Consider the following 230357-nt stretch of genomic DNA (forward strand, 5'->3'; position numbering starts at 1 on the left):
GCCGGACACCATTACCAGAGAGTTCGGCTTTATAAACTGTTCTTTGGCGCCCCCTCGTGGTGAAGAGCTGTTAGTAACCCCTCCCTTACTCCCTAGATGACGCCCGTAAAACGGTGAGAGGAGAAACCCCGCTGAAAGTTCTTACTCCAATCAGAAAGAGAAAAACAAATATTGTATATTAACGTATATATGTGGAATCTAGAAAGATGGGACAGATGAACCGGTTTGCAAGGCAGAAATAGAGACACAGATGTAGAGAACAGACGTATGGACACCAAGGGAGGAAAGCGGGGGAGCGGTGGTTGTGGTGGGATGAACTGGGAGATTGGGATTGACATGTATACACTAATATGTGTAAAATAGGTAACTAATAAGAACCTGCTGTATACAAAATACATAAATAAAATTCGAAAGTAAAAAATAAAAATATATTTTTTTAAAGTTCTTGCTGCTTGGGGAGCATAAAGATTTTGCTTTAAAAATAAAAGCTAGCAGAGCTTTTTCTTTCTTTTTTTCTTAAGTGAAAGCTGGCCAGGCTGTCATAGTGTAGGGCGAGGAGAATCAGACACAAAATTTAAGTGGACACCAAAAAAACCTCAATAATCAAGATAAATAATGTTTCAAAAAGAACAAAATTAATGGCAAAAAAAACCCCATGATGAACAAAATATCAAAATTTAAAATATGGAACAAACAGGATCTGACCGTGTACTTGTCCTGCCATGCCTCACTTGCTTCACCCCAATCCCGAGAGCACTGGTGCAGGATCCCGGAACCCCAGCCCCTTCGAGAAGCTCTGGGTGGAGGATTCCTGAAAGTGGCCCTCAAAACCTCACCATAGGAAATGGAAGCGGTGCTTTCAGACTTTCCCACCAAAGAACCTTAGTAGAAAAGAGATCACCCCCTGCCAGGAGTAGCCAGAAGACCTGCAGCAAGCAAGAAATTTCTTTAAGACTCTTATTTAGGCACATTTTGAATTCAATGTCCTAATATATCCATATTTGGTTTTGTTCTGTTTCCTTTTATTGAAGTGTAGACACTTCAGAAGTGTACAGAGAAAGTATATATCATAACTGTACAGCTCCAAGGAGTGTCACAAATGAACACACATGTTTAACCAGCACCCAATCAAGACCAGGTCCCCAGAGCCCACCTCCTTCCCTCTCTGTTCACTGCCACCCCAAGTTACCTCCGTCTTGATGTCTGAAAGCATAGATTAGTTCTGTCTATTTTTGTTCTCTATATAAATGAAACGATACAATCTAAAGTATTTTGAGTCTGGTTTATTTTGCTCAAAACTATGTTAGTAAGATTAGGCCATAATCCTCGTGTGTGATGTAGTTTTTTCATTCTCACTGCATGGTATAAATCTATTATAATAAATTTATCCATTCTGCTGACATAGGTTGTTTCAGTGTGGGCTGTTACACACTGTGCTGGTATGAATATTCTTATATGCATGTCGTTTGGTTAACATACACATGCCTACAACAGCCAAGATCAGCAGAACTTCCTAGCTGAACTATAGATTTGTGAGCCACTGAATTGTAGAGTGGTTTGGTTTGTAGAATATTGTAGCAATAACTAACTAATATTACACTCTTTTGAAGTCATAAAAATTAATTACCAGCAAAACAAACATTAAAATGCAAGGATGATTCATGTTTATTGAAACAGGAAAAAAACCATACACCTGCCTGCATGTCTGCTGGGAATACATTTGCTGGGTCATAGGGGAGGCATAGTTTCAGCTTTAGTATGTACTGCTGGTTAGCTTTCTAAAGCAACTGGAATTCAGAGAGTTCCTATTGCTTCACATCTTTGTCTAGACAATATTTTTTATCCTTTTTACTTTATCCAATCAAGTGGAGTAGTATCATACTGTAGTTTATTTGCATTTCCCTGGAAAGTAGTGAAGTTAAGAACCTTTTTGTATGTTTATTCTACATTTGGATAGCTTCTTTTGTGAAGTGTCTGTTTGAATCTTTGCCCATTTTTCTCTTGGGTTTTCTATCTGTTCCTTATTGTTTTGTAGTTCTTTTAAAATTCTGGCTTTGAGATCTTTATCAGATATATATATTGAGAATATTTTATCCTATTTTGTGGGTTGTCTTTTTGCTCCCTTAATGGTGTCTTTTGATGAATAGAGGTTCTTAGTTTTCATAGAATTCATTTAATATTTTTTTATTCATGATCAGCACTTTTCATTTCCTGTTTGTGAAAGATCTGCCTATTCCCAAGTCAGAAAGATGTTCTATGTTTTGTTCTAAAAACTTTCCTTATTTATTTATTTTAGCTTCAGATGTGCAATCCTTCTGGAAATTATTTTTGGTATGGTATGAGGTAGGGGTCAAATATATATATATTTTTTTTTTTTCCATATATAAGATGACCATATATGTGTGATATCTGTTTTTGTTTTCATATAAAAGTAAATAATTAAATCAATTCCCTTTAAAATTATATGACTTTCCCCTCATTCTTCAAGTAAAACTGATACTCCAGAAACAGCTGTTTTGAGCACTATTTGAGGCACATTATCTACATTCCCTCATTTAATTCTCACTCTAATTCTATGAGGAAGGTATTCATATTTCAGTTTTATAGGTGAAAAAAGTGAGGCTCAGGGAATCTAAATATGTTAAGGGCACGCAGCTAGTAAGTCCAGAGTCCTTTAACCAGTGTTCTAAACTACTTTGCAGAGAAAAATTCCATTTGGAGGATAATCATCCGCCAAGGTACCATTATAACTTGTTCATCTATTTGCAAGTTGATGGACATTTGGACTGCTTCTAGTTTGGGGCAATTGTGAATAATGAGACAATATTTTCATTTCTCTTGGATAGATACCTAGGAGTGGGACTGCTTGGGTCATATGATAAGTGTATATGTTTAACTTTTAAAGAAGCTACCAACGCTTTTCCAAGGTGGTTTTGCCATTTTACATTCCCACTTGTAGACTATGCAGGCTCCAGCCCTCCACATCGTCACCAGCACTTGGTATTGTCAGTCATTGGATTATTGCCATGCTAGTGAGTATGTGATGAAATCCCCCTGTGGTTTTAGTTGGCATTTCCCTGATGACTAATGATTTGAGAGCTTTTTATGTGTTTATTTGCCATCCACATATCATTTTTTGGTAAAGTATCTGTTCAAACCCTTTGCTCATTTTACTGGGATGTCTTATTATTGAGTTATGTGAGTTCTTTATATATTCTAGATACAAGTCCTTTACTGGATTTTTGATTTGCAAATATTTTCTTCCAGTTCTGTGGCTTGTCTTTCATTTTTTTTAATGGTGCCTTTTGAAAAATTTTTTAACGTTGATGAAGTCCAATTTATAAGTTTTCTCTTATGGATTGTGTTTTTGATGTCATATCTAAGAAATCATTGCCTAAAATCAAGGTTACAAAGATTTTCTCGTACATTTAGAAGCTTTGTAGTTTTAGTTCTTATGTTAGGGTCTATGATCCATTTTGAGTCCATTTTTGCGCATGGCATGAGGTAAGCATTTACATTCATTTTTTTTGCGTGTGGACGTCCAATTGTCCCAGCACCATTTGTTGAAATCACCCGTCATTTCCCTGACCAGCTTTATTGAGCAGCTGATTGTATCACCACTGGAGGCTGCTCAGTTGCTGGGTTTTCAGTTGTGTGGCCTAATAAATACATTTCCTCACCATTTATAGGCTTGTTTGAATTTTGTATTGTTCTTTGAAGCTAGAAGCAGTCTGACTGAAACAGGTTGGTCAACAGTGTCCATGTTGCTAGGGGGTGACACCCAGAAGGTCAAGTGGATGTCAGCCCAGTAGACCTTCTGGGGAATAACCCAGACCTATTCCTTAGAAATATTTTTCAGTCTGTGTGCTTTCAGTGGATCTGAGCCCTGCTCCTTACCCCAAAGAGCTCATATAATACAATCAAATTCTGGCCAAACTACTCCATGCCCCTGGAAGAGGGATGCAACCAAAGCGGGCCAGTCCGAGTGCTCCCTGGGACTCTTGCCAGAGTCATTAAGAAAAGATGCTCTAGGGGACTTCCCTGGCGGTCCAGTGGTTAAGACTTTGCCTTCCAATGCAGGGGGTACAGGTTCAATCCCTGGTAGGGGAGCTAAGATCCCATGTGCCTCACGGCCAAAAAACCAAAAATAAAAAACAGAAGCAATATTGTAACAAATTCAATAAAGACTTAAAAAAAAAAAAAAAAAGCAAAGAAAAGATGCTCTGTCTTCCCCTCTAACTTCATAAGCCATAAAGACAAGGTAGGCTTAGAGCTGCCAGTGGCCATCTTGTTGTCAGGTGGCAAGGGAAGGCTTGGGAATAAAGCCCGACAATGACAAGCAGGACCAAAAAGTGGAGGAGAGAGAGAGACAGGGTCCTCAGGACATCATTCACATCTCTGGATGAGCCATGCCTGAAGCCCTTCGCAGCAGGGGGCAAATCACAAATCTGGGGGGGCGTGGGTAAGGACTCTAGCAATTAGCTGGAGGTCTGTTTGTGCTCTGAGTTGGGGGATCCCATTGTACTGGTTCCTCTTCCTACAAAGTCCTACCTGACTAGGACAGTGTTCTGAAGTAATGTTTTACATGCCCCTGGGGGCTGCTATTCTACTGATTCATTCTCAAGTGGATTATCTTGTCTTGCTTGAATGGACGGGGATATTCGATGCCCCGCTGCTCCCCAAGTCTCAGAAAACCAGAGTGTGGTAAAAACCAGCAGCAGAAAAAATGCTGATAAGAGTCACGCTAATCGATCATACGACCCTCATGGTACAGGTGAACCAAACATGCCACGCGAGAGCAGTAAGGAAACAGACACTTCTCAAGAAACTCAGAACAGAGAGGCAGGGCAACTTGGTGGAAAGGCAGGTGTAGTTCCCAGCCTGGCTCTGCCCTGCTGGCCAGGGGACCTCAGGTCAATTACTGAGTGTCCCTGAAGGTCAATCTTGTCCTGTGTAAAATGAGGGCTAAACATGCGTGTTGTCACAGCCTTCAGCCTCTGCCGGGCTATGGGGCAGCTTCCTCTGACTCACAGTGGTGGAGTGGACATTCACTCAGGTCTCCGGAGTCTTCACTGTGTGTGTCCCTCACTCCCAGCGCTGCTGGGGGCCACCCTGCCCCTCAGTGTGGGTCAGAGCCCGGACTCCTGGGCCATGTTGCCTCCTTCCCAGAGGCTCCAGGCCAGAGCTTCTTGCTTCCATCTCCCACCCTGTGTCTATTTCCCCACACCACGGTGTGTTCAGCCTTTACTGAAGGGTTGGGATGATTAACAAGAATGACAATAAAGAATTTAAAGCTGTGGCCTAAATCCAATGGTGATGAGTTGGAGAAAACCATATTCACTGGCATTCCTTTCGGGAGAAGCACTGTTTATTTGTTCAGGAAAAAAATTCCTTGATAAATTCACATGGAGGGGAAGGGAACCCCCTCGCCCCATGCCCCCCAGAAGACCTGAGACAGCCAGAATTCTCCTAAGTGCCTGGGCGAAAAGAATTTTCAGGTTACACTGCAACATGGTGGGGAGTGGGAAAAGTGAGGATCCTGGGATGTCACCCCTCCTTGAACCTCCAGTGATGTCCCTGTTTACTGAAAGAAAAAGGCACAACGTAAAAGTTGTGAGTTAAGTTTTATTTGGGGACCTTACTGAGGACTATAGCCCGGGAGACAGCCTCTCAGACAGCTCTGAGGAATTGCTCTGAAGAGTTAAGCAAGAAGCCAGGACACAGAGGAACTTTTTTTGCTGGAAAAAACGCACAGTCAAGCATCAAAAGATTACCGCTAATCACAAAGGAAAGACATCCAAGTAGATGATTTTAGTTCTTTTCTTCTCTTTTCTTTTGTTTTTGGCCACATGGCTGGCGGGATCCTACCTAGTTCCCCCGGCCAGGGATTGAACCTGGGGCCAAGGCAGTGAAAGCTCTGAGTCCTCCACTGGACTGCCAGGGAACTCCCTAGTGCTTTTCTATGTATAGGAAGATGCAAGAATCTGGGGTCACTGAAAATTTTCCTTAATTGTGTATCTTAACTATCTAGGGGCCCCGTATATCCAAAGCACAGAATGTTTCCCGTTTTTCCCCATCCTGAATTCCCCTCTGGGCATACTGTCTGTGGGCTGAGCAACTGCATTGACTAATGGCTTGATCCTTGTAGAACTGGAAGAGCAGGCAACATTTTTTTCATTACAGTCACATTCCTGAGAAGCTGAGGTGAGTGGTTGCTTTGTGGAGCTGGGGCAAAGGCTGGCCTTGCCTCCTGAAATTTACTTCAACCTGCCAGGCACAGAGAGACCCCAGTGACCCCGGATTTAGGAGGTTTTGTTCCAGAGTCCCAGAGGAAGGGGCCTAAGTAACGGAATCTTCCCAAGAGGGCCCCCATCAGGGGTACCTCCAGCTCCTAATCTCACTTCCCATCATCAGGTCTATGAAAAATTAATCAGTGGCCAACCTAAGAAAGAAATGGAGAATTTTATTGGAGCCAACCTGAGGATTATAACCCAGCAGGAGAGAGTCTTTCAAAAAGCTCTGAGGACTGTTCTGAAGAGGTAAGGGGGGTGGGGCAGTATATATTGTGATTTTGACAAAGGGGGTGCATGCAATCAAGCACACATCCTGGCAGGTTACCACTCTTCTCGAGGAACAGAGAGCTTAGTCAATGGTTTTAGTGCTTTTCTAAGTATGAGAAGATGCAAGAAACTGGGTTCCTAACATTTTCTCCTGAAAATATCTAACTATCTGAGGGCCAATTCTGCCAGTTTTCCCAGAACACAAAATGCCTCATCCTGATCTTTGCCCTGAATTCCTTGCAGGGTGTATTGTGTATCAGCAACTGCAGTGGCTAATGACTTGATTCTTGTAGAACTGGATGGTGGGCAACATTCTTTATTTTATAATCCTTTCCCTTTAAGTATTAATTTCAATCAAGGTTTGGGAGGCATTTCATGACCAGTTTGTCCCATGGCACCAGGAATGCTCATTCCCAGGCCAGGCGAGGGTTTCATTGACAGGCCACTCAGTGTGCTATTACTGGACTAGACTCTGTTAACAGTCACCAAAAGCCTCTGAACCACCTCTCTTACTAGTTTGTTGTGGTCCAGGAAATGGTTCCCTCTTGTTGCTTCTTCCCATAGCTAGAGTTACACTACGACAATCATTGATCTTATAGAACTATATATTTCGCCAATTGTTCCAAGTCACCTGGTCATCATTACTTTATTGGAGGCTCAGTCACACATTTAGTAATACAAGAAAAAATGATCTTGTAAGATAGGCAGAATGTAGATAATAGAACTAGCAACATTAATAAGGTTGTAAGTAAATAATGTCATCTTCTAAGGAGTTACATGGCTGGTGCCAGAAGAAGAAAAATTGATCTTGATGGCTTAGTGGGTGTTTCTGCTGTGGGGAAGGTCTAGTTAACACATAATGCAGATGCCTAGTGCACACTAGAGGGGAGGAAGGAGGCCCAAACGAGCAGAGAAAAACTGTGTTTAAATTTTTCTTCTCTTGCCTCAAAATATGAATTTTATTTCATCACCCAGGGTCTGTCTCCTCTCAAAAGGCGCTTTTCCCAACTGCCCTAAAGCAAGTCCCCACCTGTCTTTTAGGAAATTCTGTGGAGATCCGTGCCCCCTCCTTCCAGCAGCATACTTCTCCAAGTCTGAGTTGGTCCATAGTAGGTGCTCAGTAAATATCTGTTCACTGACTGAGTAAATAATAACAAACACTTGCAGTCAGCAGCCTGCAGAATAGTCTGGGGAGAAAGGGGGGTTGGGAGGGCTCTAAGGATGGTCCAGAGCAGGTGGGTACTTTTCAGTTCAGGTCTCCTCATAGCTTTCAGTCCACCTGTGTGAGAACTTCAGGTGCACATTGTCTAGAAAACTTCTGAAGCAAACACACACACTCCTTCCAGATCAAACCTCACTTCTTAGAGTTCTGTCCAAACTCATAAGGAAGAAGCCCTCAAATTTTACAGTGTCTCTCTCTCTCTCTCTCTCTCTCTCTCCCAAAGAGTCAGAATAAGCTCTCTTGCTGCACCTCTCTTGACCCCAAATAGTGCCTTTTAGAGCTGCAGGAAAAAGGGACCCAAAACAGGATCACAGACCCATAAAATCTTTGAGATTAGCTCCTAGGGGAAGATGGGAATGGAGCTGTCTCAGAATGTTCTAGGTAGATGGCCTTCCTTGGTGTTGGGAGGATTAACCAGGATGAGACACAGCAGGAGGCAGAGTTCCGGCCCAGGGCAGGAGTCCTGCAACATGTGTCTCCCCGGCACTACACGAGGTCAACCCCGACAGAGGAGTGAATGAGGTGCTGCGTTTGCCCCTCCCTGAAAAAGGAAGACACCGTGTGGCCAGGTGTGCACTAGGAAGAGAAGTAAGAACTTCGTAAGGGCCTGATGCTGCAACATTGCTATCCTTTGTCCTCAGAATGGCAAGTGCTTGCTTAGCACATGCCACTCCCTGGGCACGGTGCTGACCCCTCTGCTTTACACGTTAGATTGTTAGTCCTCAGTGAGTTGCTGGAAACTGAGGCAGAGGAGGACTAAGTAATTAAGGTCACACAGGTAGAAAATGGAAGAGTTGGACCGGAACCCATACCCCCGGGCACCACAGTCCAGCCTCCAAGCCACAACACCGGGCCGCGTGGCCTGTGCTTGGTTAGTTCTCTGCGGGTCCAGGCCTAACCTCTATCAGTTAGGGGCCCCACCCCTCCACGGGCTAATCAGTTTTATTCCGTTCCTTTCTCTGCTGGTTCAACAAGTATTCATGGAACACCTGTTACAAGACAAGCTTGTCTAGGTACTTGGGTTTCATCAGAGAACAAAGACAAAAACCTCTACCTCATGGAGCTTACATTTTATTTAGGGCAAGGTGGAGGATGGGGAAAGACAATAAATAATAAATGTTATACTTCCGGTCATGGTGGACTAGGAAAATCGTACCAACGTGCCCACTAAAGATAGCTTAACACACTGGGCAAAATATACTAAGTATCTTCTTAAAAGTGTAAAAGAGCTAAGAAGGAAGTAAGGAATTACTGGGCCATGCTGAGTCTAGGAGATGTGGTTCATACCTGACAGATATTGACTTATCCTCATAACCGTCCTCTGAGTTGTCCTAGGAAAACAATAGTGCTGGTACATGGTCAGGGCTGCATCGGGGTTGTGAAATTAATTAGCATGCGCGCTAGGCTCTGGGGCTTTATATATATTATCTCATTTGAGCCTCACAACATCTCTATGAGGTAGATGCTATTGCTTACTGTTATTTTCCTAATCTTACAAATGAGAAAACAGAGAGTTTAAGGGACCTGCCCAGGGTCACACAGCTAGTAAGTGGCAGAACACACAGCTAGTAAGTGGCTTTGAGCTCAAGTCTGACTCCAGAGTCTATAAACTGAATCACCATCCATGCTACCCCTTGGTAAATAGCATCTATTGGTTTTTCTTTTGGCCACACCACGCGGCATGTGGGATAATAGTTACCCGACCAGGGATCAAACTCGCACCACCTAGCCCCCACCCTGGAGTGGAAGTGGGGAGTCTTAACCATTGGACCGCCAGGGAAGTCCCACATATCTATTGTTTTTCCATTGGCTTTAGTAGAAAGATAACTCTAGTAGGAATGTTCCTATTACTTTGTGTATGAAAAATGACTATATTATCTCTACTGAAATCTTGTTTTATGCAAAGATGTTCAAAAATGCTTTGAGGAGGAAAAAACTACAATCCAAGTGAGACAGGCTGGGACCTGGGACCCTTTGCTGGGACCTGGGACCCTTTGCTGCAGTGCTGCAATGCTTGCACCTGGGCACTCCTTTCCAGGAGCTACAAAATACAAAGAAACTCTATGGGACCAAAAATAACTGCGTGCATGTGCAGTCGGGGCAAATTCTGGACCCAAAAGTTACAAAGAGACCAAAAACCCAACCGCCACTTTTGAAGAGCCTGGAGCAGAAACAGGGTTTTGAGAGCAAAAGCGGGGTACAGCACATGCCCCTGCACACAACACCACCTAAGGGGTGGGCAAAATACCTAAGCCACCCCTCCGGCCCGACCCCTGGACACACCCCTACCCTCACCCCATATAAAAAACAAGCTTTCCCCCTCTCAGTGAGCAAGCAAGCAAGGGAAACTGTTGTTAGTTCTCACTCCCCACTGCTGAAGCAGGGGCCCCAATAAAGCCTTGCCTGAATTTTTTGTGGCCTCTAGTCAATTTCTATTGATTGGGGAAGGCCGAGAACACTGGTCGGTAACGCAGGCACAGCCTACTGGTGTTACTCAGACTGTAGACACAAAAATTCATCTGGGAGCAGGAGACCCTTCTTAGGGCTGAGCTAGTGAACTCAGTTAGAGAGCAAATAGTACTGAAGGCCGGGACAGGGGAACCACCTGATTATACGTTTCCCCCCATCCAGCCTAGGCCAGGGCGCTCAGACAGCAGGGCAGGGATGGCAGAAGTGTCCCCAGTTCCACACCCTCCTTGACCAGTGGGAACCTGGGCCCTCCCAGGGTGGGGGATGTGTGTGACATAATGGTCAGGTCCATGGTGTTCAGACCTAGCCTGTGACCTTGAGCAAGTGACTTTATTTATTTATTTATTTTGCATTTAATTTTTAAATTTTTTAAAAATTTATTTATTTTTGGCTGCATTGGGTCTTCGTTGCTGCGCGTGGGCTTTTCTCTAGTTGTGGCGAGCGGGGGCTACTCTTCGTTGCGGTGCGCGGCTTCTCATTGCGGTGGCTTCTCTTGTTGCGTAGCATGGGCTCTAGGTGCACGGGCTTCAGTACCTGTGGCACGTGGGCTCAGTAGTTGTAGCTCACGGGCTGTAGAGCGCAGGCTCAGTAGTTGTGGTACACGGGCTTAGTTGCTCTGCAGCATGTGGGATCTTCCCAGACCAGGGCTCAAAACCGTGTCTCCTGCATTGGCAGGCAGATTCTTAACCACTGCACCACCAGGGAAACCCAATTTTTAAAATTTTTTACATTAATTTTTTTATTGGAGTATAGTTGATTTACAATGTTGTGTTAGTTTCTGCTGTACAACAAAGTGAATCAGCCATACATACGTATATGCGCTCTCTTCTAGACTCCATTCCCATATAGGTCATTACAGAGCACCGAATAGAGTTCCCTGTGCTATACAGTAGGTTCTTATTAGTTATCTTTTATATATAGTAGTGTGTATATGTCAATCCAATCTCCCGATTTATCCCTCTCTTCCCCCCTTGGTAACCATAAGTTTGTTTCCTACATCTGTGACTCAGTTTCTGTTTTGTAAATAGGTTCATTTGTACCGTTTTTTTAGATTCCACATATAAGTGATAGCATATGATATGTGTCTTTCTCTGTCTGACTTACTTCTCTCAGTATGACAATCTCTAGGTCCATCCATTGAGCAAGTGACTTTAACAGCACTTTTGCAAAATGGGAGTAATAACATATTCCAATGGTTATAAGATGCACCACTAAGAAAGAAAACACACCAATTGCATTGTGACAAAACGTCTTAATGATAGTCTTGGACAAGCCATAAACCAGTCACTGCAACTCTCCTGGCTTGGAGATTCCTCTCATTTCTTCTGTGAGATTGGCAATTTCTCCGGCTTTAGGCTCCATTGCTTGGTGTACGTAGATAGTCAATCTTTTTACCCACAGTTTAGGAACAAAATGTAATACAACTCCTGCTCCTCGTTTGTCTTCCTGCCTTGGTTCTGCAAAGCACTTGCTGTTGCTTTGTAAGAGAAGAGTAGTCATCTCTCCAAAGAGAAAACTTTGTTTCACTGGTATCAATTTCACTCCCTGTTGCTCCATATCCCTGTCTTTCTGCATCATCACTTTTTATCCAAATGCTGAATCATGCTATGATCTTTTCGAAGATATTTTAAATAGCACTAAATTCAGTACGTGCAGTACAAACAGGGCATCTAAATCAGATGAAGACAAGACAATATAGGCAGCTGTGCTCAATTTCTCACGTTTGCAAACAATGATGTCTCCATCAGGACACAATCAGGATGTCTCCATTGATTGTAAGACACACTCCTAACATCAGAGGTGTTAAAATGTAGGAAAGAATGTATATCTTAGAATTAGTTAAATAGGGTAGCAAATACCTGTATTGATTAGAATTCTTTCAAGAAGAAAGTGACAGAAAACTCAACTCAGATTGACTTAAGTAAAGGGGTATATTGAGCTACAGAAGTCCAAAAGTCCTTGTATTAATTCAACTTCAGGTATGGCTGGACTCAGGACTCCAGGATATAGTCAGGGCTCAGTTCCTTATAATTTCTCTCTCTTTCTTCTATAGGGATGGCTTCAGTCTCATGTTTCACCTGGTAGCAACCTGGAGCCAGTAGCTCTAATCCCCCCATCCTCTCCAGTTTCAAGTCCAGCTAAAAGGAGTGAGCACCTTTGTCCCAGAATTTTGAACCTGAGTCTCGATGCCTCTCATTGGCTCAGACAGGTCACCTGCCCAGGCCTGGACCAATCATCATGGTTACTGGGGTCAGTTGCTACACTCCTCCCCACCAAGTTACCTGCTGGAAGCCCAGGGGCTGCTGGGGCTGCAGAGGGATATGAGGAGAATGGAGGTGGGGCAGCAAAAACAATGCACGATTGACTGCGGGGAGTTAGGTGAGATGAGCCCTCCCAGGGCGGGCCTCTCGGGTGGATTTGGCCCCGGCTTCTCTGCTTTGTGCAACAGGGGGAGGCCTCCGCTGAGACCCACGTGCTGCATCTGATCAGCTGCGCGTGCCCTCCTTCCTGGGCCGCTGACGCCGCACTCAGCTGCTAGCTGGATGCTGCCTGGGAAGTTAGTAAGCCTCAGAGGCAAGACATTCCTCTGGTGACAGGGGTTGGTGCTGTGAGTGGGTGGGGACGAATGAAAAAGACTGGGAGCACCACGGTTCCTGAAGCGTTTATGAAGTGAAGAAGCACAGAAAGCAAGCAAGGGGAAATCCAGAGCAGCAGTTGGAGCAGCCGCCCACCGGGGGCCGAGGATGCTTTCTGCCAACAGCCTCCTGCTGCCCAGTCCCCGGGGGAGGGAGGGGGAGCGGGGGGGGGGGGGCGGGGGGAGGTGCATAGCTGCCCCCACCCCGGCCCCACCCACTCTACAGCTCTGCCAGTCTCTTTCCTTCAAATCTAAGTTGCAAGGGGCAGGATGGGGGGGCAGGGATCTATCTGGCACTTGGTGGGTAGGGGAGGAAGAGAGGAGGGAGGCCCAGTTAGGAGAGGGTCCTGGAGGAAAGGAATCGGGGGAGACAGAGACGGGAAGACCGGGACGCACAGAAGCTCAGAAACTGGACAGAACTCAACACAGAGCACCTGCTCTCTGTCAGGTCCCCAACTAGGAGGTGAGGCCGCCAAAATAAAGAAATAAATCCCTGCCTCTGGGGAGCACAGAGTGTGGTCTGGGACACAATAAGAAAACTGTTCATCACAGTGGAATGTGATAGCAGGGGTCTGGGGTTTATTGAAGGAAGGTACCCCTGAGGGAGGAGTGAAGAAGGTCATTGCTGAACAAGAAGCCTCAGGTCAGTCTAGCCTTGACCTGGTCCAGAGGGCGTGTGTGTGCTGGCGGTGGGGTGGACACACCTGCACCGTGGAATGGTTCCCCTTGGGTCAAAGGGACTGGCCTCTTCTACTCGCCTTTCAGACTTTGGCTGCTGACTTATGGGGGTGGTGACCTCCCTGGCAAGGAGGCTCCTGTCAGCCAAGGGCAATTCTCCACACCGAAGGACAGGTGGGGTGTCTGCGAGGCCTTGGATCCATCACTCTCAGAAGCTGGAGGATGGGTGCAGCAGCCCGGCGGAGCAACCTGGGCCGGGGGGGCGGGTGCGGGCAGCAACGGCATCTGCTCTGATGTGTGTCATGCTGGATGTTTGATGGAGGACGGGGTAGGGAGAAGAAGGGAGCTGTGGGGCGGGGGGCTTCCTGGAGGAGAAGGTCATTCTGGTGCATCTTGAAGAACAGCTTAGGAGGTGGACAAGCAAAGAAAGATCTAAGGGGTCAATGTGTGCAAATGTTGTAGAAGCACGTGGCGCTTTCTGGAAACGCCGAGCTATTTAAGAACCACACTGGGCATAGGGGCGGGCAGAGGCCAGATCATGAAGGGTCCTGTGTGCCATAATCAAAGACTGGAGATTAAAGTTCTTTTAAAAAGAACTGGGCTCTCATTCCACCCCCACCTCAGTCCTTCCTGGAAACATTCACCCACTGTCACAGGGTGAGCCAGCCCAGCCCTGTTCAGTTGGGTGAAATCAGGGCCCAGATTCTCTGCAGAAATGAAATGGGCAGGAGGCCTAGAGCAGGCAAATGGCCAGAGAGGGACGGTCGGAGAGGGGCTGTCTCCAAGGGCTGAAAACACAGGAGTTGGCACCAATTTGAAAATTGTTTTTCTCCACGTAGGCATTTTAGAAGTAGAAAGAAAGTGTCAACACAAGGGAGTTCTGTGGAGAGGAACGAGCGCAGAATTTGGAGTCAGAAAAGCCGAAGGCCAAGGCTTGGGGCCCAGCACCACTGTGCCAGCTGGACGGCTCTGGGAAACTCACCCAACTCTCTGTACCTCCGTTTCCACATCTGCACTGGGGATCATATCTATTCCACAGGGTCAGCTAAGATAAGGCATGTGTGCAAAAAAGGCTGTGCAAATGTTAGTTACTATCATTTTGCCAAAAAAAAAAAAAAAAAAGCTCCCACAGCAAGGAGAATCCTGAGGCAGGCTCACTTTACTCCAGTTCCCATTTGGCACTGAGCAGGTCAGAGACTTACTGGATGACACAGCAAGTGAGCAGCAGAGCCAAGGTGTAAACTCATCCGAGTACCAACTCCAACATCGTCGGCAGAATCAGCTGAAACCCAACTTCACACTGCAATTCGGATGTCCAAGTTGTTCCCAGGAAGTCCCTTTCAGCGGAGTGTTCAAGGTGGTTCCCAATGGGCAGCCCCAATATCCTCTGAAAAGTTGGCAAGATGTAGCTGGATGAGGTTCCCAGGAGGCATGGTGAAGAGGGAGACAAAGAGTAGACATTTGCCCTGAGGATGGAAGAAGAGACCAGGCATTTCTCAACCCTTCCTCTGGCCCCAGCCCTTGGACCCCCACCAAACTTTTCAAAACAGATTTATTGAAATATAATTCACATACCATAAAATAATCCTTTTGAAGTGTACAATTGGATGGTTTTTACTATATTCACAGAGTGGTGCAACCATCACCACAATAAATAGTGGAATATTTTCATCACCCCATAGGAGGACTCCTAGTCATTAGCAGTCATTCCCTTCCCCCCCACCACCACTTTCCTCCCAGGCAATCACTAATCTACTCTATATCTCAATAAATATTGCCTATGCTGGGCATTTCACATAGAATAATAAGATACGTCATCTTTGTGACTGGCTTCTTTCACTTAGCATAACGATTTCAAGGTTCATCCATGCTGTAGCATGTATCAGTACTTCTTTTTTTTTGGCTGTGCTGCGTGGCTTGTGGGATTTTAGTTCCCCAACCAGACCAGGGTTCAAACTCGGGCCCTCAGCAGTGAGAGCACGGAGTCCTAACCACTGGACCACCAGGGAATTCCCCTGTCGTTCTTTTTTATGGCTGAATAATATTCTATTGTATGGTTATACTACGTTTTACTTATCCATTCAGTGCATGGATATTTGGGTTGCTTCAAATTTTTAGCTATCGTGACTAATGCTGCTATGAACATTTGTGTACAGGTTTTTGTGTGGACATGTTTTCATTTCTCTTGGGTATAGACTCAGGAGTGGACTTGCTGGGTCATGCGGTGACTTTAACATGTTGAGGAAATGTTTTTGAACGTGGCTGCACCTTTTTACATTCCTACCAACAATGTATGAGGATTCCAATTCTCCACATCCTTGCCAACACTTGTTATGATCTGTCATATTTATAATAGCTATTCTAGTGGGTGTGAAGTAGTATCTCATGGTGTTTGTCTTATTGTGATAAAATGTATGTAACATAATATTTATGATTTTAACTATTTGTAAGTGTATAATTCAGTGGCATTAAATATATTCCTCATTGTGGTTTTGACTTGCATTTTCCTAATGTCTAATGATGTTGAGTATCTTTTCACATGCTTATTAACCATTTGTATATCTCCTTTGGAGAAATGTCTCCTCAGATACCTTGCTCATTTTAAAATTGGATTATTTGTCAGTTTACTATTGAGTTGTAAGAGTTCTTTATATACTCTAGCTACAAGTCCCTTATTACAGATATGATTTGCAAAGATTTTCTCCCATTCTGTGGGTTTTTTCACTTTCTTGATGGTGTCCTTTGAAGCACAAAAGTTTTAAATTTTGATGAAGTCTAATTTATCTATGTTTTCTTGCTTGAGCTTTTGGTCATATCTAAGAAGGCTTTGTCTAACCCAAGGTCATGAACATTTACCCCTATCTTTTCTTCTCAGAGTTTTATAGTTTTAGTTATTTCATTTAGGTCTCTGATCCATTTTAAGTTCGTTTTTGCATATGGTGTGAGGTAGGGGTCTAATGTCATTTTCGTGTGTGTGGATCTCAGTTGTCCCAGCATCATTTGTTGAAAAGTCTATTCGTTCCCTCACTGAATTGTTCTGTCACTCATGTCAAATATCACACAGCTCCATTTTTTTTTTTTTTTTTTTTTTTTTTTAATTTTTGGCTGTGTTGGGGCTTCGTTTCTGTGCGAGGGCTTTCTCTAGTTGCGGCGAGCGGGGGCCACTCTTCATCGCGGTGCGCGGGCCTCTCACTATCGCGGCCTCTCTTGTTGCGGAGCACAGGCTCCAGACGCGCAGGCTCAGTTGTTGTGGCTCACGGGCCCAGTTGCTCCGCGGCATGTGGGGTCTTCCCAGACCAGGGCTTGAACCCGCGTCCCCTGTATTGGCAGGCAGACTCTCAACCACTGTGCCACCAGGGAAGCCCACACAGCTCCATTTTAAGGAAAGCAGGCCTTAAACAGTAATTTCTACATGCAGTTAGTACAATTTACAATTCCTGGCAAGTGAAGGCAGCTTTTTTCCTCTGGTCACAGGCCTGTGGTTTGAGGAGACTTGCTGTCCAACATGAATTCCTAATATTTGATAGAGGCAAAAAAAATCAGATTCTCTCTTGAATAGCGCGAGGGCTGGGTGCCCACAGAGTAAGGCAAGTGACCTACCTTGATCTGTTCTCCCAAAGATGTTGCAAAGCTGCCCCAGGTCTGCATGTGGCCTGAAGTGTTGAAATCTCTGGGGCCCAGAGTGGTGGTGGTGTTTTAGTTTTTCCATGTTTATTAAGAAAGGATATTTAACTGAGCACGCCTTGGAGCTGCAATTTATAAGAATATGACATATATTAGGCTTTTGAAATCTTATAAAAAGCTCTTGACTCAATTACTATATGTGATACCATTCTTAACCTGTTTAATGTATTTTTATTGTATTGTATTGTATTGTATTTATTTTTTGAGGAACAAGAGCCCAGTTTTTTATTTGATCATTTCTTGCATTTGAAGTACTCCTCAGTGACATCCTTGGCCTGAGACTCTTTGCCACAGTCCTTAAAAAAAAATTATGTGATTTTACTAATATTTAGCAACTCCACTAAGTTGTTAACACTAGTTATAGTAAAACTTTAAAAAATTAGCACATGTCTTATGAAAATGCTTCCCATCATTAAAATGTCTTCTAGCCATTTTCAGGGGCCTTAATGACTTCAATGTTTTTAAGGCCTGTAACATGGCTTTCCTATTGCCAGCATTTTCTGAATTTCTGCAGAAACACATTTGGGTAAGCAGATTCATTGACTGGGTTTGTTTAACATACTTTTAAATTGTGGTAAAATATACGTAACAGAAAATTGACTTTGGGACTTCCCTGGCAGGCCAGTGGTTAAGACCTCCACGCTTCCACTGCAGGGGGCATGGGTTCGATCCCTGGTCAGGGAACTAAGATCCCACATGCCTTACAGCACAGCCAAAAACAAAAAACCAAAAAAAAATCCAGAAAATTGACTTCAACAATTTTTAAGCATACGGTTCAGTGGTATTTTCATTCACACTGTTGGGCAACCATCTCCACCATCCAGAAATTTTTCATCTTCCCAAACTGAAACCTGTACCCATTAAACACTAACTCCCCATCACCTGCCCCTCCCAGCCCCTGGAAACCACCATTCTTCTTCTGTCCCTGTGAATTTGACTCCTCCTGGGACCTCACAAAAGTGGAGTCATACTATGTTTTGTTTGTTTGTTTTGTTTTGCTTTGGTCTGGCTTCTTTCACTTAGAATAATGTCTTCCAGTTTCCACCCTCTTGTAGCACATGGCAGAATTTCATGCAGGTGTTTTTACCTCAGCTGCTTTCCCACTCTTCCTTGGGATTTCCATGAATCTTAGGATGAATCCCTACCCATGAAGGTGATCTCGTTTGTCTTTCTCTCCATCGGAAGGAGGCTGTGGCCTCTGGGTTGCCTCACAGCTGATGGGCGTCCACTGCCTGCCCACAGGCGTGACGGCCGCTGCTGCCAGCCTGCCCAGGAAGCACTGGGGCTGAGCGGAGCCCTGGGGTCAGGGATCTCGGCCAGTATTGCTGTGCTCCCCTCCCCTCTGCCCACCTCTGTGCCAGGGGCTTTCCCTTAGATCCCTCTACTAGCCGTTCATTCACCCAAGATTTACTGAATGTCTAACGTGTACCCGGCGTTGGGCGAGGCCCAGGAGATACAGTAAGGTAAGACAGACATGGTCTCTGCCTCCCTGGAAGTTATAATCTAGTGAGGGAAAGGCATTCAATCATCAACTATACAATAAATAAACGTCTGGTTACAACTGTGATGACTGCTGTGAAGAAAAGGTACAGGGCACAATGCAAATGTCCAAAGGCAGGGTGCCAGGTTGGAGCAGGGGACCTGGGGTGTACTCGGAATCCACTGACTGACACGGCAGCCGTGCCTGGCACTAGAATAAGAGCCACAGTGCCTGCATGCAAGGCGTGCCAGACCTAACAGGGGAGACTTCGTGGACTTGGCTGCCCTTGGTCTTGCATGTCCAGCACCCCTCTGCTCCCTGCTCCTTTGGGGAATTGCTGTTCCCTTTTCCAACTGTGTGTCTCCAGGGGCTCCTCTTTTGGGGTAGGGGATGTCGGGTAAACTGAGCTTTCCTTCGGAGGGAAGATCATGACATGTGCAGAACACTGGACCCCAAACCTTTACTGAGATGTCAGACCTTTGTATTTTCATGGCATTTGACGTGTTCAAAGTCTGAGAATCGAAGAGCCATCAAAAGAGATAATGAAGTCCCGAGGCAAGATGGGAAAGGTGCGTTGATGACCCTCACAAAAAAAAGGCTAGGGTTTCTGATCTTTTCTGCTTCTTGGAATACAGAAAAAGGCATTCGCTAGATCAATAACTGCATACCAGGTGTCAGGGACTGTATTTATTTTCCCCAACGACGATACCACATCTGAAATAGCAGCTGCAATTGGAGTCACCACATAATTATGTTTACAGTAACCCACTGGCATTCCCTGACACCCATCTGCCTTCTCCACTGGACAAACTGAGAGTGAAGTGGGAATGTGATAAAATCACCACCTTGCATCTTTAAAGGCCTTGATGATACCATTAATCTCTTCAATCCCCCAGGGGGTGCAATATTGCTTTTGGCTTATCACTTTAGTAAAGAGGGATTTCCATTTGACTTCTCTCCTCATCAGATCCCTTACTCTGCCAATCCAAGAGCCAATACAGTAGTTCTGCCAATGGCTGGGATTATCTATTCCAGCTATAGAAGTAGGGGCAGGGAAACAAATAGCTTTGGAGGTCCACGGGGACTATTGTTAAGTCATTCCAGTCAAACTCCATTTATTACTCGATCCACCTTAATTCCCACTCTGACCAGTAGAGCCACTGGCCCCGCCTATTATAATAACCATGCTCACTTTCCTCTGGAAAGTGCTGCTGCTTGGCTTCTCCCACTCCAGGGTCTACCCATCCCCACGGAAATAAGGAAGCCCACTTCACCTGCTGCTTTTCCCACCAGCAGCTCCCACCAAGGACTGTTTAGAGGTGCTACTACTGCCCCTCCCAAAGAACTTCTCAAGGCCGTGGTTTTCCGGGGGATCAACCCTGGGTACCAAAAAATATCATGTCCATTACATTCTGTTAGGGGGTTGACTTTATTCTGTAAGCAACTGGGAACCACTAAAGTGTTTTCAACAATGTAGGGTGATGAAATTTCTATCTTTTTTTTTTTTTTGGTTGCACCGTGCAGCATGCAGGATCTTAGTTCCCTGACCAGGGATCAAACTCTGGCCCCAGCAGTGAAAGCACTGAGTCCTAACCACTGGACCACCAGGGAATTCCCCTGAAATTTCTATCTTAACAAGAATACTCCTGCTGTTTGGTAGGGAGTATAGTGTAAGGGGCAAGGCAGGAGTGAGGGGAGCAAGTGAGAATCCGATGCAGTGACCCCAGTAAGACTTCAAAACATGCAGATGACAGCCAAGTCCTGAAAAGTACAGGGCAGGTGGATATTACCACGGGGGCAGTCAGGGAGATACACCAAACCCTTGGGGTACCCTGGGTAGGGCATGGTGAGTGGGGGCACATGGATAGGAGGGAAAGGGTTTATTGCTGTATGTAGGCCTGATCTTCCTCGTGATTGTGCTGAGCAGCAGGTCAAAAGCCAGATGGCTTGGAGGAGAGTAGGTCAAAAGTTCTGTTCTCAGGAGGAGTTGGTGAGCGGTGTGGGCTTGTCCACCACTACAAGGGACCAGATGCTGTACCTCATGGGATCCTGGAGAAGCCATGTGAAATGTGTGTCAGGAAAAGGGGAAAATGGGAAAAGCATCTTTCTGTGGCTCCCACCCCCCATTGGCCAACGGTTCACCCTGAGGAGTGAACTCTCCCCGTACTTCCAGGTTGCTCCGGCGTGGGCATTCTGTGGGGTCCTATATTCTAAGTCACGACAGCAACAGAGAGAATTGGGACAGGGGGTAAAAAGCACATGGTGCAGGCCTAGGGCAAAGCACCATCAGGTCATACCTGCACCTGAGCTTGGTACACCTGTACCTATACCTGAACTTGGTCAGGGACTGTGCTGAGCAGGGTCATTGCAGCAATGGATGGAATATAAATTAGGTGTGGCCAAGAGGATTTGAGAGGTGCACATGGGCATCCAGGAGGGATGCTCAGCCCTAAAACGGTCACTGGCAAGGAGAGTGAGATATGGTTTAAGTTAGTCATTTGTAGTGAAAAGGATGATGAGGATTCTACCTGAATGCCTCCTCAAAGAGGACGTCCTTAACTCTCCTCTTTAAAGGACCCCAGTCATTCCCATCATCCCATTCATTCCCTACCACACAAGTCATCTGCCATTGTGGATTGACTGTTCAGCCCCTCCACCAACCCCACACCTAACATGCAAAGGCCAGAAATCTAAAACTTACCCTTCCCAGATTCCCTTGCTGCTCAGTCATGGTTTAAATTTCTCCAATCAGGCAGAGTCGTTTTGCTAGTGCAGGGGTGGCATAGTTCCGGAGCCGTGCTTTTATAAACACCTAAATCCCTTCATGATTAAGTTACCTGGACTCGTCTGGATCTAAGCGTTGAGCAGGATATTTTGTTTACTTATTGGCTTGCTTGTTATTATCTGTCTCTCACCACTCTGTCGTTGAAGCTCCTTGATACCAGGCACTTGTTTGTTTTTTTTCACTGTATCCACAGACCCTAGCACAGTGCCTGGTATATAGCAGAGGCTCAAGAATGATTTGCTGGATGAAAGGATGGATGGATGGGTGGGTGGATGGATAGAGGTGGGAAGACTATGGCAGGTGGAAGAGGATGAAATAGTGGGCTGTAAGGCTCATGTTCCCAACCTGTAAATTCTGAAATGCCCCAGGGCCGAGTCCTCACAACTCTTTTCCAGTCACCCTCACCCTCTAGGTGAGCTCATCCAGTGTCATCAATTTAACTTCATAGCTCCAGGCATGACCTCTCCTCGGAATTTCTGGCTCACATCCAACACGACCCAACATTTTCGCTCAGATGTTAACAGACATCTCAGATGTAACGTATCCAAACAGAACTCTTCATTTCTCCTCCAAATCTTCTCCTCCCACAGACTTCCCTATCTCTATTCTGCCAGTAGTTTGGGCCAAAAACCTAGGAGTCATCCCTGATGCCTCTTTCTCTCATACATTTCTGGTCTAATCTGCAGCAAATCCTCTGGGCTCTACATAATGTACAGAAACCCACCATTTCTCCCCACCCCCACCTCCCCGGTCTAAGATACCATCCTATTTCACTTGGATTATTGCAATAGTCTTCTATATTGGATGCTTCTGGTCACCCTTGTCACATCTCCCTCGGCTACCTCTGACTTTGACTCCAGCTGCAGCAGACAGGTGTGTGTGAGCTCAGCTGATCTTGTGCTGATGTGTCTTGCCTCTGGCATGCACCTTGGGTCTGTTCGCTTTTCACCCAGGACGTCAGCGCTCTCAGAGCCCTCTTGGCTCCAGCACAAGATTCACCTTGTGCCGACAGCTTCTCGCCTCAAGTGTGAGCTGCACATCAAAAGTCGTTCTGTGCCACATCTGATGCCGTAGCAGCCTGCTCCGCCCATGCACCCAGGAGCGCAGAGTCAACGCCCCAGTGGCAACACTCAACCAGTGGGGGTCGAGGCAACTGAGAAAATGTTCCTGCCCCCCATCCTTCAGGCAGACAATTCTGGGAAACAGTCTGTGCACTTTTCAAGGACCCTGGTAAATGCAAGCTCCCATTGCCCACAGCAGCGAAGTTGATAATGCACCTTCTGTTGGCTTCGTCTTCTTTCCTGTCTTGTTGTCCCCACTCCCTCACGGCTGCTCCTTGGTTCATCTCTCAGAAGAGCCATGTGCACATAAGTCCTTGTCTCAGGACAAGGGCTAAGGCCTGACAGAATCTGCCATTCCGCTAGTTCCTCCTGCTACTCTCCCCTTTGCTCTACTATAGCCACAGTTCTCCAAAGACACCCAGCACACTCCTGCCTCAGGGCCTTTGCACTGGCTATTTCTGCTGCCTGGAATGCTCTTCCTCCAGATATTTCCAAGCACGCTTCTTTACTTCCTTCAGGACTCTTCCCGAGAGACCTTCGTATGTAAAGTAGTAACCTCTCCCCCTCCCCCAGTATTCCCTGTCCCCCTCACCCTGCTTTAAGTTTTTTATAGCACTGATCACCAATATCATAAATTGTCTTTTTAGGGGGGTATATTTTCTGCCTGCTCTCCCACCCCCAACTTAAAAGCAATCATCATGAAGACGGGGACTCAAGGACTTTGTTGTTTTTTTCACTGCAGAACCTAGAACAGTGCTTGGCAAGTAGTAAGTGCTCAATAAATATTTGTTGGATGAAGCAAATAAATAAGACTGAAGAAGTACATATGGATCAGACTGTGGTTACCTTGAACCCACGGCTCCTGAGTCCGGCAGCGGGTCTGGTGGTGGCTCTGGGCTCTGAGGGACACCAGAGGCTGGCAGCAGGATGTCTGTGCCGAGAATCCACTGAATGCTTTGCCCTCTCAGGCTGTTCCTGATGATCCCTTTGGGGGTCTTTGTTCTGAAATTTCTCTCAAGGAGTTCCAGGTAAAACCTCAAGGACCTAAGAGCATCTCTCTAAGCCTGGTCCATGCTGATCCTGGGCAGAAGGGAGTTTGTCCCCTTCTGGTCCCCGAGACCCTGGCCGTCACCAACATGGGGTGACCTGAACCGCCTCTGAGTGCCTGCAAGGGCTCAGCAGCCAACAACTCCTCAGCTTCTGAAGGCTGGAATCCATCGGGGCGCTGGGAAGGGGCCGAGGGTGGCCTGGGGGCAGGCGTGCTGTGGTCCAAGCCTTCCCTTCCCAAGCTCTGCGCCCAGCCACCCCCGGCCCCCGGCCCGGTGGCCCAGGCACCGGTACCTGGGGTGAGGGGCTGGCCGGGCTCCTTGCCTTTGCAGAGTCTTGTAGCCTCACGTGAGGGAAGCAGCACCCCCGGTGGCACAGGAGACACAGCCCAAGTGCCAGAGGGAAGGAAGCGCCGTCCCTGATGGGGATGCCTGAGCCCGGCTCCGGCCGCTGGGCTCTGCAGGCAGTCGGAAGCTGGAGCTGCTGCGGCGCAGGACCGAAGAGGTTAACGCGCATCTGCCTCCGAATGTTAATGTGCCTAGGTGATGTCAGTGGGAGCCGGGGAAGGAGTGAGGGGAGAGCGGTGGGCAGCGGAGGCAGCGGAGGCAGCGGAGGCTGCCGGACTGCCTAGGAAGACCCCCTCCAGACGGCGGGGCTCCGGGGGGCCGGGGCTCGGCACGCAGCGGTCGGCGCGGGAGGCTGCCGCAGCCTGCGTGGGCCGACGGGCGAGCGGGCGCCGGCGCCGGCGGGATGGACCTGGAAGCCTCGCTGCTGCCCACCGGCCCCAACGCCAGCAACACCTCGGATGGCCCGGATAACCTCACCACGGCCGGTGAGACGTGTTGGAGGGGAGTCCTCCCTCCTCTGCGCCGGGGGTGGGAAATGGGAAGATTTCACCTCTGAGCCAAACTGCTGGCGAAACTTTATTGCAGCTCTTGGGGATAAAATGTGCAGTATGCTTTGCCCGGAGGGGCAGGGGAAAAGGGGACGAGAATGAAACGGCAGGGGCAGAGAAGCGGGCAAAGGCACACTCGGAAGTGGCCGGGGATGGTGGCCAGCCGCGACGGAGGCAGGGGAGAGCTGCCAGGAGTTCCAAAGATGCTTTGCAGACAATATTCCAGGCTAGAAAAGCAAGCAAGAGAAGCTGGAGGGTGGTATGTAGGGAGATAGCTGGAGGCTCACTCATTCACTGATCCCGTTGGCTTTTCGCTCGAACTACGTGTGATGGGGTCTGAAACATCCTTACTGCCTCCTCGGAGAGGCGTGGGAAGGGATAACTCACAGAGATGCGAGGACGTTTCCAGAGCTCAGATGCCCTGGAATTCTAGCTTTGAAGGATAAGAGGAGGAAGAAAAAAGAGGAAAGGTTTGCATGGAGAAGATTCTCGGGTGGCTGGGCTGCAACACACAGCTTCAGTCTCTGGTCACTCAGGAAGCCTGGGAAGCCCAGGCTCAGAAGATAGGGACCAAGGAAATCCCGGATAGGAACCCAGGAGAGGGGAGGGCTGTGGGCCTGATGGGCAAAAGCCTCCAGGAGACAGTCACCCACAGAGATGCCCAGGAATCAGTACCCAGCTTTCAACCAGCGACTCCTGAAATGAAATGATCAGGGCTGCAAATAGGAAAGGAGAAAACACATGCACACACCCACACATGCTCACAGTTTCATGTCCTGCTGGCTGTTTTGATGATGTTTCCTGGTGAAGCCCAGAGGCCCACAGAACAATTCTCTGCAGACTGCTGTGGTTCTTGACTCTGTGACTTCTGAGAAAATGCAGGAGGCAAAGGACCGGTCCTTCAACAAACAGGTGGTGCAGGAGACTCTGATGGGATTGACCAGGGAACCGGTGCAGGAGGGCACGGGGGCAGGATTAGCAGCAGTGTGGGCAGGGAGTGTGGCATGGGGGATTCCAGATGAATGATGGGCCCTGAGCTGAAATGGCAGGAGGATGAATTGGGGGCAGGCTCACGGCTGGAGGCTGAGCACGCCAGTAGGAGGTCAGTCCTCAGAGAGCAGAGTGCATGTCAAATGGTCGACGCTCGCTCCTTCTGTCCCCAGGGTTGCCGCCTCGCACAGGGAGCGTCTCTTACATCAACATCATCATGCCTTCGGTGTTCGGTACTATCTGCCTCCTGGGCATCATTGGGAACTCCGTGGTCATCTTCGCGGTGGTGAAGAAATCCAAGCTGCACTGGTTCAGCAACGTGCCCGACATCTTCATCATCAACCTCTCGGTGGTGGACCTCCTCTTTCTCCTGGGCATGCCCTTCATGATCCACCAGCTCATGGGCAATGGTGTCTGGCACTTTGGAGAGACCATGTGCACCCTCATCACGGCCATGGACGCCAACAGTCAGTTCACCAGCACCTACATCCTGACCGCCATGGCCATTGACCGCTACCTGGCCACCGTCCACCCCATCTCCTCCACCAAGTTCCGGAAGCCCTCTGTGGCCACCCTGGTGATCTGCCTCCTGTGGGCCCTGTCCTTCATCAGCATCACCCCCGTGTGGCTCTACGCCAGGCTTATCCCCTTCCCAGGAGGCACCGTGGGCTGTGGCATCCGCCTGCCCAACCCAGACACTGACCTCTACTGGTTCACCCTGTACCAGTTTTTCCTGGCCTTTGCCCTGCCCTTCGTGGTCATCACGGCCGCGTATGTGAGGATCCTGCAGCGCATGACATCCTCCGTGGCCCCCGCCTCTCAACGCAGCATCCGGCTGCGGACAAAGAGGGTGACCCGCACGGCCATCGCTATCTGCCTGGTTTTCTTTGTGTGCTGGGCGCCCTACTACGTGCTTCAGCTGACCCAGCTGTCCATCAGCCGCCCGACGCTCACCTTTGTCTACCTGTACAACGCGGCCATCAGCTTGGGCTATGCCAACAGCTGCCTCAACCCCTTTGTGTACATCGTGCTCTGTGAGACGTTCCGAAAACGCTTGGTCCTATCGGTGAAGCCTGCGGCCCAGGGGCAGCTTCGAGCCATCAGCAATGCCCAGACGGCTGATGAAGAGAGGACAGAAAGCAAGGGCACCTGACACTTCCCCTGCCACCCTGGGCACTTCCACATCAGGGCACCACGGCAGACCATGGGGGAAGATGCTGAGAGAAACCCAAGACGGCTCTGGGAGGATGTAGGGAGGCTGGGTGGTTACAACTAAAAACATTCAACGGGGCCCACAGATTGCTCAACGGAGCCAGGTTTGGGGGCTTCAAGCATCAGAAATCTCCTTCAGAGAGCAAGATGGACCTTTGGGTTGAACAGAAACTGAGTAAGAAGATTGGTTTAAAAGTTCGGTTGAGCCCTACATCTGCTAGCTCCCAAATGTCTTTTTCCAGAGAGAAGACGTAGAAGGCTTCTTGCCGGGTTTATTTAAAATCAGGCAGGGCCAGGGCGTGAGCAGCGGTATGGGCACAGGCCCCTGGGGAAATGGGAAAGGTGGTGTGGCCTCACCACCTTTTCCTGTCTCTCATTGGTATGATGGAGGGCAACCTTTCTCCCAAGCTGGAGGATGATGAAAAATAAAGCATGTGGTCTCTCCACGTTCCAGCATCCTGTGTCAATTTCCCTTTATCTCTAGGTGATGCATGTTTATTTGGGGGATGGGGGTGGGATCTGAGCCCACAGAGGTAAAAGCCCAATTTGCTAGGAGATCCACTTATTGGGAGTGACAAGGCTACCCGGGATGGGTGTGGGTGAGGGCCTTGAAATTAAGAAAAAGGGGGAGGGTCAAGGGGGCTTTTGCAGTTGTGGGGTCATTCTCTTCGGGGGGCACATTTGTCAGTCACCAGATCCAGAGTGAGCGCCCATCAGGGTCCTGCACATGCAGGGGTCATTCTGAGGCCTGGTGTGTTTGGCATCATTTTTTTGCTCTAGCCCTTTCTCTCCAAAGTAAAAACAAATAAAGGAAAATCTCCACCCGTATCTCTCTGGACGCTCCTGTATAATTGCTCGGGCTTGGGGGTGGGCGTAGCGGTGGAGGTAGGCGGCCGAAAAGGAAAAGAGGGGTCGTTTGGCCGTGGAATCTAGACCTTGGTTCAGGCTGCATTTTAGGAAGCAAGAAGCAGGGGATCTGCTTGCCTAAACCCATAGGGAGGATTACTGTGAATTCATTAGATTGAAATTCCGCTGCCAGTCTTGTTCTCGGGACTCAACTTCCTGTCTTCTGCTCAAAAGCACTCGGTTATTAGCAGTGCTGGCCCCTCAGGCCAGAGTCCCACCCGCCACCTCCCCTGCTGAGTCACAAGTTGCAGGGCTGGCTTCTCGGGGCAGCCTGAGCCTGAGCCTGCCTCTTGCTGCTGCTGCTAAGATCTGCTGTGAGCCACGTGGAGCAGGAAGATTACAGACGGGGCCGCTGGGCGGCGGCCAAGGCTGCTGCTTCTCAGCTTCTTCACGAGCGGAGCCAGGAGCCAGGAGTCCTGAGCGAATCACTCCGCAGACGTTGATGAGACAGTGGGAGCAAATTGTGAGCTCCTGACTTGTCCAGAGGCATCCTTAAAGCAGGTGCATCAGCACCAGCCTCTCTCTACCTGCTGCGGAGCTGCAGCAGGTAGCCTGATTAGCAAACTTCTGGGCAGCTTCTTCAGGTCCCGGCGAGCTCTTTGTAATCATCATCATTAGTATTTCCTGCTTGCATTCCACCCCACCCAGTGTGTGGGGAGTTGGGGTCGGGGGGGTGGGGACAAAGCAGACAGTTTTCCTTACTTATTTACAGTGGGGTCTCTAGCTGTCGCAGGTAAGCTCCAAATCTGTTTTAGATGCACATCCAACAACAACAAAAAAGATTCTTATGGGAGCCTTAAGGCCACTCCTACCCACTAGTTCCAGAAAAGGAGGTTTTCCTGTAACTGGTTTGCCTATGGAAGTCTTCCCCAGGGTCTATCTTCTCCACCCTCTCCCCCCTCCAAGGGGGACTCTGGGAGAGGAAATAGGTGAGATGGCCTCTCCCAGGAAATGGGAGTGACCAAGTGACCAAGGCTACAGGCCGGTGAGTGGGCAGGCGAATGACCTGCTGATGGCCCCAGAGACTCTCAACCCCATATTGAAAACTGAAGTTGAAGCAAAGTGGGTTGAGACAGGAAAGTGAGTGGGTGGTAACGTAAACAGTGAGTTTTATGGTATGTGAATTATATATCAATTTTAAGAAAAGTGGCAGAGTATGCAAGGCTGAGGAAGGCAGAGCCTGAGGGAGGTGATGGGGCGAACAGGGCAGTAAGAATAATAAAGGCTAACAATTATGCGCCGGCTATGGGATGGGCACTAGGCTAAATATTTGACGTAGATTATCCTATTTAACACTCACAGCAACTCTATGAGGCAGGTTCTATTATTACTCCCATTTTATAAACGAGGAAATTGAGGCCCTAGAGAGATGTTAAGTCACCGATCACAGGCACCCCTGGAGCCAATGCCTGTCTGGCCACAAAGCTGTGCCTCATGCACGGGACCAGCCATAGGATAGAATTAAGTCCCAGAACAAAGGCAGAAGATGCTCTGAGAGGCTGAAGAAGTCTTCACTTCTCACTGGGGATTCAGGGCATGTGGAAGAGATTTTGAAGTGTAGATAGGACTTTGACAATCAGAGATGGGGAAGAGTAAGTTTCAGGCAGGTGGAAAAAACCTGAGCTAATATGTAGAGGTGGGAAAAGTTGAGTGTGTTTAAGGAACATTGCTGACAGTATCGGGGACCCTCCACCACCAAACCACGTGCTCCCTCTTCCCCCAGGGTATGGATCATGATTAGTCTAACCCTATTGGACAGCCCTCTTTCCTGCTTTCCCAACCTCCCTTGCAGCTAAGGGTCCACATATGATCTAGTTTTCAGCACGAGAGATGTGTGCAATGTTTCACTCAGCTTTGTATTTGACATCTTCATCTGAAATGCTGAGATGCAGGGACTTCCCTGGTGGTCCAGTGGTTAAGACTCCAAGCTTCCACTGCAGGGGGCATGGGTTCGATCCCTGGTGGGGGAACTAAGATCCCTCATGCCGTGCGGCACGGCCAAAAATAAAAATTAGGCTTTATGAAATGCTGAGATGCAATATCGTCCACTTTGAATGGGGAAAATGCAAAATTGTGTTCCTCTTCTACCTGTGTGGCTCCTTAAGAAATGTGTTTTTTAAAAAAATCAAAACAAAAACAGGACCTAAGCAGAAGTCTGCTGTGGGGACTTCTGGAAAAAGTTTTGCTTTCCTGACTAAAGGAAACAGATCAGGTGGGTAGCATCTGGGCTCTTCCTCCTCTCTCCCTGCCTTGAATGCAGATGCATCATCTGGAGCTGCAGCCACTCTCTTGGGATCACGAGGTGACAAGTATGAGAATGCAAACCAGTGCTCCAAGGCTGATGAGTCAGGAAGACAGCGAGAGCATGCGTTCCCAAGGGCATCACTGATTTGCTGAACCAACACCAACCTCGAGGCTTCTAGGTGTGCAAGAAAGTAAATCCCTATCTGTTTAAGCAACTGTTCTGTTAACCCTCCTGATAACATCCTAAGCTTCCAACCTAAACTTTGCTGGTTTAGGAGGTACGGATCCCAGCCCCACCTCCACAGATGGGCCCCACCTGGCTTTAACCAATCACCGTATCCCATCTCCCTGGCCACAGTGGTTCATTCAGGGAGGCAAGAACAATCAATGGGATGTAAAAAGTCATTAGCCAGGATTTCTGGGAAGGAAGGTCTTTATTCTTTGTTTGGAGCTATTGGTAGAGCCTCTCCCCTCCCCCTCCTAGACTTGACCTGGGAAGCACACAGCTCCATGAGCTGCCGGCAGCCACCTTGGGGTTGCTTGGGCAAAGCCCTCCTGAGACTGGAGCCAGCTCAGAAGAATCAGAGCTGAAACAGAAAGTGTGAGAATCAGGTGATGTTGTTGGGGACTTGATCAAGCCTTGCTTGAAGTTAAGATACTCTTAAACCGTTTGATTATAAGAACCAATAAATTCCCTTTAACAGCCATTTCAGTTGGGCTTTCTATTATTTGCAACTAGGAAGTCATAAGAAAGATATGAACAATTTTTTTTTTTTGGCCACGCCACTCGGCATGTGGGATCTTAGTTCCTCAACCAGGGATCAAACCCTTGCCCCTTGTAGTGGAAGTTCGGAGTCTTAACCACTGGACCGTCAGGGAAGTCCAGAAAGATATGAACATTTTAAAGATTAGGTTGGACTATTGGTGTTATGGGCTGACTTGTCTTCACCCAAAATTCGTGTGTTGAGGCCCTAACCCATGTGATGGCATTTGTAGATGGTGCCTTGGGAGGTAATTATGTTTAGATGAGGTCATGAGACACCAGAGAGCTTGCTTCTCTCTCTCTCCACCTGCACACCCCAAGAAAAGGCCATGTGAGGACACAGTGAGAAGGCAGCCATTTGCAAGCCAGGAAGAGCTCTCACCAGGAAATAAATCAGCCGGCACTTTGATCTTGGCCTTCCAGCCTCCAGAACTGTGAGAAATAAATGTCTGTTGTTTAAGCCACAGAGTCTATGGTATTTTGTTTTAGCAGCCCAAGCTAAGACAATTGGTAAGAGCCTTTTTAGTTGTAAATGACAGAAATCCAACTCAATTGATTTGAGCAAAAAAATAGGGGAACATTCTGGCCTTTGTCTTTTTTTTTTTGTCTGCAGTGGGTCTTCGCTGCTGCACGCTTTCTCTAGTTGTGGCGAGCGAGGGGCTACTCTTCGTTGTGGTGTATGGGTTTCTCATTGCAGTGGCTTCTCTTGTTGCGAAGCATGGGCTCTAGGCACGCAGGCTTCAGTAGTTGTGGCACGTGGGCTCAGTAGTTGTGGCTCACAGACTCTAGAGCGCAGGCTCAGTAGTTGGGGCGCACGGGCTTAGTTGCTCTGCGGCATGTGGGATCTTCCCAGACCAGGGCTCGAACCCGTGTCCCCTGCATTGGCAGGCGGATTCTTAACCACTGTGCCACCAGGGAAGCCCCATTCTGGCCTTTTAAGTGGAAAATTTCAGGGATTGCTAAGGCTTTCAGTCATAACTGGATCCAACAGCTCAAAAGCTCTGCCATCAGGCGGACTCTCCCTTCCTCTCTTCCCCACACCCTCTCTCTCTCTCTCACTCAGCTCAGTTTTCCTCTCTGTTGGCCTCCTTCTCAAGGGATGTCCCCTGATGTGGTAGCAAAGATGGCCACCAGCAGGGGTGTGAACTTGCATTATCCTCACAGGCAGCAGCTCCAGGAATTAGCCAGGACTTCTGTCCTGCCACCTGCCATGTCCTTGCCACCTTTCCCTCCAACATCTGTTTCAAAACCCGAAAAAGCTTCTGAGTGGTCACGTGTGAGTTACATACCTTCCCACTTCCACCCAACCAATCATGAGATCTGGGGACATGGGACACTCTTATTGGCTAGAACAGGTCACGTGCTCACCCGATTGGGGTCATTTCACTGGCAGCCCCACTGTGTGTGTGTGTGTGTGTGTGTGTGTGTGTGTGTGTGTGTGTTGCAGTTCCTAAAAGAAAAAGAGAATTTATATTGCCTTAAGTAGAAAGAAGGATAGAAAGATGATGGGCAAACAAAGACAACAGATATCCCACCAGGTAGGGTCTCAATAATTAGAGAGGGTGGCATGGAAAAGAGAACAGGCAAAGGACAGGTAGGAGAATCAAGGAAGATTGAGAGGCCAGCCAGGAAGCCAGGTGATTACTGTGGAGGATTCTGCACAGGAAAGAATCTTTAACCTTGAATCTGATGAAAACTGTGGATCCCTCCCCCTGAGTGCACATTTGCACATGCGCATAAAACACTGCAAATAAGTTTGGAGGGTTTATGACCTCCTCCCCAGTGCCTGAGGAGGAGCCCTGGTAATGGAGGAATCTGGATGTCTGAGAGCAAAGTCAGACAGAAGACCCCAGATGGCTGTGAGCAGGCACAGCGCTTACTGTCAGAGCCAAAGCAGGCAGGGTCCCTGCCCTTGCCGAGCTTCCGACCCCAGTGGAGAGCGAATGTTAATCAGATAATCTCGTGGAGAAATGTGAAATTACAAAGGGGAGGTATGAGAATCAGTGCATGGGCGAGGGGTAAGCTGTTCAGGCAGGTCAGGGAAGGCTTGGCAAAAGTAGGGACATTTCACCCACTGAGCTCTGAAGGGTAAGGAGGGGAGGGGGCCTTATCTGTGCAAGACCCCTGTGCTTGGGGGAAGTTTAAGAGAATGCCAATGGACGCCCTGATACGGAGGAACCCAGGGGATGTCTCAGCTGGATACACACTGTGTTCTCAGGTCCTCCTGGAATCTGTTTTGTAATGTGGAACAAGAAAGAACTCTGGGTGCAGGACTTCCCTGGTGGTCCAGCGGTTAAGACTCCGCGCTCCCAATGTAGGGGGCCAGGTTCGATCCCTGGTCAAGGAACTAGAACCCGTTTGCTGCAAGTAAAAGATCCCACATGCTGCAACTAAAGGTCCAGCACAGGACAACGAAGATCCTGCGTGCTGCAACTAAGACCGGGCACAGCCAAATAAGGATAGGGAGATAATAAATAAATAAAATATTTTTAAAAATAATTTTTTTTTTTTAAAAAAGGGCAGAAGTGCAGAGGTGGCAGAATGCATGGTATCTGGGATGGAGCCCTTCGGAAAAAAAAAAAAAAAGAAATCTGGTTGCAATTATGTGGTTGCAACAGCAGCCTGGGGGCAAACCAGCTCATTGCAAAAGGGAAAAACAAGAGTTTGGTTCATAGTGGTTCTGCTGTCTTTCCATCCTGGTCTCTCCTGGATCTCACTTAAAAAAAAAAAAAAAAAAAAGCTGAAATCTCAAACACCAGCTCCATTACCACCAACACTTGACAAAGCTCTAACTTGTCAGACAAGTGGATTTGGAGCACAGGCTATCCTGCTACCACCTCCTTGCCTGGCACTCCCTGGATCAGCTCCCCCTCCCCCGCTACCAGTCACCCTCCACACCAGTGGAGCCAGGGAAGTTGCAGCCGCCCACCTGCTCCCCCGGCTGCCTGCCGACAAGAGCTTTGCTGGGAGCTTCATTACCTCTAGTGCCTCCCCAACTCTCCTTCCCCCCTTGAGAAATGGCGTTAAGAGGAAGAAATCAGAAAGGAAGACAATATCTTTCTGAAGGACATGGGGAGGGAACCTTAAATGCAGCAGTACCTTTTAGATAAAGCAGGCGGGGCACTCCCACGATCAACAGTCACAGCCTCAGTCCTCACCTCCAGCCCCTTGACCACTCAGTAGACCACTCCCCCTTTTTACTGGTGCCCCTCAAATCCCTATCTCCCTTCCTGACCCCAGTCCAATATTTCCACCTGTCCACTTGACATCTCTCCCATCCTGGACTCAACATGATGGAAACCATATTTTCATTATCTTCCTACCACTGACCACCCGCACTAACTCACCCTCCAAATTTCCCCATTTTTCTTCAGGGCATTACATCCCTTGCTCTTTTTCACCCCCTATATCTGTTCCATCAGAAAGTCCTACCAAGGCTTATATTAAATTATTTCACAGATTCATTCCTTCCATCTGATTTCTAGACTCAGAGACAGCTGGGTTTATATCAGCATGGCCACTAACTTGCTGTGTGACCTTGGATAGGTCATTTAACCGCTCTGAGCTTTTTTATTCTGTAACATGGAAGTAAGACTATATTTCTCACAGGGTTGTTGTGAGAACTGAAGCATATATGAAGTGGCAAACAACAGATGTCCCGTGAAACATGAATTCTCTTCTCCCCTCTCTCTCTCGGTAGCATCCTAGTCTGAGCCCTTCTCATCACATACCTGGATTATAGCTGTAACTTGCCAAAGGGTCCCCAGTTTTCTAATCTCTTTCTCCAATCCAATCCATCCCAAACACCAAGACCAGAGAAATCTTATGTTCCTTTTGTCACTCTTCTGACTGTATAATATTCCTGTCCCATGACCATCAGGTTGAGTCAAAGACCCATCCTAGCCCTAAAATTTGCAATAATGTGGCCTCTTACATCCCAGGATGACTCTGCTCTCTTTGTTGAAGACCGTGGGAACAAATGTGATTGGCTGAGGGAGACTGAGAGGAGAAGAGAGCTAAGGACAGGACAGAATCTTAGGGACCTTCACCTTGCAGGGCTGGGCAGAAGGAGAGGAACCAGTAGAGGAGCTTGTGGAGGATCAGCCAGAGAGGTAGGAGAGTAACCTGGAGAGCTTGGCATCCTGGAAGCCAATGGAAAGGACAGTTTCCAAGAGAAAGTGAGCAAGAGTGCCAAATGCTGCAGAAAGGTCAAGCTGAGGGCTGAAAACATGGGTTGAATGGTGTCTTCCAAAAAGATATGTCCAAGTTAACCCTCAACATCTGGGACTTCGACCTTTTTGGAAATTGGATCTTTGCAGATACAATGAAGTTAAGGATCTCGGGATGAGATCATCCTGGATCTAGGGTGGGTCCTAAACCCAGTGATGTCCTTGGATTTTTATTAAAAGAAAAGGAGATTTGAGACACAGAGACACACCCAGGGCAAGCACATGAAGCCTGATGCAGAGACTGGAGTGATGCATCCCTGAGCCAAGGGACACCAGGAGTGGGAGAGAGGTGTGGGATGGCTTCTCCCTCGGAAGGTTCCAGAAGGAACCTATCCTGTCCAACAACTTGATTTCAGGTTTCTGGCCTCTAGAACTGTAAGAGAATACATTTGTCTCTTTTTTCGTTTTTTTGTTTTAGGCTATCAAGTTTGTGGCACTCTGTCACAGCAGCCCTAGGAAATGAATCCAGGGCTTGGATTTAGAAATAGAGAGGTTGTTGGTTGACCTTGGTGGGTTCTGAAGCAGTAGGAACAACTCTCCCAGGAAGTTTGACTATACAGGGGAGGACAGCTATGGCAGAAACTAAAGCAATATCGTTTAAAGGAAAGGTCCTTGAAAAAAACAAAACTGCTAATGAAACAGTTGGTCCTACATCAACAGGGTTGAAAGGACAGAATGCACAGACTCACAGAACTTCAGGGCTGGGAGGACCTCAAACACGCTTCAGCGTCAGTGGGTGGGCGGGGGAGATGCCCGTTGAAAGACATCCATGTGCTTTCTCGGGTGACCTCCCTCCTCTTCTGCCTGGAGAAGATTAGCAATGCAAAGAGGAAGTGCTTAGCTCTGAACACCCAAAAAAATATTCTTGAGTGTAAAACAAGGGAATAACCTTGAAAGCCAATCTTCGTCAAGAGAGAAAAGGATTTTCTAAATAACTGAAGCATACATTAACATACCCAGGGCCAGGCCTGGTTGACTAGGTCACCTAGAGTTTTGTAATGAGCTTGGAGTGAAGGAAAGCAGGATATGGTGCGCTGGGTATGGCCCCAGGACAGTCGTGAAGGAAGGCAGGGGCAAGGGACACAGGGGGTCCCACATGTGGTCTCAATCCTCCTTCTGGCCAAAGCCAGGGGTTGAGGGGACAGCTAAAAGCACTTGTTCCTTGACCCTCTTTCCCATCTGAATACCTGGGAGGAGACCCATATTGGGTGAGACCTGTGTCCAGCCGGTCAGGGGGGCAGAAGAGCCACATGGAGGTGGGGAAATGGCCAGATGAATGACTCGCTCCCCATGGCTGCAGGGGATCCTGGAATAACTGTCCGGCAAGGAGATGTGGAGGTGCCGAAGGACCTGGGAGCCCTCAGAGTCTCAGGGCAGGAAAAAGAGGCCACTCTTGTGCGGCCCTCATGCACGGGGCATGATTCCAGCAGTGGGTGTCAGCAGGGCACTCTGGAAGGCCCACGGGTGACCGCTCGGCAGACCTGGCCACCACCATCAAGGACAGTGGCAGCAGAGAGGAGGGGAAACTTAAAGGACTGAGCACGTAGCCTACAGAGACTGAGTCATCCCAGAGAGACGGTTTAAGCTGGAAGACGCTGTAGCGCCGTGAATCGGCAAATCAGGATTCCTTCCCACTTCCCTGCAGTTGAGCAGGGGCTCCTCATCTCAGTCACAGGAAACAGAAGCTACATTTGTCCTGGCATTTTTCCTTGAATACTAATTGTGCTTCTGCTACCCAGGCCACTGTCACCCAGGCAGTGCTCCAAAGGCTGGGAGCAACATTTCTGCAGCTGCCGGAGGAGTGGGGGGAGGCTTGTGGTGAAGGGTTCCTGGGGGCCTGGGATGCGGAGATGAAATGTGTGCGAGTGGAACACGATTCTCCTGGGAACGGCTCCGGGGATGGCTGCCTCTGGGAGAGGATGTCAAATTCAAGAGTACAAATCAATATTGTCGTATAGCCCAGAGGCTGAGGGGAAGCACCAGGTGAGAGGGAGTGGGAAAGGCCGCCAGGCCCAGGATGGAGACCTGGGCTGTTGGATTTTAATAGAAAAGTGACGGCATGGGAGCCTGCCCCTCGGTTCACTTAGTCCTCCCCACAGCACTAGGTGTTTGCACGAAAAACAGACAAACAAAGCCCAGAGGCACTGTTTGCCTCTATTTCTGTTTTGAGGCTGGGGTTCAGACCAGGTCAGGAGCCACGGCTGGTATGGGTCCCATGTGTTCCCCACTTAGCCCACTGCCTGATTAAAGGAAGAAGGGACAGGGGACGCTGGGGGGTCAAGTCCCCACAGACCCCTTTGCCTAGGGGGAGCTTTAAAGTTGGCTGCCATCACGTCCCAGAGAAGGAGCCGGCCCTCTGCTGCCTGGTTCGCATCTGTAAATTGTCCCCCTGGAGGGGGTGTTGGGGGGTCGGGGGCCACGACCTTGAGACACAGGCAGAGGCCCGTTCATACTCCCGCTCTGAGATCTTGGGCAAAGCACTTAAGCTTCGGAGCCTCAGGTTTCACTCTTCCAGCGATGGGGATGGTAATTCCCACCTTCCTGAGCGGTTACAGGGATCGGAGGAGGACACGTAAACCGTGTGTCTAGCGGGGATGCAGGGACAGGTGAAAATAATTTAACTTAATTCTGTCACCCATCCGCCGCCCCCTCTCCCAGCTCTAACCCAGTCAGCACTTTCAGGGTTAACTACCCTGGAGGAAGCAGAGGAAAGTGACTCACAACCCAAGACTGGTTTAAGAGGCCTGCTCAAGCAAGCGTCCCCTGACCTTGACCTTTGGCATTCTTAAAAAACAAAAATCTAGAAAACCTTTTCTTCTGAAGGGAACAGAACAGTCTCCCTGGGGGCTCGGCCCACCTGGCACCGCGGGGGGCCCCATTACATCAGGGTCTTAGGTGACATACCCGGGGCATCTGTCCGGGGAATGGGGCCCAGCCAGCTCCTCGCCTGGAGAGGACATCTGAGAATCACGGTGTGTCAGTGATGGGGAGTCACTGTCGGAAACGGTGCCCTGACCTCAGTGAAAGAACACCGAACTCTGTCTTTCTCAAGTAATGTTGAGGGGAGAGGCGCTCCCACCAGGTGCAGAAGGAAGAAGAAACGAGCTCCTGACAGCAGGGGAATCGGGTTGCCACAGCAACGAACTCCTTCCCAAGTCAACTCATTATATGGCTTTTGAACTTGACTTCCTCCTGTGTATACACCTAACCCCCTAGGCTTCTCCCCTCCCTTCAAGGCCTGTCCCTGGGATGGGACGGTATTTACTTGGTTTGCATTGGGAAGAGCCCCCTCTTCCTCTGTGGGTGGGAGGCTTGACTGGTCAGATTCCTTGCACAGCAGTTTGGCAGAATGGAAGTGTGTACCCTTTGACCTCCCGGGTCTGGGGGTTTAACACTGGTGTTGCAGCAGTTTGTAGTCACCCCAAACCAGGAGCCACCTTCATATCACTGGTTAAATATCAGCTGTAGCCTCTGAGGAATACTATGTGGCTGTAGGAACAGCGCGCTAGATCCCACAGGCCCCAGTGGGAAGGTGTATAGTTAAGTTCAAAAAGCCAGTAGTTCAGACTCATAGAAACAGAAAGTAGAAGGGTGGTTGCCAGGGACTTGGGGAGGGAAAATGGGGAGTTAGAGTTTCACAGGGGTAAAGTTTCAGTTCTGCAAGATGAAAAAGTTCTGGAGACCGGCTGGCCACACATAACCTGAATATACTTAACCCGACTGAACGTACACTTAAAAATGGTTAACGTGGTACATTTTATGGTATGTGGATTTTACCACAATTTTAAAGAAAAGCAAGTTGAAGAATAGAATTAATAATTATAGCATGATCTTATTAGTGTGGCTTTTAAAGTGTTCTACAATTTTGGAAGGTGACAAAATAAGCTGTTATCAGTGTTTACTTATGCAGTTGGAAGGAACTGAGGGGAAAAAGGATGTTACTTTTCATTTATTCCTACCTGCAGAGTTTTAAAAAAATATAAATTAGCATCTATTATTTTTATAATTTCAACAAGTCAATACAAACAAGGTGATGACACTCATTTGCCTGGTCTCCAGAAAGCAGGCATTCATTCAACAGATATTTAGTGAAATGCTGTGTCAAGTACTGTGATCCAAGAGAGAGTGAGCGGGCAGGAGGATCCCTGCCCTCGTGCGGTTTACACTCCTCCAGGGAGACAGTCCTGACCACGGCTGGTGATGGACGTGAGCTGTGATAGAGCACCGGCAGCAAGGCGTGCTTTCCCCACGTGGTCATTTCATCCCAAGCCTCTGAGGAGGTGATATTTAAGCCGAGATGTGAAGGATGAAAAGGAACCAGCCGGGGAGGAAGGAGGAAAGGACATCCAGGCACAGAAGCAGAGTGCAAAGACCCAGATGGACCAAGAGAGAAGGTCAACGTGTCAGGAGCAGGGAGCAGGAAGTAGAGGGCGGGCGACAGTGCTCCCAGGGTGGTGGAAAGGCACCTACTCTTAGGCACCGCAGGCGTCTAAGTGGGAGAGTGATGTGATCTGGTTTATGTTTTAGAACCATCACCATGGCTGCTGGGGTTGGAGAGTGGGCAAGAGTGGCAGCCGACAGACAAGATAATGATGTCTTTATTAGCTTCCTGCTGAATGATGTTGACGAGGATTTTGGTTTTAGATGAGGCCTGAAAACTGCAGGTAATTACTGGAAGAGGTTAGAAGAGTGCGCTTTTTAAAAGGCTCTTGGGACTTCCCTGGGGGCGCAGTGGCTAAGAATCCGCCTGCCAATGCAGGGGACACAGGTTCGAGCCCTGGTCCGGGAAGATCCCACGTGCCGCGGAGCAACTAAGCCCGTGCGCCACAGCTACTGAGCCCACATGCCACGACTACTGAAGCCCGCGTGCCACAACTACTGAGCCCGCATGCCACAACTACTGAGGCCCATGTGCCTAGAGCCCGTGCTCCGCAACAAGAGAAGCCACTGCAATGAGAAGGCTGCCTGCCGCAACAAAGAGTAGCCCCTGCTCGCCGCAACTAGAGAAAGCCTGCGCGCAGCAATGAAGACCCAATGCAGGCAAAAATAAATAAATAAAATTTATAATAAAAAATAAAAGGCTCTTAAGCGTACACAAAACCAGTGGCACTGTTGTCTTAGCTGGGCTTGTGGGGAGGAGGGTTGCAGCCAGCTCTTCACTCTCTCAGGTGCCTATGAGTCAGTGGGATCCGGTTAAATGCAGGTTCTCATTCGGCAGGTCAGGGTGGGAGGGGCCTGAGACTCTGCATTTCTGACAAGTTCCCAGGTGATGCCAAACCAGGAACCACACTTAGAAGAGCAGGTTATAGAGGACTTTAATTTTCAAAGTTTCCGTAATGTTCAAATTCCTTTTTAAAAAGCATGGTTTGCTTTGTGCTGGAAGACAATAACAGTTATAAAGATATTTTTTAAAGGCCCTCAAAACAGCCTGCTTGAGACAGGAGCTGACAAGGCAGAAGAACAGATTAGAAAGGGCGGTCTCTGGCCCAGGCCACCAGGAGGAGGGCAAGGCCACCCAGCGATAGGCTCACCGCCTCCCCAGTGAACCTCTTGGCTCCAGGGCAACACAAAGAAGAAACAACCTTTAAGTAAACATTAAGCAGCTATTATATATCAAGAACTATGTTAAGTGCTGGGATATGGGAGGGAAGAGTTGCCAGCAGCCCCAGGTGCTAAGTGCATGGATGGAAGCAGCACCTGGATGACTGGAAGGGCTGCCAACCAGGGGAAGGAGATGGTGAGGTGGCCAGAGAGTCACCTGGATCACCGCTGCTGGAGCTCACCTCCCAGGTGGAGCCAGGAATCCTGCTCAGTGACTCAGATACCAGAACATGATCTACCTTTGATGAGTGCCTCCTGGTGCCGGGCACTGCCCCAGGTCTTAAAGCCCCAGAGCCTAAGGGCATAGACTCTGGGGCCAGATTCCTTGGGTTCAAATCTCAGCTCTGTCACTCACCAGCTTTGTGAACTTGGACAAATTGCTTAAGCTTTCTGAGCCTCAGTGTCCTCCTCTGAAAAATGGGGAGAGTAATAACTAAGAGTGTTGTAAGGATTAAATGAGTTCTTATATGTAAAGCACTTGGAATGACTGGCATGTCATGAGAGCTATTAAAGCACCAGCTATTATTATTTAATTATCCCAACAACTCTGAGAGCCCAGTAATATTAAATACCTATTTTGCAGGTAAAGACACTGAGGTTGGCAAAGATGGCACTCAGCTCTGGGACAGGCCCAGTTCTTGGCTTCTCCACTCTTCTGATAGCTTTCCATCCCAGAGGAGAAACCCTGGGAGAGAGCAGCAGTCCAGATGCCTCTGAGACCTGGGTCCCATTTTCCATAGCACTGCTCTGGTGCCCCACGCCCACCCCAGGTATTGGAAACAGACCTGGTCCTCCCTCTGACTTAAAACAGCTGCCCTGTGCAGGAGCTAGAGGCCATGTGGGAAGGGTTCAAGGGTGTTGGGTCCTCAGCCTGCAGCATTCCCAGCTGTACACTCACCCGGCGTCTCTAAGGCAGATGGACCACAAATCTGAAACCCAGCCTGCAGGGGCCACATTAAAACAAAACCGCTCTATCCGCCTTCTGCACAGTGGCCTCTGCAAGATGAAAGGGGTTTCTGAGATGAGAAGGCAGGCTGCCTCCATCTATCTTAATCCTGCTGGTTGGATGCAAATTGCTTTCTCACACTGATGCAAAAGAACGCTGGTGGGTGGGATGCAGAGATGGGGGCTTGCAGCTGAAAGATGGCACGAGGGTGGGCAGCTGCCCTAACAGGACGCCAGAGAGACGAGGCGGGGGGCGCTGAGGCAGGGCAGGGGGCATACGCCAAAGTTCTCTCCTCCTCCTCCCCTGCTTCCCCATCTTGCCTTCCCCTCCACCCCTGCTCTGTGTGAAGGTTTTACAGAGTGTGAGAGTGGAAGCAGATTTCTCCTCTGCCTTTGTCTGGGGCAGGAGGGCCTGGAAGCACTCTGATGGAGTAGAATATTTCCTGCACCAAATAGAAAGCAGGCTCCTAGGCCACAGGGGCAGCTGAAGAGGGACTGCTTGGGGGGTGGGGATCCCCCGAGAGGCTCAGGGAGGGGGAGCCTGTGTATCTCCCTGGATTGGACGGGTTGAAGAGAGGTCAAGTCTGCCTCTGAGTACTCGACTCAAATTTGTATTTTATTTATGTATGATGGATATGTTTACATACGTGTATATTTATTTGTACTCACTTTATTACCTGAAAAACTTGAGATGGCTTAGAAAAATGTGTGCAATGTCAAGGAATAAAACAGATAGCTTTGGGAATTGAAGTGAAAGAAAGATAAAGGGAGGGAAGGTAATGAAACTAGGAGTAAGATTAGTATCCATAAATGTATAATAAATAGTCCTGTACAGTTGCTAACAAGGCCCATAAACTTCATTCTGAGAACCCTAGTCACCAAACTAAAGTGTGAACAACAAACCAATATGTGAACTACAGAGCCCATAAGATGAAGAAAACCAGAACTTCTCAGGAGAAGCACCACTTTAACCTTGGTACTGAAACTTGGGAGGATTCCTCCGCCGGCCCACCTAAAGATGACCTTGAGATGTAGAAGGTGATGGAGGCTCTCAGTGGCACTGAAATGTCATTCAAGTGTAATCCTAATATTCATTCTGTGCTGTTTGTAATATCAGAAATTAGAGATAGTTTAAATGTCCATCAAGCACACTAAGGTACAAACATCCAATGGAGTATTATACAGCTATTAAGAAGAAAGAGGAGCAATTTAGGACTCATATGAAACAATCTCCAAGATATACTTGGGGGGCTTCCCTGGTGGCGCAGTGGTTGAGAATCTGCCTGCTAATGCAGGGGACACGGGTTCGAGCCCTGGTCTGGGAAGATCCCACATGCCGTGGAGCAACTAAGCCTGTGAGCCACAACTACTGAGCCTGTGCGTCTGGAGCCTCTGCTCCACAACAAGAGAGGCCGTGATAGTGAAAGGCCCGTGCACCGCGATGAAGAGTGGCCCCCGCTTGCCACAACTAGAGAAAGCCCTCGCACAGAAACGAAGACCCAACACAACCAAAAATAAATAAATAAACAAATGTGGGGTTTAAAAAAAAAAAAAAGATATACTGGGAAGTAAAAAAAGCAAGGGGCAGAACAATATCTATAGATGAAAAAAAGGGTATATGAACTTAAATGCTTGTATATACCCTAGATCACTCCTGAAAGGAATCACAAGAAACTAGTAATAATGCTTACTTTGGGGGAGGGGAACAGGGTGGAGGGCAATAGAAGTAAAAGACTGACTTTTCATTATACAACCTTTTGTACCTTCTGAATTTTGTACCACAGGAGTGTATTACATATTCAACATCATTAAATAATCCAGTAAAAACATACAAGCAAAAATAATCTAAAAGGGGCTATACACAGGGGCTCTAAATTTTTTTTTTTTTTTTTTTTTTTTTTTTTTTCACTCAGTCCCATGTAATTAATTTTTTTTTTTTCATCTTGATCTTTTGTTAGCACTTTTATGAGTTCATCAGTTTTTCATTAGAGTTCTGAAAATGCTTATTCATTCAGTTCAGCAGTACAGTCCGTTACCAGAAACCTGTACTTGTCAGAGTCTTTTCCATGTATTTCTTGAAGATGAAACCCTTTTATAGGAACATATTTGCAAAATCATCAGAGTACACCCAGAACTGTCTGTAAATGACAAAAGACTTAAAAATGACCACGGTTAAAGATTTGATGACAGTTCATAATAATGCAGTTGACAAGAAAATTAGTTATTTCTGAGATATACATTTTAAAGTAATAAATAGGATTATTACTTATAACATTATACCAGAACATATAAGATTTTTAGAAATTTCATGTAGGGGCTCTAAATTGACACCACTTTATGATCAAGCTCAAGGACAACATATGGATTACCTAAAAGAATGGAAGGCCCGCACATCCTCCCAGCTTCAGTCCTCTATGGAAGTCATTTACCCAGTGTGTTCTCCATTGAGACACTGGTGGGCAGAAAAAGATCTACATTCATTGCTTTCCTCATCAACTGGAAAATTCAAAAAACTTTCACACACACACACACACACACACACACACAAAACCTGTTAGAACTAATAAACATAGCAAAGTTTCAGGATGCAAAATCAACACAAAAATTGGTTGTTTCGATACACTAGTAATGAAGAATCCTAAAAGGAAATTAAGAAAACAATTCCATTTACAATAGCATCAAAAAGAATAAAATCCTTAGGAATAAATTTAAGCAGGGAGGTGAAAAACCTACATAATGAAAACTACAAAATATTCCAGAAAGAAATTAAAGAAGATATTAATGAGTGGAAAGACATCCCATGTTCATGGATTGGGAGACTTCATGTGATTAAGATGTCCATGCTACCCAAACTGATCTACAGATTCAATGCAATCCCTATCAAAATCCTGACAACGTTTTTTTGTAGAAATTGAAAAATCCATCCAAAAGGTCATATGGATCCTCAAGGGACCCTGAAATCTTGAAAAAGAAGAGCAAAGCTGGAGGTTTTACACTTCCTGATTTTAAAACTTACTATAAAGCTACAGTCATAAAAACAATGTGGTCCTGGCATAAACACAGATATATAGGCCAATGGAATGGACTAGAGAGCCCAGAAATAAACCTTTGTAAGCCCTTGTATGTGGTCAAATGATTTTCAACAAGGGGGCCAAGATGATTCAATGGAGGGAAGAACAATATTTTCTTTTTTTTTAAAATAAATTTATTAATTTTTTTAAAATTTTTGTCTGTGTTGGGTCTTCATTGCTGCGCATGGGCTTTCTCTAGTTGCAGTGAGCAGAGGCTACTCTTTGTTGCAGTGCACAGGCTTCTCATTTAGGTGGCTTCTCTTGTTGCGGAGCTCGGGCTCTAGGCACATGGGCTTCAGTAGTTGCAGCATGTGGGCTCAGTAGTTGTGGCACACAGGCTTAGTTGATCCGTGGCATGTGGGATCTTCCCGGACCAGGGCCTGGACCTGTGTCCCCTGCATTGGCAGGCGGATTCTTAACCACTGCGCCACCAGGGAAGTCTTGATCCAAATCTTTTTTAAAGGTATTTTGACTTCTAGTCAAACTTCAGTTTAAATAATGAGTTTCAGAGGAAGAAGAAGTCAAAGGCTGTGTTGTTGTTCTTGGAACACTGGTCATTAAACCAGGACGAATTCTGCCAGCACCAAGTTTGTTTTTTTTTTACTCCTATGCCCTGTACTCCTCCAGAGTCACATCAGAAAGAAGAGACCTTGATTAACTTCCAGTTATTCCTTCTCCACCTGCACCCCCACCCCCATGGCCCCGTCTCCTCCCATCTCTAAGTGAACACAGTGTGCAGACAGGAACAGCCTGAGCACGGCCAGTGAGGGGCAGGGCCGGGACTCCTTTGGCTCCCACATCCCAGCACTGAGATGATACTGCGGCCCTGGGCTGCCCCCATCCCCAGATGCTGCAGGTGTTGGCTGCTAGTGGCTCACACCTGCACCCTCCCCTAAAGGCTCCCTCTTGGCTGAGGAGATGCTGGGAGGTTATGGCCACCCCGCAGCCCCTTGCCTTTTGGGGGGAACCACCTCTGTGGGACAAGGTATGCTCCAGAGCTCCCCAGGGGGTCGGGCTGAGGCTGGACTTCTCCTGAAACCACATCTTTCCCCTATAGGTTTCTCCTGAGAGCCCTCCCTCGATAAATCCCTTGCACGAGCACCACAGTCTCAGGTCCTGCTTCTCTGGGGCCTGACTACAACACTCTCATCTGCTCGCTCTCTTTATAAAAGCATGGTATTCAAAGTGATAGGGACAGAGTAAAGGGACAAAGTAGGTGATTAAATAGTTAATCCCACTAGGGGATTGTAAGTAAAGAAAAAAGCATGGGAGACCCCTGTAAGTTAATGATCACTCAAGAAAGCAGGTTTGCTTAACCACAGAACCAAGCAGGCTTACTTAGCAAGAAAACCATGCAACAGAAGCATGAGACACGCCCCAAGACAATAAAACAATAGTGGAATGAGACCCACGTCCGGCCCAGTGAGCTCAGTATGTTAATGATTCCTAGGGCACGCTCCTCTGCGCACACTAAAAACAAAAATATAAGGAAAGGGTGACATTATACTGAAACCTGAGATGATTTACCATATTTTAGTATATGTTACCACTTTTTGCCCATTTCTGTTGCAACATGACAGTCCCAGCTTGACCATGGAGGGACAAGAAACCCCCCCCCACCTGACGTGGAGGAGGAACTGATGATGGAAGCTTGACATCTACTCAAGAATGAGGAAGAAGGTGGTCTTCTCCCTCTCCCCACTTTTCCTTTGATTATAAAACTGTAGCCCACTAAGTTCTCGGGGCAGCACCCTCTTGCCCGCCTGCTTTTAAGTCTTACAAGCGTCCTATTCTAATAAATCACTTCTTATCTGTCACTTTGCCTCTTGCTGAATTCTTTCTGTGCTGAGACATAAAGAACTGGAGCTCCTCAGAGCCACCCCCCAAGACGCATTTCTGTGGTTTCAAAAGGGTCCCTCCAGGCAGGAGTTCGGCCCTCCTGCTTTTCAGTTGTCAGCTCCACCTTGGAAGCCCTCCAAGCAGCGTTGACCTTCCACCATGACAACCATCTCTCACATGCACGGGAGGGGTCTGAAGGGGGCTTGTGGGTGTGGATGCTATCGATCTGAGCATCCCAAATGGCTCCCTCTGTGTCCTGGTGACGTCAGGGGGAAGACCATGCTCCCATCTGCATTAGTTTCCAGGGCTGCCGCAACAAAGTACCACAAACTGACTGGCTTAAAACAACAGAAATGTACTGCCTCATAGTTCTGGAGTCCAGACGTCCAAAATCAAGCTGTCGACAGCAGCATGCTCCCTCTGACACTTGTAGGGAAGAATCCTCCCTTGCCTCATCTGGCTTCTGGCGTTTGCCGGCATTCCTTGGCTAGTAGGTGCATCACTTCAATCTGCCTCCTTGTCAAACAGCTGTCTTCTCCTGCGTGCCCCTTTTCTTCTCATAAGGACACCAGTCATATTTGATTAAGGGCTCACCCTAATCCAGTATGACCTCATCTTAACTAACTACCTCTGCTACAAACCTATTTCCAAATAAGGTCACATTCTGAGCTACTGGGGGTAGGACTTCAACACATCTTTTTTTTTGTGGGGGGAGTGTCACAATTCAACCCGTAATCCCATCTCTGCCATTTGTTAGCTGTGGGATGCCACAAGTCAGGTAACTTCTCTGCTTTGGCTTTTTCAGTTGTAGAAATGAAAACACCATGGTGCTGAGGCTGGAGAGAGGGACCCGTGGGGTCACGTTATGTCCATTTTCCACCATGGTGAAGCTCCCCCCAGCAGTGCTCTCTTGGGTCCCCATAGGCTGTAGTTACAGCCCCCGTCCCTGCCCCCAGCAGCCTCTGCCTAGGAGAGCTTAGATCTGCCCTGGAGGTGTGTTTTTTATCAATAAAAGATTATTGGAGCCTTTCAGGAAGTCAGGCTTCAAGGGCCATTGTTTAAGTGCCACTGCCTGTGACTGCTTGATTAGCAACAGGGGTGCCAAGAATATATTAGGTGGATGACCTGGGTGAGTTGAACACACACAAAAGGCTCAACACAAAGCCCTTTCTGGTCTAACAATAACTCTACTCAATCCATCTTCGCCAGGCAATTTCCTGCTGCCAGGACCGAGCTGTCTCCAGCCTCAGCCTCCTGCTGCTGCAGGGCCTTCATGTTGGGCTCCGACAAAGGGGCGAGTGCTCAGTAGTTCTCTTAATCGATGCTGTGACAGGTCCTTTTGCTGACAGATCCTGGCACCTGTCTGCCTTATTCAGGGTAGTGCAGCATCAAACTGAAATTGTCAGCTGCTTCCAGAATAATCAGTTCTTTTCCTGATCGAAGTCTCAAAGCTTGCACTGATTGTGGTCAGTCTAGAATGTGTGCAGGTCATTTCAATAGGCTGTCTCCTCCCCCCTACTCCACCCCCAGCTCACCAAAACAAAGGCAAGGGAAAGACCAACTGGAACTTTAGATTCTCTTCCCTCTCACCTTGCAGGAGCTTCTCATCCGTCATCAATGCTTCTCAAATTTTAAGGTACAAACGAATCACCTGGCATCTTTAAAAAATGCAAATTAAGATTCTGTAGGTCTGGGTGAGGACTGGGAGATTCTGCATTCCTGATGGGCCCCTGTGTGATGCCCGAGCTGCTGGTCCACAAACCACACTTGGAACAGTGACGGACATCTACCTGGTCCCCCTCAACGAAGCCCATAGATAAGCCAGGGAGGTGACAAGTAACAGGACCAAGGTTCGCTCTGGTTGCTACAGGAGCACCTAACTGCCCGGGGGAGCTAATGGAGCCCTCCCAGTAAATGCGCCAGAGTGAAGGGGGCCACAGGATCTGTGCTTCTAGAAAGATTGCTCTGGGAACGGCCTGCTGTGCAGACAGTGGAAAGGAGGGGCCCGACTGAAGGCGCAGAGGCCACGAGGAGGGTCTTGAAATAATCAGGACGAGATAAGGACAGGAGAAGGTCTGAAGCAGCAGGGCTGGAGAGGAGGGGGAAGGGAGGAGACGCGTAGGAGGTGGGGCGGAGGAGCGTAGTTCACGGGCTGTGGACGGCGATGGAGGAGGATGCAGGCCCATCTCCAGACCCCTAGGTCTGACAGGTGTGAGGACTGAGAACTAGGGGGCCGGGGGCGGTGACCTTAGGAGAGGAGAGGAGGTGCAGAGAGGTGAATGAGGAAGGGAACGTGGTTTACCACTGAACGGGGTTCCACTGGGAAGAGTCTGTACTGGCGGCTCTCAGTGGGAGGCAGGTGGGAAGAAGCAGGGGACACATGAAAAGCTCCTGGTGGGTGGGAGCACCCGGGGCTTCTTGGCAAGGAGTCAGTGTAGCCTGGTCTGCTGGTTCATCAAAGGGAGCCCCAGGTCCCCAGGCAGCAGCCTGCAGCTGGACACAGGATGTCCAGGACACCTGTCACATGCATCACAGCTATCTCTGCTGGATGACCCTGGCCTCTCTGCTCAGGTCCATGGTTGAGTTACAGATTTTACCCCTATCATCCCCTTCTTTCTACTGTCCTTCAGTTTTTTGGTTTGGATGTTTATCTCATTACTCTTAGCCTTTCTACTCTTCTAATATGGGCATTTAAGGCCATAAATTTCCCTTGAAGTATGGCTTTTATAGCATCTCATAAGTTTTTTCGGGTTTTTTTTTTTTTTTTTTTTTTGGCTGCGTTGGGTCTTAGTTGAGGCATGTGGGTCCTTTTGTTGTGCCGTGCAGGCTCTTAGTTGCGGAGCACAGGCTTCTCTCTAGTTGTGGCGCCTGGGCTCCAGAGCACACGGGCTCAGTAGTTGCGGCGTGCCAGCTTAGTTGCCCTGGGGCATGTGGTATCTTAGTTCCCGATCAGGGATTGAATCCACATCCCCTGCATTGGAAGGAGGATTCTTTTTTTTTTTTTAATGAATTTATTTATTTATTTATTTATTTATTTATTTTTGGCTGCATTGGGTCTTCGTTACTGCATGCGGGCTTTCTCTAGTTGTGGTGAACAGGGGCTACTCTTCGTTGCGGTGCGCAGGCTTCTCATTACGGTGGCTTCTCTTGTTGTGGAGCACGGGCTCTAGGTGCGTGGGCTTCAGTAGTTGTGGCACACGGGCTCCGTAGTTGTGGCTCATGGGCTCTAGAGCACAGGTTCAGTACTTGTGGCTCATGGGCTTAGCTGCTCTGCGGCATGTGGGATTTTCGCAGACCAGGGCTCGAACCCGCATCCCCTGCATTGGCAGGCGGATTCCTAACCACTGTGTGGAAGGCGGATTCTTTTTTTTTTTTTTTGGTAATTATTTATTTATTTATTTATGGCTGTGTTGGGTCTTAGTTTCTGTGCGAGGGCTTTCTCCAGTTGCGGCAAGCGGGGGCCACTCTTCATCGCGGTGCGCGGGCCTCTTACCATCGCGGCCTCTCTTGTTGCAGAGCGCAGGCTCAGTAATTGTGGCTCACGGGCCCATTTGCTCCACAGCATGTGGGATCTTCCCGGACCAGGGCTCGAACCCATGTCCCCTGCATTGGCAGGCAGACTCTCAACCACTGCACCACCAGGGAAGCCCGTGGAAGGCGGATTCTTAACCACTGGACCACCAGGGAAGCCCCAGCATCTCATAAGTTTTAATATGAAGCATGCCCATTGTCATTCAATTCTAAATAATTTTGGTATCCATTATGATTTATTCTTTGACCCATGAGTTATTGCAAGAGGTGCTTTAAAAGTTTCAAAATTTATGTTTTAAAATTCATCTCTTATTCATTTCTAACTCATTTGAATGGTGGACAGAGAATATGGTCTATATAACACTGATTCTCTGAAATTTGTTGAGACTAACTTTCAGCCTTGTATGTAGTTAATTTTTGGGGATGTCCCATATGTACTTGAAAGAACGCATAGCCCCTAATTTTGGTATGATCTACGTATTCACGCATGTGCTCAACAAATCCCTGAGTGCTTGCTTTGTACCAAGCACGATTATAGGTAAGGGGCTGCAGCAGTGCAAAATAGATAAGTCGCCCAAGACTTTCATTCTAGGAGGCTGAGGCAGGCAAAGAACAAAATAGTAAATAAAGTATAATAATAATTGTAAAAGTTTGGATAGTTCTTACTATGTGCCAGGCATTGTTCTAAATTCTATATTTACATGGACTCATTAATTCTCATAATAACTCCATTAGATAGGGTCTATTATTACTCCCACTTTAGAGCTGAGGATAATGAGGTACAGAAAGATTAAATACTTTGACCAAGGTTCTATAGTTAATAAGAGGCAGGACTGGGACTCAAATCCAGGCAGTCAGATACTGTAATATGAGAATCAGAATGTAAAATAACCTTACATAAAATTTTACAAAAGAGACAGAATAAAAATGAGCAAGAGACTATTACAAAGTGAGCAGATAATTTTAAAGAAAAAGAATTAACTAGAACTTTTAAAAGTTAAAAAAATATTGTGGGTGGCTTATAGACAATTTGAAGAGAAAATCAGTGAATTGGATTTGAGGTTACTACACGGTATACAACACAGAGAGACAATGAGATGAAAATGTCAAAGACAGTAATGTCAAAAAGTGAGATAGTCTAATGTATGTCTGCTAGAAGTCCAAGAAGAAAAGACAGAAGAGAATGGAAGAGAGGAAATATTTGAAGAGATAAAAGCTGAGAATTTACAGAAAAATGCATATAAACAGATTTGTGCGAATGTTTCCATGGATACTCCCCATAGCTCTTCGGCGGTCCGTGGAGCCCAGGTTAAGGACCCTGTGTAACAGGCACTGCTAATTGCCTGTTCACATTCTATTATCCTCTTTTCCCTATTAACGACCCCAAGCTTATCAGGGGTAGGAGCTACCTTGCACCCTGGCGTGGCAATTGACTCAGTTATGGACAACGACTTAAAAACCTTTTGGAAAAGGGATAAAATCAGCTGATATGTTTCTTTTACCTTTTGTCCTTAACCATCCTGCTTGGAACTTGAATGCAATGCTTGGAGGTCCGGCAGCCATCTTGTGACCATGTGGAGGGAAGCTCATGCCAAGGACGGTCAAATAGATAGGAAGCCTAAATGACATTCATAGACTGACTACTTCCAGAGTTGGTATATAAGAAAAATAACTCCTTTTTGGCAAAGCCACCATGGTTAGGTTTCTACTATGTTCAGCCAAACACAAGCCTCACTGATACCACCTGCCTTCCATCTACTCACACCACCAGACAGTCTACAGGCCAGGGAGAGGCAGAAAGCAACAGATCAGAAAATATTTATGTTCACTTTTGACCTCAGACTTTCAAGAAATGGTGACTACCTCCTGTTCCATGATATCACTCTCAGCCCAAGGAATGAACAAGAACAGTGAGAAAATAATTTAAGTACGAGTTTTGATCCCTATCACTATAATCTTTTTTTTAGAATTATATTCTTTTAGGAAAATGTTATCTTACCATCCTGCACTCCTTCTGTTTCTCTAACATCATCCAGACTACGGGTGCAGAATAAGGTGTGACACTGGGATTTGTTACAGACCTGTACTTCTTTCTCCCTAATGTTTGATCTTTTTTTAAAAATTTCCTCTCTTTTTCTTCACATCCTCATTTTCACTCTCCCTTTTCTCCCTTACCTTATCACTCTTCCATCCTTTAACCCCACCATCTGGATGCTCTTTAGTCCAGGTGAAGGTATGGCTGGCCTCCAGCTCTGAGGCTGTTGGTGAGAATGGGACAGGGTATCATCTCAAAGCCATTCACTGTTACAATTTGGAAACTTACCCAGTGGTGGCCAACCAGGACAAGGTGAGAAGTCAGAATTTACCAAGGTCACAGAGGTATAAAAATGCCTTTTTCGGGGCTTCCCTGGTGGCGCAGTGGTTAAGAATCCGCCTGCCAATGCAGGGGACACGGGTTCGAGCCGTGGTCCGGGAAGATCCCACATGCCGTGGAGCAACTAGGCCTGTGCGCCACAACTACTGAGCCTGCGCTCTGGAGCCTGTGCTCCGCAGCATGAGAAGCCACCCCAACAAGAAGCATGCGCACCACAACGAAGAGTAGCCCCCGCTCACTGCAACTAGAGAAAGCCCGTGGGCAGCAACAAAGACCCAATGCAGCCAAAAATAAACTAAAAAAAAGAAAAAAAGAATCCTGGAACAGGGACTTCCCTGGTGGTCCAGAGGCTAAGGCACTGCACTCCCGATGCAGGGGGCCCAGTTCGATCCCTGGTCAGGGAACTAAGATCCCACATGCTGCAAATAAAAAGCCCACATGCCGCAACTAAAGAGCCCACATGCCGCAACGAAGATCCTGCACGCAGCAACGAAGATCCCGCGGGCCACAACTAAGAACTGGCACAGCCCAGTAAATAAATTAAATAAATAAATATTAAAAAAAAAAAAAAGGAATTCTGGTACTGCTGGGCAAGAGAGGTGATGGAAGGACCCAGTCCTGGGAAGGGTAGAGTTTGCCAGCACCAAGAAGCTGTGATTTTTATAAAATCACACAACCTATTTTTATGAAAGGAGCTTTGAAGTTTTTCTAGTTCATCTCCTCACTTAACGTAGGGACCCCTTTACTTCAGGGCACAGACTATGTTGTTCCTCTTTGTACCCTGAGCACTGCATAGGGGCTGGTCCTAGCGTAGGTGCTCCATCAATGTCTGTCAAAGAAATGAATGAAGAAACAGACCTTTTCTAGTGCATACAAAACGGATCAGGTTCTTAGGGACTGAGTCATCTGCTTCACACTTATCAAACTCACACCTAAATTCATAAGGCATTACTGTATACAGCAGAATACAGAAAGCAGAAAGTATATTTTCCTTTGCATGAGTAAAGGAAGTTCTAACATATGCTACAACATGGATGAACCCTGAGGACATTATGCTCAGTGAAATAAGCCAGTCACAAAAAGATAATACTGTATGATTCCTCTCATAGGAGGTCCCTAGAGGAGTCAAATCCACAGAGACAGAAAGTAGAATGGTGGTTGCCAGGGGCTGGGGAGAGGGAGGGATGGGGAGTTGGTGTTTAATGGGTACAGAGTTTCAGTTTTACAAGATGACGAGCTACGGAGATGAATGGTGCTGATGGCTGCACAGCATTATGAATGTATTTAATATCACCGAACTGTATACTTAAAATGGTAAATTTTATGTTATGTGTATTTTACAATTTTTTTAAAAATTGGGAAATTTTTTTTGGTAAAAGTTCTCTTTCTGGGCCAAAGCCTGGAAGTTGCAAGCCTTCAGCAGACTCCAGAGTTTCAAAATAGTTACATCAGACAGATGTGCCAGTGCAGTTGTTGTCTAGGTGGGGAAACATTCCTGGTGCTTTCTACTCCACCATCTTCCCCAAATCCTCCCACAAGAATTTTATAAACCAGAATATTACAACAATTTTTCCAGCCTCTTCCCAAAAGCTGCCAAATTTTATCACTTGTCCAGGACAATACTTAATATAGATGATTCAGCTTCTGATGGGTGAATTCCAAACATTAAAAAGAATAACTGTTAGAGGATGTCTTCTTGGTGTCTTTCGAAATCCGTAGGCTGTCACCAGCCACGTCTAAGTGTACAGCCTGCCCTGCAGGAAAGTGTTGAATATCTTTTTTTTTTTGCCGAACGATCCTGCCCCGCAGGGATCGAAACCCCGTGCCCCCCTGCAGTGGAAGCGCATAGTCTTAACCATTGGAAGGCCAGGGAAGTCCCGGGAAAGTGTTGAAGAACAGAAGGGTCCCTGGGATCAGGAGGCTCCAAGCCCTTTCCTAGTTTCAGTAGTAGGAGTAGGAATAGGCGCTTCTCTTAGAATCAGCTGGGGAAACAAACTCATCGTCTTTGAGGATTTCCTTAAGCAAGTATCACTAGGTCACAAATGGAGTTTACAGTCTAGTTTACTTTATGAACCTGCTTGTTAACCCCTCTCCCTGCTTCTACAATCCAAGTCCCCCACATTTTTATTCTCCATATTGGAACCAAAATGGCCCTTTTACATGTAAATCAGATCCTGCAAGGATATTCATTACTTATGCCATCATAAAATCAAGGCACAGTATAAAGATATTATATATTTCATTTTTCACTGATGTTCTTTTGCTATATAGAAAGTGAGATTAGTCAGAAGACCAGGTACCAGTCTCACCTATTACAATTACTTCTCTGCTGGGTGACCTTGGATAGGAAACTTGGCCTCTCTGAACCTTAGTTTTCTCAATAATAAAATGAAACTGTAATTCTGATAACCTTTTAGAGCGCTTTCAAGTCTAAAAGCTTAAGATACGATGACTTTGATCAAAGTCCACAACTTTCACTAATTCTTGTGGTTCCAGTATAAGTCCCCATGTGAGACCAATTGTATTAATTCAGGTTTCCAGAGAAACAGAACCAAAAGACTGTATTTATATAGAGAGATTTATTTTAAGAAATTGGCTCATGTGATTATGGGGCTGGCAAGTTGGAAATCTGCAGTGAAAGTCGGCAGGCTGGGAATTCTGACAGGAGTCAGCGTTGCAGTCTTGAGTCCTCAGACAGTCTGGAGGCAGAATTCCTTCCTTCTCTGGGGACCTCAGTCTTTTCTCTTAACAGCTTCAACTGGCTGGATGAGGCCACCCACATTATGGAGGGTAATAGACTTTACTCAAAAGTCTACTGATGGAAATGTTAATCACAGCTGAAAAATATCTTCACCGCAACATCTAGACTGGTGTTTGACCAAACAACTGGGTACCCTAGCCTAACCATGTTGATATAAAATTAACTACCATACTCTCAGGTAGAATCTCTGTTCCCTTCTTTCCATCATCATGAAGACCCTGCCCTCGCCCTCAGGGTCTCAGAGTCCAGCTGGAAGAAGGCACCCACGTGCTTCTGCCATGGAACAGAGGTTGCATTGGACAGTAGGGGAGCCTGACGAGGGGTCTTGGAAAGGTGTAACCTTCTCCTCTGCTCCCCGCTTCGTGTCGTCCCCCACCCCGCCCCCAGGAAATGAGGAAAATGACTCCCTGGTTAATAGATTAGATTCTTGTGAGTTTGCTTTGTGTGAATCAGATGAGTCAATCCTCAAGGGCCCAATTAATTTTGTGCTAAGCACAGTGCTAAACATAGAGTAGAGTCCAAAAAAATGGTGAACTGGACAAGCAAACTAACAATTTAATGAAGGGTTCTGGGAAAACAGGTTTGGGGGTGGGCAGAATATCAGGAAAGCTTTCCAGAGAAGGTGACCTGTGAACTGGATTTAGAAAGTCAGATGGGCAGTTATCCAAGTGGAAAAGGGAGGGAGTAGCATCTTCTGCAGGGGACCAGTTGGTGCAAAGGGACGGACGTGGAGCACAGGCCTGGCAGGCGTGTTCCCACAGCGCTCTATCACCCCTGACCGAGCCCTTCGTTGTCACTGCTCCACGTCTGTGTTCCCCACTGAATATGAACCACAGACAGAGGCCAGCTCCCATTTATTTCTGTTTTCCCAGCACTTAGCATATGCCTGGCATGTGGTTAGGATACCTAATAAAGGCTGATCAGAGACACTGGGTTCATGTTCAGATTTGGTCACAGTGTGGGTTCGTCCCTAACCCCTACCAGCCTTTCAGCAAATTCTTGCAATTCATGAGGAGGGCTTGGTGAGAGAGAGGGAGACAGATTACCACAACTCCTCTTACTGTGAAACCAAAGTGTATGTTCTACTATTGGTGCAGAAGCAGTACCGGTACAGAACAGAACCTGAAAACAGGTTTTATGGATGTGGATGTTATAAATGTGTTCACACTCATCTATAAACCATTCATTCAATAAATGTTTTTTGACACATGAATACCTGAATCCCAGTTCCCGCTAGGTCTGGGTACTGTGCTCAGTGTCTTAGATCATTTGGGCAAAAAAGTATTAAAACATGCAATTCTCTATGTACTCTCTTCTTTAGTTGGACATCTAATGCTACAAAAGGACAAAAGACACAGCCGAGAACCAAGGGAATCAGCTCTCAGTAATCCCACCAACAGTAATCCCCAGGGGATTCAGAACCACAGTGAAGAAGAGAGAAATCAACAGTCATGCTGTCCCTGCTTTATCCACACCGTGGGCCTGGGTGAGGTTTCAGTTACCATAGCTACAAGCCTGTCTCTTAGGGAGCACATCACACAGTAGGTGCCTTAAGAAGGTCATGCTAGTCATCTGAGATGTAGATCTCTGCCTAAATGAGATGTTTTCCCTTGGAACTTATAATTAATGAACGTGACAGAACAAAATCCGATAAAAATAATGGAAATAAACAGGCTGGTTCATTATGGGAGCCAAGAAAAAACACAAAGCTGGACACTGCAATTATCTGTTCACTGTGAAGCATTTTCAGCTATTGGACATGGCACGCTTCCAGAAGGCACATGCAGGAGACATGGTGGAGAATGAAAAAAACAAAACTCCTTTCAGATGGGGAATCAGAGCAACGAGTTTAGGTTACTCGGTCTAATAATAAGAATGACATAGCCACATGATGCCTTTTAATTTCTGCAACACTTTCTTGCATATTATTGCATTTAATCTAATCCTCTATCATCCTTCCAAGGCTGTTATGGACAACACCCATTCCCATTTACAGAAGAGAAAACCACACTTCAAAGATGTCATGTGCTTTGCCAAAAGCCACCCAGACAATCAGTGAAAGAAATAAGGAAGCAGCTAGGACTTGAATCCAGGTCTCCTGACCCTACTACGTACATCCAGTGAGTTTGCTACCGTACCCAGTGACAATTTAAAAAATAACTCACTTGGGACTTCCCTGGTGGCACAGTGGTTAAGAATCCGCCTGCCAATGCAGGGGACATGGGTTCGAGCCCTGGTCCGGGAAGATCCCACATGCCGCAGAGCAGCTAAGCCCGTGCACCACAGCTACTGAGCCTGCGCTCTAGAGCCCGCGAGCCACAACTACTGAAGCCCACGTGCCTAGAGCCCGTGCTCTGCAACAAGAGAAGCCACCGCAATGAGAAGCCCACGCACCGCAACGAAGAGTAGCCCCCACTCACCGCAACTAGAGAAAGCCACGCACAGCAACAAAGACCCAAAGCAGCCAAAAATAAATACATTAAATAAAACAAAATCATCTTTATTAAATAAATAAATAAATAAATAACTCACTTTCCTGTCTGAGTTCTTGGAAAATCAACTTAGATGAAATGATTTTCCAGAAGCAAATATTATGGGAGTGATCATAGAGCTCACATAGAGCGCCACATGAGAGGCTTTTGCAAACTGGTATCTCAGAGCACTAGGAGAGCTCCATGGAGTATTTATCCAGAGGAATCAGGCTTTTGGCATTTTTGAGGGAAAAAATTATTAATGATATGCTAAGTTTATGAGAGAATTTTTTTTCCCTGAATCTATTTCCTTTCTTCTGAATTAAATTAAATTCTAATATTCATACTGAAGCAACAACACATTTGTCCCCAAGTGAAATAGAGGACCTCATCTAAAGGCATAAAAGCTATTAAATCACAGTAGAGGCATACAAAATACAAATATTACAGCCTCCACCCAGGCAGTCTCACTCTAGGACCTCCAGCCATGGCTGAGAAAAATAGCCAACACTTACATAACTCTCAGGATTTGCCAGGCACTGTTCTATGCAGTTTGCATATATGAATCCTCCTGAAAACCCTAGGAGGAAGGAGCTGTATCATCTTGACTTTGCAGATGGGAAAACTAAGGCAAAGTAGCTTGCCTGAGGTCACCCAGCCAGGTCATGGTAGAGCTGAGATTGGAGCCTGAGCAAGCTTGGGGTCTCAACCATGAGACGGAGTCTGAGATGTCCCTGACTCTTCTTCCTGAGGGGAGCAGTTTGAACAGAAGACTTCTGGGTTTTCTCCCCACCCTCTCATTGGTTCCTAATTTGTGAGATGTGGAGATCCCCAGCACTCATTGGTTTACATGAACAATGGAGTGGACGATTAAAAATTATGTTTACCAAACCATGGCATAACATGGGAACTAGGTGTTATCTGATGTAGAGTGACAAAAATAGTATGTAAAACTTGCCTTTTACACTATGATTTAAAACTGTAATTATGGGGAACTATATTCAATATCCTGTGATAAATCAGAATGGAAAAGAATATGAAAAAGAATATATATATGTATAACTGAGTCACTTTACTGTACAGCAGATATTAACACAACACTGTAAAACAACTATACTTCAATTAAAAAAAAAACTAAAGGGCTTCCCTGGTGGCGCAGTGGTTGAGAATCTGCCTGCCAATGCAGGGGACACGGGTTCGAGCCCTGGTCTGGGAAGATCCCACGTGCCGCGGAGCAACTAGGCCCATGAGCCACAACTACTGAGCCTGCGCGTCTGGAGCCTGTGCTCCGCAACAAGAGAGGCCGCGATAGTGAGAGGCCCGCGCACCGCGATGAAGAGTGGCCCCCGCTTGCCGCAACTGGAGAAAGCCCTCGCACAGAAATGAAGACCTAACACAGCCAAAAATAAATAAATAAATTAATTAATTAAAATTAAAAAAACCCTGTAGCTATACATCTCAATCCTAGTTATACAAATACAAATACTGGCAAATAAATGGGAAATATGCTAAATATTAACGATTGTTGTTTTGGGGCAGTAGAACTCTGGGTGACTTTTTTTTTTTCTTCATTCATTTATCTAATTGGCCCAAGTTTTCTTTAGTGAGAAAATCTATATAATGAAGGTATGGAATTTTAAATTGTGTCACAATTGGGAGTAATTTAAGCAAAACTTGCCTAGGTGTAAAGAGTGTGGACTAGAAAAATTTTCAAAGTTCAGGTTGCTGTAAAAGGATTGGTTCTAGAACTTGGCATTAGATGGGTGGGTTAGCACGGGAAGAAAGCATAGTAAGGGGATATGATGGTTGCACACAGCCCTGACTGTCATTCAGTGGGTGGCATTGCCAGCTGTCATGCTGACCACAATCCCACGAGAGCTGGGGAGCCCCGGTCTTCTTTTCTGCTCAGAGTTAAACGTGCCGAGAGAGGGAGGTTCACACAAGTTACCCACAGAGCACACCTGTGCCTCTCACAGCTGAATCCAAGTTTTCCTTTTCACCTTTCTGCCCACTTGGCTGGAGCCAGAGGGAAGGGAAGAGGAGGAACACAAGGCATGGTCTGTGCTCTACAGCCGATCCACATCCGCTGACCATGCCTCCTGACAGGGCACAAACGTCCTCACAGTAAACCTCTGGCAACTGATGATATTTCTTTCCCAAATAAGCTCACTGTTCATGGAAGAGACAGGATTAAACTTGGGAACGTTATCATCTTTATAGCTCAGTATCATCTTTAACCCAAACTGAGAGCTTCCGTGTTGGAATACGCAATGGAACACAGGATACCGTCTCTGCTCTCATGGAATTCACAATTTAGCTGCATTGATGAGATATTTACATATGAAGAAATTACAGTATAGGAAGATTATAGATACTACTTTTGTTTTTCAATAGATCTTGATTGGACTATAATTGCTTCACAATACTGTGTTAGATTCTGTTGCACAACAAAGAGAATCAGCCATATGCATACACATGTCCCTATGTCCCCTCCCTCTTGAGCCTCCCTCCCATCCTCCCTATCCCACCCCTCTAGGTCATTGCAAAGCACCAAGCAGATTTCCCTGTGCTATGCTGCTGCTTCCCACCAGCCAACTATTTTACATATGGTAGTGTATATATGTCAATGCTACTCTCACTTCGCCCAGCTTCACCCTCCCACCCCATGTCATCAAGTCCATTCTCTATGTCTACCTCTTTATTCCTGCTTTGCAACTAGGTTCATCAGTACCATTTTTTTTTTTTTTAGATTCCATATATATGTGTTAGCATATGGTATTTGTTTTTCTCTTTCTGACTTACTTCACTCTGTATGACAGACTCCAAGTCCATCCACCTCACTACAAATAACTCAATTTCGTTTCTTTTTATGGCTGAGTAATATTCCATTGCATATATGTGCCACATCTTCTTTATCCATTCATCTGTGATGGACATTTAGGTTGGTTCCATGTCCTGGTTATTGTAAATAGTGCTGCAATGAGCATTGTGGTACATGTATCTTTTTGAATTATGGTTTTCTCAGGGTATATGCCCAGTAGTGGGATTGCTGGGTCATATGGTAGTTCTATTTTTAGGTTTTTAAGGAACCTCCAAACTGTTTTCCATAGTGGTTGTATCAATTTACATTCCCACCAACAGTGCAAGAGGGTTCCCTTTTCACCACACCCTTTCCAGAATTTATGGTTTCTAGATTTTTTGATAATGGCCATTCTGACCGGCGTGAGGTGTTACCTCATTGTAGTTTTGCTTTGCATTTCTCTAATAATTAGTGATGTTGAGCATCTTTTCATGTGCCTCTTGGCCATCTGTATGTCTGCCTGTGTGAAATGTCTATTTAGGTCTTCCGCCCATTTTTTAACTGGCTTGTTTGTTTTTTTGATATTGAGCTCCATGAGCTCTTTGTATATTTTGGAGATTAATCCTTTGTCTGTTGTTTCATTTGCAAATATTTTCTCCCATTCTGAGGGTTGTCTTTTTGTCTTGTTTATGGTTTCCTTTGCTGGGCAAAGGCTTTTAAGTTTAATTAAGTCCCATTTGTTTATTTTTGTTTTTATTTCCATTACTCTAGGAGGTGGGTCAAGAAAGATCTTGCTGTGGTTTATGTCAAAGAGTGTTTTTCCTATGTTTTCCTCTAAGAGTTTTATAGTGTCTGGTCTTACATTTAAGTCTTTAATCCATTTGGAGTTTATTTTTGTGTATGGTGTTAGGTAGTGTTCTAATTTCATTCTTTTACATGTAGCTGTCCAGTTTTCCCAGCACCACTTATTGAAGAGGCTGTCTTTTCTCCATTGTATGTTCTTGCCTCCCTTGTCATAAATTAGGTGCCCATATGTGCATGGGTTTATCTCTGGGCATTCTATCTTGTACCATTGATCTATATTTCTGTTTTTGTGCCAGTACCATACTGTCTTGATTACTGTAGCTTTGTGGTATAGTTTGAAGTCGGGGAGCTTGAGTCCTCCAGCTCCGTTTTTCTTTCTCAAGATTGCTTTGGCTATTCAGGGTCTTTTGTGTTTCCAAACGAATTGTAAAATATTTTGTTCTAATTTTGTGAAGAATGCCATGAGTAGTTTGATAGGGATTGCACTGAATCTGTAGATTGCTCTGGGTAGTGCAGACATTTTCACAATATTGATTCTTCCAATCCAAGAACATGGTATATTTCTCCATCTGTTTATGTCATCTTTGATTTCTTTCATCAGTGTTTTATAGTTTTCTGAGTACAAGTCTTTCACCTCCTTAGGCAGGTTTATTCCTAGGTATTTTATTCTTTTTGTTGCAATGGTAAATGGGAGTGTTTCCTTAATTTCTCTTTCTGATTTTTCATTGTTGGTGTATAGGAATGCTAGAGATTGCATTAATTTTGTATCCTGCAACCTTACCAAATTCATTGATTAGTTCTAGTAGTTTTCTGGTGGCATCTTTAGGATTTCCTATGTATAGTATCATGTCATTGGCAAACAGTGACAGTTTTACTTCTTTTCCAATTTGTATTCCTTTTATTTCTTTTTCTTCTATGATTGCTGTGGCTAGGACTTCCAAACTATGTTGAATAAGAGTGGCGAGAGTGGACATCCTTGTATTGTTTCTGATCTTAGTGGAAATGCTTTCAGTTTTTCACCATTGAGTATGATGCTTGCAGTGGGTTTGTCATATATGGCCTTTATTATGTTGAGGTAGTTTCCCTCTATGCCCATTTTCTGGAGAGTTTTTATCATAAATGGGTGTTGAATTTTGTCAAAAGATTTTCCTGCATCTATTGAGATGATCATACAGTTTTTATTCCTTAATTTTTTAATGTGGTGTATCATATTGATTTGTACATATTGAAGAATCCTTGCATCCCTGGGATAAATCCCACTTGATCATGGTGTATGATCCTTTTAATGTGCTGTTGGATTCTGTTTGCTAGTATTTTGTTCAGGATTTTTGCATCTATGTTCATCAGTGATATTGGTCTATAATTTTCTTTTTTTGTGATATCTTTTTCTGGTTTTGGTATCAGGGTGATGGTGGCTTCATAGAATGAATTTGGGAGTATTCCTCCCTCTGCAATTCTTTGGAAGAGTTTGAGAAGGATTGGTGTTAGCTCTTCTCTAAATGTTTGATAGAATTCGCCTGTGAAGCCATCTGGTCCTGGACTTTTGTTGGTTGGAAGATTTTTAATTATGGTTTCAATTTCATTACTTGTGATAGGTCTGTTTATATTTTCTAATTCTTCCTGGTTCAGTCTTGGAAAGTTGTTTCTTTCCAAGAATTTGTCCATTTCTTCGTGGTTGTCCATTTTATTGGCATATAGTTGTTTGTAGTAGTCTCTTATAATCTTTTGTATTTCTGCAGTGTCAGTTGTGATTTCTCCTTTTTCATTTCTAATTTTATTGATTTGCGTCCTCTCCCTTTTTTTCTAGATGAGTCTGGCTAAGGGTTTATCAATTTTGTTTATCTCCTCAAAGAACCAGCTTTTAGTTTTATTGATCTTTGCTATTGTTTTCTTCGTTTCTATTTCATTTATTTCTGCTCTGATCTTTATGATTTCTTTCCTTCTACTGACTTTGGGTTTTCTTTGTTCTTCTTTCTCTAGGTTTTAAGTGTAGGGTTAGATTGTTTATTTGAGATTTTTCTTGTTTCTTGAGGTGAGATTGAATTACAATAAACTTCCCTCTTAGAACTGCTTTTGCTGCATCCCATAGGTTTTGGGTCATCGTGTTTTCATTGTCATGTTTCTATGTATTATTTTATTTCTTCTTTGATTTCTTCAGTGATCTCTTGGTTATTTAGTAGCACACTGTTTAGCCTCCATGTATTTGTGTTTTTTACAGTTTTTTTCCTGTAATTGATTTCCAGTCTCATAGTGTTGTGGTCAGAAAAGGTGCTCGATACGATTTCAATTTTCTTAAATTTTCCGAGGCTTGATTTGTGACCCAAGATGTGATCTATCCTGGAGAATGTTCCATGTGCACTTGAGAAGAAAGTGTATTCTGCCACTTTTGGGTGGAATGTTCTATAAATATCAATTAGATCTATCTGGTCTATTGTGTCGTTTAAAGCTTGTGTTTCCTTATTTATTTTCTGTTTGGATGATCTGTCCATTGGTGTAAGTGGGGTATTAAAGTCCCTTACTATTATTGTGTCACTGTCGATTTCTCCTTTCATCATTGTTAGCATTTGCCTATGTATTGAGGTGCTCCTATGTTGGGTGCATAAACATTTATAATTATTATATCTTCTTCTTGGATTGATCCTTTGATCATTATGTAGTGTCCCTCCTATCTCTTGTAACAGTCTTTATTTTAAAGTCTATTTTATCTGTATGAGTATTGCTATTCCACCTTTCTGTTGATTTCCATTTGCATGGAATATCTTTTTCCATCCCCTCACTTTCAGTCTGTATGTGTCCCTAGGTCTGAAGTGGGTCTCTTGTAGACAGCATATATATGGGTTTTGTTTTTGTATCCATTCAGCCAGTCTGTGTCTTTTGATTGGGGCATTTAATCCATTTACATTCCCTTCAGGCCTGCAGAGTTTCCACTGAAAAATCAGCTGATAACCTTATGGGGATTCCTTTGTATGTTATATTTTGTTTTTCTCTTGCTGCTTTTAATATATTTTCTTTGAATTTAATTTTTGTTAGTTTGATTAATATGTGTCTTGGTGTGTTTTTCCTAGGGTTTATCCTGTATGGGACTCTCTGTGCTTCCTGGACTTGGGTGACTATTTCCTTTCCCATGTTAGGGAAGTTTTCAACTATAATCTCTTCAAATATTTTCTCAGACCCTTTCTTTTTCCCTTCTTCTTCTGTGACCCCTATAATTCTAAAGTTGGTGCGCTTAGTGTTGTCCCAGAGGTCTCTGAGATTGTCTTCAATTCTTTTCATTCTTTTTTCTTTATTCTGCTCCTCAGCAGTTATTTCCAACATTTTGTCTTCCAGCTCACTTATTTGTTCTTCTGCCTCAGTTATTCTGTTATTGATTCCTTCTAGTGTATTTTTCATTTCAGTTATCAGGTTGTTCATCTCTGTGTGTTTGTTCTTCAGTTCTTCTAGATCTTTTTAAAACATTTCTTGCATTTTCTCAATCTGTGCCTCCATTCTATTTCTGAGATTCTGGGTCATCTTTACTATCATTACTCTGAATTCTTTTTCAGGTAGATTGCCTATTTCTTCTTCATTTATTTGGTCTTGTAGGTTTTTACCTTGCTCCTTCATCTGTGATATATTTTTTTGCTGTCTCTTTTTTTTTTTTTTTTTTTTATGAGTGGGATTGTGTTCCTGTCTTACTGGTTGTTTGGCCTGAGGCTTCCAACACTGGGGTTTGTAGGCTATTGGGTAGAGCTGGGTCTTGGTGCTGAGATGAGGAACTCCATGAGAACTCACTCTGATGACTATTCCCTGGGGTCTGAGGTTCTCCATTAGTCCAGTGGTTTGGACTTGGAGCTCCCACCGCAGGAGCTCTGGCCCAATCCCGGACTCATGAACCAAGATCCCACAAGCCGCCTGAGGTGGCAAAAAAAAACCAAAAAAAAAAACAAAGTAAAAAATAAAATTAGACTATGAAACTAACAGATATGTTAGGAAGAATATAAAAACAAACATATAGATGAATCAACAACTGGAAGGTACATCAGTACCACAATAGTAAAAAAGAGGAGGAGGGAAAAGAAAAAAAAAAAAGGGTGGGGAAAGGCCTTGGCTGTGGAGGGCGGGGCCTAAGCAGGGGCAACGTTTGGGAGGTGGGCGGGGCCAATGGTCAGAACCCACAGGGCTGGAAAAGGCCCTGGGGGTTGTTTGGGGTGGGGCTTAGGTTCAAGACACAGAAGGGACCCAGACATGTCCCTCACCCCTGGTCTCAGAGGGCAGGGGACCTCACCTGGGAGCCCAGCAGGCTTCCTGGCCTCTTGTGGGCAGGGCAATTACCCTCTGCTTCTCTCCTGCTCCTCCTGGATGGCTCCTCCCGCCTGCCTCTCCTGATGTCCTCAGCCTCCCTCCTATGCCCTCCAGGACCCATGCGGCCTGGATAGGGCTTTGGAGGGGGGGTACTGGTCTGGGAGCTCAGCAGGCTCCCCAGCCCGAGCGGGCCAGGTGACCGCTCTCCGCTCCTCTCCCGCTTTTCCTGGAGAGTCCCTCCCACCTGCCTCTCCTGATCTTCCCAGCCTCAGGGGCGCCGACCCTGTCCAGCCTCCACTTCTCCTTCCCCCTCAGTCCCCCTATGTCCTACCAGTTCACTCTGGGGTTCCTCCCATCTCCTTGGGCATCAGAGTCCCCCACCAGTGGCTGGCACATGCCCTAGTTGTGGGGAGACTAACTCCATGTCTTCCCACACTGCCATCTTGACTCCCATAGATACTACTTTTTACATAAAAGTAAACAATCTTGTATTGCTGGTTATCTTCCAAAATAAACTGCAAGCTTCTTGGGGGCTAGGATTGCCTTGCATTTCTTCATACACCCCACAGTGTCTCCACAATCCCTTGAATACAGTAACACTCTATATTTGGTAGATGTTTGGACTGGAAATTATATGTCGCCCCTAAATCTTTAGGCCTGTTGCCTACTTGGCCAGCAGGTGCCTCTATCCTAAGGAAGGGGAGGTGCTTCCTCTCTGAAGATAATACAGTCACAGTGACCTCACTTTAACCTGGGTACTAGAGGACTAAGGGAGAAAAATAGATTTTCACCATTCTTTGGAAAACAAGAACTCAGACTCAGGAGAGACATGATTGAAGGTAACAGGGTAGTGCATTCCAAAAGGCTCCTCTAACCTAAAATTTCTGGATTTCTTTTCCTTACAAAGGGATATTTTTTTTTTAATTTTTTTTTAGCTTTTTTTTTTAAGTTTCATTAGGTCCCATTTGTTTATTTTTGTAAGGGCTGCATTTTTTTAAATTAATTAATTAACTTATTTATGGCTGTGTTGGGTCTTAGTTTCTGTGCAAGGGCTTTCTCCAGTTGTGGCAAGCGGGGGCCACTCTTCATCGTGGTGTGCGGGCCTCTCACTATCGCGGCCTCTCTTGTTGCGGAGCACAGGCTCCAGACGCGCAGGCTCAGTAATTGTGGCTCATGGGCCCAGCTGCTCCGCGGCATGTGGGATCGTCCCAGACCAGGGCTCGAACCCGTGTCCCCTGCATTAGCAGGCAGATTCTCAACCACTGCGTCACCAGGGAAGCCCCCGGGATATTTTTTTAAAATGTGCCTTGAAATTCCTCAATAAAAAAGGCTGCTGAACATTACTTAGGAAATAAGGAATCAAAAACATTGGGTGACTATGTAGAAAATAAACTGACTTAAATTCATAGAAGGGTACTGTTAGGTTATATATCAAACTGTTGATGGTAATTACTTCTGGGTGGAGAGCAGGTCAAGGACGTACATTTTTACTGTTTGAAGCCTGTACAACCAGAATGTATTCACATGTAACTTTTGCCAATTAAGAAGGATGAGGAGGAGAAGGGGAGGAGGCCATCATCTCTGTAAGGAAAGTTGGGAAATGTGTTATTTAACTGTGTACATAGTCATGATTCAACAAAACAGGAGTTTTGTCACTAATGAGGATTTCACACCAGAAAGTCTATTGTGGTTCTAGAGGATTAACCCCCAAAGACGCTATAACTAATTTTTAGATGTTTCAATAATTTTTAAAATATTTTAATTAATTAATTAATTTTTGGCTGCATTGGGTCTTTGTTGCTGCACGAGGGCTTTCTCTAGTTGTGGCAAGTGGGGGCTACTCTTTGTTGCGGTGCATGGTCTTCTCACTGCAGTGGCTTCTCTTGCTGTGGAGCACGGGCTCTAGGCACGTGGGCTTCAGTAGTTGCAGCACGCAGACTCAGTAGTTGCAGTATGCAGGCCCTAGAGCACACAGACTTCAGTAGTTGTGGCACATGGGCTCAGTAGTTGCAGCATGTGGGCTCTAGAGTGCACAGGCTTCAGTAGTTGTGGCACGCAGGCTCAGTAGTTGTGGTGCACAGGCTCAGTCGTTGTGGCACAGGGGCTTAGTTGCCCCATGGCATGGGGGATCTTCCTGGACCAGGGATTGAATCCGTGACCCCTGCATTGGCAGGCGGATTCTTAAACATTGGACCACCAGGGAAGTCCTGGAACTTTCATAAATTGCTGGGGGGAATGTAAAATGGGGCAGCCACTTTGGAAAACAATCTGGTGGTTCCTCAAATGATTAAACATAGAGTAACCACCTGACCAAGCAATTTCACTTCTAGGAATGTACCAAAGAGAATGTGTTGTACCCAAAAGAAATTAAAACATATGTCCAGACAAAAACTTGTACATGAATGTTTATAGCAGCATTATTCACAATAGCCAAAGGATAGAAACAAGCCAAATGCCCATCAACAGATGAATGGATAAAATAATGTTGTATATTCATAAAATGTTATATAGTCATAAAAAGTAATGAAGTACTAATACACGCTACAACTTCTATGAACATTAGAAACGTACTAATTGAAAGAAGTCAGTCAAAAAAGTCCACATATTATATGATTCCATTCATATAAAAGTCTAGAACAGAGGACTCCAAAGAGACAGAATGTAAATTAGCGGTTGCTTACCAATAGCGGGGGAGGGAATTGGGAGATGAGGGAGTGATGCCTAAAGGGTATGGGCTTTCTTTCTGAGGTGATGGAAATGTTCTAAAATTGCCTGTGGTGATGGTTCCACACATCTGTAACTTACTAAAAACTATTGAATTGTACACTTGAAATGGGTGAATTATATGGCATGTGAATTATACCTCAATAAAACTGTTTACAAAAAAATCAGCATCACCACTAAGGATGAGCCCATAAATAAAAATAGAAAGAAAGGGACTTCCCTGGCAGTCCAGTGGTTAAGACTCCACGCTTCCAATGCAGGGGGCACAGGTTCGATCCCTGGTCGGGGAACGAAGATCCCACATGCTGCATGGTGTGGCCAAAAAAAGAAGAAGAAAAAAGATAAAAGAAATAATAGAAAAGTGACTGCTTAACTTACTCCAGATTTTAGTCGGTCATGCCTAAATCCAGTTCTGAACCAAGTTCTGATTTGGAGGAATTTGATCCCTACTGATGTAGGTGGGGGAAAGGGCACCAAGCTCATGAGTGGAAGTAGAATCATGGCAATCTGCAGCCACTACCTGCTGGACCTAGAATGCTCAGGGAGGCCATTCTGGGTGGAAACAGTATTTTGGAACTTAGCATAGCACACGTAAAGCCCAATCGGCACCTCAGATAAAGAATATACTGTTTATGAGGATGGTGAATCAGCTTTAGAAATCGGATTTATGAAGTTTGGGCGGAAGAAAGGCTGGTCTCATATCACCTGTCACAGAGTCTAATACAAAGACCCAAAGCTGAGGGAAAAGTCTCAATTATCATATTTATATATATATATATATATACATTTAATATAACATATAAATTCCCTTAGTTGGTGACTTTATACTGCATTCTAGTCCTTTTCTATCTCTGCATGGCTTGGTGTTCTCCTGCTCTGATATTCTACTGCCTTCCTCATATCAGCGCTTGCACACATTGTTTGAATACTCTCACACGGATGCTGGTAACTAAAATATCTTTAGAGTATGTTAGATAGATATGCTCCCTACGTTATATTGTTTACAGCACTTATCTGCACCTAAAATCCCCTTACTGGTTTGTATGCTCCTTGACTATCTCCTTCCATCCCAACCCAAGTCCCACAAGAGCAGGGACCTCGTCTGTTCTGCTCACAGTGTATCCCTATTGTTTAGCAAAGTGGCTGGCACGTGGCATATGCTCAAAAATTCTTTGTTGACTTCTTGATTAGCAGAGTACCTTTGGTACAAGGCGACAATACTTATTAAGCACCATTATTAAGTCTCCTGTTAGGTACCGGAGACACAAAAATGAAAACTGCACTCTAGGACCAGGAGCAACAGATGAAAAACATGTGAGAAGGATGATGCCAGCATTCTCGTTTTAATTACATAGTATTCTTTCTGCTTACATAGTCCTAAGCTTGTGCATTTGCTTCTCAGCTCCCTTCTGCCTGGACACATTGCACACTTTATTCACTTCAGACTAAGGAATATAGGTATCATGTTGTACTTAATGTGGGGAAATTACCAAGATGCTAAATCTTGGGGAAGCCACGTCTTACTTTTTGTCAAAATACATATTATCCCAGGGATTACAACTCTAGGTACTCTGGCTTAGACAAACCTAAATTCAACACTATACCCCACCTCCCTCAATATATATACTCATTGGACAAATATTTATAGAGTACTCATAATAATGCCTGGACACAGTAATGGTGATGAGGAGTGTGGGCCTTTAATCTATCCAGGGAGGTAGGGAAGTAAACAGAGAAATACAACTTAATGCAGAGGTTACTTGATAAGAGCTCTAGCCAGGGTATTATGTTCCAAAACGACCAAAGAAATAAAAGCACACAGTGAACTCTGTGTTAGAGACATTCTTACCTGAGCTTGACACTCAAATGATGCGCCTATTCTTTTTCTCATGGGCATTACTGCATAAATCATACCTGAAGGAAAGATGCGGGGACTCACAGACTTGAAAGAGTTAAATTCTTAGTAAATATGTCAACCAAGTAGGAAAAAAGATTCCAGTTTTTTTTTTTTTTTCATTGCCTGCATAGTGAATCTACCTTCCATTTTTGGAAAAAAAGAGAAATAGTACTGGTAAGCTTTTGAACTTACTTGCTAAGTTGCTTATTAAACTAACAATCAAAACCACCAAGTGGCTATAATGTATCTACTTCAAACCCTGGGTCCTTTGTAATAGTATATCCCTCAAGTCCTCCTTTGAGAGTAATAGGCTCACTTCTTCTAGGAAGACAGCATGGTGTTGTGGGAAAGGATGGGACTTGGAGTCAGAAGACCTGTGTTTGAGTCCTACTCTGTCACTCTTTGTGTAACCGTGAACAAGTCATTTCACCATTTGAACCCATCTCCCCACCTGTAAAATGGAGAGCTATCATCTGCCCAATTCATCTCAGCGGTATGAAGCGAGTACCAAGTAAGACAGTAGATGCCAGATTGTTTTCTAAACTATAAAGCGACATATAAAGATTATTCATATCTGTATGCCAGTGCTTATCAAGTGCCCAGTATGAATGTACTCAAAAATATCTGTGAAATAAATTAGTATCTTAAACGCTCCTGGGGCACAGATCAATGAGAGGTCTAGTTGGCTGCAACTTAGAAGCCTCAATACTTAGAAAATTTATTTCAAATTATGTGGCAAGGTTTACCTGTTTACATTTTTTTTTAAAGATTTTTTTTCTGTGGACCATTTCTAAAGTCTTTATTGACTTTGTTACAACACTGCTTCTGTTTTTTTATGTTTTGGTTTTTTTGGCCCCAAGGCACATGGGATCCTATTTCCCCAACCAGGGATCGAACCCGCATCCCCTGCATTGGAAGGCAAAGTCTCAACCACTGGACCGCCAGGGAAGTCCCTACCTGTTTACATTTTAACAAATACTTGTCTAGTAAAGATTTAAATTGATTTTTAAATTCATGGGTCATCAAAATGCCTTTTACCTCTTTTCTTTCCTGCTCTGCCTTTTAATCATTTTTCTGCCTATTGGCACTTCTATCAGATGGTGAACAGAAACGAGGGAGTCACTCAACTGCGGATCAGTCAATTTTGCAAGTTTTTATTAGTGTCAGTAAAAACCAGTAAAGAGGTGGATGCTACTGGACAAAGGCTGTGTCCATTGTTTCTCTGCCTTCAATTTCTATAGAGATTGAGAGCTGCCAGCTTTAATATCTGGCCAAGAGAAGATGATAAATTGTGGATGACAAATTAAAAGTTTAGGCATATGCTTGGGGAAAGGAAAAAGTAAAAGAATATAATTTCAGCGAAATACTACCTACTCCATTCTTCCCTTTTTATAGATAAAAAGGGTGCTTCAAGGCAGTGCTCCACCAAGTTCAAGCCACAGGTTCTATGCAGATTGCTCATCGAGTCTAAGAATGCTTCTTTTTTTGTTTTAACTGGGAGCAAATTTCACTAGGCATCTCTGACAGCAGTGATTTATAATGATGATAAAGGAGGCTGACTGCAATGCCCTCTGGTGGCCTAAAGGTTTCGCCATATCTGCAGCTGCATAAAACAAAAACAAAAAAACAGCCATTTTCTATCAAATAGCTTACTTATAAAATAAAAAGTCAACAAAGATAAATTGTAAAAGTCTTCTTTGCTTTTCATAACGATCATAATCATAAAGCATTTTTACAGAGGCACTTGCCCAATGTGACCCCATGTTCATGGTGATTCAGAAAATGATTAATAGCAGGTCCTTGCCCTCTAGAATTTGCCATCTAACAAAGGCACAGGAGCAAGGATACAGACTTGGAACCAAGGCTCAAAGGGGAGAACTGTGGAAAGTACACAGGCTTTAGAACTTTGGAGAAGGATTAAATAAGATAATTTATGTAAAGCATCTAGTATGGCAACTGGCGCATGGTAGGTGCTCAATAAATTATTATGTTTTAGCATGTGATATTCAATGATCCCAGCCATCTGCTGGAAGAAATCTAATTTTCAGCAAATCTAAACTCCTATTATGATTACTTTTGATATACCTCATTTAACTCTGAATTTCATAGGACTGTTAAGAGAATTAAATGAAAAAGCATGTAAAGCTCAGCCCCTGGCATACAACAACTCTTCTTCCCTTTCACACTCAGAATGGAATTCTCCTGCAGCTTGCCAAAGTAGAGGTGAGGAGAGAAAGAAAGTGTTTCCAAAGTGACAAGGAACATAAAGGAATAGATAGGATGAAATTTTAATTTAATAACATAATTCACAGGAGGCATACCTTTTGACCTGGTAACTGGATATTCCTGGAAATTTTTCTTAAAGAAGTAATCAGAAAATATAAAAGGAATCATATATTAGGGATTTTATCACATTATTTATAATAGCAAAAAATTGGAAACCACCTAGAAGTCCATCAATAGGAGTCTAACTAAATAATGACACATTCATACAATGCAATTCTATATAACAAATTATGACATAGATATTTACTGACAGCAAATTATATTTGAGATGAAAAAGTTACAAAATGGCATAGTTTGATCTCATTAAAAAACCCTATCTATAAACATATCTGTGAATGTATATATTTAAACAAGTCTGAAGATAGATATAGTTAAATATTAGCAGTGATTTCTAGGCAGTAAGAATATAGGAAGATATATAAACATATATATACAGGAATATATCCTTACTCTCTTCATTTTTCTTTTCTGTATTTTCTGAAAAATTTTTAATGACTGTGTATTATTGTTGTTAAAAAAAGCCCAAAAAAGCTAAAAGAAAAACTTTAAACCAAAATGAAAACAGAGATACCTCCAAGCAGTACAAGACAGTGAAAGATTATTGGATAGAATATCAGGAGGTCTGAATTCACATTTTTGACTCCCAATCCTTTGCTATGTGACCTGAGCCAGATCTGTGTCTCCATTTCCCCATCTATACAGTATAAAAGTAATTAAAGTAATTCTTACAATAGAGAGAATAAAGTGAGAATGAGTGCATTAGGAAAAAAATCTGTAAATGCCACACCTATAAACTCGTTGTAAATTAAAAGAGAAATAGAAAGGACTTTCTCAATTGTTAAATTCCCCTTCCCTTAAGTCTTCACTGCTTTTATAATTTTTAATACACGAACAAATGCACGATAAAGTACTTAGGGTTTTAGCCTCAACTAGGCTCAGAACTATTTTCTAAGTAAACATGTCCATATTGATCCAGATAAAGTGCAACTCCAGACCTTGATAGTCACAGCAATTCACGATACCCTAAACTACTCTTGCTGGCCCTTCTTCATAGAGGTAGAACAAAATGATTCATGTCATGTCTAATTTTCAAAGTATGTTTAAAATTAGATTTTAAATTCATGGAGTACAGGGAATGTATCTTCTTTGTTTAGACCCAAATCTAACTATAGATAAAACTGTTAAGCAGGATAAGGGTCCTGATCGCCTCTTCTTCCTTGTTGCAGGTTCTCAGTAGCCACCACCATTCCAACATGTGTTCAACTCAGAGATCTAGGTTGGGAAGCTTCTGTGTCCAATTCAAATGAATGTACAAGTAATAAAGCATCACCCTCATTCTACTTTGCAAAACTACTTATTTCCTACATCAGGAAGGTCCTCTAACTTCCCTGGTGGTACAGTGGCTAAGATTCTGTGCTCCCAATGTAGGGGGCCCGTATTCAATCCCTGGTCAGGGAACTAGATCTCACATGCCACAACTAAGAGTTCATATGCCACAACTAAAGACCCCGTGCAGCCAAATAAATAAGTAAATATTTTTAAAAATAAATAAACTAGTGGCCTAATTAACTTAAAGAAAAAAAAAAAAGAAGGTCCTCTACCCATTACTTGGTGTGCCCTTTATTTATTTATTTATTTATTTATTTATTTATTTATTTATTTATGGCTGTGTTGGGTCCTCGTTGCTGTGCGTGGGCTTTCTCTAGTTGTGGCGAGCGGGGGCTACTCTTCGTTGCTGTGTACGGGCTTCTCATTGCGGTGGCTTCTCTTGTTGCCGAGCGTGGGCTCTAGGCGCATGGGCTTCAGTAATTGTGACACACGGGCTCAGTAGTCGTGGCGCACGGGCTCAGTAGTCGTGGCGCACGGGCTTAGTTGCTCTGTGGCATGTGGGATTTTCCCAGACCAGGGCTCGAACCTGTGTCCCCTGCTTTGGCAGGCGGATTCTTAACCACTGCACCACCGGGGAAGTCCTACTTGGTGTGTTCTTAATTCAAATGTTGCCTTCTGATTACACAGACCAAGACAGAGGTGGGCCCAGCCTCTCCATGCTCCCAAAGCAACTCCTGAACGTTTACATTACTTTTTTTTTTTTGGCAATGCCGCGTGTCTTGTGGGATTTTAGTTCCCCAACCAGGGATTGAACCCAGGCCCTCGGCAATGAAAGCACAGACTCCTAACCACTGGACTATCAGGGAGTTCCCTACATTACATTTCTTATGAGAACTCATTAGTGGTAGAATTCCAAGTTGTTTTTTGTCTGACCCCCATGCAGAACAATGAGCTACATAAGGGCAGAGACTAAGTATTATTCACCAGGGTAATCCCAGCAAACTGCCATAGTGCTTGGATATGGGAGGTAATCAAAAACGATTTCTTGAATAAATGAATAGAATGTTATTCCTAGAATAGGAATTTGCAATTTAATAAGGTCCTACATACCACACCCACATAGGAGAATCACCTACTGGGCTGGCCATCTACTCTGTCAATAGGTTCTACAGAAACTAAAGCAAAACAAGAATGAAGTACACATGGAAGAATTAGATAAGCGATACCACTACAGTTAGATAATTTTGGTGACTACAATTAAAGCAAAGAAATAATTGATCTTTAAAGGTTAAAAAAGCCAAATGACTAGCAAAATAAAGTATACTTCAAAAAAGTGTGAACTAATTAATCTAAGGAAAAGAAATATGAAAAACTGATAATCAACGACCAAGAAAATGCCAAAGGACAAGAATTCTAAAATATGTAAACTCATAATTAACAGATGCACTTGATTGGAGAAAGGTCAGCACTATCTTTAGCCAAAAACACTCATGCGACAACTGAGTGCCTACCCTGAGTGACACTCTACTTGAAAGTCTCGTTTCCTGCGCTGGAAGAAGTTGGTATCTGGGGGAAGACAGAGATACTGCAATTCAAAACTCAATGGAGTAGGTCGATGATAGACATATGTACAAAATAGTAAAGGAGTACAAAAGTCTTTGGAGGTGGGTGGGTAGGAGGAAGCAAAGTTCCAGAAAGGCTTCCAGGAAGAGCGGATGCCTGATCTGGGCAGTTCACCAAGAATAGTAGGAAGAGATTCCTGAAACTGTAAACACAGGCACTGAAGCAAGAAACAGCATGGATTTATGGAGCCACCCTTGGATACAGAGGCCACAGGCTTTCCTTGAGACTTGTAGCATCATACTGGGGTTCAGATAGTTCATTACAGAAAGAATTACATATCTTCAATCATATGCCCCTCTAGGTTGTAAAAGGGAACCATGCCCTGGCTTAGAAGTCTTACTTTTAAGGATATCTGAGGGATGTAGTGTGGCAATGTAGAAAGTCCTGGAGTCAGCTTAAATTTTAAATCCTGACCCTCAATCATTGAGTGACCATAGATAAGTTACTCTTGAAGCCTTAACTAGTTTGTTAATGGGAATGAACCTCATATATTTAGAGTTATTACAAAGATATCAAGATGTATGTAAGTTAACTGTGTCTGGCATTTACCAGGCACTAATGCACGGAAGTTCCATTACCCATTTTCATGGTTAGTTCCAAACTGAGTTTTCCTTCCCTTTCCCCAGATTGGACATCATTTGCTGGGTTCCACAGTTCACTGCCCAGTCTACGAACATTTTTTGAGCATGTCTCCTTGAGTGCTGTGCTAGGCACTGGTGCCTTGTCCCTCCCTCTCCCTGAACCTTCTATCCATCTCCTAATTTCTTCTTCACTCTGCCTTTACATAGTAATTTTCTTTCTTTTCTTCTCTCACCTAGCCCATGGATGAGTTATTTTCTTGTCTCTTATGTCCCAGTGAACACAGTTTTCAGGGGCTACCAGTATGCCCCATAAACATCAGCACTAACCCAAGGCCCTTTCATTTCTATAGTGGTAAAAACCCTCTGAGGGTCACATTAATTACATTCACTGCATATATAAATATCCTACAAGTGAATCTTCGTATATATTTGGTATTCTGGTGACAGTCAACACTGCCAGGTAGGTAATTTACCTGCCCAGAGGGAGGGCTCTCCAGAGATGTGTGGCATTTGGTGCCATGAAGTCACAATTCTTTAGCTTTTCCAGAGAGCCAAGATGAGACGCTAGCTCAGCCAGTGACTTTCTGCTACTGAACCAGTTTGTATTTTACTGATGAACTGATAAATGTTTGGGGGCCTTAATCTGAATACTGGATAAAACATTAACTTATTGGATTTGGCTTCACTTTTGAGGAGGTACACAAAAGCCTCCCAGAAAAGAAATGTTCACAATTAAAACAAATGGAAAGAGGAAACACTGCCCCAAAGTAAAACCTAGAAGGTTTTCTTGGTTCAAACAGCATTTATCTGATGGATGTTTTAGTGATAGATGTTTACTAGACTTACTGTGGTGATCATTTTGCAATATATATGTACATCAAATTGCTATGTTGTACATCTGAAACTAATAAAATGTTATATGTTAATTACATCTGAATAGAAAACGCTGGCATTTATTAAGCACATTTATACGTCATGTACTCTGCCAGATGCATATATATATATATGTATATCTACATCCTCATCTATCTATCTATATATATATGCCAGATGCATATATATATGTATATCTATATCCTATATATATATGTATATCTACATCCTGTTCTAAAGATTAAAGAAGGATTAAAGAAAAATTTTAAAAAATATATAAAACAGCCTTGTGCGGTAATCATTTCTATTAGACAAATAAACACATAAAGACTAAGAAAGGTGAGGAAATGACTTGTCTGTGGCCACAATGCTTTTAAGTGATAGAATGAAAATTTGAATCCAGATCTGGCTCAAAATCCAGTGTGCTTTCCACCGAACCACAGTTGCATCTATTCAAACAGTCATATCCCTCATTAATAATAATAATATTATAATAATAGTCATCACTAACATTTATCTAGCTTTCTCATGTGGCAAGCCTTGTGCTAAGAAATTTATGTATATGATCTCATTTAATCCTCACAATCACCCTATGAGGTAGGTTTATCAAGGTCTCCACTTCACAGTTGAGAAAACTGAGTTTTATACCAGTTCAGCGATTGCTTTGTTCCCACAGCTGGTAAAGAGTAGGACTGGAGTTGAACCTAGGTCTGTCTAATTCCAGAACCTATTCTTGCAATCATCACACTAGACTGCAGGAAACCCAACTTTAGTCCTGACTCCAACAAGGCAAGTCGTTTGATAGTTCTGTCTCAATTTCCTTGTTAATTAAACGGGGATACTGTTACTCGTCCTTACCTATTTCACAGAGATATTGGGGTTATAAAATGAGGAAGCGTACAAGCTTTAAGAAGGGAAATTGCTATATAAATCTAGACTTGTCACAAGTTTCACTCAGATCTTCCCTCTCCCACGATCATAAAGGGATTTAGCTGACATCATTAGCTCTCAAACATCCTCTGAAGTGGGTAGTGAGTATTATTATCTCCACTTATCAAAAAGCTGAAGCACAAGGAGATGACATAACTTGCTAGTCAGTGACAGAGCCGGGAATAAAACCCAAGATTCTAACTCCCACTGCTTTTGTTCTTATGGTAAATCCTATTTCTGCATTTCAAACTTAATTGTAAAATAGACAAGGGTGGAAATATTAGTGTCCACTTAAAAACACAGACTAAATTTTCTATTGAGGTGACACTAACATAATCCCTAAGGCTCTTAATCCTCACATTCTAGAGAAACCTCATAAAGAATCAAAAAGAAAAAATTTTCCATTCCCCTAGTATAGACTTCGGCTCCTTAGTTTTCTCAAGCAACTTATTAATAATCAAAGGTTACAAAACCGGGTGAGTCATTACCTAGTTTCAACTATGCAGTGAGTCTGTAAGCTTCCAAAGGGAATATAAACCTCATTATGAAATTGTTCCTTCATAAAATCAGAAAAGAAAGAAGCATCAAATATATTCTCACATCATAAACATCTAATATAACTATATAATCTGACTTGGAAATTATTTAAACATACCAACAATACACAATACCCTGAGCTCAAAATTCAAGTTCCAAAGTGAACATCAAAATTAAAATAGTAACAAAAGTACACATGGCACCTTTATGATCATTCTTCTCCCATGCTCCCCACCCAAGCCTCGCCACAGACACAACACATACCTTAATATAAAATAAAAAGTAGTAATGGGGCCAATTCTCTGTCTTCAGTTCTCTAGCTTAAATAGGGGAGTGCTCAGTCTAGTTCCCAGATTATCAGTTCCTCTTAGTTCTTGTTTTCTAGAACAACACAATGATCTTTCAATTATTACTAGTTTAAAAATTACATATTTTGAAATTACCACAGGGACTAGAGGAGAAATAAGAGAAAGAAATTTTCACTCTCAAAATTGAATTTAAATACTGGAGTCCACAGACACTTGATTATTACTCTGACTTTGACTAAATTAGACTTATAAATGAAAAACCTGTCATTGTGTTATAGGGACAAAAACTAAGTCAAAAACTAAGTCAAGCTAAGTAGAACTAAGCTGTTGTTCTACTAATGTCAAGGGAGTTTGCTTCTTAAGTGCCTTGAGATGTCTAAATTCATTGCTGGCCACATAATAAAAGTCCTACGAACCTGAACATGTGCTACGAGGTGAAAGTAAATGATGACATAGGACTCCCAGTTTTTTCAGAGGTTGCTCTAATACATTAGTCTATCTTTCCTTTGAGAACAATCTTTGTCTTGGTTTCCATAATTGAAACCGACTGTATCTTCTGCGGGGTCAAGAGCTCTAAGGTCTCTTGAACTTTGACGTGAGTACAAATCACCTAGGTACCTTGTTAAAATGCGGAATATGATTCAGAAGATCTGGGACTGCGTGTCCAATAAGCTCCCAGGTGATGTCGATGCTACTGCTTGAGGCACCACTCTTTGAGTAGCAGGACTCTAAGGAATGTTTCCGAATAGAAATAACCTCAATCAAGTTTATTCTCAAAATATACAGTCTCTACCAAGAGTTTATAAAAGAAGATAATATTCCAGAGCCTAAACAAGGTATCTGCTCCCTCTCCCTTTTCTGTGATTTGTACCAGCTGCTTGTAAACTCAATGTAATACTGTAAAGGGCAACTTTTAAGAATGACTTTTGTGCTGACAATTTATTGGGGCCTATATGGATGAACGTAAAACCTCAAGTTTTGTAATGAAAAGGTTGATTCAAAATAAATATTTTAAAATTATGTCAAATACTAAATAAGTGATATTTACAAACAGTTTATACGAGAATCATTTGGAATTAATAATTTTCATTTCCCCCACAAAATAAATAGCTCACACACTAAAGAAGATACCTTTCCTTAAGCAGGAGGAAAAAAAATGCCAAGAAAAATAAAGTCATGCTTATGGCATAGTCATAACATTTTTAGTGAAGAAAATACCAAGATGAAGACATACAAGAGTATATGAGGAGAATTACATGGTAGCAAATTTGCCCTAGGACCTGGGGGAAGGTTCAAGGGAAAGGGACCATCTGGTAAATCTAAAAAAGACTTTACCTGGAAAAGATTATACATGAGAGCAAGAGTCTATTCCCCTCAAAAAAACCAATAAACCCCCATAAACTTTCAGTTTTAGGTTTTCAATAATGTTCTCTTTTCATATGGCCATTGGCCCAACCTCCCCCACAAAAGTCAACCAACCATCATAAAAACTAATTTGGTAACAGGTCAAGCTGGCTATACTCCATGTGTAAACTTAGATGCATTTCAAGCCAATGAGGGTAAAATTCTCAGTGGAAGGCGCAAGTAAAAGGGGAACCGCTTCTCTTCACAGAGAAGGATCCCGTCTTGAGCATCTCTGAGTGCCTGGCGGTGGAAGGTGCCTCAGCGCTTGCGTGCGCTCTTCAGCCCCATGACCGTGAAGGTAGCAGCCGTCAGTTTCTCATAAACGAGGAACATGAGAGCGGCAGTGAGGACTGTCTGCAGCAGTTTGGCTTCAAGGCCTTTGTAGAGTCCCATTATTCCAAAACGCCTAAAAGGAAAGAGGTGAGAAAAAACAAAAGGTTTTCAAAGAAGCAATACTGTTTTGCAAAGGTTTATTCTTAGGATCAAAAGAAGCAATGGACGTTTTAGATATAACGGACTTCTGTTGTTTAAGTACTTCTTATCTTTAAACGCATTTGGGGATTGATGAAAGTTTAGTATTTCTTCACAGCCACCATTAATTAGTGGAATGCTGACAGTATCCCACAGATAGGGTACAGATCCTAAAATCCTAAAACCATTTTTATGCCAAAATCTGGGATCTAACAAAGAACTCTTAGATCTTGACTTTAACACTCTCCCAACTCAGTTATTTCAACCTAACAGTCCCTAAATGGTAGGAAAGCTGCCAATTGGTTTAGATCATTGTAGCCTCAACAAAATGAGAGAAAGTGACAGAAATGAAAAGCTCTCCAATTCTGAGTCTTCCCATACATTTGATCTTCTTTTTTTTTTTAATTTATTTATTTATTTATTTTTGGCTGCATTGGGTCTTTGTTGCTGCACGCAGGCTTTCTCTAGTTGCGGCGAGCGGGGGCTACTCTTCGCTGCAGTGTGCGGGCTTCTCACTGTGGTGGCTTCTCTTGTTGCGGAGTACGGGCTCTAGGCACGCACGCTTCAGTAGTTGTGGCACGTGGGCTCAGTAGTTGTGGTTTGTGGGCTCTAGAGCACAGGCTCAGTAGTTGTGGCGTATGGGCTTAGTTGCTCCGCGGCATGTGGGATCTTCCTGGACCAGGGTTCAAACCCGTGTCCCCTGCATTGGCAGGAGGATTCTTAACCACTGAGCCACCAGGGAAGTCCACATTTGATCTTCTAACCAAGTGGTTCTCACATCTAGCATACATCAAACTCACTGGAAAAGCTTGGTGAACCACAGATTGCTGGGTCCCCTCCAGAGTTTCCGATTCATTAAGTCTGGGATGGGACTCAAGAATTTGCATTTCTAACAAGCTCCCAGGTGATGAGGATGATGAGGCCAGCCTGGACACCAGCCCTTTAGACCCACTGCTCTAACCACAGAGAAGAATGCTTCAGCTAGAACCAGGAGTTCAGAGTAAATGATGTCTCCAAAGCTACTTTTTGAGAGTGAATTAATCTCACATGCTAGTTCATCAGCAACTCCAGGGCTATATACAGCACGCAGGCTGAGAGATTAAAGCTAATCAAGCGCTCCATTCAGAAGCTATTCTACATTTTATACATTTGCTATGTGTGAAAACTTATTATTTGGAGCAAATCATGTGATAAATAGGAATGAAAAGCCTTGACCCATGAATTTCTAGTTCATTGACTAATTTGAATTATGTTCCCCCAAGAAAGCCAAGAAAGTCCACTTCAATGTTTCTCAAGGTGAGGTCTGCTGGGAGATAACAAAAAATATATATATTGGTCTCTGTCCTCAGTTCCTGGCACAGAGCTCCTAAAGCCCTTGTAATTTCCTAAGTGATAAGAGCACTAGGAACATTTCTTATTCTAATATTTAGTCTTTGATCCTAGTTCCTGATATAGAGTTCCTAAATCCCTCAATTTCCTCGGTAATAGTAGTGTCTTCTGTTCTAATGAGGTGATTCTTGGTGGGCTCTTGGATGGGGCTGGTCACCAGAAAGACCAAGCTGTGATAAGAAACTTGGAATTTTCAGTCCCACTCACTATTCTCCAGAGAGGGGAGGGGGCCAGAAATGGAGTTAATGATAGATCATGCCTACATAACGAAGCCTCCATAAAAATCCCAAAAGTATGGGGTTCAGAGAGCTTCCAAGTTGGTGAGCACATCCATGTACCAGGAGGGTGATGTACCCCAACTCCTCGGGGACAGAAGCTTCTGTGCTTGGGACCCTCCCAGATCTCTTTATATGGCTACTCATCTGTATTCTTTAATAAATTGGTAAACGTACGTGTTTCCCTTTCCCTGAGTTCTGTGAGCTGCTCTAGCAAACAATCATACCCAAGGGGGAGGAGGTCATGGCAACCTCCAGTTCGTAGCCAAGTCAGACAGAAGTTTTGTGTAACCTGGGGACCGACTACCTGTGACTGTCATCTGAAGTGAGGGTCAGCATCCTAGGACTGAGCCCTTCCTTAACCTGTGGGATCTAATGCTATCCCCGGGTACGCAGCATCAGAACGGAGTTAAATCACGGGACGCCCGGCTGGTATCACACAGAACTGCCTGGTGCGGGGAACCCCCCACGCAACGTCTAGTGACCGGAAGTGCCAGAAGTGAAGTGCTCTGTGTCAGTAGTAAAGGACAGATACACAGTAGTGTTGATTTTCTTCACATCCACTCACATCAGAATCACCAGGGTCTGTTTAGAAATGAAGACTGCCAGACCCCGCTCCAGAGGGGAGGCATGAATCTGTATTTTAATAAGCACTTCAGGTGTTCTTAATCAATCAAAAGTTTGGAGAGGCCTGGCATGGTATACTGCGCTGTCCGATATGGTAGCTACTAGCCACACGTGGTCATTTAAATTTAAATAAAATTTAAAATTCAGTTTCTCAATTGTACTGGCAGTATTTCAAGTGCTTAACAGCCACACGTGGTTGGTGGCAATCCTACTGAACAGAACAGGTATTTCCATCATTGTAAAACGTTCTAGTGGATGAACATTCATTCAATGGTCCCTGAGTGCTTACTGAGCATGAGTTTGAACATCTGGCTCTGCCTGCATCTGTCTGGTGTTGGGCAAGTCACTTTCTCTAAACCTGCTTCCTGATCTGCAAAAATGGGAATATAGTCACCCTTCCACACGCACAAGGCTAAGTGAGAACCAAACAAGATGAAAGATGTAAAAACACGCTGAATTTAAAAACTATATAACTCTAAAGATTTCCTGTTGACACTACCTTCTTAACTTTCTTAACTACATCTTTCTTAACTCTCACAATGCTGGTAGAACTGGAAATGGGTATCATCTTTTTGGGTCAACATGGCAATAGCTATCAAAATTTTGTATGTTCAAACTTCTTAAGTAATTCCACTTCAAGGAATTTTCTCTACAATTATAACTGAGGTATACAAAGCTAAATTTATGGGCTATTCATTTGTCAATGTTTGTAAAGGCAAAAACCTGGAAACAAACTAAATATTTATCATAAGTGTATTGGTCAATAAATTATGGCATATTATGTAACAAAAAACGCAGTCATTTAAAAAAACTAGATAAATGTACAGATATTGATGTGAAGGATTGTTTGTAACGTTTTTACAAAAAGGCAAGGTACAAAACAGTATTACCATATGATTCCATTTGTATAAAAATGAATACCCAAATTGTATGTTTTATACAGTATTCTGGAAATACATGCACTTTTTGTTAACAGTGACTAACTCTTGGTAAAGAGATAGGAGAGAAAACACAGTAGGTGTGCACATATTTATAGCTTTACTGAAGTTTAAATGACTTCAATTTGATGAGTTTTGACTGATGGGTACACCCATGAAACAATCACCATCTTCAAGGTAGTGAACATATCCATGACCTGCAAAAGTATCCTCACGTCCCTTTGCAATCACTCTCCCTCCACCTACTCTGGCCCTAAGCAACCACTGATATGTTTTCTGTCACTGTAGATTATTTGCATTTTCTAAGTTTTATATAAGTGGAATCATACAGTATGAAATCTTTTTCATACTGACCTCTTTTACTCAGAAAAATTATTTTGAGATCCATCCACTTTTTTGCATGTATCAGTAATTATTTCTTTTTCCTTTTTGAATAGCATTCCACTGTATAGGTATACCACAACTTGTATCCACTCATCTGATGATGGACATTTGGGGTGTTTCCAGTTTTTGACTCTTACAAATAAAGCCATTATTAACATTTATGCACAGGTCTTTGTGTAGACGCATTTCATTTGTCTTGGGTAAATACCTTGAAGGGGAATGGCTGGGTCTATGGTAGGTGTATGTTTAGCTTTATAAGAAAATGCCAAATTGCGTTCCAAAGTGGTTGTGCCATTCTAAATTCCCACCAGCAAAGGAAAGTTCTGGTCGCTTCACATTCTTGCCAACACTTGGTATGGTCAGCATTTATTTTTTACTTTATACCAATTCTTTATCTTTGATTTTATTTTTTATCCCAAGCATATTCTATCTTTATAATAAATTTATTTTAAAATATCTTACATCTAGAAACAGTAATAAAGTTACAGCAGCTTTTGCTTCAAAGGTGCTGATCTATTTGACTTCCCTAGGGGTCAGTTTCTTTAAATGAAACGGGGAAATGACGACAGTACCTGCCTCATAGGGCTGTTGTTGGGATTAAGTGAGATTAGCCAGGTAGAGCGTCTGGCTTAGCGTCTGCCACATAGCAAACACTCAACAGTGTTAGCTGCTCTCCTCATCACCATCACTGTTGTCATCATTGTGATGATAATTGTTGTAACTCTTCCTACTCTTCCCTCCCTTTCCCACTATGACTGCTGCTCTCTAATAGTTGCTTATTTCTGTCTACGAGAGGTGATAGGATATGTCATCGATGGAGGACTACTCTGCAGAGTGGTCTCTATATTAGATTACAGGAGGGCTCTCTCTATTTTTTAAAATTATATGTTTCAGGTATACAGCATTATAATTTGACATCTGTATACACTACACAGTGATCACCACCACAAGTCCAGTAACCATCCATTACTGTACAGCTGACTCCTTTCACCCATTTTGCCCACCCTTGAACCCTCTTCCTCTCTGGTGACCACTAGTCTGTTCTGTGCATCAATGAGTTTGTTTGTTTTTAGATTCCACATATGAGTGAAATCACATGTTTGTCTTTCTCTGCCTGACTTACTTCATAATACCTTCAAGGTCCATCCATGTTGTCACAAATGGCAGGATTTCATAGGAGCATTCCCTTTCTAAAGGAGTACTGAATCTTTGTAACTAACAAAGAATAAGGACCTAAACTTTTCCATAATTTCGCAAAATGCTGTCATATCTCACTTAGCCCCTAAAGTGAGAAATGTCTGAGCACAGCAGGCAAGGGACAGGTTTCTAGGCTGCCACTGCCAAGGCAGAAGTGCAAGGTAAGCAAATCCAACCACTTCTTGGCAGAGAGGGCTGTTAAAAGAGAGGACAGAGGGCTTCCCTGGTGGCACAGTGGTTAAGAATCCGCCTGCCAATGCAGGGGACACGGGTTCGAGCCCTGGTCCGGGAAGATCCCACATGCCACGGAGCAACTAAGCCCGTGCTCCACAACTACTGAGCCTGCGCTCTAGAGCCCGTGAGCCACAACTACTGAGCCTGCGTGCCACAACTACTGAAGCCCGCGCACCTAGAGCCCGTGCTCCGCAATGAGAGAAGCCATCACAATGAGAAGCCTGTGCACCGTAACCAAGAGTAGCTCCCGCTCACAACTAGAGAAAGCCCGCGCGCAGCAAAGAAGACCCAACGCAGACAAAAATAAATAAATAAAATAAATTAAGAAAAAAAAAAAAAGAGAGAGGACAGAATGTGAACCATCTACAAAGCTCACCTTACTCGTTGGTGAAGAAGATAGAGAATGTTCCGAAGACTCCCCAGTGTTCTGTTTTCTGGGTTCAGTCTGTGATGTCCAAACTGGGGAAGAAGAAAAAAAGATAAATAATTACTGCTTGCTACCGCTTTCTTTATCTCAATTTCCACTTGCAGAGGAAATTATGTTGGAGTAACATGTTACAGCATATGGTAATAAAAATATCCATTAGTATTTAAATTTAATTAATCCTCTTATTTCATTGAAATAAATTATTTCAATGAAATAAGTGAAAATAAGAAATATTTTTTCAATGAAGCAAGCATGAGAATTTTCATTTTACAGAGAATCATGGGGAAAATTCTACCTCAAAAGAAAAAGCCATGCCCACGATGAAGATTTATATATTGATGGTATGGCTTCCAATCCTTTAAGAAGTTATGATAAACACTAATTAATTAGAATCTCTGCAATCTAAGCTCTTCACATTATATGTTTCTATTATAAAAGTGTCAAAATACATTTATTTGACTGCTACTGAATTTCTTTATATTAAGTACCAATTTAAAAATAGTACATTAGTAAAAATACTTTTAACAGAAGGGAATAATCTTTTTGAACTGAAATACTTACACTTCCACCTTCATTTTACCCATCAGTAAGTCCTTTGACTTTTTTCTCCCAAAAAGACCTCGAATCTCTCCTCCCCACTGCTACCACCATAGTCCAGGTCACCCTCACATCTTACCTGTATGACCGAAATAGCCTCCTAACCTGACAACCTCCTTTTCCCTTAGCCTTCTGACCAATTCACCACTGAACAGTCACAGTAATCTTCTCGAATTGTAAATCAGATCACATTACTCTCTAGTCTAAAGCCCTGCAAAGGTTTCCCACTGCAGAGAGAATAAAATCTCGTCCTTACCTATAGGCTCCCTGCTCCTTTTCTAATAACCTGCTCCCTGTTCCAGCCACAATGGCCTCCTTTCAGTTCCTAGGATTCACCAAGCTCTCGGTACATCACGTTCCCTCTACCTGGAATGCTCTTTCTTCTGCTCTTTGCACAGCTGGATCCTTACCTTCCTTTAAGTCCTGATTTACATATGGCTCCTCAGAGGAGCCCATCTCCAATCATGCCACCTGAGAAGACCCCCACCATGCCCCTCTCCACTAAATCATAGAATGCTGTTCACTTCCTTTATAGCTGTTTCCTCAATTTGCAATTACCTATTTATTTTGCTTATTTACATGTTCATTCTCTCCTCTGTTACCTCCATAAGGGCAGGGACTATGGCTTTTATTCACCGTGTGCACCCAGTTCCTCACACAGAGTGGGTGCTTAAAAATATTTCAATGAATAAATAACTGAATGAATGAAAAGCTACAAATTTGAAAGTGCTTCAGAAAAGCTAAATCATTTATTCCTCCTGAATGAATCTCTGATCTTATAAAGGAAAATCTACCCTGGGCACCAAGCAAATCAACTTGAATGTGAAGGAAGCAAACTTATATTTTCCTGAGGTCTTTAAAGAACTTCCGGGACTTCCGTGGTGGCGCAGTGGCTAAGAATCCGCCTGCCAATGCAGGGGACACGGGTACGAGCCCTAGTCGGGGAAGATCCCACGTGCCGCGGAGCAACTAAGCCCATGCACCACAACTACTGAGCCTGTGCTCTAGAGCCCGTGAGCCCCAACTACTGAGCCCACGTGCCACAACTACTGAAGCCCACATGCCTAGAGACCGTGCTCCACAACGAGAAGCCACTGCAATGAGAAGCTCACGTACCGCAACAAAGAGTAGCCCCTGCTCACCTCAACTGGACAAAGCCTGCAAGCAGCAACGAAGACCCAACACAGCCATAAATAAATAAATAAATAAATAAATAAATTAATTAATTAAAATAAATAAATAAATAAAAATAAAGAATGTCTTCCATAGTTGGGTTTTCTGAGACAGCATGTTACCAAAGAAACCGCAAATGTAAACTTCGTTCCAAACCAAATAGGAAACCAACTGACAGCCAGACTGGTTAGCAAAATATCAAATAATGGAAAAAATGGATGAGGAATGCTCCGGACTACTTTACTGCTTTATTAACATTGCTTCAAACAGGGAAACCACGTATTTTAGAATGTTGTTTGACTAAATGCAGGGAGAACCCCTGCACTCACCCTCAGAATTGACTGTACTGTCTGCAGAGGATAGGTGACCGTGGTGGCAATTGCTTTGGCTATTGCACCAATGATGAACACGTCCAAAGAAGAAAGCTGGAAAGCAAAGGAAGAACAAACTGCATCAATCTAAACAGCAAGAAGGTGTCAGGGATTGTCTGCTGCTTTCAGAATCAGGGCTTACCTTCATTCGTTTCTTTAAAAGCTGCCGTTTTAAACCTTCATAGAACATGAACTGGATGGCAGGATTGAAGACCAACAGCAAGGAGGGAAATGTGCCATTCCATAAAGCCAGGATTCCTTCATCGCGAATGATCTGGTGAAAAGCATCTGAGCAAGAAATCAAGGACCTTTGATGACAATCCCCTAACTAGAGAAGACAATGTACCCAGAACACAAACCTGATTCTATTAGTATTCTATCATACTGATTCTATCAAGATTTCCTTCTTGCAATGACAAGTTAATCAGTTAACTACTTTTGAATAATCATCAGATACTGACCGTCACCAAGTTATTGAGAGACCAATTTCACTCATAGGCAACCCTTCCTGACAAACCTGGGGTTAGCATGTCAAGTTTTCCTAAGTAATCATCACCACCACTGGGACCTCTGTACTACACAGAATTGTGAACTGATAGCCCATGTGTTTCACAATAAAGGTCAGTACAGAAAAAGATTAGAGATGACTTCCCTGGTGGCACAGTGATTGGGAATCTGCCTGCCAATGCAGGGGACATGGGTTCGAGCCCTGGTCCGGGTGGATCCCACATGCTGCAGAGCAACTAGGTCTGTGCACCACAGCTACTGAGCCTGCACTCTGGAGCCCACGAGCCACAGCTACTGAGCCTGCGTGCCACAGCTCTTGAAGCCCACGTGCCTGGAGCCCTGCTCCGCAACAAGAGAAGCCACCACAATGAGAAGCCCACGCACCGCAACAACGAGTAGTCCCCGCTTGCTGCAACTAGAAAAAGTCCATGCACAGCAACGTACACCCAATGCAGCCAAAATAAATAAATAAATAAATTTATTAAAAAAAGAAGATTAGATAGTTCTCTGGAGTCCATTTTATAGGATTGCCTTGTAAGAAAACCACTGTTCTCATTACAAAGATGGAAGCATGGGAAAGGAGAACCTGGCAATGTAATACTATTAAAAAGCAGAAGCACAAAGATATCAGATGCTAATTTGGTATCTTTATCTAAAGAAAACACTAGGGAAAAAAAAGTAGCAGATTGCTCTTCAGAAATATTCATCCCCTCCCACCTGTGCTCCATGGGCTATACTCCATGGGTATATTTCTCTACCCCTTATCTTGGGGCTTGGCCATTGGTTGTGCTTTGGCCAAGAGTATGTGAGCAGACAAAATGCAAACAGGGGCTTGAAATATGCTTGTATGATTGGGCATGTCCTCTTGTGCTTTTGCCATCACCAAGAGAAGAATATGCTCAGGTTGGTCCCAGGAAAAGGAAGAGAAACACATGGAGCTGAGACCCCTAGACGCATGGAGCTGAGACTCCTGGGCTGGAGTCAGCCTAGATGAGTCAAATCCCTGTCAATCCAGAGACACGTGAGCTAAACAAATACTTACTGTTGGGCACTGAGATTTGAGGTTGTAGCATTATCATGGTGATAAATTCCAGATACAAAGAGAAAAGAAAATCTTTAAAAAGGAACTCACCCAAGAGACACTCACCAATAACACCACTGTAGTTGGTGGGTACAATGTCTTCATTCCTAAATTTTGCCCCTTGCAGCTTCAGTCTGGTGTTTACCACCCAGAGTGGAGTGGTTAGCAGCACATTCACTACTCCTTTAAAAGGAAAGGGGGAGAGACAAAGGGAAAGCAAAAGGTAACCTGTTAAGCTTTGCTGTCTTGTGTTAAAGCTACACACCAATGTTTCAGTTATACGCCACTGACCTACTAGGAGACCTAAGGTAAGGTGTCCCTTTGTGCCAGGGTACAACACAAGCCACTACTGTTAGAAGCAATTCAGAAGCCTTGCTGATAGCAGAAGGGCTGGCAGCAGTACTTCTCCACATGAAGAGAGTACTGAGCTTCCTCATTTGTATAATAGGAGGCAATCTGTTTGTCAATTTATATAACCACCAAAGTAGCAATTTTGATAGAGTTCTAAGTACAGTTTTTAAAAACAGCTTTAAGACAGGGAAGTGACTTGTTGATCACATGCTAAATAAGTCCATGACAATATCACATAAAACACACAATTTACAACTCTCATGTAAGTAGCTCACATGGTTTTAAGTGAGTATGGATCTAGTACAATAAATGAGAGAAAGTGTGACATTTGAAAGTGCTTCAACAGGGACTGAAGGCTCACAGAAGAGTTCTTCATCACTTGGGGAATTAGGATAGGCAGGCAGCAAGCAGTAGTTATGAACCATCACAAAAACACCTGAAACAAGCATCATAATCCTTACAAGTTTAAGGATGGGGATCTTGGCCGCCCAAGGTGGCCTCAGAGTGGAACAATACAATGAGCCAGGTGCTTCTTTTTTGAAAACACATGATCCCAATTTAACACCACCTTGAGTTATTAAAATATTCCTCATCAGTCCTGAAATGATTAGAGAAAAATACCAGACAGACTTGTAACAAAGTGCCTGACACACAGTATATACTTTATAAATGTTTGTTAAATAAATACTTAACAAGTAAACTAATGAGCAAACTCAGCAAACAATGGTATATCAAGCTATCTGGCTCTAGCCATACTCTGAAGAACCAAGAGGCACAATTATAAGGAAGAGAAATCTTCTTTTACTAAAAGCCATTTAAATACAACATGATTGAGAATGTTTTGATTTAAGGAATCTCAAAACATACTATATATAGAAAGCATGAAGGCTAAGCTTGGTGAAAACACCAGGAAATTCAAATTCTAAATTTTCATTAGCTGAATGCAGTTGCAAAAGTAAGATATTTTGGCACCTCTCTCTTAGAAACATTGTGAGAACACATTTCTCAAAATAAAAGGCATTATCAAATAATTTTATAAGTTGTATATTTGTTATATTTTTTCACATAACACAAAGGAGTCATCTTTAGTTATGACTCAGTATAGTCATACATTATCACTTGAGGCATTGATCATAATCTGAAAAAGTCTTAACTAGAGATTCTTGCTAGTCTCATTTTACAAAAGCACCAGTGCCCAAGAGGCCAAGATAGAAGACTATCAATACACGCCCATTTGCCCAGACTTTATAATGTATTCCTATTCAATATAATGTACGCATCACTTAACAAAAAAAAAAATCAACAGCCAGAAAAATCAGACTAGAAAGTGCTACTGAGCAGTCTACCACTTTTTTTTTTTTAAGATGAAGACAGGAGAGCTCAGAACCAGAGATCACAAGCTTCTGTGGATACTGTAGACAGGCACAGTGTACATACCTTTCTAAACAAATGAAATAGGTTGCCCATTAAATAAATTCTTTGGAAATCAAAATTCCCTTCATGTTCTATTCAAGAGGTAGGCACACACAAAACATTTCAGAGGCAATGCAGCAAAGATTAAGATTTAGCCACTATTTAAAATTCTGCTTACATATCCCCATTATTAACACAGGCTGAAAGATGGAGAGGATTCTAAGGACATTGTCAAGTACAAAAATGCATCACATCATTTAAATAATATAAAGTCCTTGTAAGAACATTTTGTATTTCAAAGCTTTTTATCTGAGAAGTTCTTTAATCCTCTAAGCCAAAATAGATGGAGAGGTATTTTTAAACCACTATCATTTTATGAGTTCTGGGAAAATACCTGAGGATCCAAACTTTACTAAAAACTTGCAACCTATATAATCAAGCAAAGGACAACATTCCACGGAGGAAAAACAAGCTGCAAACGAACATGATGAGTGATTCCGACTCTGACTAAAGCACGATGGATACGGCTGCAGGATAAAGACAGCTGTCTGCTTATTTATGTGTAGAAAATTCTTCTGCCAGTTCCAAGCCATGGCTGTTACTTCAGCTCTAAGATGGGAATACTAATACCTTATCTACTTAAGAACAGGAAATTGTTTTTCTTCCAATTCAAATGATTCTATTTTCTTTCTTCATAAAAAATCATTTATAAGAAAACAGAACCAAAACTAAAAGATGAAGAACAGTAACTGAACACACTCACTAAAATCACTCACTGATTCAAGGATAATTGAAACACAGCTATTTACTTCTGAAATCTTAAAAACAAAGTTTTATTAGTAGTGAGTCTCCTGAGTTAAGGACAGAAAACAAAAATGGAGAATGCTAATTGGGTGCACTTCTGGGGAACACATGCAATGACCACTGAGATAAGAAAATGGCAGATCAGGGTCATAAATCTAAGTGCTTGGCTCCTTACAAAGGAATGCAACTTGATACACTACAGGAACAAACCCGCCTTACCAGATTTAAGGCCTAAGGACAGGAAATTAACTGCAACTGTCACAACAATGATAACACCATTGGCATTCAAAAAGAGTTATTGATAAAAATTCCAATTTCATAAAAATGGCAAGTATCATCTTCATTTAAGTTATCTGTAAGGTTCTGCTCTCAAATTCTTCCCCAGGGTATTAAGCTATTTGGGCTTTCTTCTGTGAAAATAAAATAAATAGTAATAACTCTCTAAGTTCCTAGAAGAAGTGGAGTAACAATAATACTGCTCCTAGTTCTCCCTGGCGATAATGAAACTCATTCCTAGTGACTGTAACACAATGACAGGGTTCACAGCAGGAAGAGAAAAAGCTGTTTTAATTATTGTAAAAATGCGGTAAGCACTGAGATATAAAAACATGTTATGAGGAGTTTAAAACTCGCAAAAGTGATTTCCAAGGAATTCCCTACCTTCAGAAAAGGAGAGGACCCATAATCGGAGAATCACAGAATTATAAAGGACTATAAAATTCATTTGGTCAAGGGTCTCTCAACTGTGACACTACTGACATCTGGGGCTGGATAATTATTAGTTTGGGGCAGGGCAGGGGTGCAATTGTGTAGGATGTTTAGCGGTATCCCTGGCCTTCTACCACTAGATGCCAGTAACATCCTCCAGTTGTGACAACCAAAAATGTCTCCAGACGTGGTCGTGTGTTCCCTGTGGATCCACGCATCTAATCCAATCACCAGGTGATTATTCACTTTATTTTTGAAAATCTCAAAAGATAGGAATTCATTCTCACCCCAATAGCCTATTTTTTACAAGAGCTGTTAGAAATTTTATTTTTACTGATATTAAACCTACCTTCTAAAAGCAACTGGAAACACATAAAACTAGCTAATAGGTGTTTTTTTATCTGAGGTATGAATTAGCAATTCTTAAATAACTTTATGCGTATTTTAGGATAAGTAAATGTTTATGACCTGCAAGTCAGTCACCCATGGTCTGCTCATCAAATACGTATTGTGTGTCTAGTATGTGCTAAGTAGGTGCTGATGATACAGAAGTAAATAAAAAATGAAAATCCCTGTCCTTTTGAAGCTTATGTTCTAATGGTGTAAGACAGGATAAATGAGTAAAATATGTAGTATGTTAGAGGATAAGGTTAAGGAGAAAATTTAAGCAGAGAAGGGGGATAAAGTTTTGTGGGGTAGAAAGGGGCACCATTTTCAACAGTGTGGCCATTTAGGGAAAGACCTTAAAGGAGGTGAGGGAGTGAACCACGCAGTAACCAGGCAGAGGAAACAGCAGGTACACAGGCCACGAGGCAGAAGCAGGCCGGGAGTGTTCCTGGAGAAGAGGTCAGTGAGGCTTGCAGTGGGGTGAGTGAGGAGAACGGGCGGGCCAGGTGACACAGGGCTTTGTAGGACTAGGTAAGGACTCTGGCTTTTACTCTGAGTGAGAAGGGAAGCAATTGGAGTCCTTTGAACAGAGAAATAATACAATCTCACTTACGTTTTTTAAATTTATTTATTTTATTTATTTATTTTTGGCTGCGTTGGGTCTTCGTTGCGGCGCGCAGGCTTTTTCTAGTTGCGGTGAGTGGGGGCTACTCTTTGTTGCGGCGCGCGGGCTTCTCACTGCAGTGGCTTCTCTCGTTGCGGAGCACGGGCTCTAGATGCATGGGCTTCAGTAGTTGTGGCACGCGGGCTCAGTAGTTGTGGCTCGCAGGCTCAGTAGTTGTGGCACACGGGCTTAGTTTCTCTGTGGCGTGTGGGATCTTCCTGGATCAGGGCTCGAACCCGTGTCCCCTGCATTGGCAGGCGGATTCTTAACCACTGTGCCACCAGGGAAGCCCTCACTTATGTTTTAACATGATCACACTGGCTGCTGTGTTGAATACATATTGAGGGGGACAAAGGAGGAAGCAGGACATCAGTTAGGAGGCTCTGAAGATAATCCTGGCAAGATTTAGTGGTGGTTTGGACACAGGTGGTAGTGGGGGAAGGGGCTGAATTCTAGAAACCATATGAAGAAACAGGCAATAGGATTTGCTCACAGACTGGAGGCAGGGTCAAAGAGAAAGAGGATGAATTCAAGACTTTTGGTAGGGCAACTAGTAAAATGATGAAGATTACAGGAGGAGTGGACCTTTAAATTGAATTCATTCATTCAACATTTAATCAGCACCTTCTGTGTATCAAGCACTGGGGATACAGAGATTTAAAAAAATGTAGTCTCTGCCCTTAAGGAGTTCACTGTCTAGTAAAAGATAAAGACAAATATACAGACTATTGTTATCCAGCGGAGTAAGCACTGACACAGAGGTATATACACAGCTGGAGCACAGAGGGTAGGCACCTAACCCAGAATAAAACTTGGGGGTGGTGGACATGAGAAACAGGGAAGGCTTCCTGAAGAGAAGGTGGCTTGAGATGAGAATAAAAGGATGACTAGGAGTTAATAAGATAAAAAAAAGCAGTAAGGCTGCTTCAGACTGACAACAGCTGCTGTAGAGGAATGAGGTTACTAAGGGCTCAGTCTATTCAAGGAATCACAGTTTGGCACAGGAGAACAGGAATAGGAAAGACCAAGATAGGGAGGTAAGCAGTATCACAGCAGATCCCGTATGTTAGGCTCTTATCCTGCACCTGTACAAGGGGGGCCTTTTCTGCTGAGGGAGCCACGACTCCATCCTACATGCAAGCGGCAGACACTGAAGGGTTTGAAGCTGGGCATAACATAATCAGATTCGGATATTAGAATAGCAGTTCTCAATCATTTCTCTGACAAGACATGTAACAGATGATGTTCACAATCAACACAGACCCACGGGTTCTCCCTGTACGTCAAGCGTAATTCCATTCTTTTCTCACGCTCACAAGAAAACATTTCAGAATGTAAGTGAATTAGAATGATATTAATACAGTGGGATCTCTTTTAACCAGTTCCATATAATGGACTCACCAGATAAATCTGTGTTCCTCTTTCCCTTTACAGGACACACCGACAGATGCCACAGCACGCTGATACCTGCGGCCAGTAGGCTACTCCCTAGTGTACCCGTGCTCTTCTACTTCCATCCCACAGGGGTTTAGGCTTACCAGGAGTGAATTATGTCTTTTCTCAAACCTGCTTATGTCGGTCATATCTGTTACAGTAGGCAAAGCATTTACAGGTATGGGTTATACAAGAAAAAAAGCACAAAACTTCCATCAGTGAGTGGATATGCCTTGGCCATACAAAAAATTGGAGAAGTATATATTCACATATCTTAGGTTAAAATAAAATACTTAAGGCATGTAGGCTATTTATGATAGTCCCTACTTCCACTGACTTTTTAAAATTAACTGCCCTACCATACCAGTCTAGCTGTTTTAGGTATGGGAGGATCTATTGTAATTATAAACTGCATAAGAGTTAGAAAGAAAATGAGCAGAGCACAGTGAGAGAGAATAACAAGGGGTTGTATGTACCTAGTAGATAATGGGATGCCAGATACAGCAAACAAACAACTTTGGACACCTAAAAAGGAGAAGATTTAATCATATATTTCATAAACTAGTAGTTTCATGGGAAGTTATATGAGTTAGTCTCTGACAGTGAGTCATAACCTTTTAAATGTAAATACATATGAACCGCAGTAATCTAAAAAGTATTAAGGGACTTCCCTGGCGGTCCAGTGGATAAGACTGCGTACTCACAATTCAGGGGACACGGGTTTGACCCCTGGTCGGGGAACTAAGATCCTGCATGCCACATGCCACACAGCGTGGGCAAAAAAAACCCCAAAAAAGTATTAAAATCAAGGTATTACCAATACTTGGTCTCAAGTATAAAAGATCATACCAGATTGCCATTTGTTGTAATTATGTAAAACAGAAGATTCCTCCTCTACAGGTTGGATCTATTCTGATATTTTTTCAACTGAACAAATCTCAAACTTGAGTTCTTTGAATTATGACACTGTTTGAAAACCATTCTTCTAGAAAGGCTACTTCAAGCAGAACTATGCAAAGTATGTTAGTGAGAAAGACTTGAGAGGCAAAGAGATCAGAACAGAGCAATGGTCCAAGTGAGAGATGATGGCACTTGATTTTGGGAAATGGCTATGGACATGGAGACAAAGGAATGGATTCAAGAGATATTTAAGAGACAGACTGATGGTTCATGAAGACCAGGCAGACACGGAGGGTAAGAGAGCACCCTCTATGAAGACTTCCAGATTTCTATCCTGAGTGACCTACCTACAAGTATTCATTTATTACCTCAGAAAATGGAACCCTGTGTGTTAAACTCTTTACGTGAAAGTTGGTCTGGCGGGGGTTGGGGGTGAGGGTGGTCAAAAGGCACAAATTTCCAGTTATAAAATAAGTCAGTCATGGGGATGGGATGTACAGCAAGGTGACAATACTTAATAATACTGAACTGCATATTTGAAAGTTGCTGAGTTGATCTTAAAAGTTCTCACCACAAGAAAAGAAAAAAAATTGTAAATATCTGTGATGATGGATGTTAACCAGACTTCTTGTGGTGATCATTTCACATTATACACAAATATTGAATCATTATGTCGTACACCTGAAACTAATAGAATATTATGTCAATTATATCTCAATAAAAAAAATTTGGTCCAAGTGAAAGTTTATTATATCAAAATCAACTTAAGGCTAAAATGAGAGTATTAAGCATAAGAAAGTCTCAGAGACCAAATAAAAAAACAGCAGTGGTCTCATATAGGTAAAGAGGAAAAATTGGGGGCCATGAATACTCCTGGCCTGGTAACTATTTTTCAATCAAATCATTTTCATTTCAAATGGACATTTACATTATTCAACTGTGTGGCTCCCAAATCAGTAATTTTTCAAAGAATATATCAATAAGTGAGTCCACAAAATACTAACACTAAACATGCAACATTTAAATAAATTAATTTAGATACAGACTAGATAAACACAAAAAACCCATAGGAAAGAGACCTACTTTTTTCCCATCTCTTTAATAAAACCCTGATTAATTCAACAAATATTTTGTTTATTTAGCAAATATTTATTGAGCTACTACTACATGTTAGGAATTATTCTTACCGAAAATTTAGCAAGGCAGGGGGAACAGATATATATATACATATGCCACAAAAGCAGGTATCATATGTATTCGTTATCTTATATATAGAGATATATTTATAAATGTAATATATATTGTCTAATAGATGTAATATATTTCTTTAACTTTCTTTTTTTTTTTGGCCACACCGCGCGGCATGCGGGATCTTAGTTCCCTGACCAGGGATTGAACCTGTGCCCCCTGCACTGGAAGCACGGAGTCCTAACCCCTGGACCACCAAGGAAGCCCCTATATCTTATATATATAAAGTATATATAAGATACTGCTCTGCATCTTATATATATCTTTGATATACCATATATAGATAAAGATACCTGCTCATATTCCACTAAGTTGAGACAGACAGTAACTAAATATTCACAATATCAGGTTAATGGCTCCTTAGTGCTTCTGAAGTCTCAGATGACAAGGATCCAAAGCTTTCTAAAATTGGGCTCCTATTCAACTCTCCAACTTTATTGCTCATGTTCCTACACTCACTTCACTCACTCATAAAATTATAGAACTCACTGTTCTAAATGTGGTCCTGTATTCTCTCAGTTTGCTACCATTCTCTCCATCCAGAAACCGTCGCCACTTATCTCCAAGTGTTACTAATTCTGCCAAGGCTCAGCTCAAGAGGCACTGCTTCCTATAAGGAGATACCTCCCAGCCAAAAGTGACCTTTCCCCTATGAACCCCTAAGGTATTAACGACTATGGTGATACTGACTACACTGGGCTGTGCACTAAAAACTCTTTGTCACATCTGACAATGCTTTCACACTCACGGAGGGCTTCATGACTCTGTAACCTGTCTTGTGCTTGGTTTACTGCTTTAGTGTCAACCATCTTGAAATGCTTAATAAACTGTGAACAAGGAGTCCTGCATTTTCATTTTATACTGGACCCTGAAAATTACGCAGCCAGTCCTGTTCATGTTAAACATTGCATGCAATCCTCAGTCCAAAAAAACAAAACAGACAAACAAAAAAAACCTAAAAAAAAACCCCAGAAAGGAAGCAGGAAAGGTACTGTAATTTTCATTTTTTAAAAAAAGAGACCTTATGTCCATAAATTCTGGGTACAGGCTGCTAAACAGGGATAACTGACCCTCCTCTCTGGATTAAGAGGATAAAAATAAGCGAAGTCAGCTCAAAAATAAAACTTTGTGTATATGGTCAACTGATCTTCACAAGGGTGCCAAGACCATTCAGAGGGGGAAAGGACAGTCTAGTCACATCAACAAATGGTATTAGGAAAATTGGATTTCCACATACAAAAGAATGAAGTTGGATCCTTATCTTACATCACACACAGAAATTAACTCTAAATGGATTAAAGACGTAAACTATACAACTCCTAGTTGAAAACATAGGAGAAAAGCTTTCATGGCATTAAACTCAGCATGATTTCTTGGACATGACACCAAAAGCACAGGCAAAAAAAGGAAAAATATGCAAATGGCACAATATCAAACTTAAAAACTTTTGAGCATTAAAGGACATATCAACAGAGTGAAAGGCAACCTACAGAATGGGAGAAAATATGTGCAAATCATATATCTGGTAAGGGGCTAATATCCAGAATACATAAAGAATACTTATAGGGCTTCCCTGGTGGCGCAGTGGTTGAGAATCTGCCTGCCAATGCAGGGGACACGGATTCGAGCCCTGGTCTGGGAAGATCCCACATGCCGCGGAGCAACTAGGCCCGTGAGCCACAATTACTGAGCCTGCGCGTCTGGAGCCTGTGCTCCGCAACAAGAGAGGCCCGTGCACCGCGATGAAGAGTGGCCCCCGCTTGCCGCAACTAGAGAAAGCCCTCGCACAGAAACGAAGACCCAACACAGCCAAAAATAAATAAATAAATAAATAAAATTAAAAAAAAAAAAACCTTATAGTTCAACAACAACAAAAAATCAAATAACTCAAAAAATGGGCAAAAGATTTGAATAGACATTTCTCCAAAGATGCTCAACATCATAGGAAAAGATGCTCAACATCACTAATCGTCAGAGAAATGCAAATCAAAACCACAGTGAACTATCACTTCGCCCTCATTAGGATGGCTACTATAGAAAAAACAGAAGATAACAAGTGTTGGTAAGGATGTGGAGAACCTGGAACCAACTGCTGGTGGAACTTTGAAATAGTGCAACCAGTGCGGAAAACAGTATGGTAGTTCCTCTCAAAATTAAAAAAAGAACCACCATATGATCCAGCAATCTCACTTCTAGGAATATATCCAAAAAGAATTGAAAGCAGGGACTCAAAGAGCTATTCATACAACCCATGTTCATAGCAGCAACTATTCACAGTAACCAGGAGCTTGAAACAACTCAAATGTCCTTCAACAGATGAATGGATAAACAAAATGTGGTATATACATACAACAGAATATTATTCACCCTTAAACAACAAGGAAATCCTGTTACATCCTACAATATGAATGAACCTTGAGTACATATTATGTTGAATGAAATAAACCAGTCACAAAAAGATAAATACTGCATGATTCCACTTATATGAGGCATCTAAAGTAGTCACATTCATAGAAACAGAAAGTAGAATTGTGGTTACCAGGAGCTGGGGGGGAGGGTGGAAAGGGGAGTTGTTATTTAGTGGGTACAGAACTTCTCATTTATAAAATGAAAATGTTCTGGAGATCCGTTTCACAATAATGTAAGTAAACCTACTACTGAAATGTACACTTAAAAATTGTTAAGATGGTAAATTTTATGTTATGCATTTTTACTACACACACACAGAGTCAAGTCAGAAAACTCATTACATTCTTTGTAGCATTACTTTGTGTTAAAATAACCTCTCAGGGGGTATATGGACCACAATATAAACAATAAAATATAAAAATATCTTATATTCAGAAAACTTAGTTACCTGCAACAAATCCAACTACCAGATCTTTTCCAGTAGTAGAATGTTGACCTCTGACCCAGACTGCTTTGAGGCTATTAAAAGTGTAGAAATAGACAAAATTGGAGCAGCAGAGACTGGAGATAACTGGAAACCACCCTCGATATGGTGCCAGGCTAGGGGAAGAACATAATAAGCAAAGTAAAAATGCTGAACAAAAGGCACTAGAAATGAGAGTCCTAGAAAAGGCTGATCATCATTCACATATTCTCAAAGTTCACTCCTACACTACAATGTACCCCAAACTGTACACATATTCTACATTCTGAGGATGCCCAAACCAAGAAATCTTTTCTAGCATTAATGATACCAAAGAAACAACATACATTCTATGACTGATTTACTGATTTCCCCCCTCAATTTGCTTTAGTAAATTACTATATAAAATTAAAGACAATTTCCTCATGGCTGTTAGTTAATATAGCATCATTCACATTTTATTACAGGGCTAGAACATTTAAAATGAAGTAAATATAGAAGTGCAAAAAAAAAGAAGTGATGGGGGCATGTTATAAGGGCACAGGAATCAGACTGAAGGAGCTCACACTGGCCACACCTGGGACAATTTGAGCACCAAAATAATTAAGTAATTAATTGTAAACTATTGAATTTCTGAGTCTGTATGATACTAAATTAAGTATTTCCTCATAGACTGCTTATAGTTGCAAGAGGAAAAATAAAATTATTCAGTGCTAACTTGAATCTAAGAAATCATAATTAACCAATGAAGGGCAAGTGGACAATACGTGACTCCAATGTGACATCCTGAGGAGGACACAATTTCACCTATACATTATTCTGGCCAAGAATGCAAAGACTCAATCTAATCATGAAGAAACATGAGGCAAACTTAAAGTGAGAAAAATTTTATTTAAGGAAAAATAAGGGGAGAAGGTCCACATCTTTGAAAATGTCAGTCATAGGGGTAAGGGGCTTTGATGTATGGTATGTAATGTACTCTCAAATTAATTCTGAAAAAAGTCTGTGTGTGGTGTGTGTATGTGTCTGTGTAGTAAAGAAAGGAAGAGGGAGTGGGGAAGGGAGGGAGAAAGCATGAGCACAAACGGAAGAGTGTTAACAACAGGTCAATCTGGTTAAAGCACATACTGGTATTCTTTGTACTATTTTAGTTTTGCAACTTTTTGTAAATTTGAAATTATTTCCAAATAAAAAGTTTTTATTAAAAAGGTACACAGGTCTGAATGCATCTGATAGGAATGAGCTAAACAACTATTACCTTTTTCAGTTTATTGTTCATTGGTTTCATGTAAGACTCCATGATCGAGAAACAAAATGGCCAACCACAGAACTTTAAGGAAATGAAAACAACTATGTATCTACTTACGAGTCAGGCAATTACAAATTCACAACACTGTGAGGCTTTGGGAATGGATAGAAAGTGAGTGTAAGTAGGATGGACGCCCAGGAATCTCCTAATAAGCTGCTCTACCTAACAAAGATGAACAAGGTAGTACTCACAGGCCTTCTTCTTTAATGATCTCCAGGAGCACCATGTGTGTCGTTTTGGACTTTCTTTTCTCATCAACTACAAGATCAAAGAGTACATGTTTAAACTAAATCCTTTGAGAATTGTTATCTTCAGTATCAGCAAGTTTCACTGAAATGCCATTTACCTCACCTGAGCAATCTCTCACCCTATTCTTTGAGCTCCCTAGTTTGCCTCAAAACTCAATGATCCTCCTGTATTCCCATGTGCTAAATTCCCTACTATTGATTCCATGGTTTCATCTGTTATTCATGAACCATAAAGCGTTTTAATTCAATACCTAATTTCCAAAGTAAAAGATGTAACAGGAGAAATTTATTTCTTACATTTCATAGGGCTCTCTAGTTTTTTTTCAAAGTTATATATTCTCCTTTTTATCTTAATATCTTATAAAGTAGAGAGGAAATAAATTACTATTTCCCTTTCAGAGAAGAGGTTACAGACACAAAGCTGTGAAGGACACATGTAGTTGGCAGCAGAGCCGGGATTAAAATTCAAGTTTGCAAAGTTTTAACCCTATGCTCTGTTCCCTAATCTAAAAAAAAGGTCTCAAAAAGATGGGAACTCTGCTTTTGGCATTCTAAATGAAAACAAAACCTACCTTAATTAACTTCAAATTTCTTACCCATATCTGAAGACTATCTTGAGAACATAAAAATAGGAAAATGAACCGATTTCTTAAGAATTAAAATTGGTACCTGTATGGCTCATGGGATGGCAAATTAGGAAACCCCTGTACAAGGCAATCTAACAATAACTATCAAAATTACAAACATTTGCCCTTTGATCAAACAATCCCACTTCTGGGAATTTATCCCATAGAACTTACAGAAACAAATTAGCATATGGGGACTTCCCTGGTGGCACAGTGGTTAAGAATCCGCCTGCCAATGCAGGGGACGCGGGTTCGAGCCCTGGTCCAGGAAGACCCCACATGTTGTGGAGCAACTAAGCCCACGAGCCACAACTACTGAGCCTGCGTGCCACAACCACTGAAGCCTGTGCACCTAGAGCCCGTGCTCTGCAACGAGAAGTCACCACAATGAGAAGCCCATGCGCCGCAACGAAGAGTAGCCCCCGCTTGCCACAACTAGAGAAAGCCTGCATGCAGCAATGAAGACCCAACGCAGCCAAAAATAAATAAATTAATTAATTAAATTTTTTTTTAAAAAAATCTAGAAACAATAAATGCTGGAGAGGGTGTGGAGAAAAGGGAACCCTCCTGCACTGTTGGTGGGAATGTAAATTGATACAGCCACTATGGAGAACAGTATAGAGGTTCCTTAAAAAACTAAAAATAGAACTGCCACATGACCCAGCAATTCCACTACTGGGCATATACCCTGACAAAACCATAATTCAAAAAGATACATGTACCACAATATTCATTGCAGCACTATTTACAGTAGCCAGGACATGGAAACAAACTAAATGTCCATCGACAGATGAATGGATAAAGGTGTGGCATATATATACAATGGAATATTACTCGGCCATAAAAAGGAACAAAATAGAGTCATTTGTGATGAGGTGGATGGACCTAGAGTCTGTTATATAGAGTGAAGTAAGTCAGAAAAAGAAAAACAAATACCGTATGCTAACACACATATATGGAATCTAAAAAAACGGTACTGATGAACCTAGTGGCAGGGCAGGAATAAAGACCCAGACGTAGAGAACGGACTTGAGGACATGGGGAGGAAGGGGAAGCTGGGACGAAGTGAGAGAGTAGCGTTGACATATATACACTACCAAATGCAAAATGGATGGCTGGTGGGAAGCTGCTGCATAGCACAGGGAGATCAGCTTGATGCTTTGTGACCACCTAGAGGGGTGGGATAGGGAGGGTGGGAGGGAGTCTCAACAGGGAGGGGATATGGGGATATATGTATACATATAGCTGATTCACTTTGTTGTATAGCAGAAACTAACACACCATTGTAAAGCAATTATACTCCAATAAAGATATTTTAAAAATGCTGTTAAGTGAAAAATGCAAGATATGGAACAGTGTGAAAAGTATGCTTTTTGAGTAATAAAGAGAGGAAATTGAGAATATATATTATTTGCTTGTTTTTCTACATAAAGAAACTCTCAGGGCTCTTTGAGAGACTAATAAAGACATTATCTACAGGGGAGAGAAAAGGAGACAGTCTAGAGTGAGATTTTTCACTGTACTGCCTATCTTTTTATGTATTTTGGTTTTGGAGTCATATAAAATTATTACCTTTCCAAAATCTCTAAAATTAATTAAAAATAGTAGTCATGAAGGATTTTAATATAGGAATTAGTTTATTCAAAGCTAATCTTACTCTTATCTCTTCATGTAAGTTCTGGCATAGGTTTATAATTTCAAGTTGAAAAATACTGAGGAAAGAACAAGCAGGAGTTACAGAAAGTCGCATAGCCCTATAAAGTGAAAGAGGGAGACTAGGACTACGTGCCTACATGAGCAGTGACAATGGCATTTGGCTCCACCATGTTTCCTATTCTCCGTTCTCTTTCCAGAAAAACTACCCCCAGTAAAAAAAAAAAAATCTCTACATTGTGCCTTTCAAAAGTCATATTGTTTATTAGAATGAACTGTAATGATTCAAAATTACTAATGCAAGCCCACTCAGGTCTCTCAGATTAGAAAATGGCTGAGGCTATGACTCATTCACAAACATCAAAAATAAAAGTATTTAAAGTTAGTGAAAATGGACAACAGATTTCTAATGAAACGGAAAATCCTATGTTAACTTAGAACTTAGTAGAGAAGTATGTTTGCTTCCTGATACCAAAGGAACAGGAATATGATGACAATAAGATACTTACCTTGAAGTCGAAGTCGAGCTGTATCCAAGGGAAAAAATACTGTCATTGCTGTCATGCTTCCCTGAAAAGTTTGAAAAGCCTTTAGCCATTACAGTATCACAAAAATAATGAGCCACAACTTTTAAATGAACAAAAGTTCATTATTATCAATGGATCAGATCAAATTTTCAGTGAACAAATATACAGAATATTTTTATCTATTGGGATCATTAGTGTTCAAACTTCTGTAGTTACATACTTGAACAGACATATTCAATTTTCCAGAAGAAATCTCTTTCTCTCTGATATTGAAAAAGAAAATGTAGTGGGTCCCTGGAGATGACAAACTTAGGGATTTACAACCTAGGACACATGTCAAAGACAGCAGGTAAATGGATTTTTAACCTTTTACTTGTCAGTTACTGCTCCTATGCTCTCCTCTGATACTCCCAGAAACCAAAAAACCTAGTGATCAAACAGATATGTATTTCTATACTCTCTGCTTAATCAATATATTCACCACAAAGTAAAAGGGGTTTAAGAATCATATTGTTCTTTAAAATAGTTCTGTTTGCTTGTATCTTAAAAAAGAGGGACAATATCTTTGCTAAAAATTCTATAAATAATTTATCCAAGATAACATGACAAAAATTATCACTGGAAAAAAAAAAGAAGCCAACAACCAGTCTTTTCATTCATAAGGCCCTATGACAGATAAAAACCACAAGTATACAGTTAGGGATAAAATTATATGCATGATATCTCCAGGTGGGTTTATGGTTCTCAACCTAGATGCAGGCCCAGTGGTATATATTCTCAGGCATAAGGTCAAGTTTTAAGCTACTGATATAATAACAGTAACATACATATTTTTATCATGATAACAATGGGAAACTAGGTCAACTTTACAGATAAGAACAAAAATGTGCTAGGTCTCTTATCTATTTAAATAGATCAGCCTGTTTGACAAGGGAGAACACTGTATTGTCCCCTATTAGTTACTCTTTGAGACTCAAATTAAATGTTACCACCCCTACCCATCAGGTTCCTCTGTGTTCCCACAGCACTTGTTTATATGTCTCTTAGAGCACTCATATTGCAGTGAAACCTAACTCTTCCACCGGATTGTAAGAATATCCATTTATCTCTTTGTATACCATAGATTCTTAAATAAATGTTTATTAAATTCACTCTACTTTCAGTTATTTATACAATTTAGATGGCTCCCACATAAATGATCTTTCCTAGTAAGAACCAGATAATACTTAATATTTCAAGAAACACTGGATCTGTAAAGGTTTACAGTCTACAAACCTATTCTTCCAGCATCCTTGCTCACCTTACAGGCAATTTCCAAGAAAAATGGGGGCTGGAAAGCTGGAGAACGCTTATCAAGGTTATTAAGGCCTTTACTTCCTATCACGTGGTACTAGCACATCTATGCAGAAAAGTCCTGCCTGGAAACTACTTTTTCAAACAATTGGATCACCTCCATCCCTCTTCCCTGTCAGCTTTAAATAGACACCTGAAGTTTCCTAACTTAGAAGACCCTGCCCTATCTACCTTGAAACCTTAAAGTACATTTTACACCAAGATAAAGAGAACAGTCTGTCCAAAGAGCTCAAAAGTCTATTACCTCCCTCCTCAAGGACTAGCATAAAAAACTCAAATCTGTAAAAATAAAAAACACTTAAAAATGTATTAGTACTGGAAAGACTGGATCCAGATGGTGAACTGAAAACCTACCATTGCCTCCTCCCCATTCCAATCACTAATTATGAGAGAGAAGATTTATATATAAAAGTGTTGTACAGAAAAACAAAAGGGGTCTGAATGGTGGATCAGAAATTAAAAGAATAGCAGAGTGAGGCTGTTCTGAAAGAAGAAATCACAGACCGAAATGCACAGAAGATAGCTATGGCAGGCAGAATAATGGCCCCCTGAAAGATGAACACATTCTAAACCACAGTACTTGTGAACATGTTACATTACATGGCAGGCTGCTAATTGGCTGATCTTAAAATAGGGAGTTTAGTCTGGATTTTCTGAGTGGGCCCAACGTAATCATAAGGGTCCTTAAAAGTGGAAGAGTAGGTCTTCCCTGGTGGCGCAGTGGTTAAGAATCCGCCTGCCAATGTAGGGGGCACGGGTTCGAGCCCTGGTCTGGGAAGATCCCACATGCCGCGGAGCAACTAAGCCCGTGTGCCACAACTGCTGAACCTGCGCTCTAGAGCCCACGAGCCACAACTACTGAACCCGCGCACCTAGAGCCCGTGCTCTTCAACGTGAAGCCACCACAAGAAGAAGCCCGCGCACCGCAATGAAGAGTAGCCCCCGCTCGCTGCCACTAGAGAAAGCCCTCGCACAGCAACCAAGACCCAACGTAGCCAAAATAAATAAAATAAAAAGTGGAAGAGTACGTGGGAGTGAGGCAATGGAGGACTCAACCCATCATGGCTGGCTTTAAGATGGACAAAGGGGCCACTAGCCAAGGAATGTGGGCAGCCTCTAGAAGCCAGAAAAAGCAAGGAAATGGATTTTCTCCTAAGAGCCTCCAGAAAGGAACATGACCCGGTTGACACCTTAATTTTAGTTCAGTGAGCTGTGCATCAGACTTCTGACCTACGGACCTACGGATATTAAACTTGTGTTGTTTTAAACCATTCAATCTGGTAACTTGTTACAACAGCAATAGAAAACTAATAAAACAGGATTACTGCAAATGGTGGGGCCTAGCCCAGGGAAGCAGAAGGGCGCTCTGGGGTGACTTTCCGGTTGACTAGCTGGCACCGTGACCACCACAGCCAGGCAGGCCCCATCCCAGGCAGTGACTGTGAATATGGAAACCTGAACTTGCCTGAGGTGGGCAGAAACGCTCAGACCTAGCCACTGTCACATCTTGCCAGAACCCATGCCACCTTTACACCACAATTCCTGGAAGCCGGCGGCAGTAAACAAGTACAGGCAGGGGGAGGGGCGCGCAGTGGCAAGGAAATAAAAAGCTTACTAGTTTTACCCTATTTAAGAAGAGGATATACACATACACACATGAATTTATTCCAGGTTTTGGCAAAAAAAACCTAAGTTTAAATGTGAGAGTTAAAGATGTAAGGGTGAAATGGGGGTTTCCACTGCCAGCAATACGCTGGCATAGACCACACACTACAAAATACCTAGAACTGTTAACTAAAGTATAAAATATTTTAAAAATTAAAAAATAAAATATAACACATACCCTTTAAATGATTAGCTGAACCTCCTTGGGGCCACAAAGAAGAGTAGAAACCCATAGGGTTAAGCAGGCTCCTTGGTGTTCATTGCGAGGATTTTTTTTGCGAGTCTAAGTGATCAAGGGGCTTTGTTATTATTATTTTTTTAATTGAAGTGGAATTCCCATAACATAAAATCGACCACTTGAAAGTATACCATTCAGTGACATTTAGTACATTCATAATATTGTGTAACCACCACCTGTATCATGTTCCAGAATATTTTCATCACCACGAAGACAACCCTGTACCTGTTAAGCAGGCATGCCCCACTTCCCCCTCCGCTCAGCCCTGACAACCACTAATCTGCTTTCTGTCTCTATAGATGTACATATTCTGGACATTTCATATAAAAACAATCGTGCAAGATGTGACCTCTTGTGTCTGGCTTCTTTCACTCAGCACAGTGTTTTCAAAGTTTATCCACTTTGTATGTATCAGTTCTTTCTTTTTTATGGCCGAGTAAAATTCCCTTGTATGTATAATATGACATTTTGTTTATCTATTCAAAATGGTTTGGAATGAGATAGAGGTAATGGTTGCACAACATTGTGAATAGACTAAATACCACTGAACTGTACAATTTAAAATGGTTAATTTTGTTATGTGAGTTACATCTCAATTTAAAAAAAACTGAATCCTCACAACAACCATATGAGCTAAATACTATTATTCTCTCCATTTTATAGATGAGGAAAAAGATAATAAGAGGTTTTGCAACTTTTCTCAAGTCATACACTTTGCAGGTGGCAGAATCAGTATTTGAACGTAGTCCGTCTGGCTCCAGAGTCCACACACTTAACCACTGTTGTAATTAAAACTTAAAAATTTACTAATATAGAACTAAAAATCAGCTTTAAAGTAAAGGCAATATAGTAATATGGGACCTATTTTATGTGTCAAAAAAAACTGTTTTTTTTATGGATTAGTCTGGAAACCCAGCAGAGAGCCTGGCATAGCATAAGCCCTGAACTTGTTAATAAATGTATGACTGTATCCACCTACAAATAAACTTAATATCTATGAGAAAGTGTACTGCAAATGCTAAAGGTAAATTTAGAACATAGCTATTCTGTACACTGGGGATTTGCTATATTTGTCTCCTGACCAAGCAAACACACAGATAGATGACTGTTTTCGTAAGCAGCTGTTACCTGAAGGAAAATATTTATTATATATGCAAGTCTTATGCTAAGCTATACAATCATATGATTTTTCAGAATTTGAATTAAATTCCTCTTTTCATAAATACTGAGTGTTGTTTTTTTTTCCCTAGGACTGCCTGTTCACTTACATAAAATTAGAAGGCAAAAAATACTGAGAAGGTAACAAGGTACAATACTGTTGTGCCAGAGAGGCACACAAATCAACCCATTATTTTGAGTCCCACAGAATTCTAACCTTCTGAGTGGGAGTTCTATTGTTGACAACAATTACAATTTGAAAGACTCTATTTCCAGAGAAACAACCATCTTGTATCTCACCAAAACCAAACATTTTTAGTCACAACATTCTACCATCCCCTTCTGGCATTTAACTATTTGGAGCTGGGAAAGCAAATGAATTCCTGCACCGCACTGACACCTGGAGCTGGAAAAGCCTTCAGAGATCACCTAGCAGTGCAGACCCTTCCCCTGTGAACTGAGAAGTCTTGGCCAGGGTAGTTAAGAGGTCTGCCTAAAGCCAGAGTAGCAGAGGCGGAGTTAGAACCTAGCTCTCTTCAACTCCAAGTTCTACCGTTCACTGTTCTACCTCAGTTCTCAACCTTTTTGCAATCAAGATATAAGTGACTTTTCATTTTTCTCTTCTAATTGTAAAAGTATACACAATACAAACACACACATACACACACAAAATCCGGGAAATTCTTAACAGGGACTATACAAGGAGAGGAAGGAATTAAAGGTGGCTTCCATTTCTCTTGTGATGCATCTCTGTATAATTATTATTTGTAAACAATAAGTACGTGTTAGTTTTAGTTTTGAAATGACGAAAAAGCAAATATTTTTTTCAAAAAGACATCAGGGGAATACCCTGGCGATCAGTGGCGATCCAGTGGTTAAGACTCTGCACTTTCACTGCCGAGGGCGCGGGTTCGATCCCTAGTCAGGGAATTAAGATCCCACAAGTCATGCAGTGCGGTGCGGCCAAAAAAAAAAAAAAACCTGATAAAAAGACATCAGAATACAAGAGAATAATATAGCGTAGGGATTCTCAAGGTATGGTCTGGGGATCCTTTAAAGTCCCCAAACCCTTTCCAGGGGTCTGCAGGATCAAAGCTATTTTCTTAAAAATACTACAACATAATGCCTACGTTTTTTGCCTTTTTCATTCTCATTTTCTCACAGTGTGTACTGAAGTTTTCCAGAGGCTCCGTGATGTGTGATATTGTAACAGACTGAATGCAGAAGCAGATAAAAGGCTCCAGCTACCTTCTACTAAGTCTAACATTAGAGAGGTTTGCAAAAATACAAAACACTGCCTCTCTTACTATTGGGGGAAAAATACAGTTTTAAAAAATGTTATGTTAACATGTAACAGGTTTAATATTTTTAGCAAATAAATATCTTAATTTCTCAGTTTTAATTTCTAATACAATAAATATCAATAGTTATTACCACATAAGCAAAAGCTCTTCAGAGTCTGCAATAATTTTTAAGAGTATAAAGAAATTATGAGACCAAATAGTTTGAGAACTGCTGTTATAAACATGCCATTTAACATGAAAAACAGTACATTATTTAAAAACTTTATTATTTAACATATCACTTCTAATATTCCTTTCAGCTGATGTTATACCAGTGTGACATAAGCAGTTGAAAACACCACATGACCTTTGGGTTGGACACTACCCTCTCCAGGAAACTCTTCAAAAGGCAAATAACTCTAGGAAAAATAAATATAGCCTATAATTAATACCTTAGGGGAATCATTTATTAGAGGCTTGGGGAATCATTTATTAGCGGCTTGGGGGTTTTTTTTGTTTTTTTTTTAGTGACAGGGATACTAGATAGTTGATAAAAGGCATCTAATAGGATGCTGAAAGGAAAAGCAAGTGGCAGTCTGGAAGTGACCTGAACATCCTGGAAACTGAAAGGCTATTATTGTCAGAATATACAGAGCACAACCAAGAAGGGAATGAAAGACTAGGGGTAAGCAGAGGTCAATCAAAGGCTTTTTGCTAAGTATATTAAGGACTATTCTAGTGACCGACTGGACAGATGTGGGGAGTCTGGAAGAAGTAGAACTCAAGGACAACTCCCAGGTTTCTGGCCTGAAAAAACAGGGAGACAGTGTTGTCATTAACAGAGATGGTAAATACTGCAGGAGGAGCAATTCTGGGGCAAGAGATATTGAGTTTGTCTTTGCATTAGCTGTATTTTAAGTGCCTCAAAGACATCTACTTGAAGACGTCCAGCAGGCAGCCAGATCCATCTGGAGTTCCAGAGATTCCAGGATAGAAATGTAGGTTCGGAAGTTACTGGAATATAGCATATTTCTTCACCTTTAAGACAATAATGATTGTACCATGGCTTAGATTTTTGTTAGGGGTGGGTGAGATCATTATTTTACCAACAATATGTGGTCACATATTGTTTTATTTTCATAACCAAATTTTCATTCTCAACAAATAACTGAAAACATACCACGTCAGCACATTTTGTGTTTATATTTTCTATTTTGCTAATTTCTTCTCTATTACCTTCCTTTTCCTTTGTTTGCATTTATTTTTATATTCTTATCTAACTTGTTGAGATGGATGCTTAGCTCACTGATTTTAAGTCTTTCTTCTTTTTCAAACTTGATTTAAAAGCTACTCATTTCCCTCGAGGTATTTTAGCTGTATCTGACAAGTTTTTTTCTTTACAACTCAGTGGTTTTTCATATATTCACAAAGTTGCCCAACATTCACCACTACTAATTCCAGAACATTTTTATCACCTTAAAAGAAAACCCATACCCATTAGCAGTCACTCTCCATTCTCTTCCTCCCACACCCTGGCAACCACTAATCTATTTTCTGTCTCTATTTTGCCTCTTCTGCACATTTCATGTAAATGGAACCAAATAACACATGATCTTTTGTGGCTGGCTTCTTTCAAGGCTCATCCACGGGGACTTCCCTAGTGGTCCAGTGGCTAAGACTCCACGCTCCCAATGCAGGGGGCCCAGGTTTGATCCCTGGTCAGGGAACTATATACCACACTCCGCAACTAAGAGCCCACATGCCTCAACTAAGGATCCCACATGCCACAACGAAGATCCCACATGTCTCAACTAAGACCCAGCACAGCCAAATAAATAAATATTTAAAAAAAAAAAAAGCTCATCCATGTTATAGAATTAGAACTTCGTTCTATATTATGGTTGAAAAATATTCTATTATATGGATATATCACATTTTGTTTATCCATTCATCTGTTGATGGACTTGGGTTGTTTCCATTCTTTGGCTTTATGAAAAATGCTGCTACGAACATTCCTGTAACAAGTTTTCATATGGATGTCTTCAATTCTCTAGGAGTGGAATTGCTGGGTCATATGGTTCTATGTTTGACATTTTGAGGAACTACAAAACTGTTTTCCACAGTGACTACATAATTTTATATTCCCACCAGCAAAACAAGGTTTCAGATTTCTCCATATCCTTGCAACACTTGTCATTACCTGTGCTTTCTGACTATAGCCATCCTAGTGGGTGTGAAATAGCATCTCATTGTGGTTATGATTTGCATTTCTCTGATAACTAATGCCATCCAGCATTTTTTCATGTGTTTATTGGCCACTCATATAACTTCACAGGAGAAATGTCTATTCATATCCTTTGTGCATTTTTTAATTGGGCTATTTGCCTTTCTATTACTGAGTTGTAAGCAGTCTTTACATATTCTGGATACCAGACACTGTATCAGATAAATGACTTACAAATATATTCTCCATTCTGTTGTCTTCAATTTCTTGATAGTATCTGAAGCACAAAAAGCTTTAATTTTGATCAAGTCCAATTTACATATTTTTTTCTTTTATTACTTGTGCTTTTGGCATTATATCTAAGAAACCACTGCCTAATCCAAGGTCGTAAAGATTTATGCCAACGTTTTCATCTAAGAGTTTTGTAGTTTTAGTTCTTACATTTAGGTCTGTGGTTCACTTTGAGTAAATTTTTGTGTATGGTGTGAAGTAGGGGTCCAACTTCATTTTGTTGCATGTGGATGTCCAGTTGTCCCTGCACAATTTATTGGAGACTGTTCTTTCCCCATTGATGTTCCTTGGCATCCTTGAACACAGATTTGTAGGTTTATTTTTTGGACTCTCAATTCTGTTGTTGATCTACCCGTCTATCCTTATGCCAGCACCAGTCTCTTGATTACTGTAGCTCTGTACTAAGTTTTGAAATTGGGAAGTATGAGTCCTCTAACTTTTTTTTTTTTTCAAGTTTTTTTGGCTATTCTAGATCCCTTGCATTTTCATATATACTTTAGGATCATCTTATCAATTTCTACAAAAAAGCAGACTGGAATTTTGATAGGGAGTACACTGAATCTGTAGATCCTTTTAGGGTGTATTGCCATCTTAACAATATTGGTCTCCAATCCACTTATTCAGAGGATGCCTTCCCACTTAGGAATTTTAATTTTTTTCAGTGATGACTGATTTTCAGTATAGCTACAAGTTTTAGTACGCACCATCTGTGCTATCACTCAGTTTTAAATGCATTCTTATTTCCATTATGATTTCTTCTTCTTTAACCCATAGATCATTCAGTAATGTGTTTAATTCCCAAACATATGTTCTTTATATAAATATGTATATATGTATTTATATTTTAAAGTTACCTTGTTACTGGTTGCTAGCTTAATTGCACTGTGCTTCAAGCATTCTGTACTATTTCAAAACTTTTTCAAAATTTAAGTTTTGCTTTACAGCCCAGTAAATGGTCAGTTTTCATAACTTTTCCATGTTTGGCTTGAAAATAATGTGTATTTTGCAGTTGTTGGGTACAATGTTCTGTATGTATCTATTAGGTCAAGTTTGTTAAATACATATTTAATCTTCTATATTTTTTCCCTCCTTTCTTGTTCTATCAATTACTGAAAGATATATTAAAATCTGCTACTTCGATGATGGGTTGGTATATTTCCTCTTAAAGTTTTATTAATTTTTGCTTTAAACATATTGAGACTATTACATGAACACAAACTTAAAACTGCTTTATTTTCCTGACATACTGAGCCTTTTTCTCTATGATGTCATTCTCTTGATCTCTAGTAATGACATTACTATAAAGTCCACTTTATCTGATGTTAACAGTTTTGGGTTAGTATTTGTCTAGCATGTCTTTTCTCACATTTTTACTTTCAAACTTTCTGTATCCTTTTCTTTTAGACATATCTTTTATAAATAGTATTTTTCCCTTTTTAAAAACAATCTAGCACAATCTCTTTTAACTGAAGCACTTAGTTCATTAACATTTATTTGGATTTATAGTTGTCATCTTTTTTTTAGCCATGCCATGCAGCTTGTGGGATCTTAGTTCCCCGACCAGGGATCAAACCCAGGCCACAGCAGTGAAAGCCCGGTGTCCTAACCACTGGACTACCAGGGAATTCCCAGTTGTCATCTTATTTTGTGCTATGTGTCATATATGTTCTATGTTGCTTTTTCTGCCCTTTACTGCTTTCTTGACTAGAGTTTCCAATAAATTTTAAGTTATAAATATAGTTTCTAATTCTTTTACAAGCTATCTAGTAATTACAACATATATTCCTAACTTATCAATTCTAAAAATATTCATTAGGTTTAGAATTTCTCCAAGTGAGAATCTTGCTAGTGGCAAACTGCTTTTGATGATCTGAAAATGTCTCTATTTCGCGTATGTTTTTAAACTTTTCACTGGACATAGCATTCTAGGTAGGAAGTCATTTTCTCTCAGCAAAATGTAGAAAACATTCCAGTTTCCTGACTACAATCATTGCAAGTGAGAATCAGGTTTCAGCTAAATTATCCTTTAGCTCACTAATTCTATCTTCAGCTGTGTCTAATATGGTATAAAAACGCTTGAATTTGAACCCATCACTCAGCTTCAACAATGATCAATTCATAGCTATGCATTAAGTATTTTAATTTTAAATGTTTATTTGATCAAAGCAGAGCATGCACATAGTTTAAAAAGTCATGTATAATATAAATGACAAAATAAGTAGTTCCTGCCCATTTTATACACTCTTCCTCCCCAGAGGAAAATATTTTCTTTTAGCTGTATCTTTTGTAATTTACACATCTCTATATAACTTTAAAATATCCTGGTATCCTTTGATTCATCAATTTTAGACATTATTCACCTATTACGGAGGGTAAGAATTTAGCTCTCATATTCCCCTCTGCTTCTTGTGCCAGCCCTCTAAGAGTTTTGATTTTTTGCTTAAATCAATATTTAGTGTTCCCATGACTATCACACAATCAATTTTTAAATTTCAGTTATTTTACTTTCCATTTCTAAATATTCTACGTGGTTGATTTTCAAATCTGCTTGGCCAATCTTAGTTTCTTGTTCTTTGCACATATTTTCTAGCTTTTTATTTTCTTATACAGACTAAACAGCTTTTTAGATTGTGACTGAGAAGTCCATTTTCTGATTGGTGCTCCTGTCTACTGTTCTTGTTCACATTGCCTTGTTTCTCTGTGAGTTTCATTAGTTTGGATCGAGCTGCTCATTCCCCTTAAAATTTTACTTTTGGGCTTTCTTTTAGACCTGATAAAGGTAAGTACCTCTGGAAAGGATTTCTGCCAAGCACTCTGGGGACCCACCAACCTGGAATCGCTCTAAGTTACTCACTTGAGGTTTTCCAATCAAATAGTGAGAATTCAGGCTGCAACCTAAGGGAGGACTTGTGGCTTCAAAATGTCAGTGGTGATTTCCTCTCTCAAATTAGTGCCAAGGTTGGAGACAGCCGATTTTCCTGGGGAGGAGTAAGTTTATTTCCCATTTACGTTTATACCACATTCCTTTGGGATTTCAGGTTTATTCGGTGATCCCCTACTGGACTTCTTATCTTGGACAGAATGGGCTCTTTCTTTTCTTCCCTGTATCTCTGGAAGCTACAAATCTAAAGCTTGTGTCTACCTGGCTAAGCAATTCCTACAGGGCAAAGACTGCTCTCCTTGACTCTGGGTCCTGACTTCACTCATTCTCTAGTTCTAAAAGTTCCTTACCTTCCTGTCACCTTATTAACATTTTTAAGAAGTAACTGTTTTTTAAAAAATATTTTATACAGATTTTTTTTTAATTATAAAGGGAAGTTTTCAGGAGAAAGTTTGATAAGCTCCTTAGAAACAGGAATCCCATTTTAGGTATTTTACAATGGACTGTTGCTAGTCTTAGCAAATAAATATTTTAAAGTATTTGTGAGTGTGTTTATTCCTTTGCTATTTATTCTATTTTGTTTTTATTTCATAAGATTGTATATGGGCAGGTTGGTGACATATTTGCATTTTGAATCTATTACCCCATAGCATCTACCACCTCTCTTCTATGTTCCTTGGATATTTAACAAGTGAACTAAGAAATTTATTCTTAACTTAATCACCCTGCCTCCAAAAATTTATAAAATTTTGTAGTGTAACAAATAGTAAACAAATGCAAATCAAAACAAACATAAAATAGCTACCATTTCAACTGGACGTGAAAATTAGGAAAATGACAAGATCAGGGAGAAAAAAACCCAGAAAATCTTAAATTAGGCCCTTTGTACACAAGTATCTGATTAAAAGACACACCAAAGGCCTTTTAGGGAGCCATCCAAGTAACCTTAAAAGCTTTCAACCTGCAAGACCAGAGCACAAATACAAACACTGCTTTAGCAAAGTACATCTGATTTAAAATACTAAGGCCTTGAATCACTTTGAGTGGTGGCTAGGAAAACAGAGAAGGGATATCTACCAGAAGAACTAAAAAAGAACTATAAAAGAAAGAATCAGGGACTTCCCTGGTGGTCCAATGGCTAGGACTCCATGTTCAGAATGCAGGGGGCCCGGGTTCTATCCCTGGTCAGGGAGCTCGATCCTACATGTCAGAACTAAAAGATCCAGCATGCCACATCTAAAAGATCCTGCATGCTGCAATAAAGATCCTGCACCAGCATAAATACCCAGTCAATAAATATCCAGTCTACCTTTTAATTTGGCTGACACAAACACACGTGGTGCTGAACTGAAGTACTCAACACCACAAAGTCAGAAGGAAACAGTAGGGTAAACTTGGTCAAGGCTTGGTTCTGCAAGCGTGTGCAATCTTATGGAAATAACAGACAGGGACACACATAAATACAGAAGCAGAGTATCATGCCCTTTAAGTACGAACAATGATGGCCTACTAACCAAATCCAACCATTCCCAAAATGCTACTTCACCCTTGAAGGATGAAAAATAATCCAAAAAAATGCAATGCTAGTTCCAAAGTCAATTTCCAGAGGAGTCCAGAAATGGTGGTTGAGTCACAGGAGCACAACTGAAATCAGTGTATAGCATCTCCGGATGAAGTATATGGCATTACTGGACAGAAGATTATTTTAAAAAGAAATCAACTAAAATACACTGTCAGTGGTAGATCTGGAGCTAATTAAATTCCAAAGATGAAAGCCACTTATTGTGGCTTTCACATTCAAAAATGTTATTTACTTAATCAGAGTTAATATAAGTCTTTCCCCTGATACAACAAACAAGCTAACTCTCATAACCATTCAAAGATACACAAGTTAAACAAAAGGCTTAATAGATAACACACCTGAGTGCCCAACGGAAAAAGCATGGGCTCTGGAATAAAATAAACTGGGGTTCTGGTCTCAGCTATAGTACATACTGTACAATAAATTACTTCAAATCTCCATGCCTCAGTCTCCCCATTTGTAATTTTGGGACCAATAAAAAATGTGGAGGTTGCTGTGAGAAGTGAGAATTAACTTATGGAAAGACCCAGCATCATTCCAAGTACACAGTTGGCATTCAACAAATGTTGCTTCCTATATATCCTTTTTACAGCATTTTTTAGCAGTAGGGCTCAATATTAATCAGGGTCCTAAAATTAGCAACGGTTACTTACACTCCTTCCAAAAGAGCAACTGTCATTTAGTAAAAAATAAAGGGACTTCCCTGGTGGCACAGTGGTTAAGAATACGCCTGCCAATGCAAGGGACACGGGTTCGAGCCCTGGTCCGGGTAGATTCCCACATGCCACGAAGCAACTAAGCCCATGTGCTGCAACTACTGAGCCTGCGCTCTAGAGCCTGCGCGCCACAACTACTGAGCTTGTGCTCTAGAGCCCACGAGCCACAACTACTGAGCACGTGTGCCACAACTACTGAAGCCCACGCACCTACAGCCCGAGCTCCACAACAAGAGAAGCCACCACAGTGAGAAGCCCGCACACCGCAACAAAGAGTAGCCCCCGCTCGCCACAACTAGAGAAAGCCCATGTGCAGCAATGAAAACCCAATGCAGCCAAAAATAAATAAATTAATTAATTTTTAAAAAATAAAGAATAACTGCTCTTTCAGAAGGAGCTTCAAGAAGGTAGGAGGGTCAACAGTGTAAAATACTACAAAGAAGTCGAATCAAATAAGAATGGAAAAAGAGTCAGCAGACTAAGCCATCAGAAAGTCAGTGAAGGCCTAGGGAAGAGCAGTTCCAGCAATCAGAGCAGGATGAGGAGGAGAGGCAGGAAGTACAGAATAGTCATTAAATAAACTTAGCATAAAGGGAAGGAGAATGAGCAGCACCTAAGAAGGCAGTGTGTAGACTGGATCGGTATGGTTTTATTACAGGACGGGGCTGAAAAACAATGGAAAAAGATTAAAGCTATAGGAAAGAAGTGAAAATGAATGGAGCAAAGTCCCAAAAGATAACTGTGGGTGGTGTAAGTTGGGCGGGGGTGGGGGTTGAGGGGGGGGCGGAATCAAGATAGCAGAGACCAGCCACATCTGTTTTTCCTGAGATCAGCACAATGTAGGAAATACTGGGTACAATTGCAGTTGATTCTGTAACAGAAAAAACAGAAACGTTAGAAAGCTCATCCCAAGTAGCCTCTATTTTATCTAGAGCAAAAGCCGAGATCATCTGTTACAAGTGAATGGATACAGTTGATCATACAAGATGAGAGAAAATCTCAATTCCACTGAATTTCTAAAATTGGGTACAAATACTGTATTTTCAAGAATATCTCTGAAAAAGAAACGAATGATTATGGCCTTACTACACTATTACAAGTATTGTAATTAGGTACTCCACAAGTGTTGCCACATTTGCTTCTCAGGAGAACCCAGTAAGTAAAGTGTTATGTTTTCATTTTATAGATCAGAAAACTCAGGTTCAGAAAGAAAACATAAATGACCCAAGATGACAGAGATAATTATGTCTTACTCCAAATCCCTTTTTCAGCTATTCTACCATATTTGTTCCTTTAAAAAGATTAAGTCATATAAATACCATATGATAGCTCTTATATGTGGAATCTAAAATATGGCACAAGTGAACTTATCTACAAAACAGAAACAGACTCACAAACACAGAGAACAGATTTGTGGTTGCCAAGGGGGAGGAGGGAAGGGAGAGGGATGGGCTGGGAATTTGGGGTTGGTAGACGCAAACTATTACATTTAGAATGGATAAACTACAAGGTCCTACTGTATAGCACAGCAAACTATATGCAGTCTCCTGGGATAGACCATAATGGAAAAGAATATTTAAAAAAGAACGTCTCTATGTGTATAACTGAGTCACTCTGCTGTACAGCAGAGATTGGCACGGCATTGTAAACCAACTCTACTTCAATAAAAAAAAATTAAGTCACAGACTACTCAGACATAAAGAAGCAAATTAAAGTTAGAAAAATAATTCCAATCAAGACTACGTAAGAACCTTTAAGATTAAGAGAAGTGAACTGAAATGACCCTATTAGCTAAAAAGTTTATTGGGGTGAAGGGGGGGAGATGAACAGGCAGAGCATAGAGGACTTTTAGGGCAGTGAAAATAGTCCATATAATAATGTAATTGTGGATACATGTCATTACAAAATTTATCCAAACCCACAGAATGTACAATACCAAGAATGAATCCTAATATAAACTATGGACTTCGGGTGATTATGATGTTCCAATGTAGGTTCATCATTTGTAACAAACGTACCACTCTGGTGGGGGATATTGATAATGAGGGAGGCTGTGCATTGGCCGGAGGGGGGTGCTGGGGGGGTGCCCATAGGATACATGGGAAATCTCTGTACCTTCCTCTCAATTTTGCTGTGAACCTAAAATTGTTCTAAAAAACTAAGTCTTGAAAAAAAGTTTATCAAGATATCAAGATATATTTTGGATGATGAGCAGTGAGGCAAAGAAGTCCTAAAGATTAAAAGCTATATAATAATTCAATCATAATTTAGTGGAAGCCTAAATGAAATAAGACAGCAAGGAAGTAAAGACAATGAAGACTTTTTCTAATTACCTCCTTTTAAGGTTTCTAAACCAAAGTAATACAACGTCCTCAAATGTATACTAACCTAAGTTAATTCTATGAGAATCTGATTAGATTCAAACTATGGGTCTGAATGAGCCAGCTGTGGAAAAGAGAACCCTTCCAAAAAGAACTGAACATTTAAATTGTTAGATATGTGGTTTAAAGTGCTCCTGATGAACAATTAATTTCCAAGTGCCTCCAGTTTGACTATACATGTGTATATGTAATATTTAATGCCACTTTTTCCTGAAAATCTAAAGATATTCAGGGGCTAGTTTTGAATTAAACAAAGGGATGGGGAAAAGAGACAAGAAGTATGAAGGAACAGGCAGCTAGGCATAGCAACAGAAGAGTAGCAGAGAAGGGAGACCTGGGTTCTTGCCCCAGGCCTATAACCAAATAACTTACTGGTAATCTTGGCAAAAACACTTAACATACCTGTTTCCATTTTCCTGTCTCTATATGAGAATAAAGATACTTGTCTAAGAGCCTCGGAAACAACCCTATGAAGTGAGTACTATTATCTTCCCCAGTTTATAGATGAGGAAACTGAGGCAAGAGAGATTGAGAGACATGCCCAAGGTCACACATGTGATAAGTGGCAAAGCTGGGATTTGAACTCAGGCAGTCTGGTTTCAGAGGCCATACTTTTAACCACTTGTTATATTGCCTACCTATCAAAGTTGTTAACAGATGTGAGAAGATAGGGAATTCTATAAGTACTAAATATTATTATTAAATCTAATATTAAATTAACTAACTCAAACAAGTTAGGACGCATAGAAAATTAGAAAACATAGTTGTGGACAAAATGATTAATGGCTTTCACTTATTGGGCCCCTATTATGCATCAGATAGTAAAAAAGCTGTTTTAGTTAAGTTATTTTATTAATATCCACAGAACCCTGTGAGGTTGTTGGCATTTAACAAATTAGAATCAGAGTTAACTAAACTGAATCTGAAAATTTAGGGTTTTGTTTCTAATCTATAAATCAATGAGTGACATTAGGAAAGTCGCTTAACCAAGCAATCCCATAGTTTCTTCATAATGGGGTGCTGGGAGGTCACATTAACATTTAAACTAAATATTTACCACAGTGAAAAGCTAGAAACAATGCAAGTGTCCATAAATTATGGGATACCCATATGATAGAATATTTTATACTAAAAAGCCAATGGTTTTTGAAGTCTTTTTAACAACATGATATAGTGGGTGTCTGATGTTTTGGGCCACACAGCAACATTCCCTTTTCCTATGGGTGGGCTGATTTTCTTTACCTCTTTCCACTGTGCACAATCTTGGTAATATGTCAACCTTGGGGGCTTCCCATTATCTTCACAGGGCAGCCCACCACTTCTTCCTAGGTACCACCAGGGGTCTTATCCACACCACCACTATACACCTAAGAAGAGCTTCCTGAGGACAGGGACTTTTCCACTGATGACCTTTATATCCAGAAGGCCTTGTACAGAAAATCAACAAGTTCTACTTGGTTTCTACTTCTAAAAGGCAGGTAGTGAGTCTATATGGTAAAAAGTCCACTGTAATGTTAAGTGTATGAGCTACAAAGTCAGATAGTTGGGCCTAATTTTCTCTTTTGATACCAACTGGAGAAAAGTGCTCTGAATAAGCCTTCTTACACAGTTCTAAGGAGAGGTATGTCTGGGCTTTGAGTCACAGCACAATAATAGGTAGAGTGGAAGGAGAAAGGAGAACTCTTTCATATTTCTGTATGACTTGAATTTTTTAATGGTCAGCATTTATTCAATGAAATGTAAGTCTTTTAAAACAAATTATGCAATTAAAATTTTTTTTAAAAATTTTAAATAAACAATAGGGAAAAAAGAAGACCCCTGAAAGTTACTGATTAATAATTATCATTACAATTCCAAAGTCTGTTTTGGCATCTAAACCCCCTAGACAATTCCAACCAATCTCACTTTTCAAATTCTAGACTAATAAAATCTCTTTTAATTACAAATGTACACTTCTACAAATAAAATCTATCTTTGGAAGCTAATCTGAGAACCAAAAATATAAAATTATAAACCTAATTATACTCAAAATGTTGAGAAGTATTTACATGCGAGGCCATTAATTGTATCAGACAATAGTCATCAACTGGAGATAAAGCATTCTCCTGAAACAGCACAATTCTGATTTTCAAATACTTGAGATTATCTGCACTTATACCAAAGTGAAGCATAAAACACTCAAAATCACTAATCTGTTTATTTTAATTTTTAAAATGTGTGTGTGTGTGTGTGTGTGTGCGCGCACGTGCACATAACACCACACTTGGGGTGAGAAAGTGTAGAACCTGGAAAGAAGTGAATAAGCAAACATGAAACATGTCAACTCAAAAAGGTTGTAAATCAACATCTTAAACAATGAACCAACAATCTTTTGGGGAGAAGCCACAACTAATTACTCCAGGCAGCTCTGGAGTTTATACCAAATCCTGAAGTTTATGCCAGGATTCCGGCCCAGGCTGCCTAGCTCAAGTCAGGCATTCAAATGCTCTTAACCACTATGCTCTCCTGGATCATCTTAAAGCTTTGGTTGAACATCATGGCCAAGGCATTTAATTAAACATGAGCCATTCATTACCACAGTACTATACCATTAAAAGCAATGCCATTTTTCTCGTCAAACGTCTCATCAAATGTAGTGACATTTTGTGGTGGAATTGTTTTCCTTTGGTAGCAACCAGAAGAAAGCAGGGTCCATGTTGTGTGGTTTATCCTTAACTCAAAAATTTGCAAAAAGAGTTTGAGAACCACTCTTTGGCATGAAAGTTCAAAAGAATAACAAAACACAATGCAATTTCTCATTTAGACATGTGCCAGGAACAGTACTGCCCCGAGGGAAGCAAGAGAAAAAAATATTATTTTTACAAAAGTATATCTATTAGATAATCTAACATAGCTTATGGGAGAAAGAAAAACCACTGCAAATTCAGGGTGCATAATTTCAAGCAGAACTTTTAACAAGAGAAAAATAGGCAACAAGGAGAGAAAAAAAAAATAGAAATGTCTTTGCAGGTTAAATAGAGATAGTATCACCTCTACCCCCAATCACTGTCTATAGCAGGGCTCAGAAAACTAAGACCAAGGGCCAACTTGATCCACTGACTGGTTTCATAAATAAGATTTTATTGAAACACAGCTCTGCCCATTCATTTACTTATTGTCAATGGCTGCTTTCAAACTATCATGGCAGGGTTGAGTAGCTTCATCAGAGACGATACAGCTATATATTTACCATCTGCCTCCTTAAAGAAAAAGTTTGCCAACACTTATTTTATTTCTTTCATAAAACTTAACACTATCTAAAATTATTTATTTTTTGATTTACTCAATTATTGTCTGACTTCCCCATTGGAATGCAAACTTCATGAAGAAAAAGACTTTGTTCTCCATATTTCTAGCACCTAGAACAGTGCATGGCACGTAAAAAGCACTCAGTAAAGATGTTGAATGAATGGCATTTATTGAGAGAAAGGAGAACAAACGTTACCTATCTTCCCATTCTCTCTTTGTTGCACTATTCTCCCCCCTAATCCACCAAAACAAGTCCTCTCAATTAACCATTGGATTTATCATGTTGATAAATCCAATGGTTAATTCTCAGTCCTCATCTTATCTGACTCACCACCAGCACCTGACCCGGTTGGTCTACACCCTTCTCCATGCAACTCTCATAACACCACATTCTCTTAGTTTTCATCCTACCCTAGTGGCCCTTCCTTAGTCTCCTTTGCTGGTGCTCTCATTTCCCCAACCTCTTAATGCTGGCATGTTTCAAGGCTAAGTCTTTGAGACTTTTCTCTCAGTCCACACTCATTTCTTTGTTAGCTCATCTAGTCTCATGACTACTCTTGGGCATTTCAAACTTAACTAGTCAAAATCCAAAACCATTCTCATCTTTCCCCCAAAAGCTGCTCCTTTACAGTCTTCACCATCTCAGTAAATGGGAATATCATCCTTCCTGTTGCTCAAGTCCCAAACTCTTGGGAGTCAACCAACTTTCATGGTGTTACACCCAACATCCAATCTACCATCAAACCCTGGTGGCTCTATCTCAAAAATATATTCCAGGTTCATGATCACTTCTCACCACCTCCACTGCTACCATCTTAGTCCCTTGACAGTTTCCCTGCTTCCACCCTTGCTCCCGTACAGTCTACTCTCAACAGAGCAGCCAGGGTGATCATGTCTAAAATGTAAATCTGCAAGTTGCTGCATGCTCTAAATAACTTGCTCTAATAGCTAGTTAGCTGTCTTTCACACTCAGAGTTAAAATTCTTACACAATTTGGTCTCCTGAAACCTTTTTGCCTCTTTGTTCCCTCCACTCCAGACACACAAGCCTCCATGCCTATCCTACAGCATATCAAGCAAGCTTCCATTTCAGCACCTTTACACTGGCTGAAAGCTTGGTCTAACTGAATGAACCAGGACTCCTGAATCAGGCACTTCCATGAACTACTGTGTCATCTAATTCACGTAACAACTCTGTGAGGTAGGTGTCAATACCCCCACTTTACAGATTAGGAAAGTGAGGTTTACAAGCCACCTATCTAACAAGTGATGGAGTTGGGGTTCAACTTCCATTAGCCTACACAGAACATGAGCTCTCAGTGCAGTTTGGGGGGCCTAGGAGAAGAGGACTCAGTCAGTGATATTCCTCTGAAGTACCAGTGACTCCACGTGTGTGTTGACAGCTAGAGAAGGATGTGAGAAAGGGCAGGCAGAGAGTCAGGATGAGAACCAGAGAGGAAGCTACTCAAACCAAGAGTGGAAAGTTTCAAGGAAAAGGGAGTGGTGTCAAATGGAAGTGAGAGATCCAGAAGCCCAAGAACCAAGCACATTCCTCATAGTAAACCACATCTGTGGTAGACAGCGACTCTGATCTTGATTTAATTTAAAAAAAAAAAAAAAGTATCTTCTCCTGCCAATGATATTGGCCAGAGATATCCCTGCTAGGTACTGCCACTTGTCTGCAGCAAGTGTGTGAAAATAGTCTGTAGTTAAGAATGTGATTCAGCAACACAGCTTCATACCTAGGTTTTCCTCTGGCCTAGTCAGACAAAGTTTGTGCGTGCGGTGGGGTGGGTTAGGGGGACGACTGCCCTTTAAATTTCAGAAGGCAAAGAAAACAGCAATTATCTTCTTCCTGACTCCCTGTGGCGGTGTGGGACCACCGCTGCCTACATCCCAGATATTCTGTAAGAGGTCAAAGCGGTAGCCAAGCGCGGAGGGTGAGTGTCGGGCCTCGCCCCAAATTCTTCCAGCAACATTTCGCCTATGCTCCGTTCCTCTACGTCCCGGTCACGATACGAACTCCTTCTCATCCCCATCCCCCAGCCATATCCCGGTCTGGCCCCAGAAAAGCCCCACACCCCGCAGTGGCCCGGGCATAAAGACCCCGCCTCACCACGGCTCCCGCCACGGCGTGGACCAGGCTTTCGTAGGACAGCACGGAAGCCATAGGTGCGGTTCCCGCAGACCTGGCCACAGTTTTCTCGCAGGAGCCGCAAACAGCCGAACGGAGTAACAAGCGCCGGAGCCCCGGGCCGCAAAGTCACCAGCTCCAACCCCTCAGGCCCACCTTCTCCAGAACTACTTCCGGGTCACAGGGCGCCCGCCCAGTTTCCCGGCCGGAGGCCGCAGGGGAGGGAAGAGGGAAAGACGGGACTGGGAACGCCCCCTTGGCTCTGATTGGTCCCCGGGCCTTGCGCGGGGCGGGGCAGCACGGTGCTGCCCCTACCACGCGGAGCGGTGGGTCGTGCCGAAATTCAGTACGGGATGGGTCAGCTCCGACTTCCCCTACATTCTCGGGACCTGGCCGGTCGTACTTCACACCTACTGCCAACACTGGAGACTTCAGAAAACCTGGACAGCCTCCTTTTTCTCCACTTCTCTCCATAAGACAAGATGGAGACAAGCAAGATGGGGGACTCATCTTCCTGTTTCTCTTTTGAGACTTTACTCGTATTTTCTCTTGCTAGTATTTTTAATCACATTCTGGTCAAGAGGAAATAAATGTTGATTGGGCAAGGTTCTCCCCTCTGAAAAACCCTGGTGGGAAGAGAACTTGAGCTTCAGGAAATCAAAATGATCAGATGGAGGTGGGAACAAACTAGTAGGCACACAGGAAAATCATTTGACCTCTTGGTTTCCTCCTTTGTGGAATGACAAGTGTTAATACCGTGAGGATTAGAAAAGTTAATTCACGTAGACGTACTTTATAAAATAACGAAGAAAAAAATTTTCCATGTTACAAAGCGAAAACTCAAACTACACAGAACTAGAAAAATAACATTCTACCCCTCACCAACAAAATACTGAGAGACACCAGGTTTCAGGACTTCAACCTCAATTACTCGAGCACCATAGCTTTGTGCGTCTGCCTGTTTCAGTACCAGTAAGTTTACTTTTATAATATCCTTGCTGATAGTCCTTGACTGCTTGCTACAGCCAGGCCCAGTGCTTTACGCCCTTAATCACATTTACTCCCAGGAGAGGGCCCCAACAATGTTTACCTGGTCATGTTTTCACAAAATTTGCAGAAAATATTTTAATTGCTATTGGTTAAGATCCCTTTCCACTTAAACTCCCTTTCATTTACAGTGGTGCTACAGTGACGACAGCTAAGTTAAAAGCAAGTTTGGGCACACAGTTGGATTTAGATATTTATATGTATTAATACAAGGTACTGCTAGATGTCCTATTTTAGGAATCGCTTCCAGGAATACTCCCACCACTCCCGAAGGTCATGACATGAGGTGCAGGTCCAAAAGTCAAATGAAGATAGGATTCTGGCAGTGGAACATAGAAGCTTGTCCACTGTAAAATTTAACCAGAGGACTCAGTTCTCACAGACTCCTACTTAAATTGGAAGCTCTCTCAAAAAAAAAAACTGGATTATGTAGCATACAGATTTATAAACACACTTTACAAATACTTTCCCTTTATGATGGTAATTGAACACTATTTTTCAGAATTCCCATTTGTCAGGTATGACCTAGAGCAGACAGCACGTCCATCTGTGTGAAATCTTTTGCATCCCAGCTATCAAAAAATATTTTGATCAGGATGGAATTATCTATTCTATTGAAAACACAAAAGTCATATAATCAGAGTAGGCAGCAGAAAATGTAGCAATTCCATAGGTATATCATTTATTAAATGGAACTATCTCTATAGTTGTGATGTTTGAGATATTTCCAATTTCTAAAAATCGTGTAACATTTTGCTCGTTCTAAACATTCACTTTCACATCTCAGTATTCCTAATTATATACTGTTTTTCTTAAAGAGGGCTCCCTGAATTATGTAAGCATTAAGTCCCACACTACATAAACGATATACTAAAAATTTAGCATCATTCTGTTCACACCCATACCATCATTACAAAATAGTTAAAAATAACCTAGCCATAACTGATTACCTTCCTATTTGTTTACACACTGCCATATGGTCAGGTTACTTACACCGCAACCTGAAAATGTCGTGATCTGCAAGTGAACTACTTAAGGACATCCTGATTATATACCAGATACCTAGAATTTCATAGCACTTACACACGAGTTTATGCTAATTCTATTTACCTCCTCACTACTCTGGTTCCACCTAATACTTAGAATCCATAGTTTTAAAACTTCTGCCAACACGACATGCCTTACTCAGTTTAGATTTGACTTCTTGAAGTTTACCAGCTATCCTTAACTATATTTTCCTATGTACTTTAGGGAACGCCCCCCCCCCCCAACTATATGCACTCCAAAGTATGCTTTATTGGTTGTAAATATTGGTACATATTAAATTTTTAAAATTACTGCACCAAACTTTTTAAAACTAGTTTTTTATTGTCCCTCTAATTGGGCCCATCACAAGTGGACTAATAGCACAATTATGCCATCAGACTTCTATTAGGAAAAACCCCCGTGGAGGTGCATTATCAGCACCAATGATATGATATGCCGTATTTAACTAATGCCCTTCAAGTGTACATTTAGTTTTCAATTTCTTAAATGAACAATTCTGCAAGAAGCAACCTAGTACACAGAGGGGAGGCAGCAGAGCATAGAATTCAGGAACAAGACATTTGAAGCCACACGCCTGATGAGAATCTCAGCTCCACAAATCAACAACTGTTATCTTGGACAATTTACCTAAGTGCTTCAGTTTCCTCATCTATATAAAATGGGGAGGAGTACTCACTCTTGTGGTCATTACCAGAATCAAGTCAATACTTGCAGAATAAAAGTGCTTGGCACAGATTAAGTACTACTCACCTGATGTATGTGCCTACTTGGGTGCATTAATTTTAGATATGAGCAAATCTCTAAAATACTGCTTCTCCCTTATCCCATTAGGCCAGTATTTCCTAGTGTGGCAGATTGCTAGTTGTTACTCTGGGTCTTTTCTCCATTTCTCTGTAGTAGTAATTATTTTTGTTGGGTACATGACCACACAGCTATGGAATATTTTCTAGGCTTACTTGGAGCTCAATATTGTCTCAAGACAAAACAAAAATGACCAATGGGATATGAGGACAGAATGTTACTTCCATGGATTAGCATCAGTATCTCAGCATACACTTCCCTGGTGCCTTCTCCAGTTTTTTTGGGCTAGATGAGCACCAGAGCAAGCACCTTTGAACACAGCAATGGAAGCTCCCTTCTGAATACGGCACAAGTGCTTACCTCTGAACTGTGACCTGAAGAAATGTAAAGCTCTGTTTTACTTAAGCTAATATATTTTTAGGGGTCCTTGTTAACACTGTATAATCTGAAGTCTACTGTGCTTAGTAAATACCTTAGGATTAGTGATAGAGACATAAAACAAATAGAACATGTGCTGAAAAAAAGGGGAGTGGTGGTGGGAAGAGTCAATATCCAGTCTGAAGCCACACTTTATTTTTAACGTAGCTAGAAATATCCAATAACTATATATTTTTAAGCAGAAAAAAAGTCCTTTAGTTTTCCTTCATATAGCATCATTGGCACAAGAACAGAACATTTCTGGTTTAGAAATGTTCAGTTTCTACAAAAATGAAGATGTACTTGTATTAACTTAAAAGTCTAAAAAGCACAGGATACATTTTCAGACCAATTTTACTTTTACCCACTTATGGTAATATGTGCAATGTTAGAATGTACTTAGGTAATGTGTAAATCAAATGAAAAATCCAGAAGCAGCTGGTCCTGAATTACAGCACACACTGGAAATTTTGAGAAAGGAGAACACATATTAACAAAAAGAACACCAGCAAGCTCAAACTCAAGTTTATATGCTGAGTATTTTTAAAGGGTTTAAAAAGCATAATCAGCATACAGCTTTTTCTCACTTAACAGATGCATTTCTATTTGCTTGCGTACAGCAAAGGGTAAAAACTTGAATCAACTTACTTATGATTTCAGAAATGTATTCCATGGAATTTACTTCACTGCTCCTACCATTGATTCTTCAAATAAGCAAAGTACAGAGGGTCTCATCCCTTGAAATTGCTTTTAAACTAGCACTTGACATTGAAAAATAAGTAGAAACCTAGCAATTCCTGGTACAGTGCCTGGACTTAGCCTCATTTAATATAAGAATTGGATGTACAACAGAAAATTTATCATTTTCTTTATCCTTGGAGGAGAGGGAAGGAATAAGGAAAGGTGGGCACATGGGTGCAGTATTTAAGAGCTGAATAGAACAATGCATCCTTCACAATGCTGAGAACTCCACAAAGAACCACCATGAATCTCATCAATTTTTTCAGTTCATGCTGGATTAGGAATTTAGATTCCCCTCTTTGTGTATCAATTAATTCAAACTTCTCCAAAAATTAATACTACAAGATAAACTCTAACTGCAATAGGTATTTCCTAAGCAGGAGACCAAACACCAAAGGGAATCCCTTCTTCCAACATCTTTTGGTATGTTTTCACCAAAGAGGAAATCTAACACTTAGATATGAAATCTCCTGGCCAAGAAACTACAGCTATTATGGGTATTACCCTACAGAGCCACTATTTGTATTACATATTAAATTAAACCCAGCGCTAAATATGCTTGCATAATTATGCTGTGAATGATGATAGCAGTGATGACGCTAGTGAAAAAGCATCATCTTTACCCCAAGAAGAGTAAGATGAAAAAAATGTGAAAACAAGTAGAAAGCAGACAAAGAGCTGGGCATTTTCTGATCTGAAAAGAACATTTTAAACATAGAAATACAAAAAGAAAAGTATTCCCTTATTTCCCCTGTGTGGAAATGTGAAACATTTATTTTAGATATCAGACAACAGAGCTAAGTAATCCAATTTTACTGCAGGAGTATAAAAATCATCCTTTCACCACAGTGTAAGATTTAAATACATCTGCACAAGGGTACACATTCTATAAAATGTAGTAAGATTACTGCTGCCCTGCCAAGTACTTCCAGTCCCTACCCAGGTCCTACTGCAATACTGGTGGTCCCAACAGTTTCATGGAAGCAAATCATTAAAAATAATAATAATAAAGCAATTAAAAAGACAAATCAAAATGCCTCAGTGACCATATATCCAACTCAAACTTTATCTATTTAAATGTTACATTTGCCTCCCACTAATAAATCTTTATTTCACTCAAACTTGAATAAATCTTCCATACTGAAGTATCTTCCTTGCCTAACTAATTCAAAGGAAAAAACCAAAATGATTAGTAAAGAAAAATGTAGGGATTAACACACCCTTTTAATTTGTTTTAAATATTTTTAAGATTTAAAAATTGTTTAAAGTTTTAAATTTCTAGTAAGAAAACATTATCTGAATGAATACCCTAATGGCAAACCACTATAAAATGTTTCAGCTGCATTTGGAGCAGAGGGGTAGGGATTATCTTCAAAGCACCCCAGCTTTCTTCATGAGAAGATCAGAGGTACACTGGTTTGTATTATTGCGACATCCATTAGGTGATGTAAGTTGCTTTTTCTTCAGCAGGGGCTTTGTCAGAAGGGCATTATGCTTGACCTCCAAATTTGGCCGACAATTTACTGATGAGATTCATAACCTTTGGGTTGCTCTGATATTTTGACATATTTGCCGGGTTCTGAGCCACATCCTGGAAGGCCACCATAACTTCTGGATCCTGCAAAGAAAGGGGTGTGTGTGTATATATATATACACACATATATATATATGTTTAGTATTAAAAAAATGTCCTATGGGTTATCAATTTTGTTATCCTAAATCCTATCTCTTTATTCAGACCTTTAAATTTTGTCATGGCTAAGTCAACTCAGGTTTGGACAAGTCCCTGAAGCGTAAATATTATTAATGTGTACTTCCAAGTCCAACTCAATGATGTCACTTCAGACAATGAAAAAAAAGATATACAATTTTGATACAAAGAAAAGGACAACGGGATGTAATTATCAACTATTACAGAGTATTTCCCTATAAACCACTTTTAAAAACTTAAGCTACTCATTCTGAAAAAAAGAATATGAATGTCACAACTGCATAATAAGCTATTTGGTAATTCAGCTCAATAAAATGTGGCTAACAGAGTAACCTTAACCTGTCTCCACAAAGAACTATGAAAGAAATGCCTCAGTGATATAAAGTCCAACTCTGTTCTTCCAAGTCTTACCTGCATGGCTGCAAGAACCTCTGGATCACTAAGAATTTCACTGAGCCCAGGCATTCCTGCCATTCCAGGCATGCCCCCTCCCATTCCAGGCATTCCTCCAGGAAAATTACCAGGCATTCCGCCAGGAAAGCCACCTACAGGAATAAATGAAAGATCTGTATAGACACCAAGCATATTCCCAAGCAGTCTGAAAGTACACTATTTCCTCCTGATTAAAATAACACATGTGCATGCACAAAGAACAAAGGTGCTACTGAACACAAAGTAGTCTGAACATTCTAACTGGATGTAACAAGAGACAATTTTTTAACATTAATTATTTAAAAATAAGGCTGTAAATATTTTTTTTCCTAGTAACAAGACTTTAAAAAGAAAACTAGTTGGCTTCCCTGGTGGCGCAGTGGTTGAGAATCTGCCTGCTAATGCAGGGGACACGGGTTCGAGCCCTGGTCTGGGAAGACCCCACATGCCACGGAGCAACTGGGCCCGTGAGCCACAACTACTGAGCCTGCGCGTCTGGAACCTGTGCTCCGCAACAAGAGAGGCCGCGATAGTGAGAGGCCCGCGCACCGCGATGAAGAGTGGCCCCCGCTTGCCACAGCTAGAGAAAGCCCACGCACAGAAACGAAGACCCAACACAGCCAAAAATAAAAAAAAAATAAAAAAAAAAGTGTATGTTTAATAAAAAAAAAAAAAAAGAAAAAAGAAAACTAGTCTTACCTCAGAGAGAAAACTAACAGTCCCTTGGAATTATAAAATTAAAAAGTCTCGTAAGTCACCTCATATCTTATCTTCTCATTCTTTAATATTATTTGTCTGTTTCTATTTAAATTCATAAGAGTTTAGTTTTTTTTCCCCCCAAAAACTATATTCCCCTAAGCTAACTGCTTCCTTCAAGAACTACCTGAAATGCTTATTATAAAAAGCTGTGGATTTTTGGGAGTCCCCTGGTGGTCTAGTCGTTAGGATTCGGTGCTTTTCACTGCCTCAAGCCAGGTTCAATCCCTGGTCGGGGAACTGAGATCCTGCAAGCTGCAGGACTCAGCCAAAATTTAAAAAAAAAAAAAAAAAGCTATGGATTTTAATCTCCACCCTGACTGCCTCAAAATTTCTGAAAGTAAAACTGAAAATCTGCATTTTTAACAAGCAGTCCTGGTGTTTCTTTTTTACACTGAAAACAATGCTCTAGTAAAAAAGTTTAATTCTCCCAGTAAATTTTTAGATTACAAACTCAAACTTTTCTACTCAGTTTTTCACTATCATAAACCTTTATGTCCAGTGGAGATATTCTAAAATCACAATTAACACCAATATAGGGACATCCTAAAAAGAAATACAGGTAATATTAATCTACAGATCAAGGGTCATTACAAATAAAGCTATCATAAAGAAGAAACACCTAGAACACAGTGATTTCCATCTGTCTCAACAATACAAACGTGCCCATAAATAACTAACAATCACAGATAAGGAGATCTAATCGGGGGCTGAAAACAACTTCTAGCTTCTTATGCTACTGCTGACTTTTTAAAACTACTTTCTACAAAAAGTGACCCAAGGCAACAACAGTTAGCCAGTCTGCTTGTCAAATCCATATAATAAAACCCACATAACAAAAAATTCTCTCTAGTACTAGTCCACATTAGTGGTCATTTTCTAAAACAAAGGTACCTGATATAAGATATTATAAACAGAAAGTAAGCTATGAGCTAAAATTTATTTTCTTGCTTTTTCTCCAAGTCATCCCCAATGTATGCTCCTTCCTTTTTTTTTTTTTTAACGGCCTTTTTTTTTTTTTTTGAGTGCCTTTTTAACAGCTCTTCTACCTGTATCGCATAGGCCTCTGCTATCATTCAAGGCTTTGCCTCACTAGTAATTTCTGATCACTTGACATTTGCAAGAAAGGGAAGAATGTGTTGATATATTAATTTTACACTGGATGCAGAACTTTTTGTGCTTAATGATTCCATGCTTTTACCTAGTATCCTCATGAATATCAATGTATAATAGAACAAAATTCCATTACGGCCATTTAGGAACACTCTAAATACTTACATCATAATAAATTCTTAAAGTCTTTTAATAAAATACAATGCTCAGACCTCAGTAAATTTTATCTATTTTTAAAAAGTATACTGCTCAGAATATGAGGAAAATAATGTACTGTATTTCCACTAACAAAATTTTTAACGAGAATGAAACTTTCTAGAGGCTGACATTCTAAAGACTCAGTGTTCCAGGGACTAATGGTACAAAATACAATATACATACCTGAGCCTCCAAATCAGAATATTACCCAATTATTTACAATATTAAGAGTTTTAATTTTTCTTTCAAAATACCTGGAAAAGAGCCATACTGAGCTCCTGATTGTCGTCTGGCTTCTTCCTCCTTTAATACAAAAAGGAAATAAATTATATAACAAGAAGGGGGAAGTCTGCTGTCCACGCCTACCTTATCCATGCAAAACCATGAAAAAACTGTAAAATAAGCTAGTTAGAGGACTTACAAGAATGACAAGTTTCAAATGGCAATGTTGGACTAAAGGAGACACCCCATCTCCCAAAAAAACAATTTTCAATTGGATTCTCAATGAGTTAAGTATTACTTTTGGTAATGATTTCAAGTAATATTTTTGATTTGTAACTAAAACTAAAAAATAACTAGAGTCAATTTTAAATAGCTATGAATCCACTATTAAAACGGAAGTAATCATAAAACTTAAAATATCAGGGCTTGCATCCTAAAGAAAGCAAATAATACTGCCAAGTTTTAAATTAATTACTTAATCAGGAAAAAGTCGATTTTAGGAGAACACAAACAAGGATATAAATTGGTGCTATACAACTCACTTAAGAATTTGAAGACTAAGCAACGAAGGGAAGGAAAACTTCCTTTAAGTAGTATCACTATCCTACAGAACTGCAGCCAGCTCTTTTTATTTAGGAAGAGCCAGGAATTAGAATGATATCCAAAAAAGTCTGATCTACTATATTTCGCTTTAATGGTTTAAGTATAGAAACCTTACCCTCTGGGCTCTCTCATGTTCTTCCCGAGCCTTTTTGACCCTTTCTATTCTTTCTTTGATCTCTCGCTCTTCACGTTTTCGCTCATACTTTCTCCGATGTTCAGCAATTTTCTGGGCCTAGGGAAGAAACAGCCACAGAAAAATTTATTCTCTGAAAGTTGAATAAGGTCAGCACAAATCAATGGTTTTGTTAAAGAATTACTTTTCTTTGTGGAGAGATTTAATTCAACACATAGTTGTGAAAAATGGGTTAGATTTACCCTATAGAAAAAGACCTATCTCAGGCTTTAACAAGTCCACTGTGAAACAAAGAAAAGAGGCTGGGATTTGAAGTTAGAGAAAAATGTTAATTTCAAACAATTACCTAGTGCAAGGATGACAAATAGATGTCAAATTGCATGACAATTTTTGCCTGATACCTGCCATGGGAAGGCAGAGATTGGGAACACACATACCAGTTACTTCCCACAGTCTAACTATACTGAAGTTTTCCTCATCAATAAAATGAGGGGGCAGGGAGAAGTATGTTAGTCTTAACTATAAGAATCAAGAGAAAATATGTACCAGGCACTAGTACATAGTCCATGCCAAATATTTGGAATCTAGTATTTATTCACAGAATAATATAAACGTAAGAGATTCATATTCAACCATTATTTTAGCTTGTTTATGATTATTTTTTAAGAACCTTGTGTTCTAGAATATCTCATCCGATAACCTTGCTGAGTTAGCCCTGTTACAAAAAGAAAGAAAATCAAATCATCTGATAGATTAAATTCAATAAAACTTCCACCATCTTAAAGCCTCTGATAGTAAATTCTTGAACTTTCCACAAAGCTGAAGGATTTACCATGTAAACGCACTAAGTTGTTTTAACTAACAAGTTTAGATAGAAATAAGGACAAACCAGACTCAATCTTGGGATGCATTTTATAAATTTTCTATTTGTTCTTTTGCTGTAAACTTGATGCCCCTTTTCCATTTCTAACCTTCTGGTTATAATTTTGCAGGCTTGCAAACAAAATAACATAGCTTGCTGTAATACTGCATGAGAAATTAAAGCATGAAAACCCAATGAGATTTCCTGAGTTCAACACAAATTTAAGTGATTACAGATTATATAACTTCCAAAGATTGTTTCTTTGCATCTGCTTTGCAGTTAATTTACTGCTAGGGTGTTAAGTACTAGAGCCAATTAGTAATGACTTTTCCCTTCTCTACTTTACCATACCCTTGGTTGAACTTCTTTCAGCATTGCACTAGCATCTTCATCATAATCCAGCTTACAGGCAAGGGCAAGATCATGGGCAGCTTCTTCCCAATGGCCCAAAAGTCTGAAACAGATTTTAAGTAATTTTTGGAGCCTTTTACACATATTCACTTATGTAGCATGGTGTCTTACTTCCTTATTATAAAAAAGGACTGTTACAGAAGAGGTTTAGATATTCAACTACAAATTTTCATGAACCAATTCAATTAGTATGTTCCACTCTATAAAAATTTAGGAGTTTAAATTTCCTCTATGGTAACTGTGAAGCTGTTCTACTAAAAAATGTTTAAAAGCTTTTAAAAAATTGTTTTAATTCACAGTATTATGATATTTTAAAAAATTATGTAGAGCCGCAACTTTCAACTCATTAAAAACAGGGTTAACATGATGCGTATTCAGCATGCTACCTTCTATATGGGATAGAAAACAACACGTGTGCACATTTTATTTAAAAAGGAGAGATGGGATGGATCAGAAACTAAAGGCTGGTGGAGATAGGTAAATATGGAGTTGAGGAGACAGCAATGGAAATGAGACTTCTCTGGGTATACCTATTAACTCAGTTTTGACTCTTTAAACATGCAAATGTTTTACATACTCAAATAAGAAAATTAAATCAGAAAGGACAGAAATAAAGCAAGCCCAAACCCTGAATACAAACAGAAATAAAAAGAGGCTAATTATTTATCACATTGACAACATAAACCATACAGGAAAAATTAATTCAAGTAATTTTTAAACCAGTATGCTGACTGTATATCTTAAGTGAGACATATTCTAGGGATAAGAAAGAACTGCAAAATAAACTTTACCTAAAGGGTATATTATTTTTAAGGCATGATTCTAGGAGAATACTGTCTAAAATACAAAATGGAAAACATTTAATGTTGAATTTTAATTGAGAATATCAGTGCAAATTCAAAATTTCTCTATTTCTTTCCCTAAAATCATTATTTTTAAATGTTTTTTCTGACTGCTAATTGAAATGACAATGACGATATCCTGGAAACAATAAACATACCTAGTGGCCAAACTTCAGTTTCCACAAAATAATCCCCACTAAAACAAACCAAGATTTTCTGGAGAAATGGTCTATTCCAAGTTGTTTGTTTTTTTAAACCGTTTTCTTTGATGTTTTATATATATATATTTTTTTAATTTATTTTTTATTTATTTACTTTTTTGGCTGCGTCGGGTCTTAGTTGTGGCACGTGGGATCTTAGTTCCCTGACCAGGGATCGAACCTGCATCCCCTGCATTGGAATGCAGATTCTTTACCACTGGACCGCCAGGGAAGTCCTTGGTCTATTCCAAGCTAAAGTACAAGATGAGTTCTTATACCAGAAGGCCAAGAAATGCTCAAAGACTAATGGGGTCGATCTCAAGACAATCAACAGCAATGCATGACCTTTCATATACTTAGAGAGCATTAATACAAATTTTCCAATCTTTTACCTATATCTTTGACATATGTCTTCATAATCACTAGAGCTACTTTTTAAGTCACCTAATACAGTTGGTCCCAAGCATATTCATCTTCATCTCCATCCACACTTGAAGCACAGTACCTTTTCAACCCATGTAAGATGTAAATAGCACAGGACATTTCATCCCAAACCACAAAGACTCATCTGTATATTAAGTTTTGCTTCCAGGTTTGATTACTGATCGGGGTTAAATTCACCTCTTTATTTTCCCCCTTATCTGACTGTTCATGTGACCTAGCAGCGACCGAAGTAGTCTGAAGCTAGTATATTCCTTCTTCCGTAATATATTGGTTGTTTAATGTTAAGTTACAAAGTCTGAAAATAACAGAAAGTTTGTAAGACACTGATATAAAGCCACTCTCTTTACTTGGAGATAACTGAGAAAAATCCTTACCTTACATTTGGCTATATGTGGCCAAAAACTGTTAACACTGGTATTCACTGAATGGAAGCAGTGGAAAGAATTTTTATTTTCTTACTTGTTCCTTATGACATTCTCTCAATTCTACATATTGAGCATGTATTATATTAAAATTAAATCCTTAGGCAATTTTTTAAAGATTTTTTTTGATGTGGACCATTTTTAAAGTCTTCATTGAGTTTGTTACAATACTGCTTCTGTTTTATGTTTTGGTTTTTTGGCTGTGAGGCATGTGGGATCTTAGCTCCCCAACCAGGGATCGAACCCACACCCCCTGCATTAGAAGGCGAAGTGTCTTAACCACTGGGCAGCCAGGGAAATCCCGCAATTTTTTTTTTTTAGATAAGGTATATTGAAACATCAGATTTAAACTTAAAGAGCTCTGAAAATAATTAAGCCTCATTATTTACCTGTGTGCTTTCCCTCGCCACTTGTATGGCTGAGCAGAATCAGGATTTATTTCAATAGCTCTGTCACAGTCTCGGATGGCAGCATTTGGCTTCTGTAATTTGATGAAGACACTAAAAAATAAGTATGATATTAAAAAGTATTCATTTCAAACAGTAACTTTTTGGGGATTGCCACAGAAGCAATTCTATCTAAACAAATAAGCAGAAATTAGTTTTTATTTAGAGTTCTCACCTCGCTCTCTTGGCATACAGAATGGCCAAACGAGGATTTAGCTTGATGGCATCTGTGAACAAGTCAATGGCTTTCTGTAGTTCACCTAAAGTGAAACAAAAGTTTATTGAGAAACAGTGGATAAAAAAAAATTAATAAAAACTGTTGGTCTCTTAAATTAGCCTTTCACATTTCCCTTTTAGCCCAGTAAGACTAGTTTCTAAATTAACATACAAAACTGGCTCTTCAAAGCAAAATCTTTAACCATACCTATACTGTAAATCACTCAAGACAGACAATTCTGGGGAACATAACCCCCCTAAAAAATATGAGAATACCACATTCTTGGTAGGACTCATTGGCTTTTAAATTTAGATAAAATCAAATGATAAGTCAATTTTATTCTATTAATTACATTTTCTTTTATCCATTAAGTTAAAAGGATAGGGCTTCCCTGGTGGCTCAGTGGTTAAGAATCCGCCTGCCAATGCAGGGGACACGGGTTCGAGCCCTGGTCCAGGAAGATCCCACATGCCGCGGAGCAACTAAGCCCATGCGCCACAGCTACTGAGCCTGCACTCTAGAGCCCACGAGCCACAACTACTGAGCCTGCGTGCCACAACTACTGAAGCCCACGCACCTAGAGCCCATGCTCTGCAACAAGAGAAGCCACCACAATGAGAAGCCCGCGCACCACAACGAAGAGTAGCCCCTGCTCACCGCAACTAGAGAAAGCCCGCGCACAGCCATGAAGACCCAATGCAGCCAAAAATAAATAAAATAAATAAATTTATTTTAAAAAAAGGATAAAATTAAAGTTATAAAGGAAAAAGTACCCCTACTAAATTCATAGGGCTGATAAAAAATTCAAGAAAACTATACATATCAGAGACCAATAAAGTACAGCTCACAAGCCAAAAAAAAAAAGAAAGAAAATTAGAACTGATGAGAGACCATACCCATATTTTAAATTCACTTATTGTAGCCCATTCTCATAGTTAGCTTCTTTTATTAATCCCTTCAATAAAGTCATTTAACAAATAAACATAATAAAGAATTACAAGAGTTCTTTGCACAAAGTCTAATTCTCGGAGACAGGAAACATGGGGAGACACAAGACAAGCAGAATTTTATAGTAAAGGCCACAATTCACTATGAAAAATATTTACCCAGTTAACAGAACTCATGAAATGCAGAAAAATGTTCTGTCTTATCAGTCTTATTAGTTACTACTACAAATGTCTATTAGAAGTTATTACACTAGGATGTCTAACAAGCAACTCACATCTACCATGTTCAAAACTGGAACTCTTAATTCCTACCCCATCTCCAAATCTATTCCCCAACTAAACAATTTTATGTATATATAGTAGGATAACACAGATAAATATATTAGAGACAAAGATTTTGACTCTAAACTAAATGGCTCCTCCGTTCAGTCTAGTTTAGAGGTCAGCAAACATTTTCTAGGAACGGCCATTTAATAATTATTTTAGGCTTTGCAGACTCTAACAATTTTAACTATTCATCTCTGCTGTTTTAGTGGGAAAGCAGCCACCAACAAAACATAAATGGGTGTGGCTATGTCCCATTAATTTTTTTATAAAAAGAGGAGGCTGCAGTTTGGAAACTCCTGATCTACCTCAAGCCCAAAACCTTGGAGTCATTCTTGATTCCCCAATCTGAAACCAAAATCCCTGTAACTCTACTTTTAAAATATATCAAGAATCTAACTACTCCTCACCTTATCAGCCTAGTCCCAAGGTTTCCACACAGCACAAAGAGACACAGGACAGTTTATCTAGCACCACATGAACTACTGGCTTGATATAGTTCACAATTTCAACACTGAATCACTATATTCCTTTTGATAGTACCTTTGAAAAAAACTGTTTTTAAGAAGTTTCGGGCTTCCCTGGTGGCGCAGTGGTTAAGAATCCGCCTGCCAATGCAGGGGGCACGGGTTCGAGCAATGGTCCGGGAAGAGCCCACATGCCGCGGAGCAACTAAGCCCGTGCGCCACAACTACTGAGCCTGCGCTCTAGAGCCCTCAAGCCACAACTACTGAAGCCCGTGCACCTAGAGCCCGTGCTCTGCAACAAGAAAAGCCACCGCCATGAGAAGCCAGCGCACTGCAACGAAGAGTAGCCCCTGCTCACCGCAACTAGAGAAAGCCTGCGCACAGCAACGAAGACCCAACGCAGCCAAAAAGTAATTAATTAATTAATTATTTTTTTAAAAGAAGTTGTTTCTATGATAAAAAAGCAAGAACTGTAGAAAAAGAGATGTGGAGCAGTGAGGGTGGCCATGTCCAATCTGATTCCAAGATCTGAGAAGCTGTTTAATGCCCAACATATATCCACAGCTTACTGGAAAATAAACATGGTTATTAAAGAATTAAATTAAATATATTTTCTTTCCATTTGTCTGTATTATTTTTTTCAAACAATCACTAACTTGTTAGGACATAGATACTTATGAAATTGTTTGAACCTAACTACATTATAAACTAAACTTTTATGTATTTCTTTTGGCCTAGGAGTGCTGTGAAAAAAGTGAAAATGGTGAGGACACTATAAACAGAGCAAGTTTGGGAAACTCTGCCCCAATGCAAGCTATCATCATTAGCTACCTGGACTACAAAAATTTCTTCCCTCCCTCTGTGGAGTCATGAAAATGCACCTTAGATTTGTTGCAGTGAGCACAACTGATGGAGATCGCCATCTTCTAGGCTCAAGGCTATACTCCATAAGCTGCTCCCAGCTACTGACTGAATACAGGAAGGATAACCAGGTAGGCCCATTCTTGTGAGACGTGCAACTCCTCTAACGGGCAACCTTGGCTTGCCTAGACTTTTAGAAACACACACACAGTTGAAGACTTTCCCTACACAACCTTCCATCTCTCCTACAGAGGGGTAAGATCTACATGATAGCCTCACTGTCTTCCCAGACTCCTCCAGTTCTCCCTGCTCCCCCACCTTCCCTCACAGGTATTTTCCTAATATACCTCTGCCACACCAACTCATGTCTTGGCTTCTACTTCTCCAATGAACTAACATACCCTTAATCTGTCCCTAAAATCTGATCTACATAGAGTAGCAAGAATAATCCTTTTCAAAAGTAAATTCTTCTCACTATGAAACTCTCCTAGTCAAAAAACCCTCAATGGCTTTGCATAATCAAGGATAAAATCCTAAATCCTTAGCATGATCTACCAAGTTCTTTAGTGAGCTGTCAATCATCTGTCCTCCTCACCACCTTCCCACCACCCATCTCCCACCCTCAGGCACTTCTCTGACCTCAACTCTATCACTCTTATCCCTTCACTGAGCACACTCCAGATAGTCTGGCCTTTCTGCTATTCCTTGAACACGTAACTGTCCCCAACGCTCTCCCAATTAACCTCTGTATTTGTTCTCCCCTATGTCCCCAAAAGCGCTTCTTTACACGGCTTGCTCCCTGCACTTCATCAGGTGCTTTCCTGACCACCTTATATAAAATATAGCTTCCATCATTGACTATCCCTTTACTCAGCTCTATTTTTCTTCATAGCACTAATTACCACCTAACTTTATATTATAAATTTGTTTATTTTTGTTCTCCCAAAATATAAAGTCCACGAAGTAAAGAACTTGGTGTGCTTTGTTTCCCGCTGTATATCCAGCATCTGGAACATGGTAAGCCTTCAATAAATACTTGTTGAATAAATATATTAAACTGAAAAAGCATAACAGAAATACCTCTAATAATGTGACAGCTGGAAACACTAAGGACTTAATAAGAATAGTACCAGTACCTTAATATTAGTACCAGGTACTATTCTAGGCATATTATACACATTTACTCATTTATTCCTTATGACTCTATTAGGTAGGTATTATTATCCATATTTTACAAGGGAGGGAACAAAAACAGAGGCAGAAAGAGTAACTTCTCTAAGTTTACGTAGCTAGTAAGCCCCAGAGCTGGGATTCAAACCCAGGAACTTGGGCTCCTTAAACCCAGGGTTTAACTATATTCCTGCCTCTCAGACCCCAGGTGGGGCCTGAACCTACAATCCCTAGCTTATAGTACTAGTGTTTTATCCCTGTAAGATACACCATAAAATTGTACCTATTATAAAGTTAGAATTAGGCTATATTTACACATAAACATAGCTTGGAAAAAAATAAGGAAAAACAAAAATGTGACTTATTAGGTGGTGGCTGTTTCATTTTCACTTTGTTAAATATTGCTTAGACAATATATAAGTAAATTTTAAAAAATACAAGACAATATGCCAAAATAAGTGACAAAAATAATGAGTTGATAGTATGGCACAGTAAGATCCTGGGCAAGTCAAAACCCTCTAAGCCCTCAGATTATTCACTGATCTGTAAAATGGGACTAATTTGAGATTTTAATGAAATAATGCACATTAAAATATAATAAAACTGGCAGGAATGTAGAAGGCACAATTATATGCTAGGTAAATAGAAATCTTAGGTGGTAGGGAAATGAAGAAAAGATTAGTGTGGAAAAGGAATGGTCAGGAAGAGAAGTGGCTGGGATGAATTGATGGGTACAACTTAAAAGTTGAAATAGGTGAAGAAGAGCTTTACAAAGAAGCAAAAGTAAAGGAACATTCTAGGAAAGTGAGGTCTGGCTGGAATGGAAGGTTAATACTCAAAAGAAATAAGGCTGGGAAGGCAAAATATAGGATCTGACTCTAGCAGGTCCAATGCTATGATGAGCTTCAAAATGTATGCAAAAGTTAGTCACAGGTTACAAGCAAAGGAGTGTGTACCAATAAAAACAAGTTCTAAATAAGAATAATCTAGGGACAGTGAAGAGAAAGCAATGAAGTAGAGACATGTCAGGTAGACAAACTATTAAGGTAACTGCAATAGTATAAACATATAAGGACCTAAGCTAAGAAGGTGGTGGGATTACAAAGCAAAGGAACCTGAACAGCAATCAATACTGAACTCATTCTAAAATAGTCATCTTCTAAGTCTAAGGATGAAGTACAAATGCACAAGAGCATTATACAATAGCATCTATTCAATGATGGCATTGTGACACACTACACCACACAGCTATAAAGGGGTCTGCACAGTACCCAAGTTAATAAATAATTTGTTCTTATAAATTTTAACTAATTAAACATAATACTTAATACTACCAGCACTCTCCCACTCTGATAGGATTTTCTGAAGGGGTTCTAACAGGCAGAGACTAGAACAAGAGTGTTATATCGATGGACAATATTTGTCAAGGGCGTTACTATGTAAAAAGTTGAGGATCATTGATCTAATACCACTTTTGGGGAAAACCTTTCAGCTTTTATGATTATTATTTTTTCAGGTTTTCCCATCAGGCTTTTATTATAAAGAAGGTTCCAAAGCCTCTTGTCAGTGGAGAAACACTATAGTCAGGAAAGTACAGTCTTTGAGTTACAATCAGGATCTGTACACGCCCTGAGGCAAGATAAATTGATACCTGTGATTTCAGCCTCTTTATTAATGGGAAAGGGGTGAGTGGAGGACAGGACGCTTTCTTCTCCAGTACCATATACTCAATAAATTTAAGTTCCCTTCCAGTTTCCCACCATTAACAGGTACTGCAGCAGAGAAGTAGAGAAGAGAATAGTCAGACTACTATAGGAAATGTAGCAAAGAGAAAAAAAAAAAAAAAAATCACTCACCATCATTTAGGGCATCAATGGCAGCCACTTTTTTATCATTTGCCTGATCCATCATCTCCTCAGTTATCTATGGGGAAATTGAAGATCAACTAAGAAGTAGTAGAAAAGCAAAGGGAAGGAGGAAACAATTTGGACTTTCTTAGGGATGTGGTAGTCACAACCCCCATTTCCACTCATTCTTCTCTGGTCTCAAGGGAACAAAGAGGATAATTATAATAAAGGATTAGTAAGAAATCTTATATAAGGATACATTTTAATCTTTCATACTAAATAATAAATATCATTCCCTATACTCTGCCCTAGACATGACTTTTGCTTCCCTCCATCCCGATTTGAGGTTTTTCTGCCCTAGTTTTTACCAAATCCTTTCTAGTTATTCACAAGTACAGGCATAGCTCGTTTTATTGCACTTGGCAGACAGCACTGCACTTTTTACAAACTGAAGGTTTCTGGCAACGCTGTGAGTCTACTGGAGCCATTTTTCCAACAACATTTCCTCACTTTATGTCATTTTGGCAATTTTTCCAGTATTTCAAATTTTTTCATTATTGTATTTGCTATGGTGATCTGTGATGTTACTACTATGACTTGCTGAAGGTTCAGATGGTTAGCATTTTTTAGCAATAAAGTATTTTTAAATTAAGGTATGTACATTGTTTTTTAGACATAATGCTATTGCACACTTAATAGACTACAGTATAGTGTAAACATAACTTCTACATGCACTGGGAAACCAAAAAATTTGTGTGACTCACTTTATTGTGGTGGTCTGGAACCTAACTCACAATGAGATCTTGGAGGTATGCCTGTACTAAAACCCAGTCTCCCCACAAGTAGAAAAGCTAGTTCCTGAGAGGCTTGAATCTTAGAAGAGAAATGTCTCATTCTTTTGGTCCAATGAACATCTATTGAGCACCTATACTAGACAGAACAAACACCGTACAAGATGCTGACAGTACAATGATTATTAATAACGAAAACATATAGCAAACAATGTCCTACAAGAAGCAATTTCTTTAACAAACAAAAATCCACTCTATCACCATCACTGTAAAATATTACTGAAGGTGCTGGCTAATCATTAAGAAAATGATTTGATACGTTTAAAAACTGGAAGGAAAATACCAGCTGTCTTTATACATACCTAGAAAATCTAATAGAACTGACAAGCTATTAGACCTACTATGACAATTCAGTAAAGTTCTCTTTACTGAAGAGAACAACAAGAGAATACAAGAGCAACATAAAAAACAAACCCAGAGTTCTTCCACATCAGCAACAATTATAAAATATAATAGAACAAGATACCATTCTAAGAGCACACAAGACTTCATGGGAGGGAGCGGGGGAAAACATAAAATTCTATTAAAGGACACAGATATATACCATGCTCATGAAAAAATTATCAACTGTATCAATCTACCCCCAAGTTACTCAATAAATTCAAAGCATTTCCAACAAAAATCCCTACAAGTTTTGGACAAACTAAAACTTTTTAAAAGAATAAAGGAAAACACACTTTGCCACATAGTAAGACATCCTACAGAGCCAGGATAATTTGCAAAAAGACGACTTCAGTTTATGGCAATATGATGCACATGATACTCTGAACAAGTCTAAAACACATCTTTTATCAATAAAAGCCATCTTTGGCCTAAGAATGTAGAAATCCTCAAAGAACAAAATAAAGTGAAGGCTTGAAATCCAGCCAGGTGCCAAGTGCTTCATCTGCTTTCACCCTTGTGGAAGGTGTCAAACCGGGTGACCCTGCAATTCTGTTTTTGAAGATAGTACAGGACACATGAAACAAAGTCTAGATTCAGGTGAAACAAATATATGTTGTCTAATCAGACATCCTCCAAAACAAATCTGGAACCCCAAATGCCTATACCCACAGGCATAATGGTATACCAAAAATAAACCTGTCCCAAAGAGGGAAACCTATATAGAGGGAAGAAAAAGAAATCTCCCCTGAAAATTCATAACCACAAGCCAGCCTTTCCACTGGAATTCACATTACTTCTGTAGTTAAATAAGCAATGAAAAAACCATGTTGAGAATTTGAAGTGATTCTTGAGCTGGTCGCACCAACTCAGCGTCTTGATGGAAGCAAACATCTCTCTCTTTGGAGGAACACACCTTCTACTCAGGTCTCAAAACCTTTCCACAGGTGAAGTTTACAAGAACTCATGGTCAACGCACACACACAAACTACAGTAAACAAAGTACCTCAATGAGCAAGAGTCAGGAAAAATAACAGGAGAATAAGACCAGCAAAACAGTCTGATAAAGAATTTAATGTGTTTAAGAAAATAAATGCAAGTTCTGAAAATGAGTAAGGATCAAGAGACTTATAAATAACCAAGTGGTCTTTAAAAAGAATCAAAGAGAAAGTATCAAAATGAAAAACAAGCATTCAAACTCAAACATCAATGGAACAGCTGATTAGACAAAGCAAGCATACATAATTCGTCAGAGTGATAAAGAGATGGAACTTAATAGTGAAAAAGTCGGTATCTAACTACGGCTCCAGAATGAGAGTAGAGAGAATGGGAAAGAGGCCATTTTTGAAAGAGATACTAGCTGAAAATATTCCAGAGCTAAAAAAAAGTTAACAACCCTAGGATTTACGATGCCCAGTAAACCCCAAGTAGGATAAATAAAAAGTATTATAAACCTAGACACACCAAGATGAACGGCACCATCAATAAATAGAACATGATTAATTTTTTTTAAAACAAATGTTGACAAAGTATTTATATTCGTTTTTAACAAAGATGCACAACATCTTTATGGAGAAAAAGTTAAATTATTTAAAGACATTAAAAAAGACCTAAATAATTGCAATCATTGTTGCTTTTGTTGTGGTCATCCATGTACAATGCTTGGTGTCAGTCTATTTATCTCTTGTAAAAATAAAATACAGTGTGTGTGTGTGTGTGTGTGTGTGAAAAAAAAAAAAAAAAAGACCTAAAAATAAAACAGATATCACATTCATGGATAATCTCAATAATGAAGAGATGCAGCTTCTCCATATGTTAATTTAGATTTAATGCAATTCTAACGGAGGGGGGATAACAATCTGATTCTAAAATTTATATGGATGAACAAAGGGCCAACAGCAACCAAAAATACTCCTAAAGGGTTGGGGGTCCTTGCCCTACAAGATAACAAGACTTAAGCTATATACAACAATGTGTCATTAGTGCATGGAAAAAAATTAGACAAGCAGAACAAGAAAACACCAAAACAGACCCACACATATACAGAAACCGTGTATTCTGGCATTGGTGAGGAAAAGGATTTTTCAATTATGGTGCTGATGGTTAAAGGTGAAAGGCAAACATAAAATTTTCAGAAGGAAAAAAACAATATATTACAGCAATTATAACCTTAAGGTAATAAAGCATAATATATAAAAGAACTTTCAATTTAACTGCATTAGAAGATTTTGTATGAGGGGAGGGATAAATCAGGAACTTGGGATTAACATACACACACTACTGTATATAAAATAGATATCCAGCAAGGACCTACTGTATAGCACAGGGAACACTACTCAATATTCTGTAATAACCTATATGGGAAAAATTCTGAAAAAGAATGAATAGATGTGTATGTATAACTGAATTACTTTGCTGTACACCTGAAACTAACAACATTGTAAATCAACTATACTCCAATAAAATTAAAAAATTTTAAAAAAGACTTTGTATACTAAGACAATGTAAAGAAAGTGAAGAGAAACCACAAACTAGTAGAAAAAAATGTGGAGCACACAGACGACAAATTGTTGGCATCAATTGTTAGCAGAATATAAACTGAACTTAAAAATCAGCAAGAAAGAGATGAACCAGTAAAAAAAAAAAAAATGGGAAAAGTCAGAATAAGACTTCACAAACACCTGTGAATAACTAATAAACATGAGAATATGTCAACTTTATTAGACATCAGGAAAATGCAAATTTAAAAGCCACAAGGATGTATCATTTCACACAGTAAGGTTGGCAAAGATGAAATATGACAATATCAAGAACTGGTGAGAATATGGTCCAACCTTTTACGCTGCAATTAGTATATTACAGTGTTTCTCAAGCTTTGTTTCATTATCAACCCCTAAAGAGCCTTTTTAGGCAATTTTTTCTTACTTCTCACCCCCTCCATTTTAATACTGCAGATACAGTGCATATATGTGAATGTGCTATGACCTTTGGAGTACCACTAACCATCCTAACACCTAAGTTTTTTTCAAGCCCCCCTTCCAAGAACTGATTTTCACCACCTTGAGGGCAATATCTTTTGTTGGGACAAAACCATTTTAGAAAACTGGTGATAGATATCCCATTAACAGACAATTCCACTTGTAGAAATAAATGTTAGATGAACTCTATAGTCTCAAGAGCAGTCCAACCAGATGCAAAGTGAAATAGGTAAACAGAAGACAAGTATTCCAGAGATTGTTAGAGAGCATGATTAAAAATAAAGGGCATTTTCACAAATATTTTAAATAATAAAATGCTTTCCTAGATGCCTTAAGTCAGAGAAAGATTCAACTTGCGCTTTTCCTAGAAGAGATATGCCATAAAATTATTACAGTAGGTAGGCTTTCACATTCCTGGCAGCAAGCAGAAAATAAGCCATTGAACTTACCTCTACATTTTCATCTCCCATTTCTTGAGGGGCATCAGTGTCTGGTTCAATCACACCTTCATTGTCAATTTCTGTCGAAGTTAAGAAAATGAAAATAAGACCTGTGCTATCCAATATAGTAGCCACTAGCCACATGAGGCTATTAAAAATTAATTAACCTTGGCTAGTGCAACTGATGAACTGAACATTTTACTCTAGATTAAATATTTTACTTCGTTAATTTTATTTAAACTGGTACACTGTAAAATATTTCCCTGTTAAACACAATCTTATTGTTTTGGTAAAACTATATTTCATCTTAACAGTCACATAATGTAAGGTATTTATTATCACATTGTAGTAGGTACTCTGGCAAGTGCATAGTTTCTATTTCTATTACATATTACACAGACATACTGATTTAGTCAGTGTCAACAAACTGATTCAGTTGAAATACTGTGTTCTACACACCAATATACTATAATGTTTTTTAAAAAAATATTTTATGCAGATAGCACAAGTTATAGTGATACTCTGATGTAAATCATGATAAAATATTTAATTTTACCATTTTCTGCCTTTGAAAACATAGTATGGATAAATTTTATTTATTTTTTTTTTTCTTTTTTTTTTTTTTGGATAAATTTTAAACTAAAGGTATACTACTTGTACAGAATTGACCCCCAAAGATAGCACTAGAAAGAGCTATGCTACAAACTTCATGATGGACAACTGTATAAACAAAACAAAATAACTGTTATATATCAAAAAATGTTTTAAACAATAAACATTAGGAGACATTTTTAGCAAAGAGTAAACTTGATAAAAGCAGTTTCCTCTCAACGGTCAAAAAAGAATGAAATTAAAATTGGCTACCTGAAATCAGAATTAACATCCAACAAAAAATTTTTAATCAATTTTTAACAGGAACTGAGCTTGTAACTTTTTCTAATTATAAAACAGCTCGATTGCTGCACAAAATGCTTTTAGATGGAGTTAATTTTTAAAAAAATATTCATGGTAATTGTTAGAAAACTGTAAGATTAAAAAAATTTTACAAAAAGTAAAAGATCTGATTAAGCCCCCAAACAACAAACCCCTTCTAACATACCAAAGATCAACGGACTCAAAATTTGAAAAATGAGTATTTTTTTTTTTAGCTTTTAGATAGGTTGTGTGAATTAAGAGACTGCCCAATTAATAACTGGGGTATATATTTATAGTCTCAAAGGACCTCCAAATTTATGAAGAAATTTGTCAGTTTGCAGTCGAAAAAAACCAAACCAAACAAACAAATAAAACCCCAAGCCCATGGCATAGACATCAGTTCTTCTAAACTGAACCAGTTTTATTAACACAGATGCAGGTACTAAAGGAAAATAATTTTTTGGTACTTGATTCAGTTACTGGAAAACTTTTACATATGTCTAGAAAAACCTGGGTATCCGACCCAACTTATTCAAATACAAATTTCATGAAGTCTGAATACTGATCAAGTATTTCCATTAAAAATATAACATCTGCATTGAGATATGCTATAAATACTCTGGATTTGAAGACCTAGTATGAAAAAAGGAAAACAGCTCATTAATAATTTCCCCATATTGATTACATGCTGAAATGTTAACATTTTACATATTGTTTAAAATATATTATTTGAATTAATTTCAACTGCTTTAAATTTTTAAAACGTGGTTACTAGAAAATTTTAAATTTCATATGTAGCTCATGTTATACTTCTATTAGATAGCACTGATTTAGTCAATTTAGTAAAAATCAACATAGGACCATATCATGAGATTATCAAATACAAACTACCATCTCCTCACCTAGATCACTCTCCTCACTTGATGGTTCGTCTGTCTTTATGTTTTCCTCCGCCTTCTTACTATCTGTTTTTTCTTCCTAGCAAAAGGAAGGCAAACAATGCTATCAGCATTTAATAACACACCCAACATATATGCTATTAATTTATACCGATTTATGTATAAACTATTCAGATACACTGTATTTCAGTTGTTGATGCTCTTTCTTGTTTTGTTTTGGTAAACTAGCTTTTGTTTTCTATTTTTATTTCTCTTGTTAAATTAAAGGGACTTCCCTGGTGGCACAGCGGTTAAGAATCCGCCTGCCAATGCTGGGGACACAGGTTCGATCCCTGGTCCGGGAAGACCCCACATGCAGTGGAGCAACTAAGCCTGTGCGCCACAACTACTGAGCCTGCGCTCTAGAGCCCATGCGCTGCAACTACTGAGCCCATGTGCCACAACACTGAAGCCCGCGTGCTGTAGGGCCCACGTGCCGCAACTGAGTCCAAGCGCCTAGAGCCCATGCTCCGCAACAAAGAGAAGCCACTGCAATGAGAAGCCCACGCACCGCAAAGAAGAGTAGCCTCCACTCGCCGCAATTAGAGAAAGCCCGTGCATAGCGATGAAGACCCAACAAGAGCCAAAAAAATAAATAAATAAAAATAAATAAATAAATTAAATTAAATTAAGTATAGGTCCAGTCCCTCATCCAAACCATTTAGAAAATGAGTTTTAGAATTTTTAAAATTTTGGATTTTAGGAAGCTAATAAAGTGGATATACCATATTATGTAACACCCTTAACAGGCACTGTAGTCCACAACTCTCCATAATCAAACACATTACTACTTTCGCAAAATAAAAATATTTTAGCAGAGACGTAAGTTAATACAATTTTGTCTTCACACGTTTATCACATGGCAAAGTATCTTACCTAGGGCTCAGAATCTACCAAACTCTGACAAATGACTCACCAAAAAAAAGAATTACTACTTCTGAAGCTTTTACTTAACTTCTCTCATTTCACTGTTCAAAGATATGCTAAATAATAAAACAACAAATTTTCTTATCAATTTAAGACAGCTAGTCAGAAGACTCTCAGGAAAAAAACCTTTTAGACATGAAGGCAGAAAATAGGGGAAAAAGAAATTCCAACGGGAGCATTCTTTTTTTTAAAAAATTAATTAATTATTTATTTTCGGCTGCATTGGGTCTTCTTCTTTGTTGTGCACGGGCTTTCTCTAGTTGCGGCGCGAGCGGGGGCTGCTCTTTGTCGCAGTGCATGGGCTTCTCATTGCGGTGGTTTCTCTTGTTGCAGAGCTCGGGCTCTAGGTGCGTGGGCTTCAGTAGCTGTGGCTCGCGGGCTTAGTTGCTCCGCAGCATGTGGGATCTTCCCAGACCAGGGCTTAAACCTGTGTCCCCTGCATTCGCAGGCAGGTTCTCAACCACTGCGCCACCAGGGAAGTCCCAAGGGAGCATTAAGAGTACATCTTCCCCCACCTCCATCTCTAAACTTTAGATACCAGCAACCTCCTACTGTTTGTACACACCTTTTTGGCAAATATGCTAAAGCAACTCCATGAACCACACTCAGAAATATCCCTCAGGTGGTAGGGCAGAAAAAATTGAGAGTAACTAATTTGGGCTGTTTTTTCATTTACTTTCCAAATATTAATAAAGTACCTACAAAAACACTATGCTACGTGCTAAGAAACAAACAAACAAACAAAAATGATGAATGGGAATTCCCTGGCAGTCCAGTAGTTAGAACTCAGCACTTTCACTGCTGTGGGCCCAGGTTCAATCCCTGGTCAGGGAACTAACATCCCACAAGCAGCGTTGAGTGGCTTAAAAAAAAAAAAAAAAAAAAAAAGATTAAGACTACAAATGCACACAGTCACAGACCTTACCACTTACAGGTCATGCATATAACATACATCAAGCACTTATTCTCACTTACTTTATACAATATAGTGAACATTCAACCCCACATTCTCAGTGTTATATCAGATTACAGAGATTTGATGTCCAAATAGAAATTTTACAAAGGTCTTACTTCCAAGTGATTTCTTGGGGAAATCAGGAATGGCAATTTGAGGGCAGAAGGTGAGAAACATCCCTAAGAAACCTTATAGTACTTTATCACTAAACATACAAATGAAATTCATAGCTTACCTTGGTATTTTCTTCCAATTTGGTTTTATGAGTAGCAGGTGGTATTTTACCCCCCATGCTTGAGGAAGATGAAAAAAAAGATATTTGTTTAGAAAACTAAAATTCACTAAGCCAAGCAACATTTATTTATGCTGAGTAAAAGGTTACATATTTAAATAGTTACCTTTTCAAACCTTTAAGGGTAAACTCATTTGAATACTTCAGTATTATAAGTTTTTTTCAGCTTAAAAATTTATTTACTTTTAGGATACTGGTTAATAAAAATCTAACCTTTTCCTTGTCTCAATAAGTCTAGTAAACTTAATTATATAGCTTCTCTGCCCATTCCCAGAGAAAAAGGAAAAGAGGCAGAGAAACACGCAATGACAAAATCATTTGTACAAGTTGTTAATTTAGAATTCAGTAGATATACTTGAATCCAAAACTTTGAATTTTTGAATCAAAAGTTTGACATTTGTAAGAATAGCTCAGTTAAATTCAAATAGGCAGTTTATAAAATAACCATTATGAAGTCACAGTGTAATGATTCAAAACACCTGTTTCCTCTGACTAGTACCTACAAGGATTCTTCTTGGTTATATTCATATGCCTCTCACACTGCAGATTTTCTCCTTATCACCTCTAAACTTCACCCATTAGAATTTCTTCTTGACCTTGCAAGCCCTTCTTTCCCAAATACTCCAGGCCAACTAAGTGAGTTATACATAAATAACTTAAAAATAAGGAAAAAATAAGACCATGAAGAATTAGTGTTATATGCTCCTTCTGGGGCAGGCTCTGAAGCATATGGGCTACATGCAACAGTCCAGTGATTAAAAAGTTCAGTGGATTAAGAGCACTCCACAATAGTGAGAGCTAGAGATCACAAAGACTTAACACGTGCCTTAAAAAAAAAAAAAAGAGGCCATTAACTTTTATGTAAAACAGAGATATGTTAACTTGGAAAACAGAAAGGAACCTAGTCCAAAACACCTGTAAGCGTCGATTCTTTATAACTAGAGTTATCAGAGCCATGCTTACATTAATTTCAGTTGGGTGGGATTTCTGGACATAAGGTATGAGTATACTGGATTTAAATAGATATTGGTTTTCCAAAGTTCTTTTACCAACTTACACATCTATTACCAGTGTATGAGAATTCATCTGTTCCACACCTTGGCCAACACTTAGCTATTGTTCATCTTTTAAATTTTTAGCATTTTTAACAGGTGTGTAGTGGTATCTCATTGTAATCTGAGTCTCTTTTCATACATTGGCCATTTTTTAAAATTAATTAATTTATTTATTTATTTATTTATTTATTTTTGGCTGTGTTGGGTCTTCGTTTCTGTGCGAGGGCTTTCTCTAGTTGCGGCAAGCGGGGGCTACTCTTCATCGTGGTGCGTGGGCCTCTCACTATCGCGGCCTCTCTTGTTGTGGATCACAGGCTCCAGACGCGCAGGCTCCGTAGTTGTGGCTCACGGGCCTAGTTGCTCCACGGCATGTGGGATCTTCCCAGACCAGGGCTCGAACCCGTGTCCCCTGCATTGGCAGGCAGATTCTCAACCACTGCGCCACCAGGGAAGCCCCTGACTGGCCATTTTAAAAGCCTTTTTTGTAAAGTTCACCTCTTGTCCAGCCTTCTATTAGGTTGTCTATCATGTTTGTAGGTGTTCTTTGTATATTCCGAATATGCACATTCTGTCAGTTTTACAAGTTGCAAATGTCTTCTCCCACCCTGTGGCTTGCCTATTCACTCAATGGTATCTTTTGATAAAGCCAACATGAAGTAAAAATATAAATGCAAAGTAACAAATGTAATGAGAAACAAAATTTGCAATTTCTTGTATTAAGAAAAACGTGCACCTTTCCCATTCTGTTTAATGTGACAGTAACAAAAAAAATCTTCAGTTACTCAGTACCTTTGATAAGGAAGAATGGCTCCCATGTGCCAATCATTAAATCATTACACAATCCAAAACATCTAACTACGCAATTCAGCAAAGTGAAATGGTTTAATGATAGGGAACAAGCATACAAACAGGACAAAATTCTTTAAAATTCTATTCTACCGAAAAACTTTTCAAAAGAGCACAGTAATCAAATACCAGTTCTTTGCAGTTAAATTTTAATGAAGGCACCAGACTTCCTAAACTGTGTTTTTCCTAAGTTTCAAAATGCAGCATCCAGAAATGTATTTAGAGTGACATCCAAACACAGTCCTAACAGTGTAATTTATGTTAAAACTTTGGGAGGTGATAGTCCTGCCAACTAATGTGTTAAACTAAATCTAATCCTAAGGAAATATCAGACAAACCCGAATTGAGGGAAATTCTACAGAATAACTGGCCCATAATATTCAAAATTGCCAAGGTCATGAAAATCAGTGAAAGACTGAAGAACTATTTCAGAACGAAGAGACATGACAACGAAGTGCAACATGTAATTCTGAAGATTAGATACTATTAATGTATCAGTATCAGTTTCCTGAGTTGATGGCCTTACTGCAGAGGACTGTCCTTGTTTGCAGAAAACACACCCTAAATGGTGTTGGGGACACAATGTTGGAAATAGTTCAGGAAAAAAGTTCCTTGTACTATACTTGCATTTTGTTTGCAAGCTAGATACTGTTTCCAAAAAATTAAAAAATTTAAAACTTGGGAGGAAAACCCAAGAGGGTTTATTCATAAACTAGATTTAGAGTTTCTCACATTCCAAATTCTAGTTAACTATTGGAAGGTAACACCAATTTATAGGTACAGAAGTTTCATTTTATGCTTCCAAGATTTAAAACAAGATAGTTCTCTGCCAAAAACTGCAAACTGGACTTTGCCAATATAGGCATTTATGTGGGACCACACAAGACTTCAATCATAATTCTCTTAATTTGGTAACATTAAACCTACTCTATATTTACTATATTTACTTACACACATGTACAAAAAACTGGGTACTATATTTTAAATTCACTGAGGGTACAAATGCATCCTGTTCACTTCATTTAAAATATTTGCTGAAAAGCCATGTGCCATGCACGCACTGTGCTGGAGACTAGAATACAAAGATACTCCCTTTGATCTTAAATTGCCATAAAATGAAAGGATAAACGTAACTGCAAGATACGAAGTAGACCAAGTTGTGATATAGGAGAAAATCGCATCAGAAAATTCTTCTCCCCCTAGAAAAACAAAAATATTCCAAAACATATTTCTTGGAAAGAATGTAGTCTCCCTGATTCCCACTGACTATTGGGCCAAAATTTTTTTCTTCATATTTCTCTTGTTCAATTTATTAAACTTATATATTCTTAAAACCAAATAAAATTTTAAGCTATAAACAATAATAGAAATTATGGCAAATAAGCAAATGGACTGTTCTTCAATGTCTAAGCCTGGATATCCATGACTAATTTAGTATGGAGTAGAGGAAAACCTGAGATGGTTTCTACTTGAGGAACCCTAAAAGTAGGATTAGGTTTAGGAATATTACTGGACCTATAAGTCTCCACATTCAGCCCTATCTATCTCCTGTAACTTTGGACTGCTTTAAGAAGACTGATACCAATACAGAAAAGAGAGGAACTGATACACTTCAGAGACTACAATACTTGACAGAATTTTCATACCATAAATCAGAATTCTCTACACAGCCACAATCGCTCCAGCACAAGTTACAACACTGTTTCCAGATGCAGTTAACTTTTTCTTCACAGTGTCCTCTCTCTACCTCTCTAGGAGTGGAACATAACATTGTATCCACTCAAAATAATGTTCACTCTTGGTGCCAGATATTTCTTCCTGCAGTATCGGTCCGCTTTACCTGGAATTTTAAGAACTTATTAATTGTAGGCTCTTTTCTCCAATGAGTAAATAAGAAGAGAACAAAAGCATACAAATACCTTAAGTGACACTTTTGGATCAAGTTACTCAACAGAGAAAACGACTAAAATCTAGACCTCAATTCCTAGTCCTAAAAATTTTTCTGTTAAAAAGCAGAATTTGCAAAACGGTATTAACTGTTAACAACTGTTATTAAGCTACTACAGTAACTAATTGTAAGCGTTCTCAGAATTTTACATAAATAACATGAGCAAAAATCTTACAGTAGCTAGAAAACTGGTGGGGGGAAAAAGGACTGAGAAACTTCTTAGAGGAAAAAAATTACTATCCCACCACAGACAACGTTGATAGATTTGACCTTAAGTTTCTTCGTTAGAACAAGCTCACTGGAAGAAATATTCTTTCAAATGTTGGCTAATCATTGGTTCATCTTCCCCTATAAAAATATTACTAAAATAAACAAATCAATGTTTAGGGTAGTACCTTTTAGGAGTCATATTGCTTTACACTATTTATCACCTTTTTACTCGCTATTTATCACCGTGAGATGCAATTTGTATGTCATCTCTTAAATTCCTCACCAGAGGTACTGACTCTAAAAAATCATCTCGGGGAAGAGTTCCCTTTCTCCCTTAAGCTCCCCTCCAATACGCAGAATACTAATCTCTATTACATGCTAAATATCAAGACGAATTTCTGTACTTATCCATCTGTATCCCTAAATAGATTGTACTTAAACTGTTTCCTAGCTAGCATCTGGCACAATGCCTGTCCAATTAATTCCACACTCGTAGCGCCGTACTCTGGAGTTAAAGATAACAAGAATAGATCGTGTTAACATGTGGGTCCTTGAAAAATCAGTTTTTTAAAAGTGTCTGGCGTGATGGCACTGCCACTATGGAAGTACAATAAGCGATTCCCAAAATAATTCTACGCACTTAGAATCAGTGTAACTGTAAAAGTAATCAAACACAGCTACCACTTTTATTGTAACTTATTAAATAACTTCCACATTATCACACCACTTTTTAAAGGCACAGTGCGTAAAGGAGCTGCTTCGTGTCACTGCCACCTCAGCAGGACACCAGAGGTTTCAAGAAAAACAACTCCACGCGAAAGCGAAGTCTTGCCGCTTTCACCCCTCCCCCTCACGCCTACGGTGCCCTACTGCCCGCAACCATCTGCATCTCCGTATGTCGCCGAAGACACACCCCTGGCGACCTCAGAATGCAGGGAACCCAGCTCTGCCTTTTCCTTCCCTGCCTCTGAACCATCTAAGCTTCCCGATCCTCCACTAGCCCCTCGAGGTCGCCGCCAGGGAGCGAGACTCGCCGCCGAGCTCCAGGTTCCTCCGCCCCGCGCCAGCTCGGGCCCAGCTCGGCCCAGCTCCCCCTCCCGCTGTCCCTGTTCCCTCCCCCATCGGCCCTCAGGCCCGGGTCTCACCTCTCCACCCACTCCCTCAGGAAGCGCATTTCCTCGGTGTGCAGAACGCTCGGGTCCTGCTTGCACATTTTCACGAAGGCTCGAAGCTCGCTCACTTTGCGGGGGTCCATGGTCCGGAGGCGGCGGGAGGCAGCAGGAGGCGGCGGGAGGCAGCAGGAGACGGCGGGCGCGGCGGAGGCTGCGGCCCGATCCCAAGCCCGGGCGCTAGCGCAGCGTGACCGCGTAAAGGGGGCGGTTGCTGCCAGGCAGAACAGACTAGAACCTCCCCGGCCACTGGCTCCGCCCACCCAACGGTCTCGTGACCCCGGGTCCTTCGCCCGTTCATTCCTACTCCTCTACCGCTGCGCTGCGCACTGGCTAGAATCTTCTAGAAGTGTGGCTGTTCGTGCTGGTGCCTGCCTCTCCATGCACGCATTCTTATCTTCACTCAGAACCAGTGCTCTAGATAGATGAACCTCCTATCCGGTGCTTTCAAGGAGGCGGGAGCTGTCAGCCCCTGCGGGGAGTCATTTAGAATAGAATATTCTGTGATTGTGGCTGTTAAATGGAACACGACGTCATGACGCCAAAACGGCCCTCCGGCCGGAGCGGCGGTCACAGCTCCGGGTGTGACGTCAACATTCTGCGCCCCTGTGGGAGGAAAGCCCGGCGAGCAGCGCCGGCCGGAAGGGGAGGGACACCTGGCCTGGTTTCCGGGCGACTCAACCCTACCGGCCGCGGCTTCTTCAGCAGTTTTCCGCGTTTCCTTCCTGAAGCGCAAGCGTGGCGGTTATGCCTTGGCTACTCTCGGCAACTAAGCTTGTTCCCTCGGTAGCAAGCGCCCGCAGCCTCTCAGGTTAGACTCCCACAGTGTCTCCTTCGGGGCTTGCTCTGAGAAGCCTGAGGCGCACCCGAGGGGTCCAGGTTGGTCTGAGGCGACCCCTGCTTTAGCGGACTCTTCTGCTGGGGTCTCCACTCCCAAACCCTCTGTGCGCTCCTTGGATTTCTCCTCTACCCGCTGCCCCTGGAAAAGGGTGGGCCCGGGGTTCTCTTTGCAGTTGAGGTATTCTGAGAGGTTGAAATGACTGCAGAGAGAAAAGGGTGTGCTGTCTTCCCAGAGGGGCTGTCTTCAAAGTAACTCGGACTCATGGAAGTTGTGTCAGTTATCACACTTGCCCAGGTGACACAGTGTCTCACATCACGTAGCTCTTGTTTCTGTTAGGTTAACCTACAGTCGGATTTTCGTGTTTTCAGAGTAGACGTGAGAGCTGGCTGCAGAATGTACAAGAAACACATGTTTAGTACTACAGATCTTTGAGTAGTTCCTCTCAGAAGAGGTAATGTTTGGAAATACTCCTGAGGCTTTTTATGTCTGAAAGCCTTGCTCGAAAAGGCAAGATAGTAAGTCAGAAAGAGAAAAACAAATATCGTATATTAACGCATATATGTGGAGCCTAGAAAAATGGTACAGATGAACCGGTTTGCAGGGCAGAAGTTGAGACACAGACGTAGAGAACAAACGTATGGACACCAAGGGGGGAAAGCCGCGGCGTGGGGGGGATGGTGGTGTGATGAATTGGGTGATTGGAATTGACATGTATACACTGATGTGCATAAAATTGATGACTAATAAGAACCTGCTGTATAAAAAAATAAATAAAATAAAATTCAAAAATTCAAAAAAGAAGAAAGTGTTAAAAAAAAAAAAGAAAAGGCAAGATAGAGTAGTCCAGGAATGGGGGGGGGGGCATTTTTTTAGGGTGTATTCTGTCGCGAGCAATTAATGCGATGAACATGAAGCTTGATCGGTGAAAGATGAATCGTCTTTCAGGCAGATCTGCCATTGGATCATATTTGAGTTTTGGGGGCCGATAGGTGAACAGTGTGTGAGCCGGAGCATGTGGTATTTGACACCAAAGTTATGTCTTGACATGTGTTTCTTATGTTGGTATACCTGAATTTATTGAAAATGGAATGGTAATTATATCGACTTAGGAGCCTTACTCTAAAAAGTAAAAATAAAAAGTAATCATTGTTCAGTGCACAGAACTTGCTCTTTGCTTCTAACAGTTAAGCTCCAGAAAGCTGTCCCTCTCCATGGGAGTAGGTGAATAGATATGCTGTTAGTCAGTCTTGATCACAGAGACCATAACTTATGGTTTAGAGCTGGAACCATTCTTTGCTTGTAACTTTTTTTCCATTTGTTGAGGCTTTGTGTAAAACCTGATTAATCAAGATGTAGGGCTAGGTACTGGATTATACACACCAGTGTCCTGGAAAACTGTAGTCATTATGCTTCATTTTGCTTCAGTGGAATAAGTAAATTTAACCACTTCTCACATTAACATCATAATATACATATATAGGCTTTTTGAATGAATGAATGATCTCCTTGGACCTTCACAAGTCCAGTAATTAGAGCAAATATCATTTTACTGATGGGGAACTGAAACTAAGACAATATCACAAGTAGCAAGTCAGGAATGTTAATTGTATGATTGCCATGTAGTCCTTTTTCTGTTATACCTCTGCTAGGTCTTACTCTGCTTAGTAAAGTCCTTTTTGACCTTTTTATTGAGCCAGAAAGAATGTATCTTCATTCAGTAACTTTTGAGTTAGTAGTCATTGTGGGTGAATCTCCACTCCCCTGGAGTTACAGTCTAGTCAGATGATAGAGAAGCAACAAATAAATGAGAATATATATAGCAAAGGATGGTAATAGAGTCTTGACTCAAGTGACATGGGAGTTCAAGAAAGGCAATAATGGGTTGTAAGTATGTTATTCTGGGATTTTATGAAGTTTTAGAATTTGAAAATTCCACCAACTTTAGATGTTCATAAATAGAACTTGGAATTCTGTGGTGCTCTTGGTTGCTTTTCCTTAGGAAGGCTTTGGGAACAGGGTGTTGAGTACCATAGGTAACTTCCTATTCTACGAAAGTCATGCATTCCTAAAGTGAAAATGCTTTGGCTAATTCAGAGTGTGATTTCATTAGTTGTGATATAGTTATTAACACCTAGTCATTTGAGAAAAAGCAAAATAAAGCATTAATGATGCATAAGTAAGTTTTATATTTTAAAAGACTAGATCATTTAAATATAAGTGTGAGATGAGGAAGGGAAATATTGAAAATATTAAAGAATAAGTAGCAAATAATTTTTAAAAGCCTGTTTGCAGTTAATTCTATTAACATTAATTGAGCACCACATAGGAGAACTAAGCACACAAAAAAAGTTTCTGCCATCATGCGAGATGGACAAAAAAGCAAGTAATTGTAATGTAACATACTTGTGGGGAGAAGGAAAACGGGTTGATATTTTCTGGGGGCAGAGAGGGGCAAAGAGGAAACGTGGGCGTGACGTCAAAGGTTAGGAGAGTTGAGACTTGAAAGAAGGCTTGAATTTACCAAGCCAACTAGAGTGATGGAACCATCCTGGCAGAGAATAAATGCAAAGGCCCAGAACTCTGAAGCAGAATGACTGGTACAAAGCTTTGCATCATTAATAAGCCTGGAGCTTTTTTGAAATATGTTGCTGGGCATGTTAATAGCTGTTACACCAAAAGGGTTCTGTGGTCAAATAAGTATGGGGAATGCTGCATTTTATAATGCTCATAATAGACTATTTCCAAGTCTCTAAGAGGGAAATGTCTTTGGCATTGATTTGCAAAATGTATTTGACCATGGAGCCCTTTTTCTCTGGTGAGTCTTGAACTGGTATCCCTTTGAACACAGTTTGGGAAAAGTTGGGCTCAAGCATGAGATGTGTAAGAAGACACGTGATAGAAAGTCAAGTTGGGAAGAAAGCTGGTGGCTGGCTCGTGGAGTGCCTTGTATATTATGTTAAGCAACATTGAGCTTTTTCCTCTAGGCAGTAGGAAACGAATAATTTTAAGCTATTGAATAAGATTAAATCTGAATTTTTAGTTATCTGTTAAGAATAAAATAAAAAATGACCAGCGGGCATGTTATTACATTCTCAAATTTTCAGAGACACTGGTTTTTGCTTTTGTTGAAAAATTGCATTTTTTTCTAAGTCTGATTAGTCCCATATGTGTAACAAAGAAATTCTACTAAATGTCACATTTTATATAAGTAGCATTTAAAATACTCTGAGCTTTTATGATTTTATTTTCTGCAAATAAGCATTAAATGCTAATTGTCCCCAGTCTCTCCTGTAGAATAAATGAACTTTCCTTCCCACCCACCTACCAACTAAAAATCAAACAAAACAAGAGCTCACACTTTATTCTAGCAGTCATTTAAAAATAGTAGATCCTAGAATTTTTTCTGGTTTCCAAATTTGTTGCATTGCTATATATCACTGAACTATGTTTTTCGAAAGGTGATTGGGTTTTAAGTGCTACTAGATTATTTGCTCCCATCTTTTAGTCACATTAAAATTTATAGTAATTATATTTCTAAGATAAAAGATTAATATGATCAATAAGATCTTTTTGTTTAAAAAAAAGGAATAATTCAATGACAGGGAACATGCAGGATGCAAGTCAACATAGGAAATTCTTTTTTTGTTGCTTAATAAATTCGGGTACCTTGAATGTAGCACATCCAAAATTTAACACCTCCGGGCCTATCTCAGATTAATGGCACTTCTCTTCTTTCAGTTGCTAAGGCCAAAAATCCTGACTTCTGTCATACCCCACATCCAGTCTGTCAGCAAATTCCGTTTGGCCCTACCTTTAGAATATATCCAGAGTCTGATCTCTCTTTACCACCACCGCCTCCACCACCCTGGCCAAGCTACTGCAGTCTCTGGCCTGGATTGTGGCAGTAGCCTGCATTTCCCTGCTTTTACCCCTGCTTACTTAGACTCTGTTTTTAATGACAGCAACCAGCGTAGGCCTGTTTAAGTGATGGCAACCAGTGTAGGCCTGTTTAAGTATGTCAGATTATGTCACTCTTCTGCTCAAAGCCTCCATTGGCTTCCTGTCTGACAATTATAACATAGTTCATACTGTGATCTAGCAGTCCCTGCATAATCTGGTCTTCTGTTACCTTTCTTACTTCATCTACTTGCTCTCATAACTGGCCACACTGATCTCCATGTTCCTCAAACACACCTTACACAGTGTGCTTTAGGGACATTTCACTTGCTAGTCCTGCTGCCTGGAATCTTCTTTGACCAAATATCCACATGGCTAACTCCTTCATTTCATTTAGATCTTTTTCCTGGCTACCTTAGCTAAAATTTCAAAACTCATTAAGCTTTGCTGTTCTAAATTCTTAATATCACTGTTACCACAAATTCATCTTTTTCTAACATACCTAATCCAAACAGCCACTCATCAGATGTTTACAGTCCTGCTAAATACGTTAAAAACATAATCTTAGTGTGGTATTAAACAAATATTATCTGCAAAACTCTAACAGAAACACACAAAGATGGTGTGATGAATTGGAATGACGTATATACACTAATATGTATAAAATGGATAACTAATAAGAACCTGCTGTATAAAAATATAAATAAAATTAAATTTAAAAAAAAGAAACACATAAAGAGTTGTGTTCAAATGTTATATGAACATAATGTGTCTGAAGAGTCAATTTAATGATTCCTTTTAGTTGACTTCTTCTTCTGTACCTCTTTATGCTTCTTTTTTTTCCTTTTACCACCTTCTTTGGGAAAAGTTTTCAATTAGCAATAATTGCGCCTCGGATAAACCTCATTGGCTATGATACTGCCACTGCACAAAGCTTACCACCTTCTTTGAATCCTGCTGAGAAAATAGAGGGATTCCAGTTGCAAAAGTATATTGAGATACATGTTTGGGGCTGCAGGACTTTGGTGAATAATTGTTGAATGACCATCTTCTCCAATTGCATTCCTCAGCAAAGCTCTCTCCATCTGCCATACCATTTAAAAGAAAGGACTTCAACTCACCATCGTCTTCGTCTCTTTCTTGATCATTCTCAATAATTCTCTTTATATTGGTATTTCTGCCATTAACAATTTTACCTGAAGTTGTAACAGATATGTAGTTGCCCATCCCACTGTTGTCAAATGTCAGGGAAGAGAATGAATTAAGGCCCTTATGGCCCAGTGAACCACATGGTATATATCCTGTATCATATGAAGAAAATCTCGAAAGCTGGATATTCACTGGATGTAGAGAAAAAGGGTCTTTCACCTCTGTTTCTGCTTCCATAGGAGCTTTTGGATTATTTAAAAGGTCTTCAAGCAAGTCTGTAAAGAAATGAAATGATAATGGGTCCCTTTTACGAAAAATTTCTTAAAGACATCATCTGGCTTATGGAATGTGAAGCCATACTCAGAAGAATCATCAAAATGACCTCTGACTCCACCATTTAATCCTTCTTTGCCATATTATCATAAATGTCCTGTTTTTCATCATTTGATAATACCTCATATGCCTCAGCTACTTCTTTGAATTTTCTCTCGGCTTCTTCTTTATTTTCTGGATTTTTATCAGGGTGCCATTTAAGTGCCACTTTTCAATAAGCCTTTTTAATGTCCTCAGGTGAAGTATATCTCTGCAATTCTAGAACTTCATAGTAATCCACCATGTTGTAACAGATGGTTGGAAAGGGGTGCTCGGGGTAGTGAGAACCGTGGTTTCCTCTCAGCTTAGGCTCTGCTGGTGATGGTGGTAGAGGCAGTGACTGCAGATAGGCACATTTTTACATTGAAGACAATGTTATTACCATGGACCACTGCTAGGAGATATTAGGATACTGATTATATGGCAAGCAGAGTTACAAGCTTATGTCAGGGAGGGCTGCATTATGGTGTTATGGGATTGGGGTAGGGACTAGACCTTCCAAACAGAGCTAGTCCAGAGTCATACCAGACCATCCTTAACCCTCTGGACTGTTTCCCCTATATTTTCCTGGAAGCCTCAAACAGTGCCTTATAAACCAGTGGGACCTGTTGTTTATGGCCACAGCATGCCCCTTGCATAATATGACCTCTGGGTTACTGAGCTTTAATAACTTACTTCTCAGTTGTTCCATGTTTTGGTTTGAAAAAATGAAGAATTTGTGAACTATGAAAAAATATTCAAGCACTTGACATATTTATTTCAACCTTAGTAAGTCATTGTATCAGTCCTGAGGCTACCGTAACAAATTACCACGAACATGTCTGCTTAAAACAACAGAAATGTATTGTCTCACAGTTCTAGAGGCCAGAAGCCCAAGATCATGTGTCAGCAGGGCTACACTCCTTCCAGGGGCACCAGGAGAGAATCCGTTCTTCCCACCTTCCAGCTTCTGGTGGCTATACATATTCCTTGGCTTGTGGCCACGTCTCTCCTGTTTCTGCCTCCATGGTTACATTGCTTCCTCCTCTTCTGTCTCAATTCTCCCTGTGCATTTCTCTTACAAGGACACATGTCATTGGATTTAGGATCAACCCAGATAATGCAGGATGATCCGTTCATCTCAAGTTCCTTAATTACATCTGCAAAAACCCTTTTTCCAAATTAACAGTCACAGGTTCTGGAGATTAGGATGTGGACGTATCTTCTGGGGGCCACCATTCAAGACATTGCAGTAATAAAATCATTTTAGTGCACTGAGGCAAGCTTATTTTTAATGGAATAGGGCAGCAAAAATAACAGTCACAGAAAGAATAGTATTTAGTGAAATTTCTATGTACATTATACGTATATATGTCTGTTTATACTAGGTTACTGTGTAAAATATATTTCTTACTGTGGGTCTTGGTTTTAAAAATTTGAAAGCCACTACCTAATATAACGGCTTTATTTCACAGGTGAAGAAATAAGTGCAGAGGAGTTATGTAACATGCCAAGATCACGTAGATAGTAGAACTAAACTAGAACTAGCACTTTTTTCTGCTATACCATGCTGCCTTTAATTCTTTGTCTTAGATTGCCTTCCGGAGTGCATACTTATTTCCTTCATTTTTCTCTATGGTCGCTTCTTCTTTCTTTTTTTTTCAACTTTTTTATTATGGAAAATTTCAAACATATACACAAGTAGAGTAGTATAATGAACTCTGATGTACCCATCACCCAGCTTCAATAATTATCAACTCATGGCCAGTCTTGTTTCATTCAAATCTCTATTCATCCTCTCCGCAGTCCACCTCACCCCCATATTATTTTGAGACAAACCTGAGATCATATCACTTCATCTGTAAATATTTCAATTTATATCTCTAAAAGATAAGCTTCTTCCTTTTTAACATAATCACAACACCATTATCACACATTAAAACAAATGTTACTTCCATAATACCATCAAATATGCAATCACTTCCAATTTCCAGTGATCTCATAAGTGTAATAATGTATTTGTTTTACAGTTTGTTGCTTGAATCGGGATCCAGTTAAGGTTCACATATTACAGTTGGTTGATAATGTCTTTTAAGGCTTTCTTAATCTATAGATTCCCCCTTCCATATCTTACCACCCCTACCTGCCTTGGACTTTATGTGGAAAAAGCTGAGTTTGTCTGGTAGTGTCTGTCACAGTCTGGACTTTGTTGATTGCTTCCCTGTGGTGTCACTTAGCAAGTTTCTCTGTATTTTTGTAAATTGCTTGCCTCATCTTTGTTAAGCTTTCAACCTATGTAGACTGGGCATATTCCTTAATATGTATTCTGTACATTTTCTAAAGACAGATTCCAGGAAATACTTGTTTAATATTTTGTCCTTTTTCTCATTTTCCACTATTCTTTTTTTTTTTAAGTTTTTTTTGTTGTTTTTTTTAAAATTTATTTATTTATTTTTGGCTGAGTTGGATCTTTGTTGCTGGGCGCGGGCTTTCTCTAGCTGCGGCGAGCGGGGGCTACTCTTCGTTGCAGTGAGCCGGCTTCTCATTGTGGTGGCTTCTCTTGTTGCGGAGCACGGGCTCTAGGCGTGCGGGCTTCAGTAGTTGTGGCTCGCAGGCTCTAGAGCACAGGCTCAGTAGTTGTGGCGCACGGGCTCAGTTGCTCCATGGCATGTGGGATCTTCCCAGGCCAGGGCTCGAACCCATGTCCCCTGCATTGGCAGGCGAATTCTTAACCACTGCGCCACCAGGGAATCCCCCACTATTCTTAACTGTGTTTTCATACTGCCTGGAAACCTGTACCATTTTCTGTGTCTTTTTAATCATACAAGAAGCTATAATTTTTCTCAATAACCCTCTGTAAATTTAATTCAAAGTTAATGTTTAAGACTTCTTAACCCTCCAAATGCATACGCTGTCATTCATACTTTATAATCCCTACTAAAACCTTTAACTTGATCCAGACTTACCACGTTTTGCTGTTGTAGTGATTGTATGTCCACAGGGAGATTGTACGGTACTAATTGTATTGTTGGGATTTAGCAGAGAAGACTTACTGAGTGGCAGAGTGGAGGGATAAGAGCAAAGATTTTGAAGTTAAATAAAACTGAGTTTGAATCCCAGCTTCCCTAGTACTAACTGTGTAACATTGCACAAATTACTTCTCTGAGTCTGATTCCTTATTTGTAAAAAAAAAAAAAAAAAAAAAAAAAAAAGGCGATGATAATGCCTGCCTCACGTAACAGTTAAAAATCGAATTCCTTAGTTTGGCGTACAAAGCCTTCAACGGTCTGATCCTTACCTTGCTGATCTTTTCCTCTCCCAGCAGCAGCAGCACCGACCTGAAATTCTCTTTCTATCCCTTTTCCCTCTATACGCACGCATGCGCACATGTGAATGTGGTGCTTTCTATGCCTTCCCTTTCATAATCTCATTCATGATACCTTCAGCTCCCCTTGTCACTTGCACTTGACTAATTCCTACTCAGAGTAGGCATCACCTACTTCTGCAGTCCCACACAAGCGCCTTTTGTGTTCTTCTCTGTTCCCCAGAGCACTGTGTCCTATCGTCATTGTACCCGTCCCACAGCGTTGTGTTAGTTTTTGTGCTCTCAGAAACCTTGTGTATGAATCCACCACTGCGCTCACCATGTAGTATTACTACTCTGTCTCACCTCCACTAGACTGTATGTTCTTTGCAGACCAGGACAAATAGTCTTGTGTTATTCTTGTGTCTTTCCCAGCATGTGCCAATCACACACTTAATAAATCTTGCTGAATCAATGCTAATAATATTGCTTCTTATGGGCTAAATATGATTAAGCATTTTTCAGACATTATTTCACTAGCTCTAACATTCCAAGATTAAATGAGATAGGATGTGCATATTTTCTCAAACGTCACATAGTCTCAATAAAAATGTTAATTCTCTTTTTTCTGAATTTTAGGACACAGCATAACATAGCTCAGTGAAATACTTCCTACCCCCTCCCCTGCTTTTGTTTGTTGTCTTTCTTCTGTTCCCATAGCTCCTATTCATATGTTAATCATATTGTCTGTATATATACCTCTATTATATTCCAGTAGACTAAAGTCACTAAAGGTAAAGATAATCTTATTTCTGTATCCCTAAGGCCCAACACAGGCTCTGGCTGGCCCAAAGGAAGGGCCATATAAATACTGAAGGAGATACTAATTTGCATTTTTCTAAAGCATCCTACTGCTGGAGGTAGATAAATGTGTATATACTGTGGGGACTTTCTAGATACACTGTTCCATTTCATCCTCTTTATCTCTCCTTCAGGATGCATCTCATGTTCACAGCGAAGGTACTCCCTGCAGCCCATCCCAGAGAGGAGGATTCCAAACCGATACTTAGGCCAGCCCAGCCCCTTTACACACCCACACCTCCTCAGACCAGGTAAGGCCTTTTAACTGTAATGACTGTCTCTTTCTTTAGGCGCTTTGTCTAGAACTGTGCTATCCAATAGAATTTTTGCAGCAGTGGGAATGTTCTAGAGCTGTGCTGTCCAATACAGTAGCCACTATGCACAAGTGGCTACTGTACACTTAAAATGTTGCTAGTGCAACTGAGGAACTAAATTTTTTTAAATTTTATTTTAATTAATTTAAATTTAAACAGCTACATGTGGCTAATAGTGCTGTATAGACAGCACCATCTAGAGCAATAAATACGATTAGCCTTATAATTCAGAAGTATCAGTGAAAAGTATGTATTTCAAGATGTTTTTAAAGAAAAGTTCTGTTACTTTCTAAAACATTGTGTCTAGGACTGTGTTCTAACTATTGATTCCTTGTGAACTACTGTGTTAAAGACATTTTAGGAAACATTTTTCTTGAAAGCATTAAATGCTCATTTCAATATTAAGAAAAATATTTTTATATAGGTTACACAAGATTTCCAGATGTGATTGTCACAGCTTTGAGAAGTGATAACAGTGATAAACGTGCTGCAAAAAGTTGATAGAGGTTTACTTCACTGGTTTTTTTTTTCTGCTTAAAGATTCCAGTGTTGCTGCTGGAAGATGTGTCATCACTGTTGTTCAAATTCATACCTAAGGTTTTTTGTTTTGTTTTGTTTTTTTAAAAGACAGTTAAGGGATGAACTATGATGAATGAATATCATCCCAAAGAGGTAGGCAGGGTAAAACCAAATGCTTTGTAGAAAAAGCAGTCAGGTTTTCAAGGGAGATTAATTGTTGCTTCTGCCATGGGAAGTTAAATCTGTATTTACTGTGTAAGCATATATATTAATAATGTAAACTGCCTTTGGAAATATGTTGCTCTTTCACTGTCTCCACTCAGTGAATGATACCAGTGTGTCTCTCAGTGAGGGCTTCCTTTTGCTGATTCTTCATCTGACTGGAATTCCTGCTGGGAAGTCGGCTGAGACTCAGGAAATGCAGCTCACCACTGAAACACACAGGAAATCAGAGTTTTTCAAAGCTGTAAGGTAAGCTTAATAGCAATACAGTTGGTATTAATTTAAGTATTTCTCCATCCAGTCAACCTACCTGTAGCTTCAATTTAATACTAAGTTTTACCAGCTTTGAAAATTACTGATTTCTCGTGGTGAGATACTTTTACATGGTGAGCTGCATTTTCCAGGCTTTGAAACTAGTAATCATATTGTCAAGATGATGGCCTCTGTATCTAGACTGTTATTTGTGTTATGTGCATGTTAACTACGTAAAAAGTGAATATAAATAAATACATACAAGTTCATATATATACATATGTTCATATAAACTATGGGGGAAAAGGAATACCTATCATAATTTTTATTCTCCTGTACGATAGGGATTGGGGTAAGTGAGAAGGGATAGAAGTAGATAGAATTTTAAAAGAGAATTATCAGTGTTAAAGAAACCACCAGATACACAATATCCAAAGTGTTAATCACTTATCTTTCTCCACGTAGAGAAGCAAAACTTACAGAAGTGTTAAAATAATTGTGGGGTGGAGGAAGAGTCAATTATTAAGAAAAATTAAGAGGCATTTAATACTTTTTTAAAAATCTCTTTTACAAAGCCAAGGTCAGTTTGTTAGTTTGGGGTTTAAAAGTGTGTTTCTATTATGTGGTTTGCTCCAAAAGGTTTCATGTTTGGCATATTTCTCCAACACTTGCCAGTACTTTAAACTTTTGGAAAATATCTCAGTCCCTTTCCTAATTATTATACAAGTTCCATATATATGACAGACAAATTAGAGAATACAGATAAGCATGATTTTTTTTTTTTTAATTTTTATTTATTTATTTATTTATTTTTAAGGCTGTGTTGGGTCTTCGCTTCTGTGCGAGGGCTCTCTCCAGTTGCGGCAAGTGGGGTCCACTCCTCATCGCGGTGCGTGGGCCTCACGTCATCGCGGCCTCTCTTGCTGCGGAGCACAGGCTCCAGACGCGCAGGCTCAGCAACTGTGGCTCACGGGCCCAGCTGCTCCGCGGCATGTGGGACCCTCCCAGACCAGGGCTCGAACCCGTGTCCCCTGCACTAGCAGGCAGACTCTCAACCACCGCGCCACCAGGGAAGCCCAAGCATGATTTTTTTAAAGAAAAATTACTCATAATCCCACCCTTCAGGGATAACCACTATTGAGATTTTAGTATATGTATCTTTCTAGACTTATTTCTTATTTAGAATTGTGTGTACATGTATACACACTATATACTGATCAACTATTTCCTTAAAATAAATTCTTAGTGGGAATTCCGTGGCAGTCCAGTGGTTAAGACTCGGTGCTTTCACTGCGGTGGCCTGGGTTCAATCCCTGGTCAAGGAACTAAGATCCTGCAAGGTGTGGCGCAGACAAAAAAAAAAAATTCTTAGAGGTGAAATTACTGGGTCAACACCTTCTGAATTTTGAATCTCCCTGGATTTCTTTCTGCCATACCTACCCAAGTTTCCTGAAGCAACAGTAACTTGGAAGGTATTCAGCAGAATGACACGGGAGATAAAGGAGTTCTGTGCTGGCTGTGTTTACTACTGCTTTAGATGGATATAAAGAGTCAGATTCACTCCCCCAAGTCCTCTTAGTGATTTTTAAAACTTACCCTTTGCTTAAAGAAATCTGAGCGTTGTAGACTATTTCTTCTTTCTATGACGTCGCCATCTCTGTGTTAAAGACCATGTCTGTAGAAACGGAAAATGTCAGTTCATCCTCCTCGATCATTAATATGCCCTCCACTTATTATCACCCAGGAAGAAAAGTGATTCCATATAGGAAGGCAGGTGGCATTCTGAGCTATATACTATTATGAACCATGAATCTACTTTTTATAGTATCTGTATAAGAAAGACACTTACGTAGTTCCCTGACATTGCAAGGTGTTCAGCTCCATAAACAGCTCCCTTCCAGAAAATAGGAAGAATTAGTGCCTAATTAAGCATTATTTCCAAAAACCTATATTTCTAACATTTTTATGTTCCTAAGCAGAATTAATTTTAGAATATGTGATATAGTTTGGAGCTTAAGAAAGGGCTATGCAAAGAGTTAGGCTTGTCAAAATGACTTGTCTGACGTATCCAGAACCACTTCTTGGTTTTCTTTCAACTACAGCAGTGAATAGATTCATTGGGAAATAATCAAATTGTGTGGGTCACAATTTGAGGGAATGCTTTTACCATATGCTTTTTTGTCCCTTATCATCAAAACAGTGGCTGAGACTGTATAGTTATTGTCAAGTATAATATTTAAAATGATGAAAAGGTTGGTTCTAGAGTGGGTTATAGATAATAATTCCCAAATTTTCTTCCCTTAAAAGTTTTAAAATCAGTTAGGTATCCATCTTTAGTTTAGTGATAGTTTAGCTGTAGTTCTGCCTTAAGCAAGGGGTATATTTTTTTGGTTTGTTTTAAGTTTTATTAAATATGGTTGACTTTAATAACATCTAAAAGATAAAGATTTATTTTGATGGAGTGAGATTTTTATACTATTTAAAAGATTAAAATATATGTCCAAGAAATGACAGAAATTGAAAGTGGTTTGAATCTGCCTAGACCATTGGGTGAGCTTTTTCAAAATATACATACAAGCCAGGATCCCATAGACTTGCTGAATCAGAATCTCAAGGGAAGGGCTTAGACTGTGAGTTTTGAAGAGCTCCCTGGGTGTTTCTGATGCACACCGCTGGCCTAATGGGTACTCACTCACTCCGCTTGGGTGCATGAGATGCCTACCAACTTAGGAAGACAAGCTAGATCTTAAGCCACAGGCCATGTTTTGAAGCAGAGTGTACCCTCCCCATGCCTCTCTGGTGTCCTCATCCCCAAACACTCAGTTCTTAAATCACCACCATCAAACATTTACTGAATGATGACTTCACATTTATCTGGCCATTTCAAAACACATTTTATAGATTTCACCTGATAAGCAGGGTAGTAATCTAAAGTTTTGTATTCTAGAGTTTTAAAATTTAGACCTACTTTTTCCATAGATATTTCACCATGAAGTCGACCTGTTTTTATGAAGTAATGTGTTTTCTTTTCTCACTCCCTTTGTACCTATGGAATTTTAAAAATAGTATATATTCATATTGATTATACAATTTCCTCTCATCTTCATCTTCTGAATTAGATTTTAATGCAGAGTAAAGACTGGAGTCTTTACATATATAAGTTTATAGGTGAATAAATGTATATTTAACCCATATGTATGATAGATGTTGACTACTTATTTCAAGGTACCATTATACTGATAACTAGCTTATAGAAATGCCATAAATTGCCATCCAGTGCAGAGTTATAGAATATTTCTCTTTTTATTACTGAGAGAAGAAAGAAAATTTTGAAATGTAATAATTTTCATGTGGTTTAAATACTGGTACATTAAAAATATATGACTTGTCTATTTCTCACTTTAACCTTTGTACATATTTCTCATTCATATCAAGAAATTCTCTGAGGTAAAGATTAGCAAGAATCTACCCCAGGAAAGAATCAGGAATCTTCTAAAAAACTGAATAATAAAAAGCTCCTGAATCACTCGAAACTCATTCTTGTCATTGTGTGAGAAAACTAGATAATTCAGGGCTTTCATGTAAATAATTACTTTGATAGGGATAATGGTCATCCCTATAAATTTTACTCTTTCAAGATCCTACCTGGCTTTGTATTACCAGGATGACAACCTCTTCAAGTGTAAATTATTTATTGTGGTAATAATTATAACTAATATTTATATAGTGCTAACTGTTCTAAGTATTTAATTAACTTATTAAATCCTCCTGACAACTTTGTGAAGTGGGTGCTATTATTATCTCCACTTTACAGATGAGGACACAGGCACAGAACAGTTTGGTAGCTCTCCCCAAGTCACTCAGTAGGTTATTAAGCCAGAATTCCAACTCAACAAAAGTCTGAGTCCACACTTAACCACAAAACAGCACATAACACCCATGCCAAAGAATACTATATGGGAATTTTTTTTAAGTCTTTTTTTTGCTATAATATTTTTGGTAAGAAGAAATTCCAGTGAGAAGTCTTGGTGTAAAAGTTATTTCAGCTTTAGAGAGTGGTATAGTCATCCCTTGGTATCCTTAGGGGATTGGTTCCAGGACCCTCTCAGATGCCAAAATCTGCAGATGCTCAAGTCCCTTACATAAAATGGCATAGTCTATGACTGCAATCCATGCACATCCTCCCATATACTATAAACCATCTCTAGATTACTTATAATACCAAATACAATGTAAATGCTATGTAAATAGTTGCTCATGCACAGCAAATTGAAGTTTTGCTTTTTGTGACTTTCTGGAATTTTTTTTCCAAATATTTTTGATCTGTGGTTGGTTGAATCCCCAGATGCAGAACCTATGGATATGGAGGGCCAGCTGTACTTTTTTTTTTTTAATGTGGTAAAATTTACATTAGGTGAATTGCGCAGATCTTAAGTATGCAATCCAGTGAGTTTTGACAAAGGTACACCAATATAACCCATACCCCATTCAAGATACAGAGCATTTCCATCACCCCAGAAAGTCCCCTCATACCCTTCTAGTCAGTCCCCACCTCCATCCTTAACCACTGCTCTAGTTTCAATCAACATGATTGTTTTTCCTGTTCTTGAGTTTCGTGTAAGTGGAATCATACAGTATGACCCTTTCTGTCTGGCTTGTTTTGCTCAGTATTTGCAAATAAAATCCATTGAGAGTATTTTTTTAATTATTTATTTGGTCATTTCATTTTTTCAGAGAGGTCTGTGTTTTACTTTATAAAGGAAATGTTTATTAGCTTTTTCTTTACCCCCATTTTCCAACTACATAGTAATAGATCATTTTATGCACTACTTCCTTATATACAATAAAAACTACCTAATATTAAACAGAATTCAAGGACACTGCTTCAGGCCGCGTTAAAATCCTAACCTAGTTAGTTTCAGGAAATAATTAAAATACATACCTAGATTGTAGCAAAGACTTGCATCTTTCCATCCATTTTCAGTCTTCATAAAACTTTTCCTCTCTGGGTTTTCTGCCTGGCTGATAAAATATGAAGAACATTTTTCTTATTCTTTTGAGAGGCCCAATCCTAGATGTCCTGGAAGAGCTTTTCTTCTTGGCTGCACAGTCTCAGGATTGATTGTGAGACTTTGCTATTTACAGAGTCAAGATTGTGGCATCTAGGCATTTGATTGATTAAATAACTTGTTAGAGTAGCCCTTCTATCCTTAATTGACTCCACATGATAAAATACTGACTTTGCTTCTTAATACTTTACAATTTGACAAAGTTACAAGAATGTCTATTCAGATACAGTTTTATCTGAAGAAATTCAGGCTAGATTGTCTGTAATGGTTAGTTCTATGATCAAAGGGCATAACAACTGCCAGGTTTACCTCTAGGGTTGAAGTTCATTACTTTATCACACTTTTTTTCCCTCCTTCAGTTGATAAGGTGTGTTTTTCCTTGGATAATTTTTCTGTTGTGACGAAGAGTTCCTTGAAATTTCAGAAGTTTGGAAGCATATAGTTAATGGTCACTCTATAGTGCTTACAATTAGTAAGCTTGGGAAAATGTAGTCAGTGTTTTAAGTAAATATTTCGCATATAGTCATTTGTATGAAATTAGATTCAGCAACGAGGAATGCTTTGAAGGGCGTAAAAGATGGTTTTGCAATCCTGCTTTGATTTTTAAATAATTTTTATCTTTTTTTCAGAAGTTACTTCCTAATATACGTATATGCATACTCTGTTATTAATGAAAATGAGAGATAACACATTGATTAATTAAGATCATTAATATTGTGAATTTTCTTCTTATTTCCAAAGTTTTTTTAAAAACACAATGAATTGATTTTTTAAGTTTAGTTTTATTACATGGACCATAGCTGGGAAATGACCAAAAGCAAAGCACAGGATAGGGACCAAGTAAAATGACAAAAAGGAAAAGTTGGATAATCCACCAATTATAACCAGCCTCTGCTTTTAGAAAAGATTATTTGCTGCTTGGATAAATTAGGAAATTTCCAATATTGAGTAACAGTGGCAGACTTAACATGAATAATTATCAGGGAGATAAATAGTTAAGCTGTTCTTGGGCTCTGGTACAAAGTTCGGTATTCTGCCCTAGAGCCCTAGGGGACTCTTAGCCAACTCAGTCCTCAGAGAAAGAAATGTGATGTGAGCTCTTCTAGGACTAACTCTGTTGCTTTGACTGGCCTATAAGGCCCTCTCTTATTTTTCTCTTTTGTTTCTTACCAATTTCGTTAATAAAAATGTAAATTTTTCTATGGTAGGTAAATAAAAGTTAAATAAAAAATTATTAATGAGATACAACTACAGAATTTTCTGGAGAGATAAACTATGCATAGGTAAAACAACTAGACAGTTCCAAAGTAATCATAAACAGCTGAGTTGCATGTACTGAACGTGAGTACTGAGAAAACTCGAAGGACTTTGATCCACTAATTTCTCTCCTGGGACTATCCCACAGAAATAAAAGCAACAGTACATAGGGCATTTAAAAGTACCCTATGTATATAAGTACAAAGATGTTCATTATTGCAGCAAAAAGCTGCAATATGAATAATATGAATGCCCACCAGTATGGAAATGGATCAGGAAGTTATGATACATTCCCCCAAGAAATAATATGGAGACATCAAGCAGAATGAGTTGAAGCTATGCTAAATGAGTTGGTGGGAGGGACTTCTATGAGGTATTGTTGTGTTAGAAAGGCAACATAAACACAAGACTGTGTGGTATCGCATTTTTGTAAAACACTAGTGACTCAAAAAACCCTAAATGCAGGTATATGTGTATGTGATTATATGAGTATTGATAAAAATAGGAAAGGATACATACTAAATTACAAATATGGGGGTGGTTCTAATGTGGGTAGAAGGAGGGAAGGGGAGTGAGGTCTCAAACAATGAAGAAATGGGGGAAAAGTGTGTAACTATTGAAAGAGTATGGTATGATCACATTTATACACAACTATAAGATGTGTATATGAAAATGAAATAGTTGACTTTAAAAAAAATGTAATTCAAAGGAACAAATCAACATGATCTGGGCTAATCAAGAAAGCCTTTTGAACCAGAAGGGTCTAAAAACAAACATATATTGAGCTCCAAGTCTTGAGTGGAATTGCTTTGGGGGGAGAAGAAATTTTAGAAAGGGGACACATTGTAAGCAAGGTAACAGGTTGGACTTATGTAAGATATAGAAGGAATTAATTTCAGAATAATTGGGGGAATGATAAGAAAAAAGTTGGCCAAGTCACCAAAGACCACATACTGTGTGATTTCATTTATATGAAATCTGTACTATAGACAAACCCAGAGAGGCAGAAAATAGATTAGTGGTGGTCAAGGGCTGGATTGGATTCGGAGGAAACAGGGAGTGACTATTGATTGGCATGGGATTTCTTTTTGGAGTGATGAAATATTCTAAAATTGTTTAGGGTAATGGTTGCACAAATCTGTGAATTTACCAAAAATCATTGAATTGTACACTTGTAAGTGGGCGAATTGTATGGTATGAAAATATCTCAGTAAAGCTGTTACCAAAAAAAGTTGGCCAGATAAGTTGGAGTCACCTGGTAGAGAACATTAAAATGTTACATTTAAATGTAAATGTTAAAATGGCTTAAGAGTATGAATTTGATCTGACAGACAATAAAGAACCATTGTAGGTTATGAGTATGGAGTGGACTGTCCATGGTTTCCCTTTTTTAACCTCTTTTTCTCTTTATTTGGGACTTTAATTATAAGAGTATATATTCATTGAAACAGAATTCAAATAATATAATAAATCATGTTAAATAGAAAATTTCAGTTTATGTCACTCTCCATAGGTTACCACTATAAAAATTCTGATTCTTTTCTAAATTCTTTTTTTTCTCTCCTTTGTTTTTTTTAAACATAATGAGAACATATTGTCCATCTTCTTATTTAACTTTCTTACACAGCAGTGTTTCATGGCTATCTTCCCATACTTGCATGTGGAGACTGGCTACCACAGGGAATAATAATAGTTCCCCACATCACAGAGTCATTGTAAAGATAAAATAAGTTGATACATGTAAATAATTAGAATAGTACAGACATGTAGTAAGCGTTCAATAAGCATTAGATGTTGTTTTACTATTATTATTGTTAAGTGTAGGCTTAGGGATACAGCTTTTGTGAGTAATTGTTTTAGTAGTTCTTTTGTTTGGGAACCTAAAGTGAAAGCAGGCATAATTTCCATTTCAGAAGTGAAGCGTTCACCCAGTCATCACTGGGCTAGCAGCCAGGCAGTCTGCTAGGTACTAGTATTAAGAACTAACACATATTACAATAGCCAGGACATGGAAGCAACCTAATTGTCCATCAATAGATGAATGGATAAAGAAGATGTGGCACATATATACAATGGAATATTACTCAGCCGTAAAAAGAAACGAAATTGAGTTATTTGCAGTGAGGTGGATGGACCTAGAGACTGTCATACAGAGTGAAGTAAGTCAGAAAGAGAAAAACAAATACCATATGCTAACACATACATATGGAATCTAAAAAAAAAAAAAAAATGGTCATGAAGAACCTAGGGGCAAGACAGGAATAAAGACACAGACCTACTAGAGAATGGACTTGAGGACACGGGGAGGGGGAAGGGTAAGCTGGGACAAAGTGAGAGAGTGGCACGGACATATAGCCAGTGGGAAGCAGCTGCATAGCTCAGGGAGATCAGCTCAGTGCTTTGTGTCCCCCTAGAGGGGTTGGGTAGGGAGGGTGGGAGGGAGATGCAAGAGGGAGGAGATATGGGGATATATGTATACATATAGCTGATTCACTTTGTTACACAGCAGCAACTAACACAACATTATAAAACAATTATACTCCAATAAAGATGTTAAAAAAATAAATAAAAAATAAATAAAAGGAGAAAAAGCTAAAAAAAAAAGAACTAACACATAACACTTCATAACAAAGTTTCTTTATATATATATATATATATATATATATATATTTGTTTATTTATTTATTTTTGGCTGCATCGTGTCTTAGTTGCGGCACACGGGATCTTCTTTGCGGCATGCAGGCTTCTCTCTAGTTGTGGTGCGAGGGCTTCTCTCTAGTGTGGCGTGCGGTCTCCAGAGCACATGGGCTCTGTAGTTGTGGTGCACGGGCTCAGTAGTTGCAGCTTGTGGGCTTAGTTGCCCCACAGCATGTGGGATCTTAGTTCCCCAACCAGGGATCGAACCCACATCCCCTGCATTGAAAGGCAGATTCTTAACCACTGGACCACCAGGGAGGTCCCACAGGGGTTCTTAATATGGGTTTTTTGCGTGCGCTTACAGGAATCTGAGACTCTTGAAATTGTATGTCAAAAGTTTGTATTTGGGCTTCCCTGGTGGCGCAGTGGTTAAGAATCCGCCTGCCAATGCAGGGGCCACGGGTTCGAGCCCTGGTCCAGGAAGATCCTACTTGCTGCGGAGCAACTAAGCCTGCGTATCGCAACTACTGAAACCCGCGCGCCTAGAGCCCATGCTCCGCAACAAGAGAAGCCACCACAATGAGAAGCCCACGCACCGCAATGAAGAGTAGCCCTGCTGCTCGCCACAACTAGAGAAAAGCCCACGTGCAGCAGCGAAGACCCAATGCAGCCAAAAATAAAATAAATTAAATAAATTTTTAAAAAAATGTTTGTATGTGCCTACATGCCGTTTAGTAAACAGAATACATCCATAGCTTTCAAAAGATTTTCTAGGATGTCTTCAAATCCTTAAGAACCCCATGCTTTATCAAATTTGGTTCTCATGACAGCCCCAAGAGGTGGATAATATTACTAGAGTTTTGAAGGATACAAAGATGGTTCTGGCCATCAGAGAGGTTATGTATACCCAGCTCACTGTCAATACAAGGTAGAAAGTGAAAAGCCCTGTTAGAAAGATATTATTATGCCTTGGAAATTCAGAAGGAGAAATTTATTCTAGCTCTTGAAATTGGGGAAAGCTTTTTGGCCTTAAACTCTAAAAATACTATAGCTCATTTGACAATTATCAAATGCCTACTATATTCCAGTTGTTATTCTAGGCCCTGGGAATATAACGTTGAGCAAACAGACAAAAATCTATGTCTTCGAGGAGCTTACATTCTTTTGGGGAAGTCTTACAGAAAATGTGATCCTTCTCCTCACCTTGTATATTGAAACTTCAGGGCAACTTGGATTATTTGCCTAACAATGCCTTCCATATAATAATGTTTAGTAAATATTTGATTGAATGAGTAAAAGAATGAACCAAAGAGCTGAAAGAGATCTTAAGGGGTCATGATCCCAGTTTTCAGGCAGGACCACATGTAATTATCATTTCTTCCAAATTTTTGCAATGGAATAGAAATTTGAAACCTGGGTTATCTCCTTAATTTGCCATGTGCTATGAGGAGATTGGGCATAAATTGAAGAAATGAACTTGGGTGTCTCCATCTAATATTAAGCTATCTTAAGTACTTTGGCACTATAGAAATGCAAAGCATCACTGTTATTTGTCATTTCTAGGGGAGGTGACGCCAGGACTATCCCAGGTGGCATATGCACTTCGCAGACACAAGCTAATATCTCTGATCCACAAGGAAGCACAAGGGCAGAGTGGTACAGACCACACAGTGGTACTGCTGTCCAACCCTACATACTATATGAGCAATGATATCCCCTATACTTTCCACCAAGACAACAATTTCCTGTACCTGTGTGGATTCCAAGAGCCTGATAGCATTCTGGTCCTTCAAAGCCTCCCCGGCAAGCAGTTACCAGCACACAAGGCCATACTTTTTGTGCCTCAGAGAGATCCCAGTCGAGAACTTTGGGATGGCCCCCGATCTGGTACTGATGGAGCAATAGCTCTAACTGGAGTGGATGAAGCCTATACGCTGGAAGAATTTCAACATCTTGTACCAAAACTGAAAGGTAACAAATGGGAGCAGAAGTCAAATCATAGGCCAGATTGGGACTAAGACCTTCCTTGCCCGTTTAGACAAAGTTCTTCATTTCCTAAAATAATTATCATAGCAGCATTTCCCTGGGTACCATGAAAAGAATATAAATCTTTTCCACAAGACTTTAAAGATTTCATTTATTCATTTGCTAAATCTTCATTGGATTATTCATTCACAAAAACTTTTAACTGTTCTAGTTTGAAATCCCAGACAGAGAATTTTAAAGTGGAGGATGAGCATGGGCTGCTTTTCAAGATTACTGACCAGTCTATTGACCTTTGATTACTACTTATCTTACTGCTTTTGCCAACTCTTCAAAAAAGGGCAGTATTCTCAAAGAATGATTTATTCATCACCAGCATCAGAATCACCTGGTGAGGCATTATAGAATTACAAATGCATAATAGATGCTGGAAATGTAAAATCTGCAGCCCCCACTCCATACCTACTAAATCAGGATCTGCATTTTAACAAGATTCTCGGTGGTTCGTGTACACGGTTGAATTCATGTCCCTTGAAATAGTCACTTTCTCTACACTTATTCTGGTGAAATTATGATCGCTCAGAATGTTTTGGGATTCCTTTTCTGGAACTTTTCAGAATGTACACTGCATTATAAACTATCCTTAGTGATTCTTACAAATCTACAGCTCTAGTAAGCATTTTATTTTTTGAAGTGTCCAGAAGTCACTTAGAGCCAAATTTGATAAATAAGATAGATGATCAAGTTGGAAAATACTTGATTTTAGACAAAAAAATGTATGATCGTAAAATTTTAGTCTGATATTCTTGTAAGGTTTATAAACATTTCTGAAGTCAGTCTCTAAAAGAGAATTTCAAAATTGTTTCCAGTGATCATAGATTGAAAGTTTAAAAACCTAAAAAGGTTGGTCTGTGATTTTATAAGCTGACAGCAGATGGTCATGGTTGTTTTACTTTTTAAAAATTACAACAATTAAATTTCTATTGAAAATAAGATTAGAGTTTTACATGTAATCTACATTTAAAATCACTTTTATTTTAAAGTGAAAATATTTAGGAGATTGTACCACTAATACATATCCGATCAAAATTTTTAGGATTTTTTTCCCTCTTCCGTCCCAAAGTCCATTGTATAAAACATATAAACAAACCTTCAGACTTAGATTGTCATGAATACTACTCATAGGTTTCTTTTTTATTATTATTATTTTATTTATTTATTTATTTATTTTTGGCTGTGTTGGATCTTTGTTGCTGCTCACGGGCTATCTTTAGTTGCGTTGAGCGGGGGCTACTCTTCGTTGCGGTGCGCGGGCTTCTCATCGTGGGGGCTTCTCATCGTGGTGGCTTCTCTTGTTGCGGAGCACGGGCTCTAGGCACGCGGGCTCCAGTAGTTGTGGTACATGGGCTCAGTAGTTGTGGCTCATGGGCTCTAGAGCGCAGGCTCAGTAGTTGTGGCGCACGGACTTAGTTGCTTCGTGGCATGTGGGATCTTCCCGGACCAGGGCTCGAACCTGTGTCCCCTGCATTGGCAGGCAGATTCTTAACCACCGCGCCACCAGGGAATCCCCTACTCATAGGTTTCTGTCAGAAAAAAAAGAAAGGAACAAATAGAGACCTGATGTAAGTGGAAAAGATTTTCATAATGAGCCTCATCTTATATCTCAGGCAAAAATTGACCATTTCCTTGGGTCTCTAAAGTGAAATGGTGAACTGTGGTTGTCTGTAATGAGAATACATGGCAGATGGAAAAGGAAGGATTTCCTGGGTAAATGTGGATTAGCATGTATTATCAACTATGAGAGCTCCTTTCACCAATACTGAGATTGTTTGTAAGGGATGGAACACTTTTAACCATAAGGTCATGAGCTGAGTACTTTTTTCTGTCCTTTTGTGTTTAGTTATTTAATGATGCCTCTAGCTCAGTTGTGTGGAGAACAATTGTCGTAATTGTTCTTTAACAGTTAATAAATAATAAAATCAAAGCTTGAGTAAAGCTTTAGTCTCATCTATCATCTTTATTAAAAACACTGAAGTTTGAGGGCAGAAAAAGCTGTGTGTTCAGTCTCAGAATATCTTGCTATTTTCAGGGGATGGCCTTTCCAATGATTTACGATCCAATCCTTCATTTACTTCGGTCCTGAGAGTTTGTGTTCAACCCTTTAGAGTTCTATACTACATATTTTATAGTTTTGACTCTTGTTCAAGTCATTATGACAGGTGGTATTTCTTGTTGCTGTTTTATTTAAATCTGTTTTAAGCTGAGACACATACACTGTGGTATGACTGGATGAGGCCCGCTCACATTCAGCTCCACTGTGACTACATGCAGCAGTTGGCAGAGGTCAAAGCCAGGAGCAAGAACAAGGTTCGGGCTGTGCAGCAGCTGGTACAGCGTCTCAGGCTGATCAAATCTCCTGCAGAAATTGAACGAATGCAGATTGCTGGGAAGCTGACATCACAGGTATGGCTCCTACTGAAAAAGTTCTTTCCAAATTAAAAAATCTCAGCTCTTAGGGTTCAGTGGGCACCTTGAGGTTGTGTACCCAATGCAGTAATCTCATGGCACATGGACATTTAGCTTCTGCTTCGATGTTTACTGAATGTGTCTAGAGACTTGCTCAGTACCTTGCAAGGCAAATCAAATATCCCTCTTGTCTCTTTTACCCATGATCTTAGTTGTTTCTCCTTGCAACAACATAAATTAATTCATTTTATTTCCTTTCCTTACCATATCTACAATAATAGCAGCAGTTAAGAGTTTGTTAAAGAAGATTCGTAGAACCTAAAATGACAGTGCTTACAAATCTGCAGTTTATTACAGGAGAAGGGTACAGTATAGCAACAGCATTAATGTAAGAATACCTGTCACACCCAATGGCTGTCTCACAGCCAGGTCCAGAGAAGCTGGGTGCAGACTCCTATTGTCCTCCCTCAGTAAGGACCGGGCAAGGTGCATTTTCTCTGTGGCTCAGGAACCACAGATGCATGTATAGAACACCTGGGAACCAGGGAGCCCCAGATAGAATCTCAGCTAGGGATTTTTGGGTTTTGGTCTCATTGGCATATTCCTGCTAGGTAACATAGCTCTCACAGAGACCAAGTATAAACCTTTAATCTCACTGTTATCAATACTGACAGGCTAATACAAACTGTACTGCCCTGAAATTTCTTGCAATACTTTGTTTTTATTGTGGTGAAATAAATAAATATATATATATAAAATAAAATAAAATTTACCATTTTAGCCATTTTAAGTGTACAGTTTGGTGTCATTAAATACTTTCACATTGTTGTACAATCACCACGACTGTACATCTCAAGAACTTTTTTGTGATTTCATGCTGAAACTCTGTGCCCAGTAGGGAGTAACTCCTCATTCCCCCTTCTTGTAGCCCCTAGTAACCACTGTTCTACTTTCTGTCTCTATGAATTTGACTACTCTAGGCAACTCATGTAAGTGTAGTCATATAATATTTGTCCTTTTGTTTCTAACTTATTTCACTTATCATAATGTCTTCAGGATTCATCCGTGTTGTAGCATATATTAGAATTTCCTTCCTTTTTAAGACTAAATAATATTCCATTGTATGTATATACAATGTTTTGTTATCCATTCATCCACTGATGGTCATTTGGGTTGTTTGCATCTTTAAGCTGTTGTGAATAATTCTGCTGTGAACGTTGCAGTAAAAATATCTGGTTAAGACCTGACTTTGATTTATTTTGAATATATACCCAGAAGTGGAATTGCTGGATCAAATGTTAATTCTGTGTTTAATTTTTTGAGGAACCACCATACTGTGTTCAGCAATTCATAAGGGTTCTAATTTCTCCATATCTATGACATTCTGGGTGGTTTTTTTTTTTTGATAATAGCAATCCTAATGGGTATGAAGGGGTATCTGTGTTTTTTTAATACAATTTTTAAAGGTTATACTCCATTTACAGTTATTACAAAATATTGGCTATATTCCCCATGTTGTACGATACATCCTTGTAGCCTGTCTTACACCCAGTAGTTTGTACCCCCTACTCCCCGATCCCTATATTGCCCCCTTCCCTCCCTCTCCCCACTAGTAACCACTAGTTTGTTCTCTGTATCTATGAATCTGCTTCTTTTTTGTTATATTCACTAATTTGTTGTATTTATTAGATTCCACATATAAGTGATATCATACAGTATTTGTCTTTGTCTGACTTACTTCAGTTAGCATAATTAATGCCTTCCAAGTCCATCGATGTTGCTGCAAATGGCAGAATTATTTCTTTTTTATGGCTGAGTTGATTGTGGTTTTGATTTGCATTTCCCTAATGGTTAGTGGTATTGAGCATCTTTTCATTTGCTTATTGCCCTCACAACACTTTTAATCAGTATGTTTCATGCCATGCCTTGACCAAAGTAGTGTCATGCAGAAATTCAGCAAAACAGCTCAAGCTAATTCTAGGAATTAACAGTTCACACCCCCCGACCCATTGTCAAGGCTTTTTCTAATAAAATAAAATCCTTAGTTTGATAACAGTTACTTGCCTTACAATGTCATACAATGAGATAGACAATCAAAGTGCACATGCTGAATCCATTTATAATATCTACAAAATATAGGGTTGGTAGAGATTTAAACAGACAGCTGAACCTTCCACTTGTACTTTCTCATGTTTTTGTACTAACCGTACAATTCTTTTGCTTCTCAGATCTATAGCTATCTCTTCTTTTTGGCATATATTGTCTGAATTATTAAGAATCATAATCTTTCATTAATCAGCTGTAAGTATTCATCAGACCAGTTCTGCTGCATAGGGAATAAGATCCTGAGAAGGCTTTAACTCAATCTCCCATTATATTAGATCACTATTAGTATCTACAGTGTTAATTTTACTTATGACTCCGTATTATACCTTATAACAATACCATTGTAGTTACAGTATAAATCGGACAAAATAATGGTGTAATGAATTTGTCCTTCCCAACCCAATCTACCTTTTCCCATATACCATGTATTATTCCTCATAGGAGTATAAATCAGAGACCATATCTGTTTTTTCAGGATTCAGAACATCTCGAGTACACAGACAGATTTCTTCTCTCAGGTTACATGGTTTGACAGATACTGGTGCCCAGTGAGAAGAGTCCTGCAACAGAACCCATTTATCTACCACAGGAAGCACTATAATATTTAAAGTTTGTCCAGTACTCACAAACTACACTACTGGGAAAGAATGGTTAGCCCTCATTTGGGGTGCTGAAGCTGGTAAAGAGCACCTCGACAGGTTGCATCCTCTAGTTAATATTTTCCGTAGACTACAGGGCCCATAAGTCTCCCACAAATGCATACCCTGGATTTCTGCTATGGGAATTCCTGGCCATAGGGCTTGGGATGCCTTGGACTCCATTTGAATTAAGGTATCTATTAACCTAGCTTATATTAACATGTCAGCTTGTTCCCTTCTCATTGCTGGGTTGATTTGGGCATATTGTCTTAGAGTATGCTGTAATTAAAAGATTCATTTTGTGAGCACTGTGTTATTACTTCAAGTATCTTGCCACTTTTGTCTTTACTCCTGGAATAGGATGCCTTCAAGGCACCCTATTCATGTTAGTAGGTCTTTTTCATTCGGAGGTCTTTCCTCATTAAAAGCAAATCTGCCTGGCCAGTTACTCATAGCCCAGCTCCTAATTCTCTAAGGCTCTCATTTCGAGTGGGCCAACACCAGACATGTTGCCATTGAGTACTAACTGCCTTAGTACAATTGGGAAGTAAATTTGGTACCCCCAAAATGGTAATTCCTCCAGGCCTAGATCATATGAGTAGACTTTGGTCTACTCCTAAACAGACTTTGGTTTGAGTTTTCCGTAGCGCTTCCCATAACCAACCACAACAAATTCCAAAATTCTCAGGAATGTAGGCCCACTAAGTTTTAACTTTTTCTTTGTCAGTGATCCAAGTGTCCCAAATGTCCCTCCTCCTCTTCATGCCTATTCACCCACAAGAGAAGGGCAAATAGCTATTTTTACACATAATGTTATTATGACAGATGGGACATGTAGTAGATGCCATTCTACTATCACATTGTGGTACCTTTTTTAAACCATCATCACAATTAATGGCTACATAATGTCCATTTAGATTATTATTAATCAGTGTTTTTCAGGTTCAGCCTGTTAAATATGCCCACAGGTTTCTTCCCAACACAGGTCCTCTATAATAGATCCATCCTATGAAATGAGAATCAAAAAAACTAGCTACATTTGTATTGTTTCACATAGTCAAACACAGAGCTCCCATCTCTTCATCCATTTTGAGGACATATATCACTCTGGGAAGTGTGTTTGCTGGGTTGGCTATTGTCTAGCTCTCTTTTTGGCTCTTCAAAAGAGGAGGAGATTTCATCAGAGCCCTTCACCCAAGGGCTTCTGAGTCAAGGCTAAGGGAAATATTATTCTCTTGCTTTAAGCTTCTCTTGAGGCACCAAAATTGTTAGATTTTCCCTTTTGTGGCACTCATTTATTGGCTCCCTTTCCCTCAGCAACAACCTTGCCTTTCCATTTATCATTAATTTTAACCCATACCTTTCCCCCCTAAAGTAGAATTTTCTGGTCCAGCCACTGAGCGAGTCCATTCCCAATTACAAGGGGACAGATTGGATAAATACAGAAAAATGGAACTGTACTGTTCCAAGAAGGAGGATTCTTATTAACAATTTGAGCTTTGGTAGGGGCCAATGGTCTATGTCATTGTCCAGTGCATCTGCCTGGCCTGAGTTCCTCCATGTCCACTCATTTCATGGACCTTTGTTGACATTTCAGGAGATCAAATTAGGCCATCAACTAGTTGATTCCAATCACCTTCAAACCCTGGCGTAGGGTTTCTTTGGTGAGCATCAACATGGCCTACTTTGTTTTACCCTCAGAGTTTCCATAGAGATTTATATAGAGTGGTGGCCCACATGTGGGAATCTTATTCAGTTATTTATGGCCAATTGTTAGACCAATTGCAAGTGCATTGGAGTCAGTATCTACCCAAATAGTGAGGCTTTTATTTGTGTCCAGTTCTTCTTTCATGGCTAGGAATACAGCATGTAATTCAGCTCAGTGGACCAACTTGTTCTTTGATAAGGATTTTACCTTCTGCTGGACTCAATATCTGCTTTCCATACAGAATTGCCTTTAGTTCTGAACTACCATCTGTGAACCAGACCAATTGCCTGGCATTCTTGGGCAGTTGGTCAAAAGGAAGGATCTGAGGAAAAAAGGCTCATAAAGATGATGAGTCTGTCCCATGGATCCCTGGTAACATACTCCATGTAGTGCATTTCCATTTCATGATGGAACTCCTTTGGGCATTGCCCTTCTTGTTGGAATGCTTTCTGGCATGAAATAATACTGTAAATGTATATTGGAAACCATTCTACATGAATGCAGGTTGTTGTAGGTTCTCACTGGTGATTGATAATGAGGAAAATGCATTAACCAGATCAATACAGGATACCAGTCTCCTTTAGCTTATTGTATCAGTTGAATAGTGTGGAGTGTATTGGGGACAGCTGAGTCTGTGCCTACTGTTAGTGACCTGGTTCATTAGCCTTCCTTATTGGCCACTGGGCTAGTACAGTGAATTTATGGACACTAATGTACCTGCATATGACATTTCTTTATTCAGGGCAGTACTGCCTTCCAGGTATCCAATAATGTTTCCAGTTTTCTAGTTGAGTTGGCTTAGGTTAATTCTGAAGGCTCCCGCGTTACATGTCCAGTGAGTACTGGATGAAGGGAAGACCCATGTTTTTCTTTTCTTCATATTACCCAGTAGGGGGAGGATTTTCCATTCAAACATTATAGCCATATCAGTTATACATTCAGGTAAGGGAGATACACAGTATATGCTGTTTTATCATATATTCCAACTTTTAACCAGACCTTAATTTTTTTTTTTAAGTCTTTATTGAATTTGTTACAGTATCACTTCTGTTTTATGTTTTGGTTTTTTGGCCACGAGGCATGTGGGATCTTAGTTCCCCGACCAGGGGTCGAACCCACACCCCCTGCATTGGAAGGCGAAGTCTTAACCACTGGACCGCCAGAGAAGTCCCCAGACCTTCATTTTTATTCCTTTCACAGTAGCATCCCCTTACCCCCTGAATTAATTCTGTCATCCCTAAGGGGCTTATTTTCAGCCCTAAGCAGTACTGCAAACTGTGCTCCTGTATCCAGTAGACCTAAAAGAATTTCTTCTCAACCTCCAGTCATTGACTTACACATTTGTAAAAGGTCTTGGGTCCCCTGCCAGGAATTGGGTCAAGAGACCTTGGCCTTCATATCAATCTTCTTCTTCCATTACCGCCTTAATATTGAAAGCCAGTATTTTGGTATCTGATGATAGTGACTCATTGGAATCTTTCTCTTTCTAAAATTCCTCTAAATCAGATTAATTGAGTGTATCTTCCTTGAGATTTTTATATCCTGAGGAGTTTGAGGGCAAGCGGTTGCAGGTTCTCCACCTTAATGTAAAATTATCATTGTTTGGCACTCTGTCATTTTCTTCCTTTTCATAGCATTTTTAATTAGCCATATAAAAATGAATTTTGCTCCCTTATTTTCTTCCCATTTGCTACTTGTTATTATGAAATACATATTACCATTTTAAGTGTACAATTCAGTGGTATTAAGTATATTCACATTGTTTTGCAACCATTACCATTATCTATTTCCAGAACTCTTTAATCATCCCAAACAGAAACTCTGTAACCTTTAAACAATAACTCCCAATTTCCCCTCGCCCCAGCCCCGATAACCTCTAATCTACTATGAATTTGCCTATTCTAAGTAAGAATAGGCAAATATTCTTCTTATATAAGTAGAATCATGCAATATTTCCCCTTTTCTGTCTGACTTGTTTAATTTAGCAGAACGTCTTCAAGATTTATCTGTGTCATATATATATCAGAACTTCATTTCTTTTTGTGACTGAATAATATTCCATTGTATGTATAGCCTGTATCTGTATTTTATTTATCCATTTATCTGTTTATGAATACTCGGGTTGTTTCTACCTTTTGCCCATTGTGAATAGTGCTGCTATGAGCATTGATGTACAAGTATCTGTTTGAGTCCTTGCATTAAATTCTCTTGGATATATGCATCAGAGTGGGATTGCTGGATCATATGGTAATTCTATGTTTAACTTTTTGAGGAACCATGTGGCTTCACCATTTTACATTTCTGCCAGCAATATACGAGGGTTCCAATTTCTCTACATCCTCACCAACACTTGTTTTTAGGTTTTTGGGGGTTTTGTTTGTTTGTTTGTTTTGATAATAGCCATCCTAATGGATGTGAAATGTTATCTCATTTTGGTTTTGATTTGCATTTTCCTAGTCACTCATGGTATTGGACATCTTTTTGTGTGCTTATTGGATCTTAGTATACCTTCTTTGGAGAGATGTCTGTTCAGTTCTTTTGCCCTTTTTGTAATTGGGCTGTTTGTCTTTTTGTTTTTGAGTTGTAAGAGTTCTTTACGTAGTATTCTGAATACTATGTAAAGCATCAGATATATGGCTTGCAAATATCTTCTCCCAGTCTGTAGGTTGTCTTTTCACTCTCTTGATAATGCCCTTTGACACACAACAGTTTTTAATTTTGATCAAGTCCAATTTATCTAGTTTTCTTTTTTTGCTTATTTTCTTGTCATATCTAAAAATCCATTGCCAAATTCAAAGCTATAAAGATTCAGCCCTATATTTTCTTCTAAGAGTTTTCTTTAGTTTTAGCTCATAAGGTTAGTTTTTTCATCCATTGTGAGTTAATTTTTGTATGTGTTTCTTAGCAGAAACATAGAGGTGAATCTTCATGACCTTGGATTTAGTAGTGGAGTCCTAGATATGACACCAGAAGCACTAGCAACAACAGCAAAATAGATAAATTGGGCTTCATCAAAATTAAAAACTTAAAAAAAAATTAAAACCTTTTGTGCATCAAAGAATATTATCAAGAGAGTGAAAAGACAACTTTGGAATGGGAGAAAATATTTGCAAATCCTATATCCGATAAAGATCTAGTATCCAGAATATGTAAAGAACTCTTAACAACTCAACCAAAAAAAAGACAAGGGTTCAACTTCATCCCCTTGGTGTCCTCTTTCTTACTGATTTTATTTCTCTTGTAAAGTCCTAAACTCATTATTATCTTTTTATTATCCATATGAGGAAGTTGAGATAAAAAATCTGAAACTAAAAAAAAAAAAAAAAAATCTGAAACTACCTGTTTACATCCTCCTGAGATCCAACAGCAAAGTCACATATGAAGCCCCTGCTGGTGAGCATCCTTTATCACAGTGTCTGTTATAAACTTAGTAAGGGGCATTCCATAAGGGTGCTCATTTCCGTCATCATACAGCCAGTGCAATACTGCCTACATCCACAGCATTTCTGCAGCTTCAGTAGGCACCAACCATTTATAAGACAAGGGAGAAGCAGGGCAATTGCCCATCTCTGGATATGTATGGTGGACCCCTCCCTTAATGCATTCTAGTAAGCTAGGGGTTTCTCTGTAGCTACAGTGAGCCCTAATTCCCCTCCACTCAACAGTGTTTAAAGCCAGAGACACTGCTCCTTGATCTAAAATTCTTAGGAACCATTTTTAGTTCATCAGGGTGTTGCATGTAAATCTGAAAAATGGCTCATTTCCTTCACCGAATAACCCCTTCCGTGATTTTTTTTTTGTCCCCCATCAAACAGTTTGCCCTACCTGAATTATCTTAGTTGTAGTGTGTATCACAAGCTTAGTTGGTTCATCAAAAATTACAGTGGCCCAGGTTCCTTTGGTTAGAGCTTTACCTGCCGCTCAAAGTGGGTGAAACTCATCTGAAGAGGATTCTGAACTTTCTCAGATCAATGCTGAAAGCCGCAACCGTATCACTGAGTTTTTAACAAGACCACTATCGGTTTGCAATTCCTTTCCAGTCCATTATACTAGCTGCTAAAGTTCAGGTTCTGTCATTTTCAGATTCCACTGATTTCAAAGCCAGTGCTACTTTAAACCAGTGGTGGCTTGGCAATCATCCAAGCTCATAGCATTTTTTTTCACCCTTTTTATCAGAATCATTCTTTTTCTTTCAAAATAATGCCTTTACCATATATTAAGAATAATTCAGATATGCTGGAACAACTGGATATCTGCATGCAAAATAATGATCTTGGACCCCTACCTCATACCATATATAAAAATTAACTCAAAATAAATCAAAGACCTAACCTTAAAAGCTAAAACTATATAAAACTTAATAGAAATATAGGGTGAATCTTTATGACCTTGAATTTGGCAATGGATTTTTAGATATGAAATGAAAATAAGCAACAAAAGAAAAACAGATAAAGTGTACTTGATCAAAATTAAAAACCGTTACGTGTCAAAGGACATTATCAAGAGAATAAAAAGACAACCTACAGAGTGGGAGAAAATATTTTCAAGCCATAAATCTGATAATGGTCTGTATTCAGAATACTTTGTAAAGAACTCTTGCAACTCAAAAACAAAAACACAGACAGCCCAATTACAGAATGGGCAAAAGAGTTGAATAGACATCTCTCCAAAGAAGATATACAAATGAAAAGATGCTTAATATCATTAGCCACTTAAGAAATGCAAATCAAAATCTAAATGAGATACCACTTCACACCCAATAAGATAGCTTATTAAAAAATAAACGAACAAACAAAATAACAAATGTAGGCGAGGATGTGGAAAAATTGGAACCTTTGCACATTACCAGTGGGAATGTTCAGTCACTGTGGAAAATACTTGAGGGGGTTCCTGAAAAAATTAAACAATTATCATATGATCTGACAGTTCTTCTCTTAGGGATATACCCAAAAGAATTAAAAACAGGTACTCAAACAAATACTTGTACACAAATGTTCATTGAGACACTATTCAGGATAGCCAAAAGGTGCAAACAACTCACATGTCCATCAATGGATGAATGGAATAACAAAATGTAGTATATATATCAATACATACAGTGGAATACTATTCAGCCATAAAAAGGAATGACATACATTCCACAGCATTGATGAACCTTGAAACCATTATCCTAAGTGAAGCAAGCCAGACACAAAAGATCACATATTGTATGATTCCATTTATATGAAATATACAGAATATGTAAATCCATAGAGACTAAAAGCAGATTGATGTTTGCCAGGGGCTAGGGTGAGGGGGATATGGAAAGTAACTGCTTACTGGGTACGGCATTTTCTTTTGGGGTGATGAAAATGTTTTTGAACTAGATAAAGGTGATGGCTACACAACATTGTGAACATAGTAAATGCCACTGAATTGTTCACTTTTATTGGTTAATTTTATGTAATGTGAATTTCATCTCAGGTTTAAAAAAAGAATGAATGAATTAGATGCCAACTGTACTAACAATGGCAGTTAAACAGGTCAGTTGTTAAAGAAGACTCAGTGACAGTGCTTACAAGTCTACAGTTAGTACAGAAGAAGGGTACAGTATAGCAACAGCATTAATGTAAGAATACCTGTCACACCCAATGGCTGTCTCACAGCCAGGTCCAGAGAAGCTGGGTGCAGACTTCTGTTGTCCTCCCTTAGGACCGGGCATGGTACATTTTCTCTGTGGCTCAGGAACCACAGATGCATGCATAGAACACCTTGGAACCAGGGAGCCCCAGATGGAATCTCAGCTAGGGATTTTTGGGTTTTGGTCACATTAGCATATTCCTGCTGTGAAACAGCATAGCCCTTCAGAGGTCCCAGGGAGACCAAGTACAAACCATTAATCTCACTGTTATCAGTACTGACAAGCTGATAACAAAGTGCTTGGAAACTCTTCTCAACGCTGTTAACCAGCATATTTCAGACTTTGACCAGGATCAGTGCTGAGTGGGAACTTTAGCAAAACAGCTCAGGCTAATTCCAGACCTGCTGGAATGAACCTCACAGCAGAATAGCACACAGACATTTGAAGGCTGCTTTCCTGTGTTCTACCTTTGTCTTTCCAAAGTGAAGACTTGTTTTCCTTAATTATTCCTCATTTGTTATATTTTCCCTTATTTTGGTAACCCTCCTCTGTATGTGCTGTAGTTTGTCAGTGTCCTTCAAGGACAGTGTCCAGTGCTTTTGCCATGGCCAGACCAGCAAAGACTACTCATAGCTAATTATAAATGTGATAAGCGTATGTCTTTGTCTTCCTGCAAATCACTGATTTTTTTTTAAATTATTTTCTTTTTTTTAAAAATAAATTTATTTATTTATTTATGGCTGTGTTGGGTCTTTGTTTCTGTGCGAGGGCTTTCTCTAGTTGCGGCAAGCGGGGGCCACTCTTCATCGCAGTGCGCGGGCCTTTCACTGTCGCGGCCTCTCTTGTTGCGGGGCACAGGCTCCAGACGCACAGGCTCAGTAGTTGTGGCTCACGGGCCTAGTTGCTCCGTGGCATGTGGGATCTTCCCAGACCAGGGCTCGAACCCATGTCCCCTGCATTGGCAGGCAGATTCTCAACCACTGCACCACCAGGGAAGCCCTAAATCACTGATTTTTAAAATAAGGAAGAAAAACTAAAACTAGATCTGTGGGATAACGTTAAGGGCTCCAGAGGAATTGATATCAGTGCAATGATCAGATGTCTTTGAATAAGGTGTAAAATCAGTTTTAAATCTACCTGGGAATATTCTGACCCACACTTCTGTCACTTGTCCACACATAGTTATCCTGAGAGACTATTTTAAGTATTGTCCTAAAATTTAGAAGTATTAAGTCTGTGGTATTCCCTTTATCTACCAATTCAGTAATGACAACAGACAGGGAGATGGAATTTGGCCTTATTTTTCTTTCTTTTTTTTTTAAGAAATCCAAAGAGGATTTTTTGATTTTTTTTTAAATTTTTATGTATTTATTTATTTTTTGGCTCATTGGGTCTTCGTTGCTGCATGCGGGCTTTCTCTAGTTGCAGCGAGCGGGGGCTACTCTTCGTTGCAGTGCGCGGGCTTCTCATTGTGGTGGCTTCTCTTGTTGCAGAGCACAGGCTCTAGGCGCATGGGCTTCAGTAGTTGTGGCTCGCGGGCTCTAGAGCACAGGCTCAGTAGTCGTGGTGCATGGGCTTAGATGCTCTGTGGCATGTGGGATCTTCCCGGACCAGGGATCGAACCCGTGTCCCCTGCATTGGCAGGCAGATTCTTAACCACTGCGCCACCGGGGAAGTCCTGGCCTTATTTTTCTTAATAAACAATTTCTAGCTGTCAGTGATTGTATTCCCTCAGTTTTCCCAATTCTAATCTAGAATGTTTCTGTAAGATTTTTGGATATTTGGGCAAAATAGTTTCCTTAAGAATAGTTATGCTAAGAAAAGCAAAAACAAAAACCCCAAAACAACAAAAAAGAATAGTTATGCTATATTTCTGTGGCTTAGCCCAAACAAAAATTTCCCTTCTTTTGGGAGTCAAGCCAAATATAATTTGTGCCTATGTGATACTAATCAGTTGGACTGTGTGGCATTCTGATTTGGTTTAAAATAAGTAAAGGACCTTGCCATTAGAGTTAAGTAATGTTTACAGACAGAGAATTGCTAGAATATTTGGGCAGAAGGAAAAGTGGGGTGGGAGTCAGACTTTCTCCAGGTCTGATCTCGCCTGTGGCTGAACGCATATCCTGCCTCCTGGACATCTCTTCCTGAATTTCCTGTAAGTATCTAAACTTGTGCTCTCCCTCCACCAAACCCGACTCTCCTCCTGTATTGTTTCTCATGGTTAATAATATCAATGTTTACCCAACAACCATAGATAGAAATATGGAAATTATCCAGATAATTGCTTCTCCCCAACCCTTATATCTAATTAACTAGTCCACAAGTGCCCTCCTAGGGAGGCAGAATAGTGTAGTAGAGAACAGACCTGGGTTTAAATACCAAGCTGTGTTATTTTGACCTATGCCTAGCACAGTGGGACACCTAGTATCCCTTTGCTGTCTACTTGCTTCCATTATTGCCTGAGTATAACTCTACCGTGGCAGAGTGATCTTTATAAATCTGATGTCCCTCTCCTACTTAAACAACAGGGTGGCTCCTTGTTGTTTTCAGGATTACATTTCAACATGCTCCTGCAAGGCCTTTCATGGTGTGGCCCCTCCTACCTACCCTTCCAGCTTCATCTCTTCTCATTCCTCCGTATGTACTTGACATATGTGCTGACATATGTGTTCCAGCATATGTGCTGGCCATCCTGAACTCTTTGAGATGGGCCATAGTCCTGTGTCATCCCTCTGCCCTGAGTGCCCTTCCCCTCCTTTCCAAATGGCACAGTCTCCTTATTCTAACATCACCCATGTGGGGACACACACACAAAACCTTTATGAAATCATTTGTGAAATGCTTCTTCTCTCCACTCTCCCTTCTCCATAAACTATACAGTATCTATTCGTGATGTACTCTGATTATGATATGCACAGGGTGAAATGCAAAGAAAACCCATTTTACATTTTTAAAGAGTCAGAACACAAACATTTAAATAGCACCTAGTGGGACTTCCCTGGTGGCGTAGTGGTTAGGAATCCGCCTGCCAACGCAGGGGACAAGGGTTTGATCCCTGGTCTGGGAAGATCCCACATGCCACGGAGCAACTAAGCCCATGCGCCACAACTACTGAACCTGCGCTCTAAAGCCCATGAGCCACAACTACTGAGCCCATGTGCCACAACTACTGAGCTTGCACTCTAAAGCCCATGAGCCACAACTACTGAGCCCTCACGCTGCAACTACTGAAGCCTGCACACCTAGAGCCCGTGCTCCGCAACAAGAGAAGCCACCGCAATGAGAAGCCCGCGCACCGCAACAAAGAGTAGCCCCCGCTCGCCGCAACTAGAGAAAGCCTGCGCGCAGCAATGAAGACCCAGCGCAACCAGAAAATAAGTAAAATTTTAAAAAATAGTAAACACATAAATAAAACAAAGTTTAAAAAAAAAAAAAAATAGCACCTAGTGAGGTAAGAGAGTTAAGTGTTAGTTGGGAGTGTGGGCTACATTGTGACAAGACAACCTATTAGGTGGCAGTCATAAAGTTTGCCCCTTGGTCTTTACAGAATAGGTATCACACACATAGTGAGGATAGGTGGCATGAACCACATACCATATATACCTGGAATCATCTGTGAAGAAATGGATTCATAGGAAGCACACTGATTATAAAAAGAAGTAAAGCAAAATCAGGCATTTGACCACCTACGAAGCAAAAGGAAGTTTTCTATCTTGTTTAGTCTGCATAGCAGTGTAAAAGAACCATGAATTCAAAAATTCTCTGTACTATTCATTAACAGTTTGAAAGGAAATAAAAAGACAAATCCCTCTTTTAAGTGTATGAGCCTCAAGACTTCCCTGGTGGGTCCAGTGGGTAAGACTCCGTGTTCCCACTGCAGGGGGCCTGGGTTAGATCCCTGGTCGGGGAACTAGATCCTGCATGCATGCCTCAACAAAGATCCCACGTGCCTCAACTAAGACCTAGCACAGCCAAAATAAATAAATAAAATAATAAATAAATATTTTTCTAAAAAAAAGTGTATGAGCCTCAGTAGAGCTACCACACTTTTCCTTTTTTCTGTTGTGTTTTTTTATTTTCTTTCCTTTTGGCCACGCCTCGTGGCTTTCGGGATGGGATCTTAGTTCCCCTGTCTCCAACCAGGGATTGAACCCATGCCCCCTGCAGTGGAAACTCGGAGTCCTAGCCACTGGACCACCTAATTAGTCCCTAACTAATTTTAATTGCTAATTCATTCAGCAGATATTTATTTTAAGTACCTCCTGTGGTGGCAGGCACTGCTTTAGGTTCTAAGGATACAGTGGTGAGCAAAACAGACTGTCCCTGTGTCCCTATCCTCAGTCTACATACATTACTGAGGAGAGACAGTAAACAAATATATGATATATAGTCAGCTGGAATTAAATACTGTGAGGAAAAATGAAGCAATGGAGGGGGATAAAGTGTGATGGAAAATGCTAATTTAGATAGGGTGGTTAGGAAAGGCCTCTCTGAGGATGAGACATCTGAAGAAAGATCAGAATGAGAAAAGGCAGCAGGCCATGCAGATATTCCCATTACATCCCACTTGCGTTTCCTCTCTTGGGCTTTATGATGATGTTACCTTGTATTAAGAAGTGTTATTAAAAACATTTCTTCTTCAATTCATTACTTCATTTAACAACTTGAGAGAAATTCCTTTCTAGTTGTAGTATCATATAATCATATTCCTGTGCAACTGGTTTGTTTTTATCCCACAGACATTGGAAATTATATAGCCAACAGAGTTTCCCTTTTCACATTGACTGCTAGAAAACTCAGAGATTAATCTGTGGCCTGTCCATATTAGCCATAGTAGTTGTGAAGGTCATTATGGTATGCCTCTTTTTGGTTTGGTTTTGTTTAGCTCCATTCCTCTCAAGCCTTCCTTTTGTTTAACTCTACCATGAATTCATGCTATCTTGTATTTTATGTATCCATGTAAGCTAATCAGAATCCTTTTTGGAACAAGGTACAGTGGTGAATTATAAACATATATGTTTATAAAGATAGAAAACATGACACATATAATGTGGCTATCACAGAGAATTACAGTACTTATACTGATAGTATAGGCTGGGGGTTCTCAACTGGGGGCAGTTCTGTGTCCCCCAGGGGACATTTGGCAACATCTGATTATCACAGTTGGGAAATGCTACTGTCATCCTACATTGAACAGGACAGCCCTCAAACAAAGAATAATCTAGCCCAAAATGTTGATAGTGCCAGGGTTGGGAAACCCTGCTGTAGACTGGACCAGTCAATCCACAATTTCATACATTCCAGGGCTGTAGAAGCATTTTGTAATGTAAATGTCAAATGTGTTTCCATGTAGCTTATTCTAATATACAATGTATATTCTAAGTGGGTAGGTTGGGTGCCCTTCCACTAAGTCTGTCATCAGTCAACTATTCCTGAAAGCAATATTTTCCTCTTTGGAAATCGGTATTATGATGCCCACAAAGCCATAACTTCAGGTTGACAAAGTTGGGGAGAAGTGTGCTTTTCGTTTGAGCTCCAGTATTTTGAACATTTGAATAAGCAGCGTAGTTAAAATGAGACTATGTTCTTTTCATTCTTCATTCTTTTTGCAGGCTTTCATAGAGACCATGTTTGCCAGTAAAGCCCCTGTAGAGGAAGGCTTTCTTTATGCTAAGGTGAGCATTAAATGGCTGGAAAAGTTTTGTTGGACGCAAATGTAATTTCATTGATTTGCATATGGCATCCAGTTGGCTTTCATGGAAGTGAGCAAGACATCAGTGGAGAGGATTTGGTTCTTAAATGTCAGTGGTAATTTATTAGATGAGTCTAAAATATGTAGATCTACAATTAGATGGAGAAAATTGCGAAGTAGAACAGGTAAAGAAGGAAAGACTTTCGCAAGTGTGAGTTAAGAAGAATAATACTGTTTAAGTAAATGTAAAGGCAAAGAATCTGAGGTAGTGTTGCAGATAGTAGCAGATATGAACCAGTCTCCAGCTCCATCCTAGGATATAATGAAATTAGTAGAATTTACCATTTGCCTAGCATCCTTTTTCACATTTCCAGAGCATGTAGGTCGGTAGCTATTTGAAAGGTTGAAATTGGTAATTTAGAGCTGTTGTTAAAAATGCAAGCCATATTTCAGTGTTGATCTAAATAAGAAAAAACAAATAGTAACATGTAAAGTATCTGACAATCATAGGTTTTCGAGAAAAGAACAGATTTAATAATAGAGTTGAATAACAGTATTGGGGTGAGCATAAAAGAAATGGCCTGAAGTTACAGCATAAAAGGTTGGTTAAAAAGATGTGACAAATAGTTTTCCATTGTTAACTTAAGATAAGTACTTGAATGGAGGTATGAGCTGTTGAAGAGAGCCTGGGCTGGGGCTGCCCTGAGGAAATCTCAGTCAGACTTTCAGTTGTACTTTGCTGTTGTTTTTCAGTTTGAATTTGAATGCCGGGCCCGTGGTGCAGACATCTTAGCCTACCCACCTGTGGTTGCTGGAGGTAATCGGTCAAACACTCTGCACTATGTGAAGAACAATCAACGCATCAAGGTACACAGATCCCCTTCAGTGCTGCTTCCTCTGGGTCCAGATGCCTTAGTAGAAAACTCTAACCTCATGGTCCCCTAACCTTCAGCTTTCACAAACTAACTGCTATTTATAAATCCCTTACAGACATGATCTCCTTTGATCTGCACATTAGCAATGTGAGATAGGAACAATTATTAACATGCCTGTTTAATAGATGAGGTAATAAACTAAAAAATTAGGTAACTCATTAGTGTAGAGCCGACTATTCTAGTCTAAAGCCTCTGCTCATTTCATTTGATAAAACTCCTTTGCTAAGGACTTGTGGCAACAGTGGACCAAGCATATTTTGGGAGCAGACAGGTTTTACGACTATCTTGTTAGCTGTGAGGGAACTTATTTTTTATGGTTTTCTCCCCAAGTGACTATACAAGTAAAGAATCGTGTATTCCTTTATTAAGTCTATTTTTAATTATCTACTTTAATTTACAGTAAATTCAAAAAAATATATAGCAAACATAAATTATACAATATAATCTTTTTTAATGAATACCCATGAACCGATGACTCAACTCAAGAGCCAGAACACTACCAATATGTTACATCTGCGTACGTACCCTTATGCTCTGGCACCCTACTGCCTCCCTCCCAAAGGTCACTAACCGGTATCCTAAATTTTTGTTTGTCATTCTCTTGATTTTGTCAATAGTTTTATCACAAAGACATGATTCCCCAAACAATATTAATTAGTTCTGCTTGTTTATGAAATATATAAAAATCATATATTGCTATATGTAGTTTTGGGGACTCAAACTTTTCTTTTAATTCAAGTATGATAAGATAATACAGATTTTTTCTCAAGTATTTGTATCTATTTACACTCCTACCAGCAGTGTATAATTCTGTTCACCACATCCTTTCCATCCCCTGATATTATCAGACTTCTTAATTTTTGCCATTTTAGTTGGAATAAAACAGTATCTCATTGTGGTCTTAATTTCCATTACCTCAATTACCAGTGAAGTTAAGCATCTTTTCGTATCTTTGGCATTACTGCTTTCAACTTGCTAATGTGTTGTTTAGGATATTCTGATTTGTGTACATGAGTGAGATTGTCTTATAATTTTTCTCATACTGAATTTATGGTTTTCATTCAAGGTCAAACTAAACTCATAAAATGAATAGTTTATTTTTTAATATTGTAAAATGGTTTGAATTAATGTTTCTTGAAAATTGGGTAGAACTCTCCTGTGGAATTATTTGGGCCAGATATCTTTTGTGGGATTTTTAACTATGATTCAATTTCTTTAATATACTGAGGCTTTCTATTTCTTTCTTTTTATTTTTATTTATTTATTTATTTATTTTACATTTCTTATTGTAAAATGTAAGTACTGGAAAAGTACTTAAACCATAAAAGAATAGTTTAATGGGTAATTATAAAGTTAACACCCATGAGACCGTTACCCAGGTCAAGAAATAAAACATGTTGGCAAGCTACAGCCCTCTGGGCGAAATCCAGCCTGCCACTTTGTTTTTTAAATAAAGTTTTATTGGAACACAGTGGTTTCCACTCCCCCACCCCCACCCCCACCCGCACCCCATGGCAGAGTTGAGTAGTTGCACCAGAGGCAGTACGGTCCACAAAACAAATATTATCTAGCCCTTTACAGGAAACACTTAACCCCTTAAATAGGACATTACTGTGTCCCTCCCACCCCCAAGAAGCTTTTCCACCATGTGGTCCTTCCCTCCCTGTGATAACTCCTTCTCTCCCTGATAGGGTAACACTCTCCCAATTTTGATGGTGATCATGTCTTTGCTTTTCTTTTTATTTTACAATTAATAAATAATGTAGTTTATATAGTTCGGTTTTGGTCATGTTTGAACTTTATGTATTTGAAATATTATGTCTGTGTCTTCTTTTGTACAACAGTATATTGTTGTATGCCGCTGTAGTTTCTTCATTGTAATTGCTGGAGTGTAGGATAGCAGGTAGAGCATGGTCTGTGAAGTTAAATGTATTTTCATAAGAATGCTAAGACATTATATTATGTGCTCTTTTTCACTCTTGTTTTCTCTCAACTGTACGGTGAAGTATCCCAGAGGCCTTATGACATGCAATATCACACCAAATTGAATGCAGAAAGCAAATATGAGACTCCAGCTGTCTTCTATTTGTCTATGCTAGACAGAGATTTGCAAAAATGTAAAACAATGCCACTTTTCTAACTAAATATTTTTATTTAGAAAAATAGTTATTTTCATTAAAAATGTTATTTTAGCATGTAATTAATGGGTTTATTGTTATTTTTAAATGAATAAATATTATGAAATTTTCTCAGTTTGAATTTCTTAATGTGATAAATATCCATAGATGGATATTTATATATTTTCCAGGTTTTTACCATTATGAACAATGTTCTGTGAACATTCTTGTACATTATTCATGGTATGTAAGTTATCAAGGTTGCCTAAGAGACACCTAATAATGGAATTGCTGGGTCATAGGATATGCATATTTGCAACTTTCATAGAAAATGCCAGACATTTCCGAAGTGTTTTTATCAATTTATATTTCCATTCTTCCTGAGACAGTTTGGTAGATTATATTTTTGTACCATTTTGTCTAAGTTTTTAAAATTACTCGTAGTATTATCTTACATTTTAATCTTTTGTGTTTGTAGTAATGTACCCTTTTACATTCTTTTTTTTCTTTTGTTTTTTGTTTGTTTGTTTTGTTTTCCATCTATGTACCTTTTTACATTCTTGATATCTTTGTTTGTTTGTTTATTTATTTATTTATTTTTGGCTGCATTGGGTCCTTGCTGCTGTGTGTGGGCTTTCTCTAGTTGTGGCGAGCAGGGCTTACTCTTCGTTGTGATACACGTGCTTCTCATTGCGGTGGCTTCTCTTGTTGTGGAGCACAGACTCTAGGCACGCAGGCTTCAGTAGTTGTGGCACAAGGACTCAGTAGTTGTGGCTTGTGGGCTCTAGAGCACAGGCTCAGTAGTTGTGGCACACGGGTTTAGTTGCTCCGCGGCATGTGGGATCTTCCCAGACCAGGGCTCGAACCCATGTCCCCTGCATTGGCAGGCGGATTCTTAACCACTGCACCACCAGGCAAGTCCCTTTTCTAATAAATCTTAATAGACAGTTTCTTTAAAAGTAAACATACAGGGCTTCCCTGGTGGCGCAGTGGTTGAGAATCTGCCTGCCAATGCAGGGGACACGGGTTCGAGCCCTGGTCTGGGAAGATCCCACATGCCACGGAGCAACTAAACCCGTGTGCCACAACTACTGAGCCTGCGCGTCTGGAGCCTGTGCTCCGCAACAAGAGAGGCCGTGATAGTGAGAGGCCCACGCACCGCGATGAAGAGTGGCCCCCGCTTGCTGCAACTAGAGAAAGCCCTCGCACAGAAACGAAGACCCAACACAGCCAAAAAATTAAATAAATAAATTAAGTAAGTAAGTAAGTAAGTAAACATACATGTTCTCTGTGAACCAGCAGTTTCTTTTTAGGTATTTTTCCAAGAAAAATGAAAACGTATGTCCAAAAAATGCCTTGTACAAGAATGTTGATAGCAAGTGAACTCATAATAGTCCAGGGGTCCATAACCAGGATATTAGATATGGAAATTACCGTGTGGTATATCCTTGAGATAAAAAGGAGCAAACTACAGCACTGCCAACAGCATGAATGATCTCAAAAGCATTACGCTGAATAAATAAGCCAGACACAAGAAAATTACAAACTATATGATTTTATTTGTATGAAGTTCTGAAATAAGCAAAACTAATCTATGGTGATAGGAATCGGATCAGTGGTTGCTTCTGATGGGGTGTTGACTGGGTAAGGCCATGAGGGTGTGGTTACATGGGTGTATACGTTTGACAAAACAGACTTATTTCTGTATACTTAAGATCTGTGCAAAGAAATCTCAGCAGAGGTTTGTGGGTTTTTATTAGTCTTTTAAAACCAACTTCACTCCCGCATGCCTCAGGGAAGATCCCGCAACTAAGACCCAACGCAGCCAAAAATAAAATAAATAAATAAATAATAATTTTTTAAATAAATAAGTAAAAATACTAAAAAAAAAAACTGCACTCATTAATGCTATTTTGTCTTTGTTTATTATCTCATCACACTGTGCCCTGGCCTTTGTTAATTTCACTCTTCTACTCTTTGTGTTTATTCTCTTGTTCTTTTTTTAATCTTCTTAAATTAGATGCTAAACTCTTTTTTCTGGCCATGACACACGGCTTATGGGATCTTAGTTCCCGGACCAGGGGTCAAACCTGGGCCCCCTGCAGTGAAAGCACTGGGTCCTAACCACTGGACCACCAGGGAATTCCCTAAACTCATTAATTTTCATCCTTTCTTCTGTTCTAATTATAATTATTTAAGGATTAATATTTCACTTTCATTATATTCCATGTGTTTTTTTCATTATATTCCACTGTTTCTTTTTGCTTTTGCTGCATTAAGATTTTCTTCTTTGGTATTTCTCAGTTTTATTATATTTCTAAATACAAATTTATCATATATTATAAACAATAAATGTAATGCGCTGTTTAAAATAATAATGAGAAAATGAACAACCATGTATTCACCATCAAGGGTAAGAAGATCATTGCTTATACCTTAGTAGTCCCTTGGGCAATCTGAAGCACATCTCCCTTTCTGTCTCCTACCATCTTGACGTTTGTTTTAACCTTTTTTTTTTGTTTTTCTTCATAGTTTTACCACCAGTGTACCTATTCCTAAACAATATAGTATTCATCCTTGAAAAACTAGAGAATAAACACAAATCTAGCTTTACAGGGAGAGAGATATATTGCCATTATTAGATGAAGTGACCCAAATAAGAAATAAGAGAAAATAGTCAAAAACTTCTAGGTCATAGTCTGGCTTCAGTTATCTGAAACTTTTCAACTTAGTGGGCAGGGTCATCAAGAAGCCATGAGGAATGCAGAGGACTGTTGGGGCATCTGGAAGGACTCTGTCATGGACCGGCTGGTAGGCATCTGGCAGAGATCTAGTCAGAGACAGCAGGCTGCCCTGTGGTTCTGCCTCTCAGCTCACCACGGCTACATCTAGCTGTCAGGAACAAGTCAAAGCAGAGCCCCCTTCTAACAGAGTTTGTTTAGATTTACCTGCATGTTGATCTTTCCTTCTTGCATCTTAGATGGCCTTTCTGGGATCACCTTCCTTCTACCTGAAGAACATCCTTTAGATGAAGGTGTGTAGCTGATAAACTTTTTCTACTTTTGTTTAGCCAAAACATCTTTATTTCATTCTCATTCTTGAAAGATGGCTATGCTCAGGAAAACCATCCTAGATTGACAGTTATTTTCAGTCATCAATTTTAATAGATTATACCCCTTTCTTCTGACTTTCAGTGTTGCTGATTTTAAAGTATAATAATTATCATTCCTTTATGAAGTTTCTTTTTGCTTTTTCTGCATTAAGATTTCTTTTTCTTTGGTATTTCTCAGTTTTATTATATATCTAAATACAAATCTATATTTACATGTCCTCATTATGATACCTCTGCTTCCTGAATCTGTAGATTCATGTCTTCATCAGTTCTAGGAAATTCTCAGACATTATTTCTTCAGATATCATCTCTCCTACATTCTCTCTGTTCACTCCTTCAAGGTCTTCAGTTAGATGTATGTTAAACCTCTTTTCTGTTTCCAATAGCTAATGTTTCTTTCATTTTACATTTGCCTTGTCTGTGTCATACTCTAGGGGATTTTGGTAGGTCTGTCTTCCAGGAAACTAAATTTTCTCTTCATTTGTCTAACCTACTACTTCAGCCATCCACTGAGTATTTTATTTCAGCAGTTTTTTTTATTTCCATTTGGTTCCCTTCAAATCCACAGTTATTCTCAATTGTCTCTTGTTGCTTGTTATCCTTTGTGATTCCATTTTTTATCCCTTTAAACATTTCATAATAGCAATTCTGTATCTGATAACTCCATTGTGTGGAATTCTGGAAGATCTAAATTTGGTATTTGTTGTTCCTGCTAACTCTCACTCACAGTGACCTACTGCCTCCTGTGCTTGACAGCCTTTGGTTGTGAGCTCATATTTGCTTGTTGTTATTTTTGGGAAATTATGCAATCCCAAATTTGGGCGCTATTTCCTCTAAATGTTATTTGCATATGCTTTTGCCAGAAGTGAAGTGGGTCCTAATGACCTGGGGCCCTGTTATCCACTGTGAGTGTCCTGGGTTAATGCAGGAATCTCCACTTCATCTTCCCCACTTTGCAACACCTTCTTTCCTATATACTGTAACACTTAACCTTATCACTACTCAGCTCTAGTTTCAGTTCTGGGTTGTTTTTATACAAGAAAAAAAGTCTTTAAGATGTCTCTTATATGATGTAATGTCAACATTTCATAAAATATATTTTTGTCCAGGATCTAGTTGTTATCTAAAATTTATTCTATCATTTTTCCAGAAACAAAAACCACATTCATTATTCTTGCCATTATTATACATGTACTTATTTGACCATTATTCTACTATGTGCCAAGTTCTGTGCTTATTTAGATATTATTAAGATATGGCCTGTCTTCAAGGGCATAAATAGAAAATTTCAGTATAACATGACAAGTAGTAAAAGAGAGATGTACCCAAAGTTTTTTGGTTTTTTGGTTTTTTGGTTTGGTTTTTGTTTGGGGTTTGTTTGTTTGTTTGTTTTCCCCCCACATGTATTTTGATGGAGAGCAGAAGGGGAAGTGATATTCTAAAGTTAAATGGTTACAGGTAATTATATTTGAGTAAAGGCCCTGGATACCAACCTATATAGGATTTTTTTAATTAATAGTGATAATGGTAATATTTATGATGTTAATAAATCATAAATGCTAATGCTTACACCTAGTAATTCAAACCCAAGCACTCTGGTTCCAGAGCCAATGCACTTAACCACTCTACAGTGCCATCGTTCTTGAGCCAGTGTGAATTCATATGAAAAACTTAGATGCTGTTTCTTGTGAGAAGGAACCAGAGAAGATTAGTCTCCTTTAAAGTAGAGTTTTTGTTTTGTTTTGTTTTTTATAAAATGAAAGGCATGAAGAGTTTAAATTAGAAGAAGAAACAACTGACAGTCATTAAGTCACCTACTTTTACCTGTCTTACTTTTGTTCCAGGATGGGGAAATGGTGCTGCTGGATGGAGGTTGTGAGTCTTCTTGCTATGTGAGTGACATCACTCGTACCTGGCCTGTCAATGGCAGGTAGGGCTTCCACAGATCCCACTGCTTCTTAGGAGTAGGAGTTAGAATATGGATATATTTGGAATAAAGGACTAAAGAAATATACAGGTTCCCTCTAGCTCACATTAACTGCCTTTACAAAGCTCCTGATTATTTTCTAAGACTGTTTTATTCATCATATCAAGGTTCAGGCACCTAAAAACACCTAGTTAACATGTGTGCACACACATTTTTTAAAAACAAATTTAAGTTTTTATTTTCTGAGTACAAAGATAATATTTAGGTTATGGTAGAATAGTTTGGCCAGATTAACCCTCCACAGATAACGATTATAGAATCTGGACAAAATATTAAAAACAAGTATTTGAAGGCACTAGAGAGCTTCCTAAAAGCCTGCAGAAACTGCAGCGTAAGTCTGTCCTTGAAAGAAGAGCTATAATGGGTTAGATGTAAGTGGTTAGAGTTTTTTGCTTGAGGGCACTCCCCAATCCACACAGCTTGGGCAGCAAGAAGCCACAGCCTTATTGGCCTAAGGTGTCAAAGGACAGAATTAGATACTAGCAAGGAACCAGAAAGATGGGGGGAAATCCTAAAAGAGAGGGTACTGCAAAAAAGGGTGAGGTCCAAAATCTGCATATAAAATATTCCAAAATCCTTGGCTGATCACTACATTATATTCTAGGGCGAGATCCCAGGAGGCTCAGCAAAATACTGGCAGCCAGAATTTGAATGGACTGAACAGAGATTTTAGTTGCTTCCCACTAAGAGCAGAGCTTGCAGTTTGAATCCAGCCAAGTTAACAAAATCACTCTTCAGAAGAACATAACAGAATTTTAGAATCTCTACATTGTATCATTTGTAATTTCTACTGTTCATTTAAAAAAATCACTAGACATAAGAAGAATCAGGAAAATGTGACCCATAATCAAGAAAAATATAGTCAATAAAAACAGATCCTAAATAACCCTCATGTTACAATTAGCAGATGAGGACTTTAAGGCAGCTAACAATAGCTGTGCTCAAGGAGTTAAAGGAAGATATAAGTGTAATGTGTGAACAGATAGAGAATCTCAGTAAGAAACCAAAAACTATAAAAAGAATCAGGGATTCTGGAGAGATGGCAGCAAATAATAGTTTTTCAGTCTTTCTGAATTTTCAAATAAGAATAGAACAACTAGGTAGTGACTGGTACCCCAAACACCAGGTAATGGGGTATCACTAAAATCTCAAAATACAAACAGTTATGAACACATTATGTACAACCACAAGACCTGGGTGGTATCAGTATCTGTGTGGAAGGAGAAGGAAGCAGCAATGGCGGGGGAGGCTAACTGACAGACCTGAAAACAGGAGAACCCCAAAATAACCAACAGCTATTCACAGTCAGGATGATGAGCCAATTTCAGAACAGAAGCTGAAAACGGGAAGGATTTGCCAATCCAGTGGCCCAAGAAAGTCTGAAGGTGCTGGGCTCCCCTAGGACAGGGACTCACACTTAAGAGAAACTGCTGGAAGTAGAACAGAAATTGAGCAGGTTAGGAACTAAAGAGAGGAAGGAATGAGATGATCCAAATCAAAGAGGGGGGAAAGGGAGTCCCCTGGCAGTCCAGTAGTTAGGACTTGGCACTTTCACTGCCGTGGCCTGGGTTCAATCCCTGGTCCGGGGAAAAGATCCCGAGGGCCACGCAGTGCAGCCCAATAAATAAATAAATAAAACCAAAGTGAGGGAGAGGAACTGAACCAGGAAAGATCTGAAACAAGCTGCCTTATTTTTTTTTTTTTTTAAGTATTTGTTTTTATTTATTTATTTATTTATGGCTGTGTTGGGTCTTCGTTTCTTTGCGAGGGCTCTCCCCAGTTGCGGCAAGCGGGGGCCACTCTTCATCACGGTGCGCGGGCCTCTCACTATCGCGGCCTCTCTTGTTGCGGGGCACAGGCTCCAGACGCGCAGGCTCAGTAATTGTGGCTCACGGGCCTAGTTGCTCTGCGGCACGTGGGATCTTCCCAGACCAGGGCTCGAACCCGTGTTCCCTGCATTGGCAGGCAGATTCTCAACCACTGCGCCACCAGGGAAGCCCCAGCTGCCTTATTTTTTACCACTACACCAAAACAACAGAAGATTACACTCTGAAGTTAAATCTTTTATAAATCCTGCCTTATTCTAAAAGTAAAGGAAATTAATTTCGTATAAAATAAGCAATTAAAAAAGCATCTAGGGGACTTCCCTGGAGGTCCAGTGGTTAAGACTCCATGCTTCCACTGTAGGGGGCGCAGGTTTGATCCCTGGTCAGGGAACTAAGACCCCGCATGCTGCTCAACACGGCCAAAAAAAAAAAAGCTTCTAGGTTAAATCTCATAAAAAGTTATTAAAAGCAAAAGGAGAATAAGGAGCAGAATAACATCCCTACAGAAATGAAAGCATGCCAGAAAGACATGACTACAAAATAGATCAAAACAATGCCCTTTTGTTTTAAAACAAGCTAAAAATTTTTAAAGCAAATCATTCAAAACATGAAAAAACAACATATATCAGAATTAGAAAATCTTGGTAATAAAGTGACAAACTCAGAAAAGAATTAGAAATAAGTTTAAAATCACTTCAGGGGCTTCCCTGGTGGCGCAGTGGTTAAGAATCTGCCTGCCAATGCAGGGGACACGGGTTCGAGCCCTGGTCCGGGAAGATCCTACATGCCATGGAGCAACCAAGCCCATGTGCCACAACTACTGAGCCTGTTCTCTAAAGCCCACGAGCCACAACTACTGAGCTTGAGTGCCACAACTACTGAAGCCTGCACACCTAGAGACCGTGCTCCGCAACAAGAGAAGCCACCGCAAATGAGAAGCCCACACATCGCAACGAAGAGTAGCCCCCGCTCGCTGCAACTAGAGAAAGCCTGTGCACAGCAATGAAGACCCAACACAGCCAAAAATTTAAAAAATTTTTTAAAAATAGGCAAAGAGTTAGAACATACACATGAAGGAAGCCCTGAAGAAGAAAACCAAAGCAAGGGAACAGAACAAATACTAAAAACTATAATTTAAAATTTTCCTGAAAAAAGAAAATTGAAACTACCTTAGACAGAGCACACTACGTACCTGAGAATATCAGCCCAGAAAAAAACAACACCAAGACATAGTCTAGTAAAATTCTGAACCTGCAAGGAAAAGAAAAATTCTTTTGGGGATCTAGAAAAAAAGAGCACACTATTTATGAAGGAAAGGAAACTAGACTGTTATCAGACTTTTCAAAAGCCAAGCTTTATGAAAGAAGAAAATAGCATAACGTATTGAAGATGCTCAGAGAACAAAAGTGTGAGCCAAAGATTTTATCTGCAGCAAAAGAAACTTTCAGCCAGAAAGGGTACAGATCATTAGGTGCGAACTTAAGGAACATTACTCCCATGAATCTGCTGGAGCTGTGTGATCAGGAAAGAGGATATCACTGTAAACCCTACAGATATCAAAAGGATAATAAGATAATATGTGGGGCTTCCCTGGTGTGCAGTGGTTGAGAATCTGCCTGCCAATGCAGGGGACACGGGTTCGAGCCCTGGTCTGGGAAGATTCCACGTGCCGCGGAGCAACTAGGCCCGTGAGCCACAATTACTGAGCCTGCGCGTCTGGAGCCTGTGCCCCGCAACAAGAGAGGCCGCGATAGTGAGAGGCCTGCGCACCGTGATGAAGAGTGGCCCCCGCTTGCCGCAACTAGAGAAAGCCCTCGCACAGAAACGAAGACCCAACACAGCCATAAATAAATAAATAAATAAAACCCAAAAGTTAAAAAAACAAACAAACAAAAAAACCTACTTTGAAACCTCCGAAAATTTGCAAGAATAGTAACAACATATGTTCTTCCCCTAAATGCTCCATTTAACATTTAAAAAAAATAAAATAAAATAAAATAAGATAATATGTGAACAACTATGTGTATTCATCATTGTTAGTCATTGAGGAAAAGCCATGTTAAACCTCTGCACATCCACTAGAATGGCTGAAATTAAAGAGACCAACCATACCAAGTGTTGGCAGTGGTGCAGTGCAACGGGAACAAAAAGACTTGTACAAGAATATTCATAACAGTTTTATTCACAGTAGCCAAAAACTGGAAATGACCTAAATGTCCATCAGCAAGAGAATGAATACACAAATTGTGGGCTATTCATACAAGGGAATACCACTCAGCAATAAACAGGGAACAAACTACTGATCAAAATAACACCATGGACATTATTCTTAATGAAGGAAGTTCAACACAAAAGAGTACATATTGTCTAATTCCATTTATATGACATGCTAGAATAGGCAAAACTAAGGTGAAAATAATCAGAACAGTGTTTCCCTCTCGAGGTGGGGGTATTGATTAGAAATAGACATGAGGAACTTCCACGAGGGGGATGGCAATGTTCTATGTCATAGGGATATGGATCTGGATCAGAGTTCTCCAGAGAAACAGCCAGTGGGATATATTATGTATGTATGCATATGTAGGTAGGTAGGTTGGTTGATGATCGATTGATTTTAAAGAACTGGCTCATGTGATCATGGGGATTGGCATTTCTGAATTTCAGAGGGCAGAACTGCAGGCTGGAAACTCAAGCAAAAGTTGATGTTGCAGTCTTGAGGCAGAATTCTTTCTCCAACATAGACAAGTAGTTCTGGTATTTGAATTCATTTAGTTCAGGCTACCTTTTGATCCATGTTTCAGCCAACCAACCAAATAAACCGTTAGAGCCTTTCTGAGCCCTCAAGCTTCAGCATTGAATCCAGAATCTCTCCTTAGTGGACCCCTATCAATAAATTCAGCCTGATCCAACTTTATGTTCCTTCCACCATTAGCCAACACATGAACATCCATTTCTATACATATTCCCAGATTTTTGTCTATATAAATAGGAAAAATCGTGCAGTTCTTTTTGGATTATAGCGCATCTCGTCATGGGTCACACTTTGTACCTAACTTTTTGGGACCTGCTGGGAGTAATGTCTAGTTGTGGGTCTAGAAGCAACTACCAAGGCAGCTGCCTCTGGGGAGATACCTGTAGGTTCTCAGTCAAAACAGGGTTGACCTCCTCAGACAGGGGTAGAAGGGCTGCTTCTCCTAGCGAAGATGACTCAGCAGAACTTAGGGGTTCAGTGTCCCCAGCTTCATCACCATCAGCACATCCATTTGTCAGAATTGTAGAGCTCAGATTTGTACATTTCAGTGTACATAAAATTTACATTAGAAAAAGAATTGTTAAAAAATGTTTAGTAATACTGAGATGGGGTGGAGCATGGTTATACTCAGCAATGATACAAAGATAACAGTGTTGATGATGGCTGAACCTGGGAGATGGGTGTGTAGGTTTTCATTATAGCATTATCTTGCTGACTTTAACCATTCTTATTAGGTGACATTTAGATTGTATCTATTATAATTATTTTTAAAATCACAGTGAACATTTTTGTATATTCAGCTTTTTTTGAATTTCAAATATTTTGTCAGGATGGCTTCTTAGAGCAGAATTACAAACTTAAATTTTATGAGCACCTTTAAGGCCTTTGATTTAACTGGCTGTACTAATTTATAATTCCATCAACAATGTATAGGGACTTCCCTGGTGGCGCAGTGGTTAAGAAGCCGCCTGCCAATGCAGAGGACATGGGTTCGAGCCCTGGTCCGGGAAGATCCCACATGCTGCGGAGCAACTAAGCCCGTGTGCCACAACTACTGAGCCCAAGCACCTAGAGCCCGTGCTCCGCAGCAAGAGAAGCCACCGCAGTGAGAAGCCCACACACCACAGCGAAGAGTAGCCCCCATTTGCTGCGACTTAGAGAAAGCCCACGTGCAGCAACGAAGACCCAACGCAGCCAAAAATAAAATAAGTTAAATTTTTTTTTAATGTATTAAAAACACATATCATATACCACCCCAGCTTGGTTTTTTTCCCTCATTTTTCCCCATTATTGATGAAGAAATTATTATACTAAGGACACTTGGAAACTAGTAAGTTATTAGTAGCCAAAGTATTTTTTTTTAAACAAATACATTTTATTTATTTATTTTATAAATTAATGTATTTTACTTTATTTTTGGCTGCGTTGGGTCTTCAGGTTGCTGCGTGCGGGTTTTCTCTAGTTGCGGCAAGCGGGAGCTAATCTTCATTGCGGTGCTCGGGCTTCTCATTTGCGGTGGCTTCTCTTGTTGCGGAGCACGGGCTCTAGGTGCATGGGCTTCAGTAGTTGCGGCACACGGACTCAGTAGTTGTGGCTTGCGGGCTCTAGAGCACAGGCTCAGTAGTTGTGGCACGTGGGTTTAATTGCTCCGCGGCATGTGGGCTCTTCACGGACCAGGCTCAAACCCGTGTCCCATGCATTGGCAGGCGGATTCTTAACCACTGCGCCACCAGGGAAGTCCCACAGCCAAAGTATTGATTAGTTTATCCCATGACATCTGCTTTGCCTATAAGTGGATCCTTAGGCTCTGTTTTTTTTTGTTTGGTTGGTTGGTTTTTGTTTGTGTTTTTTTAATGGTAAAAAAAAAAAAATGGAGAGGATCAAGAGTAAGCCTGATCTGGCCCTCTGACTGCATTCATGGCTGGGTGCATCTTTTTTTTTTTTAAGTCTGTCATTTTTATTAATTAATTAACTTATTTATTTTTGGCTGTGTTGGGTCTTCGTTTCTATGTGAGGGCTTTCTCTAGTTGCGGCGAGCGGGGGCCACTCTTCATTGCGGTGCGCAGGCCTCTCACTATCGCGGCCTCTCTTGTCACGGAGCACAGGCTCCAGACACGCAGGCTCAGTAGTTGTGGCTCACAGGCCTAGTTGCTCCGCGGCATGTGGGATCTTCCCAGACCAGGGCTTGAACCCGTGTCCCCTGCATTGGCAGGCAGATTCTCAACCCCTGCGCCACCAGGGAAGCCCATGGCTGGGTGCATCTTTTAGCCTCACCCCGTGTCTGTCAGCTGACCGTTAGAAGGAGAGATTGTTGTTGCTGCCCCAGCTTGAAGGGTCATTGCTCTTCCTGTTGAGCATCTAGGCATGACTGAGGTCCTGTCATTAATGATATACTGGTACTGACTAAATATCAACAATGCCCCATCATCATTGCCTTGGAGTTTTTCTAATCAAACTTAGAAGCAAACTTCCTACAATATCAGAGAGTTCCAAATTCGAGTTCTTGGGTTTTCCTGTCCCCAGGTTCACGGCACCTCAGGCAGAACTCTATGAAGCTGTTCTAGAAGTCCAGAAAGATTGTCTGACCCTCTGCTCCCCTGGAACAAGCTTGGATAACATCTACAGCATGATGCTAACACTGATAGGACAGAAGCTTAAAGAGTTGGGGATCATGAAGAACATTAAGGAAAATAATGCCTTCAAGGTACTTCACTTCCTTTGGCCCCATTTCTTAAGAACACCTGACATGCTGCTTAGTTTTTATCCTATGTAAAGCTAATTAGATTTAGAAATGGTGTTTGTGATTCTTCACCAGTAAGAGGGACTTTTTTTGAACTTGGATTAAAACAAAAGGTGCAGTACTTATTTCTACCAGAAGATGGCAACACATCTGGTTCATTGCATACTGTGTAACTAGCTCAGTCTTCAGAAAACAAAATGAAGTCTGGTACAGACAGGGTGGAAGAGGACATAAAACGGAGGAGAGGTTAACTCTTAATTCTTTTGTAGTGATTTTGAAAAGGTAGGGGTCGAAGGGGAGGGTGTTTCTTGCTTCAGTAACATTGTTGAGACTTTTAACAATATCCTCAGTTGCCGTGTTTAGTGAATTTCATCTGCATCCAAAATGTGATGGTGTTCAATAGAAATTTAAAGCCTCAGCTTTAAATTAAATGGCATGTGACCATGCCAGGTGGTCAAACGAAACAGACCGGTAAGGCATCTCCTAGCTCCAAGTTTAGGCTGCCAGGGTTTCTTTTATCAATAGGAAAAAAGCTATAAATTCCTCCTGTTCATGCCAACAGATCTTTAATCAACGGATAGAAATATCCAAGCTAGTAAATGCCTAATAATTACTGTGTTACATGGTGTTTCATACCTACTCCACAAGTTGCTGTGAGATACTTAGGGTCTCCAGAGTAGCCTTCCTAAGAGGGACATGCGAACATTGAAAAGAGAACTATTCTAACATAATTATCTTCCCTCCCCCAAGAAAAGAGATTTTCATTTGCCATAGTCATTACTGGGCTTACCCCAGTTAGCATGTGTGTAGTATATTAAATTGTAAGAATAGAAATGTGGATTAGTTAGAATGCTGTTGGCAGAATTGCGTACAAGAGGTGGCAGTTTTCAAGTCTCTTAAGCATTAGCCCGAGGATAGGTGAAACAAGTGGCAGAACTGGGGGCAGGAGGCAGTATTAACACATATCTCACGGCGTTATATATGCCCAACTTTCCCCTTAAGTGGTCATTGCTCTAATAACACTGAGGTAATATCTTTTCCAGGCTGCTCGAAAATACTGCCCGCATCATGTTGGCCATTACCTCGGGATGGATGTCCACGACACTCCAGACATGCCCCGCTCCCTCCCTCTGCAGCCTGGTATGGTAATCACAGTGGAGCCAGGTAAGGGGAGGTGCTAGCAGCCTCTGATCCCTTGGGACATGTAATTCTAGTGTTAGATAGAAAGGTAAACACTTTATTTTTACCTGAACGAATGTAATTAAATTAGAAGAGACAGGAAAATGAATCTCTCCAGTGTAGAAGGGAACTTTATTTTAGATTTTTCTTGAGCTTTTTTATTTCACATCACACAATTTGTTTAATTTGACTTCTCCAATAAACAACAGATGGGGAATACTTTCGATCAGTAGATATTAAGAAATAAATCTTTTTTTAACCCTGCCTTTGCCAGGGCCAGTTTGTACTAGTCCTTCCCGTCATCTTGGTGGGCTGCTGACACTTGTGAAGCCCCTGGCGCTTTTCTGCAGAGACACTCAGACTCCCCATGTTCTCAGTTGCATCTCCTCTGCATTGAACTGCCTGCATTATTCCACTTTTTAGTATCCAGATCCTTTCTTCTAAGCTTCAGAGAGAGCTGGCAGTCTAATGGTTCTCCAGCTTGAATGATGCTGGATGTTGGGCAGGATTCAGTAGAAAAGTGGTGGCCGCGGTGGAGTGTGAAGATTGATATTACCAGTCAGTTTTAAACATCGATGCTGCTTCTGTCATGAAAGCAGATCTCAATCTTAGATTTCAAGTGTTTTCACCTCTAAATTATGTAAGTTATAGTTGGGACACATCTTTTATGCCACCCTTTAAGTCCAGGCATATGTTGCTGTCTGTGACCTTACGTACCGTTAAGTCCAATCTAGTTGGCGCTTCCTTAGACTTCGACTACATTTTCCTTTGCTGGTTTTTTTCTTCTTATCACAGAACAGCATCTGTGAGTACTGAGAAGGAAGTTTACAGTTTCTTTAATATGAAAAGACCTGGTGTCTGTCTGACTTCATGATTAGAAAGGGAACCTTGGTCTCTTAGAATTTTTCAAACGTTCATTAAGGTCTTCCTTTTTCCCTCTTTACATCATGTACACGTCAGTTACATTTATGACTTATTTGAGTATTTCTGCAGCTTCTGGTTGTTGAGGCTAATAATCTCTAAGTAAGTGTTTTTTAAATACATTTTAAAATGCCTAAGTCTTTATTTTAGCAAAGTGCCCTTTTTCCAGGGTACTGTTAGGCAGAGAAAGAATGCATTTATATAATCTACTGGGTCCCAGCATATATTGACATACTCATAAATTAAGTAACTTTAGTGGCCCATTTGAGTCATTAGAATGTGACAGAATCATGATCAACATTATTGTAGTTGTATAGATCTTGTAGTCTAATATACAAAATAACTATAATAATAGTTCTAGTAATGATAGGCAACATTTACTGACCATTTATGTACCAGACATTTTTATATATATTATCTCATTTAATCTCCACATTTCTATTAGGTAGGTACTGTTAGGATCCCAACTTTATAGAGGTTAACTTACTTGCCCCAAATCATCCAGTTACTGCCATTTATGAGTAGAATGTTCTGCTTCTTTTTTCTACTTCTCAGGTATTTATATTCCGGAGGATGACAAAGATGCCCCTGAGAGGTTCCGTGGTCTTGGTGTACGAATTGAGGATGATGTAGTGGTAACTGAGGACTCACCTCTCATCCTTTCTGCAGATTGTCCCAAAGAGATGAATGACATCGAACAGATATGCAGTAGGGCCTCTTGACCCTCACTGTGGCCCACATGCATCTCAGGTTCAGAAGGGGTGGACGTTGGCCTCTGTGCACATGTGCTTTCTGGGGGTCTCTGTGTGGACATTTATACACGTGTCCCACTGGGGAGTGCAGCAGCTGTATGAGTGTATGTAATTGTGTATGTGGTCTTTCTTGTTTTATGTAGCTAGAAATCTGGGAAATTGAGTTTTTGGATTGTATGTTACTGCAACTTTAGTAACATTAATTCTGTAGAATTAATGACTCTGACAAGTTTAGTTTTAAGATGTAAAGAAAGATCTTGGTTACATATGTCCACGCATCCCAGTTAGCACATGGAGAAAATTCTCTGCTTCTCTCCAGGTCCTTCCCCTTCTGCACTTTTCCTGAGATCCACCTAATATCATAAGATTTTTGTGTAATGCCTATATATTTTGAGCCAATCACCAAGGTCTTTGCCTACACTGAAAACCACCCGTCAGTGATTGTGGGTGGCCAGTACGTGTACCTTCCATAACACCTGCCTACCTATCCAGGAGCCCGTGTATCTACTGGAGCCACGTGAGCCCTCAGGGCACTGGTGTCCTACAGTCACACCATTCAGCCACAGTCCAGATTCCAGCAACACTAGCTATCGAACAAATTTTTGAGCCTTTCTTGCTATTTGGTTACCTGGGACCTGGAAGGTGTTTAGATTCTTGATAAGGAAAGAAATGAAAGAGAAAGAAACGTATATGTGTCTGCTATAGATCCAGACCGCCATCCCTCTCTTCTCAATCTAAAGATGATTCCTTTCCCAAACATCCATGCTTTCTTTATAGATTCTTAATGCACTGACCCTCAGCACACCCTTGAGGCTGCTTCCCTGGCCAAGGGCAGATCCTCTACTTACCCTATTAAAGTCAGAGGAATGGCACCCAGTATTCAGAGAGACACCCCAGTTATCATTCTGTGATTTCCTCTAGTGCCAGTAAAAACAAAATATGCAACCCACTCAGTACCTGTAAACACCCTGTGATCCTTTCCTTCCTTGGACGTTAGCACTGGAAGGACACTGGTAAAGACTCATGTTTCCCTCGACACAGCGTTGGATGCAATTATATAAAACTCAGTTTGCAAAGTGAACAGGGCTAGACTGCTGCAGATAGGTTATTTGGGAGCTTCTATCGTAGGGGAAAGCTTTAAGAACTAGTGTATTCACCTCCTTTCAACCTGCATATGAGCCCAAGATGTATAAAACATGCTGATTGTTAGAACATAAATTCGAAAAATGTTAAGAAAATATTTGCATTAGGGAAGAACAGGCTAGGAGATTAACATTCCTTGCAGTGCTAGAGGTTTGCCCGTCTTGTCAGAGAAACCCAAGGTACAGAGCCCAAAGCAGACAGGCAGTGACTTCATCAGGAGACAAAGATAACGTTAGCAGCCAAAGTGATACAAATTGTGTCCTGATGGTGCTCACCCGCAAATGCTTGGCTTTGCTCAGCAGCTGTGGGGATGGATGGCTGCACAGCTGGAGTCATCATCCCTGCGCCTGCCCTCCTCACCCGCCTCCAACTTCTCAGTCCTGTGCTTGTGACTTTGTAAGAGGGGACTGAAAAGAAACCCACAACTCTGGCTTCTCACTCCCTTGGCCTGTATGGCCTCAACAACCTTTTTCTGGAATTGGGTTTCCTTTGTTCACTTACAATCCTGGAATAAGGAATTTCCTTTTCTTCCTATAAATCATTTTCTGTAGCCTTCAACTTTCTAGCTAAAAGCTTAGGCGGCTTTTATGAATAGCAGCCTACTTGGACATGAAACAGACTTCTTCCGGCTGGATTCCTGGCAAGTTCTACAGGTGTTGCAAGTCACACGTAGAACGGCCGTTGTGGAATTCTTCTGGTGATTTATAGTCCCTGACCCAGGCATATTGTCCTTTGAGTCCCTGATTAACCACAGCAGCTAACATTTGCATCAGACTATCAGAACCTTCAAGAAGTGACACAGTGAACATCTCAGAGCAGCGGTTTAGGGACTGTCTGATCTATTCAGGATTGGTTGAGCAGATAATTGTGCACAGTGCCAGAATCTCATTAATTCTTAGCCTTACCACAGACATGCCCCACATTTCCCTCCTTGTTTCAGTATAATAAATACTTCATATATACACCAAGCTCTCCTAATGAAAACCTTAATTTTTAAAAAATGCTTCAAATGTTACACTGGAATTTTTCTCCCTGAATTGAAGAGATACAGCTAAAATATTAACAATAATCTAAAGGCAAGAAGTATATCTAGATAGCCTCTGCTGCATACTTGTATGGTTTTATTTCAGGAATTGTTATTTTTCTCTATAATTAAACTGGGACTGTGTTTTTTATTTGAAACACAGCAGTAGAAATAGAATAATAACTCTCCTCTTCCCATAGTCATACCCAAGTTAGGAAGGTACTTCTCATGGTAACTTAAAGTTCTCTTTGTGTGTCTTCTTTCAAAATATTGTTATCTTTTTTATTAATTTTTGTAAGGTCAGAAAAGGAAAACTCCTACTACAGACATTATATCTTAATTGGGTTTAAGATCCATAAAATAAGTTAAATCCCCAGATAAAGACATTGTAACTCATTAAAATAGAAAACTTGGGCTTTGTTATGTTTTTCAAAACATACATAACCAACATCCTCCTTAGCTTTCTTAACAATAGAAAGATGCAGATATGATGCATGAGTGCTGCCTCTCCCTGTCCTGTGTCCATGTCACATCACATGTACTGCACAGTGGCTGTCCCGCCAGTTCCAGCTGTGACCTCAGAGTCCTTTGCAACAGTGTTTCCAGTAACTGCTGTCAGTAAAACAAGAGTTGGGCTTTGAGTGAGACTCTATGTCTACCATCCTTCAACTGACATATGATCAATAATAATGTAACTTATTTGTGTTTGTATGTTAGAAACTAAGTGAGGGCCCAGGATGGTGGCAGCATAAAGGATCTTGCTTGGAAGAGGTTTTTACGGTGTGGTTTTTGTTTGTTTGTTTGTTTTTAATTTTAGTGTCCTGAAGTGGGATCTGTATCCCAAAACTTAAGCTGATAGGGTTAAGTTTTAAGCCTGGACAAATAAAATACTTCAAGCTGAAGTGTTTAATAATCCTAATATGAGAAGGTGAATACATCATTAAACCCTAATTGTAGAGCAGAATTCCACTGTCACACAGCACATTTGTCTTCCTGGCTCCTTTCACCTCTGCCTATGTGTCACTGAGGACCTTGGGGTAAGGATCAGTATTATTCAGATCAGGGGTCCCCACTGAAACCAAGGCCTCTTGGGGTGTGCTTCATGAGAAGCTGAGAGAACTGCAGTCTTTGTGAGCATTTCTTAATGCCTTGTATGACTTTTGTGCAATTATGTAAGTTCAATTTGGACAAAATGCTGTTACTTTTTAAGACCCTATTGACTGAAAGTAGATACGTCATTCCCCAACAAGGGAAGACCATTTGTTACTGTCATTTAAAAAATAAACTATAAAACAACGTAAGAGTGTTTGGTTTGTGCGTGTATGTGTGTGTTATTTTCAAATCTAGAGTTTATAGCTTTAAATGTGACATTTTGTTTTACGAAGTATTTTATTTTACAGAGTATTCATTAACTACTGTCACAAAATCATGATAGCAAACTTGAGATAATCTTAGCAGTCATAGAAGGGGGAAAACCAATGGATTAGATTGACTCAAGGATCAAACGTATTAACATGGTGAATATACTTGATAACATTGTATTTTATAATTGAAATTTGCTAAGAGAATAGAACTTAAATGTTCTCACCAAAAAAAAAAAAAAGAAGATAAATATGTGAGTTGATGGATGTGTCAATTAACTAGATGGGGGACATCTTTTCACAATGCATAGGTGTATCAAATCATCACATGTACACTTTAAATATCTTACAGGTTTGTCAGTTACAGCTCAAGGAAGCTGGGAGGGAAAAAGGTTGACTCTCCACAAAACTGACACATAGGTCTGCAGACAGCCCCTGTAGAACTCAAGACATTACACTATAGCCATGAGCATTTTATGAAGGGCGAATTTTGCAAAATTATGAATATGTGAACTTTCTCAGCAAGCCATATAAAGAATCCTAAATGTAAGCATGTCTTACTATTAGGAAACCTCTTTAAAATCTGGGGCTCTCTAAGATGTGCTCTCCAACATTTTTCACATCCTGGAACACATAAAAAGATATTTTTTATATGGCACAATGGAAGAAACTTAAGGGGACTTAGAAATGTGTACATGTGACTTAGAGAAGAAAATTAATTACATACCCTTTATATAATTATAAGCAAAAATTCGTGCAAAGTTTTACAGGAATTTTTAAATTTGTATAACACTTCCAAAAGATAAATTTTAAAATGTCAATAGAAGACTTAGCTTCCTTTGGAAACATGACTTTTTGATAACAGGCTGAAATACCTACACACAATTCCTGATCCAAACTTTGTAGTGATATTGTCTTCAGATTCTTCATAATCACCATTTACAAGAAACTGTTTGCACAAGTAGGTGACGAGAAATTTAAAACCATTTTTATGATCATTCAAAAATGTGTAACTGAGGACTTCCCTGGTGGTCCAGTGGTAAAGAATCTGCCTTGCAATGCAGGGGATGCGGGTTTAATCCCTGGTCAGGGAACTAAGATCCCACATGCTGCGGGGTAACTAAGCCAGCGCGCCTCCACTAGAGCCCACATGCTGCAAACTACAGAGCCCACATGCCCTGGAGCCTGCGCGCCACAACTAGAGAGAAGCCCACGCGCCACAACAAAGAGCCCGCGCGCCACAACTAAGACCGATGCAGCCAAAAATGAATTAAATAAATAAATAATAAATCTTTTTTAAAAAATAATTTTTTAAAATGTGTAATTGAACTGATGAATGGATAAATGAAACATGCATCCATCAGCAGATGAATATATGAAAAACGTGGTCTATTCATACAATGAAATATTCAGCCATATAAAGGAACAAAGCACTGATAACAGGCCACAACATGAAAGAACCTTGAAAACATTCTAAGTGAAAGAAGCCAGGCAACAAAAGGCACATATTCTATGATTCCATTTATATGAAATGTCTAGGATAGGCACATCCATGGAGACAAAGTAGATTAGTGGTTGCAAAGGGCTGAAGGCAGGAGGAAATGGAGTGACAGCTTACAGGTATGGTTTCTTTTTTAGGTGATGAAAATGTTTTGGAATTAGTGGTGGTAGCTGCACAACTCTGTGAGTATACTAAAAAACATTGAATGGTACACTTTTAAGAGGAATTTTATGGTATATGAATTAAATCTCAATAATTTACAATTGAAACTAAATTTCAAAGACTCTAATAACTTCCTTTCATTGACAAATGCAATGTGAAATTTTTTTTTTTTTTTTTTGGCCTCCCCTGGCGGCATGTGGGATCCTTGTTCCCTGACCAGGGATCAAACCCGTGCCCCCTACATTGGAAGCGTGGAGTGTTAACCACTGGACAACCAGGGAAGTCCCAATGTAAAATTTCTTATAATGTGGATTTCCAATCAAATCGAAATCATTTCCATCAAATATTTCAAGTTAAGCTATAATTCACAGAACGTATGTGAATTTTTGGAAGTCATCCTGCCTATACCTTTGACCACAGAGGTCAGAGGTGTCCAGTGTATGTGAAGCAGAGGGCGGGGCTGTCTAGAGCTGCATCTGCAAGGAGCACTGGCCCAGTCTTCACCCCCATGACACCCTTGGCCAGCAGCACCTTAGGCATTGGCACCTGAAACACCAACTGCTGCAGTGACTCTGTGGCTCCCTTGTCTTCGATGAACAGCAGCATACTCAACACCTGCTGCTGAGCTGGGCCAGGTGGTCATGCTGAATATGACCAGGTGGTAGCACCCCTCTTGGCCATATTTCAGTGAGTCCACAGCTCCTGGTGATACGGTGACAGGTAAGGGGGCTCTGGCTCCTCCAAGCTCCATCCATCTGGCCATCCTAAGGACAGGAGGGACCAGTATCTCCCAGCATACGAATTTCAAGGCACATCACTTAGGGTATTTAACTTAGGATTATAAAATCTAGAATTATGCTGACTAGAGCTTACTTACCTTGGACATAAAAATGTGTGGCACTACGTAAATATTGATTCAAATTTCCAGTTTTTAAAGCTCAGTGGTTCTGGATAGTTGCCACTAAATGCTGTCATTCTTTTCCTAGCAACCTTGAGATTGGGAAGCCTATAATGGTATACCAAAAATGTTTATAAAAATAGTCATCCTGAAAAATGTTATTTAGTATTTCATTGATCGGTGTTTGGTTATGCTTATCTGCATGTTACATGGATTAAAATCTCTAATGAACTATAGCTAACTCCTGCACTGATTATAATCTGGGCAGTGGACTATATGTTATATGTGAATTATTCTACTTTACTATAAGGATTGCTATGCATAATAAATTGTACTTGACATTTCATAAAGTAGTTAGAGCAGGCTGAGTCCACCTGCAGAAGCCTGATAGAGTTGCTCTTGACAAAAATATGAGTATGGTGGTTCCTCAAAAAATTAAACAGTTATCATTTGATCCAGCAATTCCACTTCTGAGCATATACTCAAAAGAATTGAAAGCAGGGACTCAAACAGATATTTGAACACCCACATTCATAGCAACATTATTCACAAAAGCCAAAAGATGGAAACAACCCAAATGTCCGCCAACGGATGAATGGATAAACAAAAATGTGGCAAAGCCATACAATGAAATATTATTCAACTTTAAAACGGAATGAAATTCTGATACATACTACAACATGGATGAACCTGTAAGACATTGTGCTAAGTGAAATAAGCCAGGTACAAAAAGACCAATATTCTATGATTCCACTTATATGAGGTGCCAGGGGAGTCATTCATAGAGATAGAAAGTGAAATGGTGGTTGCCAGGGTCTGGGGGAGGGAGGGAGGGGGAGTCATTGTGCAAGGGGAACAATTTTAATCCAGGAAAATGATAAAGTTCTGGAGATGAATGGTTGTGATGGTTGTACAACAATGTGAATGTGCTTAATGTCACTGAACTGTACACTTAAAAATGGTTAAAATGGCAACTAGACTTGGGGTGATTACTCTGTGGTGTGTACAGATGTCAAATTATAATGCTAAACCTGAAACAAAATTTTTTAAATAAATAAAAATGAGGCTAAGCCCCCCAAAATGGTTAAAATGGTAACATTTATGTATATTTTACCACAATAAAATTTTTTCAACTATATTAGCTTGTGGGCAAGGGGAAGAGGAGGGCTAAAGGCAAACTGAGGTTGACAGTATTTAAGTATTTAAAATAAGAATTAATAAAATGCTAAATCAGGGACTTCCTTGGCAGTCCAGTGGTTAAGACTCTGTGCTTCCACTGCAGGGAAGTTCCCTGACCAGATATTGAACCCAGGCCCTTGGCACTGAAAGCATGGAGTCCTAACCACTGGACCACCAGGGAGTTCCCTGTTGCTCCATTTCGTAGTTACATTTCTTGAGTGAATCAACAGATTCTCTACTAAGCAGGTACTACTACTCTGAAACCAACCAGGGTCACAAAAGGATTATTATTCATTATCATAATACTTAACCACTAAAGGCTTAGGGACATATGTATCAGTCAGACTCCAGTCAGGAAAACAAGCTACTGTAAATATTTAAACAGAAAATGTAACATCCAGAATTGGTTTCACAGGAACTGAAAGAGCAGCCAAATGGGATGGTGAGGCATCCTAAAGATTAGCAACACCAGGAAGACACTACCTCCAGGCTGGAAGAGGAGAGAAGTAAGTGGAGTTTCTCTAGACCAGGAGCTAGGTCAACTGCAGAAGCTGGGCCACAGAAGGCCTGCCTGCTGGCAGGAGCTGAGATCTCAGACTCAGCTGCTTCCAGAGATGCCGCCCGAGGCCAAGAGACGGAGGGACATCCACTGACTGTCCTTTTACACCATCCTCTCCTCTCCAGCCAGTGCATCCCACTGGCCAAGCCAAAGGCCAGCTGACGCTGACCTCTAGGTCAGGGCCACCCCCACCTAATGACATGAAGCGACACAAGGAAAGGGCAAGGAATAGACCTGAAGGCAAACAGATTTTGTGATTTTTATGAGTGTACAAATAACTAAGTTACACAATGTATAAACCTTCTTCCAACAAAATGACAAAGTTTGATACCATTCTTTCTAAAAATTATCAGCTTTTCTGCCATTTTATTGTTTTACATCAAGTTGCTAATTGATATAACACACCTTGTAACTTGCACAAGGTCACACTGAAAATGAAATACATTCTTTTTTAAAAATATTTATTTATTTACTTATTTTGGCTGCACCGGGGTTTAGTGGTGGCACACGGGATCTTCGTTGCGGCATGCGGGATCTTTTTTCTTTTTTTTCTTTTTTTTAGTTGTGGCATGCGGGGGTCTTTAGTTGCAGCACACGAACTCTTAGTTGCAGCATGTGGGATCTAGTTCCCTGACCAGGGATCAAACCCGGGACCCCTGCATTGGGAGCACGGAGTCTTAACCACTGGACTACCAGGGAAGTCCCCAAAATATGTTCTTTTTAAAAAAAATAAATTTTATTTTATTTATTTATTTATTTTTGGCTGCATTGGGTCTTTGTTGCTGCACGTGGGCTTTCACTAGTTGTGGCGAGCAGGGGCTACCCTTCGTTGCAGTGCGTGAGCTTCTCATTGTGGTGGCTTCTCTTTGTTGCAGAGCACAGGCCCTAGGCACACAGGCTTCAGTAGTTGTGGCACGCGGGCTCAGTAGTTGTGGCTCATGGGCTCTAGAGCACAGGCTCAGTAGTTGTGGAGCATGGGCTTATTTGCTCCGTGCCATGTGGGATCTTCCCGGACCAGGGCTCGAACCCGTGTCCCCTGCATTGGCAGGCGGAGTCTTAACCACTGCGCCACCAGGGAAGTCCCCCCAGAGTATGTTCTTGATTGAGTTCCTTCTCCATTTTCTTCCCAACTTTTGGTTCTGGACCATCTAGAATCCATCTTACATCTGATTCCAATCCTGGGCAACCACTTTGATCATATTTACCTAAATCATTTCTGGACAACCAAAACACACCCTGATAAACTAATGTACAACCAAAAGGTGTTTTCTGAGAGACTTCAATTACTTGTTTTAATATGTACATGGAGAAGATTAAAAACAATCCTCAACTCATTTATCTTTTACTCTGGAATTTTTTTTATGGAATGGTATCATTTTATGTCAAGATTACATTCCAAGAAAACTCCAAGTTATAGAAAAGGGGGAATTATTTTCATAGGAATTAATATAAAAAGTCTAGCTGCAATCCCAGCCAGCTCCATCCAATATATTACTTATAAAAAATTGTCCCCTGTAAAGCAACTATACTCCAATAAAAATTAATTTAAAAAAAAAAGAGTTACAAACTATGTACTGTATACACAGGGAATATAGTCAGTAATATTGTAAGGAGTGTGTATGGTGACAGTGACTTATTGTGATCATTTCATAATGTATAAAAATATTGAATCACTATGTTGTACACCTGATTCTAATATAATATTGTATGTTAATTATAATGCAATAAAAAATAAGTGAAAATAATAAAAAAAAACATGGTGGCACTAAGAATGATGATTTCTTATTCTATGAATTGTGCCAGTAAAAATTCGACATTAAAATTATAATCCCAGATGTTAAGTAGAATTATTGTGCTGATCTTTTCATGATATATACAAATATCAAATCATTATGTTGTATACCTGAAGCTAGTATAATGTCAATTATGCCTAAATAAAAATTTTTTTTAATTAAAAAAAAAAATTGTTCCCCCCCGCAATTATCCCCAAGCTCTTTGAATGACATGATCATTCTTAACTTTAAAATGTTGATTCTGAGCTTGAGAAAAGATTATGCAGATATCCTTGGCATTGCCCCAAGGATGACTAGCTCCTGGCCAGAGCGAATTAGGCAAAGGGTGAGGACAGATGCATACCAGGAGACAGCTCAATAGTGAGTGTGGGGATACACATTTGACTAAAGGACTGAATGCCCTTCTTTTTTTGGGGATAATGAAGTGTCCGTTTTCCCTCTACAGTAAATCTTGGCCTCAAGACTTTCACAATAGCACACATCAGCACAACATAACTACAGAATGCAATGATTTATACCAAAATGCATCCCAAATAAATAAACTTCTCAATGCAAAAGGGAACAAGATAGAACGGGTCAACGTAGAACCCTATAGACCTTTTCTTTTAATAACAAATGTGGTTTTGTATTCTCCACAAACAAACAACTGGCACAAGAGAGAGGCAGTGCAGATGTGTCCTGCTGGGCCACAGGAAGAGCCTCCCTGCAATTGAAATTTTGTTGTGGGGGAAATACATGAGTGGAGCTGCCACACGAAGCTGCTAGGTGAGGGGTCCCCGAGCGAACACAGCACCCCATGTGCGAACGCAGGGGCAGGGTCCACACTCATTCAACTTTCCCTAGCTGCAACTGAGCCAGGTGCTAGGTGAAGGGGCAACACACAGTCCCTCCCTCAAAGAGTTCTTAGTCTGCTAAGAGACACTAGCCTATAAAGAATTACAATGCAGAGACTTCCCTGGCCGTCCAGTGGTTAAGACTCCGTGCTTCCAGTGCCCCACTGCAGGGGGTACATGTTCGATCCCTGGTTGGGGAACTAAGATCCCATATGCCATGTGGCTTGGCCAAAAGATTAAATAAATAAACAAAAATAAAATAAAAATACCTCTCCCTTTAAAAAAAAATTACAATGCAGTATCATGTCATATTAGAGCTACAGTGATGGCACAAAGGTCGGAGGGATGAGCTGCATTTGAGAATAAATTCGGACCACTGGTCAGAGAAAATACCCTATGAGTTTTATTATAGAATTGCCACATTTGGATAGCACTTTCACTTACATTATCTCATTTATGCTTGTGATGACCCCATGAGGCACGCCATTATCCTAAGTTTACAGATGAGGAAAATAGGCTTCCTAAGGATGTGATTTACACAACTTCACAGAGTAAGTAGAAGATCTGGATGGAATTCAGTTCTTTGGACTTGAAACTATGATTTATAAACTCATTGAACACTTACTAGGTGTGATGTGCTGGGCTGATCATTCCATGTGTGGTATCTCATTTACTCCCTGTAGCAACAATTCCTATCACTCCTCATTTTATAAATGAGAAAAGCAAGACTTTTTCAGGAGTTAAAATAATCTGTCCAAGCCAGGATTTGAATTTAGCTATGCCTCAGAACCTGAGCCCTTAAAAACTCTACTACACTGTGCTACTTCCCATCTTTATGGGAAGTAAGTACTTTCCAAACTGGCATGGTGCAGTTGGTGTCAGACACACGCACGTTAGAATTTCTCCTTGGCCATTTGCCAACTCTCTGATCTTAAGACAATTTGCTTAACCTTCTCTTACCTTCACTTTCCTCCTCTATAGAATAGTAATCGTACATATCTGGCCACCCTGGTTATTCTACTCACAGCATCTCCACTTATTCTTTTATTTTGCATTTAACCCAATTTGTAATTCATTGCTGTTATCTGCCTCTACCTGTAGGATATAAGCTACATGAGGGCTAGGACTATCTATATGCCTCTTGTTCACCATTGTATCTCTGATGTGTAACACATGGAAGATACCCAATAAATATTTGTTCAATAAATAACTCACCCCAGAGGAAACAGAGTTTTCTCTCTCCCTGCTTTATTATATATGACTTCCCTGGAAGGATTCTAATAGAAGTAACCAGAGCAATGAGATATTATGAATGACCACTCCTGGGTGATTCAGGACCGTCTCCTGCCAAGGGAGGTGAGAAGGGGATTTTCAATCTTACCAGAATCACAAGCAGAGCCAGCATTACAAGAGTGTGACCTGTGCAGTTGCACCGGTCTGTGAGTTCAGAAGGGTCCTCCACATGGTTTATGCTCAGCTGTTGCCGTCTTGAAATTCTTAATCATTTCTAAACAAGGACCCTTGCATTTTCAGTTTATACAGGGCACTGCAAATTTTGTAGCTGGTCCTGATCACATCGAATGGATGGTGAGGGAGGAGAAGGGGGAAAAGAGGCAATACTTCTACCAAAACAAGGTCAGAGGATTCTGGAAAGTCCAAAACTCTGGACACTGTGTGCATCTACCTTAAGCAATGCAGCTATATGCTCAACTCCTCACGAGATAGACTATGAGTTCCTTGAAGGCAGATATAATACCTTATTCAGTCCTGTCTATAGTTTAAAATGGTGCCTAGCATTTTCTTTTAATTAAGCTGATTATTTTGAGATAATTGTAGATTCTACTTGCAAGTTGTAAGAAATAATACAGTAGGATTCAATGCCCTTTACTCAGTTTTCTCCAGTGGGAGCATCTTGCAAAACTCTTGTATAACATCATCAGCAGGATATTGACATAGCTACCAAACATTTCCATCACGACGAGAGTTTTCTCAAGTTGCCCGTTTATGGCCACACCCACTTCCCTCTCACCTCCTTCTCTCCTTTCTTTTTTTTTTTGAATTTTACTTTATTTATTCTTTTATACAGCAGGTTCTTATTAGTCATCCATTTTATACACATCAGTGTATACATGTCAATCCCAATCTCCCAGTTCATCCCACCACCACCCCCGCCCCCCGCCACTTTCCCCCCCACCTCCTTCCCTCCTTAACCCCTGGCAAGCACTAATCTGTTCTCTGTTTCTATAATTTCATCATTTCAAGAATCATTCAGT

General features: G+C 40.7%; 4 protein-coding genes, 1 non-coding gene and 1 pseudogene across 8 annotated transcripts; 2 read left to right on the forward strand and 4 right to left on the reverse strand.

Annotated features, from left to right (window-relative positions):
* Nucleotides 1-17668: 17668 nt before the first annotated feature.
* LOC132373849 (small nucleolar RNA SNORA33) lies at nucleotides 17669-17798 on the reverse strand. Its single transcript, XR_009505508.1, has one exon. It is a non-coding gene; the product is annotated as a small nucleolar RNA SNORA33 (small nucleolar RNA).
* A 6570-nt stretch (nucleotides 17799-24368) lies between these two features.
* On the forward strand, nucleotides 24369-26659 carry MCHR1 (melanin concentrating hormone receptor 1). The gene is made up of 2 exons (XM_059934871.1): nucleotides 24369-24453; nucleotides 25680-26659. Exons 1-2 carry the CDS (start codon nucleotides 24372-24374, stop codon nucleotides 26657-26659), a joined length of 1062 nt encoding a protein of 353 aa, XP_059790854.1. The 5' UTR covers nucleotides 24369-24371.
* A 41196-nt stretch (nucleotides 26660-67855) lies between these two features.
* SLC25A17 (solute carrier family 25 member 17) lies at nucleotides 67856-126008 on the reverse strand. Of its 3 annotated transcripts, none has more exons than XM_059937039.1 (10): nucleotides 125821-126008; nucleotides 104628-104688; nucleotides 101783-101849; nucleotides 100268-100419; nucleotides 89568-89684; nucleotides 88056-88201; nucleotides 87872-87967; nucleotides 85722-85804; nucleotides 72281-72317; nucleotides 67856-71562 (listed from the first exon to the last, which is right to left on the reverse strand). In XM_059937039.1, exons 1-10 carry the CDS (start codon nucleotides 125872-125874, stop codon nucleotides 71539-71541), a joined length of 837 nt encoding a protein of 278 aa, XP_059793022.1. In that variant the 5' UTR covers nucleotides 125875-126008; the 3' UTR covers nucleotides 67856-71538. The 3 variants fall into 3 exon arrangements, with proteins under 3 accessions (XP_059793022.1, XP_059793021.1, XP_059793020.1); XM_059937038.1 differs by lacking the exons at nucleotides 67856-71562; nucleotides 72281-72317 and adding exons at nucleotides 79436-80236; nucleotides 107842-107946; XM_059937037.1 differs by lacking the exons at nucleotides 67856-71562; nucleotides 72281-72317 and adding an exon at nucleotides 79436-80236.
* Nucleotides 126009-130628: 4620 nt separating this feature from the next.
* ST13 (ST13 Hsp70 interacting protein) lies at nucleotides 130629-158703 on the reverse strand. Its single transcript, XM_059937043.1, has 12 exons — nucleotides 158401-158703; nucleotides 153140-153197; nucleotides 150987-151062; nucleotides 149179-149249; nucleotides 144529-144595; nucleotides 138862-138946; nucleotides 138630-138740; nucleotides 136273-136375; nucleotides 135042-135158; nucleotides 134356-134404; nucleotides 132014-132147; nucleotides 130629-131509 (listed from the first exon to the last, which is right to left on the reverse strand). Exons 1-12 carry the CDS (start codon nucleotides 158508-158510, stop codon nucleotides 131381-131383), a joined length of 1110 nt encoding a protein of 369 aa, XP_059793026.1. The 5' UTR covers nucleotides 158511-158703; the 3' UTR covers nucleotides 130629-131380.
* Nucleotides 158704-159018: 315 nt separating this feature from the next.
* XPNPEP3 (X-prolyl aminopeptidase 3) lies at nucleotides 159019-221099 on the forward strand. 2 transcript variants are annotated; one of them, XM_059937040.1, is made up of 10 exons: nucleotides 159019-159235; nucleotides 168962-169078; nucleotides 180661-181068; nucleotides 183341-183543; nucleotides 199231-199293; nucleotides 200064-200177; nucleotides 207319-207404; nucleotides 214563-214743; nucleotides 215823-215943; nucleotides 217435-221099. In XM_059937040.1, the coding sequence occupies exons 1-10, from the start codon at nucleotides 159172-159174 to the stop codon at nucleotides 217599-217601; spliced, it is 1524 nt and encodes a 507-aa protein (XP_059793023.1). In that variant the 5' UTR covers nucleotides 159019-159171; the 3' UTR covers nucleotides 217602-221099. The 2 variants fall into 2 exon arrangements, with proteins under 2 accessions (XP_059793023.1, XP_059793024.1); XM_059937041.1 differs by lacking the exon at nucleotides 159019-159235 and adding an exon at nucleotides 164830-164881.
* LOC132373851 (U4 spliceosomal RNA) lies at nucleotides 164017-164098 on the reverse strand (annotated as a pseudogene).
* Nucleotides 221100-230357: the final 9258 nt, after the last annotated feature.

This window comes from Balaenoptera ricei, chromosome 10 (assembly GCF_028023285.1).
Source record: "Balaenoptera ricei isolate mBalRic1 chromosome 10, mBalRic1.hap2, whole genome shotgun sequence".
NCBI classification, from domain to species: Eukaryota; Metazoa; Chordata; class Mammalia; order Artiodactyla; family Balaenopteridae; genus Balaenoptera; species Balaenoptera ricei.

Excerpts from the sequence above, each read along its gene's own strand:
- ST13 (XM_059937043.1), bottom strand. The coding sequence starts at position 158,510 with ATGGACCCCCGCAAAGTGAGCGAGCTTCGAGCCTTCGTGAAAATGTGC. Across the intron at positions 153,198-158,400 it reads CTGAGGGAGTGGGTGGAGAG|CATGGGGGGTAAAATACCAC; the intron begins GTGAGACCCGGG and ends ATCTTCCTCAAG. Across the intron at positions 138,741-138,861 it reads CTGTATGCCAAGAGAGCGAG|TGTCTTCATCAAATTACAGA; the intron begins GTGAGAACTCTA and ends CTTATTTTTTAG.
- SLC25A17 (XM_059937037.1), bottom strand. The coding sequence starts at position 125,874 with ATGGCTTCCGTGCTGTCCTACGAAAGCCTGGTCCACGCCGTGGCGGGA. Across the intron at positions 88,202-89,567 it reads CAACTACAGTGGTGTTATTG|ATGCTTTTCACCAGATCATT; the intron begins GTGAGTGTCTCT and ends TTTCTTGCTCAG. Across the intron at positions 85,805-87,871 it reads CAGTACAGTCAATTCTGAGG|TTTGGACATCACAGACTGAA; the intron begins GTGAGTGCAGGG and ends CTTCTTCCCCAG.
- XPNPEP3 (XM_059937040.1), top strand. The coding sequence starts at position 159,172 with ATGCCTTGGCTACTCTCGGCAACTAAGCTTGTTCCCTCGGTAGCAAGC. Across the intron at positions 181,069-183,340 it reads TCTTGTACCAAAACTGAAAG|CTGAGACACATACACTGTGG; the intron begins GTAACAAATGGG and ends ATCTGTTTTAAG. Across the intron at positions 200,178-207,318 it reads AGAACAATCAACGCATCAAG|GATGGGGAAATGGTGCTGCT; the intron begins GTACACAGATCC and ends CTTTTGTTCCAG.
- MCHR1 (XM_059934871.1), top strand. The coding sequence starts at position 24,372 with ATGGACCTGGAAGCCTCGCTGCTGCCCACCGGCCCCAACGCCAGCAAC. Across the intron at positions 24,454-25,679 it reads GGATAACCTCACCACGGCCG|GGTTGCCGCCTCGCACAGGG; the intron begins GTGAGACGTGTT and ends TTCTGTCCCCAG.